Genomic DNA, 233,506 nt, shown 5'->3' on the forward strand with positions numbered 1-233,506 from the left:
TAGTCGTGTGTTCCCCCCCACACACGTGCTATCCTATATGGAGGCTCACCTGTTGCCTCTGCATGTCTCCATCCCCCCCCTCCCAAGTGGATATCTTTTTTGGCCTTCTTTCTTCTTCAGGGCAACCTTTTGACTTTTTATTCCGTCCACCTTCAGGACCCTGTGAGCATATATAGAGGCGGTTATCAGCCAGTGGCCTGCGCTGTGAGCTGTGAGGGCCTTCTAAAATAGATTTGGCCAACCTATGGCTCTCCAGGTGTCGCTGGACTGCCACCCTGATCACTGAGCATGCAAGGGGGCTGGGCTGATGGGAGACGGAGTTCAGCAGCACCTGGAGAGCCACAGTCCAACCACCAACAACCACTTTTCCCACAAGGAACACAGCAATAATTCAAAACAAGACCAAAGTCAAGAACCAGGAGCTCCTTGTTCCTCAGAGGAACCCCAACAGTGCTGCCCAGATGCTTATCAAAGGTGTTGTAACCACCATTTGAGGAGAAGGTCCCCACTGCTATCTGAGGTGGTGTGCCACTATCACCTGAGGAAGCAGTGGACAGGATGTCCACAGAGAGCTTGCCTCCTCAGCAAGAGTTGTACTGTACTTACCACCAGGAGTCACCTCTGCTTGCACGCCTGCTTCTTTGGCAGTGTCCACTGGACTCAGGATGGCCAGAGAAGCAGGCAAGTGAGCATCAGGGGAGACTTGTTTCCCCCACATTAGGAAAGCAAGGAACTGCCTTCCTTTGGCTATCCCCTGAGGAGCACAAGGATAGCCAACTGAAAGGGGGGGGAGTATATTTTGCTCTCTTGTTTCTTCTGGGTGGTGCTCTCAGGAGGCCTGGGTCCAATCCACAGCAGCAGCCACCCCTTTTCTGAACTCTCTATGACCTGAGTTATTGGAACCAGATCTTCAAGGAGAGACAAAGGGGGAAACCCATGATTTGGCCACCAGAAGCACGTTGGTAAAGCCGCCCCTTATTCTGAAACTCTGTTTTCAAAGTAGTTAACAAGGTTTACTTGGGGGGGGGGGGGGAGGATCGCTTTTTAAAATAGATCTAAAAGTTGTTTTCTATTTGGGGGGGGGGGCTCTGTTCAAGAAATAGGTCTAAAAATAGTTTAGAGAGCCAGTATGGATATAGTGGATAGAGTTTCAGTTTAGAATTAAGGAGAGCTGGGTTTGAATCCCTTCTTGCCCATCAAAACATACTGCAGGGTGGTAATGGTAAAATCACTCCTAAAATATCTCACGTACCTTGAAAGTCCTACTAGGGTTGCTGTAAGTCAGATGCCACTTGAGGGCACTTGACACACACAAAAGTAGTTTCCATGAGGTTGACTAAATTTTGCTTTGGAGGGAAGGGATTACACCCCATCACTTGCAACACTCCTTTGTCTATTCACCACCATTTCCTCTGCCTTGTTTCTTACCAGAGGAAATACGTTAGGAAAAAAAGACAGCGGAGCTGAAGGGTGCAGTGCCTCATCTGGAACGGCCCTGCCTTAAGGAATTATGGATTGACACTAAATACGACCCTTGCTCTTGCATTTTTATTTAAAAATTAATAAGTTTAAGGAGTGACAGTTTTGCCTCGGGACTAAGAGGAAGAAGGAGATGTGTTTAACCCTTTCTTTATCACTATGACCTTACCATGACTGCCCCATCAAACCTACAAGTGCAGTTTCAGGAGATTGCCTCCTATTTGGTTTACTGTAACATGCTCCACATGGGCTGTCTTTGGGATGTATTCTAAATCTCAGTCAGAACCAAAAATGTTGTGGCCAGGCTGTTGGCTGGAGCCAACTATAGGAAGAATAGAACTACAAGTGCTTCCCTGGCTATAGGTCAATTTCTAGGAACAACTCAAAGGCATGGATGGCTACGACCTGGAAAGGGCCATTATCTTCCTGTATGAGCCTGCTGAGGTCTTAAGATCTTCAGCATAGGCCTTCCTTTCTGCCCCACCACCCTCACAGGGACATTTGGTGAGGACAAAAGAGAGGGCCTTCTCAGTGGCTACTCCTGGCTTATGGAAATCCCCCTACTGGCTCTCCTTACAGTGGTTGTTGTTTAGTCATTAAGTCGTGTCCAAGATGCTGTCTGGGTTTGTCATCACTTTCCTCCCAAGAAGCAGACATCTTATAATTTCGTGGCTGCTATCACCATCTGCAGTGATCATGGAGCCCAAGAAAGTAAAATCTGTCACTGCCTCCATGTCCTCTCCTATTTGCCAGGAGGTGATGGGGCCAGTGGCCATGATCTTACTTTTTTCAATGTTGAGCTTCAGGCCATTTTTGCACTCTCCTCTTTCACCTCATTAAGAGGTTCTTTAATTCCTCCTCACTTTCTGCCATCAGAGTGGTATCATCTGCACATCTGAGGTTGTTGATATTTTTTCCGGCAATCTTAATTCCGGCTTGGGATTCATCCAGTCCAGCCTTTCACATGATGTATTCTGCTTATAAGTTGAATAAGCAGGGAGACAATATACAGCAGGGGTGGGCAATTAATTTCTGTGGGGGGGGGAGGCACACGAAAAATCTGAATTGTGTTCAGGGGCCGAACCAACTTTACTTAAAAATAAAATGAAACAGTGATCTTATGATTGTTTTTATTTTAAACTTGTTAATCTTCACAAACACTAAAGAGTTTTTTTGTTGTATGTTGAAGATAAGCAACTGATCAACTTTAGACAAAAAGCTATAAATGGGTTTGATGTTCACAACTGTCCGCGGGTCGGACAGGAGTGGCTCGCGGGCCATATGTGACCCTCGGACCGCACTTTGCCCAGGTCTGATATACAGCCTTGTGATATTCCTTTCCCAATTTTGAACCAATCAGTTGTTCCATATCCAGTTCTAACTGTTGCTTCCTGTCCCATGTATAGATTTTTCAGGAGATAGATAAGATGGTCAGGCACTCCTATTTCTTTAAATCCAGCTTTTACTTCTGGGAGTTCTCGGTCCACATACTGCTGAAGCCTACCTTGGAGGATTTTGAGCATAACCTTGGTAGCGTGGGAAATGAGTGCAATTGTATGGTAGTTGGAGCATTCTTTGGCACTGCCCTTCTTTGGGATTGGGATGTAGACTGATCTTTTCCAATCCTCTGGCCACTGCTGAGTCTTCCAAACTTGCTGTCATATTGAGTGTAGCACCTTAACAGCATCATCTTTTAAGATTTTAAATAATTCAAGTGGAATACCATCACCTCCACTGGCCTTATTGTTAGCCATGCTTTCTAAGGCCCACTTGACTTCGCTCTTCAGGATATCTGGCTCAAGGTCAGCAACCACGCTATCTGGGTTGTCCGGGACATCCAAATCTTTTTGATATAATTCCTCTGTGTATTCTTGCCACCTCGTCTTGTTACGTCCCTACCGTTTTTGTCCTTTATCATGTCCAACTTTGCACAAAATGTTCCTTTAATATCTTCAGTTTTCTTGAGCAGATCTCTGGTTTTTCCCTTTGTATTCTTTTCCTCTATTTCTTTGCACTGTTCATTTAAAAAGGCCCTCTTGTCTCTCCTTGCTATTCTTTGGAAGTCTGCATTCAATTTTCTGTAACTTTCCCTAGCTCCCTTGCTTTTTGTTTCCCTTCTCTTCTCTGCTATTTCTAAGGCCTCGTTGGACAGCCACTTTGCTTTCTTGCATTTCCTTTTCTTTGGGATGGTTTCTGTTGCTGCCTCCTGTACAATGTTACGAGCCTCCATCCATAGTTCTTCAGGCACTCTATCCACCAAATCGAGTCCCTTAAATCTGTTCTTCACTTCCACTGTGTATTCATAAGGGATTTGGTTTAGATTATACCTGAGTGGCCCAGTGGTTTTTCCTACTTTCTTCAGTTTAAGATTGAATTTTGTTATAAAAAGCTGATGAGCAGAGCCACAATCAGCTCCAGGTCTTGTTTTTGCTGACTGTATAGAGCTTCTCCATCTTTGGCTGCAGGGAACATAATCAATCTGATTTCGGTATTGCCCATCTGGTGATTTCCATGTGTAGAGTCACCTATTGTGTTGTTGGAAAAGAGTGTTTGTGATGACCGGCTTGTTCTCTTGACAAAACTCTATTAGCCTTTGCCCTGCTTCATTTTGAACCCCAAGGCCAAACATACGTGTTGTTCCTTTTATTTCTTGACTCCATACTTTAGCATTCCAGTCCCCTAGAATGAGAAGAACATCTTTCTTTGGTGTCAGTTCTAGATACCAAACTACAGTGGTAGGAAAACACAGTTTCATTCCTTCAGAATTTGAGCTGCCAGCTGGCAATTAAGAATGGACTTTTTGGTGAGGGATGCACTTTTTGTTATTGTTTTAACTCTTCTGTCCATTGCTCATTTTAATGGAATGATTTATTCCAGAAAGTTTTAATGTTGTAACTAGTTTTTTCACTTTCATAGGTTAAGATATTCGCTGCAATTAAAGATAATCAAAGTGCCAATTATATAGCAAGGAAAAATAATATTGGCATTTTTATTTCCACGGGGAGCATTTGAAATTTCTGGCTGGAACATTAAAAGGCTTTGGGCTAATTTTAGGGAGAGCATCTAGGCAGCTTTGAAGCCTAACAATGGTCTTCTCACATTTATCTTGAAAAGAGGTGCTGGAGACATTAGGGTTGGCAGCCTCAAAGGTACTCACAAGATGCAAGCCTTAATAACTGGAGTGTGTTCAGTTTGTTACAATATGTGATTCAACGTTGACAGTGGGAAAAATGTGAACAATTCATCAACTGTTGAATGAACCAAGAGAAGAGAGTAGCCAGTGTACACAACTAGGCCACAGGGACTTCTCCAGTTTCTCCCACAAATCTCCAGCATCTTGCAGAACTATACAGCCAAAATGAGAGAGGAAAGTGTGTTCACGGTTTACTTTTTCTTTGTGCCTCCATAAACCTCAATTAATCTTGACACAGAATGGCTTGAGATCTTAACACAATGCTTGATGTTGGCTTTTAGGTTACCTGAAGGAAAAGTCTTCTACATTAAGAGTTTGCTTATTTATTCTGCCTCCCGCTCTTCCTCTCTCTTCCTATTTTTTAAAACAGATTACTTTAGCCAGCTTCCTAGAGCCGGCAGATTCAACCTTCTCAGTGCTTTCATGCCGTTTTCATTGACTTCCATTTTGCTTGGGTGCTTCTGACTTTAAAACAATCTAAACTTAGATACCAAGATAAATGTAATGAAATGTAAAGACTGGACACACAATGGCATAAGGGCAAAAGTAAACTCCCATGCTAATCATAGAATCACAGAGTTGGAAGAGATCAGAGGGGCTGTCGAGTCCAACCCCCTGCCATGCAGGAACTCCATCAAAGGATTCCCTACAGATGGCCATCCAGCCTCTGCTTAAAAACTTCCAAAGAAGGAGACTCCACGACACTCCGAGGCAGCAGATTCCACTGCCGACCAGCTCTGACTGTCAAGAAATTCTTCCTGAGATTCGAGTAGAATCTCTTTTTCCTCTAGTTTGAAACCATTGCTCCTTGTCCTAGTGTCTGGAGCTGTGGAAAAATACCTGTACCTTCCTCGACATGACATCCCTTCAAATATTTAAACATGGCTATCATGTCCCCTCTTAACCTTCTTTTTGTAAGGCTAAACATTCCAAGCTCCCTAAGCTGCTCCTCATAGGACATGGCTTCCGGACCTTTGCCCATTTTGGTCACCCTCCTCTGGACATGTTCCAGGTTGTCAACATCCTTCTTGAATTGAGGTGCCCAGAACTGGACACAATACTCCAGGTGAGGTCTGACCAAAGCAGAATAGGCTGGTACTATCAATTCCCTTGATCTAGACACCATACTCATATTGATGCAACCAAGAATTGCATTGGCTTTCTTGGCAGCCGCATCACACTGCTGACTCATGTTCAGCTTGTGGTCTACCAAGACTCCTAGATACCTTTCACAGGTACTGTTGTCTAGCCAGGTGTCTTCCCTCCTATATCTGTGCAGTTCATTTTTTTCTGCCTAGGTGTAGGACCTTACATTTCTCCCTTTTGAAATTCATTTTGTTAGTTTTGGCCCAGGATTCTAATGTGTCAATGTCATTTTGAATTTTAATCCTGGGGAATTAGAAACCCTTGCAAATTTGGTATCATCTGCAAATTTAATCAGCATACTCTCTATTCCTTCATCAAGTCATTGATAAAGATGTTGAATAGTCATCATGTATAACTAGAAGGTAATGGCGTTCCATGTCTAGTCGTGCTGGCCACGTGACCACGGAAACTGTCTACAGACAAACATTGTCTCTATGGCTTGGAAACAGGGATGAACACCGCTCCCTAGAGTCGGACACAATTGTACAATTTTCAAGGAGAACCTTTATCTTTACATATAACTAGAATGTGGACTGTGAGAAGTATGAATCAAACTAAACTAATAACTGTAAAGCAAGAAATTGAATGTTTAAACACTGCAGTACTTGGTTTGAGTGAACTAACATAGACAAGAATAGGACAATTTCAGTTAGATGATTATAACAGTATTTTACTCTGGGCATAACAAATTCTGAAGAAATGGAATGACTCTAATACTGAGGCAAGATGTAGCACAAATAGTTAGGGGGTATAATAAACCGTCTACTGAATAATATCAATCAAACCTTTTAGGAAACCTATAAACATAACTATCCTTCAAGTTTATGCTGCAGTTATACAGTGGGTGCTGAAGAAAAGGCAAGTAAACATTTTTTGCAAGTGTCCAGGAGGAAATTGATCACCCACTAAAATAAAATCTGTTAATAAAAAAAGGTAAGTGGCATACAAAATTAGGAAACAAATATAGCCAGAGAATTTGACTGAGAAGTCAGTAATGAGCTAAGAGAATGATTCATAGGATTATGTTAAGTCAGCAACCTAGTTACTACAAATACCTTATTTTTCCATGTATAAAATGACACTTTTTCCTAAAATAATTAGAGGAAAAATTGAGGGTCATTTTATACACGGAAGTAAGGGGGGATCAAAGTGCTTTGATCCCTGCTTTTCCCCTACACTTTCCTCACAAGAAAGTGGAGGGGGAAAGCGATTCCTGCTTCCCCCTACACTTTCATTGCAAAAAGCTACTTTTTCCCTCCACTTTTTGCAATGAAAGTGGAGGGGGAAAGCAAGGATCACAGTGCCTTCCCCCTCCACTTTCTTGCAATGAAAGAAATTTTGAGTTAGAAAAGTCTTATACATGGGGACATCTTATACATGGAAAAACATGGTACATGCTTCAGGAAACCAAATAGACAACTATGCATATAGACAACACCAGACAGCCAATACAGAAATCAAAGAGACTACATAAATGGAAGTAGGATATTAAGAAGCTGTATTATTTCTGCCAAAACAAGACCAGGAGCAGCTGTGGTACTTACCATTATTTGTTCATAATTTTAAAAATCAGAGTAAAGTTGAAGAAAAACACAAAAAGAATCATAGTACCAAAATATGATATAGGTAACATTTCTGGTGAATTTGAAGAACAGATTTGCATCACTAAACACGATCAGCCATAAACCAGAAGAACTGTGGACTGAAACCAGAGATATAGTTAAGGAAGAATATAAAATAGTGATTTTATTTTCAGATGAAAATAAAAGTTCAGACAGATACCTGATGAAACTCTTCCTTGTTTAGGTCAGATGAGAAACAAAAGAAGGGGTAACAGAAATAAGGTCAAAATACTAAATGCAACCCTTCATTAACTGACATTTAGAGACAAGTAAAGATCTTACAATCATTAAAAGAAGCCAAACAAAAAAGGAAAAACAAAAGATGCAAAATCCAATAAATGAAAAGGAACTTTAAACCTACATTAGGTGTGCTGAAAGAGCAACAGAGGAACATATTATCTGACCAGAATAAATGAAAGAGAAAACTGAAGCAATATATTGAACTATGCAAAATAGATACAGAGATCCCAGATTCCTTTCAAAAACATTTGTTTGATTAAGAATGTCTGATTTTAGAAAGCAAAGTATAAACAGCTCTCAAAGCACTTGGAAGAAAAAAAAACATTGGGAGTAGATGGAACACCAATAGAACTATTCCAGATTACGGAGACTGAATCCAACAAAATATGGAAAACAAAACAATAGCTCCCAGACTGGAAACCTTCAATGTACATTCCAATCCCAAAGAAAGGAGATAACAAAGAAAGCAATAAATATAGGATCATTTATAGGCACAGTAATGCTCATAATTTTGCAACTAAGAGTTTAACCATTTATGGGGAAGAAATGCTGCTCAAGCTGGATTTCAAAAAGGAAGGGGCACTAGAGACCATGCTGCAAATATATATTGACTACTGGATCACAGCAAAGAATTTCAGAAGAAAATCATGCTGTGCTTTATAAATTACAGCAAACTTTCTGACTGTGTGGATCCTAAAAAGAAATACTGTATAGCTTTCTAAAAGAAATGGGTGGTCTTAACATTTGATTGTTTTGATGTATAGCATATAAAGCAAATAGTAGAACAGAATATGAAGAAACAATAGCCAAAGGTGTCAGTCAAGAGAGTATTTATCTCCCTGTCTCTTCATTCTGCATGTGGAATATATCATATGGAAATTGGATAAGATTCAGAGGAAAGAGGAGTGCAAATTGGTGGAAGAAACATAAATAATTTGAGAAATACAATGGCAGCATATTACAGTACTGGCAAAAGCAGCAATATCTGGAAATTATTTCTGGTGAAGATGAAAGAAGAAAATGCAAAAGCAGGACTGCAGTTCAATATTTAGATTACAAATCATGTCCACAGAAGAATTACATAACTTAATTCTGACAATAAAGAAATCAGAATTGTTAAAGATTTTGTAACTTTGAACAATCATCAGTCCAAATGGAGACCGCAGCCAAGAAATCAGAAGATTGAGACTTGGAAGGCCAGCAGTGATGGTATTAGAAAAGACCATCAAGTATCAGGATGTTTCCCTGAACGCCAAAGTGAAGATCATCCATGCTATGGTATTCCCAGATACTATGTGCAGAGGTGAAAAAGTGAACAAAGCTGACAGGGGAAAAAATCATTTGAAATGTGGTGTTGGAAGAGAGGTTTGCAAACACCATGGACAACCAGATCTAGCACTCATTTATTTGTGCTAGATCAAATGAACCCTGAATTATGCCTAGAAGCAAAAAATGACTAAACTGAGGCTACTGTACTTTGGAAATATAATCAGAAGACTCACTGGAAGAGGCAATAATGCTGGGAAAAACCGAACAGTACCGGAAGCCCAAATAAGAAATGGATTGACACAATAAAGGAAACCTTGACCTTAAATGTGCAAGGACTGCACAGGACTGTTGGTGACAAGTACTTCAAGAGGCCACTAGTTTGTAGCGTCACCAAAAATCAGAAGTGACTTAATGGCACATAAGAACAGTAGTAACAGCAGCAACAATATAAAGAAATGAAAAGATCAATTTTACAAAGAAAGGAAAACCTGCATAAAGGGGTAGATTTTTCAGGAACTGGTTAAAACTCTCCCCTACTTCTTCCAAACTTCACATAGGAGGAAATTTTAAAGAGTGGGTGCCATTGCAGAAAATACCCACTTTCAGAACATCACACAGTGTCATTCCACTGATGACAGAATGGCTAAGACGTCCACCTCTGAGGATCTCACAGACTGACAGGGTGCATAAAGAAGAAAGCATTCTGCTAACTATCCTGGTCCTGAATTTTTTCAGAGCTTTGTATATCACCAACAGAAACCTGATCCTGGCTATGAAACTAACAGGCCGTCAGTGCATTTCTTTCAACACACGGGTAGAAAATATCCAGAGGTCTGGACCTTGAAGAGCCACACTTGCATCCATACCCACAAAATGCATCCCTAATTTTTTTTCTTACAAAAATAATGACTGTATTTCTATTTTCAAAAAGCTTTCATCTTTCATGTGGCCCTACATTTTTAATTTAATTTTTTGGAGGAGAGTCCTATTCTCTCAAAGGAAATGAGATGACTTTTTCAGCCCTGCCTCCCACCCCACCCCACCAAATTAACATCTGTGGGGGGAGCCCAAGGGGTTTAAAGGGTACTGGGGATGCATTTGAGACTCTACTTTAATAGAACTGGAATATGGAATATGTGTTTAGGGCTGGTTATTTCACTTAATACTTTAGCAACTGTGTTATGTTCTGCTGCAGTTTTGAACCTGGCATAAGCACTGGTTTCTTCTATATCTGTCTAATCGTGAGGTTACCAGTACATGACCAGCAACTAGGCCTAGTTACTGGTCATGCTGATATCTCACGCCAGAGCTAACTACAGCACAGCAAGGGCCTGGTTCCCCACAAGATTAAGGAATCTGTTAGATTCTGTCAGTCTTTTGTTGACCCTTTTCATCTGCAGGGAGGCTGGCACGGTGAGACCAAACGTCAGCAGAAAGTGGTGTGCTCATGACAATGGAGTGATTAGCACCTCCTCCCGCATAGGCCACCTTCCTTGCAGTTTAAGATGGAAGCCAACTCAAATGTATGCCTTACCTTACATGTTGGGCCAATGATAAACTGAGGCATGATTGTCATGAAAACCTTGGATTCCTGAGCTAGTCTTGTTTAAAGCAGCCTTATTTTAGATAGTGTGACCTGACATCCTAATATTTTTTGTGCTGCATGTGGCACCAATGTTCTGGATTCTCTAACAACAAGGAGGCGGCTAGAGAGCTGGGTGGGTGGCATTCCAATTTACATCTTCAGTTTGTCTCTTTGGTCCAGCACAAGACTTCCCACCAAGCCCTCCCTACTGTGGCTGGCTGGACTTTCTGGTGCTACACTGTATATGGTGGTTGGCAAAGCTGAGTCAGCTTTAGAGTCATCTAGGTCTAAGTAAGATACATCAATCAGGTTGACTCCTTCAACCACACTTATGCCATGGATATGAACCAACCGCACACTCACCAGTAGTATCAGCAGGCCATTTCAGTAACCTGTCCACCTGCTGCTGGGATGGTGAAGTGATCACATAGGAGAATGGCTTACAGCTGGTGACAATTCTACTCCACCATATTGTCAGTCTGCCTCATGCCCACAAACCCATGATCAAGATGCCATCCTCTTCCTCCTCTTCTTTCATTCCACTTCCTGGATAAATGGAGAAAATCAAGACCGAAATATTCCTTCTCATCGTAACACTCCAGCCAGCGCAGCGCTGAAGCTACAGATTAGAAATCACATTTGGAGTTACAGATATGGTTACACATTAAGCCATGTATATGGGCTGTTCTACATGGATCTAATCTCTTAAATCAGTTATGGGGGTGGGAGGGGAACCTTTACCCACAAGGTATCTTCACCTGATTTTTACTCCTCCATTTCAGTACCAGCCCAACACATCTCAGGCTTCCAGGAGGGTTCCTGATCTTCACACAATTTTTTTTTTAGAGTAGAAGGCATTGCCTTAAGGAAATACCCAGTTGCTCAGGCTCAAAAACATGGATCAAATGTAACTGCTCTCGGGTTTAATGCCTCTGTAACATGTATAAAGTTCTTTTAAGTGCCTGCATTTGCTATTTACATTTTTTCAAATGGTCTGGATTTTAAAAAATAGAATTGGTTTAATTTCCCCTCAAACTGGAGATCACACAATGAAAAACAGTAAATTTCTGCTGACCAAAGTTTCTTCCCCCATTTATGTGAGAAGTGCAACTCCATTCATCCTTTTGGGAAGTTTAATCAAACACCCTTTGTAAAATTCTTGAGACAACTCTGGCTGAACAAAGAATAGTTTAAATCAGTTGAGGCAGCAGATGGAAAAGTAGGAAGCAATGACAACCTAAAGAATCCAGCAGTTGAGTCTTGCCCTCGAAATTATTTTCCCTTTCTGCTCCATAAATACCAGCTTCAGCTCCCAATCTTGGTACCTCTTATGAAATATTTTCTCTTCGTTTGCAACACAATTTATTCTCGTGCAAAATGATATCTAGTGGTACTAATTATTTCAATCTTTTGTTGCTTTTGTCCATCTCATTGGTTACTCTTCAACTTATCCCCTGCTTCCCCCTCACCCCAAATAATCACCACTTGAACTGGAAAATATCTGGCATGTCTAATAAAAAAATCTGTTTGGATTAGTGCAATTCATACAATAGTCTATGACTGGGGAGGGGCGAGAGGAGGGAGACGTTTCATTTTTGCCCCCCTCCCTGCTGGCTACCAGCTGTCAATAGGTTTCTCACTTAAGGTCCTTCTGAAGTCTTGGCGTTTCCACCAAACTGAAACGTTCTCCAATCTGGGACTATAGCATTTTTTAGTTCCAACTAAAAGGATGTCCTAAATTGTGTTACTGGTATTGTAAATGGCATTTGTTTCCAGAGCACTTTCTAAAACCCAGTTTTAATGATGGTACCTATGATCTTCATGAGGGAACACCTACTTTCAATATGACACAGAGAAACATGTCCTTATTTCACCACACTCTGTGCAGTACTATGAATATTTCACCATGGACCCCTACCCCAATTTAACACTTCTCCACACAGAGCAAAAGTTCTGGTAAAAGTGCCTGGTTCAGCACCAGTAATTTCAGACTTTTTCCTCCTGTCCAAGTGAAGCAAGACCTGGTCAGACATAGTTCAGGTCTCACTTTAGTCGCCAGGGTGCAGTCCTGTCTGTATTCATCTGTTAGTCTAATTGGCTTCTGAATGTTTTCCTTTGCCTCAGGTAACAAAATATTTCTGGCTAGCCCTGTGGCAGTCTGAGGATCCACGTTAGAAAGGTGTTGGTAGAAATAATGGCCTACTGTTCAGGGCTGTTGGAAAGGTAATGGTGAGAATCTATTGGTTATTTTTGTAGCTTAAATGCAACGGCATAACCTGCAGTTGCAAATTATGCCAATCACATGACTAGGCATGAGACAAGGAATACGAGCAACTACACATTAACTAGCAGTCATTTTCCTGTCTGATTTATGCCACTGCACTTACACCCCTGTAAACAAAAACAACAACAATCTTAGAACTGCAGACCAATGGGGTGGTCTCCAGCTTCTATTAGTGGCCTGGATCCGGTCAAATAAAGAAATGTTAGAACAAGGGATTAGGATACAGCCACCCCTCACCAGATAGCCATTCCACAAAACCAACCAGAACTTGGAAACATTTCCCAGCTCTGAAATCAAGCACACTTCCCAGAAAGTGCATCATCTGCATTGATGACTGCTACAAAAGCATTCCCACCATGAAGGAAATGATTAAACAAATTTAGTAAGATGAAATGTTCAGGATTATTGCGGGGGCAGGTTCTCCCTCTTGATTTACATTTTAACCACATGGAGATTCATAGCAAGGCACAGAGCAAAAATTAACCACTACAAAGAAGACCCCCTGGCGGCTCGTGATTAACCAGGAGTGCCACCAGTCTTTTATTTACTGGCAAGAAAACTAATAAGATGACTAATGAGAAATCTGGTCTGAGGCGCTGTGTTTTTTTAATTACAGGCAACGAGAAAAACTACAAACGAATGAGACAGCACTATCTTTTCACCAAGGGCTGTAGAAAAATGCAAAGAAATAAATACTGTTCACTCAAAAAATAGTGCAAAGAAAATAATGTTTTTAACAAGCCGAAGGGCAGTGAGCTACAATTTGTTCATGATACTAGAATGACCTTTATCCCAATCCCTAAACACATTTGGTTCAGCATTTTTGACTTTAGTAGCAGAAGTCACTTTCCAAACGGTTGGGCTTCCACCATCTATTGGCAGGACTGTACACCCTGTGGCAAACCTGTGACTTCAAGCATGTGTTACCAAACACTAGTAGAGTGGTGGGACAAGGAGCTGGGAAGTGGATCTCATGGTACGTGAGCAGTGAGAGAGGAGTGCAGAATATTTCCCCTCATCCACTCTATTGCCTTTGAAGTCTTTTCCCAGACCAATTCATTTCTGCCAACTGGATCTGAAATGAGTCTCTCTGGTGGCAACCGCAGACCTCTGGTTCTTTGCAAATTGCTCCGACCACCACAACCAACCACCTAAATACTGCTGGGCAGTTGCTCATGGCACTGTCTTTGGCCCTATGGCTGATGCACCTTGTACTGTATATGTGTGGGTTTTATTCATAGGGCCAATCCTGCCATTAGGCAGAGTGAGGACACTGCCTCAAGAGCAGTTTTGAGGTGTCAGAGAGGTAGAAAATTGTTAGTTATTGGATGATGATGGTGGTGGTGGTGGTGGTGGTGATTCCCTTAATGAGATGGAAATACTTGCATTTGGGACTTTCCTGGCTAAGTTGCTAAATAACATGGCTGCCCACAAGAATTCTGCCCTTTGGTTTTGTGGGGATAAGCACCATTTGCTGTCAGCAACATGTCTTGAGTCAGCTCAATTTTTTAATTTTGGAAGCAGTAATTGGTGGGGGGGGAGCATTTATAAATGACATTCGCATTCTAGCAAATGTAGACTTTTATATTCCCATTAGTATCTGATTTAAACAAAGACTTGTTGAAGCCTTATGTGCACATCTGACACAAGTTCACAAAACTTATGCCACAACAGATTTGTTAGCTTTTCAGGTGCCACTTTTCATATGAAGAATTGCATGTATAAAAGGAATATCCACCCATGACCTTAATGCTCTGAAAATTCCGTTTTGTTCCTCCTCCTCCTCCTCCTTTAATGCTTATTTTGCCAGCTCTTCTCGGTGCCCACACAAGATTTATTGGATTTGTTGGGATAACATGACTTCTATCTTCTATTGATTGTACAAAATACACACAAAAAAAAAAACTGCTATGGGAACACACTAGAACATGCCAGAACACACTGAGGTAATTTAAAATTTTTAAACATGGATCAGTGCAGTCCTTGGGATAATGAAAGCCTTACTTTTCCCTTTTTTGGCAGAACTGGAATCTGTGATTGGTGCAAATTAACAAAGATTTTTTTTATAAAAAAAGGCCCTAAAGATCTCATGAGGGTTTGTTGGGACAAGGGCCTTGTCATGCTGCTCAGGCCTTAGAGAGAGTTTCTAGAGATACAGGATTTGTATGTTAAATGCTCCACATTGCAGTCGTCCTTGAGATTCCAAGAGAGAGATTTCCTGGAGGCAGGAGACTACTCTTCAACCTGTGGCCCCTGGCTTGAACTTTCTCTCTTCACCCTAAAGCCTTTGATGCTCCCAGGTCCCTCAGTCCTATCCGGAGAAAACGAAATATGTGACAGATGGTTTTTACATAGTAATCTTCTTGGCATGCCTTAGTTGGATTTTTATACTTTTCATTGTTGAGATGTTTATAGATTAGCATTTTGCATCAGGTGCTTTTTACATTGTTAATACACTTTCCAAGATGGGTGATAGTCATGCAGAAGTATGAGTCATTAGAGAGCTTATCAAGCAAGAATTTGGGAACAGCTACTGTATATGGATTCATTCTTTCATTCATTTATAGTGTTTCTTGTCACTTGATGAAAACCTACAACTATATTTTACTGACTATAATGTTTCAATTGAGATGTAAATCTCGTTACAACAACTACATAGTCAATGTTATAAAGTTAAGGAATATCCTAATATTAAAAATTGACAGAAAAAAAAAAGCAGAAGGCATCAATTAACCAATACTGATTTCCCAAAGTGACTACAATGAATTAATGTCAACAACTAGTCATGGGAGATGACTGCTGGATATTCCAAGGGAAGGAGAATATTCCTCCACTACCAGGTACCACCAAAGATGTTCCTCTCTGGTTTACAGGGAGTGTAGGCACCTCCTTTAATGGGCTGGTTTTAACACAAATAGAAGGCATTTTGTGAGGGCCCTTGGATCAAAATAAGCATTTTTATTCATTAATCCACAGAGATACGTATATACTGTCTTTCTTGAAGGTGGCTTGTAACAGGGGGGAAAAGTCAAAACTGTACATATAAGAATATTAATATTTTAATATGGGGAAAACAGTACAGTAATAGAAAAATAGTCATAAAGCTTTTAAAAAAGAAAACAGTCAAAGTTCAGGAGCAGTAAATGAAATTAAAGTAGAAGGATAAAAGTTTTATTTAAATGTTATGTTTTAGCTCTTCAGCAAAAAGCAAGTACAGAATTAGCCATGCTGGCCTCTTTGGGAAAAGTAAGCACTTATAGATTGCCAAATAAGAGGAAATGCATGACCAACAAATTGACACAAACTTACATAGGCTAATTTATATGTAAATAATGACCCATAAATATGCTGTTGTTGCTATATGCTGTCAATCGCCTCCCACCTATGATGATCCTATGAATGAGTGACCTCCAAAATGTCCTATAGATATAATTAGTATCAATTAAATAGAAATATTTAACATCCTGCCAGAGTGGGGAACCATTTGAGCAGCCGTCCTGGGTGCTTTCTCCTCAATCTGTTGCCCAGCAGCTAATTGCTGATGGACATCCTCAAGCACGCTGCTCCCTTCTTAAAGCTCTCCAACTTTAAACAGGCTTGAACTGGGCAGCCCTTCAAAGACTGAATAGCTTCAAACAAAGGCCCATCCTTGGGCAAGCCTTCAGACAGAGGCTCATCCTCTGCAAGCAGGAGATGTGGCCCCTTAGGTATCTCACTGAACCTCAAGAGGCAGGGCACAAACCAGCAACCACCCCATCCAAGCTCATGTGGAATGAGACAAAGTCACCTTCCTGAAGCTAACTGTGGAACAAACAAATAAACAAATAAACATCAAGAATAATCCCATATGAAGTACATTATAAGTATCTAGTGTGAGGGTTTCCAAGGAAACAGTGGTCATTACCAACTTCCTGTCTTCCAACTGTGGGTGTAGCTTGTACTGCAACACAGGCTGGAAAAGACACATGACATCACAGCTTGCACACAACAGTCTGTGTTGTCTGTGGTGTAAACCATCCATGGACGGGCATTCCTCCATCTAGCCCTTCACCTAGGTTGTCTTACCTAGACTGAGCTTCAATTTATCCAACCTCAACTAGACTATACAGTTTCTCATTCAGCAAACACCCCACAATCCAAGAAGGGTACATTTTGTATCTCTTTTACTGCACCATCTGGCTGTCAGTATTTGAGTAGGATAGTATTAACACTACATGCACAAATACTCTTTTGGAGATGGGCATTTTTATGCCCTGTAGTAGACTAGAATTCTCTTCAGGGTCAGAAAGTATTGGACATGTCGAACAATGTCAGTGTATTCACTGTTTCGCATGTCAGCTAAAAGAGCACATCAGATGAGATTCCCACACTCCACTAGTTTCCCACCTTGTACTCAACAAAGTATACACAATGCTTTTTTTGATGCAATGAATATTCCATACTTTCTGACCTTCTAATGACACAACTCCAGTGTGTGGCCTCCATCCAGCAGGCTTTGTATAAAATGTATTATCATAATGCCATTTTTAGCTTACTTCTATTTGCTAGTCTGTACAAAAGCAGTTAATGAGACTGAATCATTGGCCAGATGAGCAATCTGGGCTTCAGTCCAGGCAACATGTAAGCATGTGGGCACATTTAAGCACACAAGCAGACAGAGTAATCCAGAAATGCAACTTCATTTCTGTATTATCTGGTATCTGAAAAAGGAGTAATATTTGGGGAAACAAAGACAAACTTGCTGGTTTGTGTCCTAATTTAGCATGTTTGATTGTCTCTCTCCATGGCATGGTTTGCCTCACTTCAAGTTCTGTCAGGTTGCCTTCCGATTAATGTTTCCTAACTGTAGGATGAGATTTTCACTTCAGGTGTGTTCAGAGTAAATAACTATATGGAGTTTCAAACCAGCAAAAGAGCCAAAGACAAAATGAAAGACAGCCTGCTGTCAACTCTATCATATAGAGGAAAGAGCAATTTATTTATTGTAGTACTTGATGAGATGAATGATATGAAAAGCCGTGAAAACTTCGATAGAAAGGAAATATCAGGAACTGCTTTTCTTTCACAGAGCAGTAATAAATCTTTCTGAGCATTTTTTAGGTGAGAGAAGATTAAAGGTAATAAATTGCTTATAATTTCTTGCTGGAGTACTGAAAGCCAAAACATATTAATCACTATTCCCCATAATTATAACATCAGTCGTCCCAGGAGGCAGAGCCCAACCACAGATAATAATCAGGAATCTGATTAACAAATTTGTGCCTGGCTCCATTAAAGAGTCTCCTTTGCCACCTTTTCCTAATCTGGTGCCACCAAGCAGGCTGGTAGCAGATGATGGACTATGTAGCCCAACACACCTCCAGGGCAACAGGTTTGAGAAAGGCCCCCGTATGCTATTTCATGAGTCTCAGATTGCACACAGAAGTGTCCTTGCAATACAGGGGGAAAGCACGATTAGGGTTTTATCCACCTAAGAAAGCATGGTCTGATGTGTGGATCATCAGGACTCATGGATATTGGAGTCATTGTGCAATTCAATCGATGTCTTCCATGGGCCTTCAATGGTGACGTCTATTGCTGTAACTTCTTTGCAACCAACAATGCCAGAATGGCCATCCCTCCTCCAGAAGCTAGTGCTTCCTCTTTCTCATAGAAAATGTTCTGATTTTGTTTGCCGTGTGTTTATATTAACATGACACTTGGTAAACAGCAGAAGTGAGTGCTATCACTACATGGCGAAACCTGCCCGGGCTCTTCAGACTCCTGAGTGGCAGTTCAATATGCTGCTTAATATATTTCTGTCAGGAAGGATGACACCTCTTAGCTGGGTCATGATTCAGTTGCTTTTCCTACTCCTTTGCAGTCTCAAAAAAAAAACAAAACCTAACCAAAAAGAACAGACAAGAGAATTGCTGTCCTTCAGTGTACTGGAAGGTCTTTCCTTCCAAATGCTATATTACTTTTATCTGCAATGTCATATAATCATACATATCTACACAGACACCCTATAATCATGTATCTCTGATACAGTGTGTGTAATTTTATGAAGAAATCAGTCCATTATTCATGATCCACACGTAGAGTCATATCCCTTCTCAATGCTTTTAGCATCCTCCTGTTCTTTTTAATAATGTCAGTGTTCCATTTGTTATATCTCCCTGCATTTACCAGCAATAATCTAACAATGGGAATATTGAAGACATCCCAAAGGCGGAACACAGAGCTATTGAGCTGTCTGGTGTCTCACAGATTCTATCAACTTCAATGTCTACTGCTGCCTTCTTCTTTACTTTCACATCAAAGGATGCCAACAGAGCCGAGCAAATTGAATGTAATTGCGATGCACTTAAAGGTTCCAGAAGAAGAAACTACATTTCAACGTACTTATTGTACGAAACGTAAAACAAGCAGGCATTGAACCCTCCATTAATCATCATCTTGCAAAACCTTAGCCCATTTTTTACTTGACTTTAAAAAAATGTATAACTATAGAATCTTGGGAAAATCAGATACAGGCACTCATTCAGTAGATTTAGTACACGGGTAGTTCATGCTGAACATGCCCATCTATCCATAGGGCAGACAGAGGACAAGGAATCAGTTCTCTGTTGAGTTTTTATTTATGAGTTAAACTATATAATTATGTCCTATGACTCCAATATAGCAGTGGTTCTCAGCCTTGGGTTCCCAAGACATTCTGGCAAGGATTTCTGGGAGTCATAGTCCAAGAACATCTGGGGACCCAAGGATGGGAACCACTGTAGTTAGATTAGGCAACCTTCATTCTTGAGAGACTATGGTAATGTGTTCTGAATAGAGGTCTTTTAACAGCGTCTAGTGTGGCTGAGAAGGCCAATTCGAGAGTGACACTCCCTTCCACACTGAAGACAAATACAATCTGTCCCCTGTCCTGCTCCCTGATTTTGCTGTTTTCAGGACTGCCACTTTGCCTCGGCCTGCTGGACAAGTATCTCTTCAAAATGCGAGAGGCCATGATGCACTGCCTGCTTCCAGGCTGAATGCTCAGATGTCAATGTTTCCCATCTGTTGAGATCCATTGCCAAGGCCTTCAGATCCCGCTTGCAGATATCCTTGTATCGCAGCTGTGGTCTCCCTCTGGGGCAATTTCCCTGCACTAATTCTCCATACAGGAAATCTTTTGGAATCTGACCATCAGCCATTCTCATGACATGCCCAAGTCAACGTAGACGTCTCTGTTTCAGTAATGTATACATGCTAAAAATTCCAGCTCATTCTAGGACTACTCTATTTGGAACTTTGTCCTGCCAGGTGATACCAAAGATCCATCAGAGGCAACGCATATGGAAGGTATTCAGCTTCCTCTCCTGCCGTGCACAAAGGGTCCAGGACTCACTGAAGTACAGGAGTGTAGTCAGACACAGGCTCTATAGACTTGGATCTTGGTACAGTATATGCTATCAGCTTCTTATTAAGCCATACTCTCTTTGTGAGTCTAGAGAACGTGGTAGCTGCTTTGCCAATGCATTTATCCAGCTCAACATCTAGGGAGAGAGTGTCAGAGATCATTGAGCCAAGGTACACAAAGTCATGAACAACCTCCAATTCTTGCGTGGAGATGGTAATAGAGGAAGGTGAGTCCAAGCCCTGGCCCATGACTTGTGTTTTCTTCAGGCTGATTGTTAGTCCAAAGTCTTGGCAGGCCTTGCTAAAACGATTCATAAATTGTTGGAGGTCTTCAGCAGAATGGGCAACAACAGCTGCATCATCAGGGAAGAGGAAGTCGTGCATGCATTTCAGCTGGAATTTGGTCTTTGCTCTCAATCTAGAGAGATTAAAGAGTTTTTAATCTCTCTAGATTGCATTACAATCTAGATTACACTGCAAATATTAATGGCCATAGTTCATTTCTCTTCTTATTTTTTTAAAAGGTTGTTTGCATGCAGAGACAAACAGGAAGAGTGGATTACCACTGAAAAGACTCTAAATGGGAATGCTATTTGAAAAAAAAACTGAAGGAAACTTGGAGAATCAGAGTTCTTGCTTGTTTGAAGAATTTACATATGAACAACAGCCTTCCCTGTGTAGATCTGTCTCTTTCCACATGAAGAAGGTGATGATGGCATAGGCGATGTCTTTGCTTCAAACCATGTTGAGGCAAAGACATCCTGAAGGGAGTAGTACCTGAGTAGGGTTTTGGACAATTTGGAAGATAGCTAATGAAAAATTGGGAAGCGGGAAGTGGAGAGGCTCTGGAAGTCTAGAGTACTTAAATATAGCTGAAATGAAGAAAGGAAAGGCTTTTCAGAGGAGAGTTGGTTAGGCAGGTATCTCAAGTAGCAGGTGCTGAGGGGGAAGGGAGGGGTTGAAAGACAAAAACTGCATAGGCCACGGGGCTTGCTCACCTTGCTTCCTTCAGGTGAGATGGAGGGAGTCACATTCCACTGCCCACTTTTGCATGAGGAAAAGCAGGGGGTGGCAGGTCACCATTCACAGTAACAAGCAAAATGTCTTGAACTAGCCCTACTTCAGGGGACTAGATGTTGCTTTACTGGCGGGCTGAGCAAATCTCACCCTTCCAGATGGTGCTGGACTGCAGCTGCCGGTGTGCCTCACCACAACAAAATCTGGAGGGGCACAGTATGCTCAGCCCCCTAATCCCCCCCCTTGCCATATCATTCAAATATTGCACTTACAGCACACAGTATGCCAACTCAGGGCAAACTAAAGGCTGAGTAGAAGACCGCAATGTCTTATTACTTGGGGAAGACAGACTCCAGGTATGACATCCACACCTTTGCAAGCCAGCCTGATTTATGGCATAGTTTGTACTGCAGCTAAAATGGAGCTGAGTGCCTGGCAGCTAATACACATTCCTATTTGCCAGCACATGACCAAGCCAGCCTTGTTCAAGATTGCACAGAATCCTCACAGGGAAAGAAGACGGGAAGTACGGTCTTTGCTTTTCACTGATAAACGATTACCTCATGCCTGTGATTAATGGTTACTTTCTTGAGAGATCTAATGCTTTTTTACATCAGAGGACCTGTATCTGGGATATCTTTGGTCCCATTGAAATTTATTCATGTGTGTTATATTCAAACCAAATGCACTTATAATCTGAGAATAACAGGCAAGGGTTAAGGGTCAATTAAGGGAGCTCAGAGATAGCTTGCCTAAGGCCAGAAAAAATTCCAAAGATGCTTTGCTAGAATGCAGGCATAATGATGGGTTTGAATACATTGACGACAGACAAAATATACAGAAATTCAAATTGCATGGTATGAGAATTGTTTTAATTTCCATTTGGCGGATAGCTGGTTCAGTTTTTTAAAAATTACGAAACAAGTTTAAGGTTGGATTACTAAACGTGTATGAAGCATGTCTACATTATACAACAATTAGATATCACTTTAATTGCCATGGCCTCATCCCAGGGAATCCTGGGGTCTGTAGTCTGGGGAAGGGGTCAGAATTCCCTGCTATCAAGTCTAGTACATGCCCCCTAATTACGGCACTAGAACACTCCAGCAGAAAATTCTACATACCCCACTGAACTAGAAAATCTTAGGATTCCATCAGGTAGAGTTGCAACAATGAAAAGTGTCATCAAATTGCTGGAACAATGAAGTGCAGATACACTTCTATTTGATGCAATTTCCACCTGAATGTAAGCAAACTGTGGGGCTGCAAATGGGCAAGCCAGCGCTGCATGGTGCCGGATCAGGATGCCAAATCACTCATTTGCAGCAGTGGGGGAGGAAGAGGAGGCAGGACTTGTGTTATGCTCTATATTCTCCCACTCCATGTTTTCTATTAGTAACACTAGCATTTCAGGATCTGGAATAATCCCAAATCATGTTTTATTCAAAAGGACTCTTTCCTCCCACGTCCTTTTCCTTCCACTAGATATACCTGCTAAGACAACCGTAAACAATTTCACTAGACCTTGCCAGCAAATCTAGCCTATCCCCCTCCCCTGAGAATCTTGGATTATGACTCTCAGACTCCTTGACTGTTGGCCAAGCTGGCTTTGATGTCTGTCAGGTGAAGTCCAACAACATTCCATCACACACACACACACACACACACACACACACACACACACACACACACACACACATACCCCTTTTGGGAACCCCCTTCCCTAGGGATGTGTTGGTATGAAAGTTAGTTTACCAGAGCCATGATCCTATTGATTTAAGGATTTGTCTGCATTTTCCAGAGCCCTTGAGAAATCTTCCACCCTTCAGTGTTCACCACCATACCATGTACGAAGTCTGGGATTACGTGGGCATGCCTGATATTACATGGGTTTTCCTCCCTACGCCAAGAATACTCTGCCCCTTTAGCACTGATGTGGAAATTGGAGGCAGCTTTTTAAATCAGTTATATTGTCAGGAACGAGTTTGAACTGGTCCAGAGGAAGACACAGTTTCTGAGGAGGCTTGGCATATTGCAAATAGGCCCAATATATCTAAAGACAAGCCTCAGGTGAAACACCCCGTGTCCATCTCGTCACTCAGCTCTTTGACCCGGGGCCTGGGGGAGCCTTCAGGCCATAGCACAGTCAAATCCCTCCCCCTCCTTTGCCCCTGAAAATAAAGAACTGACAGATGAGTGCTTGCCTAACTGAAGGCTTGCCTGGTAGGAAAGGTCTACTCAGAAGGAGGAGATGGAACCAGGTGCATCTCATGGCTTAGCTCTTCACTAATGAGGATGTTGCTTTGGCTGATTCTTAGCCTTCTGTCTGGTCTTTGCCAAACAGCTTGCATTAGATTTCTCTTGGACAGCCTCACATCTCGTGCCTCCTCTACTTTCTCCCTCGCCTTGACTCTGCCTCTTTCGGTACAGCTTTATTTTTTTGTGCCAGATATTTATGGGGCTTATGGCAGCTATGAATTTAGTCTATGTGTGTGTGAGAAAGAGAGAGAGAGAGAAAAGCTGGCGCACTATTCTTCAGATCCAGCTGTTACACCCTTGTTTTGGTCTCAGAGTATTTGGATGTTCGAATGCGGAACTGACCTTGGACAACTGTGCAGAGTTTCACGATTTAAATTACAAATGTGCCTATCCTTCATGCATGCACAATAACACGGTGACAAGGATTTAGAGAGCCACTAGAGATCGGTCTGCAGCAGCCTGGAGCACACAGGAAAATCCTGCAGGAGTGACATTTTCAGACACTCCTGTAAGGGCTCTCCTAGATGGGAGAAAATGTCCACCCCATTCCATCTGGTTTGTCGCTATTCTTCAGCAAAAAGTGCTAACTTAGTGGCCTGTGGGTGTCCAAAGTGCTCAGTGCCTTGGGAGGGAAACACCCAGAGCAAAAAGGAGAGAAGGAAGCAGGTAGGGACATAAGTGAGCAACCATGAGGAAAAGGCGCGACAGGTGCCACACAAAGCCAAAAGGTGTTCCCTGTCCCTGTCAATGGCGGCCATCGGCTTTTTCATGCTCTCTCTGCCTGTGATGCAGTTCAGCTGCGCAGCCAGGGGAAAGTCCAGAAGGGTGGAGTGAATTGGAGGGAGGTGGGAAGAAACATTCTTTTTTTTCTTAAGACTTAAAAAAAAACAGATAAAAAAGCAACCCCTGCCACCAGGCACAAATTGCAACAAAATATATCATGCCTTCAAGAAGGGATATAATAGCTCATGAAATCATGGATTCTGACACCGAATATATCAAGTCAAGTATTATGTCGTTTGGAAGGTAGGGGGGAAAACATGTATAATCAGTGAAGAAGGTAGTCTTTTTCAGATAATAACACATTAAGAACATCAAAACATTTAAAGGTTACTTCTGAATTGTTGTTCTTGCTGTTGTTACATGTCATCAAAGTCACCCCTGACTTACAGTGACCCTAGGAATGAGAGATCTCCAGCATGTCTTGTCCTCAACAGCCCTGCTCAGCTCTTGTAAATTCAACCTGTGACTTCCTTTAGGGAGTCAATCCATCTTGCATTGGGTTTTCCTCTTTTCCTCCTGCCTTCAACCTTTCCTAGCATTATTGTCTTTTCCAGAGAATCCTGCCTTCTCATGATGTGCCCAAAGTCAAGTTTGATTTGATATTTGAGCCCCTTGTTCATCTTTCTGGCAGTCTAGGGCAGGGGTGGGCAATTAATTTCTATAGGGGGGCCACATGAAAAATCTGAACTGTGTTCGGGGGCCGAACCAACTTTACTCAAAAATAAAATGAAACAGTGATGGTATGATTGTTTTTATTTTAATCTTGTTAATTTTCACAAATACTAAAGAATTTTTTTTTTTTTTGCATTATGTTAAAGATAAGCAACTGATCAACTTTAGACAAAAAGCTATAAATGGTTTTGATGTTCAAAACTGTCTGGGAGCCAGACAGGAGCGGCTCACAGGCCATATGTGACCCTCGGACCGCACTTTGCCCAGGTCTGATCTAGGGTATCTGCAAAGTTCTTCTCCAGCACCACATGTCAAACAAATCAATTTATTCTGTCAGCTTTCTTTACTGTCCAGCTTGCACACCCATGTATGATGACTCTGAATACAAGTGTGTGAATGATCTTGGCCTTGGTCTCTGGTGACATGTTCTTACACCCGATGATCTTTTCTAATTCTTTCATTGCTGCACTTCCAAGTCTCCGTCTTCTGATATCGTGACTGCAGTTTCCATTTGGATGGACTAAAATCTTCCACTATTTCAACTTCTTCATTGTCAACTTTAAACTTGCACAATTCTTCTGTAGTCATGATTTTCATTTTCTTTATGTTCAGCTGCCGTTCTGCCTTGCACTTTCTTCTCTTGCCTTCACTAAAGGACGTTTCAAGCCATTGCTGCTTTCTGCCGTCTGCATCATCTGTCATCTGTATGTCCTAAATTATTAGTATTTCATTCACCAATTTTTACTTCTTAACTGAATTTAATCTGGCTTTCTGTATGATATGTTCTATATAGAGATTGCACAGATAAGGAGATAAAATGCATCCTTTTCTGACACCTTTGCCTATAGAAAACCATTCTGTCTCTGTCCATATTCTGTCCTAACAGTACCGGACAATTAAGTGCTGAGGCACACTCATTTCTTTCAGAACAACCCATAGTTGCTCATGATCTATACTGCCAAAGGCTTTGCTGTTGTCTATAAAGCACCAAGTGATCTTCTGAAATTCTTTGGTGCATTCCAGTAGCCAGTGGACATTTGCAATAAATGCCTCTTCCTCTCAGAATACAGCTTGAACTCCAACCATTTTTCACTCCATCTAAGATAGATAGATAGATAGATAGATAGATAGATAGATAGATAGATAGATAGATAGATAGATAGATAGATAGATAGATAGATAGATAGATAGATAGATAGATAGATAGATAGATAGATAAATAAATAAATAAATAAATAAAAGATGCTTTATTGCAACACCTTGGGCATCAGTTTGCTTGCATGGGAAATTAAAGCAATGGTCCTATAGTTACAGCACTCCTTGGCATCTCCTTTCATGGGAATTGGAATGTGTATTGAGCATTACCAGTTTGTATGCCATTATTTTGTTTTCCAAATTTGTTGGCATATTCTTGTCAGAATATGTTTTTAAAAATATACATGGAGAGCTAATTAGGCGGGTGGCTTGTGATATATTAGTAGAACAACTGCAGCTGTAGAAAGTGGGGAGATCCTGAAAAGTCTCATGTGCACTTGAAAATGAGCAGCAAGAGAGCACTTGTAAATGAAGATGAACTATCAGTGACGTATACAGATGTATACAAGAATCGGACAATTCTGTGAACACTGGAGAAAGGAAGTCAAGGCATAGGGTGCGCAGCTCTCACAATATGTGTAACTCAATTGCAAAATACTTAACTTTGCTCGCTGTGTCCAGCATAGATTTGAACCAGAACAGGATTAACATTTGCAGATTTTTATGCCCAGTCGGGGAGTGTCTGCAGTCGGAGTGTTATTACAGGCACACGGCATGAGCCAGATGGCTGCGGCTCATTTGCATTTTTACCGATGCACAGACAGTGTGATGTGCGCAATACCTGCCTGGAAATGGTGTCTGTGAGACCTGGCGCTCTGGAGAAGCACTGCCAGTGGCCGCTTTTGCCAATTCCAGGGTGCCAGCTAAGCCTGTCTTTCAGAAGAGTGCACAAATCAATTTTATTTCCCACATGTGCTCCTTGACATTCCACTGACACCGCATGAGCCATTTATTCTTTTTTACATGCTTTGAAATGTCCTTCCCACTGTTTTATTGCAAGAGATGATGCACATCCCACAGGCAAGTTCAGACTGGCATAGAACGTGAGTGGCAGCCAGAGACTGAACAGGGAATAGGCACACACCTCGGCCGAGGCTTTAGATCTTTTTCACTGGCACAGGAGAATAGACAGCCAGCCACTCACCTGATTTAGTGCCCTCCTTGCAAAGGATTCACCTTCCAGTGAAAAACTGTGTTTTTCCGCATCCCACTCCCTGCCATCTGTTTTCTAATGGAGAAAAGCTCACCGCTGAAATGTCATTTCCTTGTGCAGGAGTTCTTAGGCCAGAACTAGGCATTCAGTCATTGTATAAATGCAACATCTGTGGACATTTTTAAAAGAAAAACGCAAATAGCAGCTACAGTGGGGAGTGGGTTCTGAGCAGCAGTGGGACTATGTGTGGTGGAAAAGGAGGTCTTAATCCTTCTTTCTTGCCCACCACCACCATGGGCACTAATGGAGGCCTCCCTCCAGAGGTGGGATTCAGCAGGTTCGCACCTATTCTATAGAACCGCTTCCTAAATGTACTATTGGTTCTTAGAACCGTTTGCTGGCCTGAGATGAATGAAGGAGGAGGGGCCAGGTGACCAGCGATGAGCGAGGGGGAGGGGGCACAATTAACTGCCTCCCTTCTCACTCCACACTGAGCCGTCTGAGGTGGGATATGGGTGAGAGAGATAAAGCCCTGGAAAGAGCAGAGGTGTCACTGGGGGAAAAGGGGGGAGGATGAGTCCTTGATGTCACTGGAGGAAAGCCCATGGGCTCGAGGCAGAGGGGGTGTGTGATTGACAAGGCATGAGGGCAGGACACAGAGGGAAAAAGTTTTGGGGTGAGACCGCTTCAATCAAATAAACAACCGTCCTCGTTTTACTATGATTTTTTTCAAGTTAAAGGTACCACATAAGACTGTTGCTCTGCCTAGAAACAGTTTTTTTAAAATCCCAGAGAATATCCAATGCATGAACCAGTGACAGTTTCACTGATCCACGCAAGCAAGGTATGCAATAGAAAAGTCACTCACACCACAAAGAGATGAAACCTCCAAGCCTCATTTAGAGTAACAAAGAACTCTTCCTCCTGCCCCAAAACTGACAATTTCGGGAGACAAATGGCACACAGAGATGGCCCACTCTGTTAGAAGGAGGAAGACAGCTATCAGTATTTTAACACTAGTAAGACTTACTATTCTTGAAGGCCATATATCCAGGGCCAAGAAAGGAAAACACATAAACATATCAATAGATAAGGGGAATTGAAACTCTTCTCTCCAGACATTCAGACGCATCTTGACCACAGGTCAACATGGAGGGTGGGTGGGGGCCGGAGGGACTCCGAGGGGGAGGGACCATCATGAGAAGGCAGCATTCTCCAGAAAAGACATACATGAGAGCATACTAATCAAGCATTTGTTGATATTGGCTGTTGTGGGTTTTTCGGGCTCTTTGGCAGTGTTCTGGACCGATTGAGGTGGTGGGGTCGAGGTGGAGTGGCAACAGATTGAAAAGAGACCATACCTTCCAAGCCAGAAGGAAGCGGGGGGGGGGAGAAGAACTCCTCAACAGGTGTGCAAAGGCAGCCTCCAGATAACAACAAGCAGGGCTATCAGTCATTTCAGGAGCAGGAAAGGGGATGGAAGCAATTTTTACTGGTGAGCTATAGGGTGAAATAGGAGGTAAAGGGAAGGAGAGATGTGTCAGTTCTCTGTCAAACCTGGTCATAAGCACCCACTGTGAGGTGTGTGTTTCTGTGTGTGTGTTTGGCACATGCCCATGGTGAGGTTAACAGCAGCGGCATGCCCAAACAGATACACTTATCCAGATATCTTAATCATGTGAGAAGTAGTTGTGATGATAGGCAGTAGGGAGACCACTGTAGAAGAAACTCTCATCAGATCCCACTGTCCTGGGCATTTATTTATTTATTTATTTATTTATTTATTTATTTATTTATTTATTTATTTATTTATTTATTTATTTATTTATTTATTTATTCATTCATTTATTCATTCATTTATTCATTCATTCATTCATTCATTCATTCATTTATTCATTTATTCATTTATTCATTTATTTGCCATTCGGGCATAGAACCTGTTGTTAATTTATTTGAATCCCACCACTGCCTTCCTCCCACTGTTGGAAGAAACCTCAGAGAAGACCATGATAGAAAGGGGAAAGGCTAAAGTCCACCCTGTCAATTTGTTGTTTGGTCCTTCTAGTTGCTCTCCATCCACCTAATGACCTCCAGATCACTTCCTTGGAAGTATCCATGGACAAATTATCACAAGCCACTTTCTTGTATGCCAAGGAAGCTTTGCCCTTCCAGATGTTTCAAGGGTTGACGTCCATTGTCCTTTACCAGGTGCCACCACCTTGAGTTGTAGATCAAAACATTTGGGGGTCTTGAAGTTCACCAACCTAACGTATGCCCATGTGTTTCTTTGTCTGCCTGTGTGTTTCCCTGTCTAGCTGAAGGCACTGCATGTTGAGAAGTCAGATTTTTGCAGAAATAACTCTTGATCGATGGAGAATGCTGTGTACAATTAGTTGCTGCACAGGGTGCTCATCATCGAGCAGCCAGGATTTCAAAATGCTGGCTTTTTGGCTTTTTAAAATAGGGCTGTTGTGCACAGAACTAAGTACACTTTTAAGATCACAAAAGGATTGGTAGAATGAGGTGCAAGGCACTCGGAAGCTATTGGGGGGCAGAGCTTTCCGGGATGTGTGAAGTCATTCTGTGGCAAGTGCCTGGTGGGCATTTGTCAGCAGTGTACATATTCCTTTATGGTAACTTTGCCTGACCTGCCACCCTCCAGATGTGTTGGACTACATTTGCCACCATCCCCATCCAGCACACCTGAGGATGGTGGGTACTATAATCTAGGACATTTGGAGGACGTCAAGTGAAGACTGTCTTGCTAGGAGAAATAGGCAAAGAGGTTTCATACTCTACCCATTCTCGTCATGTTCTCACACTGGTACCGGCCAAACATTGTCCTTTTCAGCATTTATGACTAATGTGTATCTTAACCAAAATGACACAGTGAAATGTCGAGCAGTGAAGAGGCAGGCAAATCTAATTTGCAATGCTGGAACAGGAGGCTTTCATGTCAGCATGCTGGAAGCATCTGAGACAATAGCATAAGAGTTAAGATAAATGATACATGCGCTAAATGGCAGCTACTTTTCTTAAGATGGTGGGCCTCCTGGTAATTTCACTTGGACACCAAAGGGGAAAACAATGGATAGTTCAGTGGTTCAGGCATCTGGCTGTGGAGCCAGAGGTTCAGAGTTTGGTGCCCCACTGTGCCTCAGTGAGAGAAAAGCCAGCCTGTGTCACCTTAAACAAGCTGCACCGTCCCTGGACACCCTCAGAAGAAGGGAATGGTAAGCTACTTTAAATCATTTTCCACCTAGAAAACCCTGGAAAGAGTGACTATAGGTCATCATTGACTTGATGGCACACAATTATTAATTATTTGTATATAGTAGAAATGTACGTAGAAAAGCCGGAAAGGTTTCCTGCTGGCAAAGGCATAATCAAGGATGCATTTTATCTTCCTCTCCCTTCTATCTGTATGAAGAACATATACAAAAAGCTAAATCTGATTTAAAAGGAAGAGTGAAAATTGGTGGAAGAAACATCAATAAATGTAAGGTGTATAGATGATACCATATTACTGGAAGGAAATGGTAATGACTTGAAAGGTTGGCTGAGTAAGGTTAAAGAAGGATGTGCAAAAGCAGAAATGCAGTTGACCACTATAGAAGACAGAAAATGGTAAATAAATAATGATTACAAAAGAACTACATAACTTTAATTCAAAGGAACGAGTGGGTGGTATTCATATTAGACCACTAAAAAAAAAATCACAAACAAGCTCGTTTTCAATCCAAAAAGTTCTTTCTTGGGCTGCACACCACAGAGCTGTGGATGGTGCAGAAAAAAACATGGACATTCCAGAAATCATGGCCCTTCTGTGCAGGCTACATTCCTTTGTTAAAGGGACATTTCAGACTGATCCTTGCAGAGTCAAGTCAGAGGTGTAGGTTTCAGATCCCACCTTTAGTGGCGTTTGTTGGACTGTCTCTCCCAGTCTCATCCACCAAGGGATTGCCTATATTGAAACACAAGGTTTCTTTTGAGCCAAAATCCATATCAGAGGAGGAGCTGGGATAAAATTTATTCTGCACATTAAGTGAACCAACTGCAACCATATTAACAGTATTAACTAATGGCTTGGTGAAGATGTTGTCCTCAACTTGCAGTCTACCTGAGTGATGTTAAATGTCCATGTTTGGTTGTAGATGGCACACTGATTGGACCTTCAAGCTATCTTCTATAGGCCAGTGAAAGAAAGAAAGAAAGAAAGAAAGAAAGAAAGAAAGAAAGAAAGAAAGAAAGAAAGAAAGAAAGAAAGAAAGAAAGAAATTTTTATTTATTTATTTATTTATTTGATTTATATCCCGCCCATCTGGTACAAGAAAAGAAGGAAGGAAGGAAGGAAGGAAGGAAGGAAGGAAGGAAGGAAGGAAGGAAGGAAGGAAGGAAGGAAGGAAGGAAGGAAGGAAGGAAGGAAGGAAGGAAGGAAGGAAAAAGCCACGTGGTCCTTGTACACAACCCAAAGGCAATGGTGGGTGATACTTTTATGTCAATATTATCCCCTCTTGCCTTCAGATTGTGTACAAGGACCACAGGGTTGTCTGTTTTTCATTTATGTTGGACTATGGAAGATACCCTGAATATGGAACATGCCCTTGAATGTTGATGGTAAAGAAATTGAAACAGTTTGAGTTTTTCTTATACCTTGATTCAGTCATCAATTCAAATGGAGGCTACAACCAAGAAATCTGAAAGAAATTGAGACTTGCAGGGGCAGCTATAAAGGAACTAGAAAACATCTTGATAAGGGTGTGCTCTTGAAAGCTAAGGAATTCTCAATTGCAATGTAAAGATATGAATACTGGACCATGAAGAAAGCAGACAGGAAAACAAAATTGATCCATTTGAAATGTGGTGTTGGAGGAGAGCTTTACAAATATCATGACCTTCAGTTTACATGATCTTAGCAGGGCTGTCAACAAGAGGATATTTTGGTGCCCATTCACTCATAGGGTCACCTTAAGTTGGAAGAAACTTGAAGGTGCATGACAACTAACCAAGAAGATGGATTCAATAGTCCTTGAAAAATTGGCCTATGTGCTGAACCTCTGACATTATTCTGTGACAATAAATCAATAGGAATGTGGTGGATTACTTAATACAGTATAGGCTTCAAGGATTCAATCAAATTCACAACTGGATTGGTGATTATTATATATTTATTTATTTATTTATTTATTTATTTATTTATTTATTTTATTTATATCCCGCCTATCTGGTCTGTTAAGACCACTCTATATTCTGTGGACAAAGAGAAAAAGAAAGAGGAGAGGAGAGGAGGCTGGGAAGAAGTTTAGTGACTGCAAGAACCACCTTTGAGTTCTTGGGAATCTTTTATGAGAAGCTGTTCAGTCCTGAGCTTTGCGGGAGGAATGTGGCCTTATTAAAATGCCCAGGAACATTCTTCTCCCTGTGCTGAGGTGTTCTGTAGTAGCAAGAAATGCCATCCATTTAAGGCTCCAAATATTGTCTTATCTTTGTGCCTCCCCCTAACCCACCCCACTTCTCAGTTAATTGTTCTGGGATTCAAAAACAACTTCATTTTATTTCTCTTACTTTTAGATTTGCTGATTGTTAAATCTTTGTGATTACTCAGTGGTCCTGCTTCCTCTTCCCAAATACAGAGAAACTACATTTTTATATAAATTTAAAATATGTATCTGTACAATGAATGTTCTGGTTAATTGTTCTCTCATCCCTAATGCCACAGCTCACTATTTCAAAAGTCCCTTAAGCCAGAGTTAAAGCCATTGTAACTCCCTAGCCCCCACTTGTTTCCTGCTAATTTGAACTCACAGCTTGCATATAGCACAAAAAGAATGCAAACATTTCAGATGTATGGGGCCCTGGCAAACCACCTCCATCTTATAGTGGGTGAAATAAACCCAAATCCATACCACTGGCCTAAGAGAAGTAGTAAAGTCAAACTGCCCATGAACGAAGGATTGTTGAGCATGCAACTGGTTGATCTAAATAGTCATGAGCTGCAGAGATGATGCATTCATCATGCTCAAGGTCATGCACATGTACACTGATTGTGCATGTAGTTCTCCTTTAACCATCTGAAGTGCTTAAATGTATTCTAAACATGTTTACGGAGGGCCACTTCATGCATTACTTTCCTTTAAGGCAGAGATTAATGCTGACTTGTGGATAAAGTCAGAATAGATGATTCCTGCCCTGATTACATGTATTCGGGAGACACTATCGCAAGCTCCCTTGCCGATGAGCTCTGAATATCTAACTGGGAATGCCAAGATTTACTGAAGTTATACAGTACATATACTTCAGTAAAGTATATATATACATATATACTTTACTGAAGTATATGTACTGTATAACTTCAGTAAATTTTGGCATTCCCAGTTATATTCCCAAATATATATATTAGGCTTTTCTCTCCCCTAAGATTGTTATTACTGCTGATAAGTAATGCAGGGCAAGGTATCTCCAAACCCAAATATACCTTGTAAAATATACATATCTCCTACCAGACCCAGATTTTGCAGCCTAGAAACATTGCCATTGCTCCCCCCCCAGCAAACAAAATATTAGGAATTTTATACCCCAAAGGCATTTAGGCAAAACAACATCATCAGTAAATTACCAAGAATGGCGTTGTTCATCTCACAATATAATTTGTGTGCTGCTGATTTAGCAAGTCCTCTGTTATATCCAGGGGTTTTGTTTTTGCACTTGGCCTCCACAGATCTTGCCCTCATATGAAGAAATCTGTGGCTACGTCAGGCAGCTGGAGACAGAAAGCTGGCTCCTGCTCAGCACCTCATGAAACGGTTTGTCCCATAATAGATAAAAACGGAGACCCTTGCAGACGCCAAGCCCTGCACCCTCTACAAACAGGCTATGATGAAAGATGGTTAGTGTTTAAAGAGAGTAGGGTTGTGGTGCAGGAGAAGCTATTGGGGAGGAAGAACGACAGATGGAACTTACAGGCCACAGAGAAGGCACAGAAGTATATTACACATTGAAAATTACATTTTCAGATGTTGTCATTTAAAAAATAATAATTACCATTATGTTCGCAAGTATGGAACCCAGGTAAAGCTGCATCCTGGTTTACTCATGCTGGTGTCCCATAAGCTGTGCAGTCTTCCCGGCTGCAGCCACATGGAAAAGCTAATGTATGAGGCCAATGGGACAATGCAGCTTGCTGGTAATAACGATCACAACCGTGGTAGGTGGTGTGATTGCTCCCTGCTACACTTGTGCCAATTACAACTTGGACACAAATTTTACACCTCCCTGTTTGTTTGTTTGTTTATTTGTTTGTTTGTCTGTTGTTCTTGGAGTCATGAACTGAGCTCTGATCTCCTATCATCTTTTAAGATAAAAAAAAAAGTTAGAATGGCATAATGGTATCATTTTATTTCAACAGCCAGAATCAACCCTTCACTCAATGCACTTTGGACAAAAGTTCACTTTAGAATTTAGAGGAAGACAAGGCACAGTTTTTAAAATCCCTGCATTGCAACTTCTTAATATATCATTAGACCTTGTAGACTCATTGTTATGGTATTAAAGTAATTAGAGTGTAAAAAAAAATGTATCTCAAAACAGCGAAGGGTGTGCGTGTGTGTGCAAATGTACCTGACAAAAGGAGCCAGTGCATTTTCCCTTCCGCCATGGAACATGCTCTGCTTGCCCCTCACCTTTGCTCCTCTAATAACATGTATCTTTCACTCAGAATCGTGTGTTCATTCCTTCCTTTACCCTTCAAGTAGCCTTTCATGTTGTTGTTGTTGTTGTTGTTGTTGTTGTTGTTGTTGTTGTTGTTGTTTAATTCAGTTTCTTGGCATGTTTATTCATTTAAATGTTCATTCTGAGCTTTTCTTTTGAAACTTGGAATAGTTTATCAGGGTGCCTTTTATGACTGCTGCAAGGAACAGCCACTTAGCACTCTCCACAGCCAGCTAACGCAAACCGGTCGGTAAGATCACATGCCGCCAGATGTATCAGCAACAGCAAGGTGCAACATCCAAGATCAATCAAGCCTGAGGAAGAAGTAGTGTCTTCCAAAATGAATGAATGAATAAATGAATGAATAAATAAATAAATAAATTATAGCAAGATATCTTCAAGGACATGATACAGTTGACCATACTTAATTATCCAGGCCAGATTCATATTGGTTAGTTATGGAAACTACAGTGGGAAACTGGCACAAAAGGAAGGATTCAAGTGACTTTTTAAGTAGTTTGCCTCTTAAAAAATTATTCCATTTCACTTGTCATTGCCTAAAGGTTCCCCTTGACATTTTCAGTCCAGTCGTGTCCGACTTTTAGGGGGCGGTGCTCATCCCGCTTTTCAAGCCGTAGAGCCAGCGCCTGTCCGAAGACAGTTTTCCGGTGCTATTTATACCACTATTTATACCACTGCACTATGGTGGCATAATGAACCAATACCAATCTGGCCCTGGGCCTCAGAACCTCTGATGATACTAAAGTACCTAAGAAGAGATGGCTTGCAGACAAGCAGGAGGAAGCTGTCCTGATCAAGACCCACCTAGTTCTCCCACTGGATTCTTCTACTACCAGGCAAGAGACTCAGAACCACTGGAAGTTTACCTCACCTGCTTCCAAGGAAAGCCACGGAGGCACACCCCGGAAGACCAAGCCAATCCCATTCCATCAGCCAGAGAGGCAGCGACTGCTGTAAAGCTGGCTTCATCCTCTCTTCCCTAGGAAAGGACACTCTGCTCCAGCTGACAATTGCTGTTGGACTGCTGAGCTGGAGGGAAACATCTCCTAGCTTTCTGAGCAAAATTAAAGGCCTGGGGGAGGGGGAAAGGAGGAGGAGAGAAATGAACAAAGGCAACATGTTGTGGCACTTCAAAGAAACTAAACGTGTGCCACCTTAACAAATCTGTGTGAGGTTTCACGGAGCAAAACCCAGTCCTGCAAACAGGTTCTAGCACGTGGCAAACATCAGTGAGAGAGAGGAAGGGAATTTGTGGCGCTCGTGTTCTTGCCTGTAAATGGCTCAAAAGCTATCTTGAGAATTGTCTGATCGAAGGATGAATATAATCTTCAAAATAAGTAACGAGGTACTCATGCAGAGCAGGGCCATCGTTAGCACGCTTGGTTCTTTGGAGACTATTTACTCTTCCTGGGCTTACTAGAATCATAACAAATTCTGTGTGTCATTTTTGATAAGGCCCCACGTTTGTGCTTCTTGTCAGGTTCTCTGCTGTTTCTGAACCTTCATCCCCCAGTGTTTTGCTTCAGACTTTTAAGATGATCCTTTAATACCCGATGCAATCTGTCCTAACCAGAATCCTCCTGAGTATGCGCCTCTGTTTCCATCACATCTCATTAGCAGTACTAAACATAAGCATTCTACAAATGTCTGTATTGCGTTTTTTAAAATGTTTCCTGATCTGTGAACATAAATAACGGACTCTGCATTAAACTCTGCATTCCTGACTGCTCTTTAGTCTTAGCTACAAGAAATTACATGAGGGGCGATGTAGCTTCCTTATCTCTCCCTTTCTTAAATACCGGAAGCTGTCAGGTACATGGTTGGAACATGGACTTTGTGGAGAGCTAGCATGATGAGAAGTACATGCCAAAGGGGAGGGGGGGGAGGAGGAGGAGGAGGATATTTCCGTAAACCAACTCAGAAAGTAGTTTACTATTTTTTACTACAACACATCTTGCACTGCCAAAGTGACGTTGTGAAGCTGTTGGGAAAGCTATTGCATCCATTATTATATATTACAGAGACATGGGTGCTTCAAGGAGCCTACATGCATCATGCAAGCATGGGGCCAGGTGGGGAGAGGATAGAGGTGGCCAGTAGCTTCTCCAGGTAAATGTGCTTTGGGGAACTTTCTTTTTGGCAGAAAGGAGCTGGCAGCAGACATTCCTGCCAACTTTACTTTTCATTGGATTCCAAAGATGGTTTGTTTAACCACAGATTTTTATGGGGTGTTGAAACGTGCCCCAAATGAACCCAAAATGCAGTCAGCTCAAGACCGTCTCCTTCCTGTGGTTTGGATCCAGGCTTGGAGTTTGTCCAGATGGGCGACAGTACCACCCTGACTGGTTGCAGTTTGGCACAAAGGAGAGCAGGGCTTCGTGGGATCCTAGTCCAACCGCACAGCAAAATGTCACACTGTTAAAATCACTCCTCCTTAGGAAATATTTGGCATTCATTGAAAAAACAAACATGAGTAATACACTTCCCTGCTGGTGGTTCATTTCTGGAAGTAATTATCTGAAATACACATGTGTCTATGTCTGATCCAACTGAAAGTGTACAGATGGGAGCCTCTAAAGTGGAAATGAACCCCCCGTTGAAATCCCCACAGTGCTCTACCCCCAACCCTAGAATAAAACAGACCTCACTCTCTACTAGTACAAAAGAGAGAGAGTGGAAGGGCACCAAACACAATAGTGGTCAAAATGGGATTAGCCTTAGATGTTCTGGACAGTACAAGAAGGTCATGACTAATTTAAGTCCAGTTGATTTCTAATGAATTTATTCCAATGATGGCCTGAGATCAGATCTGATGACTGCATTCTGCAATAATCAAACAGAAGTTATTTCTGAAACAGCAGGATGGGATTTAATTGAATGAGTGGCCTTCAGGATGGGATTTCCAAAGTCTGCTAGTATCATGGGCAAGTACCTTGAGCAGCCCATCCCTCTTGCTCTCATCCCAGCTGGTCAGTACTGACTCAGCTCTCTCCCCTTCGGCCACCCTCTGCTACTCTCACCCACTTTCATCCTCCAGAAGACAATCCGTCCTCCTCCACTCTGTAGCCTGCTTCCTGGCTTTGCGACAACAGGTGAGCTTCAGGTCCTTGGGGTACCTCTTGGCTTGGGTTCTTGCAGTCCCTTCACCTCACCACTTTCATAGGGAATTGTGTCTGACACCTGAACCTACATGGTCTGTAGGTTGTGAATTAAATATTCATTCCTCGCAAAAGCCTTCAAAGCTTAACTTTGAGTGCAATACAAATCAGCGGCTGATTCTGCACTTCAGCAAGGGGATGTCACTGGCTGGGCATTCATTACAGGAGGTCAGCACCTCATGCCACACTCAATATCTATAGCTTGGCAGGAGAAATATGTGATGTGACTCAACCAAACTAAGCAAATACTGCAAAAGCTTGGCAAGGTGTGCAGGAGGTGCTTAGTAGAAACAGGGAGAAGAAATCATGATTTTGAGAAAAGTAAATCCAGTGGAAATGGTTCTTATTCTTTCTTATTTTCTAATTCTTAGGCAATTAGCAAAGATTACACTAAAAAACCCTAGTATGTTCAGCAAGTAAGGAAAATAATACAAGTTGCTAAATTATCCCATGTTTAAGCTACCTTCAGACATTATACCTTCAGTTTTATCTAAACATTTAATTAAATTATAAAATCATTTGCAATAAATATATATTATTTTAATAAAGCATAATAGGGTCCTTTTAGTCTATATTGTATCAATGTAGCAGTACTGGAACAAAGTTAGATACTGCTAGTTGGCTCTCTTGCTGTACAATCAATCAGTTTGTCAACTCTCTTACATTCTTATATGTAGAAGTTGAGTCATGGCAACTGGACTTCTTTCCTCTTAGGTGGAAACATTTCACTGCTCATCCAAGTAGCTTCTTCAGTCTTCGGCTTCTTCAGCTTCCTCAGAGTGAAGAAGCTACTTGGATGAGTAGTGAAACGTTTCAACCTAATAGGAAATAAGTCCAGTTGTCATGACTCAACGTCCAGATAATCATACCTGGGTGACTGAGATCTTCACAGATATTCTTATATGTCTTTTAACAAACATCTTTCCAGAATCAAATAGGAATTACTAGGAAATCAAACATAACCTGCCTGTCTTGCACATGCCAAATAAAACAATATTACGTTCCAGTACATTCCTCTTTCTCATTTATGCCTCTAGCACCAACGAGCTTATGCGTGACCTCTCTTCCCCAGTCAGGTTCCCCAAACCAAAGCACACTAAATGCAAAGTGTGCAGCTGTGAAAATTACGTTCAAGGACAAACAAATGTCTTTCCCCACTTGAGAGAGCACCTCTTCTAAAAGCATGCCAACAGAGATGAGCACAAAACAAATCAGGAAAAACCATGAAGGGGGCTGTTTTGTGGTTCAGTTTATGACCCAATTCAGGGGTCCCATGTTGCAGAAATGAAACAAGTCCCAAACTTTCCCCCCCCCCTCAGTGCTTTGTTTTGCTTGGGCAAAGCAAGATGCTCACCCACCCCTTCCCATGTCCCCCCTTCACCTCCCTACCTTGCCCTGATGCTCACACCACTTTATCTCCTTCTCTGCTGCCACCATTCTGGGAGGCAGTAGGCCCAGCTCCTTGCACAAACGTTGGGCCCACTGCTTCTGCATATGTGCCTGCCACTCAGGGGAGGAGGAGCAGGTAGCAGCCACGGGACCAATTAGGGAGGCAAAGAAGGAACAGTGGGAAGGGGATGGGTGGGTAGGTGCCACCACCCGCCCCCCCCGGGCACAAAGCGGAAAAATGAACCATGAACTGGTTCAGGTTTTTGGGGTTTGTGGTAGTTCGTGGTTCATGGGTAGTCATGAATCACTAACCATCACTAACCATCGGTTTTCTGGTTTGTGCCTTCTAGTTGACCCTGATAGGTGTAATTCTCCTAGCTTGGATCAGAGAGACTGGCAAAGACAGCACTGAGCAGTAGACAGGAAAGCATTCTTGGAGGAATCTAACATTGAGGATCTTCATGGTACAGTGGTTAAACTGCAGTACTGCAGCCCAAACTCTGTTTTGGTTCAATCCCAGGTAGCCAGCTCAAGGTTCACTCAGCGTTCCATTCTGGTCAGTAAGCTTGCAGGGTGTGTGTGTGCGCAATGTTTAGCCTGCATAATTAAATTGTAAGCTGCCCAGAGAGTGCTTTAAGCACTATGAGGCAATATATAAGCAGCACACTTTTAGTCAGTGCAATACCCTGTAGGATTGTGCTTGTGCTCCTGTGTCTGTCTGTGCTGTGCAATTACCAAACATTGGTAGCAATACTTCCTCCAAAAGGAAGCCGTTATCTAATGAACACTGTCCTTATAACTGGTAAATGTTTTGGGAAGCAAGGTCTGTGCAATTTAGGCATCCTTCATTCTCGGGAGACTATGGTAACTGTATCTGTGCAATAATATTACAGTATATACAGACCTTTAATGCAAGTGTCAGGTCAGAGTATCTGATGTCTGTACATCTCCCCAAGAGCCCTACAGAACTTTACAGACCTCTAGGGAAAAAAATCTTTTACCAAACACTGGGAGGCAGTGGAAGACAGGACGGCCTGGAGTGCTATGATCCATGGGGTCACGAAGAGTTGTGCACAACTTAACAACTAAACAACAAAGGGGAAAAAAATAAAAAATCTGTGTTCATCACAGCTGGCATTTATCCCAGAAAGGGCCAATTCCACTATGAACCAGATAAAATTGTTTTACCTTGTATCATTTACTTTCTTCTTCTGGATATTCTTTCAGTTCTTTCCCCAAGCAAGACAGATGAACTGCTTGTCCAGAAAAAATCTCTAGTTTTTCTCTGTTTTTGAATAAGTGCACATAGGTAGATCTGTGTGATATTGTTCTCAAAAATTATATTTATAAATTTAATATGTTAGAAATAGAATAAAAGGGACTTAGCTAAAGTATTTCAAGTTTCAATAAAATTAATGCAAAATGCCGGCCACAGAGACTGGCGAAACATTAGGAAGAAAAACCTTCAGAACACGGCCAAACAGCCCAAAAAACCTACAACAACCATTGTAAAAGCCTTCAAGAATACACCATTTATCAGAACTTATCACTTCATCAACAGTCAACAGTTATTTTACTGTCAGTAAGTTGCTGAGCTTTGTACATGGTTCAAATATTTTCTGATTTTCTATTGATTTTGCTGGAGTAACAAACCATGACCCTTGCAAATTGTGAGGCTGGCAAGTAGCTACTATGGCAGATAGCAGACTTTGTTTTGACTAATGTGGCCTTGCACCTGTGCGATAAGTGAGATGCCGTCTCCATCAGCTAGCAAAAGAATGTGTTACTGATCTGGTAATTGCCACATCAGTAAATATCATGAGCTGGTCATATATAGACACATAACAACATTCTAAACAAGATAAGCTAGATACTATTATTATAACACTTCAATACTATGGCCTATGCATCATTTGCAATCTTGACGCGGATAATCTACAATGGATGGGCCTAAATCCACCACAATTGGTGCATATTATTTTGGGCTCCCTCCATTTAAAGTAGGTCAAAAATATCCCTGTGTAAACCAAGGAAGCCATGAAATTCCCTGTAGGGTGCAGAGGCTTCTCTTGAATTACTTGAGCTGCACCAAAGCAACGTGATGGGCCAAAAGATGGCTGTGTTGCAGTAGTTGGCGGTGATGATGGTGTGTAGCTTGCCTGTCCAAACATGCCAAACCAGGGCCTAAATTGATTGATATAGAAAAAGAGGACTGTAGCTCTGTTGCTCTGTTGCAGATAGTTTTGTTGTACCCATGGGTTCTGGGCTGGTACTCTTTTAGAACTGTTTTAAGTCTGCAAAACAATGCGTTCTTCACTCGCCCCCATACATCAAACTGATACACCAGCATTTAAACATAAAGTTTGTATATATGCAATTACATTTTACCTGTCTGTGGAAGTTTAACAAGCTATTTTTTGAGGCACACTTGCGTTGGCACATGCACTAAACGGATGCTGGGTAGTGTGAAAGTGTATCTTAAAAAACACCCACTATCATAGCATATTGCCCATGCACATGTAATATTGTTAGCAGGGCAATGTATAAGGCATTAAAATGTATTCTATTGTATCAGTTGTTACCTTGATGCACACCCACGAACCTCAAAACTGCCATGAGTTTGCACCTTTGTATGACATCAGATCTTTAGTTCATCTAGTCTCCCACCAGCAGCCTCTTCCTGCCTGCTGTGCACAGGCTGCAATCTTATATAAAATGAATGAGGAGTAAGCCCCGGAGAACTCAACAGGCTTAATATGTGAGTAGATAGCTATAGGATTGCACCACTGGATATCGTTGCACAACCATGTCATTGGAAAGTAAAAGCCGGAACAGCTGCAATGAAATTTAAGATCATTATGAATGACTGAAAGCCAGGGAATATTGAAAATCAAGTAGTTAAACTTACAAAACATATTCCCTTTTCTTTCATAAAAATGATAACAGGGATTTTTTTTCTTCATTACCAGCACAAGGAGAGGTTTGGTTGATGCAGACTGTTGACAGAGTTTCATGAACTATTTTTTCCACACAATAGACGCTGTCCCAGGAGGCAAATGCTCATTAGTAAAATATGTTTTTGATGAGAAATATTTTTTGTGAACTTGAGTTTCTGCCAACATGAACTCATTAACCAAGTACACAAATCTTCTGGTGCCAAATTCCAGGAGATGAATAAGGCACAGTCAAAATGTAATTGTCGTAGTAAATTTTCTGCTTCCAAGAATTTAGGCATGACCTCTTGTCCTGCTTAAGCCAGAAACAGACATTAAAGATAACTCACGCTTAGAAAATAAAATCCTTAACTAATGAAAATGTCTCAGTATCACAGCAGACACTTCTCTTGCCTACAGGAGTATGCAAATTACTTTGCTTTGTTTGGGAATTGGTCTTCAGTAAATGTTCCTTTACTTCACATGTTTTCTCCTTGTGCGGTAAGATTATGATAGTTTTGCATGTGTTTTGTATTTTGGCATTTGTTGTGAAAAAATGTGATTTTTTTTGTTTAAAAACACTACTTTGAGCAGAAAGCAGTGTATTGTACAAATATATATATTTGTACAATACACTGCTTTCTGCTCAAAGTAGTGTTTTTAAACAAAAAAAATCACATTTTTTCACAACAAATGCCAAAATACAAAACACATGCAAAACTATCATAATCTTACCGCACAAGGAGAAATATATATATATTGTGCACAAGAGTTGGGTTTTTGTTAATGTTGCATACAGAAAACAAAATGCTGGTATCTTTATTCTTGTGTAGGAATGGAAAGTCTTGCAGCCACTGCCATTTTTTGGACTGGGTGTTCTGATGAGTTTAGACACATTGTTTCATCAAAGATGAGAAGATCTACAAGTATTCATTACATCTTTAGTCTTCAAGGCCTAAGCATACGATTCCTTTGTAGTCTGATTTTACAAAGCCCAAAAGGCTACCTCCATCACATCTCTGCAACATTTATGGGTTTTCAGCTCTAATTATATGCTATCTCTAACTTCTGTTTCTAACTTCAGTACTATATATCTTTGGAAAAGATCTCAGCTTCCACCCCTGGCATATGATTGAGCCAAACAGAGCAGCTTTCCTGTTTATGAATAGTCTGCTGGCATTCTGGAGTTTTTGAATGTTAGGGATCAGTCAGCCTCAATTGGTTTGATTAGCACTGTCTGCTACTAGTTTAAACAAAAAATAAAATAGAAATAAAACAAAAGGAATGAATTGCATTAGGATCAACATGCTTCCATATCAGATATTATTTGAAGGTTTTCGATTCCGTTTCAGCGCTCTGGATAGGTTCACACATCTGTGTCTTTTTAGAGCAGGCCTTCCATTCTGGCTTCAGTAAACTTGTCACAGGATGTTACTGGAAGGTCAAAAGTATGTTCTTCAAAAAAGGCACTTTGTAGAAGGGATGAAAATGAAAACCAGGAGTTCCTGACACCTCCTGTCCTCTTGTTGTATTTGAAGCATGCATGGAGTTCTTTCAATCCAATATAATTTGAAAATTGGCAGATAACTATGCTATATAAAGCAGAAGAATTGATCAGGCTATACATTGAAAAGTGGAACTCTTCAAATACTGTATACATTAAGGTAAGTTTCAAAGGAAGAGGAAGTGCTTCCTATTTCAGAAGGAGAATTCCACTCACAGAAGATCTCTTCCATTCATGGAGGATTCCTCTGGAAATTAAAGGTCTTCAGATCCAAAGATTGCAACATGAGGAGTTTATTTAGCAGATCAACATGCAACATTTAGAATGTGAAACTGGTATTTCATCTACATTTCATTCCATTATATTCTGACTCAATGTCTGACGAAGTGGATTTGTCCAGGAAAGCTTACATTAAAATATAATGATTAGCTTTCAAGGTGCCACATCTCTCTCTCTCTCTCTCTCTCTCTTTGTATTGTTTTGCTGTGGATTTTGCCTGAGACGCATGCAAACCTAGTGCATGATCACCGGAGGGAAAAGAGAATGTTTATACAGTACTGCCATGCTGGGGACTTCGTTGGGCCTCCTCTTCCTCACACTGACCAATTAACTAATGCCTCTTGTTTGGCGCGCAAAAGTAACCCCCTCTTTTCTCATTTAAATTCTTTACTGCATTTGTTGAGGGCACACACATTCCAGAAGCCTTTGGGAGAAGATCAGAGGAAGAGGCTCTGCTGAACATCTCCTCATGCCCACCATTTTTGTTTCCTCAAGCCATGCAGTCTGAGAGAAACTGCTTTTGCTTTTACTATTTTAATTTTTCTTTTACCCTTCTTGCCAACTTCTGAAATACCCCAGGATATTGTTTATTTACTATGGCAACTTTCTGAATCAAGCTTCAGCCTGCAATTTGCAAGTTATTGCTGTGAGCAAAGATCTCTCTCTCTCTCTCTCTTACCTTAAAGCAGTGCCTGAGTAATTTCTTTTAAGCTGGTCTATCTGTGCTGTGGGATGAGTGTAAATTTTTGGGGACTTGACATGATTCAGTTCCAACTCCAAGCTGTGCTAGATGCCCACAATAGGGATTTGATATATTCCTCTCTGTTGGGACTACAAGTCTCACTATTCCTTAACCTCCAATAGGATCCAGCCACCACTCTTTTTCTTTTCTTTTCTCTTCTTTTATTTTCTTTTGGGGGGGGGGGAAGGCTGCTTGAGACATGATTATTGCCAAAATCCTGTTGTGTCGTTATACTTGTAGAAAGCAATGGCATAATTTGCACTGGGTTTTTTTGTTGTTGTTTAGTTAAGTCGTGTCCAACTCTTTGTGACCCCATGGACCAGAGCAGGCCAGACCCTCCTGTCTTCCACTGCCTCCTGGAGCTAGGTCAAATTCATGTTGGTAGCTTCAGTGACACTGTCCAACCATCTCGTCCTCTGTTGTCCCCTTCTCATTCCTTCACACTTTCCGAACATCAGGGTCTTTTCCAGGGAGTCTTCTCTTCTCAGGAGATGGCCAAAGTATTGGAGCCTCAGCTTCAGGATCTGTCCTTCCAGTGAGCACTCAGGGTTGATTTCCTCCAAAATGGATAGGTTTGTTCTCTTTGCAGCCCAGGGGACTCTCAAGAGTCTCCTCCAGCACCACAATTCAAAAGCATCAATTCTTCAGTGGTCAGCCTTCTTTATGGTCCAGCTCTCACTTCCAAACATTGCTACTGGAAAAACCATAGCTTTAACTATGTGGACCTTTGTCAGCAAGGTGATGTTTATCTGCTTTTTTATTATTGTTGTTTTAATAACTTAGGTTAGGGTATGGGATACAGAAGGTAAGAGGGGGTGTGAGGGGAAAAAAGGAGGGAAGGAGAAACAAAAATATACTAACATCCAGTCTATCCAAATTCTGGCTGCAGTGACTATATATATAACTAAACACTTATTTGCCTTATCTCTATTATCTGGTATCATATTGAATAGAAGCAGTTCTGGAGTTAATGGAACCTTACAAAGCAATGGTTGTTGTGGGTTTTTTGGGCTCTTTGGCCGTGTTCTGAAGGTTGTTCTTCCTAACGTTTTGCCAGTCTCTGTGGCCAGCATCTTCAGAGGACAGCACTCTGTGCTCTGGTGTAGTTTGCTTGGGAGTTGAGCATTTATGGCTGTGAGATAGGCTTTTGTCCTTTTCTGGAGATGGGTGATTAGTGTGTCTTGTTGTGGGTGTATTGTTGTGATAAGGAGCAGAGATTATCTGTCACTGTGATTGATGGGTGTCATTAGCTGGTCTTTTGTGTGTAGTGATCCCCGATCCTTGTGGCTGGGTAGAGTTCTTTGACCTTTTGCACGGTGTATTTTTGAGAGCTGGGAGCCAAGTTTTGTATTTGCCTTCGCAAATACATTAGAAGGCAATACAGTGGTGCCTCACTTAACGACGTTAATCCGTTCCGGAAAAAACGTCGCTAAGTGATTTAATCGTTAAGTGATTTTTAAAAGCCCATAGAAATGCATTAAAACGTGTTTAATGCGTTTCTATGGGCTTCAAAACTAACCTTAAGCGAAGATCCTCCATAGGGGTGGCCATTTTCCATGCCTCTTAAGTGAGGCAAAACAGCAGGGGTCCATTTTGAAACCGCCGATCAGATGCTTAAAAGCATTGCAAAAGCGGGAAAGAGCAAAGTTCGCATCTGCTCTCCTTGTCCAGGGAGCCATTTCCCCTTCTCTCTCTCTTTTTTTCCTCTCCCGCCCAGCTGTCTGAGCCCGCCACTGCTTTCCTCCACCAAGTGTGTGTTTGTGTGTGTGTGTGCGCGCGTGTGTGTGTGTGTGTGTGAACACATTCCTCTTCCCCTCGCCCCAACGGAGCCCAAGGCCCGACGGCCGGGATTGGCCGCCCAGGGCCCCGAGCTCCGCCCGCTTGAGCCTGGCTTGGAAGAGAGCGAGAAGGAAGTGAAGGGGAAAAAAGACAAAAGACAGGGGAGGCGAGGAGAAAAAAAATGAGAAAAGAGCGGGCACTCCCTGTGCTGCCTAATCTGGAGCAGCAGCAGCAGCAGCAGAAGCCTGCTGGTCTAAGGAGGAGTCAGCCCCGTAGCCCTCTCTGCTCCCTGGGCGCAAGGCAAGGCAGGCGGGTGTGTGTGTGTGTGTGTGGAAGGCGGCGCTTCTTTCCCCGCCGCGGAGCAAAACTGCCATTTGCAGGGCAGGGGATGGAGGCGGCTGTATGGGGGGTTTAGGGTGGAGAGTCTTTGACACACACACCCCGGCTCGGAGGGGCAGGAGGTGGACATGTGGCCGCAGAGGCGCTCCTTGCGAGGAGGGGGGGGAGGACAGACTCCAGGCTAGAAGGCGAAAGGGGGAAGCCGGCGGAGGAGAGAGCGGCCGGTGGTGGTGGTGGGGACTCCCAATGGAGGGTGGGCTTCCATGAGATCCCTTGGCCGGGATGAGAGGCTCCCCCTCAGCGCACCGCTGCTCTGCTCTCCTCCGGGTGGATCCTCCCACCTCCTCCCGGACGTGCAAGGGTCGCTTTGCCATGATCGCAAAGCGATTTATCCCCATAGGGGCCATCGCTAACCGATCGCTCTGGTGATGGCCAAAACCTCATCGGTAAGCGATTTCATCGTTAAACGGAGCGATCGGTAAGCGAGGCACCACTGTATTTGTTGTAACACAGTATGCCTATCCAACGTTGTTTTGCTACTCTACAAGTCCACCACATATGGTAATAGCTTCCTACATGTGCTTCACATTTCCAACAGACATTTGATACATCTATATAAATCTTCGACAATTTTTCCAGAGTCATATGCCACCTATAAAACATCTTATATATGTTCTCCTTAAAATTAACCGATTTTGTAAGCTTTATATTATTTTACCATATTTGTGACCATTGATCAATATCAATATTATGACCTATATTTTGTGCCCCCTTAATCAAAGGGACGTGGTGGCGCTGTGGGCTACGCGACGGAGTGAGCGCCCGTTGCTTGTCCCAGCTCCCGCCAACCTAGCGGTTCGAAAGCATGCAAATGCGAGTAGATAAATAGGTACCATCTCTGTGGGAAGGTAAACAGCGTTCCGTGTCTAAATCACACTGGCCATGTGACCACGGAAAGATTGTCTTCAGACAAACGCTGGCTCTATGGCTTGAAGAGCGGGATGAGCGCCGCCCCCTAGAGTCGGACACGACTGGACAAAAATTGTCAAGGGGAACCTTTACCTTTACCTTTAATCATACATTCTTTAACCATCTCATCTTGCATTTTAATTTCTAACAAATAATTATACATTTTCTTAATTATTTTATCTTTTGAGCCTAATAGAGATTTATCAAATGTTGTTTGTTCTGAGTAGAAACCCTCTGTTTTGTCTACAAAATAGAGTGCTACTCCTGTCCTCAGGAGACTGGCGAAACATTAGGAAGAACAACCTTCAGAACACGGCCAAAGAGCTCGAAAAACCCAGAACAACCATTAGATTCTTTTTATTTTGCAGTTGGCTAATTGGGAGACAGCGGATTCTTAGGCAAGTAGCACAAAAAGATATATATTTGCAAGAGGATAATGTTGTAAAATGAGGAAATATAATTTACCTTCAGATGTAATCAGACCCTCTGAGAAAGAAAGGGAAAGTGCATCTGCATTGCTAATTTCAGCAGGAATACATATTGATGGGTATTGTTTTTTCCCCCCAAGGATTATATCGATAAACGGGAAATCCTATTTACTCTCTGTGGGGAGCAGTCTGGGTTTGTTTGGCATTCACAGGCACTGATTAGCAAGAAATATATATCACCACCAGTGAAATGTGCGTTAGACCAGTGGTCCCCAACTGTTTTGACACCGTGGACTGGTTGGGGAGATGGGGTCCATGTGTGGGGTCAGGGCACCCCCGTGTTTGCGCGCATGCACAAAGGGGTGGCGCTCACTCTCACAGGCCCGCAGGCACTTGCATTCATGTGTGAAGGGGCGGGGGCGCTCATGCATGCACACACACACTCGTGCACATGTGCGAAGGGGCAGGGTTGCTCTCGCAGCACACGCACATGCTCGTACACATGCAAGGGGCAGGGGTGCTCACAGGGTGCATGTACACTTGCATGCATGCATGAAGGAGCTGTGCGGGTGGGTGTGCAAAGGGAGTGCGTGTGGGGGGGGCGGAAGCTCTCTGTCTGCGGCCCGGTACAGCCAAGGTCACAGACCAGCACCAGGCCGTGGACCGGGGGTTGGGGACTCTTGCGTTAGACATTTACTGCAAGGAATAGATTTGCAGAGGAGGTGGGTTAGTACAAGGTTTTCTGTGGCTTTATAACTTTGACTTGTTTCTGCATTCAATATGACTCTGAAACAAGCCCACAAAAAGATATCTATATCCCTATGTTTTGTTTCAGAATCAAAGGGCTCCAGGAAAGCTTAAAAAGGCTATTGTATTTTCAGGCACTTAATTTAACTCAATGTAAAAATAGCCTGAACAAAATCTTTTAGTGGAAGAGGCTAAGCGGATGGTACAGATGAACTCATCGAAAACTACAGCAAAGCTTATCCTACTGCCGTAAGAGTCAGCCTCATGCATAATTCTGTTTAGAAATTTTATAGTAAGGGAAATGGTGTCTCACATGCTGACATGGGCATAATTCCCATTGAGGTTAATAGGAATAAAGCCTTCAGATGCCTGGAGGGAGGAAACAGGCTGATGAAGAATTAATATACCCTCTATTGCAAAGCCGTGTTAGTTTTGCCCTCTCTTTCATATGCAAGAATGATTTTCATGACAGTGATACTAATAAGCTATCTTGGAGGAATTAAAAAATCTCATATCATTATGTTGCATTCAAAAAACAAGGCAGTGTTTTCCAAATGGGAATGGAAAATGTAAACACTATCCATGTAGAAAATGGAAAGAACAGACTTAGAAGTATGTCGTGCTGCAAGCCAGAGTATGGGAAGACACACTGCTGCACTAGCAGTAATCATCACTGGCAATCCTAAGACTGAAGAATGGTCCCCGCCCCCTGCCTGCCACGCAGCTTTGGAGACTGCTGCACTATTTGGGAGAAAAAGCAAAGGTACAGTAGGAACCTTTATCTACAGGATCAGTATCCACGGTTTCACTTATCCATCGTCTGAAAAATATTAAAAATACTAAAAGAAAAAGATCCAGAAAAAAATTATTTTCACATGTATTACCATAACAGGCCACTAGCTGGAGCCAGAGGCCATGCAATGAATACTTGTAAGTGAAAAAAATACATAGCAGGGTCCCTGGAACCCTCTAGTAGCCAGTTCTGGTAAAGCATGTGAAAACTTTTTTTTTTAATTTTCTTTTCCTTTTATCTATCTATCTGTCTATCTGTCTGTCCATCTGTCCATCCGGATGGCTGGCTGGCTGGCTGTCCACACACATATATACACACAAACACAGACACATTCCTGGCTTGTGTGGCTGATAAATCTTCTCCTGCAAAAAGTGGAGGAAGAAACTTGAGGAGTAGCTGTCCTTGACTTAATCCTAACCAATAGAGATGAGTCAGTACACAAAGTGGCCGCAAGAGATACTCTAGAGGAAATTGACCATATTCTACCTGAGTTCTTTATTTAATGGAGACACGGGCTGTTTTCCTGAGTGGGTGATTGATGAGAAGGAGTCCATGTTCACAAGTTTAACAGGCAATCCCAAAATGAGTGCAGGAGCTTGGGGGGCAGTGGTCATTGGGAGGGTGGCACACACAGGTAGAGAAAGTGTGTGAGCATCGCAGGAGGCCTCCCGAGGGACAAGGGAACCAGTTCTCAAGAGAAGTTGACCACCTTTCCCATGGCGAGGGCCTTTTTCACCACTTAGGATCTGGAATTATTTGGAAGGAGCGGCAAGGTCCGAATTAGTCATGGCCAGCCTAAGAGATGGTGCTGCCTCAAGTGACGCAGTAAATGGCGCATCCACTCAAGGCACCTAAGGCCAACCTCACTGCTTCAATAAAAAGTCCCATAAGATCTCACCTCTTCCCTACCACTAAAATTACAGTAAGACTGAAAGAACAATTTAAGTAACAAAATTGTTACTTGAGCTTATCTCTTAGAGAGAGAGAGTTCCTATATACTAATTTAGCTCAAAATATTTCTCATGGAAACACCTTCCGGAACCAGGTGTGTTCCACCAAAAGCTAGTCCTACTTGCAGCAGATGGAGGGGTTGGTTAGAAACCAACAATCTGAACTCATCATTGACCCTTAAAAATTATTTTGTTTTGTAAAAGCAATCAATAGAGACCTCAAACTTTCATAAAGCAGCTGATCTGAGAGGTAAAATGGTGAATAATGACTGTAGTAAAGAGGTTGCCAAAAAGAAATAAAAAAGGACATGCTGCACTGTTTACTTCTGTACAGGGTGCGTGTGGAAATAAGGTTTAAACCAGGTGTCAACAATAACTGTATGGTGGGTAAAGTTATAATATATCCCTTTGGTCCTGTTGAAAACTGTCCACCAGTAGTTTCTGCCTTGAGGAGTGAGATCTAAATGCAGTGGCAGAGGTGATTTGGGGGGGGGGGGTTGCTTACAGAAGGGATAGGGAATCTGTGGCTTTACAGATGTTCTGCACTCCCAGAAACCTCAGGGCCCATCCAGTATGGCTGTTGGTCAGGAATGGCAGGAGCCACTGCTCAACAGCATGTGAAGAATCACAGTTGCTAATCCCTGTAGCACAGATGTGTACTCTTCGGTGGTCCTCAAGAGGCAAGTGGTTTTGGGCTCCAGAACTGAAAGGCGGAGATGCAAATATTTTATGCAGTTCAGTCCATTTATGCCACAAGATCTAGCTTGGGTACAAATGATGCAGTTCCACTGACTTGACATCAAGAGTAGCTGTAGGAATGTGCTAGACAATGAAAAAAAAAGGCAGCCAACTAATGTCCACCTGTTTAGAGAGAGAAGTAACAAAAAGAAAATTAAAATGTGAATTATGCCCTATCACCCAGTGGCCTTGACTAAGGTTGGGTGGAAGCTTAAAATCTACTTTGTGAGGCAGAGAGTTTGCCCTTAATTCTCTCATAAAAGAGATTAAATATTATTTTATAATAATTAATAACTACATTCCGTCAAGTCGATTTAAACTTATGGCAACCCCTACCAGGGTTTTCTAGTACAGAGGACTCAGAAGTGGTTTACCTTTCCCTTCTTTAATTTAATTTTAAATATAATGAAATGTTATTTCTGAAGGAACACAGACATTTGAGACCTCTCAAGTTCTGTGCTATGACTCCATGGTACAGACAGTACAGAGTATGAACAGACGTTTAAAAAGCTCAGGTCTAATTTAAGCCTCTTATCCTACTTTATCTTCTTCACCTTCAAATTTAGCTGTTAAAAGAGGCTGGGAATGTGTTTCTTTCACCATAAATCACATTCATGTTTAGTCTCAGATGTGCATTAACACTTAATGCCATCCCTCATAAATTTCCATTCAGAGAACTCCCACACCGCATGATGTCATCTCCAGTGACCTTTGAAGCAATCTCTCACTGATAGGAAACCTGAAGATCAAACCACAGGGAAAGCCTTTGTAAAGCCCAAACACTTGTAAAAACTAATCACTTACTCTATGTCATGGATATATTGTCTTTCCGTGTCTTTCAACCAGCCAGGTTTGTTTACACTGATTGTACCATCCTTTCTCCCTGGCCTTTCCTAGACAGTCTTCAGCTCCTGGGCATGTTCAGCAGCTGCAGGTAAGCTGAAATAAATCACAAAGCAAACTGTGATTATTCTCCATGTCTGATGATGTTGTTGGTGAGTAAGAGACTGAGAGCTGATCTGCACTGTGTATTTGTTCACCTTTCCTTCACTATACTCACACTGCATGTCTACATGATGGAGGGCTCGAACTGATGTCAGTAGACTCAACAAGGGACCAAAAAATACACCCTCCTTGCTTTCTAGTTGTTATTTTTTTACACCACCACCAGTAGTTTCTGTTCTACTTTGCTCCAGTGCAGGTTCTGCTCACGTGGACCCCAATCCTGTGTTGATGCAGGCTGATCCTGTGGATGTGTGACATTTGAGGATGATTCCCTAGGGTCATGTTTCTGCCAGCCAGCCTCCACTCCTCCACCCCTTACTGCTACCTCTGTTTATTTTTCTTAGCGTACCAGCCATTCCTCCCTTTGAGAAAACCATGACCAAATTCACAAAGTGATGTAGATTGATAGGTGAAAGCTATGGTGAAGGTTTGAGACAGAGAGACAAAACACAGAGGCTCTCCGAAGGGCTGGCCCACATCTGACTTTGTCTGATGTTGGAAACTAAGCATGTTTAGGCCTGGCCTGTGCTCGGATGGGAGACAGGAAAGAATCTTGCCTCGAAGTCTTGAGAGATGCTGCCAGTCAGAGTTAATAGCACTGGGGTAGACAGGCCAGCAGTGTGGCTCAGTACAAGGCAGTTTTCTGTAATTCCTGTGCTACACTAAGAATTGTATTTATATATGCATATTGTTTTCAAGTATTCCAAGTCAGTTAAATACATGCTGTATTGGTAATCATACAATCATGAAGTTGGAAGGGGTCTATAAGGCCATCGAATGCAACCCGTGCTGAATCCTCACATCAACCCTCCAGGAAAGTCAGCATTACTATCCTCATGTTATACACATCTGAGGAGGGAAGAGGCTTTAGAGAGGGCAGCTTGTTCAAGGCAGCCCCGTAAATACATGGCAGAAAGATCAGAATGGGGATTCCTGGTTGTGAGCTCAGAGCTCACCCACCCAGGAGTGCTCTTCCTGGCCGCTCTGGGGCAGCCCTCTGCAGAATCACCAGGTGACCCCTAGTGCTAGACAGCTGCTCTTAGATTATTTAAACTCCAGTTCAAGGGTGGGCAGCCCGTTCTTGTCTTGAGCCTTCAAGCAGCCCCGTCATCATCTGTGCTACCACATTTATAGCAGCTTCTTTCCTTTCCTCTCCACAAGAAGGGGCAGATACTCTGTCTTGTAATCTTGCAGGGCTCTATCATATGGGAAGATGCTCTGGCACCCTCCCTTCCGCATCACAGGGAGCCACCACTGTGTCCTGTGTACACAAGGTACTGTCATCAACCCCCTCCATGGGGTTCAGGGGCCAGAGCAGCTCCCAATGTTGGCAAGACCACTGGATGGTGTGGTATAAAAATATAATAAATAAATAAATAAATAAATAAATAAATAAATAAATAAATAAATAAATACAGTAATTTACTCATCCTTCCTTACTTTATACAGTTATTAAGGACCAGCAAGGCATCAGAGGAACACTGGAAACAGAGCTCGAAACCTCTCGCCTGTGTCATGCAAACAACTTTTTGAAAGCTTAGGCATGAATAGCCTCAACATGGAGGTTAACACTGGATCATTTATCGGGTGTCTCTCCCTCTCTGACTCATATGACAGTTGTTGACATGATGAAGCAAAGAGGCTGTACTGCCTCTTTAGTGGCAAAGTGATAAGCTAAGCCTTTTTCCTGTCAATCTTCTCATTCTCAGGGGTCAGGAGATAATTTTTAGGGCTCCGGAGCCAATTGTAAACAAGGCCCTGATACTGGGATTTTTTTTAAAAAAAGGAATTAGTTGTATTACTCATTACCTCTTCGTATGCTTCATTATGATTGCTGCTTCTATCGGGCAAGTAGTTTGTTATACCATACTGACTTGCTGTTACATGAAGGCCAGAAAAATACAGAGAAATGCTCTCCACATCTCTGCAGTGGCCAGTTCTGACACTGCACCATGCAAATGTTTAATTATAATACAACGTTTAAAAGTAAATAGAGAACATTGCTAAACTTAAAACTAACCTTATAATTATTTGTTACATTGCATTTGCTGTAGCTCTGTAGTTACTCATTTTCCAAAATAACTAGTTACAGGCTACTATGTTGCTTGTAACTCCTTCCCCACTCCAGCAAGTCAAGAGCTATCCATGCAACAATCCTATAAGACAGCTAGGTATAGAAATATAAGGACTGGCTGAAAGTTATCACAAAAAATTTAAGGCCATGTTGGGGGGATTGGAACCCAACTCTGCTCATCCTAGTCCATCACATTACCCTCCATTTAATGAAATACTACTTTTTACTGACCATTCTTGTATAACAACACTGAAGGATATTGTGGCTTGGTTGATCTAGAAATGCAATGCCACCTTCTATCTTCTGTTTATCGTGGAACAAAAATAAAGGGCGGTCATCTGAAATATCAGCGATAAGCAGAAAAAGGACTCTGCAGTGAGAAACAAAGGAACACTGCAATGCGACCTTTTAAACTACATCCTGTAATAACAGAGATTATATCCTCTGCACAAATATATTGCAACATTCACAATCCTGGGAAGGTCCTGAAAGCTTTTTTCTTAGTAACCGGAATTTTGCCAAAAAAAAAAAAAAAAAGCTTCCTGCTGACCCCGATGTGTGAGCCAACCATGTGAGTTGGACATAAAATTTTAATATATAGTAATACAGGGATGATACACGAATGGGCCAGGGGCCAGTTTCTGATAGGCTACCGCCTTACTTTTGCTCTGCTATAAATCCAATAACAACAACAAAAACCCATACAGTAATGCTGTTCCAAAGGGACAACTCTATTATTCAGTGTGCTTACATAGAAATGCTTGAGCATGTAGGTGTGATTGGATTTAGCAAGGAACTTTTCATGTGTTTATGAAAGTGTGCCTACTCTGCTAACAGTGCATAGGCTAACACATGCCCTAACTATTACATCTGGGTGTGCCAGAGTGTTCTGGTCATTACATTCAACAGATTCTACATATTCCTCCACCCCAATATGGTAAACGCTAGAGATAAAAATATATTGAACATTTGCAGCTGCTTAACTGATTTTAGCCAACCACTTAGCTGCTGAAAATGACTATTCATTTGACTGTTTTTACACCTGCGATAGCACATATGTAATGATTTATTCTTAAGAGTTTTGTGTCGGAAGACCTTGATGGTAGCAAGAGACATACCCAAAATATTTACAACCATGACACGGGCTTTTGTGGGTGACAGCTTAAATGTAAAAAAGCGCATTACAGTATTGGATATATAATTAGTGAAGGGTCGTGCTTTCCATCCCTGCATGTGCCCGTGTCTGTCTGTTCATCGAGTACGTTCATTGTCCACAGTCCTGAGACACATGATCCCTTCACCATGAGCTTGTTGCCCCAGGTACTCCCTTGAGCCAAGTTTAGGTCCTCTGATGCATGACACCAGCTGCACACAAAGCAATGCAGAAAATATGTGTGACGAAGCCCAACAGGGCTTTGGAGGCCTGCATGGGGTGGGGAGGGTAGTCGAGGAGTTGCACTAACCAATGATCATCAAGTACTCAATTGCTAAGTAGGGCATTTTCTAACAGAACTTAGCCATTGAATTATTGTTCAACTCGACTGAGGGTTTTTTGCATTCAAGCCTGTCTGGTGTGATAAGAAGTCAGTCCGGTATGGGAGAGGGCAAGGAAGGGATGCTGTTTCCTGCTTCTCCTCCTGCTGTAAGATTTGCATTGCCTGGCCTGACGAAAAGTCTTAGCACAGAGGAAGGCTAAGGGTATGGAGGGGAGATGATAAGGGAGGGAGAAAGGGAAAGTAAGACAAGGGGGTTTGGTTGGGTATGTAAGAAATTTGAGTTTCAAAAATTCTTGCAACTATTCCCTTCTCCCCAAAACTCAAAACAGGGGCAATAGGAAAGTAAAAACTTGCATGAGATTTTTCCCCTTCATTCTGGTAAGACTTTTGGTATAGCAATGAAAGATAGATTGAAATGCCATTTTAAACACAATGACTGAAATCCTATGCTAAAGTAAAAGCCCCCTGAGTAGACCCATTTGAATCAATGGAACTTGCAGAGGAGAGGACTCACCAAATCCCTACTGATTCAGTGAGTCTGCTCCAGTGAAGCTCCCTAGGCAAAGCAAAAGGATTTCAGCCATTGTTTATGTAAGGATCGAGCAATGAGTTCTTAGCTGCTTGTTCCCTCTTTTTAAGGTAAACCAAATTTAAAGTCCATATAAAGAATGGATTTGCATTACTAACTTCAACTGATAGTGAACCAGAAGAACTGTGGAGTGAAAACAGAGATATTAACAGGGAAGAAAAATGACAATTCCTGTAGTATAAAGAAAAGAAAACGCTAGATGCATGATGAAAGAAACAATTAAAATTGCAAAGGACAGATTGGAAGAAAATGTAAAAGGTGACAAAAGTAGGGTCAGAGTGTGGTTTTTCAGTGATTGTCATATAGAAACAAAGAGAACAACAACCAGTGCCAAGAAATAGAGGAGAACAATAAAAAGATAAAAACAAGATATTTCTTTCAGAAAATCCAAGAAATCAAAGGGTGATTTAAACCTAGATTAGGAATACTGAATGAAGCAACAGGATGCCAACTACCTGACCAGAAGACAATAAAGAGAAGGTGGAAACAGTATACTGAAGAACTATACAGAACAAATAAAAAAGATGACAGACTCCTTTTAACAGTAACCTTATGATGAAGAACCTGCAGTCTTAGAAAGCAGAGTGAAAGCTGTTCTGAAAGCACTAAGAAGAAATAAAGATTGATAGAACTATTTCAAGCCACAGAGGCTGAATCAATCAAAATCCTGACAAGAATATGCCAACAGATATGGAAAACCAAACATGAGCCACGTACTATAAATGTTCACAACTACACAGCTTCAGCATTGACAATGAAGAAACTGAAATAGTGAAAATATGTTTTATATCTTGGTTCATTCATCAATCCAAATGGAGACTGCAGCCAAGAAATCAAAGAACAACTGCGACTTGGAAGGGCAGCAATGAAGGAATTAGAAAAGATCAAGTGTAAGGATGTGTCACTGGAGACCAAGGCCAAGATCTTGTATTTCTGGTCACTATGTATGAGTGTGAAAGCTGGACAGTAAAGAAAGCTGAGAGAGAAAAAAACTTGATTTGTTTGAAATGTGGTGCTGGAAGTAACTGCCACTTCATGGTAATGCTGAACCTTCTTGCTGAACTGCGTCTACAAAACCAACCATCTCAAGGCAGCCTGGACTGTCATGCAGGCTGTTATTTTCTGCTGGCAATCACATTGTATGGAGGATGTTGTTTCTGAGGGCATTTCCAGATGGAGCATTTTCCTGTCAGGGTCTCCATATTGGAAGCTTACACTGTTCACACATACACACAGAGAAAGAGAGAGAAATGCCAGCAATGAAGTGTATTTCTTAGATATTTTTTAATACATTCTATAAATCTCCCCAGGAGAAGCTGTTGGGGAGAGGGAGGGGCTTTTCAAAGTAAGGGTCGTATGGGAACCTCTCCATAACCAATGGAGAGGAAGGAGAGGTAGCCTTTTGGACCCACCTGTAAGCGTTCGAAGAGAAATCACACTTCTGTACCCTGGGCAGGCCCTGCTGAAGTTTCACTCCCAGATTATCTGGAAAATCCCACAGTTCACAGTAAACTTGTAGGAAAAGTAACATTATTTAGTTCAGTCAGCTCTTCAGTGAAATGAAGGAGTGATATGGCAATAGCCATGACAGGGGATGCAATTTTGAAAACAGAGGAATATGATTTTGGAAGCCTGCTGCATTCCAAAAATGTTTTCAGAAATCTGCTCCATTCTTTTTTCTTTTTAAAAAATGTTTTAATTGGTAGAAATCATCTTGGCTTAAATTTTGCCAACTGTCATTTCTATATTTGATTTATATTTCCCCCCCCCCACTCAATGTTTCTGCTCCATTAAGCTCCCTTTTCACCTCCAAGTGCTGCATTTTGCTATAAAAGGGTGGTGCCCTTCACAATGGCTTTACTAATCTGTTACATCAATCACATCACACTTATCTGGCTTCAGGGTATTAAAGCTCCCTCCCTAACCTCAATGAATATCATCTCAATCTTTGTCTTTTTAATCTCCTTAAGGGTTCAATTATGATGCTCCCCACAACATGGGGTGAGGAAGAGGCAGGGGGGGTGGCGCAAGTGGGGTCATGGAGGATTGAGGCTGCGTGCCTTTCAAAACCTAATCCGTTCAAAGGTACGGAAGAAACATGGAGAAAGGCCCATGATGGATAAGCGCAGGGGGTATTCCTCAGAAAGCATGCATAGAAAAGACATTGTCCTTATGCTTCATCCTGCATACTTGATTTCATACTGTAATTATGTTTAAGAGGCACTTATGTGTCTTAAGGCCTTCCAGGCTCATGAAACAGAAGGTCAAATCACAGGACAACAAGGCACTTCTTTTTGCATACAGGGACAAGCCTCACTGGCGGTACAAATTACGCAGATGGAACATTAACTATATTTAAAAATTGAGCATGCAAAACCAACAGAGTCTCAGAAGACTAGTAAGTTTATGATGGTATAAGAAAAGTGGACACTCATTCACTAAGCAAAAAGTGGAAGAGCTGTTTGTTTAAGCTTATGTGTTAGTCTTGGTGGTGAAAACTATCCTCTGTCCATGCGTGGTGCAAAAAAAAAGTTGATGTGGCTACTCCATGGGAACTGTATGTAAAGGTATTTCTTTGGGTGCTTTCTGATTTACCTTGCCCAAAGTATCCCAAATCCCCACTGCGGGGTAGGGGTGGACTGTAACCTTAGTCTTACTTTGACTTACACTGCTTTTATTTGCCACCTAGATTCATGAAACAGGAGCCGATTCACATGTTAATATGATTAATATGTAAATCAACATTCTGACTCTCGTAAGCTGCTTCTAAATTGTATATGAAAGGACATGAAATGTAACAACAGACATGATTGTTCATGATGTAGCCCTATTTTCTCACTTAAGCCAACTCTTTCCCCTGTGTACCAGCAACCCGCACAAAAGAGGTAGCAAAAGGAAGCCCAGAACAAAATGCACTCTTGACACTTGGGATGTCTAACAGTGCCTTACCTCATGTAAGCAGAGGAAGGATCCTGGGGTGATGCTTCAGAGGAGCCGGAGCCGTCCTTGCATGCTGCAGGGGTCTTTGATTAGGCTTATATAGAAGCCCCTGGGCTGGGGCACTGGTCCAGGTTTGTCTGCCCCACAGAAGAGGCCATGGCTGGAGTTCTGAACTTCTTTAATACCAGCCATTCCCCACACATTGTTGGAGATTGCAGCAGCCAGCAGGACAACCAACCCAGTTGCAGCTCCAGTGGTGTTAACTGGGGCCCCTAGGGTCACAGGACCGGACTGGGGGCTAGTGTCAGAAACTCAGCCCACTAGAAGGCTCAAGGGAGGAGAGAGGGGGCTGCAGTCCATGTCATGTTGTCTGTTTTGGCTCTATAAATCCCAGTTTGCACCATTTTACAGGTCTGGAGCCTATGGAAAGCATGTTGAAGATGTTTTTGCTCATTGCCCCAGCACAAAGGAGGGGCCAGGGGCACTTACACCTAGTAATGCCTGATTGGATTGCAATGGTTTTCTCAAGGGAGCCTTGCAAGCTGAGGTCCCTTAAGTGGAGTTCCTAGAAAACAAACCTGGGAACTGTCAGGGCTAGCCTATTTGAGGGAATCAGATGCCTCAGGCAGTGGCTGAGTGTTATGAAATGGCAGGAAATTGTTAGTTATAGTTGTACCTTTATTGCCAGGATGTGGCATAGAGGCTTGTGAGATTTTCTACCTCGAATGCCAGAAAAACATAAATGGCCTACAATACCAGATCCTTGTGACAGTGGGAGCAAACGGGTCAACTTGCTGTTCTTCCTCAGGCAAAAAAATCTCCTGAGATGACCCATGAAGTATGAACTTTACCTGTGTGCCATTTATTACTACTTCGTTCAAATTCCCCCATTCCCCTGTGACAGGAATATCTCCTCCCACTGAAGACGCCTTATGGTTTCGAGGAAAGTGCCCAGTTTTGTGCCCAACATTCTATCTGGTTCCCCCTCCAAGAGGGGGAAAGGATTTTTATCTTCCTATGGTTTCATTTCCTCTGTTTTGCCTGGTGTGAAAAAGATGACATGCCACGTGCACTTACTGCATATTGGTGACAGTGATGGGAGGAAACGCAATAACAAACAGACTGAATACTCCAACTGATAAAAGAGGCACTAGGAATAAGTCCCAGGAGAGAGGTAGAGAAGGTCTTGCAGAACAGGTTTGGGAAGAAGTATTGCTTCAGATCACCAGCACCCTTTCCCTCCCTCCCTCATAGTATACACTCTTCCCCATTACACACCAAACTATGCAACATGTAGCCATTCATCAATCTTTTCACATATAATCTGCCACCATCACCCCCACCCACCGTTCAAACTTACTATCTGAAAGGGAAAAGGCAAGGGAGCTGTGGAAATGAGCATTTTGGACCGCTGGTTGCTTGAGCTCTGTGGCACAAGGGTTAAATTGCAGTACTGCAGTCCAGACTGCTCACAACCAGTTCAATCCAAACAAGTTTGCCTACCTGGCTCAAGAACGACTCAACCTTCCATCCTTCCACAGTCTATACAGTAAAAGGATGGACAAGAGTCCATTTCGGGTGAGCTGGAGCTTCCATTGAGAAGTGATTTATAGAAGTCCCTTTGATTTTTCACTTCAGTTTAATGAATCCACAGATATAAACATATATTTCACAGTTAGCTGTTATTGCAAACATGGTATTTAGTGATCCGTCTGGCAAGAAAAGAGCTACTGTCTCCGAAAGGAGAACAACAGGCAAGGATATATTTCAGACTTTCCAAAACTACGCCACAGGAATAAATTTGTGTCTTCACATTGTCATCCATCACCATCACAGAAGCACCAGCAGAGATGAAGTTCATTGCCCAATTTAAGAAAGGCCTCTCTTCCCCTAGGTGTTGTTTTGATATCACTGCATCACTTACTAGGAAGAGTGGTGTGTGTAAGTACTCAAGTTCAAACATATCTTGGGACTAGTTGCAAGAATAAAATCTTTCAAGTAGTTACAAACAACAATAATAAAAACAACCGAGGCTCTCCCCTGCAGACAAGGCTAATGAAGGCCGTATTGCGAATACCCTGGGTGGTTGAAAATATAGGGTAATGTCATTTGTAGTCTGAAGTTAGACAGCTCAGTAAACAACAGTTTCTTGCCCAATTTTTAAACCTGATTGGAAAAGATCAAGGATTTAAAAAAAAATGTAGCAGGACCTACCTTCTAAACAACTTCTAAGTACTTTATGCTCAGGAAACCCTAGCAAAGCTTGCTGTAAGTCAGAATTGACTTGATATGACATAATTATTTAATTATCTGAATAGATCAGTGAGTTGGGTTAGCCTGGCTGCAGAGTCTGGGGTCAGGCACTTGACTCCTCAGTACGTTCTCCTGGGAGAGAGAACCAGTAAAGCATTAAACACACTGCAAAGAGCAACACCAGAAAAAGTGCCTGGCGAACCACTTCTGAGCACACTTTATCTAAAAAACCATGAGAAGGGTTGCCATAAGTCAGAATCTACTTAATGGCACTTAATGATTAAAGAACATTATGTCGAACAGCTGGATAATAAAATGACAACAAATTGGTTAGTGCCTTTATTGGTGGGTTTTTGTTTCCTTTTCTGCTTTGATGAAAAAACTGAAGACTGAATTTCAAGGAAAAGATAAGCCTCATTTCTAGGATGATCAATCAGTCTTTTCCATGCTCGACTGAAGTTGCTAAAGTCACATACAAATCAATACCATCCAATGAAGCTAGGTATTGGTAAGGATGATTTTAACGACACACCATCTGTGGGTTATCCTGAAACAGCCTGAGGAACAATTCCATGCCCACTGTTCATTGGCAACATTGGTGGTATCGTTTATGGTTAACTCATTTAGGCTCAGCTGATGTAACAGTAATGAAAGCACGCACTGGGAAGCAATTGGCAATTCAACAGAAGAAATATAGCCAAAGATAGTGGATTTTCATAAAACATTTAATACCAGTGTTAAGTCATGGTCATTTCTGGAATCATATTACTCCAATTTCATTTTTGATCATCTTACCTGTAAGAAATATTCGCCACATCAATGAAATTCATCAATTTTTTAAAAAAATACACAATATGACTTGGAAATTATTTATTTGGGGAGTATTTGTAAGCTGCAAATCTCCTCGTAACACTGCCAGATGTGGCAAGCTTGCAGATGACATATAGTTTCAAGCAAAGTACTAGACTGTGGGAGAGTCCGCTGATTTGCAGTCAACAGTCTCATGCACCATGACAAAATGCTGAAATAACAGCATTTTTCAATATGTTTCATGCAGTTAAGGTGTGATTGGTTTGCTGACTCCTTAGCTTTATTAGGACCACCTTCACTATGGCAAGTTTCTATTTTGTTTTTTATTTTTACGTTTTATTACCTTTTGTAGAGCTCCTCTAATACCAAAAACGTATTACTGCCAATGACAACAGATCACAGGGACGCAAGGCTTTACTACACACTTCAGTTTAATGAGAAATGCCATGAAATTAGTTTTACCTGGAAGAGTTCTCTGCTATAAGTCAAGTACTTGTACCTCTGTTTCTAAATATTGTTATTATCTCTTTCATATTTCCAACATTTTGAGATCGTCTCTTTTCAAGTGGTTCCAACATTGTTTGACTGGGCATATGCCTCCATACATCCTCCTGTTGATGTGGGGGTCCCCACATCAACAGTGGGGGCCAGGGCACAGATTCAAAATGATGAATGTGCCCTTGGGCTCCCCAAAGCTGAAAATCCTGTCATATCATCAGAAGATCTCTCAATGTATGGTGATCTTTATTTACAATATAAACAATATTAAGACCATAGGTTGTCTTGCAAATATTTACAACAGGCTTTTAAAAATAATGAAACTGAGAAAAATGAACACAGTTCATGAATGTCACAAAATAAGATACCAAAAATGAAAAATACATTGCAAAGTTCCAAGCCCAGAAAATCTTGGTCCAAAAGCAGAAAACGTTATGACACCCAGAAGCAACAATTAAAAACCCACAGAAGATATACAGTACTTTGTAGAAAAAAACATAATAAAAGAAAATTTTATTAGATTGGCCCAGGCAGCTGTTTTATCTTCTTGGCTGAAATGTTTTTGTTGTTGTTTGTTTGTTTAGCATTTGATGCCCTAAAGCAGGGGTGAGGAACCTATGGCTCTGACTGTTGTTAAACTACAATTCCCATCTCTGGCCACTAGTCAATCTCCCTGAGGCTGATGGGAACTGGAATCTAACTACACCTGGAGAGTAAAAGATTTCCCACCTTCATTCCAGATGGGCAATTTTAATCCTTCGCCTGAAAACAGCAATGTTTATATATAGTCCCTGTACATACACACACACATACATACCACAAATTACATGGAAGAAAAATTTCAAATAAAGGAAACACCTTTTGCACCACAGCTCTTCATAGACAAAGTGGTCCATTTGGACAATGATTACATTGTACCTTAGATATTTTCTGTTGCATTTTCACAGCAGCCCTGCAAAGTAGGCTCCATTTTATAAGAAAAAGGGAGGTGCTCTCTATCCCTTTCTTTCTCACACTCATACACAATGACCTGCCTGCAGGCCACGTTTACGTGACACCAGGTTGTTCAAGATCAACACTTCATCTGCAAGATCTAACTGGGCCAGTATACCAAATGGTCATTAAAAGAAAAGGTAAGAAACACAAACACAAACACACACGCGCGCGCGCGCGCACACACACACACACACACACACACACACACACACACAGAGAGAGAGAGAGAGAGAGAGAGAGAGAGCCCTCCAAAATAAATATTGTAAAGTATTGCAATTTGTTAGGAAGGTGTGACGGCAAGAGGAGAAGGGGACGACTGAGGATGAGATGGCTGGACAGTGTCTGCGAAGCAACCAGCATGAATTTGACACAACTCCGGGAGGCAGTGGAAGATAGGAGGGCCTGGCGTGCTCTGGTCCATGGGGTCACGAAGAGTCGGACACGACTAAACGACTAAACACACATTGCAATTTTAAAAAGAGATAATTATGCATTAATAAAGAGTAACCTACATGAGCTGATGCATTTCTTTTTGTTTCCACTGTGTAATGTTGCTAATAATTGTATTATTGAGATATGCGAATAAGATCTAGACAAACTACACATACTGCTAATGACTGAACATAATAGCACCATATGATACCTGGCCTAAGGTTCAGAATCTCAAGTGTATCTTTCCCCTTAGCCTTGTGGACTTTTATATAATTCAAACAACAGCTCCTAATGCTGACAGATGCTGTTGCCTCCATCCAGTGCGTTCCCCGGAAGCACAGAAACACTTCTATGTCTGGCGTTTCCCATTCTCTTCTTTAGCTCTTTGTGCTCAGCCCAGGACTGTGGGTGTCGCTTGCTAGGCTATGCGAAGGTATGAAGGTTCTAAAAAGTGCTTTGGACTTAAGATCTCCCTCCCCTCAACATTTTAAAACATCTCTTGACACATTTACTTGGGGCAATACATCTAACTGCAGTTCAAAGAGCTGATCCACAATCTCCAAATAGACACAGCTGAGGTTGGAGCCTGCTATTGAACTACGGTTTGCAAATGGTTCTCAAGGCTAGAGCTTTTATTATACACTATCTGCATTTACAAGCCCTAATCATTGTAAGGAACACAGGTAACTTTCTAATCTAGAGTTATACCACTGGTGCTCTCAGTTCAGCATATCTGAAATGACTATCAATGACCCTCCTAAGGTTTTAGAGAGCGGTCCTTCTCAGTCCTACACTGAAATGTCAGGCAATGGACCCTGGACGCTCCGTGCAAAGCAGAATATGTCCCACACTGAGAGTTATCTCTTTCCCCTATTTCCCATTTTTGGAGCAGGCGTGGGGATTTATTTCTTTATTTATTAGATACCCATCTTTAAAGCTCATCTTTACATAATTTAATATATGATTTAAAATGAACTCTCTTCCGGGGGGGGGGGGGGGAGAGAGAACAATAACAGAAAAGGCAATTTTAATAGATTTTGAGTCACTCTGGACTAGTCTAATTCAGACTGAATTTAGACTAATTTGAATTGGCCTAATTCAGTCTGAGATTCAGCTGAAGCTATATCAGAGTCCTAATATTTGTTCCAAAGTAATGGCATTGGGTTATTATTTATATATATATTTGATATGTAACAGTTTCTGAAGTAAAATCATTTTTTTAAATTTATAATTGTTGAGTCTACCTACAATCCAAAAGGGTTTAGGGCAGACAGAGATATTCAGCTTATCTTGACTTATCTGCATTGCTCACTTACATTTACACAGATGCTTCCATTAAATTTCCTATTGGTTTTGCAAGAAAAACAGAATGTGATTCACATTTTTATTGTTTTTGTAAAGTTTGGTGTCATCATTTTCACAGACCCATGATCATCATAACACAAAGCAGAGCTGGTATCAGAGGACAGCATGCTCACAGTCCTGGCGCTAACACCAGACACAGGGACTCCTGCCAGCGTTATCATCCAGACATGCCAGAGGACTCGGGTCAGTGTAACAGCAGCAGCATTTAGGAGACTCAGCTGGGTGCAGCATCAGCTGGAACCATCAGTGGCATCATGTTGAGGGACCACTGAAGTTTGGTGCTAGACCCAGCAGCAAGTTTAGGAACAAGTCTGACAACGTGGTTCAGCGCTACTTCTCCATATCAGAAAAGATAAAAAATGGTGATATATATTGAAGAATAATTCCAAATCTTCTAGCAATTCCTTGTAAATATGGATTCTTTCGTCACCTCAATGCAGAATTCTAATAAATGAGTTGAGTCAATCCATTTGGCCCTCTCACTGCATCCTTGGAAGACATTGCACAAGTCTTTGTGAGATTGTCTCTAGCTCATGAGCAGCAGTTTTTAAAAGAAGCAACATTGTTCTGTACTTTTTCCTCATACAACGTATACCTGAGGACTTTCCTTTCTTCATCACCACCTTCATAGAGCTCCAGTTGCCCAATTACTTCCAGTAGACAAGAAGAGGCATGTCATAAAATGAGCACCGCTGTGATGGAGACCACCAACAAGACACTAACAGCCCGCCTGCTGCTGCCTGATGTCCTCCGAGCATTCACGACTGCAAATACAGCATTGGTATGATTTGTTGGTATGTCAACATTGCAGATCATCCCTTCACAACAAGATATGCATTCCTGTCAGTTAAAAAAAACCCAAATTATTACTGGGAAAGAAGGCTGATATACAATTCAAAAAACAAAACAAAAACATGTTGTTCAGAAGATGGCGGCTTGCCTTCACTGGAGGCTTTTAAACAGACCTTGGGTGGCCATCTGTCCGGGATGACAGATAGCTGTGGGTTTCCTGAACTGACTGACGGCTGGACTGGATGACCTCTGGGACACTTCCAGCTTTGTACTTCAGTTGTTCCATGATTAAACAAATCCCTGCCCTCTACTCTTGCAAGGAACTAATTAAGCCTCTATTCATAACTATCCCTCAATCACACTGAATGGAAAGAAACAAAAGAGGCAGAAGCTACAGAGTGGAAAATTCACAGCAAGCTTGAAAATCCTCAACCATGTGTCGCCTTGTCCACTCAGCAGACATTCACACCGCAACAGTTTGTTTTCCTGGGGGGTAGTTGGAGAATTGATGCAAATAAGTTCTGGAAAGGACAAAAAACCCGCGAGAAGTTATCACACAAAGTACAGCAGACTGTAACAAAAGCTAATCTGAATTCTCTTTACTGGCTGCTCCCTGCATCACAGCCTTTACTCAAGGTTGTGAAGGAAATTCCTATTCTTTCTTTGTTACTGTCAAGGCAAAATATGGATCCAGGTTGTGAGAGCAACAGCAAAGCAAGCCTGCCATAATGCAACTGCAGTAATGAGGCAGAGGTTAGATCTGTACACAGACACAGTATTGAACACTACACAGTATTGTGTATGGTATTGAACACACAATAATGATCTCCTATGCAGGTAGCTGAAAATTACTGGTGAACTCTTCCAAATGGCTCAGCTGCACAGAAAGACACAATGTCTTGATGACAACACGCTTGCACTATCTAGGTCAAAAGAGCTTGAAAATAATTGGTTTTTAAATTGCTACCTATAATAACTTTTTAAAGAACTATTTTAAAAGGTGCTATAATGTTGTTATAATAACAACATTAATAGCTTGAATCATAAATCACATTTCATGTTTCTTCAGTTCAATGCTTAGAGAGCCAATTTGGGTGGGTTAATCATTCTAATTGTGTTCATTTTAGTCTTGAAATAAAGTATCAGAAGTAGACTTCTAACAATTAACACAAGAAATTGATTTTACCATATTCATTAAAATGATTAAAGTTAACAAATTAATTTCTAGATTAACATCAGTGCAACGCTGTTAGCTTTGACACAAATATTTCCAAGTTCTGGTTAATCCACATACAGGTAAGTATTCTCTTAGCAGCTGTATTGCAGATAGTAAATCTGGACTTCAGCAGTCAGAAAAAAGAGCACTGTGAAAACTTTGTCATTAAAAAAAAATCAAAATTCTTCAAGCTATGATTGTGTAAATCAGGGAAATGTTTATTCACTTGTTCTTCATCATGTGATTGTGAGGAGGGTATGACCACTACCTTGGATGCTGAACTTTCACTAACCTTTACAAATTGCAGTAACTGCCCTCTGTTGTAGTTTGGGATTTATCAGATAATACCAACATACCTTCAACGCTATCTTTAAAAGCCTAAGAAGCTTTCAAGAAAGAAAAGAAAGAAGGAAGGAAAGAAGGAAATAAGTCTCAGGATACTAAACCATACACCCAGATTTTACTTCAGCATCACATATGCATGGAACTGCAATTAATACATAGTTCTGCTCGTTGCGCAAGACATGCTAAAGCTGCAGGAAATCCACATCTCTGTCCCTGAACCACACTGTCACTTTACAAACTTATTTCAGTGACTGGATCATTTTCAGCTAAAACAGGGCAGCCTTGCAAAATGCTGTACCTCATTACTCTACACAGATGTATAAAGGAATTCCAAGTGCAAGGCAGTGCTAATATAGGTTCTGTTTGGAGAGTTCAAAGCTGAGATAAACCTTATAATTAAGAGCTGTTCTTTGGTCTATAGAAAACTGTGCGACTGGTAAGATAGTAAAAGATACAGTAAGTACAGAGGAGGAGGAGGACGACAACCACCTTATCCAAGGCTGATTTTTGGCATTACCTTCAGGTTTGTGTAAACATTACCAGTGTTACTTTTAAGAGGTTTGGTGCCATGGAACAGAAAAAAAATGCCCCCCCCCATTTAACAGCTCTTTGTTTCACACACAAAAGTAATGCTTACTGTACGGCTAGTTTCCCTGAGGTGACGACAGCCAACAAAATGGCATTCTTCTCTGGTGGCACATTTTTTGGTGACAGAAGTGCTCCTTCCATGGCTGGTGAAGTGATGGACTGTCAAACAGTATTGTGTGTCTAAGCAGCAGCAACAATGACAAAATCAAGGTCAGGATGGCTTCAGTGAGTGATTCATGCTTGCACTTCAAAAGCATGTACTACATTTCTTAATCAGAAATCAAGCTTTCAAGTATGAGCTAGAACTGTTGGCAAACAACACATTACTTGTATGCCCCTTTTGCACATCCATCTCCCAGTCATAGAAAAATTCCCAATTTCTTGCTTGGGAATTTTTGGAACGTCTATTTATTATTTATTTATTTTAAAATACTTTCACCTCGCCTTTCTCCTTAAAAAGGACTGAAAGTGTCTTACATCATTAAAAGACAAGCTCCTTCCTTCCTATCTTCTTCCTAAAAAATAAGGCAGAGCATGGTCCTGTACTTCCTTACAGATGGATTATATGACAATTAACCTGTATTTTCCCAAAACAGTAGCAGAAGTACTGATTATATCCACACAACCCATTCTACCCACTGCTTGACTAGAATCTACACTGGAGGAGACCCACTGAATGGTGAGTCAAGAATTAGGCAAATTCCACGGATTCCGTGAGTCTACTCCTTTTGGGATTAATAATCTGATTCAGGCCCAGGATCTCTCCCACTTGATTACTGCCCTTCTTAATTTGTCAACAATTGCACAAAGAGGTCATGCAAGATGGTCACCAACCCATATGATACCATATCTTCTACTATCTTTTTCAAGATAATGGAGGAAATGTTCATTACATTTTCAGAGGCCACCAAACCCCTGCCTCCTTGGCCAGGATCTCTTCCTGCATTGAAGAGAAGGCAACTTTGCCTAGATCTTCTAAATGCAATTCGCAAATTACAGGAAATGGTGGGAAAGCGCCCCCTAAGGGGGGGATTAAAGTTAACAACAAACATGTTATCTCCCATTTGTAAAAAAAAAAAATGTGCCTTTCATACCTATAGCAGTGACAGAGGAACTGCTTGTCTATGGTTTGTTGTTGTTTCAATGTATATACTTCCCCACAGTGCTAGAGTACTCTCTCAGTGGTTTTACAACATAATTATAGAAGGAACAATTTGGTCCCCAGCAAGTTAGGTACTCATTTTACCAACCTTGGAAGGATGGAAGGCTGAGCCAACCTTGAGCTGGCTACATGAATCCATCAGGATCAAACTCAGATTGTGAGCAGAGGGTTGGCGGCAGTACTGCAGTACTTTAACCACTGCACCATGAGGCTTGATTTTTTTTCTTATTTTGCTGATTCTTGTTTAAATGTCTGGCCCTATACAATTGATGTCAGTGTTCTGGGTCTTTTTGTGCAACCAATGACATACTGAGAAGGACAATAATCAGGTGGGAGAGACCTTAGATCTGAATCTAACTGAACCTAGCAGTCGGATTCAGGCCCTAGCTGTTAAACTTTACAGATACAGTAGGGACCATCAGCATTATCCAGATGGGTTGGACTGCAACTTCCATACTGCCCTGCCATTGATCATACTGGCCGGGATTTCTGGGAGGAGAAGTCCAAGACACCTGGAGAATCTAAGGTTCTCCACCACGATTTTACAGCAATAGCATGAAAGGAAGCCACTGACTGGATTGGAAAAGGCATTGCCTATCACATAAGGGAGTCTCTGATTCAGCTGTAAATGTCATTTCTAATCAAGACTGTGACATGTCAAAGTAAAAGTCAGCTGCTACCTTTAAGGCCCACCTCGGACACAACCTAAAATGAATTCCTCAGAATGAATCCAGAAAACCAGCCATGCCTCCCCTCCCCAAAGTCATCAGTCTGAATGTTAAATCCTGCTTAACTACCCAATATTCTGTTTCTTACTGTTCTCCACACACTTACTCGGAGGACACCATTTATCTTCAGCCCATCTGTTACAGTTGTAATTGTCTACAACGTTATCGCAAGTAAAACACTTGAAGCTGCTTGGAAATGGAGTAGCTTTAAAATTTGAAAAAGAAGAAGAAGAAAAAAAGAAGAAGAGTTAAATATTTTACCATTTTGGTATTGAATTCCCCTTAATCCCTCCAGACAGGCCATAGAGAGAACAGAATAGCAAGCAATAAAGACTATTCAATGTTAAATTAATCTTTCAGCACCATCCTAAGAGCATGTGTTTTAAAAGAGTAAGCCCACACAGTTACTCCCAAGTGTGTTTATAACTGTTTCATATAATTTATTTATTATTAATAAGCCATGATCACTTCCATGATTTCTCTCGCATATGCACAAATATCCAACAGGATCTGGGCCACTGTATTTTTAGTGCCTGAGCTGGGGAGAGGTGCTTGTGATGGGTTTTACTAGGCCGCATGCCAGAATCCTGGGCTGGCTTTGGGTCCTTGGCACCTTCATGTGCTGGGATGGAATCATCTGGTGTTCCTGGGTGGGACCCAGTCGGAAACGTGCCTCTCTTCAACACAGAACAATTTTAAATATCATCAAAATGTTGCCATTGTGGACTAAAACAGAACAGTTGTTTGTTGAGAGTGCCTCAGAGCAGTGCCAACAGAAAGATAGCAGTTAGGCACGAACTGGGGTGCCAAATAGACCCAGTCTTCAGCTTCTTCTTGTTTTTGGTGCTGCGTCCAAACTGCAAGGCCACAAATTAAAAAGGGCAATCCTCAGTTAACGATACACAGAAGTTCTGCATGTGTACTGTGTACACAACAAAAGCAGGAGGGAGGCACAGGGAAGGCAATAAAAAAAGGTGTGACAGCTTAATCAGATGAACACGCAGGTGTTCATTTCAAGCCAGTAAGCAAGGGTTCCACCTAATAATTAACAACCACCAAAGACAGTCAAATTAATGTTTTGCTTTTTGGTATATACCTAAAACTGCACTATAAACGCCTTTAAAAATAATCGAACAAGGGCCTTAAAGCAGAAACAAAAATAAAAGTGCCGAACACCTATTCACTGGCATACCCAGCAGAACTTCAGTCGGTTACTTACGGTCTACTGGAAGTCTCACATTGTAGAAGTTGATGTTCTTGGCAAGACTCCAGTTGCCCAAGACTATCAAGACCTGAACAAAAGCTACAGCCAACATATGACAGATCAGTGTCATGCTGTTATTGCACTTGGAAGTTTACCATTTGCACCTGAAAAGAAAGAAAGAAAAGCACATTTAATGATTAAAAGGGACAATGGCAAAGATGGTTATATTTGACATTATCTCTACAATAGCTTCCACAAAATCACGGTTGCCAGCATTGTTGATAGAGTGATTAGTGTACAGAAAGATCACTTCAGCACTAACTACAAAGCTAAGCTGCTACTGCCTTCTACTGGCCCAGCTATGATACGTTTTATAGCAATGTTTTTCTATGAATTACAGCAAAGCCCTAAAGTGTGGAGGCTGCAGCCTGCAAGTAAAGGTTAAGAAACAACATTCAACCCAAGCATGAATAGAGGAGGTTAAACCATTAAGAAAGAAAGTAGTATATATCAGGAATAATTTCCAAGTGTAATCTCTAAGTAGCCATTTCTGTAGCACTCATAAACTAATATTGTCACACTGGATTCTAAAATGCACTGAGAAGATGCTCTCCCTTTACCCTGGATTTTAACTATTCTAAAGAAATCGCAACATTATGGTTTCTTGTCCTCAGTATAAGAGACTGAAGTAGCGACACACACATACATATAAACTGGGCAATGAAAGAGAAAAAATAAATAATATTTCTTATGCTAAAATATTTTATTTGCTTCAGGTAAATAATGACCTAATTTCAAAAGTTTAAGTATAATTGTTATTTTTTAAGGGAAACTATAGACTGCTCTAAGAATCCTGCAAGTTATAATTTCTTTTGCGTCTCCTGTCTTTCACATTGTGAAAGTATCTATATCTAGTGTGAAGATAGTAAGCTCCAGGTTTGGATGCTAGTGGAGAATGGAAAGGCGTTCAAAATGTAGCTTCTCCTCCTCCCCAGAGTTAACGCAAAACATCCCCCCTAAAAAAACATTAAAAAGCTTTCTCCCAGAATTACAAAGTCTTGCTCATAAAACAAAGAGTGGGATTTAACAGGAGTGACAAGGATTCAAAGTGAAATACCAGTAGAGATTTAGTAGAGTTGGTACACCTTCTAGAGATCATTATTGGGAACGTTAGCTGGCAGCAGCTTTTAAACTGGAATCATTCCAACCAAACCTGGAAATGTAGAGTGAACTTAGATCACTTTGAATGTGAAGCAGCTGCTTTAGCCCTGAATGGAGACCTTCTTCTGCAACCTAATATCAGTATCACAAAGGACATTGCCTAAGAATGACAATACTAAATGATGTGGTAAAGGTAAAGGTTCCCTTTGACAAATTGTCCAGTCATGTCCCACTCTAGGGGGCGGTGCTCATCTCCATTTCTAGGCCATGGAGCCAGCATTTGTCCGTAGATAGTTTCCATGGTCATATGGCCAGCGCGACTAGACAAGGAACGCTGTTACCTTCCCGAAGTGGTACCTATTTATCTGCTTGCATTTTACATGCTTTCGAACTGCTAGATTGGCAGGAGGAATGATGAGGTATGACAGTGTAAATGTTACCTTCTCCAGGAGTATCATTACTATAAATGGAGTTCAGAATAGATAACATAATGCATAGGTGTAAGGTAAAGATAAAGATTCCCTTGACATTTAGTCCAATTGTGTCCGACTCTAGGGGGCAGTGCTCATCCCCGTCTCCAAGCCATTGAGCCAGTATGTGTCCGAAGACAGTTTCCGTGGCCACGTGGCCAGCGCAACTAGACACAGAATGCTGTTACCTTCCCACCGAGGTGGTACTTATTTATCTACTTGCGTTTTTACATGCTTTCAAAATACTAGGTTGGCAGGAGCTGGGACAAGCGACGGGAGCTCACTCCGTCACTTAGATTCAAACTGATGATCTTTTGACCTTGCAGCCCAGAGGCTTTGTGGTTTAACCCACAGCGCCACCACGTCCCACCATGCATAGGTGTCGTTCGTTCGTTTAGTCGTGTCCGACTCTTCATGACCCCATGGACCAGAGCACGCCAGGCCCTCCTATCTTCCACTGCCTCCCGTAGTTGTGTCAAATTCATGTTGGTTGCTTCGCAGACACTGTCCAGCCATCTCATCCTCTGTCGTCCCCATCTCCTCTTGCCGTCACACTTTCCTAACATCAAGGTCTTTTCCAAGGAGTCTTCTCATGAGATGGCCAAAGTACTGGAGCCTCAGCTTCAGGATCTGTCCTTCCAGTGAGTACTCAGGGTTGATTTCCTTTAGAATTGATAGGTTTGTTCTCTTTGCAGTCCAGGGGACTCTCAAGAGCCTCCTCCAGCACCACAATTCAAAGGTATCAATTCTTCGGCGGTCAGCTTTCTTTATGGTCCAGCTCTCACTTCCATACATCACTACAGGAAAAACCATAGCTTTGACTATTCGGACTTTTGTTGGCAAGGTGATGTCCCTGCATAGGTGTACAAGCTGACAAATATATGTTGTTGTTAATCTGATGAGGTTATCCACAGAACAACACTGTTCCTGTGTTATCTTATCTAGGAACTTTATAGGCGCTGCTAAATATTTCATCCCAGTGATGAGTCAGATACTAAATGGTATGAGTTAAATATTCAGAATCTCCACTAGGTGGTGTGAGATAAAACTTGATTCTGAGTTCCCACACTATTTTTGTACTTGGCAATCTGAAATCCAGCCAGCTTTGTTGGTGGGAACTAGTCTGTGCACCTTCTCTCACTCCATATGCCCATAAAATAAGCACAAGTCAAGTCAAGTTTTATTGTAGTTAAGAATTGTTAGCCATCACAAATACATGAAAGTGACTGGATACAACATTAAATCTAGAATTAAGTGCCTTATGGATTAGCACAACATACCACAGTTAGTAATACAAATTTACTCCTAAATCTTTCAAGCGCATACATAGCAACTTTATGTATAAAATGTTTGTCTCTATACAGATCCCACAAATGGTAACTAGATCTAGAAATAGATGTGTTTACATTTGTAGATCTGGCCAGATAGAGCCCCTGGCTGTAGAGTGAGGAGTTTGATTCCCCACTGTGCTTCCAGGGAGAAGAGCCAGCCTGTACAGCCTTGGGCAAGCTGCACAGTCCCAGGGCACCTCCCAAAGGAAGGGAATGGTAAACTACTTCTGAGTTTTCTCTACCTGGAAAACCCTAAAAAGGGTTGCCATAAGTCAGAATTGACTTGCTGGCACATGATTATTATTATGACAGACTCTCCCTGAAGAATCACAGAATCGTCGTAGGGTTGGAAGGGACCTTGAGGGTCTTCTAGTCCACTTGGAGGTCTTCCCTTTTTGCCAAGTATTTAAAAGAAGTAAGGCAGGAAGAGAAACCTTAACTTGGAAATATTCTAAATCTTTTCACTGCTGTGGCTGTAGAATGCTGCAGCATAGAGAACTTCATTGTGCACAATTCCAACTCCTTCCCCCCCCCCTTTTCCCTCTCACAACAACATCTGAACACTTCAAGGTCCGTGCACACTAGACAATCATGGATCTTCATGTACATATGGATACTAGAGCAGCAACATACTGTGTTTGCTCTACAAGCACTGATAATTTTCAACACAGGCTTATCCGCCACAGGAAAACAAGTGCCTTTTATATAAATTCAGTGTGACGTTCTGTCTTGATCACCGAGATGCATCTTTAGAGCAAAACATAAAACTGCACCTGCACCATTCATCTGCTTTAGCATGAACTGCTTGAGGCAAAAGAAGTGGCATACAGGGTAGGGCTACCAAGCAGCATTCTAAGCTGGGGAATTCGTTGTTATGTAAGAGAGGTGTTCTACATTACCTTGATGTCATGGGAAATCTGCGCAATCACCACGTGATCCTATGTCGGCTGGGATCCCCTATAAAGAGTCCTGCAATTTTCCATACTGCCGCAATAAGACATGGTCCTCCAGGGCACATGGGAAGATCTGTAGCTGTTCTCTGTGGTTAGAGCTACGCCCATTTTTTAGAAGGTCAAGTAAAGGCTTGGAGACTTGTTTTGGCGTCAGGGGAAGGTATGGCACTGGTGTAGCTCCAGCAGCTACCATGACAACAGTCTAAAGAGACGCCTAGAAACACACTCTTCTGCTCTGAAATTCAGCTCTCCCACACACAGCTTCCTGCAGGAGACATCTATGATCTGTGGGCTGAACGCTGGTTGCCTCTCTCTCTCTTCCTATTTGTCCCCTTCCCTCATGCTTCCAGTATGCTAATCACAATCTTTTTCTTTGTTATTGGTAAAATCCATGAGACAATTTAAAAAAAAGCTTATAACACTTTCTTCTTTGTTGATGTGGGGGAGAAATACCCTGAAAGATGGCTTTGGAACCGTAACAGGAAATAGCTAAAATAGATTTATTTATTTTTTTCAGCACATGGATTTCCACAGCCTGGTCACTGCAACAGAAAAAAAAAGCTCCTTCTTATGTTCCAATCAACAATGTTTTTCAATCTGGGGAGCAGCATTACACATAGACGTCTTCAGATAGCGTACTAATTTTTCCCTGGATTATATATAGCTTTAAAAAAAACTACTTGACTGAAGTTTTCCTTGGTCCTTTGTATAGTCAGAGGCTCATGATCATTCTAAACTTTGAGGACATGGTATTAGCTTCTGTTTTCTTTAAAGCTGAAAATGGTGAGGCCTTCTAGGTAGGCATTTTAAAGAGGCAATATACAACATGCATGTCAGAGAGAGATGTGTAACTGCAGCCAGACTGACCATCTCCAGAAAGAAAAACACACAATTACTAAACTGGTCTAAGCTGTGCTTGAAGCATTCCCTGCCTAGAAATCAAGGCACAAGATGAGATCAAGAAATACTAAGGAACTGTGAATCTGTTTTTTCACAAGTCCACTGAGAACATCCCATTCACTTCTTACTGCACCAGTACTCTAATCAAACACACTGTGTTCTTAACTTCCAGCTGAGCGGTGCATTTATTCTTCGCTTCCTTTTAAGACCCACCACCAGGCTTGCCTTCTTTTTCACTCGTCCCTCTCTCAGTGGGATCTGTTTTAAAAAGAAAGAAAAACCTACACCCTGGCTCCCCCCCCCTTTTTTTTTTCTCAAGAAGCAGCCGGCTGCTGCCTCTCTGCATGCATTTACATCTCAGCCGATAGGCGGGCACATGGGCAGGGATGGCAGGCCAGGCTCCCAGTAGAGAAGCAGCCTGCTTTCTCCAAAGAGGGGGGTGGTGGCAGAAGGACTATATAAGGAGGCAACAGGGGCAATGGGAAGGGGAAGGGTGCAGGCGCTGGGGGGGGGGGAGGCAACAAATCAGGAAGTTCATTGCATCATCCCAAAATCCATTGCTTAGGAAAGTTTGCATGTTCTGGTTTGGATGAATCCAAACTGATCCAAATCAACTAATTGGATGTTTTAGATGAACTTCCTGATTCGTCCTCTAATAATGATCCATAGTTTCATGATCTATTAAGGCAAAGATTGTGTTGTGATTTACAGAGCTGTTGTAACACCTATTTATTTAGAAGGATCCGTAGTCTTTCAAAGTCTTTCTTTCACAAGCCTCCGATATGCTCAAGTAGCTAAGATACATTTGCAACACGATCTCTAGTGCCCTTTTTTTTCCTAAATCCTGTTTGAACATCTTTTATTTCTTGCTCCAAGTATGATAAAAGTCTTAATTGTATCATCTTAAGTATCACTTTGCTTCCATGGGAAATTAATTCAGTGATCCTATGGCCACTCTCCTCTTCAGTATCTTCCTTCCTTGGGACAGTAATATATACTGAACTTTTAAAATGTGGTCTATTGTTCTGCTTCCCATATTTGCTGGCAAGGATTTGTTAGCATTTTGACAGTCTTTGCAACTTAAAATACCTCCACTTGTATCTCATCTACTTCTAGTGACTTGTTTCTTCTTTCATAGATACATACCTTAACAACACACAAAGGTGACAGAAATGTTTCCATTAAAGGGTTATTCCCCTGCCCTGCAAAAAAAGAGACCAGAATCTGGACCACCACCAGCAATCTTGGGATATTAAATGCCTCCTCCCTCAATCTGAGACTTCCAAAGGCTTTCATGGGTCAAAAGGGATGCTTAATGAGCCTTGTAACCTAAGGGGGTGGGAGGGATAGGAAACTTTAAATTAAAGATTAATACCAATGACTGATGCTGATATCAGCCTTTACAACCATGCATCTCCACTAACAGGATTCCAGCCAAAATGTGTTTTTCACCTATACTTTATTAGAACAAAAACTGAGCTCAGAAATGTGCAATTTCAATGCCTTGTATTTCAGCTTTTAAAAGTGGCATATGCATGTGAAAGACAGACTGAGAAAGGAAGGTGGACTGATGTATGTGGGTGTGTACACACCCAGTTCTTGTGACTCTGTTGCAGAACTGTATCCTTTCAGCAATTAGAAACTGCATGCCTATTTATCTTGACGAAAAGAGCTCTTAATTTGAGTTCTTCTAACACTGGCTTACATATTAAAAGCCAGGTGAGTTAATAAATCATCCAGTCAAATAAAGTCTCTGCATCTCAAACATTTACTCTGCCAATACCCCCAAAGGGAACCAGTTTGAATATTTCTAGAGATTTTTGCCCACCATCCATGGCTTCATTAATCAAATTGCTTTTCCATGACAAATGGTGTGCAGCAGCCTATGAAAGTATCTGCTACTAAAATGCTAACTGAACAAACACACGGCTAAATTTTTACCAGTTATTCCTGGAATCGATCATTTCTTACACTCAAAAAAGTCACAGCAAATCAAGCAGCATCAGTTGCTACTTGTAATTAACAAACTAAATGGAATCATCACGTGTAAGAGGTGATACTTGTTTAACATTTATAAAAGTCTGGCTGTCCACTGCCACAGAAAGGACACGTTGCAGAAACAGCTAGAATGAATGGCCGAAATTGTGCTGCAGTTATGAAAAAGGCATAACTTTTAGTATCAAATTAAGAAATCTCTGCACATGTTTTTGTTGCCTACAGAGATGTCATTATACAAGACAGTTCTCCTCTAAAAGTTATGCCTTTTATGCCATCCCAAAAAGGTGGGATGAAATCCAATGAATAACAGGTTGTTATTCATTCATTCATTCATTCATTCATTCATTCATTCATTCATTCATTCATTCATTCATTCATTCTGGCATGGCATGAGCTCTAATAAATAAATTTCTAGTCTAATTTATAATACAATGATATGAAACTGAACCAGTATTCAAATGCACTGCAATTTCCTGGAGCCCCTGTTTTGTCTCTATGAACAAATTCAAGCACAGAAACCTTCAGGCCTCAATGCAAATGCTTGTTTCACCTAAACTAGACCCACTCAATCCACTACTGATGAGCAAGTCAATACTCACAGAAATCCCACTGATTCAACATGTCTATTCCAGTTAGGATTAGCAACTGGAGGCGAGCATCCCAGTTCACGTACTGCCCTGCTTACATTTCTTGATAGAAGAAGAGTAATTATTTATTATTTATTTTCCTGAGAATTTATTTAAATTCTCAGACAGCTAATGAGGCAGATTAACTACTACTTCGGCAGCGGTTTTTGGAGCTGATGCCTCACCCATTAGTAATGGAAAGGTAAGATAAAAGATGAGGAAAATGTCATGAAGACTCCTGGAAACAACACACATAGAAGACGTATGGCAAAGGAATAACAACAAGGCCACATTTTGCCAAACACTGGAGTAGTCTGAGTGTAACACTGTATTCTAATCTCATATTAGTTTGGGCAGAGTTTTTTTTTAAAGATGCTTCTAATCATCTGACTTTATAAGAGGTTGGCTGCAATTAAATATGGTGTGGCCCACGTACCTAGCAGAAAGAGGCATAATTGTCAGCAGATAGACTGTACTATTTCAGATTTCAGATGCGAATATCATTCCTGAATGTTCCCCTCCATTTAAAAAAATCACCCATTGATAAGAAAACTTGGACTACAGCATTATTTGGGGGCAATCAGGTGAGCATATAGCTCACTATTTGGTTTGCTTTTTCTGTGATTTGGTTCACCCTATTTTCTGGTGACTAGATGTGTTGTAAGTAAGAGCAATCCATCTTACCCCTTCTGCAAGATGTACCACTTCTTTCTGGCACAACACTAGGGCTGCTATTTATTTGGTGCCATAGGGAGCGCTCCAAATTATCCCATTCTGCAATCTGTGTGGTTGCTTAATTCATTCCCAAATAGAGCTCAGGGCAGAGTTCTCTTTGGTGACAACCTTGTGATGTATGCAGTAGGTTGTGACCATAGGAGGGATGGCAGAGAAACACTCTTCTCTATTTTCCCCTTCTCACAATTTTGAAAATACTCTCCTAAGTGGCACAGCGCTATGTCAAATATAACGGAGTATCTATTCAAGGTTGATGTATTGCTGTAGTGGCATGCCCCTTACTAGATTAAACAAAAAGGGAAGGCATTGCTACTCTCAGAATGACAGTCACAACAAAAGAAGGGAAGAGGGTAGGAGAAGGATGTCAATAATTAAAAGGGGGAGAAATTGAAGCAATCTGCAGTGCAGTCAGGATCTTTTTCATGGCAGAAGAAATGTGAATGAAAGGATCACTCAAGTATGAAATAAAAGGGATCACACCAAATATAAGAACCTTTTAAATGTGATCTGTATCAGTCTAAATTCCCGTCTAGTCACATCCTTTGTTTACTTCCATGGAACCTCCTTATCCAAAGCAATGAAGAAATATACCTTCATTTGTGGTCTGAACTCTTGTATTCTTTGTTTCCTCTCCCAGATCCTAACATCTCATTTCCTTCATGTGCATATTCAGCCAGTATAATCCCTAGCATCAGTACTCATACCTTGCTAAGTGGAGTAAGTGCATACATATCCATGCATATACAGTATATGCATATAATTTGAATGGCACAGAATATTAACAAGTCTTTATATTAAAAAAATAAACAAAGAGTTATAAGATCAGTGGGAAATTTTGTTTTCCTAGTCACAATGAAAGCATGCGATTAGCTAGCAAATGAAAGTTTTCTCCTTCTTGCTCACTTATCCATTTTAGTAAGACATCTGTGCTTTTAGAAAGGCTTTGTTTTCTCTCATTCTTCTACTACAGTATTCCCTTTCCTATGCATTTCTTTCTTCAAGTTTGTTTCTTTTTAAACTACCTCTCTTTACATCTTCCTTTGTAACTAAACAAACCTTCCTGGGAGCCTCCATAGCACTTTAACAAAAGTGGCTGTAACATCTACGATGTAAACCAATACTGGTCTCCACCTCTACAGCCAGGATGGCACACACCTCAGAATGAGCTGAGCCCTGACATTTAATTCACTGCTCATTCTACAGAGATTAGGAGATGTCCTCTTCTCCCTAGTCAATACTTCTTCTTCTCTCAAAAAAGAGAGGGGGAAGGGGAAGGGATGTGTGTTAGCAGGCACTGGAATTCAAGAACCTCTCTTCAGACTGTTTTTAATCCACCATCACTATATGCTTCTTGGGACTAGAACACAGCCTCATTTGGGCTAAACCTGTTTGGACGTAACCTGGAGACTGGTCTGATCACCCTTCCTCTTTCCACAACCGCTTCAAAGGAAGAAGGACGGGAGAAGGAGTTGCCACTGGTGGAAGCTGCCTCCAGAGCGTTGTGATCCCTGCTGGGACTTTAGGGCTGAAACTCATAGAGAGGGAAAATTTATCTGAAATGCTTCCTTTCTGGATGCCAGAACATTCTTTTCCACACAGCCTTCCTTTCATGAGGAGACTCAACACTCTCTTGCTCCCTCCCAAGAGACCCATGTGGCACTAGTAGTTAGTTAGGGAAACATACATCTTAGGACACCCATCTTAACAGAAGGCCCATTTCAAAAAGCTGAAACTATGGCACCGTTTCTAGCAACGACGACTTTTAAATTGAAACGTGCTGGTCTTTTGGATACCATGCTTTTGCCTTTGGCTCTGCCCACCCGCCCTTGGAATGCAGCCTCTAGCAACCTCTGTGAAAGTGGCTTTTTACCCGTGAGATGAAAGAGGTTCCCCACCCTTGTCTTGCAGCAAGGAAAGGAGTCTCTGACACACCACAAGGGTGGGGCCAAGAAGAGATGTTAAAATGAGGTGAGTTTGGTGCCCAGCTTCTGGATGCTCATGAAGTAACTAGCAGCCAAACAATTCAATGAATTAATAATTAAAGTTTAAAAAAAAATCATTTAAAACCAAAATAATAATCACACCACTGAATTAGATTTTTTAAAAATGAAGCAAAGCAAACTAGCACAGACAAATCCATTGAGGAAGGGTATTCGGAACCTCCTAACAAGTTACCTTGCTTATTTCATGTCTCAAAGTTAAGAGAGTACAACAGAAATGCTTAAGGGCAAAACAGTCTCTCTCTGTGTGTGCATTCGTGTGTCTGTTTCCCACCACCCCCCAGTGGGTTTGGGGAAAGGTATGCTGCTTACTCATGACAATAAAATTTCTCTAGAGTTTTATTCTTTTGCATACCTTTCATCCAGATATAAATCAGGAGCATTTTTAAAAAATAATAAAGTTGGGCAGGGAGGGATTCTACTTTGTCTGCAAGCAACTGAGTTTCAAATGTGTTTTATTCTCAGCACAGCGTTCCTGTTTTAAAAACTAACAGCAAATCATCAACATTTGATAAAGAAGACCTTGCCAAGATAATGCCTAAAGACTAGCTTGTACGAGGACAGATGACAATCATCAGGAAGCAATCTTGATTGTTCTGCCTTGTCCCCATTTTAATAATCCATAAGATCTGACCATTTTTATCAGTGGTTCTATATATGGCATTTTTGCACTTCTGTTATGGCCTATGGCTAAAATAGAAATAAAACTAGATAAGATAAAACATGGCAATGTATCATGATGATGTGTCAACTCCTGCTACTCTAACTTGAGATGCCAAGAGATTTTGCTGAGCAAAGTTATCCTTGGTATCCTGTACATAAATGGAACAAATGCCTTGGGGCTCTGATGTGTCACAAGAACCACTCCAGAAGGGTAAAGGAGACTTGAGATAATCAACAATATGCTGAATATTACATTCCCCCACCCCCCGCAAGGTCTAAAGCCTTGGTTCTCTGACACTGCATTTCCTGGGATACTTAAGTTGACCTGTATCATCTCTTAAGATTTCAGTTCTGTTGGGATGCTACAACCAGATCTTGGAAACGTTGTTTTGACTACAAAGCCCACAATCCCTGAGTCGACAGCAAGGTTCTCTCTAAGGTGCCTCCGCCCCACTCCACGCAGGGCTCCTCCTCCTCCACGCACCAACAGTGATCATTTTTAACGCCTTTGGTTCTGGCTGCGACAGAACCCCACATGAGAGGCCGGCATCAGACGTGCGAAGGGCAGAGCCCCACTCAGTGGGGTTTCAAATTAAAGGGAGCACTGATCAATAGTCATGCTGGAGTTGTAGCCCAAAAATAAGTTTTCTAAACTGTGACCATCACAGTGGACTCTAGGTATATAGTAATGATTTCTACTTCACTTTTGGTTCATTTACTTGCACTGGCTTTCCATGTCGCATCCTTCACAAAACCAAATTTACTCCATAGAACAAAATGTACAATGTAGGCACAGGTGTTCTTTATGGTATGTGGGGTTTTTGTTTAAATATGTTTATATTTTGCAACTGGCATGGCACACATATAGTGAACGGGGGGGGGGGAAACACCCCAAAGTCAATATTATCACAATAGAAATGTGTCAGCTTGTCTAGTACTGGCATTAAGGCAAAACTGGCCTTTAGAAGCAAACACTTCTCAAGCAAATTGTCAGGCTATGATTTGGGCGTACTTTTAAGGCTGCAATCCTGCTAGCAGTTGTTGTTATGTGTCGACAAGTCACTTCTTATGTAATGGCAACCCTATCAGGGATTTCAAGGTAAGGAACATGATGATCAAGGAAAGGCTTACTATTGCCATTCCCCGCTGAGCTTCCACGGCCAAGTAAGGATTTGACCTCTGGGTTCTAGTTCTAGTCCATCACACCACACTGGCTCCTACCTATCAGTAGTTCAGTGGAATAGCGAGACTAACTTTCAAGTAAATTTTGCATAGGTGTGTACTGGGAACATAACAAACAATTCAGCGATTATTAAAATATGGCTTGCATTTTTTTCCCTTGTTCTGTTCCTCACCAAGATCCATCTACTGTTCTTCCTTACCGGCTGAGATGAAAAACTGATGTCCTGATTACAACACCTTGTATACAGATGGGCAAAATGATCCGGGACACTTTCAAATGAAATTACAGATCTTTCCACTCAGTTCTAAAAAGGTAAAATACGCCTATAATTACAAATCAAGGTTGCATCCAGGAAGAAGCTTTTCCTAGAAAGCAACTTTACTGGCAATGCATTTTAATCCTAAATCAGAAGAAGTACTATCTAGTACTATGACAAGTATCGTTACAAAAGAGAAATACACACTTGTGCCTAACCTCTTGAGGAAACAGCTCTGCAGAAAGTCTGCTAACTCCTGTCTAGCACTGAAACACAATAAAGCAGGCAGACGTAGCAAAAGAGGCAAAAAGTTTGTTTTTTGACTTGTTTGTTTTTTTCTGTCTTTTTGCTTCGCTGCTGAAGACAGTTCTAATAAATGACATAATGCATTTTTACATAGTACTTAAAGGAAACTGTCTACATATCAAGTTTGTATCTTCATTCTTTATTAATACATTTTTATTTTATTTATTATATAAATATTATATATTTATTATATTTAGGAAAGATGATTCCAACAGAAAATATTTGTGACAATATCTGAAAAACCTGTTTGTGCAGGCATAATGTTAATGCCCATGTAAATGTGCAAATATTACAAGTAACAACAGAAAATCATACAATTTGACTGGGCAATTGGTCACGCAGTTCCTGTGGCCACTCTTACGCAACGCCCCAGTGCAACAGTGGATAGCACTTGCACCTTGGTCCTGAGTTACACAACCATGGCTAAACAAGACAATTTTACCTATTAAACTTCTGATAGCTTGCCCACGTTGAACTTCCTTCTGATCTTACATGAAAAAAAGCCACCCAGATTTATCCTGCCATTGATAAGGGACGATTCCATTTCTGGAAGCCTGGTATTCCCCATCCCTCTCCAAGTTTTTAGGCTTAGTTTTTCACCCATCCATGACCATAAGCTTTGCTGATACAAGACTTCAGTGTTACACTTTTTTAAATTAAGTGCTCTTCAGAATCCTGAATGATTTGATTTATACAGATGACACAATACAACTGCATAGGAAGTGTATCCAGACAAACGTTTAGCCATTTGCGAGAATTCTCCTGCACTAAAATCTTTTGCACCAAAAGTCAGCTTGGGGCAAATTTTTATGGGTGAATTATAGCATCCCCTCTTGAAACCTGGGTGGAGAATATAATCGATCCACTGACTGATCTTAATTACTACTGCTTTGAAAAATATAAGTGTTACTCCTGTCCTCTGAAGATGCCGGCCACAGAGACTGGAGAAACGTTAAGAAGAATAACTTTCAGAACACGGCCAGAGAGCCCGAAAAACCCACAACAACCATTAGATCCCGGCCGTGAAAGCCTTCGCGAAAGCCATAAAAATCCCACACTCAGGCCAAAGAGATTAAATTGGTAAGAATTCCTTCAGCATGAACCATAATACAAACATACTACTACTTTGTGGCTGTACATCAATGGATGTCTTGGATTTTTGTATAACCTGAAGAATTGAGTGGCCTTACTCTACACATCAGGTGGTGACCGGCAACAGTCTGGTGGCAATCATATGAAAAAGAATACTGGAAGTTTACTGAATCCCAAAGCATTTGCAACAAGCTTTGGAAAAGAGAACTTCCCCCCCCCCCTGTTCTTTACACATGGATTGCAAAGTAAATCACAGTATTCAAATTCAACTGAGAAACACTGACTATATTTAGAATCTCTGGCTTCTTAATTCACACGAGGTAGTGGTACTCTTATGCCCTGTATAGAATTGTGTGCCGTCAAGTCAATTCTGACTGATGGAGACCCTCTTCAGGGTTTTCCAGGTAAAGAGTACTCAGAAGTGGCTTACCATTCCATTCTTCTGAGGGGATCCTGGGACTGTGTCGCTTAACCAAGGCCACACAGGCTGGCTCTTCTGGGATGTGCAGTGCAGAGTTGAACGCCCAACCTCTGGCTCTGCAGCCAGATACCTAACTCACTCAGCTATCCAGCCAGCCCTGTACTGTATACACGTACATGCAAAAAAAATTGCTGCAATATCAGCTCTGCTGATGCAGGTGTGCAGAAATGACCTCCCAAAATTCTCCACATTGTTGAGAAAATCTAGTAATAATTTGTCCTCTAATTCTCCCCATGAAAAGAGCCTCTTGTTTTTTCTTTTCCTCATCCCCAGGGCTCTTGACAGTTTCTTTGGCCATAGGTTTGAACTCCCTAAAATATATTGCAAGGTGGCAGACAGTATTCTATTTGGTTTTGTTCTTTTGTTTGTTTCTTATTCTCTCATTACTCTTCAGTTTCCCTGGTTGCCTATCTTTCCTGACATAAAAAAAAAAAGACCTATGGAATGAGTTACCTTATGGAATTATTCTTTGGGCTTTAAGTACAGGAAGGTGGGGGTGCTCCTGCACAATGAAAGAACAATTATAACATCTATTCCATAATTAAGAGAAGCAACAGAACCTTGAAATGCACAGATGAGAATTTCTCTGAAAAGTGAAATTCTTTCTTTCTTTTTTTAATCAAATTGAAAGGCTGAAATTCTCACAAGGGGCCTTTGCAGGATAACACTATTTACAAGACTCTCTCAAGGTTGAGACAATGGTCTAATGACATTTTTCCCCCAAAAAGTGCAGGCAATCTTTGTGCATTGTGCACAATCTAGTCACAATTCAATGTTCTTTCTATTTGGCAAGAGATATTTAGGTACATGCTTTACTTTCCCAATGAAAAGACTCGGATATGTCACTCCGAAAATGAGTGCTCCTCGGAACATAAAAAACTACCTTAACAACACAGCACAATTCCTGCCATCCTAAATCCCTGCTGGCTTGCACAAAGAGGTAGAACAAAACAACTAGCACTTAAAGAAGATGAGCGCTTAATTCTTCATTATTCAACATGTATAATTTCCTGCAATTTAGAAACTACTGGTGGCTGCCTCTTTGATGTTCCAGGGTTTCAAGGTTGGAAAACGACAGCCACTAACAATAAAATCTTGGAAAATCTGGGTCCTTGTTTTTCCAATGGTAATTGTTTGCTCATAGCACTGTGGGGAGAAAAATCTCCTCTCCTTGCATTTTAAAAATTGCTCTCAAGTATGTAGTTAGCAAAAGCTTGTCCTAACAAATCAGTGACCACCCACATCAAGCATCAACTCCTGGTCCCCAGCTACTCCACAGTTAGCAATGATAGTGCTGCAAATATCTATTTGCCAATAGTAAGGGAGGATTATCTTGCCAAAGCCATGATTCATATAGATTTGGGGGAAAGACCTGCATCTTACTGGTGTGGTAGAGCAAATTCACATTATGCATATGGTCCCATGTCCACCTTGCTTTGCACTCCAGCCTGAAACCATGATGAGTTGTTGTCAGACAATACTCTGGGTAGATCAATGCTACATCATCCAAGATCTAGACCAGAGTGAGGGAACTGTAACAGCTCAGATGTTCTTGGACTGAAACTCCCATCAGCTTTAACCACTAGAGCCAAAAGATCATGGGAGATGTAATCCAAAATCATCTGGGTGGCCAGAATTCCAAACTACAATGTAGACTAATGCTGTCAAAGTTTGAGGTTTTGTATGTAGGGCAGGGCAGCTAATATAGTTAAAAGAAGTGTAGCAAAAGCGGCCATGAAAATGTATGCTGTGCTTTAAAAATGAGGTACGAACAGGAGTTTGTTAAAAATCACTGCAAAACAATCAGCCAGCTCTCTAGCCAGCTCTGAAAGCATGGTCAGTGTAAAATAACATTGCCTCAAGAAGGAACATTTCTCTTAATCATCTAACACTTGAGTGTGGATGTAAACAAATGATAAGAAATACATAACATTGGGAAGAAAATACAAAACAATTGAGAAAAAACCTCCTAGAATCCTAAAATGCAGATAGAGCAAATTGGTACCTGACCAAATTGGTTCACTAGTACTTTACGCTCCTGGCATTTTGCCCACCCAATAAAAAGGCACCCAAGTTCCTGCAGGTGCAGGGACCAGTAAGTCAAAATAAAAGCCACCCAGCTAAAAGGGATAGAGATTCCCATTTAAAAATATTCTGATCATTTATTGTTTTTGTTACAGGCCATCAAGTTGCCTCCAATACATGGTGACCCTATGAATGAGAGATTTCTTTTATAGACATCAGTAATTTACTACACCTGCAAAATTCACTTTATAGTTGAAGAGAAATGTGAACTATTTAGATAAAAATAAATAGAGGGTTTGAGAAGATTGGAATAGATATCACTCCTGCCCAGGCTCCATCCATTCCTGCAGACAAGAAACACATAGCGCCCATCTGGGAGGAACAGAAAAAGGAGAAAGAGGCAAAAGAGCCAGGAAAGACAGAGACATTCAGGACTCTTACAACAGGTGGGAAAGAAAACAGAAGGTGAGGAAGGGATATATAAAGTCAGGAGCCATTGAGAGGGTGGTAGAAGCCAGAGAAGAAGAGGTGAGAAAGGAGAAGAAAGTACTCCCTCCAGGATGGGAGTGGACTTGGTTGTAAAACACTTGGACTAATAAATGGAAGAAGCTAATGGTTTCTAGAGAGGAAGCTGAGAGGAGGAAGAAAGAAAAGGCACCAGTAAAGCCCTCATATTGGAGGGAGAAAGAAGCAAGGGAGTGGGGGCAAAAGACAAGGGAAGAAAGAGCCTAGATCGAAAGAGGGAGAAGGGAAGAAAACAGATGGAAGAACCTATTTTGGGTCAGAGAAGTAACCAACCACAGCTTATGGGAATCCATTGACACAGGATTATGAACCCTGAGATCATAACTACCCCAAGGAGAATCCATGCCCCTGTTGCCAGTACCACAGGAGCAAGAATGCGAGGATCTGACTTCTATGGACATTGAGGGACCTTGAGACTTTGTGAGAATCTGTTTATTGAAGTTAATGGCAGGAACAGAGGCTTCTGATTCTTCCAAAAGGTCTATAAAAGTCTACAGAACTCTTAGTGAGCTGTTCAAGCATCAAACTTTCTCACCTTATTATGCCACATGGACAATGAGCTGATCTGATTAAATAGCTTCATGTTTTCCTATATGGGCATCAATCCTGTTTATGTCCCAGACAGGGCACTTGTACCCCTTTCAATTTCCCTCCAACTGTGACTCATGTTGGAAATTCTCTCGATAGTCAGCGGTACCTTTTTAATTCAAAATGTTTATTTTTTATTCCTCTCTCAGACATTTTTATCCCTTCCCAAACCTGCAGTTGTTTGTTTTTGTTTGTTTGTTTGTTTTTGGTATACCTTTGGGGGAGGCAACCTTCACTCTCCAGGCTCTTCTACACTGGAACAATTTCCATGCTAACCTACCTGTCTCCCCAAGGGAGATGTAAGTGCTACAGTGCTTCTCCATACCAAAATAAAGGGGAAGAGATTAAAAGAAGCAAACTACAACAGATGAAGTGGGACTTTTACTGTTGCTGCTTTTCAGCACTTCCCCTCTAAGGTTCTTGCAATCAGAAGATCCAATGGATTTTTTCCTTGCTTTCAAAATAACCCTTTCTTAACGTCTGAGCTTTTGTGGATTGCACATCCAAGTAAATTCTATGCTTTATGTGACAAAAGCAGAACTAAGTAGGAACTTGAGAACCAAGTGGTAAAAAAAGCCCAATCTGGAAGAACCCTTCATCGGTTATCCTTGATCAGCATTGCACTTTCATAAACCACATTTTGACTAAGTTATAAAATGTGCAACAAAGAGGCCAGGGAATTCTGTAGAAAGATAAGGTTCTCATTCCTGCAGAGTGAGGTTATCATGGTATCAGGTCAGCATGTAAATGCCCTAAATTAGGTTCACAGTGGTTTCAATAACATTATTGTGCAGAAAGCATGTGTTATTTTGCTCCTTTAGACCCAGTATATTTGCTTGCCACTAAGCAGGCCAATGAACCCCAAATAACAAGAGATAAGGGCAATGCTAAGAGTCTATTAAGCTACACAGATAACAGTACTCTTGAAACAATCTCAACAGCACAACCAATGACGGGAAAATCAATGCAGTGAAGACTACGCAAGGGCAAGTGAGGTGAAAAGCAACAATGGGTGATGGTTTTGTAGCACCCCCAACAACAACAACTTTGAAACATTTGGTGGATTGTTTACAAACAATAGTAGGGCATATTAAACATCACCTGAAGAGTATCAAATTAATATACAAATGGTCCCCTTCCCCCACCCACAGTTGAATGTTTATATACTTGGCTTGAAACAGAAAAACTCACTGAAATGTGCTGCCACCTGTGAAAGATGATCTCACTAGAAGAAACCCTCATCATTCCAGTCACAGAGAGAAATCTAGGATGGTATTCACCTTAGTGGAAAATATAATTTATGTTCTATAGCTACATCTGATGTAAGTGCATACGTAATAAACTACTAAATTGGCTCTCACTGCTGACAAACTATCTGCCCCCCACCCAAATCTCTTGGAAAGAGGATCTTATTAGGGTAAGTCTGATCAAACCTCCCCAGAATGTCACTCTTGATTACTGTTTTTTTCCTGATAAATACCCTTGAGATCAGTTTCCTGTCTGGTTGTGTCTTATTCGTGTAATAGTTAAAACATATAGGCTTTTACTGAGGACAGTAACAGGTTTTGCAGCCAGGAGGGTATCTGCTAAATTCATCTTGTTATTGACTGGCAGACACAAAGTATTTTGCTAACCTAATCTAATTTTAAGGACTCCTTTTGCTATTTTAGCCAGAAGCCACAGAGGAAGACATGGGAAGGCACAGCTGAGGGCAGGTGATAGTGGAGCACATCAGCACAAAGGAGCAGAAAAAGACATGCCACAGATCTGACCTCATGAAGTCCTTCTGGGAAAGAAAAAGGGATAAAAATGCATCCTGCTCTCTCATTAGTTAGCCCAGATTCCCACCCTTGGCTTCTGACATACATAGCTCCAGGGTGCTAAAGATGCCAGAAACAGGAAATTTCGAAAGGCCAGAACAGGAAGATTTATTTCAAGTTTTAACTCATGTTCTTATATCATTGCTGAGCAAAGGTAATTCTCCAAGTCAAAGTCTGGAAGGCAAATGAACATAACTAGCTTAATAATAATTTTTAAAAAATATTTCTGAAGTGGAATTTTCTAGGTCAGATAATTTATTCAAATTTTCTTTATCTCTCAAAAATCACCTTTTTACTTTCAATGGTTTTTTTCGGCCCTCTAAGGGGATAGCAGCAAGGGAAAAGGAATGGAAAAAGAAATGAATGCATTTTCAAAGTTCTTAAGGTTCTAATTTTAAGTTATTCAGCCTTATGCAGTATTCAGTTTTGTTCTCCTTTGTATTTCTTACATAGTCTCATGCACTTCCTGAAGGCACTCTTCGGGCCTAATCACATAAGGGAATCATTTATTTTTCCTTCTTTTTAAAAAATCGATGTATTTGTATGTATAGCCGTGTAGTATATATACATACGACTGGGCCCATTCATATGGCTGTCGGTTCAATTTCTTGCTATTTGTACCAGTTCTGTAGGCTACATGTGCAATCTCATAAAAATGTATTAATTTTCCATCCAGTTTCTGGGTCCCCACTGCCCTCAATTTTTCTTTTTTTAAAAAAAAGAAATTGTGATATATCACTATTTTCCTGTTCCTTCCAACTGTTAGTCATTGTGCAACCTAGTGGTATATGTCACGTGCAGCCCTTCCTTCCTTTTAAAGTTTTCACTTCCCAATTACTTTCTTCGCTTTCCATTTTTCTTTCCCCCATTTCCTCCCTTTCCCCTTCTCTCCTTTATTCACTCCTCTATTTTCTTATTTTTCTGTGTATCTCCTCCTTTCAGTTCTTGGCTTTTATTTTTTATTTTCCCTTTTCAACAGCACAGAGAAGAGGAAGCGGGTTTTAAAAGTCTTGCAAAATATTGTGGAGAGCAGGGTTTTATTTCAAAAAAGAAAGAGATGTTAATGTGATGTCTCTTTCCTCAAACAATTCCAAGCAGGAATTGGCCCTTTCTCTGCTCAAGTCCTCTTTCCCCTTTCCTTCCTTAAACCCATAAGGGAAGGAGGGATGGCTGTTTCCTTCTGAGCAAGACAGTTAATGCTGCTGCTACAAGAACTTTCCACAGTTAGTAAGCGATTTATTGCTAAGCATTAAAAAAAAATAATAGAGGGTACAATGGCAGTGGCCATGCCAATGGCCATGATGCTCAGAAACCTGACCCATTTACAAAGTAAATAAATGGACAGCAAAGTTCATAATACTGAAACAATAAGGACTGAAGTGATTCAGGGATCAGATCATTTTTAAAAGGTCATGTCAGCAAGGTGGGAAAAACTCCAATTGACTAGCCAAAAGAATCAATGTTACCCGTGTGTCATTTGAACAGAAATGTATAAAACAATTTAATTAATGGCAGAATTAATATAACTGGGGTTCTTTTGGTGTGTGTGATCAAGCCCTCTTAGTTTAATTAAGCTCCAACATAGTTTAGTCCTAAGAAAGCACATTAGACCTAAGCAGGCATTATCCTAAACATTGGCTAATATCACACATTAAGAAATATATATCCAGCTAAAAATATAACGTGTGAAACACTAGAAGACAAGAGAGAAAGAAGAGAAGGAGAAGAAAAGGATCTTAGAAACAGTTAAATCATGAGATGTGTGCTAAAGTGAAGCTGGTATCAGTCAGGTTGGTATAAAATAGCTGTAATCATTTTGGCTGATGGTGAAATACTACAGTTTTAAAAAAATATGTTAATGTTGGGTGGTGTATCTAGGTCACTAAAATTGCCTGATTTCATTTTATTTTGGATCTGCAATATTTCACCAGTATTCTGGAGGCATTTCCCATGCACATATGGCTGCTCTTCCAGAATTATAGGTTTAGAAATGCTTCCCCTCCATTTCTTCAATGCTGAATTTGTGCAATGGCAGAGACATCAGAATTCTTCTACACAGAGCTGAACTTGGGTTGGGAGGGTTGTTTTTGCTAAAAGAAATTAGCAAGCAAATTAAGTAAGGTGTAATATAGCAATTACATTGAACTTCACAGAGCAAACACATTGTTACATTCACATCAGGAGCTGTAGTACATTCTCATGACTTTTTTTTATTGGACAGCTGTCAGATAGGCTGATCTGACTTATACAACATTCCGTTGTGTTCAATACAAAACTCTTAATATAAAATGAAATTTTATGTTCTTTACTGATAAGTACAAATTAATGTAGATTAACAGATTCAGTCTCAGGAGAAGTGTCTGTGCATGTGTCTGCACACTGAAATGTAACTTTTAAAAATGCTAAATATGCAAAAACAAAGTTCGAAAATTTGTAACAGTTTTCAGTTTTCATTACAAATATCAAATCAACACAGTACATATCTGACAAATATACTCTGCTGGGGCAGTAAACGTGCTCCAATTCTGCATGAAGCTACAGTATTCAGGGTTTTGCCTCCCAATTGCCTTTCTTAAGTACCTAGTAATTTGTTACTTGCCATCACTGCATATCCTTACCCCTTGGCTTCCCAGTGAGAAGCAGATTAAGATGATCAACAGACAAATGAAGTTTATGGCAAGTGAGATGTTTTACAAAGCACATAACCTAGATACGTATAAGGGCCAGAGCCTTGAAAACTATTTCCTGTATTTCCACACTATCCCAACACTTTGAGGAAACTGAATCACTGTGCAGTTTTTATCATACAGAGGCTTAACCTTTTAGGAGAGTGAGAAAGAGAAGAGAAAGAGTTCACGTGGAAGGAATGACTCCTAAAAACATTTACAATGATGCGCAAGTTGAAAGGAAGATGGGAATGCTATAACAGCAATTTTCTCAGCACATCAAAGTGCAACAGTGAAAAGATCAGGAGGGCTAAGCAGGAGACATTACAACTTCAGCACCTAGTTAGTTTAAGTAGGACAAGCGGCATTTAAACAAAGGATGAGCAGACTTCAAGCTTGCAAGATCTATTTCATTTCATAGGAGAACCGCTACCCGCACCAACCGGATCCTGGAGCAATAAGGAGATGCTTACATTTTAAGGAACTGTGAGACCAGGAATTTGCATTCTGAACCACAACTGAAAAGAAGTTTAGTCTTGTTTAATAGAAAATACTTTATTGGGGTTACCCAAACATTATTCATTTCAGTGATATAATGGCTAAAGTGGGAGAGGGAGCTTTGTTTTGTTACTACCATTTTTAAGTAATTGGGTGTGAAGGGCCGGATATTAGGGCCTCCTTTTGTTCAAATAAACCAGGAGTCATTTTGGTATCAAACAACTTGTCTCTTTTTATTAACTCAGGTAACTGAACATAAAACGTCAAAAGGTTTAGCTGCCAACTTCTCTTGTGAAAACAATGGTTCTCGCAAGGGTGACCACCTGTCAATGTCAAAGGGATTCAAAGCCTTCAAGTCCCAGCGGCCCACCAATACCCTTTCAGGTTCTTTGGTTTCGACTTCGGCTACCTCCGTACTCATTAATGGAAGGGTTTCTTCGTCCCCTGACCATCCCTATAACGGGGATCCCTCTCTTGGCTGGCTGTCCCACGGTCCAGGTAACAGCCCATCTTCCGGAGCTCCTCCAGATGCCATGCTCGGCGCGCCTCTGTCTCCCTCGCATTCGCCTCCTTTTCCTCCCTAAGACGCTGCCGCCACTGGCAGGTCTCTGATTCTCCCCAATAAGATGGGCGTTGGGGCAACCCCTTATGTCTCCTGTTCTCAGCTTCTTGTTTAGGTACCCAGACTTGCTCCCATTTTCCCGTCCAGGGATCTTGTAACCAGATTGTTTCCCAACCCCCCGGTATATTGTCCCGGGCTGTACTTATTTTATTTATTTATTTATTCCATTTATACCCCGCCCATCTGGTCAATTATGACCACTCTAGGCGGCTTATATCCCCAGTTCTTATATCCACTAGTACTTATATACACAGTTCCCGCCTCTACCACAGACTGCCCCTTTTCTTCCTTTCCCGCCAATTCAGGTTCGGTCTGGGTAGAGATGTTTAACCCCTTCAAACCCGTTTCCAGATCTCAGGTGTCCACTCCTTGATGTTTCCTCCTCTCCCTCCTTTCGCTGTCCTCCAAGTCCTGGGTGTCTAGACCCTGAGTCACCCAGATAGGCGGGATGATGATGATGATGATGATGATGATGATGATGATGATGATGATGATGATGATGATGATGATGATGATGATGATGATGATGATTATTATTATTATTATTATTATTATTATTATTATTCTGGGGGGTAGGTGGTGGAGTGGTCTGCATCCCCTTTGAGGTCTTGGGGAGAGACGGCACTCCCAATAGGACCTCCTGTCCTAGGTCTCTGTCTTCACATTGGGAGTCAGAAATACTTGTCAATTCACTAACAATCATCTGGAGATTTACTGGGGGACAAAAATATATCTTTGGCTCACCTGGGTTTTAACTATTTTGGAGGCTAAGACAGGGGATTTACTTGTCATTTCACCTTCCATGTTGTCATATACGTTGCAACATTGTGACAATTCTTTATGACTAGTTCACACATGGCTCTGACATAGATCACTAGTATTTCTTTGGCTGATGGCCCATCTATGTGTCAAAATGTCTAGTTTCCTATTTACATGACACACCCAGTATAGAAATGGGGTTTAGATCTTGGGAAAACAGCCTACACAGCCACTTACACATGTGAACACCAGTTCACATTCCAAAGTTCTGTGTTGGGGGTGGGAAACTCTAACATCTACCATATATCTAACCTACAGAACAAGACCTTGTGCCTAAAAGTGTGTAAAGTGATGGTGATGCGGGAACACCACATTTGCACCCCACTCAGAAGTTATGCAAAATTTCCCATGTTCAGTAGAAAGGTGTGCACAAGTGCAGTAACATTCAGCACATTCAGCTGAATGGTCTTACAAACACCCATGTAAACCTTCATATTGAAGATCTGAAGGTCTGGCATTTCTTCTGGATGGGGCCATGGAGCAAGGCTTACTTACATTCACACTGCTGTCCCCACCATTCTTGGTGCCCTACATGCTTTCAGACTGTGCACCCAGGAAATCACAGGACAGATGCAGCAAACATCTTACACATTGCTCCTATATGTTGACTCTCGCACGGTACTAGTTCCGCTTTATTCAGGCCTCATCTGACACCTCATTTGTCAGTTCTGGACACTGCACTTCAATAAGGATGCTGAAAAATTGGAACAAGTTAATTGCATTTAATTGCTGTAAGCCGCCCAGAGACCATTGGGTAGAGTGGACGGCATATAAGTTAAATAAATAAATAAATAATAAATAAACAAGGATGATCAGGGGGCCGGAAGCCAAGACCTATGAGGAAAGCCTGAAAGAACTGGGCATGTTTAACCTTGAGCAAAAGAAGGCTGAGGGGAGATATGGTAGCACTTTTCAAATACTTGAAAGGCTGTCATACAGAGGAGGGGCAGGATCATCCCAGAGTGCAGGATATGCAACAATGGGCTCAAGTTACAGGAAGCCAGATTTTGGTTGAATATCAGGAAAAAACTTCCTAACTGTTAGAACAGTATGACAATGGAGCCAATGACCTCAAGAGACGGTGAGTACTCCAACACTGGAGGAATTCAAGAGAAATTTAGACAACCACCTGGCAGACGTCCTTTGATTTGTATTCCTTGAGCAGGGGGTTGGACTCAAGGGCCTTATAGAAGTTATTATAGAACAGAGTAGATCTTTGGTCTAGATGGGTGCGGTAGAAATTTAATAAAATAAATAAATTCATTATTCTGTGATTCTGTGACTTCCAGTTTACAGTGTTTCTTGATTTCTAGAACAAAATCAGCTATTTTATCCATCAAGCCAGAACATAAATAAATACTGGTGTACCTCTTCTATGTTGTAGTGTTCTTACACCTCGCAAAGAGAGATGAATAATATCAACAGCTCTTCTGAAAACTAGAAGATAGCCCAGTATCTTAATTTTCCAAATGTTCTGCACAAGAATAATCATTTTAATTTTAATTGCTTCATATTTCCAGGTCCTCTCTAAATAACAGCACATATTTGGACTGAAGTCTTCTTCACAAAGTTTGCTCAACAGGGTGTATCGAAAATGTCCACATGGCATTTTAGGGTTTGGCAGATAATAGAAAACTCAACAGAGTGTATGTTTTAGTCATATCTTTATTGACAAAGGCATGCCTGTTGGCTGAGCTGTCCCCTTAAAACATAACACTTTGTTCAAAAAGTGCTGAACACAAGTTTCAAGGACTTTGCTATCTTGACAAATTCCAAAGCTGCTAGGAAACCACCACGCAGCTAAGGGCATTCTGTACAACTTGAACACAATTCCTCATTATGCTGTCAACAGATTCACATCTTCCCTTCCCTGGTACTCTTAACACCATTATTCTTTCCTACTGCTCAGGAACCCTTCCCAATTTGGCACCAAGCTAACTCTTTTGTTAATTGTATACTTTAATGCAGCTATTAAACAATCCTGGGGTGATACATATTCTTTTTCTTGCCTTGGTCATTACTTTATTTCTAAGAGAAAGAGGTGGGATTAATGAAATCACTTCCTCTTACCTAGAGCATCTTTTTTTTTTCTCATCCCTCTCCCTTTACATCCCACAGGTATAAAAGGATATTATGGGAACCAGTTAAGACTGGTGAGAGAACACAACACTGGATATTCTGAAAAAGGGCTCTTCCTTATTCTTTCTTCACAAAGTCCTAGGCTAAGTAATAGAGCTGTATGCTTTAGGATTAAGCTTTGTCTAAAATTGTGCTGTGAAGACAGACTCCGTATTGTATTCATTCTTTCACTTAGCTTTATTCCTGACAGAAGCTTCCCCATTACTTCCAACCATGTTTAGTATAAAATATAAAACCATGTGGGAAGACACAGCGTGATGGTTGTTGCTGTCTGTGCTTAACCTCCCTCCCAGATGAATGATGACAAGGTTCGCTCCACAGTATGTGTTTCTGGATCTCAAAACATGAGACAATTTGTCTAGAAAGCAAGGGAGCCCTGCTGTTGTTCACAGCCACTCACTGAAACCTGAAGAGTCTCCACTGCTGTGATCAACTTGGTCACAGGACCAGAGATCAAACTCGTACCCACCAAGGGCTTATGGCACTTCCACCTCTGCTATGACTGCTGCTACCCGTAAATGCAGCCAAAGATCCAGTATCTGCCCATCCACATGACAACTCACCCGCTCACGGTGGAGAACGCGTTCCACATCCCATCTAGAGCCAGAGCTACTCTGGCAATGAATACCACACATGGTTGCAGCTGGAAAGAAGCCTGAAAAGTCAACAAAATCTCACTCCAAGTGGAAGGAACCAGAGATGGTTCTCTTCCATATCCACTGTGGCATAAACAACTGAGTTTAAAATGCTGTATGAATTGACACACATTGAATAAAGGAGAGTTTGTGGATTGGGGGGGGGGCAGCTGCATGCCAATACATGCAACAGCACCCATCACCAATTAACCTGGAGTTCTCTTGACAAAGCTTTAAGAGTGTGTTTGCATAAAATCTCTAAACGCTTCGGTAACATTATTACAAGGAAAGGTAGGAACTGGGTCAACCTTCATGAGATGGCAGGTTTCTTCCTCTGGTCTCCCAAAGTTAGCACAGCTGAGCCAAGTTTCTTGCTTTGCCCTCCAACAACAAACAGCCTTTGTGCGCACCTGACACACACAAAAAAGAGGCGCCTGCATTCTAGTGCTAATAGGCTCAACAGAAACGAGAAAGGTATCCGTGCTTGCATTCCCCGAGAAAGCCTGAGCTTTGTTCCCTCACAGTGGCAGCCCTCCAGAGGCCCTGTGACAGCCGCACAGGTCTCTGGCAATTTCTAGGCAATTTCTGGCTCTAGGAAAACCTTTTCTATGGGGAGGGAGAAACATCCCAAGTTAGAAAAGATTCCTTAAACTGGGTGAAAGAGAGAGAGAGAGAGAGAGAGAGAGAGAGAGAGATGTAGCATTTATAATAATGGGAACTCAGACTTAATTAAGTTGGGACTGCCTTAATTATGTAAAATAATAGGCGTTTCAGAAGGCTGCAGCTGTGCTGGTTCCCCAAAATAATATACACACACACCGTGCTATCTGTTGACATAATTGCGCTTCTTAATAGTATAGCTGGATAAATATCCATTTATATTTAAATTATATCCAAGTCTGATAATAGGTTTCCTGCATTCGGTTATGCCTCTTTCATCTTAAACATGGCACAGAATTGCTACAGTAGAGACATACACAAATGCACAGTGCCCACCCCCATTCTTCCACCATCCTTTGGGGAACAAAGAGAGGAAGGAGCCATGAAGTACAAACAAGTGCAGAGCGATTATCTGCTTCAAGTTATGGAAAAGCACACTGTACTTTTCTCGCTTTGTCTGGAAGAATCATATGCCGAAACTGTGAACAAACACAATCCTGTTTAATATGAGGGAAGTCCCACTAAGTTCAGGGAACCATCCGTCTCAGGTAAGTCTCTGTACAACCACGGTGTGCTCAGAAAGTTATATGAGGCCTATAACCAGAAGAGGTGCAATGAGAAACAAGAGGGAGGTATTAGTACTGTATATTCAGGGAAAGCTGAAGATTCGCGGTATTCCCTAAATATTTAATTTGTGTATTTATATTGCTGCCTCTCTGGATCAAATAGAAATACAGTGGTGCCCCGCTTGACGATTACACCGCTTCAAGACAAAATCGCTTCACAATGAGGTTTACAAAACGATGATTGAATGGGGAAAATCTGCTTTACGGCGATTCTTCACATTATGACAATCAAAAACAGCTGATCGTGGGGTTTCAAAATGGCCGCCCACTGTTTTCTGGATCAAAGCACTAAATGCGGTAACTTTGCAAAATTGACTTGGCTATACAAGCATATGCCTTAGAGCCCGATTCCACTAAAAAACACTATTTAAATTGAGTTCAGCATGTTTTACATTTATTTAAATTTGGCTTTTACATGAGGTATGTGTACAAACAGAATAATGTGACAGAAGAGCAAGTTTTTTTCCTTCTCCGCCAGAGATCTGTTTCTTCTAAGGCGGATGAGGAATTGATTCTCTCTCTCTCTCTCTCTCTCTCTCTCTGTGTGTGTGTGTGTGTGTGTGTGTGTGCGCGCGCTTGCAGTCACGTGCTAAAAAAAGCGGCACTACACTAAACAGCTTGGAGGTCTATGAGGGGAATTTATCAACTTTGTATTAACAATGGGGAAAGACTGTACCTTTGCAAGAGTCAATGTACAGTATTTTTGGAAGGGGAAGAGGGCTCCGTAAAAGAAAGGACTAGATTACATCCTTAGGTCCCAGTGAGGGTGAGCACGCTAAGTGTATATGCAGATTCTCTTTAGTTGTCTTATTTTTCTATATATTAAAAAAATTAAATAAAAAAATCACAATTTTAAAAAGAATGTCAAAAAGACTCTCCAAAAGAGAATCCAAAATGCTGCAGTCAATCTCCTGATCAGGGGCGCAAGTTAGAGTGCTGGCTGTGACCTACAAAGAGGGCTTGTTCATTCGTTTAGTCGTTCAGTCGTGTCCGACTCTTCGTGACCCCATGGATCAGAGCACGCCAGGCCCTCCTATCTTCCACTGCCTCCCGGAGTTGGGTCAGATTCATGTTGGTTGCTTCGCAGACACTGTCCAGCCATCTCATCCTCTGTCGTCCCCTTCTCCTCTTGCCTTCACACTTTCCTAACATCAAGGTTTTTTCCAAGGAGTCTTCTCTTCTCATGAGATGGCCAAAGTATTGGAGCCTCAGCTTCAGGATCTGTCCTTCCAGTGAGCACTCAGGATTGATTTCCTTCAGAATAGATAGGTTTGTTCTCCCTGCAGTCCAGGGGACTCTCAAGATCCTCCTCTAGCACCACAGTTCAAAAGCATCAATTCTTCGGCGGTCAGCTTTCTTTATGGTCCAACTCTCACTTCCGAACAGGGAAAACCACAGCTTTAGCTATGCGGACTTTTGTTGGCAAGGTGATGTCTCTGCTTTTTAAGATGCTGTCAAGATTTGTCATCACTTTCCTCCCAAGAAGCAGGCGTCTTTTAATTTCGGGGCTGCTGTCTCCATCTGCAATGATCATGGAGCCCAATAAAGTAAAATCTGTCACTGACTCCATATCTTCCCCTTCTATTTGCCAGGAGGTGATGGGACCAGTGGCCATGATCTTAGTTTTTTTGATGTTGAGCTTCAGACCGGTTTTTGCACTCTACTCTTTCACCCTCATTAAGAGGTTCTTTAATTCCTCCTCACTTTCTGCCATCAGAGTGGTATCATCTGCATATCTGAGGTTGCTGATATTTCTTCTGGCAATCTTAATTCCGGCTTGGGATTCCTCCAGTCCAGCCTTTCACATGATGTATTCTGCATATAAGTTAAATAAGCAGGGAGACAATATACAGCCTTGTCGTACTCCTTTCCCAATTTTGAACCAATCAGTTGTTCCAGATCCAGTTCTAACTGTTGCTTTCTGTCCCTCGTATAGGTTTCTCAGGAGATAGATAAGGTGGTCAGGCACTCCCATTTCTTTAAGGACTTCCCATAGTTTGCTGTGGTCCACACAGTCAAAGGCTGTGGACAGAAGTAGATGTTTTTCTGGAACTCTCTGGTTTTCTCCATAATCCAGCGCATGTTAGCAATTTGGTCTCATTAGCATATGCTAATACCTTATGCTAATTGTGGGTGGAACACCTAGCTACTTTATGCTAATACCTGTGCACTAGAGGATTGTGGGAGGAACACTTAGCCCTTGATGGGGGTCCCGCAGGGCACCCCAAAACACTGAGTTCTCTTGGCCTCTGGCAGGACTGGGGCTGTGCAGCCTTGTACTGAGTGGGAGGTGCAGCCTGGGGGTCCCCATGACTTGGGGGGTTAGGGGACAGAATGGGGTAGGAGAGGCAAGGGGCATTCTAACTCATAACTTGCAGGGGAAATACCATGTCATAAAAGTGGTTTTCTTAAGGGAAGGCTTATCCATTACACTTTGGGTGTGCTGCTGATTCTTGTGATTTCCCCAGATGTGGGGAGCTCATCTGCATAATTTGTGTTAGTGAGCAGTTACATTTATGATTTCCCTGTTTTTTTGTTGTTGTTTTTTAACAATCTCTTTACCTTTTGGTTCCTTGCTATTCCCACTATTCTCTATCATTTAAATTTGCAACCATAGCCCCTTTGGCAATGCTTTGCAAGATGGCTTTTCCCCCAATTAGAGTACATTAATTACATAAGATCTACTTTTTTATTACAAAAAAGTAGGGGGGAAGTATATGTTGGTGTTTTTCCAGGAGACCGACTGTGGAAAGCCAGCAGCATACACTTTCTCCCCCACTTTTTTGGGATAAAAATGTAGGTCTTATGTAATTAATGTGTTCCAATGGGGGGGGGAACTGTCTTGCAAAACAGGGTTGGGGGAAAAACTGTCTTGCAAGGCAAGGACCTAAGCATCGTCCAGTGAAAATTGCCCATAGGAACAATTCTTTTGGGAAGCATAACATTGCTCAAAAAAAGTCATTGTCTAGCGAATTCATCATTTTGCGAGGCAATTGTCTTGCAAGGCACCACTGTATATAATTGTCATTTCCTTTTTTTAAACTTAGAGGTATACAAAATGAGAGGCAAACAAAAAACTATAGCAGAAAAAGGGATATACTAGCTGCATACCTTGTAACCTACATTTCAATTTACAAATAGTACTGTATATCTCAGAGGACCTCTCATGGACTCTAAATGCCAACATGCTAATGAAGAAGGCACAGAAGAGGCTGTATTTCCTGAGAATGCTCGGCAAGTTAAATTTATCTCAGCATTTACTTCTGTCATACTATCGTAGCACCATTGAGAGTGTCCTAACCTATGACATTCTGGCATGGTTTGGGAGTAGCTCTGTAGCGGACAAAAAAGCTCTACAGAGAACCATTAAAATTGCCCAGAATATCATCGGGCTCCAGCTACCAACCCTGGATGACATCTTCACATCCCGCTGTCTGAGGAAGTCACACAGCATCCTGAGAGACTCTTCCCGTCCTGCTTATAACTTTTTTGAACTGTTACCATCTGGCAGAAGATATAGAACAATTAAGACTCGGACCACACATTTTCTCAATAGTTTTTATCCCAGAGCTATAATTGCAATTAATAATGAGCTTAAAGACCACCAGTAGTGAATAATTAGTTGGACTGTGTTACTTGGCCTGCGGTGTAGATGTTTGTATTTTTAGTGGGGGACTTTTAGTGGGTGGGGAGTGTTTGGGGAATTTTATGTTTGTGCATGTGTCTGGTCTCTGGGTGTCTGTGAATTTCGTTGTATGGGTATACTGTGTATATACTTACAATGACAATAAATTATTATTATTATTATTATTATTATTATTATTATTATTATTATTATTATTATTATTATTATTATTATTATTATTATTAGTATTAGTATTAGTATTAGTATTAGTATTAGTATTAGTATTATTAGTATTATTATTATTATTATTATTATTAGTAGTAGTAGTAGTAGTAGTAGTAGTAGTAGTAGTATACTTTCTGAATATCTGATGATCTACCTTCTTTTATAATCAGTTCTGTTGAGACTGCAATTCTATAACCTGCAAGTAAGTCTCAATGAACTCAGCAGGACTTATTTCTAATTAGAGATGTCATACATACAGCTGTCATACCATTTACTATGTTTCCCATTTTCAGTTTTGCTAAGAACAACTGATTTAATGCTAAGTGTCTCTTAAAGGAACTCGAACAAAGAGGAAAATTGGAGCAACAACTACCGAAATGAAAACATATTCAAGCATTTGTGAAAACATATTAATCATTGTTGATGAATGGAGAAAACAAAGGGCCTATTCTAAAGAAGAAACTAATGTTTATTATGTGATTCTTCCCAGCTTAAACATCTGTAAAGAACTGTGAATTTCTGACAGAAGGAGGAAGGCCAAGAATACTAAACGGGTAGAGCTGGTTTCAAGACAAACTGGTATTTTAAACTTTTGAGTGGTTATGCTCAGAACATCTGCTAAGGAGCTGAGTGCGGCACTTCAAGTACAGATGAATTATTCATTAAATAAAAGATGCACTTCCAAAAGGTGAGTGAGATCATTTACAAAGACAGGCACACATTTATGGCAGGTGGCTGGCACTGGAAACATTTTCACACAGAGCAGACAGATGCATGCCCTAGTGATGAAGGCACAACACATAGCAAGGAAAGCAAGAGACATTCAAAAGCAGAGAACATGTTCTGAGCAGTCTGGATTCGAAGCTCTGAAGTGATAAACAATACTGCCTGAGAAACAGTAGTACTGGGCTCTCTTCCCAATCAGCATTCTGTATGCTCACACTACACACTGTCTCAAATGTGCACCACAGTTGTTTCCCATTCCCCACCCAAATTAATTTAAGTTGAACAGCACTCTAAAACAAATTAAGAAGAAATACCCCCAAATTAATTCCATTTAACCTTACAGATGAGTGGACTCCTAATACTGGGAAAAGGTATTCATTTTGGGGAAGATTGCAAGGGGAGGACATCGAGGAGAGGGAATTGCTATCATTCCCGCGTCTCAGTAAGGGATTTTTAATTGGAATACACTGAAAAAGTGGAGAGGAATAATATAACTGATGCAATATATAGAAAGAATGGCATTCAGCAAATCATTTATGTCACTGGGAAAACTGGGTTGTTTCATAGATTACTAAAGTATTTATCACGTTGCAAATAAGCTTGACAGAAGTTCATTCCTGTTACATGAAAAACTAAATTTTTAATAATCACGTTTGGCAAATGAGTACATAACCACAGAGCAAGAAGGTAGGCTAATTCAACTTCATGGCCAAAAAATCATTTCATAGCTGCCAACCAGGATTTTCAGAGCTGGCCTGAGAAATATTTAAAGCATTGTGCTTCGAGGCCCTCTGGCATCATTTCTCAGAGCTGACCAGAGAAATACCAGAGTACAGCTCTCCTGAGCACACATCCTGGTGGCTCACACCTATCTACCTCCATCTGGCCCAGAAACGTGTTGGGTGCATAGCAGTCACCCCTACTTTCCTCTGTTGTCACATCAATGGCAGCCCACCAACCGCTGTCACTGCTACTTACTTGTTCTTCATTTCAGATCCACGGGACTCTCTTCTTCTTGCTGCAGCTGGAACCCTGCACCTATTAATTGATCTTTCTTTGTCCCCTTGCCTGCAACTTTCTGGCATCTGAGAAGCTTTGGTAAAGTAAAGCTGCAGCCATGGAAGGCTGAGCTCCTGTAACAGTCTCAACATTCTGTCATTCCAGACAAGGGGGGGGGGGAGAGAGAAAGAGAAAGCTAAATAGCCATTCACATCTCAGTGAAGGTCATGGGGAATTTGGTAACTAGAAGCTTTGCCCATCAAAGCAGCAGTTCAGCAGCAGAAAGAATGGAGATCCCAGAGAGCCAGATTGAATTACAGAAAATCAAGGTACTAAAGGCAGCAACAAAAACAGCATTCAGGTCTCTTTGAAAAATGCTCCATTGGTTAGTATTTGCAGACAAGGGAGAAAGTAAACACGGACAAGATGGTGCACAGCCTAACCGGTTAAGCATGGATGCAAATTGTTTGATCCAAGCAAACCCCTGAACACGCAGAAAGAGGTCACTCTATGACAAAGATCACTCTGCACTTCACAGTAAAAAATGTGTATTATCTAGAGCATTTCCCTAAAGGTACACATAAATGAACATAATGATCCTTCACGAAGATAACTTCCTGTGCACACAACCAACGATAAATATGGTGCTAGAATTCAGGTTATTACATGTTACTGTCTAGAGGTGAATTTTCTGCAATCATCACCTACATGGAAATACTTTAAAGGTTTATGAAGTATGAAGTGGTCATATCAGTTTCTAGGATATCTTTGCTGTGCAAAGAATGCAAGTTATTATCTTTGTTCTTTTAGTTAGCAGAGCAAGAAACATAGAGTGATCAGCCCAGTCTCATCACATACACTCTTTGGTATATGCTAGAATCTTAAGTAGGAAAAAAAAAAAGGATCTTTAGTTACAGTTGCAATTTTCATTTACAATCAGAAGTATAAAAGAAAGTAATTGCAATCTCAACCATGCTAGGAGACAGAAATCCACCATGCTGGTCACATGGCCAGGGGTCAGGAACATGAATGCTCTGGTCAAAAGTCAGAGAGGATAAGACAGAGCAAGCTAATTATAACTTACTGTTAGAATTATTAACATTGGCTATTCCAAAATATTTGTGAATCCAGTTACTCTTTAAGAAACTGCACTTAAACATACAGGGACAGTGTGTTAAGTGCACAGTGCCCACTTCAAGATTTACATACACAGAACTCCAACTGTAAAAACTGCCATGGCAATATGATGAGGTTGGCTCACATGATCAGTCAGATTGTCATGAGTATTTCTGCAGCTGGAGTTAGGATAGTGGTCATAGTTGTGAACTTATTTCCTCTCAGGAATTTCTCAACACACTTATGATACCTTTTTAAGAACAGCATGCCAGTGCAAAATTCAGAGAAAGACTAAAGATAAAAACCAATAATGTGTGTCTATCAGAACTGCCAAAGAGCCTAGCTATACAGTGGTGCCTCGCTAGACAATTACCTCACAAAACGGTTTATTCGCAAGACAATGGGTTTTTGCAATCGCTATAGCGCTTCACAAAATGGTTTTCCCTATGGGCGATTTCCGCTAGACGATGTTTCAGTCCGTGCTTCGCAAGACGGTTTTTTTTTGGGAGGGGGACCGTTTTTTCGCAAGACGATTTTGACAGCTGAGTCCGCACTTTGCAAAATGGTTTTTTTAGGGACATTTTTTTTGCAAGACAGCGATTTTGACAGCTGGGTCTGTGCTTCTCTATGAGCGATTTTCACAAGACAACGATTTCCCCCATTGGAATGCATTAAATGGATTTCAATGCATTCCAATGTGGAACTGCATGTCGCAAAACGATGTTTTCAAAAGACAGCGATTTTCGCGGAACGAATTAACATCGTCTTGCGAGGCACCACTGTACTTTGAATTTACACAAGTTTAACCATCACTGCCTTTTCTCAGGAATTGTGAATAGTAGCAGTTGGGGTGGCAAGAGAGACATCTACTGTAGAAGGGTGTGCTCTAATTGTGGGTCACATAGTTATCATCCTTTCTGGATTCATGAAGATGTGTTTATGGAAATAAATAAGTACTATTATGATGGCCGGGTGGATGGACAGCAATAAAGAAAACAGAAACCAGGAAAATTAGCATAAAATAGCATGAAACATGATCAAACAATTTACTTTTGTTTGAGATGTTCCATGGTGAGGTGATCAAAATACAGGAAAACCACATTAATAGGTGGTGTGGTACATACATTTCAGGCAGAGAGAATGATTTATTTGCTCTCTGTAAATTATCAGAATGCCATTATAACTGTAGCCTCAAGGAACTGCCCTTGCATGTCAGATACATAGTTGGTCTTTGTGTTGCAGGAAATGAATACACTGCAGGAAATGAATACACTGCCAAAGCCAATTCTGTTTAAACCTATTTTGGAAATCTAGGAGATTCTCTAAGTTGCTGATCAGAGTACCATGACAGGTTGAACCATTCAGGCTTAGAAACCAGGGTGACTTACTAGAAATGCACTAGGACAAAAAATGAGAATAAAATCACCAATGCTTGGCAGTTGGGCAAAAGTAAATAGGGTTTTTCTGTGATGTTAAAACCTTACAGTTTGAATATGGATTCAGGTACTTTACAGAGGGATGTGGTGGCGCTGCGAGTTAAACTGCAGAAGCCTCTGTGCTGCAAGGTCAGAAGAGCAGCAGTCATAAGATCGAATCCATGTGACGGAGTGAGCTCCCGTCACTTGTCCCAGCTCCTGCCAACCTAGCGGTTCAAAAGTATGTAAAAATGTGAGTAGATAAATAGGTACAGTGGGGTCTCTACTTAAGAACGTCTCTACTTAAGAACAATCCAACTTAAGAACAGCTCCATTTGCTAAATTTTGCTTCTACTTGAGAACAGAAATCCAAGATAAGAACAGGAAAAAAAACCTTTCCTGCTCTTTTTTTAACCTTAGGTCATCTTAGGTTTAAAAAAAATTCTCCCCCTAGTGGTAGAGTACGTATTAACCAGCTTAGTCCCATAGGAACTAATGCTTCAATGTACGAACGCACCTCTACATAACAAAAAAACAGCCAGAACGGATTAATTGGTTTTCAGTCCATTCCTATGGGAAATTTTGCTTCAACTTAAGAACGTTTCAACTTAAGAACACCATTCCAAAACAGATTAAGTTCTTAAGTAGAGGTTCCACTGTAGTTTCTATGGACGGAAAAGAGCAGATACGGATTAAATGGTTTTCAATGCATTCCTATGGGAAATGCAGATTCAACATAAGAACTTTTCAACTTGAGAACCACCTTCCAATACGGATTAAGTTCTTAAGTAGAGACCCCACTGTACCACCTCGGTGGGAAGGTAACGGCATTCCTTGTCTAGTTGTGCTGGCCACGTGACCACAGAAACTGTCTTCGGACAAACGCTGGCTCTACGGCTTGGAAACGGGGATGAGCATCGCGCCCTAGAGTCGGACACGACTGGACTAAATGTCAAGGGGAACCTTTACCTTTACCTTGCTTTACAGAGCATCTGTTTTTGCAAATCCCCACAGACACCTATTTCCATGGGGAGTGTTAACCACCTGCTCAGGTGCCAATCACAAGGATAGACACCACAGATTAAAGAAGGCTTGGGATACAGATGAATTTTCCAGCTGTTTAGCACCAGCGGATAACACTCAGGAAATGTCCCCACCAACACCCACCCACCCCAACATCCTTCTTTGCTGCAGTGGAGGCTTCTGAAAGCCTCAACAAGAAGCTAAGAAGGCTCCATTTTCAAAACCTCATTGCTGGGATGTGCTGTTTGTTCCCCATCCTTGTCCCAGCATTACAAGAGGTGAGGATAAGAAGGAAAGGAGAGTGGGGAATAGCATCATATGGCTAGCCCATGGTTTCTTTGTCCAAAAGCAAACCCTCAGGAGAAAAAACAGACTGAGTGAAACAACCTTGCATTTTCAAACAACCTTGGTCTTTCCCTTCCCGCTCCCCTGATTTATTTAAATTTTCTGTTTTTGTTCTCAAAAGGAAGAAACAGTTCCTTCTGCATTTCAGGAACAAGTAAACTCAGCTAGCACAGCAGCTTCAGTAAGATACCTTATAGCATTTTCCTTCCTGTGATAGTATCTATGCTCCCTACTCTAATCTTACATCATCTGTAATAGCAATATATTAGCAACACTAGTAGGCTGCAGTGGAGAACTGTCTTTGATACTGTACTGCCAATACGTTTGCTCAATTAAACATTTACTGCAGATGTCATGCAAACAATAACATACCTTCACATACATTCTCAAGTATCCCACTCTTGAGATGGCAGATTAAGAAAAACTGTTGTATTTTTTTGCTCTCTGGTCACACAACTGCCATCTACACTGGAAAAGAAAAATATGGATAGAAAGCTGATGAACAAGCAGTTGTAGATAATGTACCAGAATTCTTAGGGTCGAATTATCCATCAGTCATGTCTGCTATAGATTTATTGATTAAAATTCATATCGCACATACATGGTGCTCAAAATGCAAGTATAAGGTATCAGTAAAATGGTGAAATTGTGGTTAAAACATACTCAAATAAAAACCCATCAGTAAATAAATGCAGAACAACAGCACCCAACTATGTTAAAACCTACTCCAGCCTAGAGGAAATCAGCCCCAATGCCTGACGCCTGTCTAAATAAAAGCTTTTCCTGCTGTTGAAAGGATAACAGAAATAGTGTTAGATTAGCCCCCCTTGGCACGAAGTTGGACTTCAAAGGTCTACTAATTTAACTTAAGAAGTGATGCCGGACAAAGGATAATAAGCACTTTGTTCCTGTGCCATTTCCCCAATCCCACACTGTTTCCTTGATCCTACCATTAGCTCATTTGGAAGAGAGGAAGATTATAGGTAGAGATCAAAAGGCTTGAAATGGTGTTCCTGACCAAACTATGTGAGACCAAGGGCAAAAACTAGCCAAGAAGAGCAACTTAACTGTTAAAAACTATCCATTTGTACTAGGATAGCTTTTTTTGCTTCTCATATTTTGCAGATTGGCTGCTGTATTTTGTAACTGATCACTGGGAGATTAAATAGAGGTTTTATTTCTAAGTATGACTGTGGAGGCATGAAGCTATGTAGAATCCCAGTATAAAGTCACAACAACCTCTCTCTGGCATCTATCAAGAGAGCAGAAAGTGTCATTGACCCATGGGCCAGTGCTACCCCCCATACACCCACCCCAGATCTCATTGCACACTGCACTCCACCAGCGGTTAGTGTCACTCTTCATACTAAAGCAAGGCTTGGAGGGAGGATGTGACTTAGTTTAGAGCAGTGGTCCCCAACCTTGGACCTCCAGATGTTCTTGGACTACAACTCCCAGAAGCCTTCACCACCACCTCTGCTGGCTAGGATTTCTGGGAGTTGAAGTCCAGGAACATCTGGAGGCCCAAGGTTGGGGACCACTGGTTTAGAGGACAACTGCACAACTTTAAAGAAATAAATCTGCAGGACATTTTCAGGAAGATGAGTCTTCTTGGGGCGGGGGAAGGTGTGAGCCTGTGGCATACCATGTTTTTATACAAAAATGGGGATTTTTATCTCAATGTATTGTAGTGATGGTAAGGGCTGTGGGGCACAAATTCCCATTTCTTCCCCCCCAAAAAGTGTATATGAAAAACATAATTGATTCTAAGATGATGATATGTTTTGGGAAATAACTCCCAATTCATCCTGCCAAGGACCTTTTCTGCATTCACTGCCCAGGCCAATACTTGTCACATGGGCAGAGTAATACTGCAGAGGACAGACAGAAGTTATGATGAGTAAACCATTAAAGCGCCTGTCAGGAGGAAGGACAGATGTAGGGACAGCATTTTATTGTCTTTCCCCTTACTTTTCTTGTTATTTTCTCTCTTCGTATTCTCCAACTCATTGTGACCCTCTGGGGGATGGTGAAGGAGAAAGGTATGCCTGCCTGAGTGGCAATGATGTTCTCTCCCTCATTCTGGGGAACAGAGAGGGGGGGGAGCTTTGGAGCCACTGAATTCTAGGCATCCTCCAATCTGCCTCCAGAATGCTACCACTGTTGGATCACAGTGTCATCAAAGCTGCCAACATGAATGTGATGAAACTCCAGGAGGCAGTGGAAGACAGGAGGGCCTGGCACGCTCTGGTCCTTGGGGTCACGAAGAGTCGGACATGACTTAACAACTAAACAACAACTCAAGTATTTTTGCGACAAGAACATTCATGCAGATTACAGGCACTGCACATAGAGATGGACACGAACTGCGCTTCAGCCCAGTTTGGTTCAGTGCCCACACAGCTGTTCCACAGGCACTGCACACTTCCCTCCCCCACCTCCTCTGGGCTACTGCCTCCTCACAGTAGCAGGAGCATACGTCCCTCCTCCACCTCCTGGGGCAATCACCCACTCACTGGCAGCAGTGTGCTTCCCCCTTCCACTTCCTTGGACAATTGCACACTCAGTTGAGGATGTGGGGCAGGAAAGTCTCCACTGCAGGTAGTGAGAGGCTGATTGCCTAGAGGAGGGCGGGGAGAGGTAACATGTGGTGTCTGCAGAACAGCTGTGTGGGCATCACACTGAACCAGGCCAAACCACTGAACCACGGTTTGTGCATATCTCAAATTGTATATATTTACACAATTTCTGAGTAGCAGCTATATTTACGTATAATAGATATATTGTACAGTGCACTGAGAATGTATAGCAAGACCTTTTAATAGATAATAAATTAAATAAACCTTGCAGGATAAAATACATTCCACTGTTTTGGGCTTTTGGCAAGCATTCCCTCTTTGACATGCTGCCACTTTGAGTAGCAAACTCTCCTTTTATTGCTGCTGTTGTTTTTGTCTGCTACACCCATTTTCATGCTCTCTACTAAAATCTCTTTTGTAGAGATTTGGACCGACAATTCATACTCATGGGAATGCCAGTTACATGCCAGAATGTTCCTGTTTCATACTAAAGTTTTGCCAAACATACCTGCAATCACAGAGTATGAAACAGAAACAAACACAGACAAACATTTGTGGAACTCATCCACAAAAAGCTAACTTTCCAGGTGGAGGGGAGCCTTCAAAAAATGTTTAAAAAAAACCTAAGAATCTTGTGACTCCTTAAAGACTAAAAGATTTATTGTGACAAAACCTTTTGTGAACCTGAATCCGTCCCAAGCATGAAATATCCTGAATTGCAGGGCAGACACCTCTTGGGAGGATAATTATCCCAAAAGGAGGAAGATAAAATCCATTAAAAAGCAGGAATTAAGTATATACAAAGGTTCAAAAAAAGGCTACCTGTTGTAACTCTCAGCTGCAGTTCAGCTGAACTCAGCAGTTACTTAACATGTGGATAGAAACTACTGTTGGTGTTTATGGTCCGTCAAGACTCTTCATCATCACCCCTGTTGAGACCAAGATGCTACAGCATGTACGCCTGCACTGATATTTATTTTGACAGTGTGCACTTTCCATTCTGCAAAACATAGTGTTATCAAGCTAGTTAAGATTGTGGCTGGAGTCATATTTTGGAATGTATGAAGGCTCGATGGAGGCAACAAAAGCAAGCCACAGGTGAACTGATGGCTATTTCAGGCAAAGGCATTTTGCATGGCTGGTAGCCACCTATTTTTACCATTCAGTATGGGTATATACTTTACTCCAACAGGTATAGATGTATATGTTATGTGTCTACACACACTCACTGAGCAGCAACTCTGAAAATTAGATTTCAAAGAGCCTGTAATTTCAAAAGTAGCTTGTTGTACGGTGCTGCTCTTGAGAGGACATGCCAAAACTTACTTTGTGGCACCTGCCATTCCTGCAGTCCAACTTGGCGAAGAATGCCCAAGAAAAGGACTAAGTTGAGTGACAAAGTTTTCAATCTGTCTCAGCTTTATGGTGCTTGATGTGACGCAGACAAGCACATATTTTTGCTGTCACCATGTGCATTTCTGCTCTCAAAAACATTTTTAAAGATTATAGCTAAAACTGCCATTTATGTGGCACCACAGCAATACAAGATAATATAAACAACAAACAACTTACTGTATGTCTTGAAGACAAACAAGATTGAAAAAAAAAACACATTTGCCCAGGCTAGAATGCTTCTTATTAGATACCCCAAAGACCTATGGAAGTCCTGCCTCTGCCTGAACCTGAGTTCTGCTAACTGAGTTTGGGTTGCTCACAGGCTGTAGTTGGTGCTTCCAGAGAGTCCCAAGCCAACTAATTCCCTTTTAGGGAGGGCTTATATTGTATTGCTGCGTACTAACAAGTGCCAGGACCTCTAAGGCCCTTCCTGTTGACATCTCAGTGCTCTTTCTACTGATTCTTCCTCTGACACCTCCACTGGTTTGGAGTAGGGCCAGGGTGCCCCACCAGTATTCATGGTTTCCATGGAATCAATGGGGGGGGGGACAGAGACTGGTGCACCCTCTCTGCAACCTCATCCCTTAGCCACTTCAACCTGGACCCAGACCTCTGGAGGGTCAGTACATCCTCCTCCCCTAGGGCACAAAACACTAGATTCAGCTCCCCTCTTGTCTCTCTTGAATCCCACAGAGGGAGAGGAGTCCTCCCTCCTCTGCTCCCTTACATTAGGCTCCTGTCAGCTAGGCCTGATCCCTGCCTCTTCACCCAGGGTGGCTCACCTACCCCCACCCTTCTTTCTCCCACCTCCGTTGCTCTCTTGATGCCCAGCTGCTGAAGTCTATGTCAGACCCACCAGGCAGTACAGGCTAAGGACAGATGGCCCACTTGGGGATTCCTGGAGTGTCCCCCTCACGCATGATACACTTGTTAATCTTCAGTACACTATGCAACGTTTTCTTCTCCCCCCCCCCCCAAGAGACTATCAGAGTTGGACACAGCAGACCATAGAGCACAGTCAACCACAACTGCCTTTATCTGACCAGCAATAACACAAGTCAGAGTGAGAGAAAGAGAAAGGAAGAAATCGGACTAAATCTTCAATTAAAAAACCTCAGTTTTATGACAGCTGACATCATAAAGCCCTTGGCAGACACTATGTAAGCCTTTTCTTTGCAGTCATTAGAAGGTGTACGAACTTCAGAGCCATAACCTGAATGGGGAGGATAGGACTTTGCCCCAGGTTCCTGAAATTAAGAGAGCGGAGAATAAAAAATGCTGCTGGAAAGGTATGAACCTGCCTCCTTACAGTGCATATGCCAATTGCAGCTGCTATTCCCCAGGCAGAAGGAAAGCAAAACAGGTGGGCTCCATATAGAACTAACATGGCTGCCACGTGTTTAGACCCTGATATTGCCTCATTCTCTGTCTATGTATTCTAGTCTCCCATAAAGCAAGCTTAACCAATAGGGCAGCAGAATCCTGGGTGGCAAAACTGCTATTTAAAGCTCTGTGGAAGACAATAAGGAACAAAAGTGCTTAATAAGCACGTCCTATTCTTACAACAGCAGAGTCAGAAGAGCATAATGTTTTGTTAGGCACAGCATCAAAAAGAGGTGCAGCCAGCATCAGACACCCATATTTAAACAGTAAATCCCAAAGTATGTACAACCTTCTTCATGAATCCACTCATGCAGCTAATTATAACCTTTCCTGTTTTTTCTTCTAATAACAGCTGGATAATAGTGAGTCAATAACACATTTACACAGGACAAGATTCATGGCATGTGGTATATGATCATACAGAATGCAGGAACGCCATATGGAATGAAGGCAGGAAAGGAAAAAAAACTGGAATGAACAAAGCACAGAAACAGGATCTGATGAAAATTGGGCTAGATTTATCTAAAAAGTAGCTAACTATGTCAAACTCCGGCTATGGATGTAATTTAGATTTAAATCTAGATCTCTACTGACAGCCATTTTCTAAGATAAACCTTACAACTGAAAGTGATTTAATAGTTCTCCAAAGGGAGCTATATATCCACCCCACAACCATTTCCTGCACAGACCCTTATGACTACATTTCAGTAAGCATGCCTGCTCCCCTCAAACCTCTACAAATAGACAGTGAGGCTGATCTCATAACTTCCCTTGTTTTACCTAGCTTTGCTTTTGGTTGATTAATGGTTGCACCTAATGATTTCTACATAACTGTTTGTGTTTGGGGGTTGTTTGTAACGATGGTGACAACAGGCTTTGCTTAAAATGGTTTACCAGAAGGTGCAAGATTCTTTTATCTCAGAAGAATGAATAATCAAGAATTAAATCAAAAGAGGTGACAAGTTACAGTTTAGGGCATCTATCATGTGTCCTTCTCAAATTTCTGCTCCAACTGAACACCCAAATAGTCACGTCTCAATTGCACATACCAACATTTTCATTTTGTCAAAGTAATGGAAGAGAAACCCCAGTTACCTGGCCGTACAATAATTATTAGCTAACTAATAATAAGTGCTTTCATGGAGAAAATACAAAGTAGCCTCAACATAACCTCAGTGGTTTGGGTTTCAAGCCCATGCGATTTCAAATTCCCTGCATTGCGAACCAGCTAAAAATGCATTTACCGTTGCTAATATTTTTATGCACAAGGATGGTAGAAAAGACATCTGTCTTTTCCATCTCACTCCTTTTATGAAGAACAACATCATGACTTAATTTTATATCACAGATATTTATGCTGCTTTTCATGATAACCTCCCTCAATAAGGATTACATCAAAGTCTTAATACTGTACATAATAGCTGAAATAGTCGCACAGTTAATTGTCTTAAACTAAGCAATGTCTGTAGACATTATCTGTGCATACGAAATTTCCCAATTCAGTGTGCAAAAAAATAATACCTACAGAGATTTAGATTTTTTAGATAAAAAGCTGCACCATTTGCCTAATTGTGGAACAGGATTTCAGCCAATGTATCAGATGTTAGTAAAACCTAAAATCTAGGGCATTAAAATAGCAGCAGTAAAACAATACAAGGCAGCATGGCACAAAGCAACTTGAAATAAAAAGGTTTCCAAGGTCCATTGAAAAACCAGTAGAACAGGACACCATACTTACCACCCAAGGGAGAGAATTCTACAAATACTGACTTACTACTAAGAAGGATCTCTTTGTCTAATTTTTTCCCAGTAGATAGAGGAAGGTCTGCAAAGCACAATCTGCTGTGAAGGCTGCCAGCTTCTGGCCATCAGTCAAGCTCAAGGGCACAGCAGCATATGGAGGGAATAGTTTGATCTGGATTCTTGCTCTTTTGTAGAGTTTAGACATAAGGAGGATTCCCCTCTTCAGACTTCTGCGTCATGATGTGAACAAAGCGAAGCCAGAGGAGAGTAAGGCTAGCTGCTTTCTTCCAAAAGTGTTAAGAAAACCAAGAACTCTTATCAACTGAACAGGATTCAGGTCACATACCAATCTGTAGCAGGGAACCCATGCGGGTGTGTTTTAAAAACAGAGAGACAACATTGGGAGATCCAATATAACATATAGGCTGGAATCCTGTTACAGTAATAAGATAGGCCCATTGAATCAGTTTGGATGTGGTGAGTCAACTTGTCTGTAAATTCCTTTAATTCACATGGGCCTACTCTAACTGTGACTTTAGCACAAAAGTCACAACTAGAGCAGACTAATTGGAATCAGTAGAACATATGGAGGAGTTGATTCACCAAATTCCCACTGATTCAATGGGCCTGCTGTAGTTGTGACTTATCCTAAGCAACAGGATGTCAGCCACTGTTTGGCTCATGAGTTCTCAGAAGATCCATAAGGATTAGACCCTCAAATTAGGGAATACAAGGAAATAGTCAATGCTAAAGTAGCTCCCCAAGGTACCAAAATAATAATTCCCTAAATAACATAATGGAATGCCACAATCTATTGGGTGGAGATGAAAAAGGAAGTTAATCTCTGCCAACAGAACTACCTTTGAGCTTTTTTGGCTGCCTTTCCTCCTTCTATGTTTCACAGTCCTTGCCTCTTGCCAACACGTAAAATCATTACAAAATACGAATGGAATTGTCCTGGAGACAAACTGTGCAACGAACCAGAGAGATGGAAATGATTTCTAGGAACAGGAAACAAGTGGAACACATGAGCCATCCAGAACAGACAAACTAGAGATCATCTCTCAAATTAACAGGTGTTTGTTGTACCTTACCTTAATGCAGAACAGACAGATATATGGCCATCATTAGTACCACATAGCCCCAAAGCTGTCATAATACCCCACCCTGCTGTTACTGCTCCCATTTTCTCCTCAAAATACAAGAACACAATTAAACAGTAAAATCAGCCTTCACAATCTGATGCCTCTAGAGGTACTGGATAACAGTGCCTGCCTTCCCCTCAGTTTGTTAGCCTGCCAAGATGAATGGAGACAACGGCAGTTGTTGTCCAATGTGAACTGAGGAAGCCATTCTAGGATAAAGCATGAAGGGAGATTAATGGTGAAGGGGAGAACAAAAAAATGTCTGTTACCCCAATACTGAAGTAAAAGGTACTATGTTGAGCTGAAAATCACTACTTCTATTTTTACTCTCTCATTATTCAATCTGTTTCACAAGAATTTACTTCTTGGTTCACAGCTGGACTTCTACTGAGAGAAACACCATTGTGTTTTGTTTGTATGCATTTATGTTTTCCTCAATAACCATGTAGCCCCTCACTGATATTGTAACCATCAGCCTCTTTCTTACTTACTAGGATGGACGTGGGTGACAAACCACAGTAGCATTCCCTACAGTAAACAATCAGCAAGGTCCTTTAGTGTTTTCCCATGCAAATGTACTCCTAGCATGACAGAAAAACTGTCCTAGGTGGCAATGTGCAAGAGCTGCACTATACACAATTAAGTATACAACATTAAAACATTTGAAGAAATTCTGTATACTGTATTTTTGAAAGACATACAATTTGTACAATACCATAAGGAAATTACATAACTAGTGTATAAAATGATCTATAAAATATCTCCATGAAGATATTCTGCCCATTCTTGTCTTGGATCAAGAAAGAATGACACAGCAGAGGCACTCATCGATTCATCATAATCATCAGTGAAAACAAAGTAGCATCAGACAGAACAGGAGCTCAATAGGAAAATCAATGGATGTCAGGACTATGGGCAACATGCTGAAGACACCTGCTAAAAAGTATTCCCCCAGTGCAGCAGCTTTCCAAGGCTGTATTATTCATAAGGCGGACTAGGCTAAGGCCTAGGGGCCCCACAGGGACTAGGGGCCCATCCATTTACTTTATTTTATTTTATTTGCTGAAGTGCCCTATGGCTAAAGACACTTTTTACTCTGCGCCATATGTGTACATCCATATACACCTACTGTAGCAGGATCAGGCTGTCAGCTGTAGTGGGATGAAAGACTGAGGTGCCAGAGGGGCCCCAGAAACACCGGAAAGCCTTGGGGCCTGACCATGAGTTAATATAGTCCTGACGCTTTCCAAGGCCTAATGAGAACTTAAGCCTTTAGTCTGGTTGTGCTGTTAGCTCTACCTCTAAGAAGATGCTGAATTTATTATGCAGGCTTTAGTTTCCATGACAGAGGACTGGAAGGGGCTGCACCAGGAGAAAGTCTTTTGTGTCTAGAAGATGTTCAACAGGGAAATGTCCCTTAACTTGAAAGGTCCAGGAGTAGGTGACAAGGTCTCCTTCCAGCCTGGGTCTTCTCCTAAGTTTGAAAGCACGTAGGTAGAAATCAAGACTATAGAATGTTATAATGACATACATTTCTATGCCACATGAAAGTGATGGTATGACACCATCTTTCTTTAAGGAGGGCCAGTAGCAAAAATATAGATGGGCACCCAGACTAATTCTCCTGCTTTACACACATAGCAATGAACAATGTTGCTGTGTCAGCAAAGATAAGTTAATGATGAGATTAATATTAAAGTAATTATGAGATATATATTGTTTTACTAGGTCCCGCAGAAGGAATTCGACAGGTGATGCAACTTCTTAAAACTGAGAACTTTTGAAGTTTTAATTACGGTAATATTTAACAGTAATATTTAAACATGAGATGAATTCTAATATAGGGCACTGTCCAAACACAGCGCATTTTGAGATCAGGAACTTGAAAAGGGTTGATATAAGGGCCAATTCAGAGTTTAATGCATCAGCTCGAAAATCAAGTCTTCATATTCAGAATTTCTAGTATCTGTAGAATAATTCTTTGTTCTGTCCAATGAGTTACAGATTGTGAAGGTGGGCATCTATCTTTCCAGTAATGTAAAATAAGTCTTTTGGCAAGGGTAAGGGCACAAAGAGTCCATTTATGCTAGCCAATAATTATTCTCCAAGAAGCAGATAAATAATTAAAAACTACATAAGTGTCAATGAAGATCAAAGAGTAGTCCTTTATAAAATTAATATAAGTAATAACATCTCCCCGAAACAAGCCTATGGCTAGACATGACCATAGAATATGATTGAAAGATGAATCAGGAGAATCACAGAACCAGTACAGTATTTAGACAATTTGTGTAGACCTTTTGTAAAAAGGCATTGTAGCATCCTGTATATTCTCAACATTATTTTTTGCTGGATCAATCATAGCTTAAGATCCACAGATATCTCAGGTATACTGCCTAATGCTGCCTTCCACTGGTTAGGCAAGATGGCAGGATCCATTTATCTGCTTCATTCTTCCCCAAGATCTTCTGCATTATTTTTATTAACTGACAGCAGACATTTATAGACAAACGATGCAAGTTTCTTATGCCAAACTGAATCAATAAGCACTTCTAAGAACATAGGCGATTCAGAGGCACTCAATGCCACTGAATCATGCTTAGGCACTAGCAAATGCTACAGCTCTATATACTGCCATTTGGCTGACGTTGACAAATCATACCTAGCCTTCAAGTAAGAAAAGGGCAAACATTCGCCATCATATCCAGTTAACTGATCTATCTGCCCACACCCTTCATAAAAAGGACTTCTTTCCAATTTTAAAATCTGGGTTACCCCATATTGTTAATTTAGCATATGAAAAATGCTAAAATAGTGGATTAAACCAAAACTGCCATGCCAATACATTCCACAGTTACTCCATAGTTCTCTTGCTGCAGAAACTGTTGCGGGAGTAGAGTCTCTTTAACACAGGCAGACCCCAAAAGCATCTACTTGGAGAGGGCATGAAACAAGAGGCCTCCCAAAACGCCCATGGTAGATAGTTCAGCTGTGAATAATAATTTCAGTAATTCATACAGGTTAGCAAACATGCCTGATGATGATATAAGAGCTCAGAAAAACCAAATCCACCTTCACTGAATGTAAGCTGCAACCTCTTAAAAATTGTAACATGATATGAACCACACATACATTTTTGAAGTACAGTATTTATTTTATCAAAATATATCCCAGGTATATGATAAGATATTGCAGAACATATGCAATCTGAGGTATAGTATTCATTTTGAGTGTATTCTCCTTACTAGTCCTGTTCTATCCTCTTTTCAATTGTTACGATTCTTTGTTTCTTATTAAATTTTAACTAATAAAATCCAGTTCTATTAAGTGTTAATCTCTACCAGGAGTGGGTCTTTTGCAAAGGTAATGAATCTGAATTACTCATTCAAGGCCAATCCATCCTCAAATATTTTGTATTACAGCATGAATGGCTTACACTATAATGCAGCAGGAAAAAGTCGATTCTCTCCCCTGCAAGCTACTGAGATCTTGTATGTAAGGATGCTCAGAAGGCACAAGAAAGGAAAGTGACAGATGGAGTAATCACCCCCTATAAATCAAAGAATTATAGTATCCTGACCCTGTGACGCCTGGCTCCATAAACCCGTGACTCTACACTAGAAAAAAAATGAGAAAGGGATCCTGATACTAGGCGTTTTTAGAATGTTATACACAGCTACAGTAATTTGCTTATAGGTGAATCTTTAAAGTAACCAGACATTAAGAACAAAGCAAAGAGCCTTAGCTATTATTCTTGGCATGATGTTACTAAAATACTCTCAGCTGATCAACCGCCATTGATCTACCACAAATAAAACGAGCAGTCATCCCAATTTAGAGAGATGTACAGTGGATTTAATTTCCCATTTAATTCAGAACCATCTACAGTATAGTATACAGTGGTGCCTCGCTTAGTGAGTGCACCGTATAGCGATGTTTCCGTATAGCGATCCCTTTTTCGGGATCGCTATACGGAAACATACCCGATCTTCGCAATGGGGAAAACCCGCATTGCGAAGATCGGGTATTGTGGTGGCCATTTTGGCCGCCGGAAGCCCGGAAATGGCTGCCGGCAGCCGTTTTCACGCCCTGCTCTCGCTTAGCGAGGGCGCGAAAATGGCTGCTGGCAAGGGGAATCCTCGCTGAACGGGTAAGTAAGCAAGGTATTGGAACGCATTAAACTAAGTTTAATGCGTTTCAATACGTTTTCCCTACCCGTTTAGCGACGATTCCGCATAGCGAGGGTTAATCCGGAACGGATTAACTTCGCTATGCGGGGCACCACTGTATTTCAGAAGTGAGTACACCCCCTCACATTTCATGAATATTTTAGTGTATCTTTTCATGTGACAACACTGAAGAAATGACACTTGGCTACAATGTAAAGCAGTGAGTATACAGCTTGTATAACAGTGTAAATGTGCCGTCCCCTCAAAATAACACAACAAGCCATTAATGTCTAAACCACTGGCAACAAAAGTCAGGACACCCGTAAGTGACAATGTCCAAATTGGGCACAAAGTGTCAATATTTTGCGTGGCCACCATTATTTTCCAACCCTCTTGGGCACAGAGTTCACCGGAGCTTCACAGGTTGCTACTGGAGTCCTCTTCCACTCCTCCACAACGACATCACAGAACTGGTGGATGTTTGAGACCTTGTGCACCTTCACCTTCCGTTTCAGGATGCTCCACAGATGCTGAGTAGGGTTTAGGTCTGGAGACATGCTTGGCCAGTCCCTCACCTTTACCCTCAGCTTCTTTAGCAAAGCAGTGGTTCCGTCAATGAACTGTAGCTCCCCAGTGCCGGCAGCCCTCATGCAACCCCAGACCATGACACTCCCACCACCATGCTTGACTGTAGGCACGACACACTTGTCTTTGTACTCCTCACCTGTTAGCCACCAAACACGCTTGACACTATCTAAACCAAATAGGTTTATCTTGGTCTCATCGGACCACAGGACACAGTTCAAGAAATCCATGTCCTTAGTCTGATTTTCTGCAGCAAACCGTATGTGGGCTTTCTTGTGCATCATCTTTAGAAGAGGCTTCCTTCTGGGACAACAGCCCTGGAGACCAATTTGATACAGTATGCGGCATATGGTCTGAGCACTGCCAGGCTGACACCCCACCCCACCCCTTCAACCTCTGCAGCAGTGCTGGCAACACTCATATATCAATTTCCCAAGCCAACCTCTGGATATGACGCTGAGCATGGGCATTCAACTTCTTTGGTTGACCATGGCGAGGCCTGTTCTGAGTGGAACCTGTCCTATTAAACTACTGTATTATCCTGGCCACTGTGTTGCAGCTCAGTTTCAGGGTTTTGGCCATCTTCTTATAGCCTAGGCCATCTTTATGTAGAGCAACAATTCATTTTTTCAGATCCTCAGATAGTTCATGACCATGAGATGCCATGACGAACTTCCAGTGACCAGTCTAAAAGAGTGACAGCGATAACACCTGCTCCCCCTTCACACCTGAGACTTGCGACACTAACAGGTCTCATGACACCAGGGAGGGAAAACGGCTATTTGGGTCCGATTTGGCCATTATCACTTAGGGGTGTACTCACTTTTGTTGCCAGTGCTTTAGACATTAATGGCTGTGTGTTGCGTTATTTTGAGGGGACAGCACATTTATACTATTATACAAGCTGTATACTCACTGCTTTACATTGTAGCCAAGTGTCATTTCTTCAGTGTTGTCACATGAAAAAATATACTAAAATTTTCATGAAATGTGAGGGGGTCTACTCACTTCTGTGACATACCGTACAGTATATCTTTACACTATTTGTGGAAACCTAAAATATGTACAGCTTTAAAATGCAATAGAGTGGGACCTTATAGGGTTATAATCTAAAAATAGCCATCTAACACACATTGGATGAAATCCTGTTGCTTCATGTAGTAAATCACAACTACAGAAGGTCTATTGAACTGAAGGAACATATGGAGGAGTTGACTCACTAAATCCTCACTGATGCAACGGACCGACAATAGCTGCAACTTACTGAGCTAAGCAACAGGATTTCTGCTATTTAATACTTAATTTTCTTCATTGTCGTAAATTTTGCAGGCTACACACACTATTCATCAGGCAAGAATACTTTCCAAGGAGAAAACTAGCCACTTAGAGTGTAGCTGTAGTTCAATCAAGTAAATACAACCATTTCTTTTTAATCCTTATCCAAGAAATTTAAAATCTTGCACAGAATGAATTCAGGTGTATCTTCTGACCCCATGGGAATCACAGCGTATTGAAGATAAAGAGAAAGGTTAAGGTTAAAAGGTAGAATTAGGATTAATGGGTCTTCTGTTTCCTGAATCTATTGACAATTCCAGTTCTTCTTGTCAAATGGGGCCAAGCTATGGGCAAACATAATATGCTAGTTCTATTCCTCAGCATCCTTGCTCACCAAAAAGGAGCACAGGGCATTGACAGAGGCAGTTGTTTTAATTCTTTTTTTGATTTTATTTGCAAAAAAATCTTGTAGACGACATATGGTGAAACGTTAACTAGTCAAGTGACAATCTGGCCATGAATCTGGAACATTCCACAACACCATGTGCCCAGCCTGATAAAGACTCAAGAGGGGTTGAAGACTAGCTTATGTTTTAATTTTTAGTTGTCTAATAAAGCTATCACCCATGCTTACCTTCAGATAGTGTATAAGGAACAGGTGGCTCTTCTCCTTTTTTTGGACAATGTCATCAACAGCCTACCATGCAGGACTAGGACTTTGAATTCTGCCACAAAATGTGATTCTGGGCAACCAAAAAGGTTTGAAAGAAATGAGTGATCCTCAGCACTTGATTGTCATGATGTGTAACTTGTATTGTGGACCAGAAGTTCTTCTTAGGACAAAACATTGAGAGACATAATGGTTTCTTATAGCCAAAGATGTCAGACAATTTTATCCCCTTATCTGTTCAAACTGTACATAGAACATGTCACAGGGAAGCCAGACTGGATTCAGACGAAGGAGGAGTGAAAATGAGCAGAAGAAACATCAACAATGTAAGATATGTAGACGACATCATCTTACTAGCAGAAAGCAGCAATGACAACTTTTAGTGAAAGAAGAAAGTATCAAAGCAGGATCGTAGTTTAACATTAAGACAAAAATCATGACTACAGAAGAACTACACAACTTTTAATGATGACAATGAAGAAACTGAAATAGAGATTTTGTCTGTCTTGGTTCAATCATCAATCTAAATGGAGAGTGGAGCAAGAAATCAGAAGTAGACTGAGCCTCGGAAGGACAGCAATGAAGGAACTAGAAGAGATCATCAAGTGTACAGCTGTATCAGTGGAGAACAAAACCAAGATCATCCACACTCTTGTATTTCCAATCACCACATACAGTTGTGAAAGCTGCATAATAAAGAAAGCTAAGCGGGAGGGGGGGGAATGGTCCATTCAACATATGGTGCTGGAGGAGAGCACTGAGGATACTCTGGGCTACCAGAAAGACGGGCAAATGAGCCCTAGATCAAATCAAGCCTGAACTATCCATGGAAGGAAAAATGTTAAAACTGAGGCAATCCTGCTTTAGGCACATCATGAGAAGACAGGATTCTCTGGGAAAGACGATAATGTGGAGAAAGATGGAAGGCAGCAGGAAAAGAGGAAGATCAAACGTGAAGTGGCCTGACTCCCTAAAGGAAGCTACAGGCTTGAGTTTGTAATTGCTGAGCAGGGCAGTTGAAGACAGAACATTCTGGAGATTGCTCATTATTCATAAGGTCACCATAAAGTGAAGGTGACGATGTCTCATAACAACAAACTTGAACAATTATGACCACATTGTTCCACCACCGCAAATATATATTTTTAAATGTGAGTTTCTGCATACAGTCATTATGCTGTTACACTTACAGTGGCAACACTTTCCTATGCTTTTTGCTTACTGTGTATTACCTAACCATTCTGCATGTCCGATCAGAGTTTAATAACCAAACAATACCCCGACAGGTCATTTCTTAAAGAGAAGATGCCAAGCAGAAATAATGAGCTCAGACTGCCTACACACACCCGGTAACACTATTCTGTTTGCCAGGCAAAAAGGAGTTTTGTGTTAAATCTCTTTGTAACGTATAATGTGTAGTGTAAACAAGCTTAAGGCTTTGGCAATATTTGACAGTGGCAATTATCAACAGCAAGTATCTTTTAAGTAGCTAGTTAGATAGCTCAGTGAGTTAGGCAGAACAAGAGGTTGGGAGTTCAATTCTCCACTATGCCTCCTGGAAGAAGGGCTAGCCAGTGTAGCTTTGAGCAAGTGGCACAGTGCCAGGCTGCTCCAGAAGAATGGAGCACTCACTACCTAGAAGAACCTGGAAGAAGGTTGCCCTAAGCCAAAATTGATTTGATGGCACATTATTATTATTATTATTATTATTATTATTATTATTATTATTATCATCATCATCATCATCATCATCATCATCATCATCATCATCATCTTCTTCTTCTTCTTCTTCTTCTTCTTCTTCTTCTTCTTCTTCTTCTTCTTCTTCTTCTTCTTCTTCTTCTTCTTCTTCTTCTTTTTGTATTAAACACCAGGTATATATCATTCTATAATTTTTTAACAACTTATCTCCTACAACCAACCAGATAGGCGGGGTATAAATGAAATAAATAAAATAAATAAAATAAACCTGGGACTAAGCCCCACTTAACTCAGTGGGACTTACTCCTGAAGAGTTATAGTTTTTATTTCTTTGTAGATTTGTATTCTGGCAGTCTTCAACATTCATGGAAAGGGAAAAAGACAGAAGTAGAATATAAATAGTCAAGTGATTTATTTTCTCTTTTTTACAAGACTATGGATGCACAGTCCTCTTGACTTGGTTGCCTAAAGAACATCTTGAACCACCCAGTACAACCAAGGGAATGACTATTTACTATTTACATAATGTGTGAATGACTTCACACCTTCGAGAGGAAAAATGATACCGTAGTAGTAGTAGTTTTACAAGATCTTATTCTTCGATGTGATCCCATGTCCCTTCCATAACCTCCTCTCTTCAGGCTTGTAAAAATCCCTGATATTCTTTGGCGGCCTTAAATTCCTCTAACCCACTATCCCATACACGTGGTACAGTGTCACACTACAGATCATATAATTTCCAGAAAATTCTGAGGCTTGTCACTATGACCTATGGGCCACAGTGCCTTGCCCCCTAGCCACATTGCATAAGACTAAAGAAGTTCAGCTTCTAGTTTGTTAATAGATTTTTTTAAAGCAGCTCATGGCAAAGATTTTTGAAGAAGTAATTTCTCACTGTGGGAGAAAGAAGGGGCATACTTTTTTCAAGTGACACTTGTGCTAGTGCTTTTTCTTTGAAACAACTGAGTGATGTACACATACACACATTATTTTATTTATTTATTTATTTATTTATTTATTTATTTATTTATTGTATTTATACCCCGCCTATCTAGTCATTTCGACCACTCTAGGCGGCTTTGATGCATCTAAAATTGAAAATGGATTCTTTAAGTTTTTAATATCCATATTTGAAATTTTTCAGGCTTTAAAGGGCACTCAAGGGAACCCTGAATAACCTTTGGAGGTTTTTGTAAAAATAACCTTTGGAGGAAGGGGGGGGACAGAATCAGCCGAAAGATCAGGATTTGTATAGCTAAAAGAAAGCTTTACCCTCACAAGAGGCCAGTGGTGACAAAAAGGGAGAATATTTTTCCATTAGTTTACAGAGAGCTCTGGATGTACCATACCATACAATTCCTGTAGTAATGTGCTTTTTAACAACAACAACAATTCCTTGAAAGCAGCTGGACCTCAAAGGGGGAGAGAAATAATCAGAAGTGTTCCAAGGATCAACACACGAGGCAGGGCTCATCCAGCATAAGCCGATCACCAGATTTAGTTCACTCCAACTGCAAATGATATGGATATGAGACAACACAGCTGTTTTTAATGGTGCACCTCTAAGGAAAGCTGTACTAATGAATGCCATCTGGGAATTCTCCATTATCCTAATCACTCCAAGGAAGATGTCACCAAAAGGTGACAGAACATAAGAGAAGCCAGCAGTTATGATATGAATGGAAACAGGGCAGAGAAGGAAAAATATTCCTCCTGGCTCCTGTAGTCATTAAGGTGGCAGGGCCCATTTGACTCAAAATATATGTGTGCTCAAAACAGGAATAGTAACCATTCATTAATCTCCTTCTCCACCATCATGAGGGGACTCCTCTGAATCTACTATTTAAAGAGGCATCTGCAATTACACCTGGAAGCAGTAACATTCCTAGCACAGGAACCCGCTTTCCCATTCAGATGCAAATGCCAATATTGGCTATAGAACATGAAAGTAAGTTGGGCTGAGAAGACCTCCCTTTCATACTTTCTTATTCATCACATGATCCAATATTTGCTTCTGCATACCATGCAGGACCTTTAACAACAAAAGAACCTTCACCCAAGAGTGAGTCAACAACGCATTCTGCCCAAGTCTGACATCCACCTAGCAAGGAAACAGCCCTCCTCATGCACAGATTTGGGGGGGGGGGCTTTCTCCTACAGTACAAACAGACAGGATTTTACAAGTCTGAACAGCATGATGCAAGCTAGCAGCAGCTGCATGGCCCTCAGAGCTTGACACTATTTTTGAGGGGAAAATGTGTGTGAATGGGTTAAAACCAACGGAGCCTGATCAGAGGTCCTCTGAGGAAGTGGACCTGACCCATAAAAAAACTCATAATATAGTAGTTCGTCTTTAAAGTGCCACAATGTTTTTGTCTTGTTTTGCTTTGTTTTGTCTTGTCTACAAGTTTGATGTAGGCAGAGATCAGATACAAATCAGTTCTTTTTGTATGATAGAAGCATGATACAGTACTAAAATAAATGCCAGTTTTTCAGTCTAAAGAGTAAGGCTATAACACTATTTCACTAACCTGAGAGAAAGCTCCTGTTTGGTAGTGCATCGAAGCAAAAGGGGCAATTGTTTCAAGGTAAAGAAGAGTGATAAGAGGGTGACTGAAGAAGCCAGGTTGGTTGAAATGTGCAAGGAGGGCAATCACATGCATTCATTTAAAGACATACATAACTGCTAGAGGATAGTGCTGTTCTGATTAACATGCATGTACACAGGGAATCGTTGTGATTGCATATGCATATTTTAAAATGTAAAGTGATTATGCAATATACGTCACTTTGACTGATGATCTTAATGCACAAATAGAAGCTACTGATTTGATAATTTTGTTTGAGCAGAAGAATCCTCACACATTTCGTAACTGGGTTGTATGTCATGATGATCACAGAAGATGAAGAAAACCTATTGAAAATTGATTTAATATTAAAGTCAATCCTGAAAGCTGTATTGAGCATGAAACATTAGACACACAACTGAACACAAATGCAGTGCCCACACAGAGAACATACCCTTATGGCATATCAAAGAAAGTCCTGCTTCTCCTCATCCCTATAGGTATGCATCTACAGTCATATGCAAGGTTGCTTTAGTGAGTGGAAAGTGTATGCACAGGCCTCCCAACCCCTGCACTGAGTTCTCCTGTTGAGTACAGTACCTGAGTGTACATAACAGGGAGGGAGGGAGGGAACGAAACCGGACTCAATCGAGTATTAGGGCATGGAGAATGGCTGGCTCTACCAATGTTTTGGACTTCCACTCCCATCAGCCCCATCCAACCAGGTGAATGGGAAGGGGTACCAGCAGCTGAAGTCCAGAACATCTGGAGACCTTCTGCCTTGTGGAGATCTGTTGAATAAGCCACCCCCAGTGGCCTGGTTCAGACTCCTAAATAAATAACTTACCAATAACATGCACAGTTTTATTTCTAATTTCCTCTTTAACTTTCCATTCAGGAATATAAGTAATGAAATGTGCAACAACAGCAAGATCTAACAGGAACATGTTTGGCCAAAGTCATCTCTCATATTGATTTAAATGTGCAAAAACCTAAGACAATGAAAAGCTCACAATATTTATCCTTCCACTCACTACCTTCTCCTATTCAATTGCTGCTGTTATAACCATAGCATACTGCTTGCTTTACAGATAGCTGGGCTACGCGTGAGATTTGGAGAAGTCACAAATCGGTAACAGAACTGGCCTCATTTGGACCAATTGGTATGAGATCCACATTGAAGCGAAAGGCCAGATTCAGTCTTGGAGCACAGGGTGGTGGATTTGTGTCTAAAGCACAGACTGATTTGGATGGAGCATAAATAACTTCAGCTTTTTCCTCCTTTTTTTCTGGGAAAAAAATCAATTTATAAAAGTCCCTGCCCTGCAAACCTTGAAGCTAGCGATCTGAAATTTGGCAGGTTTATTCCTTTCTCTTTAGAGTCTTCCATGTCATAAGATTTCATGTACATCAGTACAAAAATGAGGGGGGGGGACTCACCATTTTGGTTTTTGGGTGCATTAACTTTATAAACTGCTTTGGCTCTGGGGTACAAATCAACTCAGAGGACCACAAATTATTCCAAAATTCATCAGGATACATTTGGAGGCTAAAATTTGCCTACAAATAAGACTAAAGGACAAATATTCTCTTTCAGTAAGTTACTTCCATTTATTTCTTGTTTCAACAGTACACTCACTAACTAGCTCTATTTGCATGACTGTATCTCATTGAGTCTTGCCAGTGTAGAAGCAAGACTTATCATACATAGCCACGTTGCTCCTACCTATTGTGGGCAAACAAGAAAGCTAGGTGGCCTTCATCTGGAGCAGATTTAATATCAACACAGAGGCCACATATGCCATCCCAAGACCATTATTTTGTCCTCTAGTCCTCCTCCTCCACAAAGTGCTCACTGCTGGAACTCAACAGCAAATTCCACAATTTGGCAACAAATTATGAAATTTGGCAGCAAATCTCAAAAAGCTTTATAAGCAAGGCAAAAAATGCTGCATTGAGTGTTGCCTGCAGCAGGTCTCAGGGCAATAAAAGTGATCCCTGCACCTCTCACAGCAATGAGGTGGAATGGCATTACTTTGGGGCCTGTAACAACCACAGCTGTAATTCCTGCCTTTTTTTTCAATGTAACAAGAATGTTTTTCTCTGTGTGTCACTCATTACTTCTAAGAGTAGTAGGGGGTAGTAGGCATCCTACAAATAAGTATTTTATTATGATGGTGCACTGATTGGACTACAACAAAACATACCCTTCTGCATTCCATGTACCTCATATCACTTAATTTGATCCCCTTGTCTGTAAATGTGGGACTAAGTTGTTTTGGGGCCATGTAATGTATTAGCAAATATTTCACTAGACTGCTAATGCATGTACATGCAAGATTATCTGTTTCAAATGAGTTTCCGTAGAGCTAGTGCGACAGGTGAACTCCAATTCTAGTTTCTTGTATAAAAGGCCAAGAAGGAGGTGGCTGTTTGAGTTAAACCAATGTCCTATCTAGCAGTTCTCTAAACTTTAGAAGTCATCACTGGGTTATGTGGAGTCAGCAAATCCGATAAAATATACTCTATATCAATCTCTATAGCCTAGGACTGTCAGGTAGTAGCTTAGTACCTCATTCGGAGATACATAAGCATGGCCGTCCCATACGAATTTTGAAAACATCTGATATTCAGACCCCTATCATTTTTGGCCTCATTTAGGAAGATCTCCTGTAATTCTTTTAGCCACCGAACCCAATATTATTCTTAATTCTTGATCCTTATCCTTTTGAATATCCTCAGGAAAGTACCAAATGATAGATGGAGTTCTGTGACAATTCCACGAAATTCTCCACTAGATTAATACACATAAGATGATGGATCTATAGAATTTCGGCCAACCAGATGTTTGAGTAATTGGACCATAAATCCACCTCATCTCCAATTGTACATAAGGGAGCTGTAATTCAAGGCATCCAGGAAGAATGTTTCAAGGAAATCTTTGCTTTTTAATGTGCGTCATTGAAGTATTTGTGCAATAAACTGAATTGGCCACCTGAAGGAACCCATACTATCTTCACGTATTTTCCTATGGCTGTCTCAAGAATAAGGGATAGTAATTAGAGATGGTGGTGGTCGTATTCATATATGAATACGAATATCCCCCCCACAGGTGCAGATAGCAAGGGTCCGGCCCCCTGGAACCAGACTGACCACTCACCATTCCGCCACGGGCTCCGCAATCCCTTCCTATCACTCTGGAGCTCGCGATGGATTAGCCACTCTTTGACCTGGCAGAGAGGCTCGTCTTCCCGCCTTTTTCCAGGAGTGACTAATCTACTGCGAGCAATGGAGCTATAGGAAGGGATTGTGGAGCCCGCAGCAACCGCTGACAGATTAGTGGTTGGTCTGGCCCCAGGGGGACAGACCCTCATTATCTGCACCTGTGGGGGGATATTTGTATTCGTATACGAATACTCCCACCTCTAATAGTAATGTATTAGCAAGTTCTGCAGATGGGTTAATGTGAAAATGGAAAAGGGGCCACTTTTAAAAACCATTGCTCCAAGCTATGTTCACATGTAATAGGAAGGTCTGATGAATTTGAAGGCTTCCTGGCTGGTCTCTCAGCTCGATGAAAGGACCAGTGAAGCAACCATGTGCAGGGCCGTTAAGACTGATTCACATCCTGGCTTTCTGTGTGAATGGGGCTGCTAAAGTATTGTGAAAATTAGTCTTCATTTTCTGATTACACATCAAGTTAAACTGTACACTACACACTGTAATAGTCAACATAATGGAAGGCCAGACCTCCCATTTTCCATACCACATAATTTTTCCAATAAAATAAAAATATTTAACCTGAATTCTATGTGGTGACTTTCCCCCCAAAAAAAATTAGCTTGGGCTAGGCAACTGTGGCCTTCCAAATACTAGAGAACTACAACTCCCATGATCCCTCACCACTTGCTTTTCTGTCCACAGTCAATGAAAGCTGCTGCCCAATAGCAGCTGAAGGGGCAGAGCTGACCACTCCTGAATTGTTTTCAGTGCACAGGTGGAGTGGTAGGAGCTTGAGGGGCCCCAGCAGATCCAGGCCTTCTCCCTTCCTGACAACCACCACAGACTCAGGAGAAGGGTGGAAAGGATCACCTCTAGAACCTCTGCAGAGGCCTGGAGGGGGATCTGATACTGGATTTCCCTCTCAGAGGCTGCAGGATCACCACACAACATCAGGTACTTTGCAGGGGAAGATCTGCTCCTTCCTATGGCCCTTGGAGGAGTTTCCTGTCCCCTGGGTTGCAGCTTGTTTTATTAGTAAATGCTATGGACATGTAGGCCACCTCCTGGAGCCCCCTCTGCCCTTTAAACAATAGAAAGATAGGATGTATATTTCTTAAAGTTCAATAGCAATTTTAAAGTCAAATACACAGAGAGATGCATTTAACCTGCTGTGTCCAGGAAACCCCAAGAGAAAGCATGCCTGACCCCCATCGCCACCACTCAAATAAGTCTGTAAGCATCCACTGTCAATCCTTGAACATGATTCATTCATATGGCAGAGGTGCCGCACAAACATTAGGATCCCTTGGGGAGGCTTGCTAAAAGGCATAAAAGCAAAAGGAGAGCTGGTATATCTCAGCAGAGGTAAGGGTTTGAATGACTACAGTACTGTGCTGGGGATCGCTTGAGATCACCCAGAACATATGTGGCTGATGGTGTTACAGGACCTACAACCTGCACAGCCTTGGGCAAGCTGCATAATCCAGAGTGCCACCAGAACAAGGGACTGGTAAATCATTTCTGAATACTTACTGTAAGCCATAATATACTTGACAGTGCAAAAATATCAAAAGACACATATTCTTATTTGACAATCCTGCCCTCTGTGAGAGAATTGTTGCTACAGTGGGGTCTCTACTTAAGAACGTCCCTACTTAAGAACAATCCAACTTAAGAACAGCTACATTTGCTAAATTTTCCTTCTACTTGAGAGCAGAAATCCAAGATAAGAACAGGAAAAAAAAACCTTTCCTGCTCTTTTTTTAACCTTAGGTCATCTTAGGTTAAAAAAAAAAATTCTTCCCCTAGTGGTAGAGTACGTATTAACCAGCTTTGCATTAGTTCCTATGGGAACTAATGCTTCAATGTATGAACGCACTTCTACATAACAAAAAAACAGCCAGAACGGATTAATTGGTTTTCAGTCCATTCCTATGGGAAATTTTGCTTCAACTTAAGAACGTTTCAACTTAAGAACACCATTCCAAAACGGATTAAGTTCTTAAGTAGAGGTTCCACTGTAGCTACATTATGTTATATAAATCATCATTGGTATTAAGTATGTAACAGGTACTAGTAATATCTCCATGCCCATATTGTGCACACAGACTTTTAACTTCAGTGGGGTCCAAAGAACAATGCACATACAAAGACTTGGAAATTTTTGTAATTTTCTCTTTGAACCGCTGACATCACATTTGCCCGCAAACACACACCCTGCCACCACCCTACTATGTTACTGTCTCACTCACAATTTATATTTCACCTTCTCGGTTTCAAAGGCAGATATTGGGCAATTTATATTTTCATGGACATAAATAATAAACCTGTTTTCAGAATATATGCCGTGCAGACAAATATTTTTCCAGTAAGCAGATGCTTAAAATACTTCTTTCAGATTCCAGATGCTATCCTTCTCATCCATCATATTTAATGCATAGTTTGCACCCTGAGGGCTACTGGCTTCAAAACATGGTGGTTCTGTTAACTATCACAGGTCACTATCAGAGATACTCATCCCTACAAGAGTAAACACCCACAGTTAGGCATTCAGCTCCATGCTTTTGACGCTGCTGTTTGCCTGATGGAGCTAGTCCCTTCCGGGTTTTCATTCTTCCTCTTCCCTCTGAAGTATTAACATTTCCTTTTCAGTTAACTAAAAAGATTTACATGTAATCTGCCACTCTGAAGTAACTCCCAACTAGATTTATGTCCAACAGATGCTACAAGAGAGCCTCAAAGAAACCAAATCAAATCAAATCCAGCACTAAAGCTGAGAGACTAATGGATAGACATCTGTAAAGGAGATGAATTATTTATTAATTTCATTTTCCTTAAAATCCACTGAACAAAATGAGGTCAGAGGCCAAAACGATTTCAGGAATTCCAGAAGTCAGGCCACATAAGAGAAGGGCCATTACTCAACATCCTAGCTCCTGTTACAGAGTCATTTAAGGGAAGGCACAACAGATCACAGTTCACTGAGGGATCAGTTTAGCATGACCTTCCTCAACTGGGTGCCCTCCAACAAAGCTGTGACCTGATTCATCTGGAGGGCACTAGGTTGAGGAAGAATGTCTTAACACTACTGGTACAGTTCACCCAACAATTCAAAGGAATTTTATCTACTTACCTAGGATTGGATCAAGCACAGGGCTCATGCCAAAAGCATCTGGGGGACTCTCCTCCCCACTGCAGCCCCTGCACACTTCCCTAGCTAATGCATGACCAAGAGACCATCAGCAAAAACAATTTGGGAGCTCCACAAGGTCAGGTTCTAGGAAACCTCTTCAGGAAAGAAGTTCCACACCTCCAGCATAATTCTTGAGAACCCTCCACTCCATATCTTTCTTCAAAGAGCCTCACTATCAAAGAGAACTCAGAGAAATGCCCTGCTCCCAGATATTTAAAAATGGGGGACTTGGTATGAAAGGTAACATGCCCAAGCAGCACCAGGATTGGGACATTTAGCACCTCACAAGTGACGTCCTGCATTGTGCACAGTGTCTAGAATCTGAGCTGTGCTTCTGGAATAGAAAAGGTGTAAAAATGTAGCCCTCACTGCTGAAGAGGAGAAGGATTATGGGGGCTGACTTTCCCCCCTGGAAAACACGCCCATACAACCTGGGGACCTGAAAACCCCAAGATAATTAATCAACCTTCTCCAACCTAAGGCCTTCCACATGGATTTCACTACAACCCGCCATCATCACCAGCTAGCATGCTGAATAGCTAAAGTGGCTGGGGATGATGGGAATTATTGTCCAAAATACATCGGGAGCAGCTGACAGCTCTGGGAAGGATGGTTGCACGCTCTGCTCACAACATCAGATCACAGAAAACTGCCTTGCACGAGGTCTCGGCCCTTGTCCAGAGTGCCAGTCTCAGGCTCTGACTAGTTCCCAGCCAAGCATCCTCAGATGGGGCTGCAGGACTGAGCCCAGAATCGCTCCCTCAGGTAGGGTCCTGGGACACAGAAATCCTTTTTAAAACGGAGAGGCCAGGGAATGAAACGTTGGGTCTCTTCCTTCAGGCAGAGCAGGTGCTTTGGTCTGAGGGCACTGAACCACAGGAACTGTCGACCAACATTTACTCAAGGGGCCGGGGGTGGGAAAGGGAAATCTTCTCGGTCCACCCAGATACAGTAGGAGGGGGGATCTCAGGAACAGGAGCGAATGTCTGTGGGGGGGGGAAGGCAGCCAGTGACCCCCTCCCTCCCTCCCGCCCCCCAACCCACCGCCACAGCCACCACCAAGAAGTCCCTTCCTCTCGCCTTCAAGGGCCACCCCGCTTTTGGCGACCAATCCGCCCACCCGTGTCCCCCGCGCCGCCCACGGCGCCGCCCGCCCCACAAGACTCACCCCAAGTCCCGCTCGGCCTCTGTGCTGGGCTCCGGCGGCGAAGAAAGCAGGGCGGCCCCGCCCGCCGCCTCCGGAGGCAAGCAGGTTTTGGGGGCGGCGAGTGTGGGCGCTGGGCAGGCAGCAAACCGAGCAAGCGGGCGCCCCGGAGAGGCGAGGGGTGGGGGGAGAGCAGCAGCTCGGCCCCCCCGAAGGCGGTAACCACCCCACCCAGCGAGCGGCCCACCTGGGAGGCGAGTGGGCGGCGCTTCACCTGCCGGGGTGGGGCCGGGGAACTCCGGCAGGTGAGCGCCCGCGAGAGAGCGAGCGAGCGAGCCTGCCTTGCCCGCAGAATGGGCGCGGGGCGGAGGGGGGGGGCGCGGATTGGGAAAGGCAGGACGGCAGCAAATCCCCCCCCCCACGCCACCATGCCTGGGAAGGAAGGTGCGAGCCAGACCAGACCCGGGACGAGCGAAAAAAGTTCTGCCTCGTGCTCTTTGCTCGGCCCGCGCACGGCCGCGAAGGGACCCCCCCCACCTGAGCATTCACAGGGTTTCCTATTCCTCCACGCGCCGCCCCCCCCCCGCAGTAGGGATGAGATTCATCTCTTCCAGAACTTTGTTAAGACACAAGAGTGGCCAGTACGAAGCGTGATTGTGTGTGTGTGTGTGTGTTTCTAATCCACACTGCCAGAGACGAAAGCTGAAACCTGCCACCTCGGAACTGATTCTGCAGCCCCCATTTTGGAACTCGCTTTAAACAAGGGAATCTGGCGTCGTACCTGCGACCATGGATTTTGGGACGGCTTTGTTTCTTCTGCACCCCAGCTCTAATGCCGAGTCTGGTGAAGACTTCTGCAGAGTCGAAAGCTACCTTCTGCAGTCCTTTAGATATCAGCGATCCTTGTCTTTTGATTCTCTCCAAGAGCCACAGTGCTGCGTTTCCTTTTTTTTTTTTAACTCATGGGCTGGGAGAAATCTGAGCCAGGGATGGGACAAACCCCATCTTTCTCCAGCCATCTAGTAACAGGGTAGGCTGGAATGTTGCAGCTCGTGCTTAATTGTGCCTGTTCACAAAGAACTCAAAACTGGATTCTGTCGGTTTTGCATCCAGATAAGCTTATATCAACTGTAGACATTGTGCCAGCTTCTAGATGGAGCTATACAATTCTAAACAAAGTTGGGGTGGATTTCAGGATTGCAGGAAGCGAGGCCGCTTTCTCTATGTCCACTTTCTATCTTTTTCTGCCTCCCAAAAAATTAACATGACAAATAGCATGGCCTGCAGCGTGAACGTGTATTCCTCTCTCGGTGTGTAAGATGCAAACCATGACAGTATGAAGTTATATGTGGAACAAACCAGATCATTGTGAAATAATTGGCATACAGTATACTGTCAGTTGTGCACTATTATCCCAACTCCATCACATCTGGAAAAGTGTAATTATCATAAAATAGTGAAGTTGGAAGGGGTGTATAAGGCCCTCAAGTCCAACCCCCTGCTCAATGCAGGAATACATACCAAAGGATCTGTCAGGTGGTTGTCTAAATTTCTCTTGAATGCCTCCAGTGTTGGAGCACTCGCCACTTCTTGAGGTAACTGGTTCCAATGTGCATTTAGATTAGGCAACCTTGTCTCGAGAGACTATGGTAACGTGCTCTGTATGGAGGACTTGGAACAGCATCTAGTGTGGCTGAGAAGGCCAATTCAAGAGGGACAATCCCTTCCACACTGAAGACAAATACAATCTGTCCCCTGTCCAACTCCCTGATTTTGCTGCTTTCAGGACTGCCTCTTTGCCTCGGCCTGCTGGACAAGGGTCTCTTCAAATTGGGAGAGGCCGTTATGCACCGCCTGCCTCCAGGCTGAATGCTCAGCTGTCAAGGTTTCCCATCTGTTGAGGTCCATTGCCAAGGCCTTCAGATCCCGCTTGCAGATATCCTTGTATCGTAGCTGTGGTCTCCCTCTGGGGCGGTTTCCCTGCACTAATTCTCCATACAGGAGATCTTTTGGAATCTGACCAGCCATTCTTACGACATGCCCGAGCCAACATAGACATCGCTATTTCAGTAATGTATACATGCTAAAAATTCCAGTTCATTCTAGGACTACTCTGTTTGGAACTTTGTCCTGCCAGGTAATACCAAAAATGCATTGGAGGCAACACATGTGCACTACTGTATATACGTAGACTGTATATGCATCATTTCGAGATCATTTTGACACAGATCAGTATTTTGCTACATTTGTAAAGGAGAAATAACCTATTCATTAAAATTTTATTAATGTATTGCAAGGCATCTATTGGATCTTTGTGATTTTTAAAAAAGAACCACTTTGTTTACCTTTCAGCAGTCAGTTCAGAATTGCAGTTGAAAAAGCTGCAAGAAACAAGATGATGAACATATGCAAGTTAAATTTTAAACAGCTGCAAGAGTGCTATCTGGCAGTGGACAATATGGGCCAGTAAGGCCATTGGTTTCAAAACTGCTTCCGTTTCTAGCCCCTATTCAAGTATGGCATACAACTTTTGAAGTCCTTCATGGTTTAAGATTATAATTTTTTTAAGGCACATCTCAGGTGTCTTCTACATTGCATATGGAGCATGGCTGGCTGATTACAATGGATTCAGTAATAGCATCTTGGTTATGGAATACCCTCTGCTGAGCTGGTTTCCAGGTGCTTGCTGTAACATAACTTTCTTTCATTTTTCTTTCCACATGACTTTTAAATCTGTTCCTTAATTTGGGTTGACTTTGCTTCTGGTTTTGAATGCTTTATGACCAATCTGTTTTGTTCTGTAAATGTGTCTTTCGTGTTATATGGTAGCAAATCAATACTGAAATAATATATGGAGAAAAATGTCATACACCTTTTTCAGTTCTTAGTTAAACAATGCACTTAACATTATCAGTGTTAAAGAAAACTACCATTACATTTATGAAAAGCTATCACAGCATATTCGCGAAGGCTTTCACGGCCGGGATCTAATGGTTGTTGTGGCTTTTTTCCGGCTTCATGGCAGTGTTCTGAAGGTGGTTTTTCCTAATGTTTCGCCAGTCTCTGAAGATGCCGGCCACAGAGACTGGCGAAACATTAGGAAAAACCACCTTCAGAACACGGCCAAGAAGCCCGAAAAACCCACAACAACCATTAGCTATCACAGCCTTTGAAAATATGTATATGTAAAGCAGATGAAGAAAAATAACAAAAACCCATTTACCTCTGCTTTTGTTCTATTTTTTAATGTACCATAGGTCTGAACAACTGTTGCTTATTCTAACAGAATCCAGAAGTATGTTGCAAAATGTATATGTATTATCCTCTTTATTTCATATACTTCTATTTCTTTGTAACATTTATATGCTGCCTTTCCTCCAAAGAGCTGTTAGAAGCTCACGGCTTTTCCCTACTTTTATTCCCTACAAAAACTTGTGGCATACGGTCAGGATGAGCCTGTATGTCAAGAACGGATTTGAACCCAAGTCTTTTGAGTCCTATCGAACACTCTTGCCCACTATACCACACTGGCACTGACCTCTAAAAGTTTGTAATTCAACTCAGCACAGCAGACACCTCTTTAAAATGCTAGCAAGAAGATAACATTTACAATAAACAGTGGCTTATAGTAAGTCCTTTTATTACAACTTTTCCTCTACAAAGTCCTAATTCCCAACCTAATTTCCCCCCACATACTACATATTGGTACAATATTGCCAGCAAAGTGTGCCACCTAGTGGAGATTTTGTGGTCCAATACAGACTTTGGGGGGTGGAAATAACTGTTCCAATCCAGAATTAGAATGGAGAGGGCAGCACTATTAAAGGCGGCATGAACCAGGGGCCCTTTGATCATTCCTCCCGCTTCCGTTTGTATAGAAAGTGTTTGTACAGAAGTGTTTGGGGTATTGAAGACTGCTGTCACTCAAACAGAAAGCATTGGCCTGGCATGTCCCTGTGGTTTCTTTAAGTACAGTAGTACCTCAGCTTACAAACGCCTCGGTTTACATAATTTTTGGTATACAAACGGAAACAAATTGAAAATAATACCTTGTGTACATTTTTTTCTTTTCTTTCTTTCTTTTTTCTTTTTGTTTGCGAAGAAAATTTCCCCAGGATGCATTGTGCCTGGAGGTTTACACATTTTCCACATTACATAATGTTCCAGAGAAGGCATTAATTTCGTAAACCGATGTACTACTATATAAAGCAGCTTCATGAAGTGTGCAAATTCTGACTGTGTCTCCACCTTGCATCACTAGCTGACCCAGTCTATAATCCACACTAGTACAAATAACCTTTAAAAGAAAAACCCACAGAAACACACAATGTTGGGATTATGACCGCTGCTATACACAGGACACAGATGTTACTCACAAGAAAGTTTACTTCAATTTTATTTCCATTTTAAACAATTTTTGGATGATACATCATGCAGTCTGCCAGTGTATCCATACATTTTAATAGATAGTATTTTAGAACTCAGATCAAAAGACCTACCCTATAGGGATGGGAGGGGGAAGTTCAGGTTTGCTGTTACAGAGCTTAATTTATCACAGCATCTTTTACAATAGTGACAATTTCTCCCAAGGTTGTAACCATCCAAAAAGTATCCACATTTCAGTTTCCCCCCCTAAAACAAGCTACTGTAGAGATATGTAGATCCCAGACAATACACATCTGGAGTACACATTACACACTTTACACACCTAGACATTTATACTTCTACAGAATGCCTGAATCTCTATTCTCTCACATCTTCTACTATGAAAAGTTTTCAGAAATGACAGACAGAAGTATTTAAGGAGTAAGAGGCTAGCTTGGAAGTAGTATAGTGTAAGTGGTGTTTAAGACAGACATTAATCGAGTGTGTTTCTAAGCTTCATTAAATGCATTAAATAAAACCTAATTATCAGCACAAAGGCGAGAACATCATCCTGCAGGCCCCATCATTTTACAATTTTGATGGGAACGGTTACTTCGGACTTTTTATAGACTTCTCTGTATCCTACTGCCTAAAAGAGTATGGATAGGGCCAAATCCACCTTGCCCCTGCTGAAGAATCTCTGCTTCAGCTCAGCTAGCAAGGGGAGCTCACTAAAGAAGCTCAGTAACCTCTGGATAGTGTGGGTGGCATATAAATTGAATAAATAAATAAATAAATAATGAAAGCCGATCTTGTGGTGGCATCTCTTTAAGATTTAGGTCTAGCCATTTGCCATATGAAATGTAAACGATAAGGTTTGGGGATTTTTCTCCATTTAGAGATCAATTCTGAAATAGATTTCCAAGAATTTTACATTTTCAAGTTGTTCCCCTCCCCCATTCAACAATGTACAGTATATATACTGAAAATGTTTCCAAAGCCAATCAGCTTTTAGATACTCCTATAATTTAAATACTTAAATTATTTCAGTTTATATATTCAGAACAATCCATTCTCGCCTTTGCATGACAAAACACACCTTTAGCAAATATAGTTTTGATTTTTCCATTTGTCTCAGTCGCAAAATTATAATATTAAGTAAAAATGCACCTGAAAATGATTACGAGAATGACAAATTTGGCAAGTAAGAAGGAACAACTGAAATCAGGTAGAGAAACAAAGACATCTCACACTGTAATTCTAGCATGTCAACTAGCACATCAAGTTACAGATGCAAGACTGTTTCTATTGGTTAAGTCAAAATAAACTATATTGAATGTATTAACAATGGGGAAAGGCTCAAAAGGACAGTATGAATTAACTAAAACTGAGATAACATTTCAGTTTAAATGTATGAAAAACAATAAAAATAGTACTCCAGAGGTAAGCTAAAACAGTGCTCTTAAGGAAATTAGATCCACAGTTCTTATATAACCAAGTAACTCTAGCAGCAAAATAACATTTACCGTGATGCAAATGGGAGAAACCATTCTAAAAATCCAGCTTTCAGGTCTTCCTGCAATATAGCATACCTTTCCAGCTTTTCAAAGTAAAAAAACTGCCATTTTTGAACCAAAATGGAAAAGTCAGTCCTAAAGCCTCAGCCAAGGAACTCAAGCTAGATGAACTGACTGGCTGATCAGCAACTAGCTGCTTCAAAGAGAAATCAGGAATACTGATTGTCCTTACCAAGGCATTAAAGCTGATTTTTCCATAAAACTTACAATAGGCACAGTCTTTCTTGAAGCATCCAATTTAGTAACTATAGTAACACTAGGATAAATCCCTGCACTTGTACCCTGCACGAAGTATGATATTTAATGGGTTGCATTCATTTTAATGAACTTCTATTTAAAAGTACATGAAACATACACATGAGGTGGTGGTAAAGTACTTAACAGTAGCTCAGCTAGACCATGAGAAAATTAATACATCATGACTTGAGTGAATGCTCCCCATCTGCTCATCTAGATACCATACTCCCTGACATGGAGGTTATGTGACATGGCCCCTGTGTAGCTTAGCTGCTATATGTTGTATTTAAACAGTTTTTCTGTATGGATCGCTCCAATGGTGTTGAGTTTCTTGAACAATGTTCCACGGAAAGCAGAAAGTTAATGTGCTAAATCAATGTAAATGTTATGGCTTCAATTTGGAACATGGCCACATGGAAAATATCAACTAGATACAATCTAGTTATTATGGCATATACACTGGCAGTTAAGACCATTGTTTTAGGAACAGAAATAACAAGTGGCTTTCTGGTATATTTTCACCCCTTCTAACGCACAGTTCAACTATGTATGTAAAAGACTGGCCACATTAATCACAGGTATAGGGATTGAATGTGGCAAATTCACATTTCAATTTGCTGGCAGTACAATATACATGTGTATTAAGAAAAAAAACAAGATCTAAAAAGTTAACAAAATAAGTTAAACAAATGCAGCATTTGCAAATTTTCATTAAATACATAACAAAAGTTTCTCCCATTCCCCCCGCAAATAGTGCAACCCTTAATAAATTAAACAAAGCCCAATCTTCTTTATTACTGCCCAGAGCTTCTAAGCAGTATCAGAATGAAATGACTAAAGTAAATTCACAAACTTCCAAAAGGCTTTAGAGCAGATTAGGTTTTGAAATGTCTATCAGCCAAACACATTCAGAAGCCCCAGAACTACAATTAATTGAAGAAAAATACATAGCCACAGTAGTTGATAGGACTGAATGAATATAAACACCAATTTAGTCATTTTGAAACTCATATTCTTTCCAGATGATACTTTTTAATGTACATAATTGTAAATGTATATATGTAACACATGAAAGAAGCAGAAAAGACATATTAAACTACAGATTTTACACCCGTCTGTCTACCTATATTTTCTGTTACTAGGTTGTATCCCACTAAAAATAAATTCCATTGCCCGTCATTAGGAAAGAATCCAAAAGCAGCCTAACTGTGTCTCTATTAATTAAGTGAGCTAAAACTATACTATCCTGGGACAGACTTGCATATTGTTCAGCTCTAGCATATACTGTTATAAATGTACCTTTATCTCACTGAAAACCAAAAGGTACTTTCCATCCAAGTTTATTTTGCACTGCACATGAAGCACGCATAATTTCAGCTCAACATCCTGGATAACATTTTACTTTATTCCAGCAGATTTCTATCTCATCTTTCCAACTTCTAAGAGAGTCTCTTAAAACCATATAGAAATTGGGTAGGGAAGGAAACAGGTAGCTGCTCTTGAAATTAAATGTATTTTTCAATGTCATTTTAATAAGAACCATGGCTCTACATGAATGTCAGAGATGTAAGCCTTACCACAGAGCATTCACAGGTTGGAAAAGTTATTATTATTATTATTTGGACTACACTGGTCATAGTGGTTGGAGATCCTTTTCCAAGCAAATGATCAAAGAATAAACTTTGCAATTGTGATGCACCCATGCAACCACCGAACTTCTAAGCTCTAGAGCTACACTAGCAGTACCTTCCTCTACATCCCTAGAGGTTGAACTCCACCAAATATGTATACTAATGATTCTGAATTTTCAACTATTTTAAATACAAATTGAAAGATTTCCCCAACATATTAAAAACTCATCTTCAAGGAATTTTATTTTTTGAAAGCAAGGAAGGTTTTCTCTTTTTTTAACCACCCAGCTGCACACTGTTGTCCTCTAAAAATATAAAATAATATGCATATTATACAGGAAATCAGGAAGTTGTGATGAAACACAATCAACTGCTTTTGATGGCACTTGGTTGTTGAATGCCTTCTTCGATGCCAGAATTCTACTGATTCACCGGAGTACTTAAAGCAAAACCAATAAAAGAGCATCTGTGCCAGTATAAAAGCTCCAGCATAATGGACACAGCAGTGTCAGTCAAGTGATAGAGATTGAGCAGCAGATCCCTATGGTTAAGCCTCGGCGCATGTGTTAGATACACTGTACACGGTTTTAGATGAAAAGTTGGTGTGGGCACACTTCTGTACAGAGGGAGATTCTACAAAGCTGAAAAATGATGAAACCAGTGCACTGCAGATGGCAACAGAATGCATACAATGAACAGAAGTACAGATCCAATCCAAGAGGAAAAGAATTAGGGAGCTGATGACAGCTTTTCATGTGCAAAATGGAACCTGATCTGTCTGGGGAAGCAAAAAATAAAATAAAATTAAAAATGTGTTAGCTCCATGTATTACGAATGTGAAGTATTTAATTGGCATATAAATGTAAACTTTAATGACACAGTGTTGCAAAACAGAAATTATTCTTTTTTGCTCCTGAATTCATTATCCCAGCAGTAGTACTTGAAGGGGCCAAGAAAGAAGTAGAAACAGAGGAGGGCTTTCTGTAAATTTTATCTGTTACCAAAAGTGAGACTCGTGTAATTTAATCATGAGGCTTTACAAGGCAACATGCCAGACTTCAAGAGTTTCTTGGATTTAAAATGGTTTCCTGTTATGACCGAACAAGGAAACTGTTCTGAATTAAATAACCCATAGGATGGCACATGAACCAAACCAGGGTACATCTCAACTGGTGGAAAAGAACAAGCTAGTTTCTTCACATATAGAAATCCATGTGTATATGAAAATTGCATTGACTATGCTAAAAGAATATCACACTATCGTCTTTGGCCTGGCCCTTAGAATTACTGCCGTTACTCAGGCAGCTGGTTCTAGATCATGAGCAAGCAGGCCCTGAGGGTCAGACATCAATTCCCATGACCAGAGTCCACAGGGTCCTGCACAATGCTCCTCCCGTTCCCCCCCCCAAAAAAAACCCCAAAACAAGAAAAACAACAACAACCCAAATTAGAAGTGGTCAGAAGTTAGAAGGAAAAGAATTCTCTTTTTAATGTTAGAAAAGGTAACCTGGGGTGGGAGTGGCTTAAAAAGTGAATTGTCACTCCCAGATATTTTTCCCCCCACAGAGAAGGGATCCAGCTGGAGGGGTTGTATTTTTTTTTAAAGTTCACAAGCCACAGGGTTCCCACCTCTAGTCTAAAGTAAAGTTTATTCATGCACATTCTGCTTTTATGCTAAATGTTTGCCACTAGCACTTCTGACTAGAGATGGGCACAAACCCCCGGTTGGGTGGTTTGGCCTTTGGAAAAACAGGGGTTTAATGCTTCCGAGCCCTGCCTCCCCCAGTGGGCGCCCACTCAGAAGCAGTGCCTGGAGGAGGTGGGGCAGGAAAGCTGGGGTGCTGCCTCTGAGTGGGTGCCTGGCAAAGGAGGTGGGGCTCGGAAGCACCAAACGTCTGAAGTACTCTTGACACATGCACAGAATCTTAATTTCTTGCTTGTGCCCAAACAAAGATGCCTAAATATGCTCATCCTTTACCGATGAAAATTCCTAATAATATGTTTGAAAGGGACAGAGGGATTAAAATGTAGGCGTCATTATCTTCAGTTTTCCAAGGAAAAGCCCGGAAATGTATTTTACTTTTTGCCCAAAGGCCTCCAGCAAGCTGTTTATCAGTTTGCAGCACTATTTACCCTTGGAAGTCTATTATGTTGCTACTGTAGAGGGCTAAAATAGGAAGAACTATCCTTGTAAAGGTCTTACTTTCAGATTTCCTTGAAGTGTACCTATCTCTCTTAGGGAAAACCAAAAACCTAATCAATTAAGTACATCTTCAGCTTGGGCCTTTCAGTACACTGATAGTGTGGTGTCCATTTCAGAAGGAAGGGGCCTTTCTGGGTAATAAAGTATAGGTATGACCTCAGCATCGTTGTTTATTTTGGTAACTGATGAACTGTAATGCCTGGCACCTTGTCCTATTTTCCAAGAGTGGCACCGTTTTCCAAACTTACGGTGAGCACCTAGATCCACTAGCTGTTTTTGCAGCTCTTGCTAAGGACCCACTGCTTTTGCAGGAGCAAAATTGCCTACGTATGTTTTTTACCTATAAATAAACAAACAGCAACCCAATCCTTCTTCCAACCACAAAACAGACCACCAACTTTTTGAACACAAAGCAGTGAAAAGTATGTACATACTGTAGCTTCTACTCCCAACCCCTAAAAGCAGGGTGGATCTGATTGAGATAAAATCGAATTAAGTCACAATTTAAATTTAAAATTTTGGAATTTTTTACAATTTAAATTTTTTTTATTTAAACCATGATTTAAATCAATTTGATTTTAAAGGATCATTGATTTTTATCCACCCTAATAAGCCAACTCTCCACCCTCAAATTTTCTGCCAGTAAGAATGTGGAATAATGTAAGTAAACTACTCTCTGAGAAACATACATTGAGAACAACAGATTACCCATGAGTTCACCTGGTGTTCATTTCATGTTGTGGTAATACCCTCCCCCTCCTCGAATGGCATGGATGGCTGTTGGAGAAGATGCTGGATAATGGCCAGGGCGTATAGGCTTGGCTGTGAAAAGAGAAGAATCAAAGCCACCAAGAGGAAAATCAGTTTAGACAAGCCACATAAGCACTGTTCATTTCATTTCAATATTTTAGACTGTACTTTTCCTTTCTCTGGAAAGTCCAGCATGGCCAACAAGAAACAAACGCAGAGAACGATAACATATAAAAATAGCAGCGTTCATAAACTTACTAAATTCATTGTAACCTGCCCAACCCAAAGATCAGTCATGGACATTCGGCACTTCCAAGCCCCGCCTCCTCCATCAGCCGCCCACTCAGAGGCAGCACCCTGGCTTCCCTGCCCCCACCTTCTCTGGGTGCTGCTTCTGAGTAGGCGCCCATCAGGGACATTCAATTCATAAGCCTGTCAGTCAAGTCGGGGCTTTCTCTGTGTGTGTGTTTAGTCGTTTAGTCGTGTCCGACTCTTCGTGACCCCATGGACCAGAGCACGCCAGGCCCTCCTGTCTTCTACTGCCTCCCGGAGTTGTGTCAGGTTCATGTTGGTTGCTTCGCAGACACTGTCCAGCCATCTCATCCTCGGTCGTCCCCTTCTCCTCTTGCCATCACACTTTCCCAACATCAGGGTCTTTTCCAGGGAGTCTTTTCTTCTCATTAGATGGCCAAAGTACTGGAGCCTCAGCTTCAGGATCTGTCCTTCCAGTGAGCACTCAGGGTTGATTTCCTTTAGAACTGATAGGTTTGTTCTCCTTGCAGTCCAGGGGATTCTCAAGAGCCTCCTCCAGCACCACAATTCAAAGGCATCAATTCTTCGGCGGTCTGCTTTCTTTATGGTCCAGCTCTCACTTCCATACATCACGACAGGAAAAACCATAGCTTTGACTATTCGGACTTTTGTTGGCAAGGTGATGTCTCTGCTTTTCAAGATGCTGTCCAGATTTGTCATCGCTTTCCTCCCAAGAAGAAGGCGCCTTTTAATTTCAGGGCTGCTGTCTCCATCTGCAGTGATCATGGAGCCCAGGAAGATAAAATTTGACACTGCCTCCATATCTTCCCCTTCTATTTCCCAGGAGGTGATGGGACCAGTGGCCATGATCTTAGTTTTTTTGATGTTGAGTTTCAGACCGTTTTTTGCACTCTCCTCTTTCACTCTCATTACAAGGTTCTTTAATTCCTCCTCACTTTCTGCCATCAGAGTGGTATCATCTGCATATCGGAGGTTGTTGATATTTCTTCCGGCAATCTTAATTCCGGCTTGGGTTTCTTCCAGTCCAGCCTTCCGCATGATGTATTCTGCATATAAGTTAAATAAGCTGGGGGACAATATACAGCCTTGCCGTACTCCTTTCCCAATTTTGAACCACTCAGTTGTTCCATGACCAGTTCTAACTGTTGCTTCCTGTCCCACATATAGGTTTCTCAGGAGACAGATAAAGTGGTCAGGCACTCCCATTTCTTTAAGAACTTGCCATAGTTTGCTGTGGTCCACACAGTCAAAGGCTTTCGCATAGTCAATGAAGCAGAAGTAGATATTTTTCTGGAACTCTCTGGCTTCCTCCATAATCCAGCGCAAGTTAGCAATTTGGTCTCGAGTTCCTCTGCCTCTTCGGAATCCAGCTTGTACTTCTGGGAGTTCTCGGTCCACATACTGCTGAAGCCTACCTTGTAGGATTTTGAGCATAACCTTGCTAGCGTGCGAAATGAGTGCAATTGTACGGTAGTTGGAGCATTCTTTGGCACTGCCTTTCTTTGGGATTGGGATGTAGACTGATCTTTTCCAATCCTCTGGCCACTGTTGAGTTTTCCAAACTTGCTGGCATATTGAATGTAGCACCTTAACAGCATCATCTTTCAAGATTTTAAATAGTTCAACTGGAATGCCATCACCTCCACTGGCCTTGTTGTTAGCCAGGCTTTCTAAGGCCCACTTGACTTCGCTCTCCAGGATGTCTGGCTCAAGGTCAGCAACTGTGGTTGGCCCTAAATGTCTATAAACCCTTATCCAGTGAAGTTCAGTTTAGCTGAGAGGGACATACACCCTCTCTTAGCAACTGTACGCATGAGCAAGACAGGACACTACAGTAAGCTTTAACACAGTAAGCTTTAAAGATGGGTGTCATAAACACGAAATCCTGAGCCTCTTGAGCCACATTGCAAGAACGTTCTTCCAAAACGAAGTCTTATACTGTCCTAACACATCAAACAGTTTAATACTGAAGGAATCAGAGAACCCCATAGCATTCCTGGGACATGCCACAATCTTTTAATATCCTCTTAGGTAAGAACACCTACCAATCTGAGCAGAGTGTGCTCTCCTTGCCATGTTCTTGGCTCTCACTGCCTCTTTAATGCGATCGACCTCTTGCTGGTACCGCTTCCGGTCTCGCATGGCATTCTCCTTGGCTTCCTTCAGTGCACTCTCCAAGGCCTTAACTCTCTCTGCTGTAGCTCGAAGTCGTTTTTCCAGCTTAGGAAGCTCACAACGAAGATCTGCATTATCACGTACCAGCTTTAAAAGATTTTTTAAAGAGCTGGTTGTTAATTAACTCATTAAAATGAATTTTAAAAATTCAGCTTACACCAAAGAAAGGGCACAAAGCCTATTCGGATGGCTTTTTTTTCAAATGTATTTGAACTTGATGATCTACTCTTCCTTCTTCTCCAGACTGTCATCCACAAGAAAAAAGTCACATATACCAGGTTTATTTGGAAGGCAGAATCTTTCCAACTTCATGCTGCAGTTTTATTTACAACCTTGCATTCTGTCTGTAGCTTGAGTGACTGGTAAGGACTTTCCTGGGCTGGGGAGACTATCTATCCAGCACTAACCAATCGTTCCTTCCAGCATTTGAAATTCAAAGAGGACCCTGCCTCTCTGCTGACTGTTCTATCAACATCTTTCATTGATTAGTGGCAGTGGTTTGTTGCTGTTGACCTGCTTGTTTGGTTGCTAGCATGTGTGCAATAAAGAAAATAGTGTACACCAGTGTTGGCAAACCTTTTTGGGCTCACGTGCCCAAACTGGGAGGGAGGACCAGTGGGCGGTGTGCCGCGGTGGCTGTGGAAGTGGCAGCGGAAGGGAGAATCCCGGCACGGAGGTGCCTCAAAACCCCACCCCAGATCCGCTGTCAGTGCCAGCTGCTCCAGATTTGCCTGCTGAAGCACCAGTACTGCGGCTGCAGCTGCCTTCTCAGGTTTGGCTGCACTGGGGGGGGGGGGGGGGGAGTGGCAATCCAGCAACTTATGGTTTGCGTGCCAATTGTGGCATCCATGCCACAGGTTCACCATCACTGGTATACACAAAACTGTAATTTCAAGCACCTGTAAGTAAAGAAATGTTTATTATTCTTTCTCCTACAAATTCTCCTCTGTGGATCTGTGTACTTCTACTGTGTAGCCAAATGAGAATTTTATCAGAAACTCAAAATTCTCCAACGCTCTACGGTCAAACTATGGACACAAGTTTACAATGATGTTAACATCTTATCTCCTTGCCTCTGCTTTTGCTACTCTTCATAGCACTGCTGTGTCCATGTGGAAGCTAACTTGTGATCTGTCCCACACCCCCTATGGTGATTTCAAGGAAAGGAAAAAGGGGGAAAGATAAAAATAGGGAAATGGAGAAGGGAGGAGATCAGAATTTCAGAACCCACACATACAGACCACTAAAATGTGCTTCCTTGTTATAACACAATAGCTGTAACATTTCAAAGACCATTGACGTTTTCACTAGTTTAACAGGGTGCAGTACTTACTTCCATATGCTTATCAAGTTGCTTCTGATGTACAATAACCCTAATTGGGTTTTCAAGGCATGCAAGATATTTCAAGGGCTGGTTTTTATCATTACCATCTCCTCGTCAGCTGAACAGGAATCCGAAACTAAGTCCCTTGAGTCCCACTCTGACATTCTATTCATCACACCACACTGGCTCTTGCAGTATTCCCAAACGACAGCCATATAGATATATAGCACTAGCACAGAGATGGCTGAATGTAACTGGGTAGCACACATAATAAAATAGTTTCATATGTTCTGCCAGCCACCTGGAGTGTTGCCACTTAGAAATCTCTTTTGGCAGCGTCTGTGCATAGAATGTAATATTTACAGTCAGCCACAGGAAAGGTAGGTGTAATGTAACATTTATTGAATGCACTGGTCATTACCATGTACATGGTTACTTCCAAATAAACAGCCATGTTAGTCTTTCTGAGTAGGTTTGCAAAATTAATGGAGAGAAAAGGGGGAAAAGGAGCAAAAAGGGGGCAAAATGTTGTGGCATCTTAAATACTGATTTATTTTCATGGATCAAAATCCACTTCTTAAGTCAGTCTACCTGTCTATCTGTATCCTCATCTGGTCATGACACCTACCATTATGAGGATATGTATAAATATTGAAGATATGGTTATTTGCATCCCTTGTGTCTGAAGAAGTGGATGCTGATCCAAGACAATGCACACAAAAATTACTTTTAACATGACACACCACTTTGCCTTTTCTCTCCATCCCCCACGGCTTTTAATCCCTGTTTAATTTACATTGGACTTCATTACCTGCAGCAATTTAAGATCAAAATTATGCAATTTGTATTTATGTAGACATAAAATGCCAGTGGGATTTAGGCTACTGTTTAATGATGAAAAAGAAAACCAACATTTGAACTTGGGTTGCTTTCTCCCTACTTCAGTTCCAACAGGCTATTTCCAGAAAGCAAAAGCACTCTTTTGTTTTAAATCCTTGTGATCCTGAAATTATTTCTGTTTGTTTGCTGGATGACTTGTATGCTCTCTCTCTCTATCAAAGGCAGGTAGAATAAGTAAAAGTGTCAGCAAACAAGTTAGTAAACTACCCCAGTGATATTCCCACCTGTTTGTGAACCTTCGTAAGTTGTTCCAGATTGTTTTCCAGAAAGGAAATCTTCTGCTTCTGAGCAGCACTCCCACCTCCATCATCACTGTCCAGCTCCACACTCTGTGTAAGCAAAGAAACAAATTTGAATTGAGCGTCTGAATACAGAAAATAAACTGTTGTTAAAAAGTACACAATTGCGAGGAATGGTCATAGTCATTATAATGGCATTACAGACTAAAACTAGTATTATCGGAGTGACTGGTGGTGTGGCTAGAGCCGCAATAATAGCAATGGCAAAACATTTTAGTCTGACTAGATTGTAATATTTCTGCATCAATAACTCAATAATCTTGGGTTACAAACATGTGCTGCTCAAGGGAACAAGGAAAACAATATTGTGCCAACTCTTTTAAAATGATCCATTTCACAATTCAGATTTGCAAATATTTAAGATTCACGATCTTTAAGATTCCATTTACTATTTCAACATGTGGCTTTAATTAATTATTTAATTAAATAAGAAGACAAATCAGGGGTTTTTGATTATTTCATCAAACACTACAGGGAAGTATAGTGTGGCCCTGTGATATTGCTGAGGACTACATACCAGGAACCACTGATTTCTGTTACCATGGTGTAAATCCACCATTTATGAAAATGCCCTTTTCAAAGATGCTTTCTCCTTCAGTATTTGGGATGAGATGCTAATGGCATCGCACTTATTTACATACCTGCTTCTGAGAATATATTTCGTCAAAACACAGTTGCCCTCCACTGGAGTAATTGGTACCATTGCTTGGCCAAAGCAAATTAGAGAAGTTTGTAATGTTTGTATCACTTACCTGCTTCAGAAGCCACAACTTACTTTTTTTACTCTGGTGGTGAGGTCTTGGACAAAGAGTTTGCGTAAATTATGGAGGGTCTGAAGCTCTCTAGCCTGTAAGGACAAATATTGGAAAAGCACATGATGTCACAGCAAAAGCCCTCCCTGTGAGCTGCATGTGCCCCCACCCTAACCACAGGTTTAAAGGAGGAAATGAAAAAAAAATCATAGTTCCAGACTTCTTCAAGGTGCATGATGCATCTCTAATATAAAAAATATGTACCCGGTTTGCTGTAAAATACACACCCATGCAAAGACTGCAAGTGGGTTTTTACATTTGGATTTTACAAGAAGGGCTGGTGGGGTGTGCAAGTGGGGTGTGCAAGTGGTGGAAAATGCCCTCCAAAAGTCACCTATCTGTGTCTTATAGCTAAGAAATACAAATAAAGGTGTCCTACAAGTACAGTGTTCTTAACAGGGGGTATCTGAAATGTTTCATTGCAGCGTTACTGTGGTCCAATACAGTGGAATGGATGGCATTCTCTGTGTTATTTAGATGTCAGGGAGAAGCTATGAAGTGCAGTATGACAAAAATGGAGACAATGGAGGAGTTGCTAGCTGAGTAATAATCTCCCTTTCCCCATTTCTGAGGCAGAGATGACACGCTTTCCAATGCTTGAATAAAGCCATAGAGACCACTGTTAACATATAATGCACAATGGCATGTATCCATTTGGTGCTGTGATGAAATAGTATTTCATCATAAATTTGTTTAAAGATGATGAATTTGGAAATGATAAACATTACAGGCAATAGAAATAACATTAAAGAGACAATAATATATAATCTATTTATACCTAATTTAACATATATTATTGATAACCAATTTTATGCCTAAAACCAACACTCTGATAGATCATGAAATGGACATGACCCACAAAAACTCACATTAAAATCTAACAGTTAGTCTTTAAGGTGCCAGGTGTTTTTGTCTTGTGTTTTTTCTTTGGGTTTTGCCTGATAAAGTCTGATAGAGATAGTGATTGAAAATAGGGAACTGAGTATCACTACAAATGGCATTATTATTATTATGAAGAATATAGTCACGATATCACACAGTAGATACAGAAGAGAAAAGATGATGTGTATTTCAGAAAACAGTTTGAACCACTGACTTTTAAGACACCGGAAGGAAAATACAAGAAAAATACGAAACTGAGGTATGAAATGGATGGTGGCTTTTCTCTAAAAAACGCCACTGTAGATTTGTTAAATACATACCACTGTTTCTTCCAGTCCCTTCAAATCTTCTCTTGCTTGTTCCCGTTTATCATTAAGCAATCTGGTGACAGATGAAAAAAAATGCTGCATAACCAAAAAACTAAGTAAGATAATGTGGCTCCTGGGAAAGTGAACAGTCTTATCCCTTTTATGCATCCCTACACCTGAGAAGAACCTGTGTAGCCATCTCTTCCGGGCACTCTGGAAGCCCTGCATTTTAAAAGACCCCATTGCCAAAAGGAAGTTGGCGAGGGCTAAAATACTGTGCTTTCACAGCAGTTCTTCAAAACAAAGAAAATATTCCCTTTCATTCAGCATTCTGCAGTCACTGAAATGCTCAATCCTTATTACAATATTACTAGGGGCCCTCTGTTCTTTATGTTCTTCCTTTTCATTGCACTTTTGAAAACGTCAGAATTTTTCCCAAGCCACCTGATACCTCTCTTTGGTGCATGGATGGTGCCATTATGGCTGCAGAAGGACCAGCACTTTTTAAATATATGACATGGTATTTCCCCTGCAAGGTATGAGTTGGAATGGCCCTTTCACTTCATACCCCCTTCTGTCCCCTGACCCCCCCAAGTCATGGTGACCCCCCAGCTGCACCTCCCACTCAGTACGGGGCTGCACAGCCCCAGTCCTGCCAGAGGCCAAGAGAGGTCCTCAGTGTTTTGGGGTGCCCTGCGGGACCCCCATCAGGGGCTAGGTGTTCCTCCCACAATCCTCTAGTGCACAGCCGCCTAGAGTGGTCACACTGACCAGATAGGCCGGGTAATAAATAAATAAATAAATAAATAAATAAATAAATAAATAAATAAATAAATAAATAAATAAATAAATAAATAAATAAATATGCTACCTTATGCTAATACCTGTGCACTATAGCAGTGGTCCCCAACCTTGGGCCTCCAGATGTTCTTGAACTACAACTCCCAGAAGCCTTCACCACCATCTCTGCTGGCCAGGATTTCTGGGAGTTGAAGTCCAAGAACATCTGGAGGCCCAAGGTTGGGGACCACTGCACTAGAGCAGTGGTTCTTAACCTTTGTTACTCGGATGCTTTTGAACTGCAACTCCCAGAAACCCCAGTCAGGACAGCTGGTGGTGAAGGCTTCTGGGAGTTGCAGTCCAAAACTCCTGAGTAACCCAAGGTTAAGAACCAGTGCACTAGAGGACCACCGTGGGAGGCAGTTAGAATCCCTTCCAGAGACCATGCGGAATTTTGATTACAGTGCTGGCCTGGAACAACAGAGATCCAGGTTCAAGTCCCGACTGAAGCACAAAGCTCATTGGCTGACCACAGCAGAAAGAGAGGAGAGCCCAATCCATCGTCATTGCCTTGCAGCCCGAGAATGGATCAGGAGTGACAAAGAATCACCCCATGAGAGGAAGATGACTCCCTGGATGGAACTTTATTGGAATGGGAGCCATCAGCCCTAAGCCAAAGAGAAGGCTCTGTCAACTCACATGAGCTTTTCCAGCTTCTTCTCCCTTTCTTGGTCTTCTATTTTTAATTTTTCATAATCAGAACTCAGCTTTTCTTGTTCCAGTTGCTGCTTTTGATTCATGCTGAAAGAAAAGTAAAGAAGCTAGAAACAGGTTGTTACTTGTGGGAGGAAAAAAAATACCACCCAAGACGCTAGAGCAAAGTCACCCACAGCACTTACTCTCTGAGATACTCATTTAGTAAAGATTTTCATTTTGCATTTTGGAAATGTTCTATTTATTCATGAACAAACAACTCACAATCATAATTCTACTGATTCTTGCTTGTCTTGCTGATGCAAAGCAGGAAAAAAAATCTAATCCCACTGTACAAATAGGTCATTAATCTCCACTAATTCAAATGTCACCATGCCCAATGGGGCCCCCAAACACACACACGTATTCTTGCATTCCTCGTATTAACCTGAATGCCACATAAGCAATGCCCATGGGTTTTATTCAAGTCACACACCCACTGCTTTTCTTCCAGAAATTATGCAAAGTCACCTACAGCAATGATGACAGCCTAGTAGATGTGTTCATGCATCATTAAATCACACAATACATTTGCTCATATAATCACACCTGCATATGAATAAAAGTATTCAGGAGCAACTGGATGGAGAAAAATTCACAGCAAGATGCATGCATCTGTAATTCTAATAACTTTGTCTTTATCACACCTTTATCAATTTCTCATCTGGGTACAAGTTGCAGCCTGTGACAGTGTTATCTAGTGTATTATGTATGAAAATAAGCAGTATCTGAAAGGTAGCAGTGAAGGAGAAGAAGTGTTGCGTACTTTTCATCGTCAGTGAAAGAAACTGAACAGCAGTTTAAATGTCTATAACATCTATGGCCAGGGTGGGTGATGTGGTGACCTTCATGGAGTCTAACCATAGGATATGCTGACTGTGATAATGCAAACTGCAATCCAATAATATCTGGAGAACCATGCCCACCCATGGTCTACAGAAACAGACAGCTCTTGAATGAGAGATTTCTTAATGCCGGATAGGAAAACAAAGAAAAAGGTGACTTTAGATTACTGCACCACTACTATGTATTGCTAGAGAACAGCACAGCAAAAAGGTCTAAAGAATCACAAGAGAGCACATACTGGGGTTCTACAACCAACAATGGGCAGAGATGCAGATTACTTTTTATTATTTTAAATTGGGAGCAATTTATGGCTAACATAGTTTCATGTTTTTTTGTTATTTAAATTAGTACCAGAACAATACTGGAAATAAATATATGTCGGTGGTGGTGGTGTGTGCATGAGTGCATGTGTGTAAGTGTATGCACTTTGGGAAAACCAACAAAGATGAACAAAACGTGAACTCACTCTCTGATCTCATCAATGATTTTCTGTTTCTCCTCAATCTCATCCCGCAGCCTAGACAGCTGTTTCTGGTGGGCTTCCCTGTGACTTTCCATCTGCTGCTCCAGTGTCTTCTATTCACAGAAGAGGGAGATGAAGATATTGACATGAGTTTACCTGTTTTCTGAACAAGTACTTACCTTTTAAAAAAATTAAACAAAGCCTTCCCAAAGTAGTTTGGAACCAGAGACCCCACCATGAGCTCCTTTCACCTTCTAGAATTGTTTGGATTGGCCTGTATAATTGCATGCAAATGGATTTCTTCTCCTTTAGAGGGAGTTTCTATTGTGGATCCAAAAGCCTCTTAAGAATTCAAAGGAGAGGAGCTTCGTCCACTACGGCTCCCATACCAAATTCTTACGTTGCCTTAGTCTACCTAATGAAACCAATTATTAAGATGTGCAGGAAGAGTCTTGTCAGTACTTCTGATGAGATACTGCCATAGCCACTATCGATGTGACCAGATCATACTGCAAAATCTGATAATATAAACTTTAAGATGTGATTATGGTGGAAGAGATGGTATGTTCAGAGGATTGGAACACATGGCTGTAGACAAGGACCTCAAATCCTCACTGTGCCTTCTGGGAAAAAAGATCACACAGAGTAAATGAGGTTACGTGTCTTGACATCTGCATGACTAGGTCCAGTCCCAAGCCACAAGCAAAAGGAGAAACTAGTAAAACTATTTTTGCATACTCTATACATAGGAAACCCTGGATCACTGTAAGTCAGAACGAACATGCCAGCATGTTTGGTGTAGCATGTTGGCACTAGAATTCCTTTACTATTTCAAGAACATTAATATGTTTGTGGGCAGTGATGTTATTCATTTATACATTTGCATGCTGGCTATGTGCTCCCTGTTAGCACTAACATCCAACATCCAATTAAGACTTCTTAGTTTTTAAAGTGCCACAAGACTCTTTGTTGTTTTTACTTTAATCATCAGTCTGAGAAGCTTTCTTAGAAAGAAACTGGGACATGGTGGCAGGAGGGAGGGTAATCCAGTGAGTGTTACCTTCATTTCCTCTGCATCCTGCAGCATTGTCAAATGTTCCTTCTCCTTATCTTTGAAACTGACTTCATGCATTTTTTCTGTTAAAACAAACATTAAGAGCTGAGCAATTTCTATTCATTGTGGAACCACTTAGCACAATGCCACTCAATTCCAAACAAGTACTACTTCTGCAAACAGAAAGTGTCTTTCGACATATTTCTACCTTGTCCCGACTTGTTTTTGGTTGGAAAAGAAATACTACCAAACCCAAACACATTTTAAAAAGAAGAAGAAGAAAAAATTCTGGATTTACAGACTGGCTACCTTAACAACTACTCATGGACTTAACCTAGAAAGCAACACGTAACATCATTAATCACCCTGTCCCCTAGTTTTTTTTTTAACTCCCATCTGGGAAATAATATACGTTTACCTGAGCAACTGAAGAAAGCAGAAACTGAAACATTTTGCTTAAACATTTCTATTTGTAAATTCCTCTTACATGTAAGTGTATCTACCTTGCCCTTATTTACATTGTCAGTAAAACTGAAGTGAATCAAGTTATCCAAATTGAGATGTTTAGCTAGAAAACTTGGAGCTAAGATACTGCTAACTTGTACTTTTCAAGAACAAAGTATGTCCTCTCCAGTGCCATATTAACTATTACAAATAGTTATGTAACAGTTATGTAACGATACAATCATCTTTCTTCTACAGTATTCTCCTGCCAGCTGTTGCCAATTCACGTTGTCGCAAATCCTTAGGGCTAATTTCAGGAACATCAGTGTGACGCCCGCCCAGGTCATGAATATTAATAGACAATCTGCATGTACCAATGAGAATGCTGGAGAGGCGGATTCACCCGATAGAAGTGTCTCGGCAGGAGGGGGAAGAGGGAGGATTTGTGTATTTGGAGTTTGGGAGTGGAAAGAGGGGGTTGGCGGTTGAGGGTGGATGATGTAGGAGCTGTGTTCAGAAACAACATTGACTGTACCTTCATCACCTGTACTAATAAACAACTTCCATTTGGATCTTTTTAAAATGACACATTGCCTGGACCTCTATCATTAATAATAGACAATGTTGATATAATCAACTGGTGGCAGCGACAAGACATGTAGCTTGTTCCCTTCACTTGATGAAACACAGGGACAGGTGGGAATGTGTATGCCAGTGCCAATCGACACTGAAGGGCAAATTACAAACCTCAGAAAGTAAATAAATACAGTACCAAAATGTACAAAATGTGGTGACACAATTTCATAATGGCTTTGATATTTTTGCGGCTCAACAGTCTTGTGGCCTTTGCCATGCAACGGCAAAGACGCCAAAAGAAAGTTGTGCTTTTAATCATGCCACATAGTATTTGTGGTACAAGGTTCTCATAGGCTGCTGCATTAAATGACAAATTTCGTTGTATTGTATTCCCTATTTCTTTTAACACGCAAAACTAGCAGTTCAAATATATCGTAAATGTCTCCAAACCGATAGTGGTCCCCTAGATCAGAAAAGCCTGCTGTACTGACTAGTTGGATGTATTTTCCAGGAATGAAAAAAAAAGGTTGGCAAAACACAATCGCAAGACAGAAGTCCCACTCAAATTCCACGTCTGCTGAGGGGTCAAGGGAGAAACCAAGTGGGTGTTTTCCAGCTCAATACATGTGAAATAGAATACTCCTAAATGGATAAAACTATGCTACCTTGAGCACGCAGTTTAGCCAGCTCTTCGTTAAGCGAATCCTGTGACTCTTCCAGTTGCCTTCGCTTCTGCTCCATGTTCTGCATGTAGTCTGTAAGAGACTTGATCTTGGCTTCATGCTATTGAAAAGGGAAAGTGAGTAAAAGAAGGAGAGAGGGGAAACCCCTGTTTAACGTACAGTGAAAACCTGGGGGAAATTAATTAGATTGAGGGGAGTGGGGGAGAACATCTCAATAACCTGTGAAATGAGGAGCTGACAAGCAGCAAGTTCCCTCTCACTGGCATTCATTTTCCTATTGGAGTCAATCTGAGCACTCTCCAGCTGCTTGCTGCGGTTCACCAGAGACTTCACCTCCGACTTCATCTTACTGATATACAGCCGTGCCATGGTGAACTCCTCTTCAATCACTCCATTCACATCTGCCAACTGAACACACAAAACTGCTGAATGAGAAGAAGTGTACCAGTGAATTCTGTTTACGTATATCCCAGAGAAATCTAGACACTGCTAGTATGAGATACAGGAATGACCTTGATTGGCACTGTTCCTTCCTAATATCTAATGCTAAAGTTAAAGATTTTCCTCCCAGATAAGACTCCTTGCTCATTTTTCGATGCCAAATTAAAACCTTTTTGCTCTGCCAGATATTTCAGGTTTTTAAAAGCTTCACGGCTATCTAGAAAGTGTTAAGAGATTATTGCAACATTTTCAATTATCAGTAGATAGATAGATAGATAGACAGACAGACAGTTCCATCAAACTTCAGCTTCTACGAGGGTGGTCCCAACAGAAAATGTACCATCTTTGGGTGTCTTAGCAAAACAGATCTACTGTGGCACCAGTTCACATACTGGACATGTTTCTATCTGGTTCCTACTAGGATTAGGATTGTGATACATCCACTGAGCCCCCTCTGATGGTGCATGGATAGTGGCCTTATATATCCCCACTTTAATGTTTTCTTTTCCTGGACCTGAAAGTTGGTTCTGGTTCATGTCATGATCACTAATTCTTCAATGCTATAAAACTAACTTTGTTTTTAATTATCATTTCTAAATGAATTATCACAGCAGGGGCACAAAGATTCAAGAAAACATGAGCAGAATATTGCATTAACTAAACTTGGATTGTATTAGCCATTGGATTCCATACCTTCTGTTTGCACCACTAGATAGATCTCAGAGGCCAATGCACAAGTCTTGGTTGAGTTATGAAAGAGGGAATTGTGCATAATTAACAACTTTTTCTTCACAGTATTAACTAATTACAACTATTGACTAGCTAAGCACCTGCTCACAAGTATTCTGAAGGGAAAAGCTGTCAATTACACACAATTTCTTTCTCCACAGCTGATGCAAGACCGGCATATTCTATATCCAAGCACTAGAAATAAAGGACAGTACGTACATGTAGCAGGTCAAGAAACTGAATTAAGAGATCAAAAGGCCAATTAAGAGCCTGAGGAGAGATCTGTTAGATCAGACCAACAGCCTACCAGTTCAGAATTTTCCTACAGTTGCCTGACTGATTGATCATTTTATTTGCAACCAGCTTCCTATAAACATTGCATTCACAGAGATTCATACGGAAGCGAGGCAAAAAAATTAACAATATACCTTTGCCCAAGGACATTTTTTAAAGTTTTATAAGTAAGGCACTGATAAAAAAAAATCAGATGGCTATGGAAATTTCACAAGCAGGACAGAATAAATATATCAGCATCACAGTTATATTTCTCAGAAGTGGGTATTCATTCACATACTATGTCAGAGGTTCTAGGTAAGAAACAGACTGCTGGATGGTGTTATATTACCTCTGAAAAAAACAGATGTGAAGCCTGGGGATGCTCCTAGATCAATCTCTGATCCTAGATGTCCACGTTTCAGTGGCGGCCAGGAGTGCCTTTAACTCAATTAAAACTAGTCCACTAGCTGTGCCTGTTCCCAGAGAGGTCTGATGGCCATAGTGGTACATGTCTTAATTACATCACAGCTGGATTACTGCAATGTGCTCCACATGGGGATGCCTCTGGAAAGTGTTCGGAAACTTTAGCAGATCCAAAATGCTGCCACCAGAGTGATCTGGGGCTACAGGGATCACATAATCAACCCACCCCCATTACTTCACTTCGACTGGCTGCCAATTCATTTCCAGGCACAATTCAAAGTGTTGTTTTTAATCTATAACGCCCCAAAGGCTTTTAATTGAAATAATATTAGCTGTGGGTCTGATGGCAATTTTAATTGTATTTTAATTGTATTTTAATTATTTTATCTTTTACTGTATTGAATTTTAATTATTGTAAGCCGCCCAGAGACCTCTGGGTAGTGTGGGCGGCATATAAATTAAATAAATAAATAAATAAATAAATAAATAAATAAATAAATAAATAAACAAACAAACAAACAAACAAACAAACAAAATGGCTTGGGTCCAATCTATCTCTGCCTGGATGTTAAGATCATCAGGGGAGGCCTTTCTCTCGGTCCCACTGCCTTGACTAATACACTTGGCGGGGACATGGGAAAAGGTCTTCTCTGCGGCTGCTCTCAAGCTCTGGAACTTTCCCTCCCACAGGAGGCCAGGCTGGCCCCATCTTTGCTGTCCTTCCACAAACAGATGAAGACCTTTCTCTTCAGGCAGGCTTTCCCTTAGTGACTGGTTGTCCGAGTGAGGCTTTTAAATGAATTGTTGTGCCTTGCTGCTTTTTATACATTTTTGTGTTCATTTTGTTTACAGTTTTAACATATTTTTTTTTTAAAAATATATTCTCTTGTGATATTTGTATACTTACTGTTTTTAGCTTCTAAATATTGTCTTCTATTGATGTAAGCCACTTTGGATTCTTTTTAAGGAGAAAGGAGGAGTAAAAATAAAATAAAACAAAAGGCATACTCCATGCTGAGCTAGCACAAATCACTTCTGAGGTTATGCACAGCTATTACTATTACTATTACTATTGTTGTTGTTGTTATGTCTGCAGGGCCGATCTACACAGTAAAAATGATCAGAGTGCTAGCGCCTTTTAATAGGTACAACAATGCTGACAAATCAATATATTTTCATTCAGTCTAATGCAGATAATGGGATTCCCAGCATGGTGTAGTGGACAGAGTGATGGACTAGGACTCTGGAGAACAGGGTTTGAATCCTTGCTCAGCCAAGGAAACTCACTGGAGGGAGGGGAACTGGTAAAACCACTCCTTAAATATCTCACCTTCAAAGCCCTGTTAGGGTCACTATAAGTCAGTTCCGATTTGACAGCACAGAACAGACACAAGAGGATGATTTGGATGCACAGAATGGCTGTCTCTGTCAAGATGAATGGAGAAGAGCACATATGCAAGAAGGTTCACGTGCACCTGACTATGTCCAGTGTAGGAAGCTTTATTTATTTATTTATTTATTGGTCTCATTTATAGGCCACCTTTCTCCCGATGAACAGACATAAGGTGGTTCATAATTTTAATTAAAATTTAAAAACTCAATAAATTGTACATTAAAAGCAGTTGAACCATAATAGTAATTAAAATACATTTAAAATATTTAAACCTTTCAAAACAAAATTACTTGGATAAAACCAGCATCCAGAGTGTCAGACAGGATTTTTAAAAGCCTGACTGAAGAGGCAGGTCTTCAACTGTCAGAGGAAGGATAAAAGGGAGGGGGCCCAGCCTAACCTCTCAAGAGACTTGTGTTCCACAGAAACGCCCCTCTCCGTCGAGCTCCCATCAAATGTGTGTACGATGGCAATGGGACTGAAAGGAAGGCAGCCTCTGATGATCTTAAGAACTAGGGAGGCTGAGATACAGTCTTTCAGGTAGATTGGACCCAAACCTTATAGAACTTCATAGGTAATAACTAAGGGGAGGATTTCTATGACATGTCATATTTTTGAAGCAGCCTATGTTTAACTAGCACTTTGAAATGTGTTCCTCAAAACAAGGCATTTGGACGAAAACCTATTTAACATTCCCAAGGGCTTGAATGAGAACGGCTTAGCTGAAATCCAACTATATAACCTTAACTGGTTTTAGAAGATAGGCAACTTCTGGGTATTTTCCTCTTAACCACTTTGTAATTCTTCTCAAAATAGCCAACCTACCGTTTTAACATCATTTGTGCCAATGATTCCTCCAATCTCTCCCAGGTCTTTAAGCAGTAAATTCAAGATTTCAGTGGCTCTCTTCTTCTGGTGGTTACTAAGTTCCTGCAGTTGCCCCAACTCTCTCTGTGTAGTTATCAGGGCAGACTGCAAAACAGTTTATGGATAGCATTAAAAGATTTATCGTGACCTAATAAGGCAAAAAAGCATACTTTTCACACTTTTTGCAAGAACTCCATTTTCTATGGTTATGCTGTACCTCTTGCTTTAAATGCATAACGGGCAGGAGCCCTGGCCTGAAAGGAACCACGACCATCAGCGACAGCCAGGAGCTGCCCATCACCCTTAATGCAGGATACATGCAACAATTTCAGTTCTCTATATAGTCAAAAAGATGACCTCGTATTAGATACATTTTTCTCTCTCTTAGTGTAGCGCTCTTTCTAATGTCACTTTTTCAAAATATACATTTTTCAAAATTCATCTGGATTTGAAACCCAATGTTCGTATTTTTAGTACGCATTATTTTGGGGATTGGGCAAAGGTGAGACATGCAGGGCTGTGCCTTCGCTTGGCGGGAAGAGCAACTACTCCTGATTATATTTATGGTTTATTTATTTGCAACATTTCTACAATACTCACTAATAAAAAGGAATTAAAAACCACCAAGCATAAAAGTAGAATACAGACAGAACCTTCCCACTACAACACCCATTTCTATCATAGCAACTTTAATGAACGTTCATAGCATTTGTAATTACTCCCTGTAGTCAGTTGCTTAACTCAAGAAAATTAACACAGGGAGGTGCAGGTGGGAAATCATGGGGGCATACACACATACGAGGATGAACAAGGATAGGTCCTACTGTTTTCTGTGCAAGCTCCTCAGCCAACTGTTCATTAGCTCTCATCTTGTCTTCTACTTCTTGTGACTTCTGGTCATAGTTAACTGCTAATTCTTCCAGAGCCTGAAGGACTTCTTTCACCTCTTCTTTGGCAGCCTCGTTTTCGATCTGAAGCCGAGTAAGTTCTTCTTGGATCTTCTCATAATCTCTTCTAGTGGAGGCCAAGAGCTATGAAAGAGATCGAAACATTAAGATGCCCAGACGACTTGGAAAACCTTGATGAGCAAGCCAACAGGAATCGCAGCTGAATCATCACGTAACCTCCTCCCCCCCCCCCCCCACACACACAACCCATTCCAGACACACTGAATATGGCAAGCGTGGAAAGAGGCACAGTTTGGTGCTGAGGCTCTGAATCCAACATTACAATGAGAGAACAGGACAAGCAAGGCTTACACATTCCCTGACAGAAAGGGGCTCCTACGTAAGTTTCTTCTTAATATTTAACATAAAAATACTATTAAAGTAACTACAACAAATTAAAGTCTCAGAAGAGGAATTCTAGTAGAACATGTGATCATTCATGATTTTAAAAAACAACAACTAATAAATAAGTACATACAGATAAACACAAGAGGATGTTGAGACTATATACTGTATGTACTTTTAAGCACACCTTTGTAGAAGTGTGTCATATGCATGAATATAGGAAGCTGGCTTATATAAAGGCAGGCCACTAATTCATCTGGTTCAATAGTCTCTATATGTACTGGAAGTAATTTTCCAGCGTTTCAGACAGGAGACTTTTACAGCTCTATTAAACTTCTTTCATGCAAAATGTTTGCTACAACAACGGAACTATAACCCTTGCCTCTTTTTTTTCCATGGTACAAAAGATGCTCCTTCTCCCAAATTCATAAGGGTATCTAAATGTGGAGACAAGGCTACAAGAAGGTAGCATCTTTTTACACAGAACTTTAGCCTACACGATTTAAAGATGAAGCACCACATTAAAGAGTGGAGAAATCCAGCTTCCAACAGATGGTGCATTAGTTCTGGCAAATAGTTGTGTGACACACAGAAAGTTAATTGGTGGCAAAGGAACATGTACGGTATTAGAACAGCATGTTTTTGGTTTGTAACACTTATGTTAGCAATGAATCTGTTAGCTTAATCAGCCAGAAATAAGTGCTCTGACTAATTAAGGAAAACTATAGTTAAGGGAGGAACCCTGCAGCCCACGTATCGGTGAGTGGAGTGCAAACAACCATAGAGAGTATTACAGAAGATACCAAACAAACAAGTCTATCTGAAAAATAAAAATTTAAAGCGCTCAGTTCCAAGCTAAGCTGTGTCCTTCTAGAAATCCAGATGCAAGATTGCTACAGCAGTTTTTTTCTAGAAGGCATTTAGATAATCAGTTTTAGTTCATCGACTCCCACTGCCTGAAGAATAATGGAAACGTGCTCATTTACTAGAGATGCCAACTCCTCTGCACCTCTTCTCCTTTTAGGCCAGCAAGTGGAGTTCTAGAGATGGCATCTCTCAAAAGAATGAATTTAGCCCAATGGGCTTCAATCACTAACGTTTATATTTAACTTGGTAGCTATATTAGAAAAAGCATTGAACAATACTGGGGAGAAAAGTCTTTCCCTTATTTCTGCAATTGTGGGCTCTTACATTTTCAGGATGCACTGAGACACAACTGAACTTAATTTTGAAAACTATCTTACAATTACTACATAGAAATAGATTATGTTTAAAGCAAGGACCAGGTGAATTGGTGAAGCCAAGACTGGAGAATCCCAAATGTTGGGGAAAACATGGGGAATGTGTGATCTGTTGTAGGACTACCACAATCGCTAGGGACACTCAAGGGTTCTGTTCGCTTTTCATTTCAACATCAGCCAACTTGATTCACATTTCCAGACTCAGATCATAGTTATCCTTCAGATTCTGTGCTTGTTTAAATTATGCACTAACATTCTAAGCTAAAAGGACACATCAAAACTCATGGAAATTCTATGCTTTAGAAATTTGTATTTTGAACAACAATACATTTAGTATTTGTGAGGAAAATATATTAAAATACATAATTAAATACTTAAGTACATGCAATTAAAAAAAATTAATCTGGAAATGGAAAGGATCAGGCTTCTGAATTAGCACATGGAAAACTGAAATGGACAAGAAATCCATCCATTTCTACTACTTTTAATAATTACATTCTTCATCATCATCATCATCATCTGTTTGCATCACTATTTACCTCATCTTGATCCAACATCTGCTGCTTTAGTTTTTCAGCCAATTGACTCTGTTGATTAATTTCATCATCCTGCAGTTAATGAAAAAGAGATTTTTTTTCCTGTTTTGATATTTTTGTACCCTGAACCATAAAAATGGATGCCCATGTTTTTCATCAAATTTTTAACATGAAGGAAATGAGAATTCAACTGTTCAACAGAGGACAGTAGGGGGGGAATCAATAATTCTTACATTATACTCTGCACAGTACAAAGGTTCATTCTGACCTTTCTTACTAAAATGCATCAACCTTTAAAGACGTAAATTGCCAAAGCCATAAATCAATCCTTAGAACTGCCTAATTTAATGAACTAATATCAAATCTGCTAGTTCCACAGAAAAAAAATCTTTTGAATCCCCAAACCATGACTGGCTTCATCCTGCTTTCATTAAATTCCTTTCATTAATGCCATCAGTAAATAACACCTGAAATTTGCAACCGCTTCCAGTAAGAGTTTCATTTCATTTCGATTCATTTAAAAATATAGACTTTATAATTGCCTGCCTAATGCTGACAGTAAACATTGCCTGAAATTTGCAGCTGCTTCCAGAGCAACTCCATGTTATTTTCTTTCTTTAAAAGAAGAGATAAATTTTATATATAGAATGCTAACATCTATTACAAAAATTGCTTACTCTCACTCCCTCTAAGTATGAATTTACATAATACGTTGTTAGCCACCCAGAGTGGTAGAATATACTAGATGGGCGGGATATAAATCAAATCAAATCAAATCAAATCAAATCAATAAACAAACAAACAAACAAACTACTTTTAATGTAAACTGCATTAGTCACTTAATATATGGATGCAAAATGTTTTGTTTTCCTTTGTTATCTGATGTTTTAAAAATGTTTTTCCTTATTTGATAGGAAGTCACACATTCGGAAGACAAAAGGAATGAGTTCCCATCTGAAAGAGAGTTGGTCTTACATTTGTGCAAGATAGTACTGGATAACTCCTCATATAAGGTCAGAAAACGTTGGTCCTTTCCAGCAGGGCATTGTTGTGGGAGCAAAATGAAGAAACAGGATTCAAGCCTCAATGTGTGTATCTTCGTGGCAACTGATCTTTATAATTACTCAAGTGCCACACAATTGTGAGCATTTAGGCATTTAATATCCAAGTTGAAACTTGACCAATAAGAAGTTACATCCACCCACTCAGCAAGGGAGCAACTACTTTGATTCCTAAGTGGTTCCTAAGCATTCCTACGGGGACGCTTTCAGGTAACAGCCACTTGCTCTGCTCTGGAAGTCTCCCTTAACCTTGAGAAGGGCTTTTTAAAGTGTATAAACATGGGCTGTTCAACCACTTCTTTTTTTCCATCTTCAGACTCTTTACAATGAACGGGATTAAAAACACAGAAATCAAAATAATAAAAATGCACAATTACACTGACTGCATTTGGAACCACCCAGATTATGGTTCAGAGCAATTCCCTAACCTGGTGCCCTCTAAATGCTCTGTACTATCACTCTTTCCTTTCCTAACCATTAGGCATACTACCTGGGCTACTGAGAATTCTAGTACAAAACAACTAGAAAGCACTGGAATGGGAAAGGATAATTCAGAATAGAGAACCAAGCGTGAGCTTTTCCTGTTTCCCCCCCCCCACACACACACACACACTCAGCTCAATAAAATACAGTGGTGCCTCACAAGACGATTTTAATTCGTTCCATGGAAATCGCTGTCTTGTGAAGACATCGTCTTGTGAAACCCAGTTCCCCATTGGAATGCAATGAAATCTATTTAATGCGTTCCAATTGGGGGGGAAATCACTGTCTTGCAAAAATTATCCATAGAAGAAAGACATCGTCTTGCAAAACACAGTTCCCCATACCATCTTGGGGAAAAGCAATCCCCTCACCTGCACTGCCTTTGGAAATTCAATGGGTCTCAGATAGCTTTCTCTCTCCAGCAACAAAAGAGAGAAAAAGGGGGTAAAAGGAGTCAAACTCCCTTCTGTGGCTTGTCCCCCAAGTCATGGTGACCCCCTGGCTGCACCTCTCACTCAATACAGGGCTGCACAGCCCCAGTCCTGCCAGAGGCCAAGAGAGCTCCTCAGTGTTTTGGGGTGCCCTGTGAGACACCCATCAGGGGCTAAGTGTTCCTCCCACAATCCTCTAGTGCACAGGTATTATTAGGGGACAGAATGGGGTAGGAGATGCAACGGCCATTCTAAGTTACACCTTTCAAGAGAAATACCATGTCATAAAAATGGTTTTCCCAGGGGGAGGCTCATTCATTGCACTTAGGGTGTGCTGCTGATCCCTGTGATTTCCCTAAATGTGGGGAACTCAGCTGCATAATTTATGTTAATAAGAGGATTTATGATTTTTCTTTTCTTTTCTTTTGCAATCTCTTTATCCTTTGGTTTCTGGCTATTTTCACCACTCTCTATCATTTAAATTTGAAACCCTAGCCCATTACAAGATAGTTTCCCTTCCCAATTGGAACATATTAATTACATAAGACCTACTTTTTTATCCCAAAAAAAGTGGGGGAGAAAGTGTATGCTGGTGTTTTTCCAGGAGGCAGACCCTGAAAAGCCAGCAACATACACTTTTGTCCCAGCAGCATATACTTTTTGGGGGGTTCCAATTGGGGGGGGGGGAACTGTCTTGTGAAACAGGGTTTGGAGGGGGAAACTGTCTTGCGAAAATTGCCCATAGGAATAATCGTTTTGGGAAGCACAACATTGCTCAAAAAAAAGTCACCATCTAGTGAATTCTGTCTAGTGAATTCCTTGTTTTGCGAGGCAATCGTCTTGCGAGGCACCACTGTACTTCCTGGTTTCTTTCAATCGTATTTTACTATGATGTTCAAACCAGGAAAGGAAAAAGAGGAGAGTCGCTCTTAAGATTGTTGCTGATTCTCCAAATCAGGAGAAGAAGGACTGCAATCTCTGAACACAGCCACTGTCTGTTCATCAGAAGCATGAAATGGAGCTATTGTAGCATTCTAAGCTTAGGTAAGGATCAAAACTGGACTGGGATTTTACTCTAGATAAGTGAAACTGTGTAAGTTTTGGTGGTGAATTGCAGCTAATTACTGAGGTACTGGGCATGTGATCTACACCTCATTAACTAGCTGCAATCTATTGCCACAAGTTATGAGTTCACTTACTCCGGAGTAAAATCTCAGAACAATTCAGCTCAAGAACTCTGCCTATATTTTCCTCCAATTCATGCAGACGTGATTGAGACAGATAATCTATAGACTCTAAACATGTCACTTTAGTTTGCAAGTGAGGCTTGCATCATAAAATGCCCTTTCATTTGGTGCATTCAGCATGCAGGGATTTATTTAATTTTTTTCTTGCATCAGTAAACATTCAAACAAAGGGTTCTGCAATCTGAAGTGATACAATCTACATACATTTTGATCATCTCTGAGAGAACTAAGGCTCAGAGCACTAGCGCATTTACCCTGGATTTTTCATGCAAGCTGAAAGGCTGGAACTGCCTACACAACACAGAATGTGAGGCAGTCTTCTAGGAACTGTTGTAAAACAAGTAGTAGCTCTGATTTGCAGAAGGATGGGACAGGAAATGAACAGAAAAACTTAGTGGAACAAATATTTCTTCTTGCCCTTGAAATAAGAGATTGACTCTGTTAAAACACATATAGCTATGGCAGTTTGTTATTGTTTACAACTGGAACGATCCATTTATTTTTCCAGAACAAACACAAACTTCACCTCAAAGCATTATTTGGATGCAAGTCTAAGTTCATTTCCAACTAAGAAGTTCTGCAAGGAAACCATTTACAGACCTTATCATCCAATTGTCTGTAGAGGCTAGTGATCTCTTCCTCGTATTTCCGTTTTTCCTCTGTTGAGATACTGGCAGCAACAGGTGCAATATTGTCAATGATGGGTGTGTTGTCACATGGCTCCAAATTCTTTTGGTCCTTAGCGCTGATCTGTTCTTCCTCAGGAACTGCCTCTCCTGCAGACACAACAGAACTTGACAGAATCCACGATAAAGCAAAAAGGTGGGAAACTCGATGGTTCACAGACTATTTATCTTTAGTGTCCTACAGTTCTTTTCCAGTCATCCTATTTAGTGGTCTACTAGACTGGACTGGAATTATAGATAAATCAACTCATCCAAGGAATCATAGCTATGTGATTAGATATGCCCTTCTGAAATCTGGAGTATGAAGGAAGAGAAACAACTACGGCATATTAATTAGCCAAAAGAAGTATCAGGGATGAACCATCCAACTCCTTCTGTTAAATCCTTCCACCTTTAAGTTGATTTAAGGTTTGTTGGGCTACACACAGATGTGTACGCTCAGTGGAAATACACTGGTTCTAAACAAGGTACTGGGCAGTAATCTTCCTCCAGCTGCCCCTTGTACTGTTCTAAAGGGTCAGAGCACCTTTCAGAAGATTGTGGAATGTCGATCTGAGAGCTACTGGCAAAAGGAGGCATCAGAGGAAGTATCAGGAGCCTTCGATTCATAACAATGCAAATCTACATCCAACCACAAATTTTATGTTTTTGCTGCAAGAGACAAACACCTCTTCCCAATTAAAAATGTCTTTGTGTTGATTTCACGGATACTTTCCTACTAGTATTTCATACACAACAACATCCTTCCCAAATGCACAATTACAAGATGGGGGATGCCTGGCTCAGCAATACTACAAGCAAGAAGGATCATGGAACTGCTGTAGATCGCAAACTGAATATGAGCCAACAGTGTGATATGGCTACAAAAAAGGCAAATGCTATTTTAGGCTGCATTAACAGAAGTATAGTTTCCAAATCTTGCAAGATGCTAGTTCTCCTCTATTCAGCACTGATTAGGCCTCACTTTGAGTATTGTGTCCAATTCTGGACACCACACTTCAAGAAGGATGCCAACAAATTGGAACAAGTTCAGAGGAGGGCAACAAGGATGATCAGAATGCTGGAAACCAAGCCCTATGAGGAAAGACTGGAAGAATTGAGCATGTCTAGTCTTGAGAAAAGAAGACTGAGGGGTGATCTGATAACACTTTTCAAATACTTGAAAGGCTGTCATACAGAGGAAGGGCAGGACGGAAGTGGAACCAATAACCTCAAGATGTGGTGAGTGCTTCAACACTGGAGGCATTCAAGAGAAACAAAGACAACCACCTAACAGATATCCTTTCATTTGTATTCCTGCATCGAGCAGGGGGTTGGATCTGATGGTCTTATAGGCCCCTTCCAACTTCACTATTCTATGCTTGCAGTTATCATAGAATTCTAAACTGAGATACTCGACTAATCAAAAATATTCCAATACTCAGCTTGGAATAGACCTTCCCTTCCCTAGATGGCCTTTTCCAGCAACAAATTATTTCTTTTAAAGTGTTTTGTCCTTCACAGATGTAAAAGGACATACTTGAAAGTGCTGTTCAGCAAGGCAAGTCTTCATCACACAAGATTATCTGATTGTACATGGCAAGCACTATACAAATACCCTTCATCAAACGAAGTGTCATTGGGGAAATTTCATTGTGCTAATAAAGAAAAACTCCCAGTATGACTGTGATCCAAGTCTCTAGAGGGGACAAGCAAAACCACATTACTAGACAGATTATTGGAAGGGGTGGGGTGGAGAAGATAATTAGAAAAGAACAATAACTTGTTTCAGCATTACAGCTGAAGTATCAAGCATACTGAATGAAGACTGATGTGTGATAATCACTATCAAGACAACAGAACTAACAAGAAGAGCTCTCTGGCTCCTAAAATCCAAAATTTGAAGGCTACTGCTAAATCACCAATATTCATTTTAACAATCGTATGTAAGCACTTAGTGTTTGTTAAAGTAATGAATGTAAATAACCTTTATGGCCACAACAAAGCTCAAGTGACGCATCACTTGTCTTAATTATCTATTTTAAGCAGAATGGATTTGATTTAAATCACAATTTAAATTTTAAAAAAATCAAATTTTGATTTAAATTGTGATTTACATCAATTTGATTTTTAAAAAATCATTGCTTTTTATCCACCTTGATTTTAAGCAACTCTTAATTATCTGTTATGAAATGCATTTTCAATAATTTCTGTGTATACCTATTTAAAAAATCCTCTTCCCCAACTCCTACTAAAAGTCATCATTAAAACTAAAATTCTTGGCCACAATCTGCAATAGGAAAAACCCTTTCCAATTAGAAATGAAGTTGGAAATTATTCCTGCTCAGCAAATGACCTTATTTGTCTTTCCATCCCAAGCAGTAATTAACCTCCTCATGTTACTCTTCGTATCCACAGCTTAATAGTCTGTACGTGCTTTCATGTCTCAAGACGGGCAGCTACACAGCCCTCTCCAAATTATATTAAGTCTTAGCTGGTTCTCATGGCTTCTATCATGAAAGCAACAAAATGAATGGCCAAGCATCACCAGCAGATATGGTGTCTGAAATAAGACTCAGTTCATTTACACAAAAACACAGATATAAAAACTCTTAAGATATCATGTTTCCCTACAAAGTATCAGTTAACCAGGAATACCCCAAGTCAGAGCACAGTCCTAGAAATTAAAAAGAAAACACCTCACTAGCCAGTGAAGCAGCCACTCATCATGTCCACACATCTTGATTAGATCAACATTGTTAATTTATGCAATTAATTTTTTTAATTATATGATTTTTGTCCTGTACTTTCCTTCACCATTCTATAGTAATAGTTTTACTGATAAGTTCAGAGAAAACAAAATATAACATTCACAATATTAAAAACCATACAAAATGTTTTTTAGGTCAGGCTATTGTGACCTCCATATCTTGTGACTTGGCACATCAGACACACCACCCAGAAACCGGGAACCTTTTCATTACTGAGTGTCAACATTGCTTCAGCCGACACCTTTCAGCATCTACACTAGAGCATTGGTCCAGACCAAAAATACGATTACAATGGGAATATATAGGCTTCTCTGTGTCAATCCCATCATTCAAGTATACATGTTCCCTAACTAGGCAGAAGTACACTGTGGGTTTGTTTTCAGACTATGCTGCAAATTGTCACAGAGATCCACTAAAACCCTAAAATTTAGGAGTCAAGATATGATAGGAACAGAAGTCCTTATTTCCCTAAGCCCTGTTCACCCACCAAGCCTCAAAAACACAGATTACACAGATGGATAGGTTCTGAGGCTGTACACTCAGACACCACCACATACATCCAAGTGTACAGTACTACTGTCACCACCACCAGCGTTAGCTCAGAACTTCCCAATCCGAAGAGCAAGATCTGAATGGGAGCTTCCAAGCATTTTTTAAATGTATGAGTAGACTAGCATGACTGGAGATAGTGACTCCCTGATCCTACAAGGGAGGCCTACTCACATCGAGGCGTATGAGTGCTGAACTCTTCAAAACATCCTGTTCAGTTTGGCACAGTCTGAATCTTGGAGCAGAGGATGCTCTTCTCATATACATAGCCTAGCTTAATCAGGATGAACACCTGAACAGGGTTACAGTCCTTAGATCCAATACCTATTTCTGAAAAAGGTGCCATGTTCTTTAAAAAAAATTGTGTGGGAAAGTACAACTCAGAAGTACAGTGAGTGGAGAAAGGTGTTACAAAAGCTTTGCCATTACCACAGCCTAAACTTAGCATACTATATTTTCTATTGATTTGCACAATTAACAAACATATCTTACAGATGACTGTTGTAGGTTTTTCAGGCTGTTTGGCTGTGTTCTTAAGGTTTTTCTTCTCTGTGGCCAGCATCTCAACAAAGCCTGGCTCCCAGCACTGAAAAATACAGCCTGCAAAAGATCAACAAACTCTACCCAGCCACAAGGACCGATGATCACTGCACACAAAAGATCAGCTAACAACACCCATCAATCACAGTGACAAATCATCTCTCCCCCTTATCACAACAATACACCCACAACAAAAAACACTCTGATCACCATAATCACCCAATCTCCTAAAAAGGACAAAAAGCTGATCCCACAGCTATAAATACTGTACTCAACTATCCCACAAACTGCACCAGAACACAGAGTTCTGATTCCTGTCCTCGGGCCACAGAGACTGGTGAAACATTAGGAAGAAAAACCTTAAGAACACTGCCAAACAGTCTGAAAAACCTACAATAACCATCGGATCCCGGCCGTGAAAGCTTTCAAGAATACATAACCTACAGACCTTGGCTTTTTTGGTCCCCCTCTGCAGTCATTACAGGCAGTATCAGATGGGACCACTTTCAAACAGGTAAAGACTAAGAATTAGACCAAACCATGGCTTGTACTCAGGGTATTTCAGAAATAACAACCACGGCCCAAGATTCCTAATGTACAACAAAGAAATCACATCTTTGTTTCCTGTTTTCTCAGCACTCAAGTTTCATTTCTGTCCTTACACTGCAACATCTTCTGGAGTTAAAACACCAGCATTAAGTATGAACTCTCAATTTAAACAACTTACTAAGCCAACGCTGACAGAAAAACAGATTGCAGCATACAGTATTTCAAACCATGGCTTCCATTTATTAGAGGACTGCAATTACGTCTTGCCAATTCAGAACCTGGTATCAAGCGGGAATTAAATTTGCTCAACTTAATTCACGATGTCACCTTTCTGGCTTCAGAAGCCATGGCATACGAAACCAGGAGCAACACTGGGACTGTGTGCTTCTCCCCTTGTGCCAGTTTTAGTGCAGAGAATCCAGCTTGTTTTAAACCAGAATTTTCTGTTATGTGCAAAACAGAAAAAATTTGATTTAATATGGATTAAAATTAAGTAGAATATTATGCTCGTGTTAACACTGTAGTTATCGAGCCCCCAGTGTGGCACAAAGGACAGAATGTTGGACTAGAGACCTAGATTCAAATCCCTGCTTGGCCACGGAAACTCACCTGGAGGTGCCAATGGCAAACCATTCCATGAACATCTCATACATATCAAGAACCCAACTAGGGGCGTTGTAAATCAGAAGTGAGTTGGTGGCACATAACAACAACAACAACAAACCACATTAAATCAGCTTTTCATCTTTAGGATGTAATTGGGAATTCTGGTTGTAAATTAAATCAAGATCTCTGCACCAAAGACACCATATGAAAGGTGAAATGTACGGGCCTGAGGCTCATTCTTGACGTCAAGACAGCAGTGTTGCCTCTGAAAGGTTCTTTGATGTAATGCCCTCTATATAAGGATGAGCAGTATTCATAGATCTCTGTAGACAAATGGAACAAAGTGATTTACCACTATAATAGCATCTTGCCTAATCAGTGATATGCATTATGATTTACTGTATTTGGGGTGAGGCAGCAACTATTTGGCTAACTTCCATTTTAACTGAAGACGTCAACAGTGGTCTAGCAATCAACCACAAATTGCCATTTCTCACCATTTCTCCATCTGTTCAGTTCCATCTCCAGATGCTGTATAACATTCTTTAGTGTCTTGTTTTTTTCCTTCTCCTTCTCGTATTTTTTCTTCCATTCTTCAGCAGTCAGCTCAAGATTCACAGAGACCGTATTCTTAATGGTCTTGGCTCTATACAGACAAAAAAAGAGTACTGTATTGTGTTGTGGACAAAGCAGTAGAGATTATGATCAGGAGACCCAAGTTCTAATCCCTATTCAGCTTGGAAATTTACTGAAGTGGGAGAGCACTGACAAAACCACTCCTTAAACATCTCACATCTCTTGAAACACCATTATAAATCAGATGCAACATGAGAAAATATTAATGCACTAACTGAGTACTCACAGCCTTAATCATTAAACCCTGTTTAATATGCAAGGATTCAAATACCAGCTAAGACAGTGTCCACATTATAATTGTGTTTCTAATGATCTTTTCAAAGTTTTCAAGGATAAGAAATTCCAGTATATTCATTTACAGGGAATAAATAAACCAGCCTTAGAATAAATAAACCAGCCTTAGCGATGAAGAAAAACACATTTCTTTTTTTAAAATATATTATTTTTCCAAAACAAATATAACAATACAAAATACTTACTAACAATCTAAAACATAATGCACCCCGATACCCATGGGACACTTTGAAGCAATTCTTTTATTATGAACCTCTATTCCAAGATTGTATTGATTGTTGCTTAGAGGCTTTCCCCTTTCCCTTCACTAATACAAATTCAATAAATTACCCCAAATACCATAAAATATTTAAACGTTTCCTCTTAAGTTCAGTAGTCAATTTGTCATTTAACACAATGTCCCATACTTCATTATACCAATGTTCTAATTTAATATCATGTTTGTCTTTCCAGTATCTAGCTATTAATATTCTAGCACGTCATAAAATTAGAAATCAATTCCTTTGAGCAATGATCAAGTTCTATCTTATCAAAAATTGACAGCAAAGAAATTTTAGAGTTAAATTCAATATATTTTCCAAATATATCACATATTTACTTAAAAATCAATTTCCAAAATTTCTGAATCCATTTACACTCCTACCACGATAATTTCTTCATCACATTTCCAACAGGCCTTAGAATAGTCTGAATTTATTGTGTTCAATTTCACCGGAGTCATGTACCACCTTAATGTTTTAAAAAATCTTCTTTATTCTTACTGACATTAATCTTAAAACTCTCATCTTAATTTTTGTCCAATCCTCAACACATTTTTATATGGAGAATCAAAGGGACTGGAAACTACTCTTTATCTTAAAAGTCATGTTTTAAATGGTTTCACCAGAATCTGAAACATGGTAATTAACATGCGCGTAAGTGAAATTGTATTCATAGCAAAAATTGCCACTGATTAATGAAATTAGTTTGTGCCTGTTGTGTAACTGGGAATGCAACTGGTACTTCGTTCAATAGCAGCAATTCACCACCAGAGTTCATGTGATCTAACAACCTATATGCACATAAATTTGGTTCATTTCAATTTGCTATAATCAATTTTAAAAACCCATAAAAATGTGCATTTCTCCCTGATTGACTGATTGCATTTATATCCTGCCATCTAGTGGCAACCTACTATTCCGGGTGCCTAAAAACAAATAAACATATGAACCACCCATGTATAGAAAACAACTAAATCATAAAAATGATAGGAAAAAAGAAAGAAACCCTCAAAGCAAAGCAAAGCATGCTGCTTATATACCGCCCCATAGAGCTTCAAGCACTCTCTGGGCGGTTTACAATTTAATTATGCAGGCTACACATTGCCCCCCCAGCGAGCTGAGTACTCATTTTACCAACCTTGGAAGGATAGAAGGCTGAGTCAACCTTGAGCTGGCTACCTGGGATTTGAACCCCAGGTCGTGAGCACAGTTTTAGCTGCAGTACAGCGATTTAACCACTGCGCCATGAGGCTCTATCAAAGACAATGGCAACCTAATACAAATTTATTTATTTATTAATTTATTTATTTAATTTATATGCCGCCCACACTACCCAAAGGTCTCTGGGCAGCTTACAGCATTTAAAATACAATAAAGATATGTAACAATTAAAATACAATTAAAATATATATAAAAAACCATAAGGAGAGGATGTTGCTGAAGGCCTCCTTAAATGCTCAGATTTTATAAGTTTCCTGAAGGTCAAGAGAGAGGGAGTCTGGGGTATATCCACAGGCAATGTGTTCACAATGTTGTAGCCACCACCAAAAAGGCCCGGTTCCTTGTGGTAGATTTCTGGGCCTCTCTTAGAATGACTAACTGTAACCGTTAAGCCTGGAAAGACCAGGTAGCCCAGGTAGATGATCTTAGAGAAATCTACTCCAACAGGTCCTGAGACCACAAATTGTTAAGGCTTTATAATTTAATACTAGCACTTTGTATTTGGCACAGAAGCAAACAGGAAACCAATTCAGATGTGCCAGAATTGGAGAGACATGGTCGTATCTCCATGCTCCTGGCTGCTGCATTTTGCACCTGCTGTAGCTCTGGTACTGCCTTCAAAGTTAGCCCCACATAGAGAGTATTGCAGTAATCAATCCTAGAGACTACCAGTGTGGTCAGAGATTTTCCGTGCAGGAAGGGCTGAAACTGTGCAATCTGCCAGAGACAGAAAAAGGCAGAGCTGGCCACTGCTGCTATTAGCTTCTCCATGGAGAGTGTGAGATCCAGAAGCACCCCTAAATCCTTCAGAGGGAGTGTGTTGCCATCCAGATCAGGTAAAATATCTTCCAGCCAGACAGACTCCCCTCCCATCAACATGATCACCGTCTTGTCCTTATTCAACGTCAATCTCTTAGCCCTCATCCAGTCCATAATTGAGGTTAAGCACTGCTCCAGAATCCAAACAGCTTCCACTGCTGCTGACGAAAAGGAGACAGAGTTGTGTGTCATCAGCATATTGATGACAGCGTACTCCAAATCTCCAGATGATCTCCTGCAATGGCCTCATGTACTGTACACGTATATGCATTTTGTTCAATTTTTGCCTAATGCAAGTGGTTTGCAAGTAATATTCCCTAATATATTCATACATATGCTTTTTACTAACATTATGATTTTTTGTGTACACCTTTCACTGATGTATTTTTTAAAAAAATTGGAGGGGACTAGGGAAATGCAAGTATCAACTGTGTCTTGGTTTGCATTTTGCACAGGATTGCTTCAAAATACAAAACCAAATTCTTCCCATCCCTACCAGAGCTCAGATGTTTATGTATAGGTAAAGGTTCCCCTTGACATTTAGTCAAGTCGTGTCCAACTCTAGGGCGCAGTGCTCATCCCTGTCTCCAAGCCATAGAGCCAGTGTTTGTCAAAAGACAGTTTTCCATGGTCACGTGACCAGCATGACTAGACACGGAACACCGTTATGTTTATGTATAGACAGACATATATGCAACTGTAACACCAGCAAATGTAAAGGTTTTCTTTCAGAAAAACAACAATAGCTGAGATGGATATTTTAAAAGACAAATAAATTGTTGAGGCTAGAAAAAAGTGAGAACCTTTGTATAATAAACAAATTGTGTTTCTTTTTTCTCTTGAAAAGAAACTGGTCAATTGCTTCCAATTTTATGACTAGCATCCATGATAGACTCATTTGCTCACTCCATCTCATCTCAGAATTCATTGTTTATGCAACATCGATCAAAGCCCTCATTAGAAGAGGTCATGCCACACTGTGCTGATTCAGTCAGCTCCAAAACACTTTTTTAATGATTAAGGCAAAATGAGGGATGCAGTTAATATATATTCACATATCTGATTCACACCTTATTTGTGGAAGTGTATATTCAGACCAACACAGTCCCTAGAAAATCAATACAGCAACACCAGGTTTTAAGCCAGCAAAGCACTGATGCATAAAACTAATCTCAAAGCACATTCTTTTGCTGTATGTGCAATTCCATTCTTGCTTTGCCAGTGTCCCTGTTGGATGATAGCAAATATTCTGAGAGCCAACCCTGGCAATCTTTACTTAAAGGTAAAGGTTCCCCTTGACAATTTGTGTCCAGTCGTATTCGATTCTAGGGGGCGGTGCTCATCCCCGTTTCCAAGCAGGAGAGCCAGCATTTTTGTCCGAAGACAATCTTCCGTGGTCACTTGGCCAATGCGACTTAGAAACGGAACGCTGTTACCTTCCCACCGAAGGTACTCGCATTTGCATGCTTTCTAACTGCTAGGCTGGGACAAGCGACGGGTGCTCACTCCACCGCGTGGATTCGATCTTATGACTGCTGGTCTTCTGACCCTGAAGCACAGGCTTCTGCGGTTTAGCCCACAGTGCCACCATGTCCCGCAATCTTTACTTATCCAAACTTAATTTGACCAGCCTCATTTCTTCCTCGCACTCTCCCTACACCATATGTAACCATTTCCTTGCCATCCTCTTCCCTTTGTGTTTCTCAATACACTCGTATGGAGGAATGCAGTGCATATTTTAATGCCAGCAGATTATTTAAGAGTTACCCAGTGTGGTGAAGTGGACAGAGTGACAGACTAGGACTCAGGAGGCCTGGGTTCAAATCCCTGCTCCACCATGGAAACTGCCTGGGGGAGTGAAACTGGTAAAATCACTCCTTAAATATCTCACTTACCTTGAAAGCCCTATTAGGGTCACTGTAAGTCGTTTCCAACTTGACAGCACATAACATAAATTACTTAAAAGATATATAGCACAATCCTATGCACGATAACTCAGAAGTAATTCCTACTGACTAGAACTCCATGGGCTTGTACTTTTGCACAAGGGCAACTGCAGAAGCAATGGGAGCCGCTTTCCTGACTACCCCTCATGGACCCAGTCATCCCCGAGTCACACAAGTGGTTGGGCAAGGAGCAGCCCAGACAATGCTCAAAAAATGCTTTCACAAATGCCTTTATTTGTTCAGAAAACCTTGTTCAGTTTAACCGCCTTATTCAGAGATGGGAGCATAAAACTGCAGTCTTAACTGGTCTTGCCTTTTAGAAAATAAAGCTTAGATATTATTAACACATTGTAGCTTCATAGAATAACAAGTGGCTGTAGTTTGTATTCATAAGCTCTACAGCCAAAATCCTATTCACACATGCATAAGGGTGATCATGCAGTGTATTTTCCCTCATTCATTGCTAGTACAATGAATGTCACAATCAGTGCTCACAAATTCACCTGGAAAGAGATCCTGCTGGAAGTTGAGAAGTGTGTATGCAATTGCCTTTTTGCAATTGAATAAATGAACAGGATTCTAGCTCAAGTTTTTAACTCCTATTTTGCATCAGCAATTCTATTTGACTAAAAGTCAGTATTTATGACATTTAACAAAGAAATAATTAAGAGCTTGGAAATAACTATGTAGACTAATAAGTTTCTTCTAACTGCTTCCTTTTCTGATAATTACCGTATTTTTCGCACTATAAGACACACTTTTCCCCCACAAAACAGGGTGGTGGAAAGTCTGTGCGTCTTATGGAGCGAAGAAAACAGATTATTTTTTCCTGTTTTCTTCTCCTAAAAATTTGGTGCGTCTTATGGACAGGTGCATCTTATGGAGCGAAAAATACGGTAATTTCAGTTACTTTTGAAGTATCAGAAAGTATTTTTTTAAAAAACTGTAACAATAACTTGATGGGTCATAATAACAACATAGCAGGGTCTTAGAACTATAATTATAATTACTTTATTTCCAAACAAGTAACTTCCCAAACTCTGGAACAATCTATTCTGAGCAAAAAAACACCCTTACACACCTTTGTCCAAACATTAGTGTAGACTTGGTTTCCGCTTCGTTGAAGATGGATGGGGAGCAGCAGATGACAATGGTGGTCCTACAATTCCCGCCTAATGAGTCCTGAAGAATTCGGGTCATTTTGCTGTCTCGATATGGAACATGTGTTTTCTGATTAAGAGAGACAAACCAAGGAAATCCCAATAAACCAAAATATGTCAAATTATTTTTACACCACTAAGGCAATGCATTGAATTTATCATCATTTAAAACTGAAGCTGAAAACTACTGAAGCTTAGGCTGAGTATATCTTTTTATATGCTGGCAAAGAGAAAGAAGCAAGACAGAAGTTCCAGCCACCAATCTGTACATCAGAAATATCTATTGTAAGATTAGGACAGAACTCAGACTGCATCTGTTAATTTCAACTAGAGTGGACTTCACAGGAAAAAATGGTTCTTACAAAAGTGCTAACTTACCAAAGTCCCATGAATTCAATGGGTTTACTCTGTGTAGGACCAACAATTAAATTTCCAACCTACAGTAGGTCTCAATTTTATTACACAGAAAACAAAAACTCAAAAAAAAAAAAAAAGACAGGGCTGCCTAACAACACTAGTCATGAACAATAAATTTCAGTCTGCAGCTACATTTTGTAAAACTGGATTCTTACATTTGGCTGTCGCCAGCCTGATGCTGTCTGCATGCATAAGGCTATTACCCCTCAAAATTCTCAGCCCCCCATTGTAAATGATCATATAGCAGAGGATGCTGTGAGCTGTCTTCCAACACATTAAGGGCATAAGGTTGGAGAATAATGTTTTATCTCACCGTCCCCCATATGCCTTTGGTATTGTAACCAACTCATCTCAGAGCAGCCCTAGCCATTTCCCCTTCCCTTTGTCCTCTTGCATTGCCTATTTCTGCCCCTTCCCATCAGAAACCTGCACTCTGGAAGCTACTGCTGCCAGCTCCACCTTATATACTTTATGTGCCTAGGGTTGGGAAGTAAGAATGAGAATACAAGGGCACCCCAATGAGTGCAGGGCCAAAGGGGTCTCCATCACCTTTCACTCTCTTCTGTACTCTCTCTCTCTTGCACACACGGACATGGACACTGTTGTTCCACTGCCAGTGGTTGAAAGACAGTACAGATTTCCCCAGAACAACTGAAGGGAAAGAGTCCTCTTCTTCCAACCAATTAAGGCCCCTTTACCAATTCAAAATTCCCACTCCCTCCCAATGTTCTGATTAGCCAGCCGCTCATAGAAGCTTACACAATGCTATTCACTTAAAATATAATAATAAATGTCTCGGGTGATTTTACACACAATGGGATAAAGTAGAGACTATACGGAAGAGGGAAACAGGGTAGAAATTGAAACATCTGTGTGTCTTCCCTTAACACAGACGATTCATGTTTGAGAGGCTCTCTTCCCATAAGCCACTAAAGGAATATAAACCACAAAATAATCTCTTCCTCCATGTTTTTTCTCCTTCGTTATCTCTACCTATGACGGGATATTCATACACAAATACCCCCATCTCTAAATAAAAGCGATATGTAGCACAAATAGTTATCTATACGATTCCATCACTTGTACATGAGATAGAATACATAAAGAGAATAATGCTTGTTTATTAAATTCATATGTTGTCCAATAGGGAAAGGCCCTTCATTTGCAAACATAAAAATGCATAGCAATTAACAGCATTGATTGACAGGAGCATTATGTTTCTTTCTCATTTAAACCTGAAACACAAGCACATCCACAATGACGTACTGTAGAGAACTAGGGATGGAAAAATAAGTCTACGGAATGATTACTACTTAAGCAGTCAGTTAAAAGGGATGAAATTACTTACAGTTCCTTCTGCCAGTGCTGAGATCACATTGCCCAAAGCAGACAACGATTTATTAATATTTTTTGCTTCATCAAGCACAGAGCCTTCTGCCCCAGTTTTGCTGACCTGCCAGCAAAATAAAATAACAAATTTAAAAATGATATTGGTCAAACTACACTAGGAATTACAAAATGTGAGGGAAAGTTACAGGTAAAAAAGCTGCACTTAAGAGACGACCCACAAACTTTAAATATGTCTCCAAATACAGCACAGATGTGATACACCATAATCCTTCAAACTGAAAACTAAGCTCTTCAATAAAGGTGTTGCAAATTTAACATGCATTTCTTTATATACAAAGGTATGCAATCTTAAAAACTACCAACACACTACTAAAAAAATCAGTAATTTGATGTACAGCAGTCACAGGCGTTACCTTTTCACTCCCAGCTAAATCCACAAGATACAGTTTGCCACTCAGTTTTTTTTCAGTTTCAACATTCTCTTGTTTGATATTAATTAAGAAGATACTGTGACTTCTAGAACTGTGTTCGTTCATGTCTAGAAAAGAAAATTAGGATCTTAATTTTGTTATATTCTAAACAAAAATCTTATATAATGCATTTCCTAAGAGCTGACAAAAAGTGTCATGTTAAATTTTGTCATTATTCCTATCAATATCAAAGCTAGCAAAAGAGAAATCAAATATTTAACAGCCCAAGCATATGTATATTTTAAAGCAACTAAGATAAACAGTATGATCTGATCAGAACTGCCAAGTAAGTGATATTTGTAAAGAGAGCTTGAACAGAACAAAGGGCTTTCCACAGTAGGGATAATTGTTTGTCAAACCAAAACATAACTATTCAATTGTTCTACACAACTACAAACCTGGCTTGAAATACAGGCATTGAAGGTAAAAGAATTACATATACAGTGCTGCCCCGCAGGACGATGATAATGCGTTCCATTGAAATCGCTGTTTAGCAAAATCATCATCTTGCGAAAAGCGTTTCCCCATTAGAATGCACTGAAACCCATTTAATGTGTTCCAATGAGGAAAATAGTTGTCGTCGTACAAAGATCGCCCATAGGGAAGCCATTTAAAATCGCTGTCTTCCAAAGCAGTGCCGAAAACACCCTAGGGAAGACATTTAGTGGAGCCGCCGATCAGCTGTTGAATTAAACTGAACAATGGCTGGCTGCCACCGCAAGCCCTGTGTTGGAAGGGAGCTCCTCCATGCCCACGTGGCTCCAGTTAATGCCCAAGGGACCTCCCCTCTCAACTCTGTCTGGGGGGCTCCTGCGCCGTGGTGATAGGGAGCCCCTGAGTACCTACGTGGCCGGCAAAACAAAGGCGACCTCCCCCTCTTGTCCCCCAGGCAGGGGAACCCTTGTTCGGCGCTGGAAGGGAGCTCCTGAGTGCCCACGTGGCTGGCAAAAACAAAGGGAGTTGCTAGACACGGCCCGACTAGGAACAAGGGAACCTCCCCCTCCCGAGCCCCAGGCCGGGAAACCCCTGCTCAATGCTGAAAGGGAGCTCCTGAGCTTCCCAAGTAGCCCCTGTCGCCCCTGAAACCGCTCGCAACCCCCCCGCTCCCCAGACACACCTCCAGTAAGCGCCGCTTGGTGTGGGAGGGGAGGGAAGCCAAGAGGAGTGGGGGATCCGGCACGCGATTCCCGCTCGGGTGACGAGTCAGGAGGAAAACCAAGCAGCCAAGAAATCCTAAACTTGCTTGCTGTGGGCAGGTAGGGAAACAAAATGGGTGGAGGGGAACCGGCGTGCGCTGTCCCGCACGTGTAAGGAGGCAAAGGGGAAATCCTGGGCTTGCCTCACTGTGCCAGGAACCGAAACATCGTATAGCGAAATTCCCCCATAGGAAGCACTGTTTTGCGAAGCACAATGGCGGTCACAAAACCTAGTCATCATGTGGATTCGTCGTTTTGCGAGGTCGTCGTCTTGTGAGGCACCACGTATTTTAAGTCAATGGAAACGTACAACAAAATCCATGAGGGCAGGCTTAAAAAATTTTAAGTCAACTTTTAAAAAAAGGTATTAACTTTATATTTCTTTATTTATTTTTTATTTAAAACACTTTAATACTTTATCCTGAGAAGGATTCAAGGCAGCTTACAGTATTAAAAGTGATCAGTACAAAAGCTAAAAACAGCACACTATTATAGTAGGATGGAAAGTCACATATGCTTTAATAGACTTTCCCCCCTTGAAATTTTACATGATTCCTTCACAGTACTGTTCCTCACTAGCGAATGAATAAAGCTGTGCAGCAACCAGAATATGGAACCTTTCATAAGGATAACATATGACCATTAATGTTTCCTCCCCAGTTCTGAATTCTCTAGGCAACCTGCTGTTTGTCATCACTTCTACCCAATGCCGCTAGCCTTGCAATTCACAAAATGAACAACCACATGAAGCTTAACAACACCTAACCCAGATTAATGCTAACACACTTGGTAGTGAAACAGTAAGATATAATCTAATGTAAGTCTTCAAAAGCAAAAACAAAAAAACAACTCACTATCTCTGATCATTACAGAGGAAGAAATTCAGTCATTATATTATAAATTTAATACCAAAACCAGTTCTTTTTTTAAAAATTGGGGATCATAATTTTGAAAATTCCTTTCAAATCACACAAACCACAGTCTCTCTTACAAATATGCTAAATGAACAGTAGCATAAAACTCTGAGTCACAATGAGAAGAGTAATCAAGTAAATGAGGCAATTGTACCTTTTCTGTACCATAACAGGCAGTGTTGCAAACATTACCCATAATTTTAGCATGATGATATTTGCAGTTGTTCTGTAAGGCTCTAATTATAGACTGGAAGCACATTAATGCTTACTTGTAACAGCTACATGGCGGTTTGTTTTTCCTTCATCAATGACATCCATAACTTCTTCAGGACTAGAAACAAACCTCTCTGTACAGCCCTAGAAATGTTAATTGCAACTTCCGTCAGATAAAGAGTGTTTATAAAAGGCAAGAAAACAGAACAAAACACCATCTAGTCATGGTGATTACGTCAACACAGCCAACACTGCATTTCTAACCTTATGTTGCATACAAGTACATAGAACAATATACCAGATAACTGAGGCACACCTTCTACAACATCTGCTCTGACATTCAACAGATAATCCCAGAAGGATGTAAAACCAACACTAAGTAACATAAATATGTTTTAAATGACTTTTTTTAAAAGCTGGTATACTACCAAAGTTTAATCTCCAGTTTCACTGAAAAAGAGACTTCCATGCCATGTTTCTTAGTGCTTCTGCTCTGAGCCGTGAGTAATCTGGAAACTTCAGAAATAACTATGTGCAACTCTCTTGAGTCTCAGCCACTGGAGAGAGAGAGGTCATTAACTCTGCACTCCAATAGGCCAATAACGGTGCCTTTTTGGTGCCTTTTCATATATTTAACACAGAGAATTTAGAATGTTGTTTTCTGTAGTTTTTCTGCTGCTGTTGCTACTGCTGTTGCCATTTGCTCTGGCCTGCATTTGCAGAAAAATAATAGCATATTTTTAAAAATAAATGGCCAGTATCCTATTCAGGGAGCAAGGCAACTGCAGAAGTGCTCCTTCTGAATTTTCAGGCAGCCATGTGTGTACCGAGTCTTATGCTATTTGCAAGATCTGCCATGTGACCATTCATCTCACCAAGTGAATGATCGGGGCCTGCTGAAGTGGCGTAGGGGGTGCACTTACAATGAGCACCTTTTGCTCCGAATAGGACATTGGCCAAAGCAGTTATAATCTAGTTATCATTAGAATGAAATGACTGAAAACAGTTTTCTGCACGTGAGGAAATGCTTTTACCTTGACATATGGAACTCTGTTCTTGTCTTCATGTACTGCAAGATTTGTCTTCGAAACTTGTTTTTAGAAAATAAATAATAATAAATAAATTTTAACAAATAATTATTTTAACAAAGATAAATACACAAAATTGCTGAGTGGCGAGAATCATCTGAATGTATGGTGGTTCAAATAGATCCAGCCACGTAAGAAATCAAGCCTTCATGTTACACAATGGGCACTCACATGTCACGTATCAAAGAATATAGTGAGTGTTTATCAATTAGTAGTTTTGTTTAAAGGCAAAACAAGAAGAGCTCCAGCTAAACTCCAGAATGCTGTCCTCTGACATTCATACTCTACTCTGCCTTTCTTGTGAAAGAGAGATATCGTAAGAACTGGAAGCTGCAGTACAGAATAAATTTGCCTGCAGCAAAAAAGCAGGGTTGCATTCAGAAGCAAGAATAAGCTGAAGCAGGTGAAAAATTGTCACAGCTTTATTAGACATAGGTCACAGAGTTTAATATAGAACAGGGCAAGGGTGAAGGAACCCGGGCAGCTCTGAATGACACTGTATCAGTCGACTTGCTTTGCCAGGAAGCTTGGGACTACCGTGGCAATAAACAGTGTGATGGGCTGTCGCTGGAAATGCTGCTTCAATTCAGGTTTCACATTCCCAGACCAGGAACCCCTCCTCTTGTTTCATGTCTAGCATTATAGACGATTTTCTGGTTAAACTATAGTCTGCCAAAACTGAGAAGTATGGAGAGATTCATGGTTTGCAAAAAAATGATCAAACCATCTTTTCCAGTTTGCAAGTCAGACAAACTATATTTTAAGGAATATTATCTTATCTGAATATTATTTTATTATCTTGTCTGAATCTGGGTCTGCAACAGGAGAAGAAGAGGGAAGGAAGGAGTACGGTGGTGCCCCGCATAGCGACGTTAATCCGTTCCGGATTAATCGTCGCTATGAGGAACCATTGCTAAACGGATCAAAAAAACCCATAGGAACGCATTAAACTTGGTTTAATGCGTTCCTATGGGGCCCAAACTCACCGTTGAGCGAAATTCCTCCACAGTGCCGCCATTTTCACGCCCTCGGTAAGCAAGGGCAGGGCGCGAAAACACTTGCGGCGGCCATTTTGGGCGTCCAGCAGCCATTTTGGAACCGCCGATCAGCTGTTCTAGGAACATCGCAATGCGAAGATCGGTAAGCGAAACGCTTACCGATCATCGCAATGCGATTTTTACCCTATCTAACCATCACAATGCGGTCGCATTAGCGATCTAAAAAAATAGATCACTATGCGAATTCGTCGTTAAACGGTGCGCTCGTTATGCGATGCACCACTGATATAAATTGGATGTGCAGTACTAAACCAACAGTTCTTAATGTACCATCTAGCTAGGCCTTAACGAGGAATGCATTTTAAATGAAGCGTGACTTTTCAAGGTCAAGAACGGAACTAAGTTTCACAGGCATTCTTGGAAGAAAGAATGGGTGGATGCAAAGGCAAAAGGATGGAACTAAGAATACTATCAGTGTTAGCTTCAAGCTCTTAGCTGCCAGGAGAGCCATTTCAACATTTTTGAATGGAACAAACTCACACAAAAACTGGTGTCACATAGAGCGGGGTGTAATCAACAGTGGAACCCCAGAGACCCAGACTCAAGTGCAGGGCTCAATGTTCCTCACCCCTGCTTTAAATGTAACTAACCCTATTATTTCAGTTGCTTTTCGGAACAGCTGTTTTTGCAACTTCCTGCTAAGTGCAGATGCTTTAAGCATTCACAATCATCATCAGCTACAGTCTGAAACATGCCAGCAACTAGCATATAGTTAGGGTATTCATGACCTAACGCAACACTTGGAAATCCAAGAAATGATGGTTAGGGAGCAGATTTGGGTGCAAGTACAAGATATTCAGAGCACAGAAGATAGTTCATAGAGATATCTTTATCCTTCATGTATCAGTCCCACTTGTGGGTTGTTGGGGTTTGTTTGCTTGCTTGCTTGCTTGCTTGCTTGCTTTTTACAGCTTCTGTGTATCTCGAAGAGTACAAAACCACACAAAGATGACTTTAATTCTTAAGACCTGTAACATGATTTTACTGTAAATGGTTGATGTGGTCCAAGAACTCCATGTTTCCCAATCTGTAGGTCCATAGATGCAATACAGCTCCAAGGACTCTTCACCACTGGCTTTGCTAGCTGGAGCTTTTGGAAACCAAAGTCCAAAAATGCCTTAGGGCATAAACTGGAGAACCACAGCTACATTCTAAGATTTAATTTGCAAGCAAATGGCAAGGGCTATGGTATATACATGATGAGATAAGAAAGTGGGGACAAGAAGATCACATCAGGTCAAAATGCCTGCAATGCAGAGATATGACTCAAAGCAGATAAAAATCCAAGTATTTACAGTTCCTGACCTATAACAGTTTCTCTGAAAAAACGTATGACACTGCATTAAGGTAATGAAAAGAATTCATCATGGCTGTTAAGAGCCCAGCTGTAGTTTGGTCTATTTTTAAGACTTGTTTTACTTACCATCCAACAAGTCCCTAATTTTGTCCAAGTAAATCTCGAAGTAGGAGACCTAAATAAATCAAAGCACACCAGTATTATGTACAGGTTGGGAAAAGGTGGCAAAAATACCAAATGGAAGTCTTGCTCAAATCTACTGTGAACACAGGGAGCTGTAAGCAGGCTTACCCTGGTTCTGCTTCTACAGAACAAACGGACAGGGACAGGATTCTGCCAAAGGCTTTTCTCCTTCCAATTTTATTTGTAACATTAGGGAATGCTTTAAAATACATATATATATAGGGGTTTCTGGGGCTGCAGGGGAAGAGTGAATTGTCAAAAATTGCCACATGGCCTCCTTCCTCCAAAATAAACCCTCTGTGGCAGGGGTCAGGGAACTTTTATACCTTTTACCCCCTAAAAAATTTATATACGCCGACATTACCCCCTTGATTTGAAAGGAAGGATCTCGATCACACGCAGCCAGTCGAGTGCCATTGCCGCCACCTCCACTGCTGCCTAGCAGGGCCGCACTCAGTCCTTGGCCCGTGGGGGCAGCTCCCTTTCTCCACTGGTGGGCAGCTGTTGAAAAGTAGCAGGTGGCTCGCCCTCCAGGGGCATCCACCTCCGCCTCCCGCTCCGGCACTGTCTCCAGCGGCTGCGGGCCTCGCCAACGAAGCACCGTGACAGCTGCTGCCCGGAGAGGAAGAGGCTCCTCCAGGCCCGGCCAGCCAGCGCGGAGGTGCCGCCAAAGGAAGCCGCGTGGCCAGGCGAGTGCCGCCGCCGCCACCCGATGGGCTCCTCTGGGGATGGGCCGGCGTCCCAGCACCAGGAGGCTGAGCCTGGCCTGAGCCACCGTCATGGCCGCACCCTCCCCCCTCCACCGCGATCCATCTCTCCAGGCACTGGAGGGAGAGGCTCCTCCTGGCTGGGGTGCTCCAGCCACTCGCCCCGGACTTGCTCTCCGCCATGGCCGACCCCGCTGCCTCCTCGGCTGCTGTATACCGTCAGCCAGGGTCCGTCGACGGCCGCCATCCACCATGGCTCAGTTGCACTCGGCCGGAGAAGGGGGCGGGAAGGGGGCGATTGGGCAGCCAGGGACCCCTCCTCCGGGCAGAGGAGGAGGGAAGGGGGTTAGGATCATGTCCTCATTCCCCCCAGGATTTTCATTTTTACCCCATTTGGGGTAATTTACCTATGTTCCCTGACCACTGCTCTGTGGCATCACAGTTCTCTCTGCAAATGGAATGAGCCCTTCTAGTCATTAGGGAGGGATGTCCGGTTTCAGCCCACAGATAATGACCATTTAATGCTCCCTGCATAAACCACTTATCCTGTGCATTCTGGAGGGCCACATGTTTATCACATGTACTTGAAGTCTTTATATATATATTTATTTCATTTAGTGTGGTATGCAGTTTAACTCTCACTATATGCATATTTAAAACTTTCACATCTGTCAATATCCACAAGCTTTATAGTGAGTGATCCCAGGCTAACTCCATTTTAAATGTCCAGGTGTTCCATCTTACCTCTGGTGAGGAAGCATCTCTTTGCCTGAGCTTCATTCACATATTTTTGCTACTGCACTGTCCCCCCGGGCCAAACAGGTGACATATTGTTGAAATTAAGACAGCTAAAGTATATACACAGTATACCATACAACGAAATTTTCACCAACCAACAGATGGACAGCATTTTGCCAATATAATGGATATTAACACAGTCTATTTTCTTTATTACATCAGTCCTACGGTTTGAAATGGAGAGCACTCTCTCCACAGAATCTGAAATCAATAGGGATTTTTACTGAAGTCACTGAAGTTATTACAGAAGAAGAAGAAAGTGCTACATGTCTCAAGTGTGTCCGAGAAAACTTTGTTTGCGCTCATAACAAAGCTATGGATCAAATATTCCTAACTGAGTCTGGGGAAGGCTGAGAGCACATATCCTTCCACAACAAATATAAATGCAATCTGGAACTTATTACATAGCTGTGATAAGCATACAAAAGCACCATTATGTTTATCTCTAACAGGGAAGTAGGTTACCTCTTTGGTGGGAAGTGACACTGGGCAGTTTCATTCAGCATGTCCCTGAGCAGACTCTCTTTTATTTTTTTTATTTTTCTTAATTAAGAATTTATCTCCATTTTTTTAATTACCATGCATGAACAAGCTTCATCCCAAGCCTTATTTAGCCATTCAGAAGAGAGTTAGCTCGAAAGTGTGAGCAGGCAGAGAATTCTATTCCTGCCCATCACACACACACACACACACACACACACACCCGCTACATGGGGAGTCTCCCTGTGCATCTGGAGATGCTGAAAAATCAGGGATCTCAATCACCCAGAGAGGCTCCACTATCTCCCCTGCAGGTGGAGACAAGTGTCGGGGACAGGACAGGGAATAGCACTCTCCCTGCTCTCCCTTCCAAATTAATCCTTTCCTGAATGCCTGCTCAAGGCAAGAGGTAAGAGGTGCATTCAGTGACTATTAAAGAAGGTGCAGTAACCACGGGTAAAGAGAAGTTCTCTAGCCTTGTCCTTTTTCTTTTTCTGGTTTTGTTGCTGTCCTGCATGTGAAAAACGAGAAGATTGAAAAGGAGAACCTACACTGTCTTTAGATGCTATCTGTGTGAGTTGAGATGCTGACTTTTTGGGGTTCCAATTCTTGTGGACAGCCCCACACAAGCTTACTTCACTCTCCACATGTAGGACAGCAAAGAAAACAGAAAAAGAGCAATGGAGCCAACACAATCTCCTCTACCCATGGTTAAGTGTATCTGTTTCAGTAATGACTGTATAGTTTATTGAGGAAAGCACATATGGCTATTCAGTAGAAGACTGTACTTCAGTGCCAGGACCATTGTGTTTCAGGTGAGAGTTTTCTTACATGTTCAGCTTAAACAACGGGCAAAACCCTACCATGTAACTACATGCACGCAATCAGAGGTGCAGACTGTAGAGGTGGAAGTGCTAGCCACGAAGCACTTCTGCTACTGCATTGCACAGTCAATGGTGCCAGGGATGCATGAACAACTAAGCAATTGAATTGCACAATTCCTTGTTGCCAGGTAGAATGCTTGGCACATTTATACTAGTTGTAACTTCATGTTACGCTGACATGTAGAGGATTTTGAAAAATACAGTGGTGCCCCGCAAGACGATGTTAATTCGTTCCGCGAAAATCACTGTTTTGCAAAAACATCATCTTGCGAAATGCGGTTCCCCATTGGAATGCACTGAAATCCATTTAATGAGTTTCAATGGGGAAAAATCATCATCGTTTTGCAAAAATCGGCCATAGGAAACACCATTTTGCAAAGCGCTATAGCGGTTGAAAAAACTCATCGTCTAGCGAATAAACCTTTTTGCGAGGTAATCGTCTAGCGGGGCACCACTGTAATTCAATGCCATTCAAATGCATTTGATGTCACAGCAGTATGAAAGAAAATAAATTGTTATTATGCTGAGTTGCTTAGGAAAAATATTAAGAGAAGTTGAACAGGCTGATACTAATTTTTTCTCTTTTTTTCTTACTACTTGTAAGAAACTAGGGAAAATATTGTATGTGTGATGGATATCCAAGAACAATAACAGAAAGGAAGATCTATGTCCAAATTGAACTTCAAAATTTCAAATGAGACCCAATGTCTAAGTCAGCTACTTACACTGATTCATTAAGGACTACTGTACTCACAAAATGAACCCAATCCTCTATGGACAGTATCCTGTTCCAAATATATCTGTGAAGACCTCTAACTGCAGATGCGGCCATGGCAATCTGACAAAGTAGGGGTGCCCCAACTTACGAATGTCCTGACTTATGACCAATTCAACTTATGACCAGCTCCTGCCACAAAATTTTGCTTCGACTTGCGGCTGGAGATTCCAGTTACGACAGAAAAAAAGGAAGGGAAAAAGGCGGGGTGAATCAAACTGCTAACCATTGTTCAGCGAAGAGGCTGCTTCTTTGTAGCTCTTTCACCCCAGCGGTGAGAGAGTGTGCATTTGAAGGAGGCTTCAGACTGCCTGATAAGGTAAGGTGCTACTTTCTGCTTTTTAAAAAACTGCCTGTTCTGTGTGGGGTTTGCAGCGTGATTTTGGGCTGAGGGGGTTATATTTCTGTGCTGTGATGGGTCTTGCAGTCTTTGTTTTTTGGGGTTTGTTTGGCATTTCCGATGGGTCTTGCAGGGTTTGTTTGCTTCCCCCCATTTCTGATGGGTCTTGCAGGGTTTGTTTGCTTTTTTAGGTTTTTTCCCCCCATTGCCGATGGGTCTTGCAGGGTTTGTTTGCTTTTTGGGTTTTTATTTCCATTTCTGATGGGTCTTGCAGAGTTTGTTTGCTTTTTTGTTTTCTTTTTCTTCTTCTTTTTGCATTTCTGATGGGTCTTGCAAGGTCTGTTTGCTTTTGGGGTTTTTCCCCCCATTTCCGATGGGTCTTGCAGGGTTTGTTTGCTTTTGGGGTTTTTCCCCCCATTTCCGATGGGTCTTGCAGGGTTTGTTTGCTTTTTGGATTTTTTTTCCTTTAGCCAGAACGGATTAATCACATTTTCGATGGGTCTTGCAATGGTTGTGTGTGTGTGTGTGTGTGTGTGTGTGTGTGTGTGTGTGTGTGTGTGTGTGTGTGTGTGTGTGTGTGTGTGTGTGTGTGTGTGTGAGATTCCCCCCCCCAAGCTGGAATGGATTAATTGTGTTTCAGTGTATTCCTATGGGAAATGGTGCTTCGACTTATGACCATTTTGAGTTATGACCATGTTCTGGAACGGATTAAGTTCGTAAGTCGAGGCACCACTGTACCATGAATGACTGGCACCCCATTACACTGCCATGGCCATGTGCAGCAGGTGCCTCACACATGGATAAACACTGAACAGAACACTAGTCTATGATACTAGTTACTATGGCAAACTCTTTTACTACTAAAATCCTCATGTGGGATCACTTTTTAAGAAACACTACAGAGCACCTAGCATGCTGACAAAACTAATTACTTATAAAGCAGGGGTGTCAAGAAGATCTTTGCAAAAAGCAATGAGGCTACAAGCAGCTGCTTCCACAAGAATCTGTAGTTTGGACCTGATGGTCTGCTAGTAGACTGGCAAACTATACTCAGAACCAAGGTTCCTTCAAAGTGCATAGCTGTCTGAGCACATGCAACTCCATCCCTCTCCGTGCAGAGCTCTTCCTCCTCTGTGCACCCACAGAGATCCTTTCCAGCCCTTTTGGTGCCAGCTATGACGGAACCCAGTGCAGGGGGGAGGGAGCAGAGTCAGGGAATGCTGCTCAGAACTGTCCTAACGAGCCTCTAGTCCTGGACTGACATATGGAAATTAAAGCTAAGCATGGTTAGCTATAACATTCCTGGCCAAAATCCTACTGCCATTTGTCATGAATAATAGCAGCATATTGACAAGGTGCCGAAGTGTGTCTTGGGTGCACACTCAGACAAGGCACAAAACAAGACAGATCCCAGCAGCATGTCAAGTAACTGTAATTAACCACAGCAGGTTACAAAAAGCTCACACAAACACAAATAGGGTTTTTACTATTGTTGCCATAGCATACTAACCAGGGGAGGGAGAAGGCAGGAACCTACAAACCAAAACATACTTCAAATTCCCAACCATAACTTCATAGTTGGCACTCTCACCTTCGTCACCTGGGGGGAGGGGGTACCTGGATACACTCCTTCAACTGACCACTGAAAAGCCAATTAAGCAAATCCAAATGCTTCTGCAACTATTTACCAGTCAGTCATCTGACAGACGAGACTTAAATCAGTGTCCATTTCCCTCCCTGGCAGTAAAGCTGGCACCATTCATTTTTTGTTCACTGGGCACCAGGAGTGCTTCCACATGTGACAGCATGCAGAGGTCAATATCCCATGCAAGGATCTATGAATTATGACCTTTCTTGCCAGTCTAAATAAAGCATTTTCTCTTTTCAGCACTGAAATAATAATAATTTAAAAAGTGGAAGCCTTTTAGAAAATACTAAGGGACAAGTAATATTCTTAATCTTTGAAATACTTACACATTTTCCTGCTTATTTTCTTTTTTTAACAATTGCCTTAACACAAACCTACGCCAATCGAAGACAACACTATCAGCCTGGTACAAAACTAATCCCATCATAAGAACCACATTTGACTCAATAGCTCACCCTGGGATTATCCAACAGCCTCTTAAAGCTTTTAAATACAGCCAGTGTTAAGATGTACTAAGCCCTTAAATCTTGATCATATCATTAAGAGTGACATGTAACAACTTTCTTTTCACTGCAAAATTGCAAGTGCGCCAGTTCAAAATAGGATTGTCTCTATTCCCAAAGGAAAAGTGTTTTGTAGAACTCTGCAGTCTCAGTTCCCCCAAACCAAACTATAAACACTCCCAAATCTACTTTTTACCAAATCATGTTCGACAGCAACAATTCCTTCTCTATCACACACTCTCACTAAAACCTTTTGGTTCAAAAATGCAGGCACCTGAAAACTCATTTTACTTTCTGCTGAAGAATTCAATGCAGAAATTGGAGAAAGGATATTATATGTAAAAAGCACCAACCTGTTCTTGACATGTATTTTGTTGGACTGAAATATGGTAGACAAATGTATTCTAAAGCAGCATAAAATGTACACAGCCAGGGAGAAGTCGTTTTTTTTTTTTTTTTAAAGGAATGTCACTGAGATTTCCTATCACATATATCTTCTTTTTTTAATCGGACCATTATATAACCTGTCGTTTTGCATTTACCTTTATGTGAAATTCTAGGTTTTCATCCATGGAATAGATGTGATCAAAGATGTCATGTGCGATTCTTGGAATTATACCCATTAGCTGTGGGTCATGTAACTTTCCCTAAAGACACAGAGATTAAAACAAAAAAACAAAAACAAATTAGCTGTATTTAGTTTTCACAACAATCCTAGGCATCAGAACAGTGATGCTTCTTATGTGGCAAAACCTAGGAATGAGGAAAATAATTTACACTCAATTTACACGTAGGAAATGGAAGGACAGCAGACGAATCATAGCCTCCAAGGCAAGGAGGGGGACATGAATCCAGCTCTGCCAGACCCACCTGCATATCTCAAAAGACACAGAAGAACTAAATCCTCTTTGGGAAAATGCAGTCAAGGTCTCTGTTAGACCAGACTGCCACACAGATGAACATTAATGGAAGATAAGGCTGTGAGTTGTTTTGCTGGGCCTGGTGCCAGAGAAAGGCTGCCTTGCCAGCATGACTGTCAGCTTGCACGGTCAGCTTCCTTTGCAATATTCAGAGGCCTTTGAAGATGAAAGGCAAGAAGATCTTTCCTGGCTGCATGCCCTTTTTCACTTTTCCTCTGGAAACAAAAAATTAGTCAGCACCACAACCGTAATGAAGCAGTGCCCCTCCTTTGTTTTGCTCTTGTAAATGCAGCATAATGAAAGCGTACTTGGAGCTCCTGTGTAAAAATAACAGAACAATTTAGTGTGCTCTCCCCCACCCCCCACCCCCGGCCCCCCAACAACGTGTGTCTAAAGATCAGAGCCTGGAACATTCCGTCTGAAAATTAATTAGATAAAAATTAGGAATTGGGAAATTAACATGTTGCTATGAATGCTTAAATTTCAGAACATCTGACTCCTAAAACTATCATTATCATTTTAACTGATAAAATTAACATGAATTAAAACAATATTCTGGTATGCCCCTTGCAGAGAGGCACACGACATTCCACATATCTCTTTCCAAAAGGGAAAAGGGTCTGTATTTTCCTTCCAAAACTAGATTTAACCAAAGCTGCCCATCCCTGGTCCGTATTTGGACTGCAACACCCAGAAGCACAGCAAGGAACCTACTCTATTTCTGAGGAGTTCTGGGAGTCCCGGAATCTAAGACTACTAGAAGCCTCAGAGGTCTCTATACAGTATATTGTACCTCTTATGCCCTAATGGTCTAGAAGCATTAGTGCAGTCAATCCATCTGTGTATGTGTGTGTATGTACATGTGGGGAGGAGGGTGTTGAGAAGGAGAACCCTCCTCAGTTCTTCTACCTTTTGGAAACCCAGCATCATGTGCTGCGTCACAGACAAGCAAGCTACCAAATCGCTCAGTTTTAATTAGGGTTCTCAGCCACATCTTGCTCTGGATATCATGCGCTGCTCCACAGCACAACAGAATGGGTGGATTGGCAGCCAGCTTAAATATTTAAGCCATTCAGAAGGAAATTAAACATGAAAAACTAGCCAACTATATATAGCTGCTAGATCTACGATTTCTGCTTAGATTTTTCCATCCACCAATTTCCTACAACAGTTGGGAGGCAGAAATGAAAAAGAGAAAGAGAGAAATGGTACTAATAATCATTCCTGATGAAGTTCATGTCTATATAAAGATCAGAAGTTGGAAATGTCTTAGAATTAACACATTAACATTGAATTCAGTGGGTGTGGAGAGCTAACAGGAGAAAAAGCCTCTAATAAATCTAGTAGCTTAAAATGATGTTAACATGGTTTTTAGTTATTAAAAGGGTTGGTGTGAATATGGTCACTTAAGAAAGCACATATATGTGTAACTCTCTCTTTCAAGTGTAGATTAATACTAGACAGCCCTAACCTACACCCTATAAATATATTTGGTCTATAAAACCCAGAAACCTTAATCAGCACAACCAAGAGCCTATGGTATTTCTAAGGGCCTCCAGAAGTTACAGCCAAGAACTTGAGAAGCCCTAAGCTTGGAAACCACTGTTCCATTTCACCACCTCCCGATACACACCTTTAGCATAACACTGTAAGAAACTTTGACTGGAATTACAGGCTTGAATAGAGTCTTATCTTTTTACCCCTCTTCCTCTTTAGAGGTCACTTCCTATTGCATCCACCAAGAGTTTGCCAGGATAGTTTATTTATTTATTTATTTATTTGATTTTTACCCCGCCCCTCTAGACCATGTCTACTCGGGGCGGCTTACAAAATAAAACAAAACAGTATAAAAATATATAAAATCATAACATTACAACTACAATTTCAATTTAATAGTTATAGAGCTGGAAAAAGAAATAATGGCTTCCATTTCCCACGGATGATTTTTGAAAAAAAAAAAAAAGATTTAATTTGGAGCAAAACTGGCAGCTTCTGTGGAAGTTGTTTCAAGTATTTCAAGCACCTTTGTCTCTGCAGGATGGATTGCAAGGCCCCTCCTGTGAATGCTTATACAGTATAGTCATTTCCAAGGAGGGAGGTGTTCCATTAGATGTGGTGCTTTAAGAACAGCTCTGGCACTTTTAATGTTAAACTTGTTAAACTATAAACATGGAAGTTCTTAAAATTCATCTGTTCTTGCTGCAACAATAGTCCCACTCCCCACTTCAGAAGACTCCTCAGTCACACAACTGGAAGCTAGCTAGACCAATGAGAATGCTGCTGAAGTCCTGTCCTAGAATTGACATTCTTGTGAAATCTTCTTTTCTGGAAAATGTCTGTATGAAGGCATTCATGATCCCTTTTCTTTAGAGGCATTTCCACCACCCAAAAAGATGTATTTAATAGTATTACCAGAGAAAGCTGGAATTAAAGAGGGATTTTAAAAAATTGTATGGGCAAGGATCTGTATTTAAAGCCTTCCAACAAGAATAATATAAAAATAGGGAGCAAACACCCTCTTTCCTATCATAATCTCTCCCTGTAATTCTGAAGGTAAATTGGCTTTTGAAGAGATTTTTTTCTTCCCTCAGCTCAACTACCACACACATTTTGATTTAATTACATTCTGAGCTGGCGGATTAGTGTGCTGTAGCACCATCTGCACAGAAAAAGCAGGTGATCGCCTGCCTTCTCCAATCCCAAGCATATTCTCTCAACAGGTAGCAATGATTTAGCTAGAGAAGAGGTAGCATTTATTCCTTCTTTAAAGGGGGAAGAAAAAAAAGCTACTGGGAAAATCAGCCATTTTATGAGAATACATGTTTTCTAAGGTGCATGTGATACATCCTACGAGAGCAGCCTTCAACCATCTGTACAACCCATTTACACAAATACATTATATGTAGGCTGTGGGCTGATTCACTTGTAACCAAGATTTAATTTGTTTTCCTTGAGTAATTTTTGTGCTTAACTTATGGGGGAGGGGTGCAGATGGAACGGCAGAGAGAAGCAGCAAAGCTATAAAAACTCTAAACCTCTGTTTCCCCAATAGCATCTGTATGCATTTGCTCTAAAACATCTGAGCACCTTCAAGATAGCCTTGATTATGCAGACACTGCTGTGAGTGGCCTACAGATCAAGGACACTCTGGACACGTAAGAGAGTGGTAATGTTTTTAGACCTTTAAAGCAGTCTGCATGTCTTCAGTTCCCTTCAGGATAAGAAAATCTTCACTAAACCCAATTTGGGAAAGAATAGCAATATCATCTATGACCCACTCTTTCTAACAGATTCTGGGGATGATGGCAAAGGCACTTTATCAGTTCCCCAGATACCACCAGAAAAGCCATTACACTCCTTTACTAACCCTAACACACGCATTGCCAATACCAAATAGTGTCACCATTATGATCCAGAGAGCATCATAGACATGACCAGGCCTCCTAATATCATAGATTTCCCAACCAGAGTTGTTTGAATCTGGGATTGGCCTTCCCTGTGTAAGGGAAGCCAACGAGAGAAGAAAAACACACCCTCAGCCAGGGCTAAGTAAGTCCCAGCCTCAGGACTTTGCCACAATGCCAAACACCAATAGATTAGCTTACCCCTGTTCTTGTTTTTTTCCAGCACAAGAGAAAGGGAGGTGAGAGCAAAGCTATGTGTTTGAGTTTGTGAAACATCACCCACCTCCCGCACAGAAGAAGGGATAAGCAAAGCTCTCCACTGCTCTCTCACATGAACAGCAGCTAGGTTTCTACAGGACTTCAGAGATACAAGTGACCTAAAATATCAGTATAGTAGGAAGGCAGTCATTTTGACAAGTGTGCATTTGGAAGAAAAATAACCAACTCTGTGACAGATGAGGCTTACTGCCATTAGCCAAGGCAAGGCCATCCACCCCATGAATGCATCAGAATAATTATATAATGACTTTTAATCTTACTTTAAATGCAGTGCTTCATGTTGACCATTTTTGAATTGATGTTGTGTGTGTTTGCAAGTGCATGCTTCTGATGCTGCATCTCAGAAGTGTTATGGTTAGCCCATGTACACCTATATGTGCACTTTGAATTTTTCCTAATTCAGATAATTCTAATTTAGATAGAAATATTTATGTACATCCAAGTGTTTGTTTTTCAGTACTGTACATGGCTTCCTGCTTTCAATCATCCCATTACAGATTGAAATTTCATCTACAATTCTTTCTATCTTTTTCCTTTGTTAATGTTTGTGTTTCCCATTTTGTAGACTGAGGTTTCTATGCAACTTATGGTCTACAAAATAGCTAGTAAAGTTGTGTTCATGAGAATGGAGCTTAGCTGAAAAGCCCAGATTTGAAGCTGGGACCTCCCCTCTCTGTTTTAAACTAGACAGAATAGGATAAGGACAAGAGCATCTTACACTGTGCAAAGGGGAGTTTATCCTGTAAGGGAACTCTTTTTATGTGATCATTTTAACCACTCTGTTTTTTAAATCCCTTGTCATTTTGTTAACATTAAACTGCAGTGTCTGCTTGCTCATATGGTTACAGCTTAAGTATATACTGGCTGGAAAGGATAGCACAAGGTTGGCTTATCAGAGGGTCAGTTCTATCCTCATCCAAGACAATGGCCTATTTGCCAATCGATGTGTAAATCTGGGAATTCTGAACCCCTTTTTTCTGGGCTTCATCCAAAGCATTTCAGGGCTTCCACAATAAGAAGACTGAGAAAAGTTATAGGGTCTACAGATTATCTCTATGCTTGCCAGCCAACTAGAATTCTGCTACCTGACCAGGTTCAGTGAAATCTCTGCATTGCTCTCTACACTTCTATACTGCCTGACAGCTGCACTTCTGTAGACTGGTCACAAAACAGAAGTTTCTTACTTCATGGAAACAAAGACCAAATGCATTATTTTTTGTGCTTGGAACTGCATTTCTGCAAGAACGAAATTGCATACTTGTGTATCTCTACCAGCCCTGTCCTTCCAGCTTTAGGACACTTCTGAGATCAGCAGCACAAGAACATATATAAGGCCACGCTTTGCATCTCTTGAGTCTGCTAAACAAGTGATGCATTAGCCACTAGCTGAAATTTGCCCTGGCTATTGCCAGAATGAAATTTCTATTCAGTATGGGTGACTGTAATTACTGATCTTTGATAATGCCTGCTAAGTTTCTCCATGTCTTACTGCAGCTGCTTCTTCTTTGATAAAAGAACACGCAAATCAAACTAAGCAAAACAATACATACTAGTAATAGACTGCAACACAACCCTTCCAGTATGTTTTAAATGCATGCCACAGCTTTCAGTGACTGAAATCCAGTACTGAGTCACGACTAGAGTAGGCCCATTGAATCAATGGAACCTGCATAAGTATTGAATCACCCAACCCCCACTAATTCAATGGACTTATTTTAGTTGGAATTTACCACTGGATTTCAGATGAATGTTATTTTATATTCTACTTCATGGTTAAAATATGTTTCACTTATTTCCAGATACTGTTATTGTGAATAAATTGATATTTTAAGAACCACTCTTACCTCCATGGTATGTGTTTTTCCTGAAGAGGTTTGACCATAAGCAAAAATTGTACCATTGTAGCCCTCAAGGACATCTAAATGGCAAAAGGGGGTGGGTGGGTGGGGAGATGGAAGAAAAAGAAAGGGAATTTGACATTTTTGTAGAACACGAAAATCATCACTGTATGCATTAGTCATCATTTAGTCATTAAAAAAGAAGGAAGTGGAAAATTAGATGAAAGTATCCAGTAGAAGATATACAGATGTTACATGCTGCTGGGATAATACAGAGAAATCCTTTTTTTTTTTTTTTTGAAAGACAGATCTAATTTAGACAATAATGTCCTTTATTGCTTCCTACAGCTTTCCTGAATAGATAGATACTGGCTAGTGTCCAGTTACTCATTTTCGAGCATAAAGAATTTTTTTTCAAGTGTACATGCTATGAACTATCCTAAATTTCAAATAAAAGGAATAAACACCCATTCTAATGTTGGCGTTTTATTTCTGCCCCACCTAGGTTGGCATTATACGCCTTTGTCTTCTTGGTCAATGGAAAACAGTATGCCAGAAGCTCAGTCACAGCAGTTTGGCTATTTCCATCTTAAACATAGCAGCACAAAAGCCTAGATCAGAACTGGGCTCAGCTCTTTTCAACTGCTCACATGTAAGTGCACATGTGAGAAAAGACAGAGCACACAAAATTTGGAAAGTCAGAAAAGACTCTCCCATGCATGCAGAACGGCTCGACTTCTTTGGATTAGATGATAAAGGTTGTTGTTTAAAAAAGGTAAAGCAAAAAAATGTTTCAAGGCCACACTGCACACTCTTCATAGCCAGCAAGGTACTCTGCCACAGTTCTTTCTGTGCACAATCAAGAAAATGAACTAGCTATATTCCCCAGGTCCAAATGTGGTGTTGGGAGTGGGTGTTTAAATTAATAGTAAACCGGGGGGTGCCTCAATTTGGATGGGACTGCAGTGCTTGGGAAGGATCAAACACTCTGTGGGCCCAGTCATAATATGACTTTTTCCCTACCTGGAACAATACAACAATCTCAACCACAGTTTGACAGGAAAGGTTCGACCTTTCCTCCTCCCCAGGCTCAACCACGCCAATTCAAATCTCAGAGTTCCTCACGCTGAAGCTGCACTATGGGGAAACACCTGCCGCAGGAATCAATGCAGTTGTGTCCACCTAAATGGCCATGAACAAAAGACCAGATTTGGATTGGGAGTTCAGTGTGGAGGGGACCAAAAGGGAGACTAGTTTTCTCTGAGCAACAGCTACTGCAGTGCAAACCAGAGCTCTTCCAACCACGCTTAAAAAACACTGTGGAGGACTATTTTGTCAGCGTTGTATTACGCTGGAATTTTGTAAGGAGTTTACATGGAGTTTTAGCTGAATGAGTGATGCATATGCAAACACAATAAAGTGTCATTCTATTATTCTATTCTAAAGGAATGCAGCCAATATTTTTTCTGATCTTGCACAGGAAGAAAAATTCCTAAATTACAAAACAAAGTCCAATAAAAGAGCAGCTAGTAAAATTCTTAGGGGAGAAAAAAACCACAAAAGAAAACCCTTAACCCGGACATCCATAAGGTAAGGTTAGTAAGCCTACTCTTACATTAAAAAAATTGATGTTTCTCCCATTCCTAGGAAAGCCACCAAAAAGAGAAAGAGAAAACATTCTCAGGAGTGGAGAAGCAGCCCCACAATAATAGTGGCAAACCTTCAGCACACCGTTAGTTTAGATGGCCATAAATAAGAGCAAACTCTTAACTTCTCCATTATTATAAATACAGATGACTTTGCTTCATAGCTCAAGTCTCCAAAATATTCTATGCTGTAGATCAGATGGCAAAAATGGGTAATCTGGAAGAAAAAAGTTACTTTCAGTTCATATTTCTTTTGAAGAATGAGTAAAACTCATTGAACATGGAGAGTGTTTCTATATCTATACACATATGCCCCAACTGAACACCATTATGAATTTTCCCCAAATTTTGGAAAGTAACTTTTATATTAGTTTAAAATATTTTACATATCTAAATCAAAAACATTACAAAAATCAAAAGTTTTAATACTATAATTGTGACAAGACCATATTGAAGACATTCTCACATTATATTTAGTGAAAATAACTCGTTCTACTTTCTCAGGCACAACTGCAGTCCTATAATTCCATTCCCTAAAATAAGCTTCATCAAAGTTTTGTGCACTCTAAAGTAGGCCAACCACTAAGTCCCTCTGAACAGTACTGAAAATCTAGGTGCCTCTTCTCTATTTGTGTACAAAATTATTAATTCCAGAAGCAATGAAAATGACAGGACTTGTATACAGTATCTACTAAATTGTGTTTTCCCAACAAGCAGCATAATCTGCTCACATAATCAAGACAGTTCTAATCAGCAATAATTAGGAAAATAAATAAATGCACAAAAAAGATGTTATTATTCCCTGAAGTGATTTTAAAATAATCATATAATCATTCCTTTGAACAAGGAACTCAGGTGGCTGAATGCCTATCAACTTTGACACTTCTATATATTCTGTGAATTTCCTACATATGGAGATTATAACAATATTCCTTAGTAACAAAAATTCTTTCCAAGCATTAAATCTTGCAACAATTAAGAAGTTAGATCTTAATAAAAGCAATTTATAAGAAGGGAAGAAAATTTAAGATAGTCAACTATAATAACACAAGCTTCATTTTGATGGTAACAATTTATCTCTTTTAAAATAGAAAATTATTCTGAGTAAATCTTGTTTTCTGTGTTTATAAAATAACATTCCTTGCAAAATTGGTGAAGAATGTTATTTGCAGCCAAGTAAATTTTGGTTCAACCACTATTTCAAAGTGGATAACAAAGAGATTATAGTTGTAAATTTGTTGTCTTCCAAGCAGATTTTCTGGTTTTAAAGGCAGAGGGAGCCCTTAGAGACCAGCAAGTTTACACCATGCTACAGTCTATGAAACTGACAGAACAAGTAGTGGCAAAGTTGTCTTGCTGTCTAAATTCTAAATATCCAACAGTCAAAATTCTGTTATTTTACACAGTAAATTGCACTAAAATAAGCCAATTAAATCAATGAGGATTTGATGAACCAACTCCTCCATAAATCCCATTGAACTAAATGGGTCTATTCTAAGTGATACTATGTTAATGAAAGTTGCACTTGGAAACAGACCCATCTGAATCAATGGAAATTACAGAACAGCTGACTAACCAAATTCCTATTGATTCAGTGGGCCAACTCTTGTGTGACTTACTAAAGTTAAACTAAGCAATAGGATTTTGGTCACTGCCTCCCTTTTAAGCATTACTTACATGTAACAAACACAACCATATCTCAAGTTACACCTTTATTTTCCTTATAGAAGCATAACAGAAGGCTTTATGCTATATTGCTGTGCATTTTAATTTCTGAGAACTTAATCACAATGTGATTTAAGGCAGTGATTTTAATGTACACTTTTGCTAATCATATTTTGATTTAGCCAGTAATGTTCCTCATTCCGTCTCTTACACAAAGCAAACGGCTATAGGCACTTAATTGAAAAACTTTTAACGTGCAATGAAATACTGATTTATTTCATTTCAAGCCAGCTCTCTTCTATGCATGGAGCTGTCCAGGGGAATGGTGCTGACTGGAGCATGCCAAAATCAACTGAAGGCACATGTTTTCAGTATCATGAACTGATGATTCTGACAAAGCCACATCTTTATGTTTACAGTAGGCGGATTCTCACACTATGGAAAAATTGGGATAATCCCACTTCCACTCCATGTCACATTAACACAGGACTGCAAATGTCACATGGGAAGGATCAATATTAAACCCAGTCCCCAATTTATAATGCACAGAGCAGTCTAGTCTCTAACGTTTATGTGTTTCCTTCCACATGCCCTTACTCCTCCCACATTTATGAATTTTCTACACTAACAGAGTCACAATTACACAGATCTTTTAACATAAGCTCAGTTATCTGTCCCAATACTGTTTGTGCAACAGCAATACACCCCCATATGCCATTCTTTCTGCTAATCTGGTTTGTGGGTGTTTTGCTTCTCCTCGTGGAAGAATACCACATCCTTCCTGTTTCAACTTTCTGCCTTGCTCCTATATCAACAAGCTGATTTTGTGAAAAAGCAGCTGTATGGCAAGGGAATGTCCTGGATTTGGTCCATACTTAACTGGACCATTCACCCAGTTCATTTACATTGGTTCTTAACACTTAGAATTATTGGCCAATTTACTTGTCCCTCTTTTAGGCTCTAAATTTTTTTGCTGGCTTTCAACTCTTCCTGTACATAAAGCTTCATCAGCTACCCACATCCAAACGAGGTGGCCCTCAAGTTTTGAAGAACTAATCAATTATGTTAACCACCCTGGCTAAAGCGCGCGCGCGCACGCACACACGCACACACACACACACGCACACGCACACGCACGCACACACACACACACACACACACACACGGCAATCATTTATGAAATATACGTGGATGTACCAGTACAATCTTTTCCTATGCTCTAATCCTGTTTTTGAATTTCTGCCTTTGGTGAACCAAGGAGGGGCACCTGCAAGTAGTCTCAGGAAATATCTCCCATTATATCATCCTCTCTACTTAGCTGTCATTCACAGTATTTAAAAATTTTCTATCATGAGGATTAAATTCTTGCTCCCCTAGTAATAGTAGTTACTGCCAGTAGTTGTTGCTTTTTTTGTCCTTCACACAAGCTTGCTTAGAGTAATCCCTGGGCAGAATTCAAAAATGGGTTTAGCTAAGAAGAACATGCTTGAGTAAAGGATTGCTTCAAAAAACCTCAAGGGAAAGCCTTTCTGAGAAACAAAAACAAGACTGGTTACTGGACTAACAGTTAGAAGGGCAGCCAATCTTTTAGAGTTACAGATGACTGCCACTTCCTCCCCTCCTCACTTTTTTTCCTAGTCGATTTACAAGCACATTTGTGAGTGGGCAGAGTGAATTTGATTTAAATCATGACTTACATTTTTTTAAAAAATTAATGTTTTTGATGATTTAAATCAATCTGATTTTGAAAAATAATTGATTTTATCCACCTTTTGAGTACATTTTCTTGAAGTCAATTCACTCAATTCTGAGTAAAAATGCTTAGAATTATATTACTGGCTATTTCTATTACATCAGAGGGAAAAAGAAGCACTCATGATTCTAACTTAATGCCAGCATACACAAAAAACAACAGACTTTCAAGAAAAGGGCACCTAAAGTACTAACATATTTAGATGTGACTACCCAATTAAAGAAGGGCATCACACACCTGCATTGGTAAATGAAGAACAGTTACTAACAACTGCTGGAAAAAAAAACAGAACATAGGTGGTAGGAAAAGAACTATAGGCAGAAAGCACTATAAATGAAATACCAACAGAGTATCAGCAAAACGGCTGATGGATACTTGGTTATTTTGTTCCAGCTCAAGTCAGTATTAACTTTTAAATACTTTGCAACAAGATTCCCTATTCTTTTCCTGAATGGAGTCAAACCTTACTTTATATATTAGATTGATAACCCACTTTTCTCCTGAAAATTGGCCATATGGAAGCTCACAATAACCTAGCCGCAATAGAGCCACTCTGCCTGTCAGCAAATCTCCACAGTCTCATGGCTAGAGACTGCTGTAACTCTTTTGACAGGAAACTAAGATGAAAGCCAGTGAAAACGGGTATTTGCATAGGTTCACAGGAAGAAGTTGATCAAATGCCTGAAGCTTCCTGGCTGCCTAGAAAATTGCTCCTGTTTCTGAGGACAATGATCACAGATTCCTGCTCTAGATTTGCTGAACAATTATAAGTTTGTCACTCTGTGCCATAGAGTCTATGGCAAGGAAACTCTGGCCAACGGGTTGAATGCAGCCTGCAGAGATTCCTCATGCTGCCAACAAGCTTTTGCTTGTTTCTTTGTTTCTTTGCTTGCTTGCTTGCTATTATGTCCAGTCATTGACTGGAGAGAAAAAGAAATATCCTGCATGAAAACTGTGCTGCACTTTGCAAACAGAAAAAAAATGTTGCATTGGGGTTTGTTTCTGAGCATAGAAGTGTTTTGTATACAGTGGTGCCTTGCTTAACGAGGATAATCCATTCCAGCGAAATCACTGTAGAACAAAATCCTCAATAAGCGAAATAAAAAAGCCCACTGAAAAGCATTGAAAACCCTTCAATGCGTTCCAATGGGCTGAAAACTCACCATCCAGCGAAGATCCTCCATAGGGTGGGGATTTTCGGTGCCTGTAAAGCGAGGAATCCGTCCTAGAAAACAGCGGGGGCCATTTTGTACACCCGGTGGCCATTTTGAAACCCAACAATCAGCTGTTTTTAGATCGTCATAATGCGAAAATCGGTTCCCGAGGCAGGGAACCGATCATCATGAAGCAGATTTTTCCCATTTAAATCACCGTTTTGCGATTGCTTTTGCGATCGCAAAAAACTAATCGTCAAGTGATTTCCTCGTTAAGCGAGGCACCATGGTATTTGGTTAGTTTTGTACACTTGCTAAGTGAGACAATGTTCAAATGAGTTAGAACTACACCTACCTCACCTATTCTATCCTTGTCCTTGACCATACTACATACCATACTACAGTCTAACTAGAAAAAAAGGCATGGGATTTTCAGATTTATTTTATTTGACTTTACTTTATTTTATTGGACTATAAATCCCTCAATTCTCAATTCTTGGGGTGCCACATGACAGATAGACACTAGAGATAGGGGATTCATATTCACAGATGAATACAGTGGGGTCTTGACTTGAGAACTTAATCCGTATTGGAAGGCGGTTCTCAAGTCAAAAAGTTCTCAGGTCAAATCTGCATTTCCCATAGGAATGTATTGAGAACCATTTGATCCGTATCTGCTCTTTTCCGTCCATAGAAACTAATGGGAAGCTGCTATTCCGCCTTCGACCACTAGAGGGGGATATTTTGTTTCTTTTTTTCTTAGGTCAAGAAAGGTTCAGGGAAGGCAGGGAAAAGACAGTCCAGGCAGTACAGGACCAGGCAGTCTGAAGACTGTCTCCCAATCCACTCTCTAAACGCTGGGAGGAGTGAGGAAGCAGACAGGCACCCTTTTCACTGGCCAACAATTAACTAAAGTTCAAATTTTGCACTTTCCCTGCCTCCCACGTGGGTTTTTTTCAGTTCTTAACTCAAATCTAAGTATGTAAGTCAAGTCAATATTTTCCTATGAGAGTGGTTCTTAAGTCAAAATGTTCTTAACTCGAGCTGTTCTTAAGTCAAGACCCCACTGTACAAAGCCTGCTGGCACAGGTGGCAGGCCCAATTACGTCCCGCCACCAGAACCTGCCGGCCCACTTACCACACGGTGCGCATTGGCTGGCGTCATTTTCTATGCCCCAATCATGGCAGTAGCCCAGCTGCAACAGCCCCATCTCTCTCCTCACCTAGCCAGTCCAGTAATGGGGAGGGAAGGAGGATGAGTCTCCCCGCTCAGCCCTGCATACATAAACAATGTGCTGTCTATGTATACACATCTTTAACAGAACAATTAAACATAAATAATGTGAGCATTTGGTATTATTAGCAAGCAGTCTGCATGCTTCCTCAGGGCAGGAACACACTCTGCTTTTTCTCACTTGTATTATTCTATCAAGCATTAAACACACAGCTGTCATCACAAAAAAATACAAATTCACCCTAGGTGCCTTTGCCATACTACAGTCTAACTAGGGAAAAAATTGTATCAGGTTTACTATATTTATTCCGATCCACCCTCATCTCTGTATTCTACTTTAAAATATCTGCAGTTCATTGTTCAGTGGTGTCATGCATACAAATAAACAGAGTAGTGAAGAAATTATTCAGAGTGGATTGAAAACAGTCCAGTAGGCAATTGTTCCAAAGAAATCATTAAAATATCATTTTGCCTTTATCTGAGATTCTAGATGTCTCTTGTAAAAAATAGCTACAGTAAAACACAAAATGCCCACCAGTCTGCATTTCTTGGTCATTTCTTATTTCCATCCATTCTGACAGCACTGTCTAATAAACACAGAGCATAATTCTTTCCAGTCAGCAAGATTCAGCTGATATGGCAACCATTTCCCTGCTCAGAAAATGGACTAAAGCTTTTATCCTCCTAACAGCAAGCAGCTAGAATATGTCATGAAATAATGGGAGGGGAGGCAGTTTGTAGAAGATTGATATTGAGGCTTCAAAAACTAGCATTAACATATTGCAAAGAAAGATATACTTCTAAGATGTATACACGTGTGTGTGTGCACGCGCGCATGCACGCACGCACGCACGCACACACACACCAAACTATCCCTACAACATTTAAGCAAGGCGGGGTGAGAAACCAAATACTGTTGCTGTACTTTTCTGTTAGTGAATTTCCCAAATTTAAAAACCACAAGTCAACATAACAATGCTATAGGCACCCATAACCAAAGGGTAGAATGATTATTGAACTAAAACAACAATGTCCACAGTAAACCCATTTTTGAAAAAGATCTCCCCAGTCCCAAGATGTTGTTGCATGGATAAATCCTGAGGACTGGGTTGCCAATGAGAATATGTGAAGACATACATAATTTATTTATTTAAAAATTTTAAATCAAGATCACATGATTTCTAGAAGTTTTACAAATAAGGTTAACAGCAGTCCCAGCAGCTGGAAATCTAAACCCAAGACAAAGGCAACACCTGAGCCAGATTAACATGTTCAAAGATGAGCGATGCTGACAAATAGGAAGACCGGGAACACCAGGCCTAGAGGACTGAAGATTGTTCTGTGTTCTCCCAGCACAGTCCTGTCAAAAGTTCATCTCATCAGAGATAATCTCATTATTTGTCACGCACCAAAGTCAAAAAGCCCCTACAAAAACATCCATGTTTCTGTTCAGAAAGATGGTTTGAAGAGAGAAGTATCTCTAATCAAAATATAAATACCAGATGCAGCACCAGGAGAACTTCTTTCAGAAAGCCCTCTGTTTGCAAAGGTGATGCCTTTTGCAGCCACCTCAAAGCAGAGAGGATTCTATCTTTATGGAGTTTATTGACGAAGCCTGGTCCACTCAACTGGACATACCAGAATACTAAATCTGAGACCTTCCCCCTGCAATGTAGGCAGTGCGCAGTTCCATCCTCTGTGGAACAAAACAAGACGCACTTCTTCCTTCTCCATTTTTACTATAGCACAGAGAAAGGAGAGACTTATGGATCTGTGCACTTGGAGCTGGTATAAACCAAATGAGATGCTAAAGTTCTAAACGCTTGCCCCTGAAGATGGCACCAAACCAAAATGTGTTAAGTCTGAGCTTTTTAAATAGGAATAAAGTCCGCATTGTCACAATATTTTTATACATATATCTTGAGACTCAAGAGTCTCCCGTTTGTACTTTTTCCTCCATTTGTGCCCGCCAACACCCAACCCCTTGGCACAATGAGGAAGATTAACTGACCATTGCTTACCTTTAACAATCTGCTTGGCGCAAGCATTATAGACTTGTTCCTGGGTTGTATTGGGAGGTAACACTCTATCAAAGACATAGGGTTTCCCTTGCTGAAATGAAAACAAGAATTATTTTTAGGCAAGACCACACACATTCGAATCACCACTATAAAATCCATACAAAATGCACACTTGCTCAGTTTGGATTGTTGGCAACAACAAAAGATATTATAAACTAGCCTTTGGAGGTAATCTGCCCAGAGCAGTTAGCAAACATGAGCTGGAATTCTATGTCATGAAAGCTTATCAGATTCAACACAGTATGATGGGGGGGGGATCTGAAAACAGAAGGCTCAGGTAAGGGTATCATAACTTGAAGGGCTTCATATTCTTTTCAATTAAACCTAAAATGACCATCACATGACCAGAATCCTAAATGGCAGTGCAAATAAAAGAAAACATTAGACTTCCATGTACGTAATTCCAAATTCCCATTGAATCCTCTACTAATGACACCTTTAAAGTCCTTTCCAAAACCTGATGTACTTTGCTTCAGGAAAGTACTGTGTTTTCCTGAAAAATAAGAGGGGGTCTTATATTAATTTTTGCTCCAAAAATGCACTAGGGCTTATTCTCACAGGATGTTTTTTTTTTCCATGTACAACAATCTACATTTATTCAAATACAGTCATGTCATCTTCTGGTTGCTGCACAATGGTAGAGGGTGGGGTTTCACTTAACTGGGGCTTATTTTGGGGGTAGGGCTTCTATTACGAGCATCCTGAAAAATCCTAGTAGGGCTTATTTTCAGGGTAGGTCTTATTTGGAAGGAACCAGGGTACATCGGGTGTTGAATGCTACGAGGAATGTAAGAATAGAGAGATGAATGTGTAAAAGCCAGTGTATGCTAAAAAGAAAACGTCTGAAAATGATTCAAAGTGCATTCTACAGGAAGTAGACACGGACATTTATTGATTTTATTAGAAGGAGAAAATGCATCGCCCAAACCAGCTACAAAATCTAAAGACTAGGGTTCCAATTTATTATCCAGCACTACTGCTAATGCAAAGGTTGCACAGAGGAACAAAGGGCACCTGCAAGCATTCTGAAGCAAACACGAAGTGCTGGATACACTACATAGAATGAACGAACAAGGGCCCAGCCACCAAGGTTCAGGTTTACCTGCCAGTTCATACAGCAGCCAGAATACAGGAAAAAAGCCACATCATAGCCTAATTTGGGCCACAAGCATATTATAATCAAGATAGGAACCAGGATTTGGGGATTCTGCCAAAATGGCGTTACTAAAAGCCTTTTATTTTGGCAGCATTCCCACAAAAAACAGTGAGTAACACAGTGTTTAATCTAGAAATGTACAGTTTGGGTTTTTCGACTAGATCTCCTAAAGGAACATGGCCAGGAAATAGCACTGGGAGCTGCAGTTTAAAAACACACATCTCCAAAACTCTACTTTGAATTCATCTTTTCTTTCTCTCTCTCTCTCTCTCTCTCTCTCTCTCTCCTGTTCCCCCAAATATTGTTCACAGGAGTGAACAGACCTTTTGCCTTCATGTCTAATTGGCAGCAGACACTCATCTGGGGGTGGATGTCAACACTACTGGCTGTCACTTACTCAGCTCAAGCTCCTTTTAAAAACTGATCCCAATCATGTCATTAAGGGCTGCAAAGCTAACTTCTCCCTAAATGCACTTTTTACTTTACAATCTAGTCATCCATTCTCATCTGCAGCCTGCAACCTGACAGGCCAACACTTACGCTCCATCACTGTGACATAAATTCATCTACAAAAGAAGGCTATAAACCTGTCATATATTTACACTCAAGTCCTGAAAATTGCTGGCAATTTCTATTTTGCAAGAACCACATTCGAAGACAACATTTTACCCATCCTATTTATTTGATATTTCAATGACAGTCCATCCTATTGACTATTTTGTTGCTGTTATGTGCTGTCAGGTCACCTCCAACTTATAGCAACCCTATGAACGAGGATTGAAATATGGATGAAATATCCTATTTTCAACACCTCTGCTCTTGCAGGTTCAAGCCTGTAGTTTTTTAGGGAGCCAGTCTATCTTGTACTTTGGTCTTCCTCTCTTCCTGCTGCCTTTCACCTTTCCCAGCATTATGGGAGAATCCTACCTTCTCATGTTATTCCCAAAGTAGGACAGTTTCAGTTTCAATATTTTTCCTTCCAAGATATTTCAGGCTTGGTTTGATCTAGGATTTATTCATCATTCTGGCAGTCCGGGGTATGAACAAAGCTCTCCTCCAGCACAGTACAAACGAATCAATTTTTCTTGCTTTCACACCCACACTGTGATATCCTGAAATCTACAACACTCTATTTTTGTTTCTGCTCCTGAAAGTTGAACAGATCTTATTGTGCTTATTTTGACTCTGGGGGTGGAAGCTCTAAACAACCATGTTGTGTTGCATCTAGATTAGTATCTAAGGTTCTTCAGCCAAGAAATTCTTATCCTACCTGCACTGCTTTTCCCATTCACAATTTACTGTAACTGGTTTTATTGAGAAATCTAATATGTTGCCTTCAAAATCCCCATTTAGTCCCTTGAGTAGTTTAATTCGTCATTTGCCCACTTGATATGCCTGAGAAGATGGTTTATGACTGAAAAGATGCATGAAGTCTTAACTGGACTACTCTCACACAAGACCAAGACTACTGCATTTTACCCAGCCAGGGGAGAACTCACATTTAGAAAGGTCTATCCTCATCACTCTTTGAATAAACAAGCCATCGTGATTTTTTCTGATCTTAGCTGAACATGCAAATTTCTGTATTGAAATTAAGGTATGTCTGAATAAGTGGCTAAAAACACACACAAAGAAGTTTCTAGAAGAGTCATCCCTTTAAACTCTCAGCACAAACACAACATTCATTTTAACTTTATGAAGACAAATGTGCGTTTCTCTGCATTATAACTATGCCTACCAATAAGAAAGAATTATACCTGTGACAGAAGACCACATTCACAAATGCCTTAACAACCCACAGAAAGGAAGAGATCTCAGAAAAGCGGGAATGCTGCAATTTGATTTTGACATGCAAATCAGAGCTTGGGACACAGTCTTTTTCAGCCCCTATGCAGACAGCTTCAGACACTTACTGGCTTAAGTAGAGGGATGACAACAACCTTCCATCTAGCTGGAAATATGCAGGTGAGAAATAAATTAGGAAGACTGAAAGGAAGTAACATTTTTCCCCCTTTCCCTGCCCTCCACCTCCTTTGCCAGGCTCTTCCTTCTTTTTCCACCATGAAATTATTCTGCAGACCCATCCTTGTAAATATTGTGAGTGAAAAGCTGGAAGACCCCTTCCCACTTGTAAATTCTGTACCAAGACTTGAAAGGCTTAGGCAGGCACATCAGGGTGGGAAGACCAGGGCAATGGAAAGGCAACACTGAAAATATAGGAAGAAAACACATTTTCTAATAACAACAACAATTCTAGAACTGCAGAGCTGGAAAAGACCCTACGGATCATCAAATCCAACCCCTATCAAGGAGGCACAGTGGAGAACTGAACTCTCAACCTCTGGCACCATAGCCTTGTACCTAAACCTCTGAGCTGTCCAGCCGTTCATAAAACAAAATTAAATTGTTCTTCTCACAACTTCGGGGTTATACAGTACGCCACAGGCAACAATGCTACTTGGAGTAACTTGGCGGAGTAACATGCCGGATGGTTATTTCATGATGCAATGGGAAAGGCTGAGAGGAAAGGGCTAGAAGATGTAAACGTTGCACACTGTAACTGTTTGAGAAAGGGTAGAGTAATATTGCTGCTTATCTTGTAAAAGGAGATGGTGGGCCTTGTTAATTTTTACTTTTTAAAAAAAGGCCTGCTCCCAGGAACACAGGATGATGCTACCTCCTGTGCTGCCTAGAATGGAGATGAGTGGAAGCGATGAAGACTGACACTGTGATCCTTATAAAAGGTGCCTGGCGGATTGTCACATCACTGCAATTTATTCTCGGAAGAGCAGGAATTGGGATGGCAGCAAACTGTCACCAGATTCCTTGTTTTAAAGATTTTGTTTTCTAAAAGAGAACATTCCTCCCTAAGCACCCTGTACAAACTAATTTTTGTATATCTTAGCTCAATTTGCCTCACAGAAGAAAGCAAAACAAAAACAAAAATATGTATGCTACCCTGCGTTCCCTTGGAGAAAAGGGACAGATTTAAAAGCAGGGTGGATTTAACTGAAATCACTAGTCAGTAAAACTCAATTGAAATCATGGTTTTCTGCACCAAGGCTCATTTTTTGCTGGCTGTTATAACCTTCATCTTTACAGCCCAGACAAAGGTTTCATTTTCAGAAAAACAACTGTTCAAGTTAGTTTTACAGTTATAACAGAAAACTAATGACTGCTTGGTTATTTACCGTGTGAAATGGATAATTACAACATCATTATGTAGTGAACTATTTTCAGATTAACAAGTTAATCATTCATATTTGGGCAATATTTCTACTGTTCTTTATTGGAAAGAGAAAAATATTCATTAACAATATAACCATTTATACTCACAAAGATATCAAGATTTCTGGAGTAGTCTGCTCAAAAATGCCACTTCCATTTGTACTCTTTGCCCCCCCCCCCATACTTAGCTCTTAACATCTTCTCTGTTTCCAGATCTATTTCACTCTGAGCAATCTTCTAATCACCAACCTTCTTAGTTGAACAAACAGAACTGAGGTCTCTTTCTCTATTCTATGGCTAAAATTCAGAAGTACCGTATTTTTTGCACCATAAGACGCACTTTTCCCCCACAAAACGGGGGGTGGTGGAAAGTCTGTGTGTCTTATGGAGCGAAGAAAACAGATTATAGTTTCCTGTTTTCTTCTCCTAAAAAATTGGTGCGTCTTATGGAAAGGTGTGTCTTATGGAGTGAAAAATACGGGTAAGTTGCAAACAGAGTAGGTCCGTTAAGTCTGTGGGGGTTTAGTGAGACTATACCTACATTAGTTCAGTTGACTTAATGGGCCTACTCTAGTTATGATTTACTAATGGATTTCAGCCAACATGTTTATTTTAAAACAAATTTTCCTGTTAAGAAAAGGCACTGTATCTGTGCAGGTACAAATTCAATTTTGAGAACTGCACAACCAGCCTCTGGGGTGGTATCCTCTAGATTGAAAAATTACCCTAAGTAATATTACAGAAGCCTCTGGAAGAAATTACATTGGTGTTCTAATGAATGAATTAATGAAATTCATTTACAAAGTTTTTAAACACTGTACAAATACACTGTCTTGTGCTACATAATTAAAAACTAATCCGTATTTCATGATGAAAATATATTGGGCTAGAATGTATCTTAAACAGAAAATTTTCCTAAAATAAAATAAAATATAATTTAAATTTAAAAATCCAGTTAATTTGGACTTAATTTTTTAAAAATTAAATCATTTATTTTATGCACCCTGCTTAAAAGCAGCAATGCAATGTGACATATGTATCACTTTCAAGGTGAGAAACACAGCTGTTGACCATACTTATTTTAAGACCCTTGACCTATAATATTTTCCCTATCCTTCACTCAGTGTGGCATATATGAGGGCCTCTCTCATTCTGTCCTCACAGCTGCTCAAGAGGCAAATTTCCCCAGTCACCCATCAACTAGAGTTACTGTGGCCCAGTCATTATCTGGCAGCCAATCTACTTCACAGGTTTGTTGACAGAATAAAATTAATACTGTGAACATGCACATTTCCTTCCTTAAGATCTCTGGACAGATGAAGAATATAAATGAGGTAAATAAAAAATAAAAATAAACTCTGGGATAGAGTAAACATACCTTCTTGCCTTAAGTATGGCATGTGCAGTGCAAAAATACATTTAAATCTATATAAGACTCCTCAGGCAGCTTTGCCAGGTTCAAAGTAACAATCATTAAAATATAGCCGACACTCGCTGCAGGGTGGTCACATATTAGGTTTCTATTAAAACTGTGTCATCTCTTAAGACACAGTTCCCTACCTGGAGGCTGTGATGAGCTGCAAAAATTCATTTACACTGAATGCTTGCTTACACACCACTTTGCAAATGTGACTCATTACATAAAATGCTATCTACTACCAGGTCTCCTCGTCCTCAAGGCCATTATAAAGAATAAAAACCAAAATGCATTAAATAGAAACCACAACATAGGCAGAGATGCTTTCTGCAATCTTTTGCTATTAATAATCTCTAGCGTGCAAAACTACAGCCGCATTTTGATCATTACACAAATATATTTATCAGATACAGTATTAAGTTGGAATCTAGTAATAAGCTGTGAGTAGAGTAAGGCCACTGATTCAATGAAACTTACAGAGGAGCTGACCACCAAATCCTTAGTGATTCAATTGAGCTACTCTAATTGTAACATACTGCTGATTTCAGTCATCATCTGCTACCCAGTAAACATTTATTGAAAGAAAGAAGACAAATAGGTATCCATTGAGGGAAGGAAAAGAGATCTCACTTTATTTCCTCCGGAACAGAGATATGCCTGTGTTACTTTTGTGGCCAATACACATTAGAAGGCTTCAATATGAAGCCTCTGAAAAATTTAGAGTTCCTTAACAAAGGTCTTCTTCATACAATACAGGTCCTACCAAAATACCAGCTTATCCAGCTAAAACAGTGCCATTCAAAAAGAAGTATACAAAAGATGACCAGCCAAATGTACTTTCAGAGTGGATAAAAATCAATCATTTTCTAAAATCAAATTGATTTAAATTATTATTTAAACAACGATTTAAATATTTAAAAATATTTTTATTTGAATCTTCAAAAATATGATTTTTACAATTTAAACTGTGATTTAAATCAATTTTATTTAACTCAGATCCACCCTACATATTACAGAATGGAGCCATACACACTGTACCTTAAATATTTTGCTGCAGTCCAAACACCACTAGAAGCTTTATTTAATATCAAACGTGGAATTTATTTTGTGATGTCCATCCAGAGATGACCACAGCAACATAAAAGCTTCACAACGTATTACCAAAACTAGATCATATTTAAGAGAAACTAGAAACCTGATCTCTATGTTATGGATATATTAGATTTCTGGCAAGCTATTACCTCCAGAAACTAGTTTTTTTGTCTTGGCCTTTCTACAAGCCTCAGTGAAAGCTGCTTTTCTTACTGCTTGCTACATCCAAACCTTAGTGCCAATAACACAAGAACCCATCCCTTCCATTAACCTCATACAGAAGGCTCAAAGAAAGGATCATTTATGCTGTGGTTTGGAAAACAGAGGGAGAAACTACTGTTGCTTCTTCTTTTCTCCAAGATCCTTCATAAACAAGAGAAAACTCAGTACCTTTACCAAGCTTTCACACAAGATGAAAGGGTCTTCTCAGCTGAAGGGAAGCTTAAACCTAACACCTCCTCTCTTCATGTTTCATAATCCAGAACAAAAGAGGTCCTTCTGCCTACCCTCGGAGAACTCTGCCCACATCAACAGCCATTTGGGAGGGGGGGGAATAGAAAGAGAGAGTTTTGTAGTGAGGGGAAAAAATAGAGCCTGGTTTTAAAGAGCCAGCAACATTCATGGCTTCCTACCAGAGAGGCTTTTCTCTGCACTAGGAGACAATGATGAGGTGAAAGAAAGGATATTCAGATTTAGCCACCACAGTGAGAGAGTATCTCTTTTCCTCTGAAGTAAAAGACCTCCCAACACCACAAAGCAATTTTGAACATTCTTCTGGGTTCTCAGAGAGTACACCATATGATACGGGTGCACTCTATGAAAATACCACAGCTCAGAGGTCCCATGGGTATAGTGACCTCAAAATCTTCAGATCTTGCTCTCATGCCATCCTACTTCTCTGAAAATGAACTATGGAAAGGGACCTGGTATGCAAGGTTTTGTACCACTCAGAACTTAACACAGGAGGGGTACTACTGTGACACAGAATTTGCAGTCAATTACTATTCTAACTAGAATTGCCTGCTTCCTGTGTGAACAACGGACAGCATGAATGAACCCAGAACTACTATTATTGTCCTCTATGTCATGACATGAAACAGGTGAATTTCATCCCATCACACCCTGGTTGCAGAACTTCATATATGCGGCAGCTCTTATTCTCACTGCAGCAGCACTTGGTTACTGCTAAATATCTTTATTTTGATAAGAAATGCAGTACACTTTTTGCCTTTTTCATCAGCTTCCTCAGTACTATTCTGCTTCACCTGCTGTTGGACAACATTTTCTTTTCTCAGAAACCCATAATCAAGCATTGTTCCAACCACCTCTCACTTATTTCTTTTGTAGTTTGTTCCAATTTTGTTACAATCTCACCCACTAGGTTTCACTTTTCCCTCCTGCTATGTCATTTTCAGTCTGTGGCCAGTTCTCTCATTTATGGTGTGGGTGTGGGTGTGTGGGTGTGGGGGGGGGGAATCGATATTCTAAACCAAGGAAAGCAGCAGCAACCCAGCTGAGACACAAAGCACAGCCAGTGATTGCTGAATAGTTGAGCCAGGTCACTGGCGGCTTGAATTCTAAGCAAGAAGAACAGTAGTCAGCAGGATACCTGCCTCTAAACAATAAAAAGGGTGTGAGGGGGATGCAAGCAATTCTATGTATGAGATAATGGCTAGTGATAATCCATAGTTCATTGGAACACACTTTTCAGTTGCTTTGCACCACTGAAAGGTTTGTTTTGTCCTTCATACCATTCCTCCTATTGTATTTCAACCACTACACCAGAATTTCCAGTCACCCAGTCAAGGTCCTCTTGCAAAACAGGGTCAGCAATATGAAGAGGAACAGAAAGCCCCCCCCTTTTTTGTCATTTTCCCATGGGATTTTTTACTGCCATGGTCTGTACAGCTTCACAAGGTCTAATTCATCAGATTCACACACTGCAGCTGCTCATATATAATCAGGTCATGCCATACTAGCTAAGACACCCAGAACAGGACACGTAGCTAGGTGGACATTAATTCTCTCTCTCCTTTTGTCTCAAGCACGACCGCACGAGCGCACACACACAAGTACTCTCTTTTAGCCTACTGTACCTGAATTCAACTGCCTATTTCCAGGGATGGGGACACCAGACACGGGATTCAGTGTCAAGTTAGACTTAAGTTGCACCAGTGACTTGACTCGGGATTCAACTCAGTATTTTTTTTAAAATGACGGACTCAACTCGTGACTTGGAATCCACCCCCACTCCTTTTTTTTCTACTCACGACTCCAGAAAATTCACTTCTAAACTTTGGCTTTACTGGATTATTTCGTATCCCGCCGCTGGACGCCAATTGTGGTGCTTGCCCTCGTGGCCCCTGCTTGTTTTTCCCTCACAAAGGCTCACATCACATTTTCTTCTCGCTGCCACCAGTGGATGATTTCAATCCACAATATAAATGACGTTTGCCAGAACAGTTCTCTTGTGAACAGAAACAAAACTTATTTATTGGAAGTGAAGCAGATTGGATAATAACAGGCGTTTCTCAGATACACATTATACATAAGCAAATCCTCAACAGTCCTCTCAGTACATACCGGTACTTATTTTCTCTTGCTATATCATTATCACCTTCTCTACCTATTTTCCTAACCAGCTCTATCTCTCTCACTATCTGTTCCCTCTCTCTCTGACTAACCAGCCTTATCTGACTCCTCCTTCACCCAGCAAGCCTCATGTAGCTGCTGACTCCGCCTCTCCAGTCCTCTCATAGGTTCATGCAAATCAGCTCATGAATATGAATAGCAGGAGTGATGTGGGCGATGACCATATGTCACTGGAGACCAAGACCAAAATTGTCCACACTCTTGTATTTCCAAACATGGGTGTGAAAGCGAGACAGTTAAGAAAGCTGACAGGGAAAAAAAAGATTTGTTTGAAATCTGGTGCTGGAGGAGAGTTCTGTGAATACTCTGGACTGCCAGAAAGATCAAGGAGAGAGTCCAATATCCTATTACATCTGGACTATCTCTAGAGGCAGAAATGTTGAAACTGAGGTTGTCGTACTTTGGGCACATCACAAGGGAGAATTCTCTGAGAAAAAAAATGCTGGTAAAGATGAAAGACAAGGAAAAGAGGAAGGGCAAGTACAAGATGGATTGACTCCATTAAAAAAAGCCACAGGCTTGAATCTATAGGAGCTGAACAGGGCTGTTGAGGACAGGACATTTTGGAGATCTCTCATCCATAGGGCTGCTATAAGTCAGACAATAGATTTGAATTTTAAAAACGACATTCTTTCTGTATGAAAAATGATATGTAAGATAGCAAATCATGTTCCTTTTCTGGAGTTTCAGACAGACCAGTATAGTTCAAAACTTTCAAAGCGTTACCAGCTAGAAGAGCAAGATATAAAATTTGGCAATTCATTAAATCTCTGATTGAACCACACAAATCCAACATCACAGACTCCCAGCCCAATTTTTCTGAAAATATCACTTCATGGTGAGCTAAGATGTTAATTTAAGACATGGCACTCGGTATTCCCTATGTCCATAGCTGCCAAATATGGCACTTGCTAGAATGTGTATTATGTCAAGGAAATAAACAGAAACTTTTAAGCTATGATTTAAACATCATAGTTCTTTAGAGGACAGCAATCAACATCGAGAAAGTTGGACTTCATCCCCAAGGGTAAATCCTGAAATCCAGTAGGTACTTAGGTTATTTATTGCACAGGAATGCTCCATAGATGACTGGAATCCTGTTTGCATAGGGTTGCCAGATGTCAGGCAAAAGGAGGACATGTCCTCCTTTTTAGCCTAGTGTCCTCCGTCAGGCAGGCAAAGATAAAAACTGTTAAAATGTCAGGCTTTTGTATATTTTATGTTATAATTTTGAATGGGAGGGGGAGAGGTGGAGGGACCCCCTTCCCCCTGGCTTTCCCCGCCCCACCTGCCCGCCCACCCCCAGTATTTTGAAAAAAAGCCTCCATTGAATTTATTTTTAATTTTTAACATGACTGTTTCTTGGTCAGTTCACTAAGAGGCATTTATTGGCAGCCCAGAAGCCACTGGTAATGGTGTGGCTAAAAAAATATTGTAAGTAAGTAAGTAAGTAAGTAAGTAAGTAAGTAAGTAAGTAAGTAAGTAAGTAAGTAAGTAAATAAATAAATAAATAAATTGTGTTGATTGTGGGTTTAATCTGAATGATTCAAATGAAACATTTAATATGTCCTCCTTTGTCCTCCTTTTTGTCTTTCTATGTCCTACTTTTAGTACCCATGTATCTGGCAACCCTATGTTTGCACAACTCTGCACACAAACGACTTAAATTACCTACAGGCTTTAATCTCTAAATAAAGGTTTCCTATCCTCCCCTTTCCAACAGATTCTGGGGCTTCCAAGGGATTCTTGTTGATCTGGGAAGCCTTTGGGATCATCAGAACAGAAGGAAAGTCTTTAATGTCAAAAAATCATTGGCAGCAGAACTTATGTCAGGAATTTTTGGACATTAAAAGCATCTCTCCCAACCCCAGGGATTCCTAAAGAGTCTTAGAAGCTGGAGGGGAAGAGGAGATAGGAAACCTTTAATTAAAGATTAAAGTCTATGGCTGATGATGCCATTAACTTTATGCACACAGAGCTGCATGAACAGAATTCCAGTGTTTGAAATTATCCCCTATTTGGATCTAGCAGCTGGATTTAATCATTTTACATAAATTGAAGACTGAGATACCAGTTAAATAAGGTAAACCATCTCATATACTGTTAAATACATGCCAGCATTTACAAACAGGTTAACAGTTCTATAAGTTCTAGGCTGCCATCAGGTTACAGAAGTTATAAGCAGTTTCAAATACGGCATACGAAGACTCACCATTCCATGACAGAAGGCTGGTGGATGTATATACCCTTGCTGCTCCCAATACAGAGTGGAAATAAATAAATTTAAAACTGGGCTTTCAAAACAGATGTTAACTACTACATTTCTCTTAAACAATAGATACTTTAGTGATCTAGAATGATCTAGAAAAAGTATCCTGGCCCAAATAAACAGAGCAAATGCCTCCATCAGACACATCAAGTTAGGGAAGACCTCTGTGTTAATAAAGAACCAAGCTGATAATTTCTCAAATACAAATATTTACACTTAATAAATTCAGGTATTTCACTCTCACCTGACAAATACAAATCCCTCTACAGTCTGTCCAGTTATTATAGTATAGGGCCTTACTTTAACTAGAAATTACGGACATTTCATTTTTAATTTGCTGTTTTGTTTTTTGTGAGAATGGGACTGAGTGATGCAGAGTGAAGCAGAAGGCAATACCTCTTTAAGAAAGTAGTGCACAGATTCTACACACACACATACATGTGCATGTGTGTGTCCCTTAAGTGTGACCCACAGTGGCACATTATTTTCTCTCTTCTCTATACAATGACTGAATATTAAAGCATATGGGACCTACAGTTTTTCTGGGGAAATTGAGCAGGCAGATGAAGAAGGCTCAGCCACTCCATTGCTTTGCAGCGTAACTGGTGGCTTTCTTTTCAAAAAATGGGGGGGGGGGGGAGAGACATCATTGGAAAGAGGTGGGGAAGGTAGACCCTTCGTGGAGAACACACTGTTGACTGCAGGGACATATGATTACAAATACTGTACCAGCAACACACTATTTTATGGTTCTCATTTATGATACAGTGTTATATACTGCAGATTTTTTTCTATTCAAACTGTAAGAAGTTTAATAATACAAGTTACATATACTAACAAAAACAAAATCAGAATAAAGGTTCTCTCTCTCTTTCTCTGGGCAGATCATTATGAAAAACCTTTCTTGTCTTCCAGTTTGGCCTGCTGCTCATTTTTGCTCCAAATTCTTACATCAAGAGAAGTAAATGCCAAGAGAACAACTCAAGACATACCACTATTACAGACAGTGAGGAACAGGACATTCATGCCTTATTTTCAAGGCCGAGCATATCTGTCATCACCACTGGTTCTCCTCCTCTTTCAAAATCTACCATGTACAGAGGCAGTAAAGTTAACAGTAAACAGTAAGTTAACACAGACAGGATGACAGGTCTAACTCAGGGCAGTATGATTAATGGTATTGGGTTACACTCACAGCTTTCACATTTAGCAAGTTTATACCACCATAGTATACTGTGAAGAAAAATCAGGTTTTTATGAGTTTATTGTAACTGTTCTCACAACAGTTTTCTATCCTTTATGCAGACTGTCTAAATTGCCATATAACGGGACACAGAACTATAAAAAATGTTGCCGCAAAATTAAGCTGTAATTCTATGGGTGTTGAAAAAGTACAGTAAGAAAAGAGTACTGTATTGCCCTTCCAAAAGGTATTAAATGATGTCTGTAAAAGGGAATCATAATTCATTTTGAGGCATCCAACTATAAGCACTTGAGAAAGAAGCCGAACAATGCAAGGGGCAGGCATCACAGATTAATGGAAGACTACATAAAAAGCTAATGGTTCCTAGTAGTGTCACAAGTCAGTGGAAACTGACACACACTTTTGTTTGACAGCGGCTTCTTTACAACCTTTTGCCATTTTGCTCCCCCTTCTACACACAAAATTCACATGCAGGGAGGGAAATCTAGACCCTCGCCCTCACCTGCAATGAAGAGGTAGAAAATGAACTCTAGTCAGTTGCTAAACAAACAAACAAGAACCCCGCTTTGCTGTCTTGTACAATAAACTAGGGTTCATTTCAAATTTACACTTCCTGAATTCTGTATGATCTGGTAACTCTTGGATGCCCAGAAGGAGAGGTGAGCAAAAATGGGCAAATCCAGTGCTTTGCTTAAAATTTTATTCAAATGATGCCATGATATTCCACCATTCTATTCCCCAACTTGTCCTATAAATATGTACCACAGTAAAGAGAGAAATCTTATTTTTTTTCACTTTCTTGAATTTCCAATTGTATTATTATTTTACTAATCTAAACTGTTTTGAAATTAAAGAAGAGGATTTCATGCCCACTAATGAAGTTTAACATTGCACCATAGTCAACAGGTTTTTAAAATAATGCTACATTTTTGTGTAGCCACACTGTTATTTCATATTATGATATTTATTGGGGCTTCTTACTGGACTTAAAGTTTAGTAAGTTGTTATAATATCCAGGAAATGCCCTAAAATTGAGGCAGTCCTTTCTACCGAAGCCTTAACAATTTCTGAAATCAATATAATAACAGCCATTCGGGATGGCATTTAGGGACTGAGTTAAGCCAAATGTAGAGCCTGGATACCTAATGAAATATTTATAGGTGTTCCAGTGGATCTTATGTAATTTTAATTCTCCATTTTAAATTTATTTTTACCTACTTTGAACCTCTGGGATGACACAGTATGTTTACTCAGACACATTTTGATTATAAAATTCTGTGAAATCTCAACTCATTTGTATAAAAAATGGTGAGGAATCAGGCAAACAAAAATAAAGTTTTGCAAAACACGTTTACAGTCGCTGCACTAAACATTCTTTTTCACTTAGGCAAACCATGGATTCAAAGCTGCTAAACAAATGTTTAATATCAAAACATTTGAAATTTATTACTGTAGCAACCATTTGTTAATGTACATACTGTTCTATTTTCTTGGAAACTATACATCAAATGGAACCTCTTGGCATAGTAGCTAAACTGCAATACTACAGTCAAGACTCTAGTCACAACCTGAGTCTGATCATGATGGGCTCCAGTAGCAGCTCAAGGCTAACTCGGCCTTCTATCCTTCCTATGGTACGTTCTTTTTTTATTGGTTTTTAAATCCACATGAGCTAGCAGCTTCGGGACTGAAGCGAGGAACACGAATTGCATGTCCTGTCAATAGCACCCATTGAACAGCTGAGTTCTCTACTCCTTTCTCAACCTGAATATTGCCAGCACTGCAGAGACATGATGCATTGCTGAAGCAGTGGTTGCCTGAGGTTTTGTGCTTTTTTAAAAGAGACTGCCCCAAATTTTCCCCTCCATCTTTTGTCTCAAAGGATGTACTGTATGTGGGGAGAAGATTGCTGTCTCAATCCTAGTCTTTCACCTTAAGAACTGTTCTTGTATTTTTAGTATGCTCATCTTGCTGCTGGTTTTATTTTCTACTATCTACACACTTTTTAAATATATATTTTTAATGCATTGTGTGCGGGGTGGATAAAAATCAATGCCTTTTTAAAACCAATTTGATTTAAATCACAATGTAAATAACAAAAATATCATTTTATCTAAATTGTTTAAAAAATCCAATTTTTAAAAATTTAAACCATGATTTAGCTCAAATCCACTGTGATTGTGCACTGCCTAGAAAACTAGCTACTGAGTGGTTTAGAGGTGCACTAAACAATGAAAACAGAAAACCGATGTCAGGGCACTGAACCAACAGAGGACTACACAGCCAAAAACACGCTTATAGTTGACATATAGACAAACATACACACATCAGATACTAGATACTTTGCCAATAAAGGGGCTCCAGCATTATTACAAAGGAAGAAAACATACTTTGAACCTTGGTAATAATTTTCCCCTAACTTGATACCTTCCAAATGAATTGGACTGATAACGCTAATAATACCTAATCATTGGCCCTGTTGTTCAGGGATTCTGGGAGTTGTAGTTCAACACATCTGAAAGATTCCAGTTTGGGAAAGGTACACAAAGTACACAAATTCTCCCCAGTTTATTTTCATTTTTAAAATGCATAATTTGCTAGGTAGCAGCAAAAAGCAAATGGAAAAGGTACATCTTTGTTTATTTTTACAATGCATTAGTCTCCCTACAGCTAATAACTTTCAAGGTGATATATAACAAAAAACAAACAAAAACTCCAACAGATGCTGGATCCAAACATTATAAAGCAATTAAGTACAATTTATTAAGCACCAATTAAAGGGAATTAACACTAAAACATGCACTGCAAGAAAATATGAATAATACTGCAGGAATGAACTTAAAACATAACAGTAAAAAGAACTGCAGTGTACATAAATCGGCTAGCCCATCTCCACCTCCTCAGGCAGCCAACCACTCTGTCAAGGAGGCAGAACAGGAATTCTCCCCACACAGTCAACAAGTGGTCAGCTGCCAGAGGAGGCAGGGACAGGATGGCCAAGCTCCTGCCTGGATTGGAGTGCCGAAGGAGAAAAAGGTCCCTGGCGGCACATGAAGAAGGGTGAGTGTGCCGGCCAGCTGGAGGTGGGTGGGAGATGGGCCAGCATGGCACCTGTGGTGCCACGCTTCGTGCTTCGTACAAAGCTGTATGAAGCACGAACCACCCATCACTAGTTGAAATGTTATGCCACTCTAATGTTCAATTCAGAAAATCCTGTTGTCTACAAGAAGGTGGTGGTGGTGGTGATGGCGATGTTGAGTTCATGAATTATTCATGTGACAAATATACATGCTATCCAAAACCACAATACATTATCATCACTTGCTGAGTTATTATATACATAATTGCCTCTCATCAAGTAAGTCCAAAGCATAAAACACAGTCTGGAAAGAGCTTAGGCTATCAAGCAAGCTACAGTGGGGTCTCTGTGTCACAAAGCTTCCCATTTTCCTGACTGGATCAAATGCAAAAAAACAGGTAGATGTGGGTCAGAAAGGCAAAGCACAAAACAACAAACTTGAACTACCTGGCAAGGACCCACAGAATAGACTGGTGCCCCACTTTGGTTCGGAATGACTAGGACCTGGTCTGCAGTGGATCTGAACCAACATTTTGAAATCCAAATCTTTATACATAGTAGGGATGTGTGCTTTAGACAACAAGAGCTGCCATGCTTGGTCAAACCGATGGTTCGCTTTGAGCAAGCATCGCACAGAAACGCACACTGGACACTTCTGCCCACTCCTCACTGTGTTCCCTAACAAAGAGCCCTTGACTGTCCCAAGGCAGACCTAGAATCTGTCATCTCCAACAACAAGTAGGATCTAATGACTTTGTAGCCATGTTTCAAGACTTTGAGAGCCGGGGGGGTGGGGGTTCTTCGTCTCTCAGCCACTCCTTTTCCACAAAGATATCATGACACACAAATACTCCTGCAAAATTGGTTTGAGCCCCTGAAAGGGTGATTTGTAGATGTAAAATATTTATCTTTATTTATTTAATTTATTTAAAAGGACAAATGACTGCCAAGATGGCAAGTTGCTTAAGTGTGGCAGATTCCTCACTATCTTCAGATTAGGCTCCCCACATTGACTTCTCCGTTGAAGAACCAGTCTACTGAGGGTCCTTTGGCATTTTCAAAACTACAGGCTCAACTGATGGAGCATTCCCAGCCCCCAGGAAAAGACATATCTTCCACACAGCTCTACAGCTATGCAATACCAGGATCATTAGTAGGAGGCATAACATCTGCATAGAAAAGCACCTATCTTTCCAGGAAGCCTTCCTACTACAGTTATTATTCATCTACTCCATGGGACTCAAATCCTTGGATTACTCCTCGAAAAGCCTTAGGTAAATGGTTGCCACACTCTCCTAGTGGGTTAACAAAAGTTCATTTAGATGACCAAAGGATAGCTACTGCAAACTTGTCCAGAACCAGAAACCTCTAAGGTTGAGACTATGAGCATTCATTAAAGCGCCAGCCACCACTTTCCTTCCACATCTAGGACAAAGGAAGATATTAAGAATGATCTTGGGAGCTGGTAAGGAAAGGAAGCTTCCTCTAGAGAAGGTGCTTCTCTATGCAGACTGCAGCAAAACAAAGCAAAAAAAAAAAAGGAAATGAACACAGCACACAACTGAAGAGCATCTTTGGGACAGAATATATTCAGTTTTCATCCGCTGCAGCAGAGGCTGCAGCTTGGCAAGCTTTTAACTCAGTCAGTGCTGCTGAAATGCATGAACTGCAAAAGCCGAGCTGTGCTAGCAGAGAAGGAGAGGTGAGAGCAGGGTGGGAATTCCTCCACCTCTGATGCCCCCAGCAATTTCTTCCCACCTGTCAATCAAGGAAATGCATGGGGGGGGGGTACAAACAAGTGAGCATGCCCAGTGATCCTGATGACATCAGCTTGATCAATGCTGGGAATTGGAAGGCTGCAGCAGCAATAAAGGGAAGCTACTGGAAGAGTTAATTGGGGTTGATTCTACGTATTCAGTTCTCCACCATCCCCCTTCTTGCTGCAGTTTGGAAAACAGGGAACACAGCCAAGTGGGCCCTTGCTTGGCAGTTTTCTCCCTGCAGAAGTCATCCGAAGGAGGTCAAAGAATATTTTGTTGCATGATACCAGTATTTTATAAAGGTAAGCATTAGATATGAGTCTACTAGCACAACCCTGAGTGTAGTCCCAGCGAGTTATATGGGCCTTATTCCCATGTAGGTGTCTACAGAGCACTGCAGCCACGTTACAGCACTCTTCAACAAAGCTTTGTAGTGGAATACACAAGAGAAATTCTTGCATTTCATGTTTTGTTTTTTTACCCCACTGTTAGCCAGTACCCATCTGCCAACTAAGAATAACATTCCATCTTCCTCTATGCATGATCCCTGGCCTGCAGGCATTCAATAAATGTTCATCTTTTAAACAAGCCACATGACTCTTTGTTGTGGGTCCTACCCCAGCCCCCACAGCAGCAGAGAGAAAGAAACTTCTCTCACACAAGGAGCACTTGTATTCCAAGCGCTTTGATCTCTCTCCATCTATATATTTATTCCTCCATACCCAGTGTCCCTTGGCTCTTTTCAGTACTTACATGCAAACATGCAAATATAATCCTTAGGATCTGCATCTCATACATACACACACGTGGTACAGAAAAATAAAAATTAAACAAGGGTGGGCAATATCTTTATTGCACCAATTAAATCTCAGAAACAGACTGGAAAGCACGCCCGCTTCTGTGACTTTAGCCGTCTAATAAAGATGCTACACCCATCCTTGCTTTCAGATATAGGTGCAAGTATAACTGTTGTGTGAAAGGTGCAAGAACAACTCTGACTCTGTTGATCTTTTAAATCCACAGAGGGATTGTACACCTATGCAAGAGGGCATCCTTCCGCCCTTTCTATCCTGGCTTGCTCATTCCGACGAAAGGAAGGAATGATTATTCACTTTCGGGACCCCAATTCAAGTCTCCAAGTTTGAGAGCGTACGGGGGGCGGGGGAGAGAGAGAGGGAAAGAAGCCTGTCAGAGAGGTGCACCCTCGTCCCATGCACACCCCCCCCAAAGTTCCCACATCTTCTCTCCAAGCCCCCCTCTCCCCACCCCCACCCCCCTGCCGCCAGGGAGCTTCGCTTTGCCCGGGCCGAGGGGACGGCGGGCTTCGAGGAGGGAGGGAGCGAGCGAGCCCACGAGGCACGAAGCGCGCGCGGCCCAGCCGAGGGAACAATGGGCGGAGGCAGGCGCGCCCCGTGCCGTGCAAAGGCACGCCGCCCGCCGCCCCCCCAACCCGAGCCCCCGGGATGTCGCTAAGCCGGGAGGGGGGGCGAAGGCGGTGAGAGGAAAGAGGGAGGGGGCGTGAAGGTGGGGGAGGGAAACTCGGTGCCTCTTTCGGTACCCCTGCAGAAGCAGCGGGAGCGGGGGGGGGGGCGAGAGTGGCGGAGGAGGAAAGGGACCCAAACACACGCTCAAAACGCCACAGGAGAAGCGGGGGGGGGAGGGGGCGGGAAGAGGCGTCGAGGACGCTTACCCCAACCACGACCGTGTCCTCGCCCTTGAATTTGGGGATGAATTTGTCCCCGCGGAGGATCTCCGCTTCGTTGAGGGGCCGGAACCGGCACATCACTTTGATGCTGCATTCGGCTGGGTCCGCCATCTCGGTGCGGCTGGGAAGCGCCGCCGACGAGGAAGAGGAGGAGGAAGAGAGGGCGACGACGAGGACGACAACGCGGGGGGGGCTCCTCTTGGGCGAGGCGGTGGCGGGGGAGGCGCAACTGCTTCTTCTTCTTCTCCCCCCCCCTTGCAAGGCTCGAGCTAGTGGCTGCAGCGGCCGCTCGTACGGGCCAAAGAGCTCAGGCGAGCAAAAAAGGAGCGGGAGAAGCCGGCGGCATTCCGCCGCGATGCAGGCGGCGAAGGCGGCGGGCGCTCCTACAAAAAAGGGGTGTGGGTGAGGACGGGCTGAGGGAAGGGGCGCCCGGGCCCCCCCTTCCAGCGCCTCACAGGGGGTCTCGGCTCGCTTCCTCCCGATAACAGGAGCCAAAAACGGCGGGCGGGGGGCAGAAAGCGATATAAGCGCCGCAGGTGGCTAGTCGGAGTCTGGGGAGGTGCAAAATGAAGCCAGCTGCTTTGCCTTCCTCCTCCTCCTCCTCTTCCTCTTCAGCCCCGGGAGTCTCTGGCGAGCATAGGAAGCGCGCTCGCCGCTCCTGCCTTCGCCGCCACCATCCTGCATCCCCGCCGGCGAACCACCTTCTCACTCGGGCTCTCTCCCTCCCACGCCTCCCCGCCCCCTCCTCGAGGGATCCGTGACTTCACGGTATTACATCAACCTCCCCAAAGCTCACTGGCTTGCGGAGGGCTCTGTGTGTGGGGGGGAAGGGGCGACTAACGCATCCTGGGAATTGTAGTTCTTAAAACGACAGGTGGGGACGGGGGGGGAAAGAGAGGGCAGACAAGGGTGGGAGGCAAGCGGAGCAGCAGCAGCCTGGTGGTCAAAAATAAACAAACAGACACACACACACACACACACACAGAGAGAGAGAGAGAGAGTATTTTTAACCAAATAGGCTCTGTCTTGAGCCATTTTCGTTTGTAAACGCACGAGCAAGACGGCCGGTATGTTTTAGTCTCATTTAATTTGATAACTGCAGGAACAGAATAATAATGGTTTTAGAATGGAAATTATTTTCGGCTTATTATTTAGGCTGCCTTTCTCCAGCCTTCCAGATGTTTGGGACTTCAGCTCCCATGATGCTTATCTGTGGCTTAAAAGAAAAATTAGCAACTTTATCCTGATGGCTTGTATAAGCAAAAAGCCTGCCACCCCTAGTATTTCTGCATCTAGGAGGTGTCTAACAATTTCATAGTGCTGTCATACACATCCCTACTCGGAAGAAAGTTTCACTGGGTTCAGTGGGAGCAGCCCCCAGGTAACTGCTTGTAGGATTGCATTCTTAAGAGTTTGCACACGGGCATGTTTGGAAAAGACCCCTAAAAAGTACGTACACGAAACTGTGATCTAAAGGTTCAGATCATTATGATTCTGAGTGGGAAGGGGAATAGTTCTGAGAAGCTAGTAAGTTTGAGACTAGATTTTCTCTCAGAACTCCCTCAAGTCTTACAATATACATCCTTACTTAGAAGTAAGTGGCCAATATCCTGTTGAGCTTCTGCTGAACAGCACTGTAATGTGAGGTTGTGTGACTTGTGCAAATACTGCTGTTGCACAAGTGGGGATCTCCATGAAGCAAA

At 41.1% G+C, this 233,506-nt stretch overlaps 2 protein-coding genes and 2 non-coding genes across 19 annotated transcripts; 2 read left to right on the forward strand and 2 right to left on the reverse strand.

Moving 5' to 3' along the window:
* Positions 1-66,122: 66,122 nt before the first annotated feature.
* Positions 66,123-137,178, reverse strand: LYPD6B (LY6/PLAUR domain containing 6B). Of its 13 annotated transcripts, none has more exons than XR_013536980.1 (8): positions 136,957-137,096; positions 109,777-109,872; positions 72,168-72,316; positions 71,055-71,153; positions 69,108-69,238; positions 68,418-68,511; positions 67,083-67,430; positions 66,123-66,957 (listed from the first exon to the last, which is right to left on the reverse strand). XR_013536980.1 is itself a non-coding variant. In XM_078376772.1 (6 exons), the coding sequence occupies exons 2-6, from the start codon at positions 72,280-72,282 to the stop codon at positions 66,938-66,940; spliced, it is 459 nt and encodes a 152-aa protein (XP_078232898.1). In that variant the 5' UTR covers positions 72,283-72,316; positions 136,200-136,336; the 3' UTR covers positions 66,123-66,937. The 13 variants fall into 13 exon arrangements, 3 of the variants coding, with proteins under 3 accessions (XP_078232898.1, XP_078232904.1, XP_072839608.2); XR_013536983.1 differs by having other exon boundaries at positions 109,777-109,867; positions 136,957-137,095; XR_013536981.1 differs by lacking the exon at positions 136,957-137,096 and adding an exon at positions 136,200-136,338.
* Positions 102,294-102,458, forward strand: LOC140703491 (U1 spliceosomal RNA). The gene has a single exon (XR_012082856.1). It is a non-coding gene; the product is annotated as a U1 spliceosomal RNA (small nuclear RNA).
* A 3,376-nt stretch (positions 137,179-140,554) lies between the features above and the next one.
* KIF5C (kinesin family member 5C) lies at positions 140,555-232,372 on the reverse strand. 4 transcript variants are annotated; one of them, XM_020785676.3, is made up of 26 exons: positions 231,789-232,372; positions 212,182-212,272; positions 202,715-202,788; positions 196,810-196,914; positions 190,076-190,124; positions 187,541-187,596; positions 186,563-186,650; positions 184,127-184,251; positions 183,712-183,816; positions 181,868-182,016; positions 176,108-176,256; positions 170,531-170,706; positions 166,712-166,780; positions 164,464-164,670; positions 163,598-163,744; positions 159,730-159,918; positions 159,493-159,610; positions 157,814-157,890; positions 156,757-156,866; positions 155,391-155,492; positions 153,924-153,984; positions 152,685-152,756; positions 151,835-151,939; positions 149,257-149,473; positions 146,909-147,010; positions 140,555-144,763 (listed from the first exon to the last, which is right to left on the reverse strand). In XM_020785676.3, the coding sequence occupies exons 1-25, from the start codon at positions 231,912-231,914 to the stop codon at positions 146,916-146,918; spliced, it is 2,862 nt and encodes a 953-aa protein (XP_020641335.1). In that variant the 5' UTR covers positions 231,915-232,372; the 3' UTR covers positions 140,555-144,763; positions 146,909-146,915. The 4 variants fall into 4 exon arrangements, with proteins under 4 accessions (XP_020641335.1, XP_020641337.1, XP_078232876.1 ...); XM_020785678.3 differs by having other exon boundaries at positions 141,419-144,763; positions 146,878-147,010; XM_078376750.1 differs by having other exon boundaries at positions 141,669-144,759.
* On the forward strand, positions 168,940-169,101 carry LOC140703442 (U1 spliceosomal RNA). Its single transcript, XR_012082838.2, has one exon. It is a non-coding gene; the product is annotated as a U1 spliceosomal RNA (small nuclear RNA).
* Positions 232,373-233,506: the final 1,134 nt, after the last annotated feature.

Source organism: Pogona vitticeps, chromosome 1 (genome assembly GCF_051106095.1).
Source record: "Pogona vitticeps strain Pit_001003342236 chromosome 1, PviZW2.1, whole genome shotgun sequence".
In the NCBI taxonomy this organism is placed as follows: domain Eukaryota; kingdom Metazoa; phylum Chordata; class Lepidosauria; order Squamata; family Agamidae; genus Pogona; species Pogona vitticeps.

Coding starts and splice junctions, on each gene's coding strand:
- LYPD6B (XM_072983507.2), bottom strand. CDS start 72,282: ATGACACTGATCTGTCATATGTTGGCTGTAGCTTTTGTTCAGGTCTTG. Junction 71,154..72,167: donor TGTGAGACTTCCAGTAGACC/GTAAGTAACCGA, acceptor CAAATTTTAAAG/CTACTCCATTTCCAAGCAGC. Junction 66,958..69,107: donor TCAGGGAAACTAGCCGTACA/GTAAGCATTACT, acceptor TTTAACTGACAG/GAATGCATATCTTGTTGTGA.
- KIF5C (XM_020785676.3), bottom strand. CDS start 231,914: ATGGCGGACCCAGCCGAATGCAGCATCAAAGTGATGTGCCGGTTCCGG. Junction 159,919..163,597: donor GCACAAATGATGTTAAAACG/GTAGGTTGGCTA, acceptor TTGTGTGTTCAG/TTGGCAGATGTGAATGGAGT. Junction 155,493..156,756: donor ATCATTGATGAGATCAGAGA/GTGAGTTCACGT, acceptor CTTTTCTTTCAG/CATGAATCAAAAGCAGCAAC.